At 57.6% G+C, this 269,781-nt stretch overlaps 16 protein-coding genes and 1 long non-coding RNA gene across 42 annotated transcripts in view; 9 read left to right on the top strand and 8 right to left on the bottom strand.

Moving 5' to 3' along the window:
- Nucleotides 1-887: 887 nt before the first annotated feature.
- On the bottom strand, nt 888-7,025 carry PTX4 (pentraxin 4). The gene is made up of 4 exons (XM_045541087.1): nt 6,177-7,025; nt 5,467-5,813; nt 3,940-4,621; nt 888-2,623 (listed from the first exon to the last, which is right to left on the bottom strand). The coding sequence occupies exons 2-4, from the start codon at nt 5,683-5,685 to the stop codon at nt 1,983-1,985; spliced, it is 1,542 nt and encodes a 513-aa protein (XP_045397043.1). The 5' UTR covers nt 5,686-5,813; nt 6,177-7,025; the 3' UTR covers nt 888-1,982.
- Nucleotides 7,026-8,051: 1,026 nt separating this feature from the next.
- TELO2 (telomere maintenance 2) lies at nt 8,052-23,606 on the top strand. Of its 3 annotated transcripts, none has more exons than XM_045541094.1 (21): nt 8,054-8,499; nt 8,675-9,023; nt 9,911-10,188; nt 11,358-11,426; nt 11,679-11,826; nt 12,689-12,791; nt 14,645-14,713; nt 14,897-15,038; nt 15,112-15,248; nt 15,817-15,896; nt 16,071-16,169; nt 16,491-16,579; nt 16,762-16,853; nt 17,035-17,151; nt 17,269-17,340; nt 18,588-18,779; nt 19,246-19,337; nt 19,890-19,989; nt 20,188-20,252; nt 20,449-20,564; nt 23,045-23,606. In XM_045541094.1, exons 2-21 carry the CDS (start codon nt 8,689-8,691, stop codon nt 23,146-23,148), a joined length of 2,499 nt encoding a protein of 832 aa, XP_045397050.1. In that variant the 5' UTR covers nt 8,054-8,499; nt 8,675-8,688; the 3' UTR covers nt 23,149-23,606. The 3 variants fall into 3 exon arrangements, with proteins under 3 accessions (XP_045397052.1, XP_045397050.1, XP_045397051.1); XM_045541095.1 differs by lacking the exon at nt 8,054-8,499 and adding an exon at nt 8,557-8,568; XM_045541096.1 differs by lacking the exon at nt 20,188-20,252 and having other exon boundaries at nt 8,052-8,499; nt 23,045-23,162.
- A 91-nt stretch (nt 23,607-23,697) lies between these two features.
- IFT140 (intraflagellar transport 140) lies at nt 23,698-106,920 on the bottom strand. 6 transcript variants are annotated; one of them, XM_045541088.1, is made up of 32 exons: nt 106,159-106,920; nt 102,069-102,246; nt 98,810-99,031; nt 93,048-93,169; nt 92,759-92,901; nt 90,597-90,772; nt 88,894-88,985; nt 87,866-87,972; nt 87,066-87,211; nt 85,413-85,616; nt 84,608-84,680; nt 82,842-82,933; nt 79,580-79,707; nt 76,985-77,102; nt 72,332-72,459; nt 70,080-70,239; nt 68,200-68,331; nt 66,682-66,717; nt 64,370-64,569; nt 37,827-38,004; nt 37,163-37,353; nt 36,491-36,586; nt 36,104-36,236; nt 35,889-36,032; nt 35,194-35,322; nt 34,858-35,040; nt 31,560-31,766; nt 31,115-31,327; nt 30,860-31,026; nt 29,170-29,311; nt 24,216-24,404; nt 23,698-23,970 (listed from the first exon to the last, which is right to left on the bottom strand). In XM_045541088.1, the coding sequence occupies exons 2-32, from the start codon at nt 102,213-102,215 to the stop codon at nt 23,938-23,940; spliced, it is 4,431 nt and encodes a 1,476-aa protein (XP_045397044.1). In that variant the 5' UTR covers nt 102,216-102,246; nt 106,159-106,920; the 3' UTR covers nt 23,698-23,937. The 6 variants fall into 6 exon arrangements, with proteins under 6 accessions (XP_045397044.1, XP_045397046.1, XP_045397045.1 ...); XM_045541090.1 differs by lacking the exon at nt 66,682-66,717; XM_045541089.1 differs by having other exon boundaries at nt 23,698-24,404.
- TMEM204 (transmembrane protein 204) lies at nt 39,255-62,467 on the top strand. Of its 2 annotated transcripts, XM_045541098.1 has the most exons (4): nt 39,255-39,363; nt 44,534-45,200; nt 51,400-51,555; nt 61,673-62,467. In XM_045541098.1, the coding sequence occupies exons 2-4, from the start codon at nt 44,921-44,923 to the stop codon at nt 61,915-61,917; spliced, it is 681 nt and encodes a 226-aa protein (XP_045397054.1). In that variant the 5' UTR covers nt 39,255-39,363; nt 44,534-44,920; the 3' UTR covers nt 61,918-62,467. The 2 variants fall into 2 exon arrangements, with proteins under 2 accessions (XP_045397054.1, XP_045397053.1); XM_045541097.1 differs by lacking the exon at nt 39,255-39,363 and having other exon boundaries at nt 44,328-45,200.
- A 555-nt stretch (nt 106,921-107,475) lies between the features above and the next one.
- CRAMP1 (cramped chromatin regulator homolog 1) lies at nt 107,476-160,006 on the top strand. 3 transcript variants are annotated; one of them, XM_045541101.1, is made up of 21 exons: nt 107,476-107,507; nt 109,564-109,910; nt 117,646-117,839; nt 122,776-122,929; nt 126,710-126,793; nt 131,477-131,525; nt 137,303-137,388; nt 137,865-137,988; nt 138,960-139,041; nt 139,573-140,715; nt 143,425-143,602; nt 146,214-146,395; nt 146,491-146,565; nt 148,555-148,633; nt 149,508-149,612; nt 149,854-150,032; nt 150,713-150,781; nt 151,100-151,328; nt 152,188-152,352; nt 153,586-153,731; nt 156,187-160,006. In XM_045541101.1, exons 2-21 carry the CDS (start codon nt 109,565-109,567, stop codon nt 156,349-156,351), a joined length of 3,834 nt encoding a protein of 1,277 aa, XP_045397057.1. In that variant the 5' UTR covers nt 107,476-107,507; nt 109,564; the 3' UTR covers nt 156,352-160,006. The 3 variants fall into 3 exon arrangements, with proteins under 3 accessions (XP_045397057.1, XP_045397056.1, XP_045397058.1); XM_045541100.1 differs by lacking the exon at nt 107,476-107,507 and adding an exon at nt 107,729-107,777; XM_045541102.1 differs by lacking the exons at nt 107,476-107,507; nt 109,564-109,910; nt 117,646-117,839; nt 122,776-122,929 and adding an exon at nt 126,412-126,612.
- Nucleotides 160,007-160,340: 334 nt separating this feature from the next.
- JPT2 (Jupiter microtubule associated homolog 2) lies at nt 160,341-175,852 on the top strand. Its single transcript, XM_045541103.1, has 5 exons — nt 160,341-160,451; nt 166,268-166,416; nt 168,113-168,255; nt 172,203-172,251; nt 173,180-175,852. The coding sequence occupies exons 1-5, from the start codon at nt 160,408-160,410 to the stop codon at nt 173,365-173,367; spliced, it is 573 nt and encodes a 190-aa protein (XP_045397059.1). The 5' UTR covers nt 160,341-160,407; the 3' UTR covers nt 173,368-175,852.
- Nucleotides 175,853-179,160: 3,308 nt separating this feature from the next.
- Nucleotides 179,161-222,798, top strand: MAPK8IP3 (mitogen-activated protein kinase 8 interacting protein 3). 8 transcript variants are annotated; one of them, XM_045541104.1, is made up of 33 exons: nt 179,161-179,625; nt 192,239-192,359; nt 194,178-194,248; nt 194,540-194,631; nt 198,489-198,512; nt 200,858-201,002; nt 204,556-204,799; nt 205,449-205,551; nt 205,783-205,901; nt 210,796-210,807; nt 211,543-211,560; nt 212,622-212,679; nt 212,984-213,136; nt 213,941-214,022; nt 215,050-215,180; nt 215,368-215,424; nt 215,518-215,688; nt 216,109-216,235; nt 216,462-216,557; nt 216,639-216,797; nt 217,385-217,550; nt 218,414-218,596; nt 218,675-218,864; nt 218,952-219,071; nt 219,152-219,232; nt 219,316-219,383; nt 219,561-219,709; nt 220,116-220,287; nt 220,364-220,477; nt 220,603-220,641; nt 220,772-220,951; nt 221,051-221,197; nt 221,276-222,798. In XM_045541104.1, the coding sequence occupies exons 1-33, from the start codon at nt 179,308-179,310 to the stop codon at nt 221,395-221,397; spliced, it is 4,032 nt and encodes a 1,343-aa protein (XP_045397060.1). In that variant the 5' UTR covers nt 179,161-179,307; the 3' UTR covers nt 221,398-222,798. The 8 variants fall into 8 exon arrangements, with proteins under 8 accessions (XP_045397060.1, XP_045397064.1, XP_045397061.1 ...); XM_045541108.1 differs by having other exon boundaries at nt 179,180-179,625; nt 213,941-213,995; XM_045541105.1 differs by lacking the exon at nt 211,543-211,560 and having other exon boundaries at nt 179,180-179,625.
- A 35-nt stretch (nt 222,799-222,833) lies between these two features.
- NME3 (NME/NM23 nucleoside diphosphate kinase 3) lies at nt 222,834-224,307 on the bottom strand. The gene is made up of 5 exons (XM_045541126.1): nt 223,952-224,307; nt 223,737-223,867; nt 223,544-223,645; nt 223,355-223,467; nt 222,834-223,225 (listed from the first exon to the last, which is right to left on the bottom strand). The coding sequence occupies exons 1-5, from the start codon at nt 224,202-224,204 to the stop codon at nt 223,108-223,110; spliced, it is 717 nt and encodes a 238-aa protein (XP_045397082.1). The 5' UTR covers nt 224,205-224,307; the 3' UTR covers nt 222,834-223,107.
- A 26-nt stretch (nt 224,308-224,333) lies between these two features.
- On the bottom strand, nt 224,334-225,641 carry MRPS34 (mitochondrial ribosomal protein S34). The gene is made up of 3 exons (XM_045541127.1): nt 225,278-225,641; nt 225,027-225,069; nt 224,334-224,942 (listed from the first exon to the last, which is right to left on the bottom strand). Exons 1-3 carry the CDS (start codon nt 225,596-225,598, stop codon nt 224,650-224,652), a joined length of 657 nt encoding a protein of 218 aa, XP_045397083.1. The 5' UTR covers nt 225,599-225,641; the 3' UTR covers nt 224,334-224,649.
- On the top strand, nt 225,528-234,656 carry EME2 (essential meiotic structure-specific endonuclease subunit 2). The gene is made up of 9 exons (XM_045541122.1): nt 225,528-225,934; nt 226,222-226,358; nt 226,746-226,838; nt 227,571-227,662; nt 227,830-227,923; nt 228,081-228,196; nt 228,384-228,564; nt 228,643-230,559; nt 232,328-234,656. The coding sequence occupies exons 1-8, from the start codon at nt 225,724-225,726 to the stop codon at nt 228,811-228,813; spliced, it is 1,095 nt and encodes a 364-aa protein (XP_045397078.1). The 5' UTR covers nt 225,528-225,723; the 3' UTR covers nt 228,814-230,559; nt 232,328-234,656.
- SPSB3 (splA/ryanodine receptor domain and SOCS box containing 3) lies at nt 229,369-235,447 on the bottom strand. Of its 6 annotated transcripts, XM_045541120.1 has the most exons (7): nt 235,347-235,447; nt 233,899-234,036; nt 231,110-231,287; nt 230,805-230,992; nt 230,626-230,728; nt 230,414-230,539; nt 229,369-230,116 (listed from the first exon to the last, which is right to left on the bottom strand). In XM_045541120.1, exons 2-7 carry the CDS (start codon nt 234,022-234,024, stop codon nt 229,773-229,775), a joined length of 1,065 nt encoding a protein of 354 aa, XP_045397076.1. In that variant the 5' UTR covers nt 234,025-234,036; nt 235,347-235,447; the 3' UTR covers nt 229,369-229,772. The 6 variants fall into 6 exon arrangements, with proteins under 6 accessions (XP_045397076.1, XP_045397073.1, XP_045397071.1 ...); XM_045541117.1 differs by having other exon boundaries at nt 230,626-230,992; XM_045541115.1 differs by having other exon boundaries at nt 230,414-230,992.
- A 228-nt stretch (nt 235,448-235,675) lies between these two features.
- On the top strand, nt 235,676-240,945 carry NUBP2 (NUBP iron-sulfur cluster assembly factor 2, cytosolic). Of its 2 annotated transcripts, XM_045541124.1 has the most exons (7): nt 235,679-235,901; nt 238,449-238,567; nt 238,647-238,845; nt 239,392-239,546; nt 239,668-239,778; nt 239,963-240,032; nt 240,444-240,945. In XM_045541124.1, the coding sequence occupies exons 1-7, from the start codon at nt 235,886-235,888 to the stop codon at nt 240,587-240,589; spliced, it is 816 nt and encodes a 271-aa protein (XP_045397080.1). In that variant the 5' UTR covers nt 235,679-235,885; the 3' UTR covers nt 240,590-240,945. The 2 variants fall into 2 exon arrangements, with proteins under 2 accessions (XP_045397081.1, XP_045397080.1); XM_045541125.1 differs by lacking the exon at nt 239,963-240,032 and having other exon boundaries at nt 235,676-235,901.
- Nucleotides 240,946-241,726: 781 nt separating this feature from the next.
- On the bottom strand, nt 241,727-246,921 carry IGFALS (insulin like growth factor binding protein acid labile subunit). 2 transcript variants are annotated; one of them, XM_045541114.1, is made up of 2 exons: nt 244,838-246,921; nt 241,727-243,672 (listed from the first exon to the last, which is right to left on the bottom strand). In XM_045541114.1, the coding sequence occupies exons 1-2, from the start codon at nt 244,851-244,853 to the stop codon at nt 241,925-241,927; spliced, it is 1,764 nt and encodes a 587-aa protein (XP_045397070.1). In that variant the 5' UTR covers nt 244,854-246,921; the 3' UTR covers nt 241,727-241,924. The 2 variants fall into 2 exon arrangements, with proteins under 2 accessions (XP_045397070.1, XP_045397069.1); XM_045541113.1 differs by having other exon boundaries at nt 241,727-243,675.
- Nucleotides 246,922-248,083: 1,162 nt separating this feature from the next.
- Nucleotides 248,084-255,703, top strand: LOC123631368 (proline-rich protein 36-like). The gene is made up of 4 exons (XM_045540935.1): nt 248,084-248,235; nt 251,665-252,418; nt 252,893-253,093; nt 254,523-255,703. Exons 1-4 carry the CDS (start codon nt 248,084-248,086, stop codon nt 254,736-254,738), a joined length of 1,323 nt encoding a protein of 440 aa, XP_045396891.1. The 3' UTR covers nt 254,739-255,703.
- Nucleotides 255,704-255,879: 176 nt separating this feature from the next.
- On the bottom strand, nt 255,880-268,894 carry HAGH (hydroxyacylglutathione hydrolase). The gene is made up of 9 exons (XM_045541123.1): nt 268,794-268,894; nt 266,291-266,466; nt 265,714-265,778; nt 263,764-263,881; nt 263,153-263,261; nt 261,787-261,890; nt 261,552-261,653; nt 256,593-256,672; nt 255,880-256,186 (listed from the first exon to the last, which is right to left on the bottom strand). The coding sequence occupies exons 1-9, from the start codon at nt 268,867-268,869 to the stop codon at nt 256,087-256,089; spliced, it is 930 nt and encodes a 309-aa protein (XP_045397079.1). The 5' UTR covers nt 268,870-268,894; the 3' UTR covers nt 255,880-256,086.
- On the bottom strand, nt 257,916-261,367 carry LOC123631465. The gene is made up of 3 exons (XR_006733165.1): nt 260,925-261,367; nt 259,542-259,870; nt 257,916-258,011 (listed from the first exon to the last, which is right to left on the bottom strand). It is a non-coding gene; the product is annotated as an uncharacterized LOC123631465 (long non-coding RNA).
- Nucleotides 268,895-269,023: 129 nt separating the features above from the next.
- FAHD1 (fumarylacetoacetate hydrolase domain containing 1) overlaps nt 269,024-269,781 on the top strand; it is a 9,836-nt gene continuing 9,078 nt past the window's right edge. Inside the window, exon 1 of one of the 2 annotated variants that reach the window (XM_045541132.1) lies at nt 269,024-269,781. This exon is cut by the window's right edge and continues 85 nt beyond it. In XM_045541132.1, coding sequence (XP_045397088.1) covers nt 269,243-269,781 — 539 coding nt within the window. In that variant the 5' untranslated portion in view covers nt 269,024-269,242. The other variant, XM_045541131.1, reaches the window with a different exon arrangement.

Below are 269,781 nucleotides of genomic sequence, written 5' to 3' on the forward strand. Positions count from 1 at the left end.
AGAGGAGACTGGGCAAGAAAGGGCGTTTGGGAAGGGAGGCTCTCCATAGAGTGAGACATGTCGTGGGGAAGCAGCAGCTAGTGACTCAGGGAGCCGTCACGTGGGGACCCCCGTGGGTTTCCAGTTCTAAAATACTGTCTCCGACATTGACTCACGCACAGGTGGTGCTGGGGGGGCCTGCAGTTGCCGGGGCCCACAGACGGCTCTGCAGAGACGCTGCTGAGAGACTCAGAGGACTAAGTCTGGCACCTTCCCCACCCGAGCAGCTGGGCAGGGCCGCGGGTGAGGGGTGGCCAGGCCCTTGTAGAGCTGAAACCACCTACGCGTGCGGCAGGGGGTCTCGGGCCCCTCGGGGGGCTGCTAGTGCGGGACATGGGGCTTCTCTACTCAGCTTCCTCACTTTTAAAATGGGGAGGGGGGAGGGTTGGAACATGAGGAATCCGAGAGCCAGGACCAGTCCCAACTCAGCAGTTCTGGCCTCTCCCCGCCCCCTTTTCTCCCATCGGCACCAGGTGACCTTCTGATTCTTGGGATCTTGCCTTTGGGTCGTCTTTGGGAATCCCCAACCTTACAGGATTAACTCACATCACACAGAAACTTAAATAAAGTAAAACATGTCTGTTCTGATTATGAATGCGTGCTCTTTTTTAACCTGCCACAATTTGGAATTCTAAAAAAAAAAGGTTGTTAAAAAGACAAATGATACCAAGTATTGGTGAGGATACTGAGAAATGGGAACCTTCATATGTTGCTGGTGGGCACGTGAGCTTGACGCAGCAGCTTTGGCAAACAGGTTGGCAGTTTCTTTGAAAGTCTAGACATGAATCTACCGTCCAGCCGGCAGCTCCATTCCTAGGAGTCCACCCACACAGAGACCGGTGTGAGAATGCTCTAGAAGCTTTATTCACAGTAACCCAAACTGGAAATAATCCAGATGTCCGTAGCAGATAAATGTCTAAACAAAACACGGTCTGTCCATACCGTGGAGTGTTACTCAGCCGTTAAAAGGCAAACATGCTGCTGGGCAGGAGTCGGCCACGAGAGCCGCGTACTGTGTGACTCCGTGTGTGGGCGTGTCCAGAGCGGGCACATCCAGACACAGCAGGTCCCTGGCTGCCAGGGGTGAGAGGAGGTGGGTGGGACAGGTGTGAGCGCCAGCAGCACAAGTTTTGGGGGTGGCGACAGAAATGTTCTAAAGCAAGATTATGCTGGTGGCTGCACAACTCAGTAAATTCGCTACAAATCTTTGAACCACACACTTAAGATGCATGAATTTTATGGCTCATAATTTGTACCTCAATGCAGTTGTTTTGGAAGCACTGCCAGTCCATCTCCAATGTTTCTTTTGAACCACTTGCCCCTGCGTGGACCCTCCGCCCCTGTGGCCTCCCCAGCCACCACAGGACAACAGGACAGGACTGGGCCAGTTGACTTTGGGGCCCCCAGAGCTCCCGGGGAGGTGAGGGGTAGGATGGGGCAGTGTGCTGTAGTTCACAGGGCCAGGAAACAAACTGTCAGCCTTTTTCACAAGAGCCGTTGGAACAATGATCACCTTGAGAAAGGCAGTGATGGTTCGAATGCCACCTATGCAGTTTCAAGGAAAACGGACGGTCCCGAGGAACTAGCCTTCAATCAACTAGACTTTAGGAGCTGCAAACATGCTCAGAGGAGAGGCCCATTGGAGCCCGGCACTCTGTCTGGCTGGGTCAGGCGGTGTTGAAATGCCATCATGCCACACAGGACGAGGCGGCAGATGCTCTGAAGGAGCGGCAGGAAGGATGCTGCCTTGTGGCCCAAAGGTGACTCCGGGCCTGTCTCCAGCTCGCTATTTCCTTGTCCACCTCCCTGCTCCCATGTTAGGGCGCAGGTGTGCACAGCCACGGCGGGCGGCGGGGGTCTTTGCGGAAACTGCTCGTCCTGGGGAGGGCAAGTGCGGGTGGGAGCACCATCCCCTCCCTGGCGCAGCCCCTGCTGGCGCGGCCTCACGGACAGAGCTCCAGGCAGGTGCAGTTGGCCCTCCGCACGAATCCGCCTAGCCGTGTGGCATTGGCCAGTGTCAGGATGGCGCCTGTCGGGAGCTCTCTCCCAGTGGCAAGGTTTGTGACTTCCCCGGGGACCAGCACCCGGTCCCAGATGGCCACGCCAGACATGCTCCCCACGAAGGCCTCAGAGCTGTCGAATCCGCCCCCCACACTGTCCTGCTCCTGGCCCAGCACAAGGGACCCTCCCGCGGGGATCTCATAGCCCTCCCTGAAGTGGGAGCCGGTGGCCACTAGCCTGCGGTCCACATGGAGCCAGTACCTGCCCTGGATGGAAGTCCAGATGACACAGACGTGGTGCCACTGGCCGTCCAGCAGCAGCTGCAGGGGCAGCTCCCTGAAGGCCGGGTCTCCGATCACAAAGTGGATGGAGCCCGGCACGAGGGAGTCTCGGCCGTGCAGCACCAGCTTGTTGTCATTGTCTTCCGTGGCGTAGGAGAGGAGGGTGCCCAGGTGGCCGGAGGCTGTTCGGACCCAGCTGCAGAAGGAGAGGGCTCGTAGGGCCGTGAGGAAGCCAGGGCTGAGGGAGACCACGTTCTCAGTGGAGGCGTTGGGGAACACGAGCGCGGGGCCTCTGCTGCACCCTAGGAACAGAGGGCGGGGGTCAGCGGCACCGCAAGGCCGTGTGGCATGTGCTGCCCCTCACCCCAGCGGGCGCACCTGGGCTCCCAGCAGCCACCCCGTGGTGAGCCTTGCCCCTGGCCGGCCCTGCGGAGGGCTCCTTGCAGCGTCCCTTGATTGAACCTGGAGATTGATCACCTCGTTTCACAGGTGGGAAGGCTGAGGCCCTCCCAGGGGGTGACTGAGTCCCCACGGGGACCTGAGCTGTCGGCCCACAAAGCTGAGCCAATGCTCCTCCCTGCCAGGCCTGTGCATGTTTCCTGGTGCTGCTGTAAAAAAACAGTCACAAGGCCAGGCGCGGTGGCTCACGCCTGTAATCCTAGCATTCTGGGAGGCCGAGGCAGGAGGATAGCTCGAGATCAGGAGTCCAAGACCAGCCTGAGCAAGAGTGAGACCCCGTCTCTACTAAAAAATAGAAAGAAATTATTTGGACAACTAAAAATATATAGAAAAAATTAGCCGGGCATGGTGGCGCATGCCTGTAGTCCCAGCTACTCGGGAGGCTGAGGCAGGAGGATCGCTTGAGCCCAGGAGCTGGAGGTTGCTGTGAGCTAGGCTGACACCACAGCACTGTAGCCCGGGCAACAGAGTGAGACTCTGTCTCAAAAAAAAAAAAAAATAGTCACAAATTTAGTGACTTACAACAGCACAGGTTTATTATTTTACATTTCTGGAGGTCAGAGGTCCAACTTGGGTCTCATGGGCCTCAAATCAAGGTGTCGGTTCCTGCCAGAGTCTCCAGGGGAGGAGCCGGCTCCCCCTGCAGCGTCTCCAGCTGCCCACACTCCTCAGTGCCCACCCTTCCCGGCCTCCCTCCAACCTCTGCTCCCGCCCTTGCGTCGCTTCTCTGCCTGTCGCTCCTGCCCACCTCTCGTGAGGACCCCCCCACCTCTTGTGAGGACCCCCGACCTCTCGTGAGGACCCCCCCACTCTCGTGAGGCCCCCCGACCTGTCGTGAGGACCCCCCACCTCTCGTGAGAACCCCCCACCTCTCGTGAGGATGCTATACACTGGGGTCCCCACCCAGGACGGGCTCCCCTCTCAAAGCCCCTAACAAATCATCTCTGTAGAGTCCCTTTTGTCACGGAAGGTACCTGGGACCTGCACACGTGCTGCCACCTGGACAACTGACAGGGTTGGGCCGGTCCCTTACTTCTGGGGCACGGTGTGTGGAGGGTGATGCTGGGGTCCTCCCCGCACAGCCCTTGGGAGAAGCCTTTTCGGGGGAGCTGGGGGCAGCCTGCACAGCCATGGGGGCAGGGCGGGCCGTGGTACTTACTCTCTCCTGGCCTCTGGGGGGTCTGCACAGGCCGAGGAGGGTCCCTCGGGGCTGCAGCAGCCCCATCAGGTGCCTGGTGGCTGCCTGAGGCTGGGGGCCCCCGTGTCCCCTGGGGATGTGCAGCAGAGTCCTGGGCGGCACTCCTGTGCTCCGGGGCAGCTCTGAGCGCCTGCCTGCCCCGCTGCAGCTTCAGGGAGCTCGGGCCGGGCCGCTCGGGCTGCACCGGGCTTGGGGCTGGGACAGGCCCTGGGGCTGCGGGGCCAAGGTTGGCCACGGGCAGCCGCCCCTCGAGAGCAGCCAGCCTGGCCCCCTGGCTGTGGACAAGGTGCGAGAGGCCAGCCAGCGTGTCCCGCAGGGCCTGCACGTCCCGGGCCAGTCCCGAGGCCGCATCCTTCTGCACCTTCCTCTCCGGGGCCCGCAGCTCGCTCTTCCTGCTCAGGGCGAGGTCCAAGGCCTGCAGCCTCGAGTCCGCCTTCCGGCTCCTGCGCTCAATCTTCCTCACCCAGGCCCTGAGCTGGGCCAGGTCCCCCTGCACGGCGGCCTGCGACTGGTTGACCGCCACGGCCACGGCCTGGCTCTCTTCTGCCAGGCTCCGGAACCGGACGTCAACGTTATAGGAAACGTTGTAGTTGCTGGCAATGCCCCGCAGGTGTGTTAAGGTCACCTCCTGGAATCTCCGAAACTGTGAAGAGGACACAGAGGGATTATGGGGCGTGGGCCAGGGCGGGGCGGGGGTGGGAAGGAGACTTTCCTGCTCACACTGTTGCAGCACCTCCCCCGGGCCCGGGTCAAGGTCGGGACCTCGCAGGCATCAACCGCCATTCTGTGAGACAGGCGGGAGTTCTATGGCCGGGCCCACTGAGGCCGAGCACAGAGGGGCTGGTGAGCCACCCCAGGGCCACAGCCGCACTGTGTGGGTGGGGACTCCAGGGCCACAGACTGGCCTTCTGTCCACCCCATGCCGCTCTGGATAAACACCAGCCGGTCACTTCACCGCTGTGACCAGGTCCTGCCTGTGCGTGGAGGGTGGCAGGGGAGGCCCCGTGAGTGCCCGATTTGGCTGAGACAGGAAGCACTTGGTGCAGGCCTGACACGCAGGGCACTCGGGGACTGTCTGTGGACCCCACGCAGGAGTCTCGGGGGTGCCCGTGTCCTCTGCTTTGAGGCAGCTGGTGACCTCACAGCTCCCGTGCCCAACGATGCTGCCTGGCCCCTCGGCCCCAGCACCCCCAGTCCCCCAGCCCCCCAGCTGTGCCCCTCTGGCCCTGCAGATCCCGTCCGGCCTTCTGGCCCCACTCAACCCTCACACGCCACCTGGCTTGTTCCCAGAGCACAGCCCAGCAAACTTCTTCCCTGGTTTCCAACTATGGTTAGAAATGGGTGACAATGCGGGAGCTGACACAAAGAACCGCAAACGCCACGTTTGTTTGCACCATGCTCTGCCATTTACTGCTGTTTTTGCAACATCTGTCCTTCGTCTGTTGCCAGTTTAAAATACCAACCGCCCCAAGGCCTGGGTATACTTGCCTGCTCTTCTAGTCTACGCAGCCTCTCAAAAAATGGTTTCCTTGGCCCTGTTGGGCCGGCTTCCTGCAGTGAAGCCCCATGTAGATAAACAGGCACAAAAATAAGGAAGAAAGACAGGGTCTTCCTCCCAGAGCAACCCATCCTGAGGGAGGACGAGGCTCCTGCTGTCTCCCGCCTGAACGCAGGGGAAGGTGGCGTCAGCCTCAGGCATCGTCTCATCCTACGCCTCTCCCAGCTCTCCCAGCTCTCCGGCTGAGCGATTTTCCTTCTTGGGCCCTGGCTGGATGTCAGGTGCTTCCTGCCACCTCGATGAAAAGCATCTGCCTTCAAGCCACAGGCTCTGAGAACTGGAGGTTCCCAAGGAGACAAGTTTAAAACACGCAAACATTACCTTTGGAGAATTGTTCCACAGGGTTCAAGCCCTCGTCTGGTTGGCTCAGAGGCAGAGAGGAGGTTATGGCTTTAACAGGAGCACATGGATTCATGGTCCCCAGAAGCTGGAGCAGGACAGGGGACCCGACTGGGGCTGGGAGGTCAACAGAGCCAGGCATGTGCTCTCTCCCTCCCCACCCCCACAAGGCAATGGAAATGTGATTGGGAGCCACCTTAATTTATTCATTTTTGGGCACAGTTTTGTAGCAGGTTGAATGATGCCTCCCAAAAAGATCTGTCTAAATCCTAACCTGGGTTCTGTGATAAAAGGGTCTTACCTGGAAAAAGGGCCTTTGCTGGTGCAATTGAAGATTTTGAGACGAGGTCATCCTGGATTATCCAGGTGGGCCCTAAAGCCAATGACAAGTGTCTTACAAGAGACGGAGGGGGAGACAGAAGGAGAAGGCCGTGTGGAGACAGAGGTAGAGTCTGGAGTGATGCTGCCACCCACGAGGAACACCTGGAGCCCCCAGAAACTGGAAGAGACAAAGTAGGACACTTCCCTCGAGCCCCAGAGGGAGTGTGACACTTGCTCTCAGACCTCGGGCCTCCAGAACTGTGATAGGGTAAATTTCTGTTGTTTTAAGCCACCCAGTCTGTGGCGTTAAGATAATCATGAGGTGTCCCCTACAAGGGCATCCACCAGTCCCGAGATGGCATGGGCCCAAGCCTCATCTTGTCACGTCAGAACACCACAGACACGGGAAGATGCTAAAAGCACCCAGAGAAAAGCCTGGTCATGTGGGCGGGATTCAGACTTTCCCCAGAGCTGCCTCTCAGCAGCAGTGCTGGGTGCCAAAGACTGGGGAACAAACCTTGCCGTTTCCGTTTACAGTTGTGCGTCTGGCTCCTGTGTGAGTCAATCCGGAGCGAGAACAAGGACACTTCCAGACACACAAAAGCTTGAGAAGTGATCTTCCCTGTACCAGATGTCGGGCTTCAGGGCAATAGCAGGTAAAGGAGGAATGGAGTTGCCGTGGGGGCTGGGGAGGGCTGTAGCCTAGCGGTGGACTGGGGACAGTTCCCGGGATAGGGGGACGCCTGCAGAGTCCCAGGAAGGTCTTGTCCTCCCGTCCTCACACCCTGCACCCAATCCATCAGTTCTGCCTCCAAAGAAACACGCCGAGTTTAGTGGCTTCTCAACAGTCTTACTCTTTCCTGAGCCCGTCCTTCCGTCTGCCCAGCTGGGCTCACTGTGCTGAGGCTGCCCCACTGTCTGTTCTCCTGACTGCGCCCAGCGTGGACCGCTAGGGAAGGTTAGATCCTGACACCATTCCTCAACCCCTCCGGGAGCTGCCTACCACACTGCAGAATCCGCAGTCCCAGCTGGGCCTTCCAGGGCTGTGGCCGCCTGTCTCCCCCCAGCTCCACCTCCCTGGCCACACTTGTGGCCTCAGGCATGTGCACTGCAGGTTTCCGCGGCCACTGGGTATACTCTTAGGTATTCACCACGTTTAGGGCTCTGCTCAAATGTCTCGTTTTCAGAGGCCTCACCTTACCTAAAATAACACCCCCACTGCACTCCGCCTCTCATTTTATTTTTTTTGAGACAGGGTCTTGCTCTGTCATCAGGGCTGGAGTGCAGTGGCGTGCATCATAGCTCACTGCAGCCTCCAACTCCTGGGCTCAAGCCATCCTCTGCCTCAATCTCCCCCCCCCCCCGGTAGCTGGGACTACAGGTGCACGCTACCGAGCCCCGCTAATTTTTCTATTTTTAGTAGAGACGGGGTCTCACTCTTGCTCAGGCTGGTCTCAAACTCTTGACCTCAAGCGATCCTCCCGCCTCGGCCTCCCAGAGCGCTGGGACGACAGGCGTGAGCCACCCCGCCTGGCCTGGTTTACAATTTTGTTCAATTTCAGCTCAGGTCCACAGCGCCAGGCACCTGGCGGGGGCGTGTCGCACGCAGCTCTCACTGCCTGGCCCCGCCTCCTTGACGCCGAGGGCGGGGCGACTGACGTCACTCCGCGGAGGCCGAGCCCGGCGGGCGCCGCGTGAACGGCCCGCACCACGTGGGGCGGGAAGGCCCCGCCCCCGCCCCGCCCCCTGCCTCGTCTGACCCCGCCCCCTGCCTCGTCTGACCCCGCCCCGCCCCGTCTGACCCCGGCCCGCCCTCCGGCGCAGGCGCAGCCGCCTCGGCGCGTGCTCGGCAGGTTAGCGGCGAGCGGTGGCGGGAACCGGCCCCGGAGGCTCCGGAAGGCCCGAGGCGGCTGCGCCCGCTCCCGGAGCTCGTGCTCGGGCCGCCCGCTGGGCCCCCACAGAACTGGGTCCGGGGCCGCGGCGGCCGTGGCGAACCGGCGGCGAGCGGGGCCTGAGAGCGCGCGGCCCCTCGGGAGCCGGGCCGGCTTGGTCCGGGTCGGGTCGGGTCTCGGGGCTCCGGAACCCGCGTTCCCCGCGAGCGGCCCGGGTCGCAGGTCACCGCTCCGGGCTGGCGCTGGCCGGTGACGCTAGACCGGGTTCCCACGTGGGCGCTGCTGACATCGGTTCCGAGGTTTTTGCCGGTGACGCTGGCCAGTGGCACCCCCGGTTGTGACAACTCTCACTTGTCCCCGGGGGCGCGCGCCCAGGAGCCGACGGTTGGTGGAAGGTGTCAGACGCTGCAGGCAAGGAGAAGGGCAGGGAGCAGCTGAGGACAGGGCCGGGTCCCCAGGGAGCTCCCTGTGCGGCCGGAGGTGGGGTCCTGAGGGCGTGTGAAGAAATGCTCCGTGACCCCTGGACTGAGTCGCGTTAATGGCAAAGCTTCTGGGCCTTCTCACGCGCGCTCTCCCGTGCATGCAGGCCTGTGCTGCGGGATGGACCCTGCCCGCTCCGAGGTCCGGCTCGCTGTCCAGGAGGCCGTGCACACCCTTTCGTCATCTGAGGATGGTGGTCACATCTTTTCCACCCTGGGGTCCCTGAAGCGGTATCTCGGTGACACGGAGAGCCCGGCCCTCCCCAGGGAGAAGGAGGAATTTGCCACAGTGCACTTCTCCGCGGTTCTCAGATGTCTGGCGGGCGTGCTGAGCCCGGGCTGGCTGGAGCTGTTGCCCGACGGCCGGCTGGAGGAGCTGTGGGCCAGCTTCTTCCTGGAGGGCCCCGCTGACCAAGCCTTCCTGGTGCTGATGGAGTCCATTGAGGGCACTGCAGGGTGAGTGGTGCTGGGCTGAGCACGGGTTGTTTGTGACCTCGGAAGCATAAGAAAGGCCCGTAGGACTGTGAGCCAACAGGTTCTCTAAATTCCATGGGTTCAGCATCCTAAAAGGTGCTGGGGTTGACAGTAAACAGCTGAATGCTCGAATGTAAAAGCGGTTTGTGACCCTCTCCTCTGCAGTGGGAAGGACCTTGCAGTCCCCCTGTCGCACGCTGTGTCCTCTGTCCTGCCGAGTCAGGGAAGGACAGGAGTGGGAGTGTTCACATCCCAGGGGCCCCAGTGAGCTGGGCAGGCGGTTGGCATGTGCCGTCTTCCTGGGGCCCTTTCTGCCACTCTGGTTCCCAGCCCTGCAGTGGGGCACCCGGGCCCTGCGGGAAACTCTCAGGGCTCCTCGGGACACTCCAGGTTTCAGGGAAGCACAGCGTAGCCGACAGGTGTCTGATGTGGACTCCTGGCTCCAGGTGGCTCCCAGATGCAAGATCAGGGCACTGCGGTCCTTGCCAGGATGCCGTGTTTCTGAGGAGCTGGGTTTTAGAGGTTGCAGGGAGAAACAGCAAGCGCTGAGCTACAGGCGTGGAGCAGGGGGCAGCGGAGCCTCCAGTGTGGCTCCAGCTGGGGAGCCGTGTGGCTGTGGCCAGCTCTCACACCCCACTGGTGATTGAGATGGTTTAGGAGTGGAATTAAAAGGCACTTTCTTGTTTAGTTTGTAACCAGAACCAAAGCTTATGAGAAAGGGTTTTTCTTTTAACTAACGAGCTCGAACATAAACGCTAATTCAGTTGGCGGGACTGCTTGTTTAATGGGCTGCTGGGAGTCCTTGTGGCTACAGGGTGCCGACGAGGGAGGGGCTTCGAGGGCTCCGCCCAACACTCCCGTGTGCTCATCCCCAGCTTCTGTCTGATGAGGATGGCACAGCTGCTGGCCGAGTTCCTGAGGGTGGGCAGGATGGCAGCTCTGATGGAGGCACAGTGTCGGCAGCAGACATTGCCCGGCTTCCCCCTGCTCCGTGAGACGCTGCTCAGCGGGGTGGTGGGCCTGCCCGATCGCCTGGGCAACCGTCTGCAGCGGGGGAGCCTGGCCGAGTTCCTGCCGCAGAACTACTTCCCTCTGCTTGGCAAGGAGGCTGTCCGCGTGCTGCAGGCCGTCGTGGACTCTCTCCGAGGTAAGGCCCTGCCTCAGTGTCCTTTTTCCAACACATCTTCTTGGGCTGTCATCCCCCCCTTCCCTCTCTGGTGTCTTACGGTCTCCAGGGTCTTTGCAGTCTCTGGGTGGTGCTGCGAGGTCAGGTGACGTCCCTTGTCTTAGATAGCAGTGACCACGTGCTGAAGTTTTATCCTTCCTGGCTTTTGATGTTGGGAGGTGGGGCTGACCCTTGATTCCTTCGGTTCTTGGGGACATTTGGTGAAGTCATCAGGACAGGGTTTGCCACCCCCTGCCCCTCACTGGGCGTCCGCAGGGAGGTCATTCGCTCTGAACGGCAGGGCGGCTCCTCCTCTGTGCCTTCCTCCAGCTCTGCACAGGCTGACAGACACCTCAGGGCCAGCTCGTGTGGCCCTGGCCTGGCTGTCCCCAAGCCTGCTCCACGGGCCACTCCCACTGTGGTCTCACCAAGTCCTCCCAGTGCTCAGGCCCAGCTCCCGGGAGGGCCCTCGAGTCCTGCATGGCCCCCACCTGCCCAAGCCATCTGGTCGCTTGCAGTGATCTCCCGAGCTCCCTCCCTCTTTCCGGACTGTAGCTCTGGCCCGGAGCTGCTGCTGTGCGCTGGCTGGTGCCTTAAGGAGCTTTGGGATCCGCCTAGAATATACGTGCAGCGTGTCTCCCTCACACCCGCAGTGGTCGCCTTGGGTTCATCTCGCCTGACTACGCACCCCTCCCTGGTCGCCCGTGCTGCGCCCCCACGCGTGGCTCCGTGGCTGTCCACCCATCAGCCTCAGCGGCCCTGCCCCTCCCCTTGCTCCCCATGTTCCCGCAAGGCTCACTTCACGGATGTGGGCGTGTGTCCCTTCCCTGCGGGTGGCGCTCTGTACTCCCAGGCCCACCCCACGTGGCTGACCGACCACAGCCAGGTCCCCTCAGTCCTCCTTTTCCTCCTTGGCGACGTTATCCTCATCCTGACTTTGTAGGATCAGCGTGACCATTAAGTGACCTAATACGTGTAGTGTGTTTTAAACCGTCACAGATGGCTCTTCCAGTTAAACTCAGTCCTGTTAACACGCAGACAGCGGTTGGAATTGGACTGAACTGCGCAGTGTGGCTGCCTGTCCGTCTGCACTTGCTCAGCTGTCGTGTTACGTTGTTGCCTGTAAAAGGGGGTCCTCCTTTCTGTCCCAGGTGGCTTGGACTGCTCCGTCTCCTTTGTGTCTCAAGTCCTGGGGAAAGTCTGTGTCCGCGGGAGACGGCGTGAGTAGAGGAGCACTTTCCGCCCTGTCCCCACCCCGACCATCCCATCGGCCATCGTGTGGACGGTCGAGAATCCCCCCGGCCCGGATCCCCCACGGGCCCCTCGCTGGGTCGGTGGCGGGAGCTGTCCTGGGCCCCTCGGGTCGGGGGCTGGGCTGTGCCAACTGGGGAGCCAGTGGGGCTCCCTGGACGCACCCTGGGTGCCCGGGGCAGGTGCCACTCCTGAGGCTCAGGCCTCCGTGTGCCCCTCAGAGGAGACTCTGGGCGTGCTGGTGCCTGGGCTGACCGCGCTCACCGAGGGCAGCTGCCTCTGGCAGCGGGTCTCCTGGCGCCTGGTGGAACAAGTGCCGGACCGGGCCATGGAGGCCGTGCTGACAGGGTTCGTGGAGGCCGCTCCAGGGTAAGCAGCCCGGCGCTCTTCCCGCTGCCAACGGTCCCTCTGGGGGGTGGGCCAGACTCTCCTGCGGCTGCCGTGCCTTTGTGCTACTTTTCCTGGGCGCCCGGATGCAGCCAGTACCCCGTGTTGGTGCCCCAGGGTGTGATGGCCCCCCCATGCCTGGTGGCCAGTCCCCCCGAACTTGCTGCTTCAGGATGGCTGTCGAACTGGTAGGGACCACATGTGTGATTTCTTTCTTGTTTATTTTATTTTATTTTGAGACAGGGTCTTTTTCTGTCACCCAGGCTAGAGTGCGAGTGCAGTGGCATCACCACAGCTCAAACTCCTGGGCTCAAGTGATCGTCCTGCCTCAGTCTCCCGAGTAGCTGGGACTACAAGCATGTGCCACCATGCCTGGGCTAGTTTTTTCTATTTCTAGTAGAGATGGGGTCTCGCTCTTGCTCAGGCTGTGAGTACAGTTCCGCTGGCACATGGCTGTGCTCTGGCTGCTTTTGGCTACACCGGCAGGAGTGAGCGATTGCTGCAGAAACTGTGTGGCCTATAAACCTAGAACGTTTATTCTCCCGCCCTTCACAGAAAAGGTTGAGTTCACCTTGGACTTGGTCAGAGCCGGGCCAGGATGCCGTCTGCGCTGACCCCTCACAGCTGGGGTCCAGCCTCTCGGGGTTGCTGCATTTAGGCTCTGGAGGAGGAAGGGTTAAGGCCCACCGAGATGTCCGAGGACTGGCCCCAAGGCTCACGGCCAGCAAGTGGCAGGGCCCAGTGTCCATCCTGGCTCTGCACATCTGGGTTCGTGCCTTCCCCTCCCCTCCGCCTGCCCCTGCCGTGGCTTGTGACTGTGGCCCCTCCGGACTCCACCTCGTAGGCCTGAAGTCCTGTCTCGGCTGCTGGGGAACCTGGTGGTGAAGAATAAGAAAGCCCAGTTTGTGATGACCCGGAAGCTTCTGTTCCTGCAGTACCGACTCACGGTGAGAACGCAGGCAAGGGTGTGGCGGGGCTGCCCCAGGTCACAGAGTGGCTACAAAAGTGCGCTCAGAGCAGTGCCTGTGGCCCGGGACGTGTCGCCATGATTCAGCAGCCTGCAGGAGTCAACGCAGCCGTGGGTCCGTCCTGCCCGTTGGTGGCCCCGCGGTGCTGGGTCTGGGCCAGTGCATCACACATCCCCTAACCCTCCCAACCCCCAGAAGCCGCCCTCACCAGCTGTGCTCTGTGCCCAGGTTGATAGGTCCGGACCCAGGCACGTGACTGCTGCTGTCCCTGTGTTCTGGTGCCAGGCTCCGACCCGGGGGCTGGCTGGCTGTCAGGGTGCGGTGGGCGTCTCAGGCTGTGGTGCAGGGCAGGACAGGTGGGCGCACTGCGGCCTGGGACTCACTTGTCTTCTCACTTGGCAGTACTTGCCGGTGCCCACCTCGTGCCGAGTTCTTTCTTAGTTGCTGAACATCCCACTGGGGGCAGAAGAGCCACAGGCCTCGTCGTGGGGTTGACACCACAGGGAGGGAGGAAGATGCCGCACGTGCACGCCATGGTGTGACGCAGGTGCTCGGGGCCCAGGCGGACGAGTGCCACGGGGCTTGTGAAGACTTGGTGATGAGACACCTGAGGCCACAGGGTGTGGCCCCCAGAGACAGGGCCTGGGCGGCAGCCTCCGAGCAGGATGGGCCATGCGGCCTGAGCTGGTGCTGGGGAGGACGGACAGGCCAGGGCAGCCAGATCCAGAGCCTTGTGGCACCTTCATGGTGTGACGGGGCAGCTGGAGGGTTGGAGCAGAGGTGACAACAGCCAGCTGTGTCACAGAGTCTCGGTCTGGCTGCCGTGTGGGAGGCCAAGGGGGCCAGGGCAGAGCTGACCCTCACTCACTCGCACCTGCCTGCAGCGTGGTGGGGCTGCTGCCTGCGGAGCCCTGTGCATCCCGGGGCACAGCACAGTGGGCATCGAGCTTTATGCAGCCCAGCCATGCTCGGGGTGGGTGGGGGTGACGAGAGATGCCCCAGCCAGCCCCTGAGGGGAGAACAGCCCGGGCTGTCCTGCCGAGGATTCGAGGCCCCTGAACCCCACTGAGCTCACAGCCTTCCAAGCCCCTGGAGCATGAGACAAACCAGGGGACCAGGCCACAAGGAAGACGTGCAGGTGCCAGAGTGGACTTTGGGGGTCTCAGTCCTGGGGGGTGGGGCTGTCGGGACGAGGACGCGGCAGCAAGGGGACAGCGGAGCAGCTTCCAGCACGTCCCTGAACGGAGCAACCCGAGGAGCAAGCGAGGAGCCACGGCAACAGAGAGGACGGAACTGAACATGCAGCAGAAAGCATGGGGCCGCGTCCTGCGGCGAGAGGAGGGATTCGTCCCCGTGGGCACCGCGTCAGTGACGAGAAAGGCAAAGTCAGATGGGAGCGGAGGACCCGCACGCGGGTCGAGGGCAGCCTGTCCTGGGCGGAAAACACGCTGTGGCGTGGAGGGCTAGCGTGAGTCGAGGCGGCGCAGGCCCAGGTGTCGCGGGGCTCCCACCCCCAGGGTCTGGGAGACCTCAGTGCTGTGCGTCACTCCACGCAGCCAGTCTGAAAACTGGTATGAAATGGAAAACTCTCAGGAGAACTTTGTGCCCAAGGTGACATGCAGAAGCAGAGTGTGCCCTGTGCGGCCGGAGCTCTAGTTTTGCACAGCTTTCCCCTGTCTCCACTTGCCAGGGCGGAGGGTGGCCCCTGCACGCACGTCCCCCGGCTGCCGGCCCACAGCCCTGCCGATCCCGGGCCCCAGCAGGACGGCTCGGCCTCCGGGAGCCCCGGGCTGGGAGGTGAGTGGACAGACAGGACGTGGCTTTCATTGCAGACTCCTGAGCTGCAGAGCCTGCTGGGGTACCTAGCCATGGACAGCCAACGGCGCCCGCTCCTCCTGCAGGTAAGTCCCCCCTGTCCTTGTGTCCCCTCGGGGTCCCTGGGAGAAGGGCTGTGCAGGATCCACCTGGTGGGCAGGGCAGAGAGGGGCCGGCTCTGCCCATGCTGGGGCCGCCCTCGGTGGCCTGGTGCTGGCGCAGAGAGCCAGGCGCTGAGCCCACGTGGTCCTGGGCCGTGCTGCCTGCAGGTGCTGAAGGAGCTGCTGGACACATGGGGCAGCAGCAGTGCCGTCCGGCACACGCCCCTGCCGCAGCAGCGCTACATCAGCAAGGCCGTGCTCATCTGCCTGGCGCAGCTGGGGGACGCGGAGCTGCGGGACAGCCGGGACGGTGAGCAGGCGGCTCGGGCGCTCCTGGCCCCAGGCACCCCGAGGTGCTCAGGTTGTGTGTCTGGTCCTTCCAGAACTGCTGGCCGGCATGATGGTGGGCGTGAAGTGCCGCCTCGACAGCAGCCTGCCCGCCGTGCGCCGCCTGGGCATGATTGTGGCCGAGGCCATCAGCGCCCGCGTCCACACGGAGGGGCCTCCCCTGAGGTTCCAGGTGAGCGGGGCTGTCCCCTTCATGAACCCTCTCCGTGGCTGGCCCGGGTCTCCCAGGAGGCTGTCAGTCCAGCCCCCACATCGCCTCAGCTTCCTGGGGTCCAGCCTCGTGGAGCCTCGGCGTTGGCCATGCCGAGGGCCGAGGCTTGGGGGTCGCAGGCATGGCCCTCAGCTCCTGGGGGCCAGGCGGGTCAGGGCCGAGCGCCTGTTCCCCTGGAGCGGATGCCCTGGACAAGTCTACAGACTCGTCCAGACAGGGATCCAGGCGAGGCTGTGGGTGGAGGGAGCAGTTGCCTGGGGTGTGTCCCCTCCCCTGTCCGCCAAGCCCGTGGGGGACACCTCCCCCACTCCTTCAGGAGAAGATGGGGCCCGTGTGGCCCTCAGCACACCTGTGCACACCTGTGCTGCCCTCAGCCCACGTGGACACTTGGAAAGTTACTTTTGGAAGGCGACCGGCTGTCCGCAGCTGCGCCCCGGGAGAGGCTGGGCTGCGAGGGCCAGCTGTGCCTCTGTCCCGTTGGGGAGGTGCCTGTAGTGACTGTCACTGAGCCGGTTGTCTGCGCCTGCAGTATGAAGAGGACGAGCTGAGCCTGGAGATGCGGGCCTTGGTTACCCCCCGGCCGGCAGGCGACGGCGTCCTGGAGGCGGGGTGAGGGTCTGCGTGCCCCTGGCCCCGCGTCCGTGTGCCCTGGGCATCCAACGTCCAGGGCCCAGGACAGGAGCCAAAGGGCGGGGACGGGGGAGAGCGATTCCGAGAGACAAGCAGGTTCTGAGACCGGGTGCTCGAGGGGGCCTGGAAGGGTTTGTTCTTACTATTTCCCAGAAGCCCATCCTTGGCTCCAGCCCCTGCAGAGACCCCTACAGAGACCCCCGCAGAGACCCCAGGGGCACCGCTGGAGGGCTCCGACTCGGAGCTGGACAGGTAGGGGCGGGGCTCCCTGACCCAGTAGCCCCGGCTGCCCGCTCCCCTGCGGGTGGGCACCTCGGCCTCCACTGCATGCTGGGCCGGGCAGCGCTGTGGCCCTGGTGGCCGGCCCACTGCCTTCTCTTCCTCTTCGGTCCGCATAAGTTCCGCAGCTCCTGCCCCTGCCGCTCCTCAGCCCCTCAGCCCCTCCCGAGGGCTGCGGGGACGTGGGTGTGAACGTGCACATTTTCGGGAGGAAGGAGGGGGCACTGAGCCAGCTCTGGGGGCTGCTTCTCATGGGCCGTGGGCGCTTCTGTGTCCACTTGGTTCCTTCCCCAGTGACGATGAGTTTGTCCCCTACGACATGTCAGGAGACAGAGAGCTCAAGAGTGGCAAGGCGCCTGCATATGTCCGGGACTGCGTGGAAGGTGGGTGTGGGCCCAGGTGGGCCTTGCTGTCTGCACCATGGGGCGGTCCCCGGCCCTGGACAGCCCTCGTCCTGACACTCGGGGCTGCCAGGAAGCCCTCGGCAGGACAGCAGGTGTGGCTGCCGGCGCCTGGCTCAGGGTCAGCGCTGAGAGGGACCGAGGTCTGTCTGGGTTCTGTGCAGCCCTGACCACGTCTGAGGACGCGGAGCGCTGGGAGGCAGCCCTGCGGGCCCTGGAGGGCCTGGTCTGCAGGAGTCCCGAGGCCACCCGGGAGGTGAGCAGGCCAGGGGCTGCGGGGAGGTTGGGAGGGCCGGCGGTGGCTGCTGCCCCTGCACTGTCTGCGTCTTGGGTCCCGGGGGGTGGTGTCTGGCTGGTGTGGGATTCAGTGGTTGCTGTTTTTGCTGGGGTGGCAGGTGGCCAGGGCTGCAGGCATCCGATTCCTACCCTGTGTGCAGGTGAGCGTGGAGCTGGCCAAGGTGCTGCTGCACTTGGAGGAGAAGACCTGTGTGGAGGGATTTGAGGGGCTGCGCCAGAGAGCCCTGGTGGCTGTCACTGTCACGGACCCAGCGAGGGTGAGCCCAGTGCCCTGGCCAGTGCAGGCGCATGGGGAGCGCTTGAGGCGCTGCCTGGTGCCCGAGGGCAGCCCCGAGTGGCCTGTGGGGTCCTAGTGGCTTCCTTTGTGGACTCAGGTAGCCGAGTATCTGACCTCGCAGTTCTACGCCCTGAACTACAGCCTCCGGCAGCGCATGGACATCCTGGACGTAAGTGTCCCTGGCCCCTGTCCAGGAGTCCCCTTGGTGCTGGACCCGAGGGGCTTGGACAGGCCTCTCCCTGCTGCGTGTGACAGCAGGTCTCACTCAGCAGTGGCAGAGTTGGGCTTGACAGCTGAGTTCTTTTGGTTTTTAAAGTAATAGTTTTACTGATATAATTCACACATCATAAAATAACACCATTTTGGGGTAAATTGTGGGATATGATTCAGCTGTAAAAAACGTGAAATTTTGATACATGCTACAACACAGATAACCCGTGAACACGTGCTCGAGCCAGTCTCAAAGGCCAGCGTATCATCGGGCTGCGTTTGCGTGGACTGTCCAGGGTGTCAGGGCCGTGGAGCCAGCAGGGCGGGGGATGCCGGGGCTGCGGGAGCGGGTGGGGGAGTGACCGGGAAGAGCTTCCGTGTGGGAAGATGGAAGCGTTCTGGAGGCCGGTGCTGCTGGTGGTTGCTCAACACGAATATACTCATTGACACCATGGAAATGTACATTCTTAAATGGTTAAAATGGTAAATGTGATATTTTGCCACAACAAAACAAAAATGACCCAGAGAGCATCAGAAAGAACTCACCATTTTTTTTTTTTTTTTTTTGTTGAGACAGAGTCTCACTCTGTTGCCTGGCTAGAGTGAGTGCCGTGGCATCAGCCTAGCTCACAGCAACCTCAAACTCCTGGGCTCAAGCGATCCTACTGCCTCAGCTTCCCGAGTCGCTGGGACTACAGGCATGTGCCACCATGCCCGGCTAATTTTTTCTATATATTTTAGTTGGCCAGATAATTTCTTTCTATTTTTAGTAGAGACGGGGTCTCGCTCAGGCTGGTCTCGAACTCTTGACCTTGAGCGATCCACCTGCCCGGCCTCCCAGAGGGCTAGGATTACAGGCATGAGCCACCGTGCCCGGCCAGAACTCGCCATTTTTAAGGGAACAGTTCGGCGGCATTTGGTGCACTCACCTGTCTGCTCTGGAACGTTTCCGCGGCCCCGCAGGGAAGCCCTGCCCAGCCCGTGTCCTGTCTTGGACTTGCCTACCCTGGACGTCTCGGGGAAATGGAGTCACGTGCACGTGGCTTGTGTCTGGCTTCCTTGGCGGACATGGTGTCTGGGGGCAGCCACCTGGGCCCTGTCTCGTAGCACTTGCATTCACTGAGGCTGCACGTGCTTGGTGGGCAACTTGGGAGTGTCATTTGTCCCCACGACGACGGGACTGCGCGGGTGTCTCCACCCCTCCAGGTCCTGACCCTGGCTGCCCAGGAGCTGTCTCGGCCTGGCCGCCTCGGGAGAGCTCCGCAGGACGGTCACCCTCGTCCTGGCCCCTGCTGCTCGCCGCCCCTGACCACCTCCCGGCCTGGCAGCGCCGCGGCTCCCGACTGGCGGGTGGCGGTGGAGGAGCGGATCAGAAGCAAGACCCGGCGGTTCTCCAAGGTCAGCCTCGCGGGCACTGTGTGTGCCCAGTTTCCTCCAGGGGGCGGGCGGCACCAGCACTGGTGGCCTCTTAGGGAGGGTCACGGCACAAACCGAGGAATGTGGCAGTGCACGGCGGAGTCAGACTGGTCCCGGATCCAGCTCAGAAGCGGACGACCCGTGGGTGCTCTGTCGCCGGGGCCTATCTCGGCCCAGAGTGGTCTTGCCCCACTCGGGATGTTGGGAGACTTCTGGTTGTGGCTGGTGGGGGGAGCCAGGGAGGCTGCTCAGTGTCACGCAGCTTGCAGGGCAGCCCCCGCCACGGGTGTTATCCAGCCCTGAACGTCCGTGTGTGAGGCTGGGATCCCTGGTTTGGGCCGAGGGAGCCGGAGTCCTGGGGGCTGCGCGGCTTTGCCTGTCCTGCGTGGGTGGGAGGGCTGCTCGCTGCTGGCCGTGCACCTCCATGACCGCCATGTGGTGTTGGCAGGGCGCTCCCCGGCTGGTCCCCACGGGTGGTCCCAATGCCTTCAACTCCGTGGCCGGCTCCTTCTTCTTTCCCCTCATTCAGCACTTCGACAGGTGAGTGGGTTTTCCACAGGCCTGTGGATTTGGGGAACAGGAGCCCTGACATACCCTGTGGACATGTTTCCCAGGGTGGGGTCCAGTGGGGTTTGGGGCATGAGCAGGGGTCATGACCTTCACCACGGTGTTTTGTAAGCTTAACTTAAATGATGCAGAATGTTCCGCCAAGTTCCCTCTGCCTTGAGCTCTGTGAGAGCTCACTGTGTGTTCCCAGATGTCTGGTGCACAGTGGGGCTGGTGGGGCTGGTGTGGCACGTGCTGGCAGACGCTGTCCTCGCCTGGCCTGGGCCCCCAGGTCCGGGTGTGCGGCCCGTGGGTGGCAGTGTGGCGGGGGTGGGGGCCTTGGCTGGGCCGTGCCAGGCCGTCCTGCAGTGACCGGGCATCTGCAAACACCTTCTCCCATGGCTCTCTTGGTGCCACGTGGGCTCAGGGTGCTGAATGCAGAAGAGGCTTTGTGGAGCTTCCCAGGGTCTCCCTTGCTGGCCCAGGAAGTGGGGAGCCCGCCCCGAGGTACCCGCGCTGCACCATTTGCTCAATTCTGTGTTGCAGGCCTCTGGTGACCTTCGACCTGTTGGGAGATGACCAGTTGGTTCTGGGGAGACTGACTCACACCTTAGGGGCCATGATGTACCTGGCCGTCAATACCTTGGTGAGCTGGGAGGGGAGCTGAAGGCACTGAGCATCGCGAGGCCTCCCCTGGCCCCGGGGACAGGTGTGTGGGGAGGGGGCGGCGCCTGCATGAGGCTCCGCAGGGCCGCGGAACGTCCCTCGCCCTTGCACGGCGCGGTTGCTGGGGGTGGGGATGGCGCGGAGGACCCCTGCCTACCGCTCCTGTGCCGGCCCCCAGGTGGCTGTGCCCATGGGCAAGGCCCTGCTGGACTTCGTGTGGGCCCTTCGTTTCCACGTTGATGCGTGAGTGGCCTGAGGGGCTGGGGCAGGGTGGGTCTCGGGGACGCATAGGTGTCATCGCTGAGGCCATACAGAGCCTCGAGCCAGCTGGCAGGCGGCTGGACCTGGCGCTTCCCAAACAGGAAATGTGCTGGGTGGGGGCCGGGCGGGGGCAGGCGGGGACCGGAGGAGCTCATTCTCCCGCCTCCTTGCTCGGCAGCTACGTGCGCCGGGGCCTGCTGTCTGCCGTGTCCTCCGTCCTGCTCAGCGTGCCTGCCCAGCGGCTGCTGGAGGACCTGCCGGGCGAGCTGCTGGAGGCCAGGTCCTGGCTGGCAGGTGCGTGTGCCCGGGGGCTGCGTCCGTGAGACAGGCGGGGGCGTCCGGCGCCAAACAGTGCCTGCATGTGGCCCGTCTGCACGGGCACATCCCTCCCGCTGCCCACAGGCTTGTGGTGGCCTCTGTGTGGGGGGCAGGGGAGGCGGTTCTTGTCACGGCCACTTTGGGAGCCCTGCAGCGGAACCCAAGGGCAGGTGCCCCCACTGTGTTCCTTCCTGAACCCCAACTTCCGACCGGCTCTGAGGACTGTGGAGGGGCACCCAGCGCCTGCCCCCAGGCTCACCCATGGAGCGTTTGGCCACTGTGCTCCTCCTGAATGTATTCCTTTTTATTTTTATTTTTATTTTGTTTATTTAGTTTTTGTTTTCAGAGGCAGAGTCTCACTGTCTCGCAGGCTGGAGTGCTGTGGTGTCACCATGGCTCACAGCAGCCTCAAACTCCTGGGGAGTTTCCCTTCCTGAGGCAGGGATCCTCCTGCCTCAGCCTCTCGAGTAGCTGGAACTGCAGGCTCCACCATGCCCGGCCATGTATGTTCATTGTAAACTCAGCTGCAGATGTTGTGACTCTTCACCCCGGGTCCTTGAGCTGGGGGTAAGGACAGGCCACTGTGACCCCCTCAGGACACCACGTGGAGAGAACGTCCAGCCTGGCTGCCCCAGTACTGTTCTTCGCTTCAGCCCTGACCCAGGGCCCAGCGGGGCCCCTACGCAGCCCTGAGCTGCCGCCCTCCCAGGCACCTTTGGTCGGCTTGGCTCCCTGGTGCCCTTTGTCGTCTTTGGCTTTTGAAGCCCAGGTTGGCGCGTGCCCCCTGCTGTGGTTTCACTGACCCTGACTCCGCAAGTGTCAGGATGGTCCTGGCCAATGCCGGCTCCTTTGCAGGGACTTGCGCTGCAGGCACCTGTGCTGGGGACACTGGTGGGATCCTTGGGGTGAGGTCATCCTCCCCGTGGGGATGGCCGGTGTCTGCTCTGCCCCAGCCGTGTCCCCGCCTGGGCGTGGGCCCCTGCTGGGGCGCAGCCCTGCTCATCTCGAGGGGCTGCTGAGCTTGTCGGGTTTGAGCGGGCATTTCCCGTGGAGCTGCCGGGGACGGGGGAGACCAGCAGAGCATGGCACGGACGGGCTCCCTGTCCCACGTCCCTGTGCTTAGGGTGGTGGCTGAGTGTGCACATATCTTATTGCCAGAGCCTGTGTCTCTGAGAAGCGGGACAGTGCTGGGGGGTCCTCCTTTTAAGAGGGAGGGCCTGTCAGGTGACGTCCCCTTAAAGCCACCCAGCTCCCTCCTCAGCTGGCACCAACCTGCCAGGAGTGTCCTGCTGCATCGAGGACGACAGTTCCCTCCATGGCTGTGTGGGGAGTCCCCAGCGTGGGGAGCCCCCAGCGTGGGGGGCAGGGCTGCCACACGCCTCGCGGCCATGGGGCCTCTTGCTTCCCCAGGAACTCAGCACTTGCGTCACAGCAGTTGGGGGAGGAGCTTGTGGGGACAGAAGCACCTGGTCCTCAGCAGTGACTTCAGCTCAGGGCATGCAGGGGTCTGGCCAGTGCAGCCTTGTCTGCTGTGTCAGGGCAGCACTGTGGCTGAGCACGAGACGCTCGTAGCACAGACCCCCCCGAGGGCTCCAGGTGCCCTCGCACATGTGAGGGTGCTGGGGTAACCCCCACTGGTGGAGCTTCCGGTGCCTTGCCAGGCTCTAGGAGGCCTTGGTGAGGGCCCTGACGTGGTGGGGACAACCGGAGATTCAGTGCCACCCTGAGTGGGGCAGTGCAGGACTCCAGACCCCCCGAGGCCCACCTCCCTGGCCCCTTCCATGGGTGGGGTCACCTCCTGACCCCCATCAGGTGGTGGGCGGCCGCTCATACACTCCTGGGTCCCCTGCCTCTGTGACTCAGCACCGTGGCACTGCTGCAGCTTGACTCTCTGGGCCAGAGTGGGCCCTGCGTGGCCCCAGGCTGGGCGGCCCCTCCCCCACCGGCAGCGAGGTCACTGCTCTCCACGTGCGGCCCAGCTGCAGGGCCTTGGGGGGATTCCCAGGCTCCTGAGCAGACCCCTGCCCCCACTCGAGTCAGGTGTGGCAGGGCGAGGGCTGTGCACCTGCTCACCTGACCTCCGCTTGCTCACCTGTGTGTGTCTCGTAGCAGTGCCAGGCCCAGGGAGGATCCTGCCTCTGTCTTTGGGCCGGTTTTCTCCCAGGTTGCTGCTGCGGTGGGTGGGATGCCCCGCGTGTCCCACAGTGGAGGGTGTCCCTGTCACCCGGCCCCCTGGCCCAGGCTCCCAGCCCCAGGGGGAAGGAGGTTGCCCACGCGCAGGGACGTGGTGGTGCACCCTTGCCGGCATCTGAGATGGGGCCTTAGTGAAGGTGCTGGTGCCAGATGCCCACGGCCTGGCAGGTGGCTCATTTAGGAAGACTTCAGAGGAAAGAAAAGAGCAGACAGCTGGCCCGTGACGCTGCCTCATGTTCCATTTCCATTCTTACCTTTGGCAGACGTGGCCGAGAAGGACCAGGATGAGGACTGCAGGGCGCTGGCGCTGAAGGCTCTGCTGCTTCTGGAGAGACTCAAGGACAAGCTCCTCCCGCCGTCGCCTTAGCCCCTGTGCCTTTCCCCAGCCCGCGGCCCCAAACAGGAGGCCCGAGGAGTGGAGCGGAGCAGAGGACCTGGGCAGACGTGGAGGCTTTGCAGCGCGGCCAGGTCTGGAGCGGCAGCCGGTGCCGAGCGTGCAGATGGGGAAGGCCCGCAGCCCCTGCCTGCACCCCCGCCGCTATTTTTAGCCCGGCAAGTCTGAGTGTTCGGCTAAAAATGCACAAGGGCTTGGGGCTGCCGTCACAGCACACAGCAACCTGAATGAATGCTGGGGCTGGGGGCGTTGGCAGGAGTTGACCCCTGCAGTGAGGGGAGAATCGGGGAGCAGCAGCGGAGGATGGTGGGAGCTGCTGCTTAGGGCCCCAACGCTCGCGCAGGAGCCAGCAGGAAGGGCACACCCCTGTGGCTTTCGCATGGCCTCCGGACGTTGTGTCCCCCGAACAGTAAAGAGCAGCAGGTGCCCGAGCATGGCCTTCACTGTGGTTCTGACTAGTCACTGGGCTCGGGCAGGGCCTGCAATGCCCAGGGGCCCGTGTGCGGAAGGAAGAGCCTGGGCCCGAGAAAACAAACTTTATTGCAGTCGCAGGAGGGCCAGGGTGGTCCTGGCCGCAGTGGGCCAGCTGGGAACTGCCAGGTGACCATCAGAGGGGCTTAGGGAGGGGTGTGGGGAACAGGGTAGCAGGTGTCCCCTGTCCTCTGGGTGCCGCGTCGCGAAGCTCTAGAAGTCTCCCAGGCTTCACAGTATGTAGTTGGGAGAAGATCGTGGGAAAGGCGAATCCAACTGCCTTTAAAGGAACTAGTCCAAAAATCCGCAGGAGCTGCTGAGCGCCTGGAGGCAGGAATGCCAGAGGAATGGTTTAAAAATACAAACACACACGCTCCCTCTGGGCCCTGGTGACTGGGCCTGTGTCCTGCTACAGCTCTGCTTCCATGTTCCAACACATGAGGGATTTTGGGGAACAAAAAAGCTGCCTTTGCTGCTATTGGCAACTGGAAAATTCCAGAAGATGCTTCTAGTGGGAGGACACTGGCTGGCTGGCCAGAGGCCCGGGCCCATTAGGGGTCATTTTCTACCTCTTCCACCACCTCCTCGTCCACGTCCCGGGGGTCCTCCATGCTGTTGTGGTGGATCCGCTGGGGCATGGCGCGTGCCGGAGGGAGGCCAAGGCCCTGGAGCACGGCGTCCGTGGTGCGCTGGCTCACGTAGTAGGACATGTTGGCAGAGGGAATTCTCTTGCGCATCTCCTCCAGGTGCTTATAGGCCTAGGGCAGAGGTGACAGCCAGGTACTCGTTTAGTCCACAGTGACACCCAAAGGAGCCATCCTATTTGTTCACTAGAAAGAAGTTCCTAAACCCCCTCAAGGTACCCGGCTCGCTACCCTCGGTCAGAGGAAAGCCTCCCGCCTCCGCCTCCAGGGGACACTCGGGTCCGGTGGTCCGAGGCTTCCCGGTGTTTAGGAGGGGATCATGGTGTCCACAGATGGCACATGTTTCAGGCTCTGAATGGTTAACACTATAAGCTGTCATCAGTATTTTAACTTTTTTTCGAGGTTGCAGTGAGCTATGATCACACCACTGCACTCCAGCCTGGGTGACAGACTGAGATCCTGTCTAAAGAAATGATTTTTGGGTGACTCACTGACACCATCGCGCAGTTGGCCCAGCCTCTGCCTGGGCTGGACGGGCAACGTGCAAGCCCTCCACGCGCTCTCAAAGGAGAGGCTGTGAGCAAACACCTGCATCCTCAAGCATTCACAAACGCCCTGCTGTGCCCCAGCTGCCCTGCTGGACACGTGGGACACAAGACAAAGAGGAACAGGCTGGGGACGGAGAGGTCTGGTGGCAGCATTCAAGGAAGGGCTACAAGGGGAGGGAGGAGTAAGGAGCTGGTCAGGACATGGGAAAAGACCTCGTGGCCAGAAGGCCTGTGTGAGCCTGAACATCAGGCCCAGCACCTGTGACCCCAGCTTGTGCAGGCTGGCTTTATCAAGGGCAAGGAAGCATCTCCAGAAGGAAGGCAGGGACCAAGGGCGGGCAAGGGGCAGGGTGCAGGACAGCAAAGACGACACGTCGTCGCATGTCCTGACCAGGGGACATATTTGTTGCCCAGAATCAGGAGTTTGCAAGGGTTTGGCTCTGATGACAGGGCAGTGAGAACCGAGTGGATGGTGAGTGGCCACGCTGAGGGCAAGGAGCCTGAGAGAGACATGGAAACAGCAGCAACAAGGTTTCCTTCTACCAAGAGGAAGCTGTGCATGCCTATCTCAGTTTATTTATAGTTTTGAGTGTTTTTTAAATTTGGAATTCCTAGGCTGGATGCAGTGGCTCACGCCTGTAATCCTAGCACTCTGCGAGGCCAAAGCAGGAGGATCACTTGAGCTCAGGAGTTCAAGACCAGCCTGAGCAAGAGTGAGACCCCGTCTCTACTAAAAAAATAGAAAGAAATTAGCTGGCCAACTAAAAATATATAGAAAAAATTAGCCAGGCATGGTGGTGCATGCCTATAGTCACAGCTACTCAGGAGGCTGAGGCGGAAGGATTGCTTGAGCCCGGAAGTTTGCGGTTGCTATGAGCTAGGCTGACACCATTGCACTCTAGCCCGGGCAACAGAGTGAGACTGTCTCAAAAAAAAAAAAAAATTCCTAAGTCCCACAGGCTTCAAACGAGCATAGAGACAATAAAGAAACTGGTGAAATATGATTTTTCAGGCTGGGCACGGTAGCTCACACCTGTAATCCTAGCACTCTGGGAGGCCGAGGTGGGTGGATCATTTGAGATCAGGAGTTCAAGACCAGCCTGAGCAAGAGTGAGACTCTGTCTCTACTAAAAATAGAAAGAAACTAGCTGGACAACTACAAATATATAGAAAAAATTAGCTGGACATGGTGGTGCATGCCTGTAGTCCCAGCTACTCAGGAGGCTGAGGCAGTAGGATCGCTTGAGCACAGGAGTTTGAGGTTGCTGTGAGCTAGGCTGACGCCATGGCACTCTAGCTTTGGCAACAGAGCAAGACTCGGTATCAAAAAAAAAAAAAAAAAAAAGATTTTTCTGTTAATGTTGAAGATACAGGCATCTAAGTGTCTCTATAGTCCAATTTTGTTTTATACACAAAATCGTAGTTCTCCAAAAAGCATGCAGTGGCGAGCACCTGTAATCCCAGCTACCATGAAGGCTGCAGCAGGAGGATCACTTAAGCCCAGGAGCTCAAGGCTGCAGTGAGCTACGATTGTGCCTGTGAACAGCCACCACACTCCAGGCTTGGCAACTCAGCAAGACCCATCTCAGAACAAAACAAAAACAAAATAAAAAAAAAGAAAACTTGTTGGAATTAGACTGATTTTTTTTGCAACAACACAAGGGGCCAGTGAGTGGAAATGGTAGGGGCACAAGGCAGTCTCACAGTGCTGACCTTCAGCCTTGGGGATACCACCTGTTGGATTAACTTTCCTGTGAATTCCGGAGACTGCAGCCTAGTGCGGCCGACACTGTCAGCACATGTCTAAAATCAGTTTGTCAATGCTCGGTTTGCTAGCACTCGAGACGAAGCAGAGAGGCTCCTTGGGCACTGTAACTCCCCAGAGCTATCTGCCCGGGGAACACAACCCCACAGGCAGAGCGTCAGGACGCAGCAAGGTCTGCGTGTATCTCTGCCCCTGGGAACGTGAAGGACAAATGCGGGTGGGTGGAATTTTTTGCTGGCTACCGTAGAATTATGATGGAAAAAGAATGAGGAGCCTTCCCCACCAACCCTCGCCCTCCTTTTGGAAAAAAATAAAAAAAGACTGAGGAGCGAGGCTGCTGATAATGGCAGCATAAGTCACATTAGGTCACTGCTCCCCGCAAATGATAAGTCCTGGGCAAACGCAAGGGAGAACAGCTGCAGGCAGCACACACGGGAAGAGGGGTAGCAGTGGGTGAGTCTCCTGCTTGTAACTTCTTGCCTCAGGGCAGGCCCCAGGAGTTTGAGGCTGCAGTGAGCTGTGATGACACCACTGTACTCTAGACCAGGTGAGTGAGTGAGAGACCCTACCTCAAAACAAAACAACAAACAAAAAGATAAAACACTCACAGGATAGATAAATTGAAATTTTAAAAGATAACAGGACAGAAAGTTCACAGGAACAATAAAAACTGATAGGACAAGCCAAACAAAAATGGTACAGTGAAATCAAGCCATATTAATAATTATGTTAAATGTAAGTGGATAAAACATTCCAATCAAAATGCAGAGATTATCAGAATTTTAGAAAGACCCACCTATATGCTGTCTACCAGCAATGTACTTTACGGCGACACAGATGAGCAAAGGTAAAAGGCAGGAAAAGGCTACGCCATACAACACTAAGCTTGAGACAACAGGCCAGCTATGCTGGTGTTACATTAGGGACACTTCAAAAGAATACTACCAGAGACAAAGGGGGACATTTCATAAAGATCAACTCAGCCACCCTGCTTACTGCCTTGGGAGTTTTTAAGCTGCAGTGCAGGGAGGGGGAACCAATCAGCTGGGAGTCTGTCTGTGCTTGAGGAGATGGGTCTGAGTCTAGGGAGGCCGAGGCAGCTGGAAGGCATGGACTAGAGTACTGGACAGGAGAGAGCAGACAGACAGAAACAGCACTCGAGACCTGCGGAGGGATCCGAGTCTTTAGCTGAGTAAAGAACAGTGCATGTGTGTGAAGAAAGTAACTGAGGCCAGGGAAAAACTGCTGGAAGTGATCAGGTAGAACAACCCCAGAGACTGATCATGCATGGCCAGGAACAGTTCATTCTCCCACCTGCCACAGGGGAAAGACCTCCCAATACATGAGGCATTGAGTAGAGCAGACCCCTTGGTAGTGGTGCAAAATTAACCCTAGACACAGCCTGTTCTGGATGCATCTAACAAAGCTAAAAAGCAAGCTGCAAAAGAATCAAATTGTTTCCAAGTAACTTAACCTCACCCCAGAACAAGGCTAAAAAATATTTAAAAGAAAATGCACTCCAAGGAAGACTGCAAAAAGAAAAAAAAAGAAAAAAGAATACACACACACACACACACACACACACACTCCACCATCCAACTACCTAAAACATTTTCAGTGTCTGGAATCAATAAAAAATTACCAAACATGCAAAGGAGCAGGGAAATATGAGCCATAATAAGAAGAATCAATCCATAGAAACAGATCCAGAACTGACACAACCGAGTTTGAAGACAAGAACATGAAAACTATTATAAATGTACTTCATGTGCTCAAGAAGGCAGAGAAAAGTACAAGCATGATAATGAGAGACATGGAAGATACAGAGAAGTAGCAAATCAGATTATTAGAGATGGAAATCATAATGTCTGAGATGAAAAATAGGGATGGGATTAAAATAAGAGTAGACATTGCAGAAGGAAAGTTGGTGAACTTGAAGCAATAGCAACTACCCAAAATGAAAAACAGAGAACAAAACCTAGGAAAAAAGAAAGTATCAGTTGAGTACAGTGACAACCCTGTATAACAAGTAATTAGATTTTCAGAAGGAGAAGAAAGATAGGGATAGAAGGGAACTTCCTCACAGACTGGGAGAAAATATTTGCAAATCATGTATCTGATAAAGGGAGTGTCAGCCTAGCTCACAGCAACCTCAAACTCCTGGGCTCAAGCGATCCTCCTGCTTCAGCCTCTCGAGTAGCTGGGACTATAGGCATGCGCCACCATGCCTGGCTAATTTTTCTATTTTTAGTAGAGACGGGGTCTTGCTCTTGCTCAGGCTGGTCTCGAACTCCTGACCTCGAGTGAACCTCCTGCCTTGGCCTCCCAGAGTGCTAGGATTACAGCCGTGAGCCACCGCACCCAGCCAAGAACACAATTTTTTTTAAACGACTAAGAGATAAACTATGGTTATTCAGACTTGGGTATGTGGCAGATATTTTCTCAAAAATGAACAAAGTGAGCCTGTTACTTCAAGAAAATTAATGACAACATCTGAGCTCTGAAACAGAGAGTCCCAGAAGCCGCATGTGGCAGGATGGTCCTGGTGAGCAGTGCCCGGCCTCACCATCTGGTACTCCTCCATCTGCAGGTAATGCTCCACCAGGAAGCCATAGACGTCCCCGATGCGGACGGTGCTGTCCAGGTCTGGTTCCTCCAGAAGCAGCTCACACTGCTTGACGGCCTCCTTGGGGTCTTCCGTGTATGTCCTGCAGAGAGCAAAGATGAGGCCTGTGCCCCGAACCCCTGGACACACGCTGCTTGTCAGAGGGCACACAGACTTCTGTCCTGCAGGACACGGTCCTGGGGAGTGGCAGGAGGAAGTTTTTTGTGAAGTTAATTCCCACAAATTAAGTTAATTCATTAATTTCTTCATTCATTCATTCAACAAACTCTTACTGATCACTTACAGTGCTGGGTCCTATGCCTGGACACCGAGATCAAAGACCTCTAACCATTAGTTCCTGCCCAGGGGACAGCCTAGAGGGGACAGAACCCTCTAGGTTAAGTGTGACCCAGAGGGACGCGGGAGTATGTGGATGGGGGTGTGTTGAGAGGGGCACACCACCTTGCGAAGGCAGTTGAAAGGAACCTTCAAAGCAGAGGAGTTGGCCTGAACGCAGGCCAGCACGTGTGACCCGCTGTGGGCGTGTGTGGCAGAGCAGGGTGGGGGGTGAGCCTGCCCACGAGCCAGCTGAGACACGACTCGGCCCAGGGCAGGTGACTGGAGCTGCAAAGTGCTCAGGCTCCCACTTCTGGAAAGTCTGGGGTCCACCCGGCTGTGCACTGCCTCGGCCACTCCAGGCAGGTGCCTGGCCTGCCCTCAGACCCCTGACCCCTGAAGGGCTGCCACCCTGCCCCTCACACATCCTCTGGCCTCCACCCACACGCCCTGGGCTCTCGCTGGTGACCACCTGCTGCCCATTCTCCTTCAGCCCTGCCTCCCGCTGCCCAGGCTCAGCAGGCATCTGCCACGTGCAGATATTCCAGAATTTACACATGCTAGTGGACAGTGTCCTCTAAGGAACCCCACTTTGCACAACACTGTTCAACAGTTTCTGGAACTCTCCTTCTGAAAGGCTGTTTGCAGACGAGAAAGACACTGTTGCTAGTTTGGCGGACGCTGAGCCCCAGGAGCCCACAGATGTCTGCTCAGGTGTGGTGACCCCCAGATAGATGAAAACTGGGAGGTATCATATAAAAATTTATATTCTTGGCCTTTCCTAAAAACTGAGACAATGCACTGCCCAGCACCTCCCCCCACAGGCCTGGAGCCTGGCGGCAGTGGCACCGAGGACAGGTGGGAGCCTGCGGGTCACCATGGCCCCAGCCACCCTGAGTCACATGATAGTCCCTCACTCAGGATGACCTGCCTGACCCCTGCATGCCCTGACCAGGGGCACACCTGCCCCTGGACACACCTTTTCACCCAAATTGCCTCCTCCTCCCCTCCCCCACCAGATTTCTCTCTCGATGTCTCTGGGTGTTTCCAGAACAATCTTCCCAAGCAAGATTGTGCCCAGGTTCCAAGGGAACTCTCCAAGAGGAGCTCAGATGTATCTTAAGCAACAGAGATGACCCTTGGGTTCCTACCCAGTTGCCCAAGGATTTCCTTTGGAGAGCGTTTGTCAGAAGTGAATGTTTGGTTTGGTTCCTTGCTGTCAGCTGTCACTCTCCCAGTGAAGGGGGACTGGGGGGATTCCCGAAGCCTGCGGGGCGGTGCGGGCCAGCTGCCTGCCCGTCTGCTGGGGACGCACCTGCGGGCCTGGATGAACCTCTTCACCAGTGCCATCTTGCTCTGCAGCTGAGCCAGCTTGGTCTCCTGGTCCAGTGGGCTGGAGGCCTTGGCCTTGGCCAGGCACTTGTAGGCCTCAGTCAGCGCCCCGTGGGCTTTGTTGTAGTTCTGGTATTCATCGATCTCCACCTGCACCAGGAGAACGTCAAGACCCAGTGAGGCCCAGGCCTCCCACAACCCCCGCCGGGCCTGCTGGAGTCCGAGGAGGGGTCTGTACCTGGGCACAGGCGTCATAAAAGCCCGCCAGCAGGTCCAGGGCACGCCCCTTTGTGTAGAAGCTGATGATGTTCTTCATGATCTCTGGCTCCTTCCGCCAGTCCAGGGACTGCAGGTAGTTGGCAGCCATGATGTAGATCTCCTTCTGCCTGGAGACGCCCGCGAAGAACATGATTTTCTCTGTGTCTCCAGACTTGAGCAGCGCTCTCATGGCCTGGGCAGAGAGAGCGGGGGCTCAGGTGCGCGGGCAGAGCACCTGGGGACTCGCTCACACCCAATGATGCTGCACGTTTGGCTCACAGAAAGAGTGGCTCGGGGCTTCTCGTGTTCCCCAGCCCAAAAATCTCTTGCCCTCCCTGCTAAGTGCACAGGCAAAGGGAGAAAGCACAGCGGCCTCGGTCTACATGACTGTGAAACGGCTGTGAGAACGGCCGGCGGACGCTCACCTTCAGCTTGTTCCCGGCCTGCGTGTACTTCTTGGTCGCCAGGTGGTAGCTGCCCTGGCGCATGCAGCAGTTGGCCACCTGCTCCAACAGCTCCCGCCGGGACTCCTCAGACAGGTCCTTGGAGTCCTTGGACACGGTCATCTTTTCGGCCATGTCCTCTGTGATGGTCATGTTCTGCTCCAGGCACAGCTGCAGGGCTTCGTGGTACTGCAAAGGCGCCAAGGAAGCCTCAAGGGGGCCGCTCCCCTGAGCAGCTGAGGGGCACCGAGGCCGAAGTGGCGCCCGTGCACCCCACACCCCCAAGGAAACCAGGCCCACGGCTCGGTGGTGGCTGCTGTCTGGATTTGTTCATGTTACTTTCTCTCACGCTATGAACCTTAACATTCTAGAATGTAATGAAGGGAACATGGAGCGCAAATGAATATTGTATTTGTTCTGGTAGAAAAAGGAAACTGGTAATTCATTTTCTCTTATAATTTTTTTAGAATTTTTAAAATTAAGGGTTTTAATTTTTCGGCCGGGCGCGGTGGCTCACGCCTGTAATCCTAGCTCTGGGAGGCCGAGGCGGGTGGATCGCTCGAGGTCAGGAGTTCGAGACCAGCCTGAGCAAGAGTGAGACCCCGTCTCTACCAAAAATAGAAAGAAATTATCTGGCCAACTAAAAATATATATACAAAAAAATTAGCCGGGCATGGTGGCTCATGCCCGTAGTCCCAGCTACTCGGGAGGCTGAGGCAGTAGGATCGCTTGAGCCCGGGAGTCTGAGGTTGCTGTGAGCTAGGCTGATGCCACGGCACTCACTCTAGCCCGGGCAACAAAGTGAGACTCTGTCTCAAAAAAAAAAAAAAAAAAAAAAAAAAAAGGGTTTTAATTTTTCTTTCTTTCTTTTTTAATTGTAAGAGGGAACACAACTCCAGTGTGCCGGGTCCCCTCCCCCTAGAGTTTTAATTTTTTTTTTAATTTTAAGAAAAAAATTTATATTCTTTTTTCTTTTCTAACATCAACTTGAACCAAAAAAAATTTATATTCTTCACTCAAAGACATGTCTTAGAAAAAAAAGGATTTTGTCTTAGAGGTCATTCCACCTCAGTACATGAGGTGCTGGCACGTGCTCTCTGCTTGCTGTGTGGGGTTCCGCTGTGCCAAGGTGAATTAACCACGACTCTGCTGATGACGAGGGTGACTGTCTTCTGCTGTTACAACAATTTCTGTGGCGTGTAACCTTGTGCATGCACATGTCACCTGAACGTGTGAATGTGTCGGTTGGGATCAATTCCTGAGGAAAAGAATTGCTCAGTCAAGGCAGGTGTAAACTTTACTAATGACAGACGTTCCTGCCCATGGTGCCTGAGTGATCTGTTCTGAGCCAATCTAGGATTTTCTAACCTTTTCGCCTTGACTAGTCCAGCTCCTGAGAAACGGCACCCCCGCGAGCTCTGATCTGTGATCTCTTTTTACGAATGAGGCTCAGCATCGTGTATTAAGGAACCACTCACATTTCCTTTTTAACAAACTGTTCACATTTTTTGCCCTTTCTGTTTGAGTTGTTGGTAAAATTTTTATTGGTTTATAAGAACTTGATAAATTTTAAGAAAATTAGCCTTTTGGGATAGAGGTAAAATATATTTTTGCCCATTTTACTATTTATCTTCACCTTGTTTATGGCACTTTCCCCAAGTGCTATAGCCAAATGTATGTTTGGTTGAATTGCCCAGTCTTCCCCACTATGGCTTTGGGCTGGTTTTACACCACACTTAGAAAAAGCCTTCCCTCCTTCAAGACGGTGCAGGACGCTGAAGGGTGGAACTGCGGTTGCTTCACTGTTACACTTGAATCTCTGACCTCTCTGGAATTTACTCTGACGTGGGGTTTCCCAAATGACCACCTGGGCGTTCCGATCCCTCTGATGGAGTGGCCCGTCCCTCCCCCACGCCGTGCACTTCCCTCATCCCACATTAAATGGACTCACGCCCCTGGCTCTGTTTCTGGATTTTCTAATATTCCCCCTGATCTGTAGACCTGCTCATGTACCAGCCCAGAATATTTGGGATTTTATGTATTATCTTTTACTATCTGGGTGTTTGATCACCTTTTAGTCGTCTTTCCCAGATTTTTCCTGGCTGTTCTGATTTACCTAGTTTTACTATGAAGTTACAGAATCAACGTCTCTAGCGAGAGAAAACCCTCTGGTGTCGTTCCTGGGCCCCAGTCAGCCTGCAGACTACCCTAGGACAGGCCTTTCTAACCAAGGACACGGCGTGTACGAGAATTCTGAAATTGCTCCGTAGCAAGACGCAAAGCTGCAGGCCTACTGCTGGCTGCAAGAACGACCTTTCAACTTCGACACAATTAACAATTTTCTATATCTCCATTAGGTTTCTATCAAGGGGAATTTTTCTACTTAAAAAAAGAAGAATGCACATACTCTTTTATTATTGGCTGCTATCAAAAAACCCCCGAACACAATGAGGGTGGTGAGGATGAGAAACAAGCCCTTGTGCAGTGCTGGTGGGAATGTAAAATGGCGCATGCAGCCACTGTGGAAAAATGGCCTGGCAGTTCCTCAAAGGATTAAATGCAGAACCACCATGTGATCCAGGAATCCCACTTCTGGGTGAATGCCAGGTCTAGGGAAGGCAGGTCGCAAAGAGACATCTGCACACCCACGTCCACGCAGCAGCGCTCACAGCAGCCCAGGGGGGGACACCACCTGTAAGACCACGTGGCCCGTCCACACAGTGGGACATCACTCAGCTTGGACACCTGCTACAGCGTGCGTGAACCTTGGGGACATTACGCTCAGGGAAATAAGCCAGTCACAAAAACCCATATCCTGTCTGATTCCACTTACTTGACTCCCTAGAGGAGTAAAGTTCCCAGAGGCAGAGGGCATCACAGGATGGTGGGTGCCAGGGGCTGCAGCATTAGTGTTTAACAGGGACAGAGTTTCAGCTTGGGAAGATGCAAGAGTTCTGGAGACTGGCTGAATAAAAGTGTGAATGTACTTAACACTACTGACTGTACACTTAAAAAATGGCCAAGACGGTAAATTTTGTTATGTGCATTTTACTCCCCCTGCCACACACAGGAGGGTTCAACTCCTTGTTATGATTCCATGACGTGTGTGAAGTGGGCAATACGTCTCAGGTTGTCCCCAGGGCCCTACACCTCCATGGCAGGGTATAGCCACAGCCTTTCTTGAGAAATTGTAACCAAGAGAGACACCGTATTTCCCACCGTATTCATGGAAAAGGTGCCCCTGGAGCGGCGGCGCCTGCGCGAGCCCGGGACCCCGTACCTTCCTGGCGGCCAGCAGCAGCTCCACCGCCTTCTCGTACTGCCTGTGCTCGATGAAGAAGTCCGAGCAGCGGGCCAGCAGGGCGGGGTCCGACTTCTCATCCAGGTCCTCCGCGATGAGCTGCAGGGCTGCAAACTGCTGGGTGGCGAAGGCCAGCTCCAGGGCCTTGGAGAAGTGGCCAGCCTGCGGACAGTGTGGGCTCTGAGCGGCTGCCCAGCCCTGGGGCCCCCAGAGCTGGGCCTCGCACAGGCAGTGTCCCTGGTCTCCGGCAGAAGCCTTGTTCCTGCTGTCCCCCGCCTCCCCCAGGTCCTGGGCACCGCCGGGGGTGGCCCTCACCTTGTGGTACAGCATGACCGCCCTGTCCATCTGCTCGCCCTTCTCCTCGTAGTACCGGGCGGCTTCAATCATGTCCTCTGGCGAGCTCAGCAGGGCCAAGTTCATGAGCTGGTCGTCCAGGCTGTTCTCCTGTGGGAGGGAGGGAGGGCGCTGCAGACAGCTCCTGCCTGGCACCCTGGGCCCACTCCGACTAGCGAGCATGGCGGGGGAGCATCCACCCCCTTTGGTTTGGTCTGTTGCTAAGTGACCTCTGCACCTGACGCCTTCCTGGGCCTGACTGTGCCTCCCACAGCGCTTTTCAGACACTTCCCGCTCTATTTTACAGAGCACTGCAAGAGATACTTGGCCTGGAAGGTTTTCCAGAAGTGAGACCCTGAGCTGGGATGTTTTTAACAGATGCAGAGGGTGTAACAGCTGGCTATGAAGGGTCTGCCTTTTAGCAAGGCCACGAGCCATGAGCTGGCCTCACGACTCACTCAGGAAGCCTGGATACTAGGGACACCGAGTGACAACTCAGTGCCCTGCAAACGTCAGGTGCAAGACGCAGGGACGGGAAAGGTAGGAGGAGTGCAGAGAGGGGAACCAGCAGGGGCAGGAGTGTTCATGTCACAGCTCTCTTGATGGCCCTTGCGAACAGCCAGGAGGCAGCATTTCCCACCTGCCGGGCTGAACTCCCGAGGCCTGTCCCTCCGTACCTTGCACAGGCGGATGGCGTTGTTGAAGGCCTGCGCCCGCGTGTAGAAGTGCACTGCCTGCCGCACGTCCTCCTGGCTCTCATACTGGCGGGCAAGGTGATACGACGCTGCCAAGTTCCCGGTCTCGTTGGCGATTTCAGCAGCCTAGAAAGACAGCAAAGAAGCCCAGTGGCCGTGTTTCCAGCAACAGGCCGACCCTGCAGGAGTGGCCTTACCTTCTGAATGTTGCCCTGGAAGCAGCAGATGCGGACCAGGGAGAAGTGGTCCTGTGCCAGCTCGTAGTAGCGAAGCGCAGTGTCCATTTCCGCCTGACTCTCCAAGTACTGGGCCCACCACCTCCACAGGGTCCTGTGGGGCCCACAAGCCATGGGCTCTCTGCCAGGGCCCCACCCCCGGCCCCGATGCCACCCTCAGAGCGTGCAACACGTGTCCTGCAGACAGGAGACGTAGGAGGCCAAGAGAGGCCCCGGGCCCTGAAGGGAAAGCCCCACGTGGTGCCCAGGACCAGCTCTGAGAAACCAAGAGGACGCTGCCCACTGTTAGGTGATGCTCGTAAGCAAGGGTACCCAAGCAGGCCTCCAGCTCCTAGTGGGGACACTCACTTGTCCTTCATCTTATCGATGTAGAGCTCCAGGGACTGCAGGTCCTCCGAGAGCATCCTGGGCACCTCGAAACAGTGGGTGTCAGACTTCTCATAGCTATGGAGGGAGGAGACAGGAAGACCTTGTTCCTTCCCATCTCAGCCCCATGAGGACAGGGCGGGCTAAGAGGCAGTGTCACAGAAACACGTGAGAGCAGTGGCCTGTGTGGCGTGCACTCCCAGCCTGCAGCTCCACGGGGCAGCACGCCCACTGTCGGGGGCAGCGGGAGTTTCCTGCACTGTGGGCGGCCCAGGGGTGGTCCCGCCTCAGAGCTGCCCACACGCAGTCCAGATCAGGGACACGGATCTCAGAAGAGCTCCTCCTCTGGGAAGGGCGACATGTGGCCAGGCCCCCAGTGGTGGCTCATCTGCCCTCACAGAGGCACCAAGCCCAGTCTGTGCTGCAGCAACTAACATGAGCAACGGGACGGACGCTTGTCTTTAACCCACCCTGAAGCCTGCTAGGCCGGGACGGAGGGAGGGAGGCCCTGAGGCTGTCCTAAAGTCACACCCCGAGACGCTCTTCCTCTAAGGACCTCTGCACCCACTTCACCTCGTGGCAGCCAGGGCCACCCCAGAAGGAGTCAGGAAGACGCTCCACGTCCCACGGCCCCTCCCTGGGCCCCACGCTCACTAACTAAGGGCCAGGCTACAGTCAGCGCTGGCCTCCAGGTGCTTGGCGTAGTTGTAGTAGGTGGTGCGCAACTGCACTCGGTCGTGGAGCTCGGCGACTTCCACGGCTTTCTGCCACTGGTTTGAGGCCTGGTAGAACTTGTTCAGAAGGTCGTAGCGCTTGCACTTCTTGTACAGCTGCTCGGCATCCTCCTGAACAGTAAACAAGGGCAGTGTCATGGCAGTCACCATCTCCACAAACCAACTCTTCAGAACAAGACTGTGCCGGGAGAGATGCCAGAGGTCGCCAGCTGACCTGTCCTGGTGCCTCCCATGGTGCGAAGCTCCCTGACACCCAGGGGCCATCAGGGTGCCCCTGCTGCCCAGGAGCTCATGGCAAAGACACGCAGCACACCACACACAGGGCTGACGCGTTCACGACAGATGCCACATGCCAACGTGGCACTTCTGTCCCACAACTGGGAAGCAAGACCGATGCACTGCCCAAAGGACGTGACCCCACCCTAACCCAGAGGCCTCCTTGCCCCTGCCCCACCAGCCTCCCTGCCGCCCCAACCCTCTGGGGCTGCTGCACCAAAGCCCAGCGGAGGAGGGCCTGCTCCAGCCCATCTGCCCCTCCGTGTCTGCCTGTCGGCCTGCCCGCCCCAGAGGCGGCTCCGACTCACCAGCATGCCCAGCTGTATGGCCAGCATGGCCACTCTGGCCTCCAGCTCCGGCTCACGCTCTGCCTCCCGCAGCGCTCGGGCCCCACGGGCATGGCCCATGTTCCCCAGGCACACCTTGGCCACGTCCAGCCGCTGTGTCTTCACGCACATGCGCGCCATGTTCTCCCAGACGGCCTCACTGTAGGCAGAGAAGGGGCTCTGTGGGCTTCCTGCCCAGCGCCTCGGGCCCCACAGGCCCTTCTCCCTGGGCAGCCTGTCAGCACACAAAGCACCAAGACCTGCGGGAGGCCTCAGAGCACCGCTCCACACACAGCAGGACTGCACACCGGCACCACGGGCCATCGCCCCGGAGGAATGGAAGTGACAGAGACTGTCCCGAGTTCCACCGTGGGGGCTTCTGGAGCACAGGGCCAAGGGCTGCATCTCACGGCCTCCCTGCTCCGGAGGGCCGAGGGGATGGGAGAGAGGGCCCACTAAGAGTCAGGATGACCTTTGAGCAGATCACCAAACTCCTACTTCTTGCCCCTGCTTCAATCACTCCAGCTGCTCGGCCAACACTGGCTTCTCTTTTGCACACAGAGTTGGCTCAAAGACAGGACCTCCTGCTCTCACCCAGTAAAGCAGCCGCTGACGGAGGGGACCCTCTCTCCACCTCCCCTAACAGTCAGAGGGCAGAGCCCGGGGAGGTGCGGTGTGGGGTCCCCTGGCTCAACCCGGGAGCTGGAGCAGGGCCCGCTCCCGAGAGGATGACCCAGCCAGTGCAGGCTCCCACAGGGTCCGAGTTCCGTGAGCTGAGGAATGGAGCCCATGACTGGGTGCCCCATCCCAGCACAAGCCAGAGAAGTTACTGGGCTTCTTTCTGAGGTGTCCTGGCGTGCGTTCCCCTCCTGACGCCCATCTGGGTTTTCAACCCCGGGTGCCTTCTCAGTGGGTCGCTAGGCTTGGTGGGAACACGGAAAGGACCCAGACTACTGAATCTTGTGTGCCCAGGGGAGGGAAAGGCTGCTTCTGGCCACCCCTGGGGACCCGACACTCTGTAAGAACCGAGTGTTCACGCGAGGGCTTTTCGGTCACAGCCAGTCCTCCAGGGGTGGGCAGTGTACGCTTTCTGCTACTCCATCCACAGCGGTCACTGAGAGCCGCCTTCCTCAGGGAGCCCTGGCAGACTCCGCCCAGCCTGTACCTTCAGACCTAGAGACGGGCTCAAGGCCTCCGATAAAGATGCCCCTTTTTACAAATGGCTCAGTGTGGTCACTAAACAGTGAAAAGGCCAAGGAGGAGAGTTTACACATCACGTTCTCTCCCCCTGCCGCCAGCAGAGCTGCAGCTGCGTGCGCACAGCAAGCCCGGGACGGCCCTGGGGACGTGTCCTCACCGAGGCCCTCCCTCACATTCCAGCTGCTCCCTCCAGATAAGTCGGCAGCCAGCGCAGGCAGTCACGGGAGTCGTGGGGAGCAGCCGCTCCACAGGCGGGATCTGCTCCCTGCCCACGGGCCACTGAGGCCCCAGCTGTCTGGGAGAGGCGCCCGCTGTCCTGGTGAGTGAGGGGACGCAGGGCTGTGAGTGCCCGGGGAGGGATGAGCTCCCGAGAAGAGGGCTGTCAGGGTGCAGCCCCGCCGTGGGCAACTCGAATCTCAGCTTCCCTCAGACGGAATCTGAGCGAAACATCTTCCAAGACGGAAGTGGCGGGGCCAGCTCACTGCGGTCCCGAGGCTGGGGTCTGTCCCCTGGACAGACGTCACTGTGGGTATCAATGGTTGAAACGCTGCGTGTCCGGTGCCTGTCCTGCAGCCAATGTATGCTTTTTGTATGTTTTTCGGATTTACTTGGGTCCTGCTGGAGCTTCAGTTAATTCGGTCGCTGCGTGCTACTGAGCGACAAGGGCAGGGCAGATTCACCCACGGCAAGCCACTGCCTGGGGAGGTTTATGTGGCAACTTGCACCTTAGCCGGCTCCTCTGCAAGGTGACGCGGGGTGTCCTGGGAGCCAAGGCCGTGTGTCCACACCCCGCCACAGCACCTGGACGGGAGCTGACCTTCCCTCCTCCCCCCGTCTGCGCTCAACACCCCCTGGTGCCCTCATCTGGGGGCTTCTCACAACCCCGAGGGGCTCGTGCCCGCTGGCACCCTCAAGGACGCTTGGGGAGCACCGTGGTGAAGGACCGCGTGGCGGCGGGGCCTCCCGCAGGGTCAGGTCCCGGGCAGCACCACCTGCTTCTTGCTCATGGAGCTCGGTCTGCTTTCCTCGTCCTTCTGGCTTCAGAGTCCAAATTGCTGACAGTAGCTGTGAGGCTGCAGAAGCCCGAGAACCCGCCCAGGCCCACACAGCCGCGGCTCCAGCTCCTTCCCCGAAGACGCTGTTTTAGACTAGGGCACCCAGGGGCTTCAGCCAAGAAATCACCTTCTTTGCGTGTAAACTTCTTTCTTTATAATAAGCAGAAAACCAAAGCTGTCTTGTTTTCCACGTTGAAGTGCTGGTTAAATGCACGGGAAGGACAAGTTGTTCATAAACGGCCCAGATGAAGCTGCCTCTGCAGGGGTCTCCTGTCCCCACCCGGGACCCTGTGGGACGCAGGGCAAACTCGGTGGACTAGGCTCTCCGAGACACCACTGGGTCTGCAAGCGCCAGCTAATGACAGCACATGGAGTGCAGGGGTCAAACCTGGAAATTTGAGAAATCTGATCAGAGAAATACCCTGTTCTCACCACACAGCTTCTAGTAAGTTCTACAGGACAGAAGAGATGTCATAGCTCCTCAGAGATTCCTCATTTCTCTAGCAGGCCTGGGTGGTCTTGGGTGCTCAGGGGCTTGGAGCTGCCCTCCCAGGCCTGCTGCACAAACTGCACGATGCGTGTTGACTGCTCCATAGGCAGCAAACTGCTAGTGAGATATCAGATCTTTTTTATCCTACCATTCCAAATGATTTCACGTGATTGAAACCATTTAAAAATGATCTGTGTTTATTCTCAACTGTCTCCTGAGGCCAGGTGCGTGGGGCTGGATGGGATGGAATGTGCTTCTGCACAGGGAGGGTGCGGCTCCCTTTTCTCTGCCTTGTCTGGAAAACCAGCGGTTTGCGTCCACACCCCATCCAAGTGGAAAACAGGCCAGGTGCAGTGGCTCACACCTATAATCCCAGCACTTTGGGAGGCCAAGGCAGGAGGGCTGCTTGAGGCCAGGAGTTTGAGACCAGCCTGGGCAATATAGCAAGACCCCATCTCTGAAAAAAAAAAATCAGCTGGGCATTGTGGTGTGTGCTTGTAGTCCCAGCTACTCGGGAGGCTCAGGCAGGAGGATCACTTTAGCCCAAGAGTTCAAGGTAGCAATGAGCTATGGTGACACCACTGGACTCCAGCATGAATGACAAAGTGAGATCCTGTCTCTTAAAAATAACAGAAAAGTGGAGAATGACCTAAATAAGCAGAGAAACCTGGCAGCTGACACACGGGCCCAGCCAGGCCCCCGTTTGCTCTGAAGTACCCTGTCTCTCCCACAGGGCAGGCTGTGTCCACCAGGGTCAGGCGGCTCTTGGCAGGAATGGCGGGAGAAAGAGGCCCGGAGACCTGACTCAGCTTTGCCATGGCTCACTGAGCACTCGTGACCAGGGATCCGTCCACCACATTCTACTGCCACCAGTCCTCTGTCCTGGGAACTGAGTCTCCAGCACGCAGGGCTCTGTAAAGCTCATGCTCCCACGCAGCACCAGCCAGGCAGGCAGATTCGGGGAAACGCCCCCTCAGGGCGGCCCCAACCGGCCCCCCCACTTCCCGCTGGGCTGCGGCTGCTGTGAGCAAAGCACAGGGAGGGCAGGGGCCCCTCACCCAGCTGAGCTTAGACTCGCTGCATGCAGAGTTAGCTGCAGCTTCTATGAGCACGAGCTGCACGCTCACCCAGCTCTGTCCTTCTGGCAGAGCCATACCAACCCCCGGCCAATTCCTGACATTCTCTCCACACACAACTTGCCAAGGATCTAGGGACAGCTTCGACTCTAGCGCAGGGTTCTGGGGGTTGTGGATCTGACATGAATTCCAAGAAGTAAACACCCTCTTAGTCTCCCCATCCAAATCCTGAGAATTTCCTGCTGTCCAGGCGGGGCTGTGGCAAGCCATGCACATCTGTGCCTCATCAACTCGGAGTGCCTGAAATAAGCAGCAGATGGGCAGCAGGACGCCGGCCCTAAACCAGGCCCGGTTTCTGCAGCCTTGTGCGCTGCAGAGGCTCTGCTGAGACCTCTCTGTCCAGAGGGCGACCAGAGGCATAGCAGCTTGATGTCCCAGCGAAGGACACACCTGCTGTCACCAAATCCTCCCGCCATCTCTGTTCCGTGTGAAGGCTCCCCGTTTGTGCGAGCATGAGAGCAGCAGATGCACCCCCGGAGCTGCAGCTGGACCCTGAGGCAGACCACAGACATCAGCAGCAGGGAGAAGAGCAGTCCCCTCGGCAGAAGCCCAGCCGTGAGCACCACAGACCCTTTAAGGACAGCATCTCCTCCCAGGAGGGACCCTGGTAACTTCTGCCCTCTTGAGCCCGGCCTTCCACACTGCGGAAGCTAGAAGTCGGGGTGCACGGCCCAGGGCACAGGGACCCGATGGCCTGACAGGAGCCTTGCCAGCAGTGCCGGGTGGGCAGGGCCGATGATGGCAGCTGTGACACAGGACTTCCCAGCTCCCGCCCCCCAAGGAGCACCTCAGGCCGTCCCTGTGGGTGGGTGCCCGGACGTGGCTGCCTTACTCAGCCCAGGGCAAGGACCAGACAGGGCTGCTTCTCCTCTGGGCTTTGAGACGCCACTAGCTCTTTAGTGGACATTAGTCACTTAACTACTCCCTAAAGATAAGTGATACAGTTAAGGAGGGAAATAAATTCTTTCCTACTGGAAACTTTTGGGAAAATTTCCTTTCCAAGACAGCCCACTGCACTGTGTGCGTAGGAGCGTGGACATCTGAGACGCGGCACCCCACGTGCTCAGGGAAGGACACGTGCAGGCAGGACTGTGGGCCTCTCCCTGGGGCCTCTGGGCCTCCTCAGAGCAGCGAGGGCAGACGTTCCACACCGTGCACTCCCCCTCACGTTCCTGGTGTGAGAACATGAGCACAGAGAGGCTGGAGTGAACAGACAAGAACGACGGAAACAGTAGCTTGATCTGGCACAAGCCAAGGAAGAAGGAAGAGCAGTAAGAAACTCAATGGACACATCTGCCACAAATGCCAATGGGAAAGATCCTAAAATAGGCAAAATCCCTCAGGGAATCCAGAAACATTTCTCAGGGTGAGGATTCAGCACAGGCTGGTCAGAGATAGAGCTCAGAGTTCCCGTCTTTCCAGCACATACACCTGGCGGGCAGGGCCCCTCGAGTCCCATGCAATGTACAAGGCCACACATCAACCGGCTGAAAGGACCAATCCCGGGAAATGGGGGGCTCTCGCGGCAGCCCCGGGCCGAGGCCCCCGGCACGGGCAGTGCATTAAGGCAGGAAGCACTCAGAGGCTTCCTGCTCCCTCAAGGAGCCCTGGCACTGACAGAGCCCTTCCTGCTGTGGTGCTTTGGGTGTGCGCGCTAGGGATGGTTCAGACGGGATGTGGGACACCTACATCCTTTCATCCACTCACAGTCGCCTGAAGCCCTGGTGGGCTCTCTGGAGAAGGGACACAGAGTCCCAGCCCCTCCCACTGTGTCCATCCACTGGTGCCGAAGGGTCTGAGCAAACAGTGAAGACTCCTCCGAGCTCCCAGCAGCTTACTCTGTGTGACAACACGACAGTGCACACAGTTACCTGCCTAGCCCCTCATCTAGCTGTGGCGGGTGACCGTTTCCATCAGAACAAAGCACAGGCCAGGCCAAAAACCACATTTGCTCCATCCCAGGCCCTGCTGGGTGCCCCACCCGGCACGTCCAGACTCCTACCCCTTCTCGCCACCTCAAGGATGACCCGCAGCCAGAAGGTGCTGCAAGTGTGGTCCCTGACTGTCCAGGTCGGGGCACACCTGCTCCCCCAGGCTGTGGGTCTCTGCCCTACCCAGAAATCCCTCTGCTATCTGTGCCCCACTCCAGGGCAGAACCCTGGGGATGGAGGCAGGCCTGGCATATCGTGGGCTCTCGGTGCTTGTCATGCTGGGGAACAGCTGGTCGGGTGGGTGGACAGTAGCCAAGGTGAGCAACTGGCCCTTAGGGTCCCACCTGCCCCCAGATGTCCACAGCACCCCCAGGCCCTGGATCCCAGCACAGGAGCCTGCCGTTGTGGCCTGCCAGGCAGTGGGTGAGACGGAGGGTCTGCCCCGTGCCTGGCATCCTGGCCTCCCCTCTGGGACAGGAAGGTGGGGAGGGGGCAGCAGAGAGCTGGCCTGGAGCAGGGCCTCAGAAGCCTCCCCAGGCCTTTCCCATCAGGAAACACATCCTGTTAGTGTCTGGCTGCGGTCGCAGGGCTGCTATTTGTGGCAGTTGGCTACGCCCTCCAGCTCACCAAAACAGCCTCAAAAACAACCATTTCCTCTCTGCCGAGAGACGGGGAGAGCTCGAGCTGAGCGCACACACGCTTCCTCGCGGCGGGCGCTCTGCTTTCCAGGACCTGCCGTCCGCTGTGGAGCACCTGGACAGGGCCCGGGCAGCAGAGGGGCAGCTGCTGAACCTGCCCTGCTCGGAGCGCGACCTGGGGCTGGACGCCCACGTGGCCGCGTGCCTCCTGAGTTACTTTCTGTTTTCTGCTGCTGCAGGGGGAGAGGCACACGCAGCCTCCTTTGGGCACTGCTGCCCAGAAACACGGCACGCTCACGACTCTGGATTCGCGCTGGTGCCCTCGTTTCCTCCCTGGGATGGGCCTCGCAGCGACGGGCTGCAGCACAGGCGTGGCCCTGCTCCAGGTGCAGGAAGGAGGATAAGGCAGGGCCGTGAGGCGGGCTCACCTGGACCTCTCCCATGGGCCTCTCCCGACACCGACCCCCCCGAGCGTCTCCTCTGCCCGGCTGGAGCCTCCCGCGCGACCACCGAGAATGAGCGGCGATGTGCTCTAGCCTCCCCTAGCAGCGTCTCGCTCTCCCTGGCGCACAGCAGCTGACTGGGCTTGGGGTTTCTCGGATAAGTAGCAACACCAGTGGTCAGCGATGACCGTCCAGAGACTCGTGGCCGTGGCTGTGCTGGTGGCCCTGGTCTCACTCATCCTCAACAACGCAGCAGCCTTCACCCCCAACTGGGTGTACCAGACGCTGGAGGACGGGCGGAAGCGCAGCGTGGGGCTGTGGAGGTCCTGCTGGCTGCCGGACAGGGGCCGGGGAGGGCCGGGCCCTGGGGCCAGGGCTGGCCCGGCAGACACACGGGACTGCGAGGCGCTGGGCTGGGGCTCCGAGCTGGCCGGCTTCCAGGAGTCCCGAGGCACCGTCAAATGTAAGTCTGCTGTTTTTCTGTTGCCTTCAGCGTGGCTGGGGCCCCTGGGCACAGGGATACACGAGATGCTCGTCTGGTTAAGGTCGGGGAGACAGGGACCCTGGTCTCCCAGGGAGCATGGGCTGACGCCCACCCTCTCCCTAGCGAGGGAGGGCCACACCACTCTCCCGCCCGGCAGGCCCTTCCTCTGGCTGCTTGGCACGGGGATTCCATCTCATGCAGAGGGGGCTTGCCCTCTGCCACTGTGCCTACAGGACAGGTACCTTAATCAAAACAAGGCAAGGTAGTTTTCCTTGGTTGAAAATGAACATTTTTCATGAGTAAAATAAGCAAGAAGTTTAAAAACGTGACGTTGAGTTCTGACCTCAGTCCCACGGCTGTCGGGTCTGTACCCTGAGAGCAGCATGGAGGGGGTTCCGGACCTCTGCTCGGAGGCCAGGGGAGACTCCTGGGGCTCAGAGCACGGTGCTACCGGTTTTCCCCAGTCACATCTGCCGAGTGCAAGGCCTCCCCACTCTGGAGAGCCGAGGCTCTGACTCCAGGACCCTCAGCCCTGCTGCAGAACTTCAGAGTTCAGCGTCGGACCTCTCCTCTGCTGAGACGACACTGGTCTTTGAGCCTAGGGCTTAAGCGACGCCTCTGCTAAATGCTTCCAGAGAGCGTTCCCGAGTCCTCGAGCCACTTGTGCCACATGTGACTGTCAACAACCCCACCCCGTCCCCGACCTGCTGTGGTCAAGCAACCCGGCGCGGGGTGGGAGGGCACCACCCCCATTTCACAGGCAAAGAAACGGAAGCTTTCAGAGGACACATGGCTCAGCCAACGTGCCATGGAGGATTTCAACCCCGCTCTGTCCAACTCAGAGTCGCCTGGCTGTAGCGCACAGCCTAGACAGGTCCCCTCCACTCGGGTCCTTAGTGAGCAAGGAGCCATAGCCCTTTTCTTAGAAATAAAAGCGTATGAATAATTTCAAAATTTCTGCGAGCTCTCAGAACTCAGGTGTCCCTCCGCCGCACTCCCCCGACACCCACCGTCCACCCGCTGAGCCCTGGCCCCTAGGCCCCTTAAGCCCTGCTGCCCCTGACAGCTCAGATGGCAACTTTCATGGTCCCCCCGCCCCCCCATAACGAATATAGCGTCTGCAGGCGGCCGGCCCTCGATGCACCCAAGCAGCAAGTGCTTGTTCAATCTAAACGTCCACAGGAAGATTCTCATGAATGAGGCTGATGAGACTGAACTGAGGAAGACGAACAGGCTAAACGGGCCATTTTGGTGGCTGACAAAACTCCTAACAAGCTTCATGTGACTAAACATGGTATGAACAAAGCGGCGCTAGGCCGGCCCTTCTTGAGGGGACATAGCAGACCCCAGCCCACAGGTGTGAGGTGTGGGGCTTGGGCCTCGGGCTGCGTGCTCCGTCCCCTAAGGTCCCAGGGTCGGGGACCTGCCAGCGTCTCTCCTGATAATGCTGGTTCTCCCTCCTGTCTCTCACTGGTGCCTTCTCCCCTCAGCAAAGCTCACCCCCACAGTGCCAACTGCTCCACAGCGGCCCACACGGCTTCCCCACCCACGGCTGCAGCCGTGGTGTGCCTGTGTCCCCACTTGACCAAGGGCTGCCACCGGCTACCGTCTGAAGTCAGGCCTAGCCTTGAGAACTCTCCTGCAAAACTCCAAGCGGGTCAGCTCAGACCCTCTTCTCCCTGCTCACCTAAGCCATCTTCAGGTAAAATCACCTGACATAAATGACGGGCCGTGTCCGTCTGTGCCTTGGGGCTACAGGTGCCAGATTCCTCCAGTCTGGGGCGGGGGCTCGATAGGACACAGGACACGGCACACGGCACACACCATGCTTCCTCAAGAGCACCAGGCCGTCCTCAGAGTCTCCAGACATCACTCGGGATGGCGTGGCCTCTCCTGCCAGCTCTGTGCCCTGAGGTCCCACCCCATGGAGCATACTCGGTTGAAACCACTCAGCGCCGTAGGTCACAAACACTGTGAGAGGCCTGCCTGAGGGATGAGGGCCGTCCCCGACATTCTGAGCTCTGGTTGGGGCACCCCAAGCTGCAAGACGTCCCAAGGGGGCTGGGTCCAGGGCCAAGGGGTCTAGTGCTAGGGTCATCCCTGAGAGGCCATGGAGGTCTTCCTGCCAGCTGGCTGTTCTGCAGCCTGCAGTGACCAGGACTTTTCTTACTGACCAGGGGCCTCTTTGTCGTTATGAGGAGCTCAGGGGGTGCTGGGGGGACCTGAGGTCTACCTCCCAACCTAGGTTGGGGTTGGTCTTACTTTCTGACCTCCACTGTCTCTCTGTCTCGTTTTACACATTTATTTCATCTTTCCATATTTCATGCATTCTGTCAGGCACTGCAAGTCCTGAGACGAAGTGGCACGGAATAGATGATCACATATCTGAATCTCAGGGCAAGCGGCCCGAGCCCAGTGCTCCCTCAGGGGGAGCCCCTGCCCTTCTCCTGGGTGGCTCCAAGTGAGCCTCTCTGCACACCCCGCCAACGTCAGACACACGATACGTGGGGCATGCGACACAGCACTTAGGCTTTACCCACTGCTGGGCCAGACACGCTGGAACCAGGTTCTCACTGGTACCTTTGAAAGTCAGGGTGCGACTGCCTAGGGCCACACACACAGCACAGGACAGGCGAAGAGCTCAGAGATGAACACCAGCTCTGGGAAGACTCCCTGTGGGTGGGGCAGGGCCTCCCTGCAGAGCCTCGCCATGCGTGGTGTGTGGCACAGGCTGCTCGGAGCTGCCAGGAAGGGCGACTGGGAGGGCAGGGCTGGGGCGGAAGGACAAGTCAGGAGTTGGTCTGAGCCCTTCCTGGCTCCTGGGAGCCTCAATCATGTGGCCTCGCTGCGGCCCCACTGCTCCAGCTCACTCAAGGCCAGCCTCCTCCCTGGCAGCTCCGCCCACCCCAGCCCTCCCTCCATTCATTCAGCCCTTTCCTGCTTCCGAGGCAGAGCTCGGAACCCAGCCGCCACGGCTCTAAGCATCTCTGCTGTCTTGCACTGTTAATATTCCACGTGATATTTTAATACTTCCCAAACTCTATGATCGTTTACAGTAGCAGAGCCTTCCAGATGGTTATATAAATGGTAAAAATGATTATGAAGTGAAGTGTTATGATGACAGAGCATTATACAGCACAAGCTCAGGACAGTCCCAGATGGTTTTCAGGAGCACACACTCAACCCTAACACAGGGACAGGACACTTTTGAAACGTGCAGGATTGAGTCTGGTCTGCACATCACATCACGTGTGGTCACGTGAGTCCCGGCTCCCGCCCACCTCCCCTGCATGGGTTGTGGTGCCCTCAGCCTTAGGGAGGTGAAGACGCCGAGGCTGGGGTGCCCCCTGCCTTGGGCTCAGCGAGGTGTGAGAGGCCAGTCGGTGGCAGTCACTGGCTGGCAGTGAGCTCCCTGCCCTGCTCTCTCTAGCGGAGGGCTCTGACTTCCCAGGAGCCCAGGGGTCTCTGTGCTCCGCGTCCTGGGTGCACCGGTGTGCTCTTTACACGTGCACACAAGGCCCACTGGCCTCAGAGCTGGGTGCCGCCCAGGCTGGACAAGGCACGTGGGAAACGCCTGGCATCCGGGACGGCTGAGGGTGAGCTCCCTCAAGCCCAGTGACAGAAGGGAGGCAGCTCGAAAAACAATGGGCAGGACGGGCTGGTCCTTGGTGGCGGGAAATGCCGAAATATCTTCGAAAGACTGTGACTCCACGAGCCTAAATATAGATGCCGAATGCCGAGGAGCATGAATCAGGAACCGCCCAGCCTGAAGACCGGTGGGGTCTGTGAGGGCCTCCTGGTGGAGACGGTGCACACGGCACAGGGCCCCACCAGCAGGTCACAGGGCCCCACCAGCAGGTCACAGGGCCCCACCAGCAGGTCCCCACTCCCATCGGGGGTGGCTTATCCCACGCTGAGTTAATGGTCTGAGAAAGACCTGTAGGAATGGGGCTGTTCACGGTGCCGTGAGCCACACCCCACGCTCCTGCTCACCCTGCAAGGGGAGGTGTTGCTTCTTCTCGGCCTTTCCACGATGCCACTAATGGCCCTCATCTGTGTGGAGGTGGCCCTTGGTCACAGCCAGCTCCCGAGAGCAGAGCCAGGCAGTGCATGAAGGCCTCTGACCAGCCAGAGGAAGCTCCTGAGGCCCTTGGACTCTCACCGAGAGGCAGCTTCGCCCCACTCTAAACGGGCCACCAGCCCGGGTCATCGGAGGGGTGGAGGGGGCATGGGGGTCTGCCTCTGGTCTGCAGGTGAGGGCGCCCGGGAAGGCGTGTCTTCAGGGACTTAACGGACTCTCAGCAGGAGTTAGAGAAGGGCTTCAACAATGTGGATGAGGGACAGATGCCAGGGGCCCAGGCAGAGCTGCCCGCTGTGTGTCTAGCATCATGGCAGAACACAGCACCAGGGTACTCCAGCAGGGAGGGTGGGAGACATCCCCTGCGATGACAGCCGTGAGGGGCAGATGGGGCAGGGAGCAGAGCCCGGCACGAGGTGGAAGGAGAGGCAGGCGCCAAGCCTGGCTGGTGCCTGCTCATGACCTATGCAACCGTCTGCAAAGCTGAACTGCATTTCAACATTTACGTTGGACCAAATGGAACTGCTGACATTGGCAACAGTAGCTCAAACTACACTTGTAGCCATTTACAAACTCACCAACGTGAAGCAGCCTGCATACTCCCGAGCCTCCAAGGCCAGGGCACCTGCCACCTGGGCGTGCAAACACCACTGATGAGCTGCTCCTGCCAACTCCAGCTCCCCACGAAGCTGCCCACGAGGGGGAGGCCAGGCACCCACGAGTCTGCGAACACTTGACCCTGTCACACGAACAGGCCACTTCCCCACACAGGAGATGCCAGGCCAGCCAGCCTCCACGCCTTCCTCGTCCCTATCTCTGCCCCCAAGTGGGACAATGCGGTGGTCACCCAGAGGCCAGGCGCCTTCAGGGCTCCTGGAAGACTCTGCTGCTTCTTGCTCAGTTCTTACATTTGTAATGAGGGCATTTTCAGTGACCCACTCCTGAAAATCAAGGATCTGTTTCTCAAACTCCTATGTCGATTTACCTGAAAAGTACCTTGAGATTTCAAGGCAAGCTGTTTAAAAAGGTGTTACTATTTGCAACGACTTAATTTTGTGAACCAGAACTCCCTAAATACGGTGCAATAAGACGGGATACGGACGCAGAGTGCGGACGATTAGACGAGGCTGCCACTCTCAGCCAGCACCTGGCTCCTGTGCTGCGCGTCCTGCAGCAGACGCCCACGTGCGCCGGCGACCACCACCAACGTGCACGTGTGGTAAAGTACTGTGTCACCACTGCTGGTCCATCTGCAAGAGGATAAACTTCTCTGCTCCAGAAGAGCAACCAGCCCCGTCGCTGCAGGCAACGCCCCACTCGGCGGTTCACACACCGAAGGCTCTGTCTGCCCCAAACTCGTGTCTGTGTCTCCCGTCTGCCTGGCTCCTGAGCCCAGGGTGTGGGTGGGCAGCAGGGAAGGCAGGGCTGAGCCACCAGTGGGGGACACGGGCACCAGCTCTGGCCACAGGCAGAGCGACGGATTGGGCAGGGGGCAAGGGTTGCCCAAGGGGGGCCCTGGCGCAGACCCAGGGCTGGCTCCTGCTCTGCCCTGGTGGGGCGGGAGGGGCCCGACTTATCCCTGTGGGGCCAGGGTCCCTCCCCCTAAGGAAGGAGGGGAAACAACACCGGCCTCCTGGGGATGGGAAAGCTGATGGCACTAGACAGCAGCTGGGCCACAGCGGGCCCTCTGGTCAGGCCGGAGCCCTTGTCAGTAGAAGAACAAAATAACACTAGTCAGGACCCAGCGTGCTGACCCATGAGTGTGGATTCTCCTTTCCCTTCTCAACCCACCACGGCAGCTCCTTCGAGCACCGTGTCAAACCGAGAGGAATGGCTGTTCCAAGAATACAAAATTCGCAGAGAAAGGCCTATCCCGGGGATGCGCCCCCTGCAGCCAAGCCTGGGGCCGTGAGGAGCCTCTAGTGGTCAGGGGTACACATGGGCTCTCTGGTGGGTGAGGGGGAGGACTGGACACGCCCACTGCCTTTTCAGACACCAAGAAAGTGTGTGGCCGTCACGGGGACCTGCCTGGCTGGGGCCTCGGACTTGCCACCCAGTAGCCTGCTGCGCTAACCACCTGCCTTCCCCCCTCGCCCGCAGTGCAGTTCGACATGATGCGCGCCTGCAACCTGGTTGCCACGGCGGCACTTGCCGCAGGCCAGCTGACCTTCGTGCTGGGGCTCGCAGGCCTGCCCCTGGGGTCGCCTGACGCCCAGTGCTGGGAGGAGGCCATGGCTGCTGCGTTCCAGCTGGCGAGTAAGTACCCCAGGCAGGCGGAGGGGCTGTGCCCTCAGGCCCGCCGTGAGGGGATTGGGGGGAGTCATGGGGGCACCCCAGGGCCTTCGGTGGTCTGAGGGGGAGTGCAGGTTGCGCCTCTGTATGTGGCCACACCACTGAGAGGTTCCTGTGGGGCATCCTCCCTCCCCACTGGCCGCTGTGGGCAAAAACAAGACAGAAACACACTCGGACCCACCTGGCTTTGCGTCTCTGTCATGCCCTTTCCCATCGTAAGCCCCGAGATGGCACGCCAGGGCCAGGGAGTTGCTCTTCCAAGTCTGTGGATCTGAGACCTGGTGGGCCCTTCTGCAGCCACGGTCACTCGGCCCCTCAGTGCTGGAGCAGCCAGGAAGAGCAGAGCCAGCCTGAGCCCCCACCTCTGCGACTCCCAGCCAGGAGGCCCCGAGCACACGCGGGGAGGCAGGACACTCTCTCCCAGCACCCAGCGCAGGCCCTTCTAAGGCGAGTTTGGGGCCAGCGCCCAGGAGGCGGTGAGGCGTGCACACACCCCTGCCTGGCTCGGACACAGATGCAGACGGCAGCAGCACGCGAGGCACCGGCTTCCCCGAGCTCCATGTGAGTGTGGGGGCCGCAGGGCCTGGGGCGAGGCCAGGAGGCGGCCGCGTGGTGCTGGGACGTCAGCGCCCGGAGCCTCCTCTGACACTCTGGAGCCCACCAGTCTGGGCTGAGATGGGACAGGTCGCAAGAACACCTTGCCGTCTTTAAAGGGTGAGAATGATGGAACTGTCATAAAGAATTCACAGAATATTCTGGGGAGTTTCCGGACAAGTGGTGCAGGCCAGGGCAGCCGTCCGGCAGGGGCGTCCTGCTCGTTTTCCCTCCGCCACTGCCGGTCAGGCTGGCGCAGAGCTGGCAGGGCCTGGATGCTGGGAAGTTCGGGTTTCCTGCTGCTCCCTGGGAACAAGTGAGCTCAGGGTCCGAGGAGACAGAGGCGCAGACAAAGCCACCACACATCAGCACACGGCCAGTGCGGCCAGTTCTCAGCCGGCCCACCTGCCTTCCCTCCTGCAGAGCCACAGCACCTCCCAGCGCTGGACACGCGGCCCGACGGGGAACGGGCAGGGATGCGAAGTGAATCGTGCTAGGATTAACGGTCCCGGGCCCTTATCTTTCTTGAGAAACGCAATTTCTAGAACGAGACTGACAGGCCGGGGCAGGTGTTTGTGTGGTGGAAGGAGCCCCAAGTGGGAGTCAGGACACCGGGCTGTCCTGGGCGCGACTGCCAGCACAGCAGTGTCGTCCCAGGCGAGTCACTTCCCCACAAAGTTCTGGTGGAAGAGCACAGGGCCTGGTGGCAGAACTGGGATTGCATCCTGGCTCTGTCCCCATCAGCGTGAACTCGGGCACATCTGGAGCCAATGTGAATCTCAGTCTACAGGACCGTGAAATGGGCACTCTCTGTCCCCCACTGATCACGAGAATCAATGAGATGGGGGAACGTTATCAAGGTTCAGTTCTGCCCCCATCCCTCCCCCCAACAGCGGTGAAAACATGACATTCCAGGTGACGGGTCTCATTCTGGACGCCACCCACATTGCCCTCTGCTGACCTCGGGGCCATAAAACGGAGACAGTTCTCAGTCATACTGAAACCACCAGTCTCCATCACGTGTGACTATCTGAAATTCCATCCCTTAAAAGAGGAAATGGAAGATTTTAAAAATGTGCTTAGAAATCCTGGGTTAAAATAAAGATATTTTAGTGGCAAAAAAGAAAAGTAATAGTTTTTGATTCTTAAACAACTCCTTCCAGCAGGATAATCAGCTGATCACGGTGCTTCTCCGTAGATCCCGAGGGCCCTATCTGGCATATCAGAACGCCTGCAGGCTTGGCGTGGCAGACATGACCGCTTACTTCCTGCAAACTCTTATTTCAGGACAAGATAGTGTTGTTTTCAAGTAACATATTTTCTAACAATCACAATGGGGGAAAAGCACCCCAATTAACTAAAATCGAGCTGTGCTGCAGCAATCCCAGGGATGCTGCTGAGGGTCTCCCAAGTGCCCTGTCCCTCGGCAGGGACGGGGGAGTGCTGGTGGTGGGGGCAGAGCTGTGCTCCCCTCTCCTGAGCATTTCCAGGCTGGCACAACCTCTGAAAAGGTCGGACCAGGCTCTGCTCAAAAACCATCAGACAGGTGGTAGCTGGGTGGTGGCCCTCGGCGGCGTTTGGGGCGGCTACTTTCTCCCCCTTTGTGTCCAACCATCCACCTTAACAGGTCTGTTTTGCCCAAAAAGGAAATGCATTTTGGCCCCGTTTAGACTGGTTTCATTGACAAACAGGACAGAGAGCAGCTATGTGCCTTTCTTCTATCGTGCTGCTAATTTTAGAGTCGAGTTTTTTCCTGTGCTTGGGAGAGACTGAAGGGCGCCAGGATGTCCTGTCACAGGACGAGGAAACGCCTGCTATTACCTGTTATGCAAGCGGACCTCGATCCCAGCACCCGGCTGAGGTGGGGTGGGCAAGGGGGTAGGATGCTCATAAAAAGAGGAAGGGAAAACACACGGGATCACAGGGTCGGGGGACACAGGAGGACACCGCCCACCCAGAAGGGGACTCTGTTATCCTAGAACGGGGAGGGGGCAGGGGGTCTGTGCTTTCACTTGTTCCTTCCACGACCACTCTGGGCACCAGTGCTGCGCTCAGCACCACGCCCAGGCTGTGGCAGGACCATCCTGCCCCTCAGGGCTATGACCCTCTTCCCTGCCCTGAGCCCCAGTGAGAGCAACTGAGGCATGGAGAGCCTGCCCTACGGGTGATGGAGCCCACGATCAGCCTCTCCTCAGCCGCATGGCTGCACAGAGCTCCTAGTCTGCCAGGAGACCCGCCACAGACCTCCTTCTACCTCGTTCATTCTCTTCTCTTCCATCCTCTGCGTCTTCTCGTTGCCTCTTCTCGTTTCTCTACGGTGCCCTTGCTCTTTCGTGTTTTGTGGTCTTACTGGTTTGGGCAGATAAGCACAGGCAGGGAAGGAAAGGAGCCTTGAATGGGGTCAGGACAGGTCACACGTGAAAGGTAGGAAAGTCATTCCAGCTTCTGATTGCTGCGGCCACTGCCTGGCCCTGGCACCAGACACTTGAGCAGCTCCTGGAGCAGGGTGGAAAGCTGAGGGGCCAGCTTTGCAGGCAGCTTAGCTCAGGAGGCTCCTTAGTTCTCTATGGCTCTTGAGAATGTTCCAAGCTCTCCAGTGTGTCTGGCTGCAGCACTGGCTCCACAGCAGGTTGCCTGTGTTTGCTCCTGGCTGTGCTTCTGGTCAGCCAGGAGTTCCTGGGCGAATCCCTCCACCCCCTGGTGCCATCTGTGCAGTGGGGAGAGTGACTGCCCAACCCACAGGTGTGCTGTCTTCAGTGACGCGCGCTGGGCTTGTTCTAACTTTTCCCCATGGCCCTGCTGGGTAACACCCATGCTGAGAAGCCCTCAGCCCAGAGTGTGGCCGGTATGCTCCTTGGTGCAGAACCTGGGCTCTCCACTCGGGCCTGGCTGAGCACCGAGGCACAGGGAGAGCCCCGCTAGGCACTCCTGCCACCCACCCCAGGTGGGCAAACTGTCCTTGTCGGTGGGGACTCTGCCAGGCTCCAGATGTTCCTGGAATAGTGCCCTCCGGCCTGCTCCTCTGGTTTTCACACGGGTACCCTAGGCCTTGCTTTCTGCCACCCAGGACTAACCAACCAAGCTTGGCCTGAAGACAAGATGGGACAATCTAGCGGCCGGCCAGCCACACAGAGCTCTGTAGTTCGGTCAAGGGCACCTTTAAAGGGCAACTCTTTGGCCACGACTGCAGCCGCCAGGGCAGCCGCGCTGTCTAGCAGAGCCCCGTGTGAGCACACCACAGCCATGCCCAGGGGTCAGTCTGCTGAGTCACAGCCGTCCCCTGGGTCAGCGCTCACCTGGCGCTCTCTTCCATCTGTGTGAGGACCTGTGGCACCCTCGCTACAAGAACACTGGCTTAGCAGGGTCCCCTCTGCTGGAGCCGGGGCCTGGCAGATGAGAGCGATCCTGGCGACAAAGGCCCTGCTTCCTGCCTGCTTCTGCCTTAAAACAACCCTTCTTCCGTCTACACTGCATTATCATGTGTTTAGCCAACTTTGAGTCCTTTTTGGAAAATGGTGGCATGCAACCAAAAAATCCCGATCACTACCTCAAGGACACGAGAAATAGGTGCCCTGGATGGCACCAACCTGTCTCCATGGTAACCAGCAACATTCTGAGAAAAAGCTGACTTGCAGCAGTGAACAGCTTTACGTTTCTTTGAAAGGCCATCGAAGTGGCATTCGGGCTTTCCTTGGGGGTGCTCCCCAGCAGTTTAGAGTCTTCATGGAAGCCAACCAGGAGGCCCAAGCCCTTGTGCTACCCAGAGATCGTTTCTCCCGAGCAGGGGAACCTGCACGTGTTCACTTCTGACCTCAGTCTCTACAGCTGGCACCTCTGAGTCCATGTCACCTGCGAACCGCAACGTTTGACTGCGCATGTGTTGCCACAGCTGACAGACGTGACCGTTCACCAAGGCCACTTCCAGTGCCAGGCTCCGGGACGTTCTTCATCTCCCGGCTCGGCCAGCTCCCTCCTCGTGCACAGGCCTCTCAAGTGCACGGCGCTGAGAGTGGGTTTGCTGGGGACCCCGGTCAGAAGCTCCTAGCAGCCTTGCCCAGCTTCGTGCCCACGGGCTTCCCTCTCCACTTCTCAAACGCTGAGGTTGGTTCGCACGAGGCAAACCTTACACACACTAGAGGCCCCGTGGTTCACCCCCCGGGATGCTGACTGACCAGGCCTCAGGCGGTCAGCGGAGCTGGGAAGCACTCAATGAACTGGCATCTCGCGAGCTGCAGGGATTTCCGCAGTTTCCTTAGATGCAGGGATCTTCTCTGAGAAATATTCGATTTTTTGTTTCTTACAAGTACTTTGCTTGGTCTGGGTGATTCGTTTTCTGTCTTCTGTCCCTGCTCCCCAAGCATCAGTCTCCACCCAGCCACCCCTGCCCATCTCTTCCTTCCCTTCCATCTTCTCTGACTGCGGAGATTACGCCGCAGCTTCATGCTCCCGTGGGAGCCCAGGATGGCGGGAATCCTATCCTCCTCCTCTCTCTTTTCCCCTCCCAGAATCTCTCCCTTGAGAGAGAATCGCTTGGATTGCCTCCTCTTCCTGCTCACAGTGGAAACTGCCAGCCACAGCAGGGCCTCGAGACGCCCACTAGTCTGTCTGCCCTGCAAGGCTCCTCACAGCGCACGGGGTCCACGGCCCAGGCACCGCCTGGTGGTTCTGCAGCTCTAGGAAGAGCGCCAGGGGTCAGCCCCAGGGTCCCTCCACTCAGCCACCTGTGTGTGTATGTTTGATAGTCCCTCTGAAAGGAAGGCCTAGTGACAGAAGCCGAAGCCCTGGGAAGCAGGCAGGAAGGAAAGGAGAGGGGAAAGGGCAGGTGGGGCTGGCTGAGCTGTAATTCACACTGCCCGCGGCTGGCTCACAGGAAGAGATTGTTTGCTTTGGCAACGTAACTTCACGAAGATGGAATCGATTCCATGTGCACAATTCAGTGTGTTTGCTAAAACTCTTCCCTCAGATTTGTTTCTAGAAAACTGGTTAACATCACTGAAAACTTTTGGGAGAAAAGTCTTTAGAGGAAAGGACAATGGGAGAAAGGGACCTTCACATTAAGATGGTGACAGAAACACTCGAAGCCAGCCCAGCCCTCCCTCCCCACCACCTGCCCCAAGCAGACAAGTCCGTGGGTGCGAAAGGCTGCTGTACTCCGAGCGACAGCCACAGCGCGGTGCGATTACCCAGCGGATTTAACAGCCTTCTTACCAAAGTCAGAGACGCACAGTGAGCGTGTGTGGCCACACATGCCTCTGTGTTCTCATGTTCTCATCTGCTTTTTACTGCTGACATGCAGAACACATGAAGATCCCCTCATACCATGTGTCTGCTTAGTACATACACTCTGTCAGTCGGTGCAGCATTTGGACGACTGTCAACCACAGGAGCCACACAGAGCTAACGGCTGTGCCCTGAGCTGCACCCCTGGCCAGCCCCCTCTTCACACCCGTGTGCTCAGGACCACACAGGTGCCTCGTGAGGTGCAGGGCCTGGGCCCGGTGTCCTGGGGGGTCCTCTGTATGGCACTGGCATCTGAGAGGGTTGTTCTAAATGCACAAACTCCGTCTCTGTCTACATGTATTCTAAGCTGAACCAAAGCAAAACAGAAGTCAACACTGGTCTTCACACAAAGTAAGTGATGTAAATACAAAATTTTAGTTGACCTTTTTTCACACAAAGTACAGGCCTAAATTTTCCTTTCTACTTACTCTGGCAATAGAAATGCCAAGGAAAGTGCAGCCTCTGAACTGCACCACCAGTTAGAGAAGTGACACACCCGGAACTCTGCTCAGAACTAGCCCAGTGCCACTCGTTGCTAGGTTTGCAATAGCTTCCAAGGCTACTAATGAGAGGTGGGGACCTGCCTTGTGAACAGGAAGCCCGTCAGCTTGGGACTGACACCTGACCCACGGTCTTCAACACTTCTCCAACCTGTACTTTTAGGATGCAGGTGGCTATGCCTAGGGTGTTTGTGCACACGTGAATTTATACTTTAATCAACTTATCTGCACTCAGTATTCTTTCACTTTATATATTATTAATAAAAAATAGTGTTCTCAGAAGCAAATACAGCTCTGAAACCTGAGTTTGTGTACATGGTAAACAATATAGCTAACCACAGGGAAGAAAGCAATCAATAGGTTAAAACAGCCTACCCTATTTTCAAAAGCATTTGATACTGATCTTAAGAAAACCATTAACCAGAATAGAGAATCCAGAAATAAACCCACATTTATACTGAACTCATCTTCGACAAGGGTGCCAAGAATATACAGTGGGAAAGTGACAGTCCCTTCAATAAATGGTGCTGGGAAAACTGGACATCTATATGTAGGAGAATGAAACTAGACCCTTATTTCTCACCATATACAAAAATCAAATCAAAATGGATTAAAGACTTAAATCTAAGACCTGAAACTATGAAACTACTGAAAGAAACCATTGGGGAAATGCTTCAGGACACTGCTCTGGGCAAGGACTTCCTGAGTGATGCCCCAAAGCACAGGCAGCCAGAACACAACTGAGCAAATGGGATCACATCAAGCTAAAAAGCTTCTGCACAGCAAAGGAAACAATCAACAAAGTGAAGAGACAACCCACAGAGTGGGAGAAAATATTTGCAAACTACCCATCTGACAAGGGATTAATAACTAGAACATACAGGGAGCTCCAACAATTCAATAGGAAAAAATCATATAATCCGATTAAAAATGGGCAAAGGATCTGAACAGACATTTCTCAAAGGAAGACATACAAATGGCCAACAGGTGTATGAAAAAATGTGCAACATCATTAGTCATCACAGAAATGCAAATCAAAACTACAGTGAGAACTCATCTCACCCCAGTTAAAATGGCTTTTATCAAAAAGACAGGCACTAACAACTGCTGGTGAGGATGTGGAGAAAGGGAACCCTCGTACACTGTGGGGGGATGTAAATTAGTGCAAACACTATGGAGAACAGTGTGGAGGTTCCTCAGAAAACTGAAAATAGCACTGCCATGTGACCTAGCAATCCCAAAGGAGGGGAGCTCAGCACATGGAAGAGACCCCTGCACTTCCAGATTTACTGCAGCACTAGTCACAACAGCCAAGATTTGGAATCAACTAAGAATCCATCGACAGAGAACTGGACAAATAAATTGTGATGTATAGACACAACAGAGTATTATAAAGCTACAAAAAATGAAATCCTGCCATTTGCAACAACATGGACACAACTGGAAAACATTATGTTAAGTGAAACGGGCCAGGAGGCCGGGCTGCCGGGCTGCCGTCCTGCCTATACGCTCTGTGAACTTATTCCACCATTTCATATTTCCACCGTTGTTTAGAGTCTGGAGCGCCTTCTCCACACGCCAGAACCCCCAGGTATGGCGAGGCCTGATGAATGCCACCCTCTGGGAGCACATGCCCATCCTCGCGCTCCCTGCTCCCCCAGGCACAGCAATGAATTCCATCTTCATCCCTCGGAGTGGAATGCCAGCTCCCCAACGACAAGTCAATGGTGCCCAAGCCGTCTGTGTACGCTTTCGCTGATGCCTCTCGTGGCCCTGGCACAGAGGAGAGGCTGAGCGGGTCTGTTGGGTACAGGCACACGTGACTAATGCAAGTGGGTCCTCGGGAATCAGCGTATCCTTCTATGAGCTTCTAAGGTGCCAGGGTAGCAGCACCAGCTCCAGTGCAGCATCTAGGCAAGCCTGGCTGGCCAGGTCCCATGCTTCTGATGGGTTTGGTCACTAAAAACCTTAGGCTGGCATCCCCCTGCCCCCTCTGCCGCAGACCCGCACTGTATTCTATTCCGCTTCATGTACTTGGATGTGCCTTGAACGACACTACACAAAATACAGGCTGTAATTCCTTTACACACTGACGCAAAAACCCACACCACACAACTGTAAGCAGAGGATACACCCTTCACTGGTACAGAAATGTCACACATTTCCTTTAGTTAGTACAAGTCACAAATAGAATGTTATTTTTGATAGAATGGAAGTGTCTGGGACCTTCCATTTATAAAAACTCCACAGAGTATTATAAAGAATTAACATAATGGGCCGGGCGTGGTGGCTCACGCCTGTAATCCTAGCCCTCTGGGAGGCCAAGGTGGGTGGATTGTTTGAGCTCAGGAGTTCGAGACCAGCCTGAGCAAGAGCGAGACCCCATCCCTACTAAAAATACAAAGAAATTATATGGACAACTAAAAATATATATAGAAAAAATTAGCCGGGCATGGTGGCGCATGCCTATAGTCCCAGCTACAAGGGAGGCTGAGGCAGAAGGATCACTCGAGCTCAGGAGTTTGAGGTTGCTGTGAGCTAGGCTGATGCCACGGCACTCTAGCCTGGGCAACAGAGTGAGACTCTGTCTTAAAAACAACAACAACAATAACAACAACAACAACAAACCGAATTAACATAATGATTAGTCCCTGTCATTGTTCAGGACAAAAGGGAGGCAGATGAATGTTTGGTTCACACTCTCTGAAGGGCACAGTGAGGATGAGATACAAGTGCTGGGTGCCCAGGAAAGTCAAGGCTGTTACCCGTCACTCACCCTGTCTGTCTGTCTCTGTGTCTTTGCCTGTCTCTGCGTCTCTCTCTGTGTCTGTCTCTCTGTCTCTGTCTGTCCTCTCTTGTGCTGCCCTTTGCTCTGTGGCCACACAGGGATGTGATGACGTGGCTTCCTGAGGAAGGCCGTGGAGGCCGCTGGGAATGGGAAGACCAGCGTGCACAGACGTACGGGTGACAACAGGCAGGCCAGGTAGAGGGACAGCAGGGGGCTCAGTGTGGCCAAAGCCTGGGAGAGACGTGGATGAGTCTGAGAGGGGCTGGAGAGTTGGATCTGGTCCAGTCTGGGTTACAGAGTCTCTGGCACTTTGGTTACACGAAACAGACTCGCCCAGGTCAGCCTGACGGACAGAGGTAGGGGTGCTGGTGGTGGGGGATGGCCGGGGCAGCCCACCCGGGCCTTTGCTTCTATCCCACCTGGCTGGGTCACAAGACCACCACACCAGAGCCAGACTACTCCCCCCTGGAGCCAGACACCTAGAAATGATTCCATATCTGAATTTTCTTTTTTTAGAGACAAGGTCTCACTCTGTCACCCAGGCTGGAGAGCAGGGGTGTCATCACAGCTCACTGCAGCCTCCAACTCCCAGGCTCAAGTGATCCTCCCACCTTGGCCTCCCAGCGCTGGGATATAGGTGTGGCCCACCGCGTCCCGCTTTCCATGTCGGAATTGAGCAGACGCACATCACCCTTCCACAGCCACCAGATTCCAGAGTCCTAAGAGCACACAGAAGGCTCAATGAATGGCAGCTTGACACTAAGTAACTGTACCATAAAACAGGCTTGTCACTCATGCTAGGAGGACAGAGCTTAGGGAAAGCAATGGAACTTACCTTGCGGTGTGGGCTTTCAATCAAGTTTCTGAAGTCCCTCCCTGGCTCAGAACAGGTCTTCTAACTATTTCTCTTTTGATGCAGGTTTTGTCCTGGTCATTGGGCTGGTGACTTTCTACAGAATCGGCCCGTATACCAATCTCTCCTGGTCTTGCTACCTGAACATTGGTGCCTGCCTTCTGGCCACCCTGGCAGCAGCCATGCTCATCTGGAACATTCTGCACAGGAGAGAGGACTGCATGGCACCCAGGGTGATCGTCATCAGCCGCTCCCTCACAGCGAGGTTCCGCCGAGGGCTGGACAACGACTACGTGGAGTCACCATGCTGAGGCCCCTCCTCGGGCTCTCTGTGAAGATGCACTGTCACGGGGAGTCTAGCAGCTGGGGGACTCTGCCAAGTCACTGTCTCTGCTTGTGCAGAGGCACATGCCAAGTGTGGGTTCCCCATGTACACACATGTACGATACACATGTACCTTTACTGTGTTATATATAAATATATATATATACATAAAATATGTCTATACATGATGTGCACCGTGACCTTCCCGGGTCGGCACACGTGGCTTCACACGCACGCACGTATTGAGGGTGGAAGCCAGAATCTGAGGCGCAGAGCAGGAGTGCATGGCCGCCCCGCTTCCCTCCGTGGTTGGGATTAATTTATTCTGCGTCTGCTGGCAGGGGCATCCCTGGTCACAGTTTACTTGGGTAAAGTAGAAGACCCAGGCAGATTTTCTTGAAATATCCATGATATTCCCTGAGTGAGTCAGAATTATAACCAGAGTGTACGGTTCCATGACAGAAGCATGTCAGTAGTGTACGTCTTGCTCCCGATTGTTTTTCTTTTTCTAAGTTAAAATAAATGCAAACTTCTTAACTCTGTCTAAAACTAGTGTTTTGTGCATCTACACTGCCACACGAGTGAAGAGAATTTGCTCAATTTTTCTGTCATTTTCTCAGGCTGACGTTCAGAGAAGGGTTGAAACGACCTTTTCAAAGACCCAGTGGAGCACCTGCCCTTGTTCACGTTTCTGTTCAACCGAGTCTCAGAGTCCTTGTTCCTGCACACTCTGGAAACTATGGCCACGTGATGGCAGATCAAAAGGTGACAGAATAAGAGGGAAGAAGTCTATATGCTTTAAACAAAAAAATTCAAAGAGATTGGTTCACATTTTTCTCCAAGAAAAATCTTCAACCTCTCTTCAGCCGAATGCCTGGTGGGCTACAAAACACCCTCATGACCCATAGATTCCCAGTAACAGCAGCAATTCCAAATCTCCTAAGTCTGCAAGGGGCGCATAAGCCACAACTCCACAGGTTGGCAGAAAACCCTGAAATCTACACCTCTGGGGTCGGAACCGAGAACTCGGAACCTGGGCTGCCTGACCACACGTGTAACCAGGGTCCTGTGCCCGGCCTGGGTGCTGCCTCTGACTGAGAGCTGCACTGCTGGACCCCACAGCCTCCTGGGGTAGGGATCACTGTGGGCAGCTGCCAGACGGGACAGTGACACTGGGGCTGGCGGGAATCGTGCAAAGCCAGGGCCTGGCCACCCGCTGCCCTTCCCTGAGTAACCGCCTAGCTTTGTTGCTTTTGACCTTCCAGCAAACGTAAGGTGATCAGTTTAGATTTTGAAGCTCATACGGCCCCAGCAATTTGTCCTCAACTGACAGTAACTGAAACTCGTTTATGGACCAACCACCTATGACACACCCGGCACACCGTGTGGACAGAACAGGATTCGCCCCTCAGGTCAGCACAGGAACGCAGACAGCTGGCGCTTAGCTTCCCCCACTTGACTTCTTTCCTACGAGGGATTTTTATGTCTAATCATATGCTAAAACTAATTTGTTTTTTTTTTAAAGAATAATGGGATATTTAAAACACTGCACAATTCTGCTCATATTTTGTACACGACTGTTAACTGTACATTAAAATTTTAACACCAGCCATGTGGTCAGTCATGGTCTGTAATCTATCTACATCAAGTGGAAAGCTCTCAAAGAGAGGCTGGGCCATGCCACTCAGTCTCCCCGGCACGTTCAAACCCGAGGGGATGGAGAGGTGTGGCCGCTGTCTCAGCAGGACAGGGGGCTGGGGGACAGGAGTCACCACTGCAAGATGAGGGAGGGTTCGCTGCAGGTGACTTCACTACACACCCTTCTTTTCCCACTTTTGTTTTATTCTTCAATAATTTTGTTGCCCTTTGGAAATTAAAATCTGTCAAATGTACTTGTGAGGAATTTCTGAATTCTCTCAAGAACAGAGAGGAAGGCTGTGTTTGCCGACAGCCCTTGACTGATAACTTCTTTCAGAGCACTTTTAACTGTTTCACCTTACTGTTTTTATCATTTGGTTATCAAAACGTTTTTTGTTTAGGAGCAATTATTCCCAGAGAGATGGGTATTACAAATATTTAGCAATTGAAGAAATTTTGACCAGAAAGCATCTAGAACATTTTAAAATAAACCAAAAGAAATGAATAACAGCCCAAGAGGATCCTAGCACCACAGAGGCCGAAAGCAGGCTCACCTGGCCCCACATCCAGCTGTGCGTCACCAGGTGCCCCTGCTGGGTGGCACAGTGCGCCAAGCATGCCCTGGCTTCTGCAAGCTTGGTGGCACTTCACTGAGTGGAAACACATGAAATACACCATGACACCGTCACAAAAGAGTTAATGGTTTTAAAAAGTCTTACTTAGAAGGAAGGCACAAAGAAAGGAATGCCTCTAAGAGGTGTGCTCACCACCTGTTGACAGCTCAACAAACGAAGCCCTCACCTTTTGATGAGTTTGATAGATTTGAAAGCTTCGTCCATGTCGCCGATGGTGACGAAGAAGCTGAAGTTGAGCATGGCGTCCCGAGTGGGCTTGTCGCAGTCCTCCAGCCCGACAAAGTCCCGCAGGGGTCTCCTGGCCACCATCTGGGGGACGCGCTGGCACCCAGAATCCGACCTGTCTTCCCCGTCTCCTTCTCCGGGCTGAAGAACAAAGGGCCCCATTTGTGTCGATGCACAGGCAAAGCCAGCGCCTACGCCCAGTCTCCTCCTCCAGACTCCTGAGTTATGGGGAACCCACCTGCAGACAGACAGAGACTCAGCAACAGGCCAAGGGGTCTCTGCTAGAGCCACTGAAACCCTTAGGGTCACTGGAAGCTACCATCGCTTGGGGTCTGGTTTCAGATAATGAATAGCATAAACTTAATTTTTAGCCTTTAACCCACTAACATCAAATTTTCAACAGTTAAAAATGGCTATAACAGTTCCCATCTCCCAGGTTTGTTTTTGTCAACCATAAAGACTTTTCTACTGGCTATAGGTCGAGTCAGACACAAGTACTTATCTGGAAGGTCTCTTAAAATTAAGTACTAGGTGCGTGATTTCAGGTAAAATTTTCTGAAACAGTAACCCAGATTGGTTGTGTATCCTCCACTGGTGTTTGTCAGAACAGTTGTCAGCCGGGTCTGGCGTCCCCCAAATAGGCACAAAGAGGCAGACACATTCCTGCGGGCCCTGACTGAGAACACAGACTCACAGAGTACGCGGGGCCAGCCTCCTGGCCTGGGTGTCTTTTTATACTCAGCACCTGCAAACAGGAGCTACTGAGGGGAGGCTGCCCCTCGCAGGCTCCCTCCGCGGTCCCCATCCTCTTTAGTCAGAGCTCCTTCCTCCCTGCGGTCAGGGCGAGAGCCCCACCTCATGCCTGCTGCTTTCTCTCGCAGGTCCCATTGCTCTGACATCCACGTGCCTTCCCATGTAAAGGGGACCATGACACCCTCCTTGGACCAGGCTTCCCTATATGTTACTGGTCTTGTATCTGCTTCTACTCAGTGCCTTTTTTTTTTTTTTTTAAAAAGACATGGAGTCTTGTTCTGTCGCCCAGGCTGGAGTGCAGTGGCAGGATCAAAGCTCACTGCAGCCTCAAACTCCTGGGCTCAAGCAATTCTCCTGTCTCAGCCTCCTGAGTAGCTAGGACTGCAGGTGCGTGTAACTGTGTCTGGTTTCCGTGTGACTTCTTGAAGGGTCACTTTGGCACCTGCCTCCCCAGCTCAGTTCCATCAGCTCCTCGTCTCTCTGCTCCTTTGCAAGAGGACCTGCAACCCCAGTGAGCAGGCCTCAGGGAGGAGACAGCACTTGACTGGGACCCTACAAAAACTGGTGGGATCTGTCAGACTCAGCTGCAGATGGGGAGGCCCCCCAGGCACAGCACAGAGCATAAACAAAGGCCCTAAGGCAGACTTTGGACCAGGGTGGCTTGAGTTTAGGGTCCATGGGTCACACCAGGCAGGATGCTGAGTGCTGAAGAGTTTGGGCTAATTCTGCATTAAGTGCATTAATTCTGCATTAACTGTCAGAAAATGTCCATGCACAAAACCAACAGAGAATTCCTGCCTGCTCCGGCCTTCCTGCAGCGGCGTTAGCCTTGGTGCGGATCTAACGAGAGGCCAGCTGGCCGTGTGAGCACTCGTGGTTCTCGTAACCCACCACACCCTGTTCCCCTGCCCGGGCTTTCGTGCTGGTCCTCACCAGAGCCCTGTGAGGGAGGGACAGATTACACCGTGTCACACAGACCGGAGCAATCTGCCACCATCACAGGGTGCAGAGGCTGGGCACCCTCTCACCTACCGCCCTCAAACATGAAGGCACAGGAAGCCCTGGAGACCAGGCTGCAGAGTCTGAACGTGGTAGGTCATCTGGGTGAGGCAGCCATACGGAGCGGAAGTGCTCCATGGCTGTTCTTCACCAGCACTTTACAGGCTGCGTTCATCAAACTCCCTACACTGCAAACATCGGGAACCCAAGCATTTTCTATACCACAAACACCCGCGGAAACAGCTGCCATGTCATGTGCCAAGCCAGGACCAGAAGTGACCGGCTCCTCTGCAGCTATGCTAAGTGCCAGGCACCCTGCTCAAATAAAGAGATGGCACCAAGCGTCTCAGGCTTCCCAACGAACCTCGTGAAAATGCATACGCTTGCTGAGCAGAGAGCAGCAGTGCACTGACAGTCGCAGCTTAAAATAAAGAAGGAAAAGGATCTTGGGAAACTACAAAGTTAAGGTAAAAAACAATCAAGCGGGGAGTCTGTACTTACAACTGCATCATACATGCTTCCTCTCTGGAACAACAACTAGAGTGGTGGGAACACAAAGGAAGATGAGAAATGAGAGAAAATAAAAGACTCATAAACGTGTGAAGAAACAGAAATCCACCGTGTGAAATTAATGGGGAAAAATTAAACAGAAAGAATTTAAAATATTTTTCACAACTCTTTGAGTTCTCAGTGAGAAATTAAAGCACATAAGGGATACAAAAGAAGAATGAAATTCATTAAAATGCCAGTGTGGTGACACTAACCTACTAAAAATAAGAGCATGAGGAGCCACGCGGTGACACGGAGCAGGCCCTCCACTTGGTACCTAGCTCCGGTACCTTCCAGTCTGCACAAAGACAAGCCTGTTTCGAGAAGGCAGAAGTCCACACACATTGGTCACCACGCCACCTCCAGTGGCTGTGCAGCTTGCTTTACCTGCGACACGGGGACACTGGAACCAGCCGTGCCCAAATTCATCCTGGTTCTAAACGCTGAAATCACCGCGCACGAAGTTCCGGCAGAGCCCCAGACCCAGAGACCTGCACACACCCGGCCACGAAACTGACACACACCAAGGGGCAGCACCTTCCACCCCATGTCCTTTATATCAAATCCTTTAAAACTAGCTAGTAGCCCTGGGAGAAGCGTGGGTGGAGCCAACAGAATTGCTTTTGACTGCTGGCAGTTTATGCGGTAAAGCTGGTGTTAGCTTCTGTGGCCACGTAGAAATGACTACACACAGACAGACCTACGTGTCTCTCCTCTTCTCTAAATGTCCCTCTGGAACATTCTCCCCTGTCCCAGTTTAAGTGCCCCACCTTTGGTTACAAAAGTAACACATGCTACTTGTAGGAAGAGTCTCACTCTGTCACCCAGGCTGGAGGGCAGTGGCATGATCACAGCTCACTGCAGCCTTGAACTCCTGGGGTCAAGTGATCCTCCAGTCTCAGCCTCCCAAGTAGCTGGGACTACAGGGGTACCACCACACCCAGCTAACTTTTCAATTTTTTTGTAGAGATGGGGTCTTGCTATGTTGCCAAAGCTGGTCTCAAACTCCTGGCCTAAAGCAATCCTCCTGCCTCAGCCTCTCGAAGTGCTGGGATTACAGGCATGAGCCACCTTGTCCAGCAGGAATATGTAAGTCTAAAATAGCAGACAGAAAACAGAAAAGCTAAAAGGTGTCAAGGCTTTAGTGGGAAAAGCCAAGGGGGAGGACACGAGTCCTGGCCCTGGGTCATGACAAGAGCTCCTTAACCAGATGACACTGCTCATTGTGTGACTTCTGTCTATCCCGAGAGCAAAACCACTACTCCTAACTTTTCCCAGCACAAGAGGCCCCAGTGTTTGGGATTTTGGGTGACACATTATAGCAGATGGCTGAGCTTCTTTACTGAGTGGAGAGCCCCGTCAGTCCTCGAGGGCTAACTCGAACTTCAGGGCCCTGGGGCGCTTACAAGAATACAGCCAGGCACGGGGGCAGAACAGAAAACACCTGTGCATGTTTCATGGGGTTCGTACCTTTTTTGTGAAGTAATAATGGGGCACTTGCATCCCCAGAAGAGTCTGGTAGGCAGGAGGCCGTGGGAAGCTGTCATGAAGCAAGAGGCCACGCTCTTCGGAAACGAAGAACGACAGAACCAAAACCTCTGCCTGGGAGAGAAAGAAAACATGCTCTGTTTTTAGTTTGGCGATATGATTTTCTACCTGGCTCCTACTTTCCATTCTCACTGCCAAAATATTTACACATCCACAGAAAGCAGGGAGCGGAGCAGGTGTGTACAGGAGAACACGCTCTTCTCCTCACGGCATGTGGCCGCCACGTGTGTCTCTACTAAGTGTTCTCAACCTTTCTTTGGCTCCACTTTGGAAACACCAGCTCAGCTTCTGGAACAACACACCTTGTCTAGGTTGCAACCCCTGGGCCCTTCGAGTGACTGCTTTTCTTACAGCAAAAACTAATCAGTCCACCCTGAGTCGGTGACTAAAACCCACAAGAGCTCTTTTGTTTTGAAAGTTCTCCCCTTCGGTTTGCTTACTCTGATTTAAAAATCAATAGTATCAACAACAAAAAGTGTCTCTACTCTGCTTCCAAGGAATAGGGAGCACACAACAGAGAAACTAAGTGCTCCGGTGGACCTGTCACACATGATTTGGAACCAGAGAGACAGGACTGCACTCTCGCCTGCGGCTGCTCTGACCAGGAACTGGTGAGAGCACGCTCCACAGCCGCGCCATCGGCGGGCACAGGGCAGGGACCAGTGAGAGGTGAAGGGAGGGTGCAGCCTGTCCCTCTGCCACGGTGCGAATCCCTGTGATTGTGAATTATCGTCACAAAAGGTAAGAGAGGTACTTGGTGCAACTTCCCTGACGGGGCCCACCCCTCACTGGCTACTCGTGTGCTCTCCATCGTCCACCCGGAATCACCACCACAGCTTCTACCGTACAGACACTGCCAGCTGCCTCTGGTATTTTGTTTCTCCCATTCCAATGACAGAGATGCCACCTCAATATATTCTACCGTTTGGCGTTTCAGAATCAAGGACTGGATTTGCTTCTGAAAATCTCAGTGTTGACACAGACTGCAGATAATCTGAGCAGGGCCAAGCTCTTCCATCCTGGTAAGGGAAATCCTTTGGCACAGAGTCAAGTTGTAGGCCAGCTGCCCTTTGCTAACTTACCTGAGGACCCTACATATAAACTCCTCTTGGAACGAGTGGCTCATAGAGAGAGACACTCCAGGGAACATCAGATGTCCCGTAAGACAGAGACTTGGAAAGCATCGGGCTCCCAGCCCCTGGTGGTGGGGAGACGGGGCTCAGGGTTAAGTTCTGAGAGCATCAGAGTGGAGGTGGGAGGCCCCACCGAGGCCCAGAGCTGGTGGGGACAGAGGGCAGGGACTGAGGCTCAGGTGAGTCAGACTGAGTGGGAATCGGCCTTGTTCGAGGGTTGGGGAACGTTGTGGAGTGAGGAGTGCACACGCTGCCTCAAATTCAATCACAGGATGCGCCACCACCAGCTGGGTAGCTCATGTTAACTGAGTGAAGAGATCTGCCCTAGAGAGAGTAACATTAACAGCTGAAATAACAGGGGAACCACACACAACACTGGGTCAGACCAGACAGACAGGGTAGAGCAGCCCATGGGCGTAAACTCTGGAGAGGACACATACACGCCCTAACTTCACTACAGAGTTCAAGATGGATTTAGCAATTACAAATTCACAGAAATTATTCTGAATTTACACTGACACTCCCCCTGGTGGGAATCGTGAGGCAGATGGTCTACTCCGCATCAGAGAACTGTCATGACCACTGTCTCATAAACCCCGTTAGGAAGCTCGTAAGCCTGGCAAACAGTCACCACGTGTGTCTCAACAAACATGACGTGGCAGGTGGTACCGTGGGGCTGGCGTGGGGCTGCCTGTCTGCCGACTGCGGCTGGGTGCCCTGCGCTTCCTGCACCGCAGCCTCACACACGAAAAGCCGGGGCTCACTCTGATCCCAGAAATGGCTCACGGGAATGCGATTCGCCAGTCTCTCATCGGCAGACAGGTGGCTCCTAGAAGAAAAGGGAAGATCCGTCCTCAGCACTGAGGAGAGCACCCCTGGTACCTGTCACCAACTTGCCCGCACTCATCCCGGGGGTCGGATGGCCTCCACTCCACCGTGCTCCACCAGGGCCAGCCTTTGCGCCCGGCACTGCGCACCCTGTGGGAATGTGCACTCACATTTTAACAAATTGGTTAAGAGTCTGAGTAAAGTCCAGTTTGAGGGGACAGAGAATCATGATGCTTTGATGCCGCAGGTCTGTGGAGGGTCCCAGACTCTTCCTATCCTTTTCTAGGACGAGTGGGCAGACCCTGCAGCAGAACAGCGCCCCCTGCCAGGCAGCACTGAGCTCTGGCTTGTGGGTGGGGGACCAGAGCCCAGGGCTTAGCAGTGACCGAGTGAGGCTAACCCTGAGCCCTCCCATCTCGTTTCATGGGCCCAGAACTCGAGGAAGTACTGTTGGGAGACAAAATGTAGGGTGGCAAGAAATGGAACAGACCTCAACAGAGGGCAGGTACCTGAAGTGAGAAGCCCGAAGGCTGTAATGAACCCAGGGCGGAGGGCAGATGCTGCTGGGCAGCAGGCCGTGGTGGCTGTGCAGGGGTACAGAGGCCTGTCTTACGAACACGAACATCCCTCACGGGTGCCGACTGCACCCCACGCTGGAGGGTCCCACCGCCACGTCCTGCCCCAGCACTGTGCGGAAAGCGGGGCGGGTGTGGCCGGCTCGGTGCTCTGGACAGGCGTTCACTGAGTCCCCACAAAGTGCCAGGAACACAGGCTGGCTCCTTTGCAGCAAGACTGGCCTGGCAAGGGACGCAGCGTGGACGGGAGGGAGGTGGGTAAGACTCAAATTGGGAAGTCGCTCCGGAGGCTCCTGCGACTCACTGAAAGGGAAGCTGTGAACAGCAGGTGGAGATGAGAGAAGAGCGTGAACTAAGAGACATTCCAAAGCCAGGAGAACCGGAACTGGGGCACAGGCAGCAGGGATTCAAGGAGAGGGCAGTGCCACGGTGTGGCACCTGGGTGGCCAACAACAGTGGCACCAGGGCGAGCCTGGAACTTAGAAGTGAGGCTGAGGCAGGCGGCGATGTCTAAGGAGGGGGTGGGGGGTGGTGGTGTGAGGGGGTGGTGGTTCAAAGTCCAAGGCGACGTTTTCTGAAGTGGGAGACGGGGCTGCGCTAGGTGAGGGGTGAAGACGTAAGTGTTCAGTGGGAAGTCAGCAGTGAGGGGGTGAGGTGGAGCCCACCAAGTGAAAGAAGCTTCCAGAAAAGGATCTACAGATCTACAGGAAGGTGTGTGGTAGAGAGGCAGAGAGAATTCGGGAAGGCGGGACAGAGGATGTGTGTTCAGAAGGAGGGGCCTTTAGTACCAGCAAAAGTAATCAAGCATTAAAAAAAAAAGACTGAAAAAAATTAAGTCACCAAATCTAACATTTTTAATTCCTCTGCCCTTCTGTGAGCCACTGATTCAAGCCTGGAGGTTTCTGCCTTATGCTCCTCTGTTCTGCCACACTTTGCCGTGCACATACCGCCGAGTGGCAGCCTCTCCGTGACCGGGAGCAGCTCACCTGGCGTCCTCCCGTGCAGGGTTCGCCCTGCTTTGCAGTCAGTTACGGAGCATGAGCCAAACACCGTGAGCACTTAGTGCTCCATGAATGGTTTTTAGTAGCACAGGGAACTACAAATACACATTACATTAACTCCCTGAAGAAATACGATTAATTCTTCTAGAACTACATTCTCTACAAAGACAAATGCCCTCCCTACCAACAGAGACGCTGATGGGTCTGGGGTCCATGCGTTACTCTCTATCCTGTGACTCACTGGCCATTCCCGTGGCACCTTGGCCACAGCCTTCCAGAAATTTCCACTCAACCAATCCCAGAAGTTTACACCTGGAGACGAGAGACTAGAGACTTGAACCCATCCCACCTGCCCACGTGTGTTTCTGTTTCACTTTGTATTTTTATGGCTAGTAATTGCTAAGGTCTTTTGAAGTTTGATGTATAAAACAGCAACAAACTGCCTAACAGTTGAGAAGTAACCAAATATTGTTCTCAACACTTTTTCCAACAAAATCCTCCCAAACCACAATCTTACTTAGTCTCTTGCCCGTTAAAGGACAGCGTCTCTCTCTGATCAATCTGTCCAGTGTTGAAGTCGAAGACAGTCACCGTGTCCATTTCAACGTCGTAGAAGCAGATTCTGGAATCGGGGCTGTTGTCAGCCTGGGGACGAGAAAGTCAGAAAGCTTGTGGTGCCGCGTGGACCAGGGGTCACACATCTGAGAAACACACCTGGGGTCAACCAAGTGCACAGGCCACTCAGCTTCCGAGGAGAAGCTTGCTTTCAGCATTCGTAATTTGAATGTCAATGACCATTTATCTCACTGAAACCATTTTTTTTTTTTTTTTTGAGAGAGTCTTGCTCTGTCACAAAGGCTAGAGCGCAGTGGCATCATCATAGCTCACTGCAACCTCCAACTCCTGGGCTCAAGCGATCCTCCAGCCTCAGGCTTCTGAGTAGCTGGGACTATGGGTGTGCGCTACTATACCCAGTTAATTTTTTCTATTACTGGTAGAGACGGGGTCTTGCTCTTGAACAGGCTGGTCTGGAACTCCTGAGCTCAAGTGATCCTCCCACCTCAGCCTCCCAGAGTGCTGGGATTACAGGCAGGAGACACCGCGCCCGGCCCTGAAACCGTTTTTTGAATTACTACTTTATAATTTCAGAGAATTGAAAACAAATTCTAAAAAACTGTGTCTAGCTGCTCTTAATAATGACTTGAAATGTTATTTTAGTTGAAGTAGATTAAACAAATGCAACTAGAAACGAAGAATCTAGATTCTGATAAACCAATTCTCACACAGTTGTGTGAAAATGAAATACCTTTCATGAAGACAGGACAGCCGGGCATTTCGGAGCTAGCCCATGAGGTGGTGAGTGTTGTCCACAGTAAAGAGGGCTGGGAATGGGGAGCCTCTCGGGCTGCGGCAGCACCCGCCCTGCTGGGGGAGGCCAGATTCTGCACCTGCTCCTCAGCCAGCTGAGGTTCCCGGCGTTGCTCCTGGGAGGCTTGAAAGGTTCTACTTGCATGTTCACAGCTGCACCATTCACAAGAGCCCAAAAGTGGAAACAATTCTAGTGTCCACGGGGGAAAAATGGATAAACAACATGTGGTCTATCTGCAGAAGGGACTATTACTCAGGCCAGGTAAGGTGGCTCATGCCTATAATCCCAGCACTCTCAGACGCTGAGGCAGGAGGATTGCTTGAGGTCACGAGGTTGAGACCAGCCTGGGCAACGTAGGAAGACCTCATCTCCACAAAAAATTTAAAAATTAGCTGGGCGTGGTGGTACGCACCTGTAGTCCCAGCTACTCAGAAGGCCAAGGGAGGAGGATTGCTTGAGCCCAAAAGTTGGAGGTTGCAGTGAGCTATGATGACACCACTGCGCACTAGCTCAGGCGACACAGCAAGACCTCATCTCAAAAAAGGACAAAAACAAAAAAGGAATATTACTCAGCCATGAAAAGGAATGAAGCACTGACGCATGCTACAACACAGGCGAACCTCGAAAACAGCATGCTCAGTGAAAGAAGCCAGTCACAAAGGATCACATATGAAATGACCAGAATCGGCAAATCCATAGAGGCAGAAAGCAGAATGGTGGCTGCCAGGGGCTGCGGGGAGGGGGAATGGGGAGGAATGTTTAATGCATATGGGGTTTTCTTCTGGGATGGTGAAAATGTTAGGAATTAGAGGTGGTGGTTGCAAAACACTATGAATGTACTAAATGCCACTGAACTGTTCATTCTGCAATGGTTAATTTTATCTTAGTTCAATTCCACCTCAATTTTTTTGAGATCCTATTTTAAGAAAAAGCTATGTTAGTACCCCCAAAGTGCACCTAGGGTCTTTACTAACTAAAGCAAAGTTTCAGACAGTGGGAGGAAGGATGTGACCCCATCAGCAACAATAGCCCAACAGAGGAACCTCCCCGAGGGCAAGTGTTCGGGTCTTTTGTGTGTCACTGGTCTACAACTGCACCCAAACACTGCCTTTCATACTGAAATCGCAAAATAAATGCCTGTTGAATTGGAAGAAATAAAAGTAGAGCCTGGTTTCCACCGCCCCTGCCCCAGTCTGATTAAGCCACCCTGGGGGTAGCTTAGGCTTAGGCCGTCTAAGAGCTGCCTAGGAGATTCTAACGCACAACCGAGGCTGAGAAACTGTTCTGCGCTCGTTTGAGCAATTCTAAGTTCTCCCCTGACCTCACACACAGCGGGTTGTCAACCTGCCTTGTTCTCGGCTCCCTTTCTTCTCCATTCAGCACCACTGTGGGTCTCCCTGTTCTTTCTCCCCTTGTCCTGGCTAACCTGCCACTAAGGTCAGGACCCCAGGAAAGAATCTCAGCTACAACATTTACTGGGGTGTCCTCGATAGTAAAGCCGGGGCAGTGCAGGTGCAAAGGCGACAGCGACACTTGCGGCGACTGTCCCATGGCTCCTGGTCCCTCACCTCCCTCTTCTCAGCCCGTGCACAGGGAAGGCACGTGTGGGCGGGCACACAAAGAACCTGAGGAAAGGGAGCCTCTACACTGACACCTGTTTCCTCGTGACTATCGGCAGGGAGGCCCCGAAATTCAGCCTTGTTCGGACAGAGCTCACCAAGCACCTGACACAATGCAGATGCCGGGTTTGGGTCCAGCACACCCGAAAAGCAGTGCTGGGGACCACATGCTAGGTAGACGGTGGAAAACTTTATTCTAGCAGATACTGGAATGGTAAATGGACTATAAGTATTTTTAAAAAGAAGGTAAGAAAATGAAAATTTGCCAAAATTGTAGATAAAAGGAGACGTTACAAGCTTAACCACAATAGAAGAAATCACAAATTAAAATCAAGAGGTCTGATTACACAAAAACACAACCTTTTCAACATCTTTACAAATGCTATAAACAAAATGAAAACCAAACGAGGACCTGGCAGAAACATCTGCGACACACAGGACGAGCAAAGAGCCTCTTCACCCCCCACCCCCCACCCCCTCAGGCTCAAGGCCACAGCCCGGCCCCCGCCCGTGCTGCCACAGGAGAGCTACAGCAGGGCTGGGGCCACTTGGCACCATGAACTCCTTTGTCATAGTCAAGCTTTTTCTTCTGCATTTTTTTCATTTCTCGATGCCACACAAAGGCGCAGGGGACAACCCTTGCTCAGGTCTCACCTGCCTGCCCCGTGCTGTTCCCGGAGTCCTCACCCCAGGGTGGCAAGGACCGCCAGCACCACCAGACTGGTGCACATGGTCCCTGGCCCCCGTGAGCTGCGTTTCTGTTTCTGTGAACCTGCAGCCTGGAGCTGCCAGCTGCTGAAGAAATGAAGGGAACCATCCTGCCCCTGCTGGGGGCTTCTCCTCAGAGGCCCCCACCTCCCTGACCGCACCTGCTCACTCGGCTTCCCAGGGCCCAGCCGGGTTTTCAGGGGAGCATCTGCCTTGGGGATACCCCCAGTCCCTTCAGCCCCCGCAGCCAGCCCTCCCCTCTGAGAGCCAGGCCACGAGTCCCTCCTAGCACCTCCAGCTGACATACCCACCTTCCCCTCAAAAGGCTCCTCACCTGGTTTTCTTTTCCACCCCCAACCCAACTGCTGGGGGGGCCTTCTGACACCCCCACAGCCAAGGCCAATGGATCACCAAGCCCCACTATGGCTGCTCCTACCGCATGGCCAGCAGGGTCTAGCTGGCCAACCCTCCAGAACAGCCATAATGGGTGCCAAGTGGGCTTTGGCACCCACTGCCCTCCTTAGCCCACATTCTAGAAACAATCCTCTAGAAGCATGGTACCGACATTACCCTCCTTCCCTCCACCCGAGTCAAAGTCAGCCCACGGACCACGCCAGCCTCAGACTTGTCCTTCGTCCCCGGAGGCAGAGCCGTGGTGAGGCCGTGCTCTGCCAACACAGGCCTCTGCCCTCGCTGCTCCTCTGCCCTGACACTCTCCCAGTCTCACTCTTGCCTCACATCTTGGCTAGACCGTCACCTGCTCGGGAAGCCACCCTCGACCTCCTCTGTGCTGTTCTACGCTCTCCTAGCTCAGCTCTCGCCACAGGGGCGGCATTCGCTCGGCGGCTGCCAGTGTGGCTGCCGTCTGCTCATCCACGGCAGGGGCCGAGTCCTTCTGCCGGCCCGAGCACCTCTGTACCTGCAGTGCCTACCACAGGGCCTAGGCTGCTGCAGGCAACCAGTAACTGTCCCTCGAATGAGTGAAAGAACAAAGGAGGGTGGTAAACAGACAGCAAGGCCACCACAGGGTCCCTATGCCCAGCTGCCACCTCCCTTCCAGACCTTTTGCAGGTGGCTGTCATCGATCGCCTGCACATCAACGTCTTCCAAGCAAGATGCTGGAAGGTGCAACTTCAGCAGTCCCTGTCACTCTTCTTGTGCCAGAGAGGACTGAGTTGGGTGATGAAGAACACAGAAAAGAGGTGAGCGAGCTGTTTCTCTGAAGAAGAAACAATTGCTTCTGATGGAATAAGAAATGAGGAAAGCTTGGAAAAGGTGGAAGGTGTACAGTGGGGGTGAGAGGACGGAACCACGCAGGAGAGACTCGCAGAGAGGAGAGGAAGGAAGTGGGGGGACCAGGGCGGCTGGACATGGAGACCCGCAAGGGAGGAGCGGGCCCAAGGCGAGGCAGAGGAGGCCCAGCAGGAAAGGCGGAGTGCGCAGCGGCGTGAAGGGCGGGAGGACGGAGCCCCACCTTACTGAGGAGGATGCTGATCTTGTTCCCAGTGGCGTTGCACCTGAGGGAAGCAATGGTCCCCACCCCGGGGAGCAGCTCGGCCAGGTTCTTGCAGTGGCAGTGCACTTTCGCCTCCCTGTAGGGAAAGAAGGGGGCCTCAGCGCCAGCGCTCCATCGCCCTCGGCCACCTCCCACGTGCGGTCCACATGCAGGTCTGGCTGCTACGTGTGCACCGTGGCACAGGCCAAACTGGGAGTTTTTAAACCTCACAAATGAGCAGATACGAATGTGTGTTTTTAGTGCCCTTCCTCTTCTTACTCAAAAAGTAGCTTATTAAAAACGCTATTCTGGGCTGGGTGCGGTGGCTCACGCCTGTAATCCTAGCACTCTGGGAGGCCGAGGTGGGTGGATCGCTTGAGGTCAGGAGTGCGAGACCAGCCTGAGCAAGAGTGAGACCCCGTCTCTCCTAAAAATAGAAAGAAATTATCTGGCCAACTAAAAAATATATATATATAGAAAAAGTTAGCCGGGCATGGTGGTGCATGCCTGTAGTCCCAGCTACTGGGGAGGCTGAGGCAGGAGGATCGCTTAAGCCCAGGAGTTTGAGGTTGCTGTGAGCTAGGCTGACGCCACAGCACTCACTCTAGCCCGGGCAACAGAGCGAGACTCTGTCTCAAAAAAAAAACAAAAAAACCAAAAAAATGCTGTTCTGCACTTTGCATTCTTCCCTTTACACTAAGTTTTGGCGATTTTTCATAGAAAAATGGGGATTGCTTTGTTATACTTTGTTGCAGTTGCATAGTTTTTCATCATACGGATAAACTAAACGTTACTTAACCAGTCCCCTGCCAGTGACGGTGCCTCTAGTTTGCTGCCACATAATCGATACCAGGTATGCAGCGGTAGCTCATTATGTTTTTCCTTCATTCACGTCTCCTCAGGTCTTCCCTGGAGTCTTTTCTCTGTCCCAGGGTCCCACATGACATTTGGCTGTCATGTCACCATAGGCTCCCCTTGGCTGTGGCAGTTTCTCTGACGTCCTTGCTGTTTGGTGACCTTGACAGTTGTGAGGAGTGCTGGCCAGGTGTCCTGCAGGTGCCCCTCCACGAGATTCGTCCGGTGTCTTTCTCACGATTAGACTGGGGTTACGGGTTTGGGGAGGGAGGGCACCGAGATGAAGTGTCATTTTCATCACGTTGTATCACGGGCACACGCCATCTACCTGAATCATCACTGCTGATGCCAACACGCCCTGGGGAGGTGGGGTCTGCCAGCCACCACTGTGCCGTTAACCCCCTTTGCAGCCTGCGCTCTCCGGAAAGAACCAAGTGCAGCCCACACCTGCGGCACGGAGTTAGGTCACGCTCCCGCCATGAGGTGGGTGTCCACGCGAACTACTGCGACTCTTCCGTGTGGACGTTTGTCTTTTCTCCCCCGCCTATGGCCGCGACCATCTGTGTCAGTGTGGACTCCCACATGTTCATGTTTTACTTTGGGTTATGATCCAATGCTGCTTTACTTCTTACGTTGCTCAAATTGTTCCCACCTTGGCTACTGGGAGCTTTGTCAGGTGGGTCTGTGTCTCTTTGACCCATTCCCATCACGGTGAGGGTTCTGTGGTTGGGTTTGATTTTAGCACCTCCTTACTTTCTGGCACCGCAGGACGCTGCAGACTCATTTGTGTGTTTCCTGCCCCAGCCCTGGAATCAGCCATTCTCCAAGGAGCCCCGGCTCCTCTCACTGGAGGACGGTGCTGGAGAGCAGGGTCTGGGCGCGGGGTGGCACTGCGCTAGGCCCTCTGAGCTGGCAGTGCCAGGGGATGTGTGCCCCAACTGGAGCACAGACACACACCGCAATTTTCTGTGTGTGGTCACCTACACCTATATTAAGCAAAACGTGAGTTTGTGCTGATTCTCCAATGCTAGTCCATCACCCCAGCGGTCATCTCTGCCTCTTCCCCTCCAACTGGGAGACACGGCTCCTACGCTCCGCCATCCGTGTACTTAGTTGTGCAATTCCAGCACATATGAATAACAGCATTACCAGTACTAATCCATACTCCTGCGGGAACAGCTCTATCAGCCAGAGAACAGTGCTCACTCGCAGCTCCCTCCGCCCTCAGTGCTAGAGTCCCCACTCGTTCCCGCAGGCGCCAAGGGCAGCACTTTCTCCCACACCCCTCAGTGAAGTTGTTTCACACATGTGTAACACAGACTGCTTTGCTGCCATCTGCATTCCACCCTGGGATCCCCTAATGTTCTCAATGATTTCTTAAAAATTTTCATACATTAAGGTTCACACTTCTTTGCGCTGTAAAGTTCTGTGGGTTTTGACCAATGCACAATATCCTGTATCCACCATGCAGCAGTTATGCCACAGCCCAAATCTCCTGTGCTTTAGCCATTCAACCCTCCTCCTCCCCTATGTTGCTCCACCACCATGCAAAGACTGAGAATTTAGGGAAACACATAAGGCATTTCAAAAAAAATGAAGGGACCAGTTAACATTAAAATGAGAACCTAATGAATTTTCTGGCTTTTATATCACTTTCTACCCAACACACTGTTTCCTAATTTTAAAAATGTAGTACTTTTATTTGGACAAAAACTGTACCTTCGGGAGAGATCAAAGCTTTTAAAGTGAGCTAAGTCTGTCCCTACAACCAGGAAATTTCCACAGATGTCCAAGAAGCAAGGGCTGCCCTCGGTCTCAGAAAACAGGAGGAGTTGTTTGACAGTCCCCTGAGGAAAACGAAAGAATGAGGCATTTAGGAAGGCAGCATTCACAGCATCTCACATTTGTTACTGAACATTATTCACACACAGCCTCGCACGCTCCATCGTTCATTCAGTGAACATTTACTGGTGGCTCAGCGTGTGCCCAGCACACTGCGAGACTCTAGCGCTACACAGGAAAGATGGGGCCCTGCCCCCAGGAGAGCCCCGGAGCTTCCAGTCTAGAGGGGAACTGACAGTAACTGGGCCAGCCAGCAAGCACACACATGACCCCGGCTGAGCAAGCTCATCAGTGATGAGCAGCGTGTTAAGAAAGCAGCACCTGTGGCGACAGGTGTGTTCCACCCACTCAGGTTGGTCTGGGAGGCCTTGTTTGTGGAGGTGGTTTGTTGAAGCCCCTATAATACTTTTAAGTTGTTATTGTCATGTGAGAGGCTACCCCTGGGTGGCAGGCTGGTGAGAGGAAGGGAACCTTACCAGGATGCCAGTTACATCCTGGGACCGTCCTCTGTGTGAAAGTCACTGTGCTGTACTCTCAGGCACAAGGTGCCCGTGCTTTCTGCGTGTTATGCTTCAATGAAAAGCTTAAGAAGAGAAAGTCTCGTCTGGGCGCAGTGGTTAAAATGAGACTGAGGCCAGCATTCCCGGGCCAGCACTCCAGGGAAAGGAGGTGGCACCTACTGAAGCAGGAAAAGGTCTCCGTGGTCCAGGATCCTGGAGGCTGAGGCGGCGGGAATGAGGGGCAGTGGCAGGAGTGGCTGGCACCGAGGGTGGCCAGTGGGCAGAGGCCACAGGGCACCACTGCTGCAGGCCACAGGGAAGAGTGCGATTCTAAGTGAAGCCGGAAGATCCTGCAGGGTTTTGAGCTGGGAAGTGATTTCATATCACTTATATTCTCAAAGTGCCCCTTTTGCCTTCACACGCTGTGGAAAGCGTGGCCAACAGTCCCACCTGAGCAGCCCTCATGCTTTGCAGTATGTCTTTCACACGGGGAGCTACAGTCCTCTGAGAGAAAGAAGCGGCTGGCTCCCGGCTCAGTGACAGCCCAGAGCCTGGTCCAGGCCCTCGGAGCCTCTCACCTGTGGCGTCTTCTTCAATGTCACCAACTACCCTAGCCAGTCCCAGTGCATGGGCACAGAAGGTATCTTCCAGGGAGAGAGCGACGCAAAGCCGGGAAAACACAAGTCAACATGTGGTCTGCACGCCTGGCTTCAACCCGCTGGCAACCTGCACCCCGCCCTGCTCCTTCCCGCCTCACCACTGCTCCCACCCGGCAGCTCCTCCCCAGCGCGTGGCCCCCACGGGAGGCAGTGGCAATGCCAGGAAACACACTCAGGGCTGGGCGCCGATGTTCTGGCCTTGCAGGACACAGGTCAGGGGCCAGAAGGCCCTACGTGTCTGGAGTCACTGTGTCGCCCACACGACTGGCAGCAGCTGCGCATGCACACAGGCCGGGCGTGCGAAGAGCTCCTGAGAGCCCTAACCTGCCCGTGCGCAGTGGGCGCCGCCCCACCTGCCACCAGCGACACATATTCCTTACGCAATTTCACAGAGCAACAAACAAAAAACGGACACAACTCACGGGGCTGTTGTCAGACACCCTCCCGAGCCCTGCCGACAGGACTCCTGGGTCAGCTGTTTCCCAGCAGGCCTCTGGCCTCTTCCTAGCGGTCTGGTTGCCCCTCCCCAGCGGGCCGCTGCCCCGCACACCTGGCACTGCAAGTCCTGTCTCTGCTGTTGCCGCTGTGCCTTGGTCTGTCCGTAAACACTCCGTCTCTCCACCTCCATGTCCACAACAGACGCCCCTGCGCGACTGTGGAGTCAGGCAGCACAGCGCAGCAGGACTGGAGAAGGCAGGTGGCAGTGAGGAGGGTGGCCTTTCATGGCTGGGATGCCCACGGGCTCCGGCCGCCTTCCCTCCAGCATCTCTGCCCACCCCCACCCAACAGGCAGGGAGAAAAATGCTGTGCCAGCTCCTTGGCGCCTAGCACTGCCGTGTCTACCGCCCAGCGGCAGACGACAAACACCCTGCTCCAGGGGAGCGGGCGAGCAGTGTGGGAGGTGCAGGGACACACACAGGGCAGCCCCAGGAAACCAGACACCAGGTCCCGGGGAAGAACTCAGAGCTGGATGAAAACCACACCAACAGCTAAAACCGGGTCGTGACAAATGTCTCGACCTGTCACAGAACGCTGCTGCACGCAGTGGCATGAACAGTGGCTCCCCAAAAGATATGTCCATTTGGAAGCTGTGAAAGTGACCTTATTTGGAAAAAGGGTCTTTGCAGATGTGATTAAAGATCTTCAGATGAGGCTATTCTGGTTTAGGGTGGGCCCTAAATCCAACGACAGTTGCTTTTATAAGACACAGAAGAGAAGACTGACTCGGGGAGAACGCCGTGTGAAGAACGGGCAGAGACTGCAGTGACGTGTGCACAGGCCAAGGCACCAAGACCGACAGCACCACTGGCTGGAAGAGGCGAGGAACAGACTCTCCCCTCACACCCTCCAGAAGGAACCAACACTGATGACACCTGGATTTCGGAATCTGGCTTTCAGAACTGTGACAGAAGAAATTTCTGCTGTTAAGCCACTCAGTTTGTGGTGATTTGTTATGGCAGCCATGGGAAGCTGATGTGCCACGCCAGCCCCCAGGTTCCAGCAGCGTGTGTGGGATGTGGACGGGGCAGGGGTCCTCACTCCACACGACCTGAAGGGAAGAGACTGGAGTGCGGGAGGCCTGTCATCTTGGAGGCGATCACTGCCATCAATCACGCTGGCCCTGCCCATGAGATGCATGCAGGAAAGGCTGCCAAAGACACGAAGTCCTAAACTGATGCCACTTGAGCCTTCACGACGCAGGTTAAACCCAGCGAGCGTCCTCCCATCTCACAGCCCTGTGTGTTCAAGGGCCTGCTCACTGCAAAAGGCCCCGGCCCGTCTCCCTGAGTCTGAAGTCTGTGGCAGCCACAGATGGAGCCGCTGCCCAGAACTCACGTTTACAATCCACCACCTGATGGGGAATCTGATTTCCCCAGGTCAAGTCAGGAAACAAGCTCTGGTTCAACTTAGAGACGGCATTTGAATTCTGCTCTAGTTTTCTTATCATCACAGCCCACTTGCTGTGGAGCAGCAATTTACCTGCCAGGTTCGAACTTGAACTCGGTTTGGCTCCACCGTATAAACGCTTTCTTCATGCATCGCTAGCACTGGAGACTCACACGGGAAGGTACCTAAGACGAAAGACGAACATCAGGACAGCAGCAGCTAATCTCTTCACACTTTCTTACAGTTTAAGAGGCATTCCCACATAGTCCCTAACTCGTTGTGGCCCTCACAACAGCTTCTCGAGGGAGGCATCATCTGCATCTCGCCAATGAGGAAAACGAGGCTGTGTGCACAGGGCCCGAGGCCAGAACCTGCAGTGATGGCGCGTGCAGGCTCTGGCCTGCTGGGGACTTAGCGTTGGGCCTCCTGCCCTGGACCTCTCACCTGAGGCGTCTCCTCCCTTCTCCCGCCTGGGAGCTGATGCTTTCCCAGCATCTGACAGTACAATCATTTAAGCAAGTGTCTGCTTCGTGTACGTGGAACTCTGGAGGCTACCAGCCCTAGCGTCTGGCTCCAAAGAGGTTCTTATCTACGATGACACACACAAACCGGAAACTATCTCAGCACCTGCTGTATTGGTCCCATTGGGGAAAATGAATTCACCTTTGCTCCTAGGGATTCTACACAGAAGAGGGGAGAAGATGTGAATTATCAGTACAGATTGGGACAAAGTGTGAAAACGTTATAAGAGAACTTTAGGCAACAAAGTGTTAGGAGATAAACCAAGTTAGTGTGAGGAAGGGAAGTGGCAAACATCACCAGGGAGGCAGGAGATGTTCAAACAAGGTGGGTGATCACCCGTGGAAAAGCATGGTGAAAAGTCCTATGAGGTAAGACAGCCCAAAGGTGAAAAAGGGTGAAGGTAAGAATTGTGGAGAAGAAGGCAAGCTGAGGGAGCACAGCCTGATGGCTGGGTCACTGTCACAGGCCAGAAAAATGTCCCCTGAAGACGTCAGGTCCTAATCCCTGGAACCTATCAATACTACCTGGAATGTCACAGATGTAAGGTCTTGAGATGGGGAGATTGTTCTCGGTTATCCAGGGGGCTCTAAATACAATCACAAGTGCCCCAATATGACCACAGAGCTGAAGACTGGAGTTTTGTGACCACGAGCCAAGGAGGGCTGGCGGCCACCAGCAGCCAGAAGTAGCAAGAAAGACATTCTCCCCTGGAGACTCAGAGGACGCCTGGCCCTACTGACCCCTGAATTTTGGAGTTCTAGGTTCCAGAAAATAAGTTTCTGCTGTTTTAAGCCACAGAATTTGTGGTGATTTGTCACAGCACCCCAAGAAACTCACAGGCATGTGCTGAAGAGAGGAGGCTAACAGCGGCCAAATTAAATGTGGAGAGTTGGAGAGATGAGTGGGACATGAGAGGCTGTTTGAGATTGAAGGAGCATCTCTGAAGAGCCACCCGGAAATATTCGGAGAGTGGCCGGCCCTGATCAAGACACCACGGGCTGGAAACATTTCAGATGATGGGCATGTAGCCACCTGCTTCCCTGGAAGGAAACTCACGACAGCACTGTGGTTGTTTACACTCATGCAGCCCTACTGTTGAGCCATTTAGGAATCTGGGAATGCAGGAGGGCTTGCTGGCCCCGGGGGCCCTGGCAGCTAGGACGGAGCTGTAGCAGCACTGGCTCTGGAAATGCAGGCATAGGCACGAGGACTGACGTAGGTGTCTCTGCAGCCCCTGGGCCACCCCCCAACGACATCACAGGCACCAGTGCCCCTCACTGGTGGGTGAGAAAATAAGGCACTGTGAGTCCCCTCCGTGGGGCTATGAAGACTCCCACCTGCATTCCGTAAGGTGGTCCCAGAAGGCTCAAAAATCACCACCTGTTTTCCGTTCCAGACAGCAACAGCATCCTAAACAGAACAACAGACATGCAAAAGCAAAGGTCAGGAAAAGTGGGACACAGACTGTAGACCCCACTGCACACCTCCTGACGCGTCCTTCTCCTGTGAATATTCCCCAGCACTGCCACCCCATCTCCCTGACATCAGGTCACTGGGTCCTTCTTGGACACAGGTTAAGGCTGTGTTTCATGTTATGTAAAATACCCCTGGGTTGGTCGGTTTGTTTTTTTTTTTGAGACAGAGTCTCACTTTGTTCCCGGGCTACAGTGAGTGCCGTGGCATCAGCCTAGCTCACAGCAACGTCAAACTCCTGGGCTTACGTGATCCTACTGCCTCAGCCTCCCGAGTAACTGGGACTACAGGCATGCGCCACCATGCCCGGCTCATTTTTTCTATATATACTTTTAGTTGTCCAGATAATTTATTTCTATTTTTAGTAGAGACAGGGTCTCGCTCAGGCTGGTCTCGAACTCCTGACCTCGAGCGATCCACCCGCCTCGGCCTCCCAGAGGGCTAGGATTACAGGCCTGAGCCACTGCGCCCGGCCACCCCTGAGTTTTCATTATTATTTTTTTATGATCATGACATATGCAGAGACGCAGAAAGTAAGATAATCCAGGAGGAGCTGCGCATGCTCAACCTGCCACCCAGGCCCTTGCTGTCCTGAACTGCCCAACTGGGCAGGTCCCTTGTCTGTGTGGACGATCTCCCTCCGACCCACACGTGACCCCCGGCAGTCACCTTGGTGGCGAACACTCCACTGACGCGCATGTCCATGCACAGGCTGTGCGCGCCCCCCGTGGACAGGAAGGACACGTTGAGCAAGCTTGGGGACACCTGCACAGCGGCCGCCAGCTGGTGGAAGTGCGCCGCCAAGGCCTGCTCGCTGAGGATCGACACGGTGCTGGTGCTGTTCACCGCCAGCAGGTTCTTTCTGGAGCCCCACTTCGTTTCCACGTCGGAAGAAAAGGAACCAAATGTGCGAACAAAGCAGAGGAAAGATGGTTAGGGGAGTGGTTACACGCATGACGAGTCATAAACCATTTTCTAAGCACCATTTTTTGTGTTTAAAAATGATTTTTGGAAAATTTTTATAAAGGTAAAATGAGTGACTTGTAGAAAAATTCTAGAACACTAATAATACCCAAGAGCTGGGATTCAGCAGTGGACACGTGTGTGGCCACTATAGTTGGTGTCTGTTCTGACTGGCAGTGTGTCTTCTAGAATTTGCTTCCGTGTATGACGTGGGGATGTTTACGTTTAATAAATAGATAGGCAATTTACACCACGTATTAAAACTATCCAGCTTTCCTCTGCTGACGCAGAATGTCAGTTTCATAATTTCACATGAAACTTTGAAATCTATCTAAAATGTACATTTTCCAACAAAAAATTAAGAGCTATGCAAAACAGGAGAAAATGAACCACATTACAGGGGGGACAAGGCATCAGAAACTGCGAAGAAAAGGTCCAAATGTTGGACTTAGCAAAGACTTCAAAGTAGCCACTACATACCCAAAGAACTAAAGGAGGCCGTGCTTAATGAAGCCAAGGAAGGTATTACGACAATGTCCCATCAAATAGAGAATGTAAACAAAAAGATAGGAATGATAAAAAAGAACCAAATGTCCAAGAGGAAGTAAGACGGACGTCCACACAAAGCCCCGTGCACAGCCAGCGTTATCCAAACGCCCACCGACTGACGAGCCAGACACAGCCCCTATGATGCATGATTCCTTTTTTAAGAAATGTCCAGACCAGGCAAATCCTCAGAGAACAGAAAGTAGATTGGTGGCTGCTTAGGGCTGGGGGCAGGGGAGAGGGGGGATTGACTGGTAAAGGGTACAGATTTCTTTCTGAGGTGATGAAAATGTTCTAAAATTTATTGTAGAGATGGTTGCAAAACTGTGAATATGCCAAAACCCATTTGGCAGATGAATTATATCTCAATGAAGCTGCTTCTAATACACAGACAGATGCATGTAGATGGGGACACACAGATACAGGGATGGGTTGATGGCACACAGACAAATATTAACTAGTACAGCTCCTCAGTCCCTTATTTGCAACTCAGAAATCCAAAAGGACTTTAACAGTTTTTTGTTATTGTTATTTTTATATAGTCTTAAGTTGAATAACTGATAAAAATAGGTTCAAAGCCAATTACTTCCTCCATTTTTTTTTTTTTGAGACAGGATCTTACTCTGTCACCCAGGTGGGAGTACAGTGACGTCAGCCTAGCTCACTGTAGCCTTGAACTCCTGACCTCAAGCGATCCTCCTGCCTCAGCCTCCCAAGGTGCTGGGATCACAGGCGTGCGCCACCACGCCCGGCCACTTCCTCCACTTCTGTGCGGTGGAAAGCGAGTGCTGTGGGTGCCCCACAGGGTCGCACCTTTATCTGCGTGATGTTCCCTTCGAGTTCGGTGGGGGTCTGAAGGGTCCACCTGTCCTTGCCCTCCCCACCTCGGCTGCTCGGAGGGCCTAGAGCTTTCCTCCACATGGCTACCCGCCCTTTGTCAGTCCCTGCCGCCAGCAGACCTAGAGGCGAGAACAAAAAAAGCGTGGTAACTGAGGTGAAGGAGGGCTAAGAACAGCAGCGGGCGCCCTTCCCTGACCACCACCTCTAACCCAGCCGCCTTCACCCCGCCAGGGCCTCTCTGGCCCTCCGCCTGGCTGCACCTTCCCTCAAGGAGCTGGCTCCTCCCTGGTGGGACAGCGCTAGTGTGGGGGGTGCTGCTTTTACGTTTTTTTTCCTGTTTCCTTGAGCCCAGTCTGCCTTGCTCAGGGCTGCCGCCCCAGTGCTCCGGCAGTGCTCAGCACGCAATGGGCACTAAAGGAATGTGGCTCTGGCTCATCTGTCCTTTCTGTCCTCTCTGTACATATATACATGCGTGTGCATACACGCACATACGTGCTCGCGTGTGCACATACACAGGCTCCCTGCACTGTACTTCCTGGGGGCTTTCAGGACGGATGCAGACCAATGCGCATGTGGTCAATCTGTCACGTTTTGACCAGACCCTCTGGCCTTCCCCTGGGGTAACAAAGCTTCGGAGACACATGCTCACCCTTGGCTGACTGTTCAAATGGCTAATGTCAGTCACCACCGAGCTGCCATTCCCTGAACAGCCCCCAGGTTCCACCATGGCTATCCAGCACTTACGCACCACGCTTGAACCCGGGAAGTCTCACCTTTGGCCTTACAGTAACAGACGCAGTTTATGTTCTCTCCTTTTTCAAAGCCAAACTTCTCATCGGGACTCAGTATGTAATTCTCTCCTCGTTCTAAATCCCAGAACCTACAACAGAAGGAAGAAAGTGCCATTGAGGGCCGCATCAGGGGCATTTCCCACTGCTCCGAGGGTTTCACTAAACCTGTGGAGCAGATGTTAAAAATCAGGAAAAAGACACAGCTCAACAGCCTCCTGATATGGAAGTGCACTGTTGAACCACTTAGGACTATCTCAGGCCCTGTTTATTTTTTATTTTTACTTATTTATGTATTTTTTCGGACAGGGTCTCACTCTGTCACCCTGGGTAGAGTGCAGTGCTGTCATTATAGCTTACTGCAACTTCCAACTCTTGGGCTCAAGCAATCCTCCTGCCTCAGCCTCCTGAGTAGCTGGGACTATAGGTGCGCATCATGATCCCAGCTCATGTTTCTGTGCTTTTATTAGAGATGGGGGTCTCGCTCTTGCTCAGGCTGGTCTCAAACTCCTGAGCTCAAGCGATCCTCCCACCTCGGCCTCCCACAGTGCTTGGGTTATAAGCATGAGTCACGGCGCCTGGCCTCACGCTCTGTTTATAATCACAGAGAGCAGCTGTTAACAACAGCTGGTTCATATATGGCATTAGGTCACCAGGGGAACACAGGAACTCCAACCACATGCAACAACACAAGAGAGACCCTAATAAATGAGTCTGTTTATACCAAGCTCAAAAAAGCCAGCAAACAGATTCCACGGGCAGACACCAGGGCAGTGCTACCTATTGGGGCAGAGCACCTGGAGAGAGAAGAGCAGGGTAGGCGGGAACTCCTGGGGTCGCTAATGTTTTGTTCCTCTGTCTGGGAGCTGATTACGTGGATCTGTCCAATGCGTGAAAATCCACCGTAACACGTGCATTTCCCTGCACCTGTCATACTCCAGCACAAGGCATACTGAGAGGAGCCTGTCCTGACAGGATTCTCAGCAAGGGGTCCTGGGGAGACAAACTCTCACCTGAGGACGGTTTCCCCGATGGCCATCACGAGAAGGCTGCCCTCGATCAAGGCGATGTCTGCCGGGCGACCTGTTTTCCCACTCAACTTTACCTGCATAAGGAAAAAACAACCAGAAAGAATCGTGTTGCTCTTGCGAAGACTGCCTTGTCCAGATTTCATGAGTCTGGAGTCTCTGGTCTTCTGTGACTTCACAGAGACTCAGCAAGTGCAGGGAACGCAGGAATGCCGGACACTGAGAGGCAAGCTCCGGTGTGCAGGACGCACGGGCCGAGGCAAACCACTCCTCTTGCACATTAACATTGGCTGTCGGGCCCCTGGTGTGAGGCGGGCGCCCATCAGTGGCCAGGTCTCCACAGCAATTGCCAAGTGGGGCTGGGTGCTCCCGTTCAGGTGTGACCTCACCTCTGGGCAGGTCTTGCCATCCCACTTTGCAGAGAACAGACCTGCCCAGAGCCCACCATCTAGGGAGCAGCTGAAGGGGCATCTGAAGCCAGGTGCCATGGATGGAACTGTGTCCCCCCAAAACTCAAATGTTGAAGCCCTAACCCCCAATGTGACTGTATTTGCCTTTAGGAGATAATTAAGGTTAAATGAGGCCATAAGGATGGGTGGGTAGGTGGGTGACCTGACAGGACTGTGGCCTGTGGGCTCATAACAACACCAGAAAAAAAAAAAAAGAGAGAAAAGAAGAAACACCAGAGAGCCTGGGCTCCCTCTCACCCTCCCCATCTCCCTGCTGCCGTGTGAGGACACAGGGAGAAGGCAGCTGTCTGCAATGCAGGCAGGGGGCCCTCACCAGCACCTTGACCTGGGACTTCCAGCCCGCAGAACTGCGAGTGAGAAATGTTTGCTGTCAAGCCACGTGGCCTGTGGCAGTTTGTTATGATGGCCCAGCGGACTAAGACGCAGGCCTGTGTGACTGAGTGCATCCTCAACTGCTGTTACAGGATGCAGAAACGGCCACATAAACACTGACTTACAGGGAAAAATTAATTCTGCTATATACAAGAGTATGTTCAAGGAAAGTTCAGTGTTCTTCAAGGAGCGTGGATTCCTTTGGTGTAAACCAAGAAACTAAAAGGAGGGCAGCCACAGGCAGGGTCCCATGCAGGACTGCGCAGCTCTGACGCCGTCACAGCAGGTCTCCTACCTGGGAGGGTGGTCCCAGAGCTGATGCCGTGAGGTGCTCAGTGTCTTTCAGTAGCCACACTAAAACACTGCTACCAGCAAGGGCAAGTGTAACACACACCCGTTAGGCAGAGCAACGTGCACATGAGGGCAGAGGGCGGATGGGAAAGGCTCTGGCACGAAAACCCTGCTAAGGGACGCCGAGTGACGGACACAGGCTCTGAGATGGCGAGCGAGCGTGACTCTGTCACTCCTCAGGTCTGCTGGGGGCACAGCCTAGGAGTGGCAAGCCCAGGCTCTCTCCTGACTCTGCCCTCTTCCCAGGGACAGAAAATCCCACCTCTAGCTTCTCTCACCTGTGGGCTGAACGTCCCATAATAAACAATGACACTAGGTATCAGCAGCTACGTTAGCTGCCCCAAAGACGGTAGGTTTTTTGGTCCCGCTAACCGAGGAAGAAATGGTAGTCAGGATGGGGCCTGAGAGAATCTGGCTCCAGCTCCTGAGCACGACCCGCAGCTGTGGGCGGGTCCCCTGGGCGCTGCCCCCGCCCCGCCCCACTCTCCCACCCACCTTCATCACTTCTTCAGCTTCACCCTCGGGGGTCACCACGTACAGGGACAGCAGGAGATTCTCCGTGACCACCACCAGCGCCTCTCTCTTTTCTATGTGTAACAGCGTTTGGATGGAGCTGCCCGTGGATGCCACCTGCGCAGTCCTGCCCTTCTCGTCCACGTAGTGCACCGTCCCTGGGGGCAGAGGCCGTCACCACACAGGCAGCACTGGCTCACCTGTGTTTCCACGAGCAGCCATTTCTATCCGCTTAATGACACTTCCAAAGTAAAACATCTTCACTATAAAAATTCTAAGCTGAGACATTTACCCATCATCTCAGGCCTATCTCTGAAACAAGCTCCGTTTCACTGGTTTAGATCTGCCCTGAGCTGTCCCCAATGATCCTTCCTCCTCCACTGTCTCAGAGGATTTTAATGTCCATACTGTTGACCCTCCTGATCCCATGGCCTTGGAAGTCTTTGTTCATGTCAGTCTGCCAACTTTAGGTGTGCCATGTCCTCCGCTGAGGCCCTGTCTGACGGCCCCCTCTGTGGCCCCCGCTCCCCGTCCTCCCTGCCCAGGGTGCTGCTGCTGCGCTGTGTGCCTCCTGCCAGGCTCACTCTGGACCCCCCTCTCAACTGCACCAGCTCCTCCCGGTCCAAGCTTCGGGAGTTCACTGTGCCCAGCCTGGGATCCCCGAGCCGCTCCAGTGCTGGCCCGCTGCTCCAGCTGCCTCCTCCTTCCTTCCTGGGCATCTGAGCGGGGTAGGTGAAGCCCCTGAGTCTCGGGGACCCTCTGGTTCATTTCTGCTGTTCTGCGGGAGCCCTGTCCAGGAGCCTTCTCACCCTCCTGTCTCCTGTCATCTTATTCCCAATGTATAATGAGTTTGTAGTCCCCTAAAAAGTTCAAGGTTATCCACGGGGTAATTGTGACAATAACTAATATCCAATAAGCACATATTGTATAGCAGGCTCGGTTCTCAGCACTTTTACAGGTAATAACTAGGTGGACATTCACATGCGGAACATCCACATACGGAAGCTGCACATGGACTAACTTGCCCCCGAAGCTCCTTAGCCAAGGGCAGGGATCCCATCCCCTAGCTGGGGCCCTCCAGCACTCTGCTCGCCCCAGCCTACCCACATCTTTCCCTGACATGCCTCATCCCCATACTCCCTTCTCAACTCTTCCTGATGGCCTTGCCCTCACATGCCCCTCCAGCAGCCCCCAAGTGCTGTGCCCACTCAGGTATCCCTCAGGGGCCCTCTGAATCCCCCCTTGTTTGGCTGTGTCTCTTTACCCTCTAAAATGAACGTTTTCTCTTATTTAAAGATTACAAAGACCTCACGGCCTGTCTGCTGTCATCTGTTCTCTTCTTGCCATCAAGCTGCCTGGTGAAACCAACAGCAAAAGCCTCCTCTCCTCAAACCCAATCGCCTCTGTGCAGCTCTCACCTCCTTGGTTTCTCCAGCAATGGACAGAATTGTGACTGCTTCATGTAACTGCACAAGACTCTTTTTTTTAAAAAATAGAGATGGTGTCTCACTATGTTGTCCAGGCTGGTCTCGAATTCCTGGTCTCAAGCAATGTTCTCATTTCAGCCTCCCAAAGTGCTGGGATTACGGGTGTGAGCCACTGCGCCCAGCCCAAGACTCTCTTTTAACTTCACATTGCATTTCTTCCAGCCCTAGCTGGGCAGCATGTCCTACTGCGCACACTGAGGAGGAGCTGTGTTAGAAGCAACCAAACAGTGCCCAGTGCTGACCGCCCAGTGGATGCTGCCTGGTGGCTACAGGCTAGAAGTGAAACCCTATTCTGCTCATGCCTCATTCCCAGATCCTAGCTCAGCACCTGGTATGCAGTAGGTGCTTGATAATGACACAGACTGCATGACAGCAGTGCCACAAAAGAATCTTTCCAACACCCTCTGTAGCTGTGCAGAGTATAATCGCTGACAAGAAGCTTCCTTATGAAAACCCTTCAAACACAAACACAGCCCAGTTTGTCTCTGTCAGTGCAGCGAAGCCAGGCCCCAAGCGCTGGGTCAGTACCTGCAGAGCGTGAGCTGGCGCAGCACTCCCGGGCTGGCACGCGTGCGGAAACTGCATCCACTAGAGTAAGAGCCTTATCAGACACCCTTAAAACACTGACTCCCCAGAATCACGACCTAAGTTCCTCACCATCCGTCAGGCTGACAAAGAACGACAGCCCCTCCTGAGAGCCCATCTTCAGGAAACTTCCAAAGCCGCTTTTCCTCCAGTTAAACATGTCCAGGGCTTTTTCGTCGCCACTCACAGCTGCCTTCGCCAATTGAACCAGGTCCCTGAAAATAAATGTGACAAAGAAATCGACTTTCTGCCACTCCTGGAGCAACTTGGGCCGGAGCCCCTCCTAGGTGAGGAGCAGACCCCCCACGCCCTGCCCCACCGTGAACAAACGCACAGGTCATCGTGTGAGCCCCATACTTACGTGCCCGGCGGGGGCAGGCGGAAGATGCAATGAGTGAGGTGTTTCCCGTACTCGTGTTTCAGCAGGGGTGTCCCCTGGACCCGACCCCTTTGGTCCAACCTCCATAAAAGCAAGACACCAAGCTGGAAAACCCAACACCACACGTGTAGGAAACATGTTCTTACAGAAAGACTGATGGAAGGTAAGTTAAACTATGCAACATATACTTATTTTCTTGCTTTACGTTCTAAGAAGTGTAATATATATACACATATATATATACACTTTTAAAAAAATTATAAAACTACACGTATACCATGAACATTTCAAATAATTCAAAAGTGTTTGAAGAAAGAACCAGAAACTCTTCGATTGACCCCCTCTCCATCCTCACTCCCTAGAGACAGCAACTGCTATATACAATCAATTTTTAAAATAAACATTTAGTTTTAGAATAGATTCAGATTTACAGGAAAGTTACAAAGACAGTACAGAGAGGTCCCATACGCTGCACCAAGTTCCCTATTATCAGATGCTAGGGTGGCATGTCCTTTCTTACAATTAATGAACACTGTTGTCACTGTTACCTAAAGTCCACACTCTATTTGCATTCCCTCGGTTCTTCCCTGATGGCCCTTTCCTGGCCCAGGACCCCATCCAGGACCCCACATGGCATTTAGTCGTCCCATCTCCTTAGGCTCCTCAGGATAGTTTCTCGGGCCTTCCTTGTTTCTGATGCCCTGGATGGTCTCGGGGGTGCTGGGCAGGTATACTGCAGGATGCCCGTCCTTTAGGGTCTGTTGGATGTTTTTCCCATAGTTAACCTGGGGTGACGGGTTTGGGGGAGGAAGACTACCCAGGTGAAGGCCTTTTCCTCACATCCCACCCAGGGTGCCCACCACCCACACAACTCATCCAGGCTGACGCTGCCCTGGACCACCTGGCGGAGGTGGAGGGCGTGTTCTCCCCCGACAGTGACTCCTCCCCCCTTCACCCTGTACTGTTGGGGAAGATGACACCGTGTGGCCCACACTTGAGCGGGGAGTTATGTTCTACCTCCTCGAGGGGAGTATCTGCGTAGAATGTCTGTCTCTTCTCCACCAATTCCTTACCTTCTCAACCAAATATTGATACCTGCGTGGACTCACAGACCTTTACTGTGTCCTCTGGATTACAGTCCCGTGTTGCCTTATTTCTATTGCTCACACTGTCCAGCTTTGGCCGGGGGACCCCTTTCGTTGGCCTCTGTGTCCTTCTGGCCTGCCTCACCTGGGGGTTTTGTTAGCACATCTCACCCTGTGGCTAAGATTCTCTAGGCTCGTTGCTCCATCCGAGCCCTAGAATCAGCCACTTCTCCAAGGAGCCTGGGAGCCGATCTGAGTGCTAGCTATACTGTGTGTTCAATTTTAAAGTCATCAAAGTCTCAAATCCACTGCAAAGACAAGTGCTGGAGAAGGTCAAGGGAGGGAGATGACGACTGCATCAGAACCAGCTGAGGAGGGCTGCCGTGACCGGGGTGTGCGCTAAGCTTTGCGAAGGCGGGATTTCACATTTCACCCTGGATCTGCGCGCTTGATGCCCGAGCCCTCCCCAGGCTGTTTCCTGGCTCAAGGCTGGGGGACTTTTTAGCACACAGTACACTCTTCTTCCCACCCTCCTTTCCATCATCACTGACTCCAAGATCCCCAAATGCCAGAGAACACCATTCTTATTGTATACAGGGATAGGATTTTCAAATAACGTCAGGTTTAAAGGCAACTTAAATAACGAACTTCTAAGAAATGTTCTGAAAGATCTAAAATAGTATGTAAAATATGAGCGTACATATAATATGAATAAACAAAAATAAGAAAAACGCTATTGGTATCTTTGTTTAATAATTGTTTTTTTAAAAAAAAACAATGCTTGCTTAGTGAGCAAAAACACACATACAAGGATAGAAATGAAAATATCCCCTGCCCCTCCTCCTGAGGGACGAGCACCACAGAGACTGCACACCTGCACGTCACTCACATACACGGCGTCTTCAGAGACGTTCACCTGCTACACCCTTCACATGCAATCAGCTGGGACTTTCTCTCTTTTTTCTTTTTTTTACATAATTGACTTTAGAGATCTGCATTAGCACATACAAGCTGCTAGCTGACCACTCAACCAGGTTTCTGAACACAATCAGACATACACAGCACGTTCAGATTTCTAGGCTGCTGCTTCGGGGAAGTTGCTGGATGCAAACATTTAAGAGCAACGATTTCTGCTTGGCCAGATGAGCAAGTACCTGTTGTTCTGAGAGAAGGACAGACAGAGCCCACTGCCATCGGGAGTCAGACTTCCACTGAATGGGGGAGGGGAAGCCAAAGGAGGCAATGAGCCAGATGTTCCCCACCCTGGGGTTTCTGCCAAGAGCCAGAAATGAGAACACAAAGTGTTAAGACTCAGAACTAACTCTGAGACATTCCCGTCTCCTCTGCCACGCCCTCCTATTCCTCGTTCCTAATTCTTTTTCTTACTTTTAAATTATTATGGGTACACAATAGCTATATATCTTTATCCTCGTTCCTAATTCTAAACACTGAACTGCGCAGGGCTCCCTGCTTGGGTCTTCTCTTAGTTTCTTGTACCTCTCAACACTCCTGAGGGTAATCCTTTGTGTTTAGGGCTGTCTCTTCCCTATCTGCAAATTCCTTCTAAGTTATTTCATACATTATAACTTTACACATTAAAATTCTAAATAAAAACTATGCCCAAGTGAGAAATTATCCCTATTCGTGAAGAGCAAGAGTTTAGAGTACCAAGGACTGATGGGAGGTTAGAGTGCTCTGGATGAGAGTCTTGGCGGCTTATCACACAGCAAAAGTACTGAAGTGGTGGGTGCGCTCACCATGCGTCACTAAGAAGCTGTGAGAGACGGGCTTGTCATTCATCAGGGCACAGGTTACTGGACTCCCACACTTGGCTCAGCCAGAGTTCCCTAGGGAAGTGAGTGGCCTGGCCTGTGTAACATTCTCTCCACTTCTCTGCTGATGGGACTTCTAAGGGACACTTGGTAGGATGCCCATGCAGTGTCTCTTTCTAGGGATCGGCTGATTTGGGCTGACTCCACGGGCAACTGCAGCAGAGCTACGGCACGAGGCGGAGAAGCCCCTGCACCCGGCCTGATGAGAAGCTCCAGCAATCTGCTCAGTCACTCGTTACTTCTCGTCCTGCTAGAGCTCCTTTACTAAGTTATTAGTTCCAGCACAATCTTAGATTTTCTTAGAAGGAGTAGGTATTTCTGTTTTTAAATATCCTGCCTCACAGGACTGGATCATCTCTTACCAGGGCTTCATTTTATGCCTGAGTAATCATTTTGTTAGTTGCTTCTTGGTACGGTCAAGATGAGAAGGATGCAATTCACTGACGCTGAATTATTTTATTCTAAGGGGGCACTTGCAGACTTTTGCAGGACGGAAGTGGGAAGATCACCAGGAAGTAGGAGTCTGGACTCAGGCCCATGTCATGAGGTGGTAACTGAATAGAAACGCAGAAGGAAAATCATCCAGAGAAAAAGGACGACATGGTAGAAAATGGGCAAATAATATGAACGTAAAGGAAATACAAATGGCTCCCGTAAATGACATCTATCCGCAATAGTAAGAGAAATGCACATGGCAATACTACTGAGATACTACTTTCCTAAGCAACGTTCGGAATCTTTGCTACAGCTCTCTGTGGGGAAACAAACGCTAGCGCACTGGTGTGTGGGCATGAGTGCTGCGGGGGTGGTGTGGGCAGCAGCTACCAGACACGAGCATGTGCCCCGGGACCCAGCTGCTCCCCTCTAGGCATTTCTCTAAACGTGCACACGTGCAGAATGGCAGAAGCACCACTGTCTGTTTAGCCAAGGATTAGGAACCACGGAAATGTTTATCAACAGGAGGAGGCTGGTTACGCAAGTTATAATACATCCATACAATGAGAAGCCAGTCAGAAGAAAACCAGGTAGCCTGCTATTCACCAGTGTGGAAAGATGTCCCAGGTACACTACAAAATGAAGAAGGCAAGAAGCAGAACAGTATGCACAGGATGCTATCACTTATGTGAGAAAACATGAGAGAATTCAGGGGACGATACCCTGTGTGTGATATTCCTGCCAGAAACGTTTAATTATAAATTATCACAAGGAGACAATCAAATGCATCCAAGTCAAGGGACAGTCCACAGAGCCACCAGTCTGCACCCTCAGAATACCAATGCCATGAAAGACAAAAGGAAGGATGGACCAGGGAACTATTCTTGATTAAAGAGGAACGGAGGCTCAAGGCAATGCTCTGTCCTTTACTGGATCCTGGATTAGGAAAAACCAGCCATCAAGGACATTACTGGGACAACTGGAGGGATTTAACGTGAACGGTGTATGGGTGACAGCACCATGTCACTGCCTAATTTCCCAAGTGTGAAAACTGTATGGTGGTTATATGGGAGAATGCCCTAGTTTTTAAGAGATCGACATCTCAGTAAAGTATCATGTGACATATGCTTAAATACTAGGGAAAAAAATATATATAGAGAGAAAGCAGATGAGTCACAGTGTTAACAACTGGTGAATCTACGTGAGGGGTGGACGAGTGTTCCTTGTACTATTCAACTCCTCTCAAAGTTTAAAAATTCCAAAATCACAAGTTAGGGAAAGAATGCACGTGTGTGTACCTGGGTGCGCCTGAGGAAGCTGGAGATGGTATTAGCCGTGTGCGCTAGAGGGCAGGGAGGGCTGAGTGGACAGGGGACGGCTGGAGAATCTTATGACTCTAGACGCCTTTTATACTTTTTGAACTGTGAAACGTGTGAATGTATTGTCTACAGTTAAAATAAATGAACACACCGTGAAATTCCTGCCATGCATTTTTTTTTTTTTTCCTGAGACAGTGTCTTGCTCTGTTGCCTGGACTAGAGTGTCGTGGCATCAGCCTAGCTCACGGCAACCTCAAACTCCTGGGCTCAAGTGATCCTTCTGCCTCAGCCTCCCGAGTAGCTGGGACTACATGCATGTGCCACCATGCCTGGCTAACTTTTTCTATATATATTTTAGTTGTCCAGATAATTTCTTTCTATTTTTAGTAGAGACGGGGGTCTCGCTCTTGCTCAGGCTGGTCTCGAACTCCTGACCTTGAGCAATCCTCCCGCCTTGGCCTCCCAGAGTGCTAGGATTATAGGCTTTGCTATACATTTGTAAGTCAAATTAGATCTAGACCAGGGTTTCTCCACCTCTGTCCTGCATCACTCCCTCCGTGGGGTCTGTCCTTTGCACTGCAGGATGTTGAGCAGATCTCTGGCCTCCACTACCCACTAGAAGGCAGAAGAATCCTTCCCCCAAGTTGTGACAACAAAATATGTCTCTAGACACTGCCACATGTCTAACCAGAGGCAGAATCCATCCTGGTTAAGAAGCCCTGAGCAAAACAAACAGGCCAAGGAACCCCTGAGCAGGGAAGGCACATGTTCATGGAAGCTGGTGATTCTGGGGTGCCGTGAAAGGGATGGTATCTGAGAGATTTTCCCATCTCTACAGGCATAATTTCCTAGCAAAGCTCATTTCTTTGCCATTGAGTGGGATCACAAAATGAAATTTACAAGCTCTGCTTCTAGTATAAAACAAAATCTGTAATTACATCTGACAAGATCAACTGAACTTGGCAACCACACATTTCAAATAATTTGGTCTCTAATATCCTTCCCAATGTGTGCTTAAGAGCCGGTCCAGGGCTGCAGAGATCTGACACCAAGGCCAGCGTGTGCTTACTCACCCTGTCTCCAGAGAGGAGGCAGTTCCCGTTGGTGCTCCACTTGAGGACAGTGATGTCGGTGGTGTGTGTCAGGGGCACCGTGTGCTGCTCCTTGTCCTGCTTGTTAAACACGATCACTTCTCCGGTCTCCCAGCCAACAGCCAGGATCAGCCGCGTCGGGTGCCAGCACAGGGAAGCAACCTGGAATGGCCTCTCGATGTGTGTATCGGGCACACGCTCACCCTACATCAGACAAGAGGGAAAATCTCACAGTTCCGAGAGTGGCGGCTACTTTAAGAATTTCTGGCTAATCCAGGGAATTTATATCAGCTACAAAACATAAAGAGCTGTTTACTGCAGAAATGTTATTGGTAGGCTCTTTTATTTTCACAAAACCATGTCAACCTTGCCCCTCGCTGAGCCATCAAAGCAGATCACTTGCACTTAGCTGGCAACGCCACCAGCCTGCCAAGGACTGCAGGCTCCTACTCACAGCTGCAGGACAGCTAGCAAGCATTTTGAGTGGTGCAGCTTCCAATAAAACCCCATTACAAAGACATGCAGTAGGCCAGGAGTTGAAGTCTGTGGCTCCAAGGTTCTTAATGTGTGGTCCAGAGACTGCGAGACCCTTTCAGAGTCATTTTCAGAGTGATACCAAAAAGTTATTTCTCATGAGTCTACCATGGAGTTCTTCCAAAGGCTATGTGACATGTGATGATGTTGTCAATGATAGCTCATGGAATATGTGCTTATATATTCTTGTATTTTCTAGAATTTTCTAAAGAAGTAACTTTACGATATCAGAGATTAACTCAGTTTGTTCTCGGTTCTTCTACTGAACTTACTAGCAATCTTCTGTGACCTCATCATTGTCCAATAAACTGTTATTTTTAAATCCTCAAGTTTTCCTCGTGCCAATTGGAAACACAGATGTACACTTTTGTTCACTTACTTTATAAAAGTATTAATGTATTTTAGATTTTCTAATTTAAAAAATTTTATCTAAAATTGCTATAATTTTGGAATTATATTTAATATTTCTTTAAAATATTTAATATTTACTAAAAATTTATTAAAAATATTTGGTATTTATTAAAAAAAGAAACATTTATAATACATGTTAGACAGTTTTCTGCCTCCTAGAAGGGAGACTCCACTCCCAAGAAACTAGACAAACTGGGCTTGGCACTAGGCACTCGCTGAGCCATATGGCAGCTGTGGCCCTTGCACACGGAGTGGGCAGTGATGTGCAGCACGCATGTGCTTGTGTGTGCGTGGGGGGACTTCCTGAGGAAGGGGCTGTCGAGCTTCTTTTGCCCGAAGGATCAATGCATCCATTGAGCAAAGGGACAAAGGAGAGTGTTCTGTGCAGCAGGCCCAGCATGTGCAGCGTGGAAGGCTGGGAAGAGTGTGCCAACGCCGAGGAAGGAGGAGAGCTGCATGGCGGGTGGCACAGGCAGGCCTGGGGGTGCTGGGGCTCCATCAGGGATTCCATGCTCACTCGAAGAGGAACGTGGGGACAGGAGGTGGGAGCAGGGAGTGATTCCAAAAGATGGATCCGGCTGCCACCAGGGGGGTGGAGGATGGAGGCCCATGAGGATGCAGCTGCTTAAGTGTGGAAGCCGTGCTGGTGTCTGGGAGAGAGAGGACAGGAGCTCAGAAGAGGGAAGGGCCAATGGATGCAGGAGAAGTGGCGGATTCACCAGAGGCTCTTGGAGCAAAATTGGGAGAACCTGGCAATGGATTATAAGGCAGGGGTAGAAGGTGTCAAAAGTCATTCCCAGGTCCCTGTGCTGGGTATCGGGCAAGGGGACATGACAAAGGTGGACCTTTGCAGGAGACTCGAGGCAGAGCAGCGGTGGGGGACAGTTTAAGTTCGGCTTTGGACTGTAGAGTTCGAGGTATCAGAAGCACCCAAGAGATGTCACGGAGGCAGCTAGACTCCTAACTCTGCCTTCCAGGGGACTTCTGGGCAGGGGACGTGTGTCTGTAAGTCATCTGCTGAGACAGTAACTGAAGTTCTGGGGATGCCAAGATCACGGGAGGAGCAAACAGGCAGGAAAGAGGCCTCGATAAGCTCTGAGCAATGCCAACAGGATTCACAATTTGGAAGAGGAGGAAGGGCTGGCAAAGCTCACCGAGGAGGCCGGGCAGAGGAAAGCCCCTTCCCCACGTTCTCTCGCATTCTGCCGTGTGTTTCCTGGAGGACTTCCCAGGAGTGTGGAGCTGTGTAAATGGAAATCCCAAAACACTTAGGGGGTGGAACATGGCAGTTACCGATGACTGTAGCTGCTTGGGTGAAGTTATGGTGGCAACAAGAGATTGCAGAGCATTGAGGAGAGAGCGGGAGAGGAAATTCCATTTTCTTGGTGAAGCATGAGGTGTGTGGGCACTTAGAGTAGGTTGGGCGGGGGGAGACTACAGAAGTTCGAGGAGCAGGGAGAAAGTTTCTGTTATGGGTTTAATTGTGTGTCCCAAAAAGATATGGTAAACTCCTATCCCCTGGAACGTGCGATGTGACCTCCTTTGGAAATAGGGTCTTTGCAAATGTAAGCAAGTTAAAAGGAGGTCATCAAGGTGGCCCTAATCAAGTATGACAGGCGTCCTTTTAAGAGGAGAAGAGACTTAGACACAGAGGAGAAGGCCATGTGACACCAGAGGCAGAGACCGGAGCAATGCGTCTGTAACTGGGGAACACCACGATGGCTGGCCACACCAGGAGCCGAGACAAGGGCACGGAACAGATTCTCCTCACAGCCTTCAGAGCATGCAACCCTGCTGACACCCTGATTTTAGACTTCTGGCCTCCAGAGCTGAGACAGTACATTTATGTTATTTTAAGCCACCCAGCCTGTGGTGATTCGTTGCAGCAGCTAAAGAATGGCCCATGTGGAGAGTCAAGGAGTGAGCGGGCAGGAGCACGGGTTGGGACCCACAGACAATGCTGTGGGGCCATTTCTGGGTGGTGGGTGTGAACTGACTGTGGAATCTGTCTTAAGTATTCCTAAACATGTCCCCACATCTGAATAGCAGGGCTAAAAGAATTGCCACATACTAGGGCTCTTACACAATTGGGGATTGACCCTAGTGAGAGCTGATGATGGTATTATTCGTTTTCTTAGTGAAAAAGCTACAGTACAGCTGGTTTGATCTCTCTCTCTGTCTCTCTGTCTCTCTCTCTCTCTCACACACACATACACACACACACACATACAAACACACACGAGAACAAGAGAAAAACAAGGGCCAAAAGCTGGACCCTTTGCTGCTGAGTACTCACTTGTTCCAGGTATATATCCACGCTGCCTCCTGAGGTTGTGTTGACAGAGGCAACTGCCAAGAATGGGTGGACAGGGTGCCAGCTGATGTGTGAGGGCAACCTGGCTGTGTCCGGGGCTTCTACCCGATGATCAAAATAGAGGGCCATGACCAAACTCAGACCTGGTCAGGGATGGAACCTGCAGGCAAAAAACAACCAAGTCCAGTCGGTTTTAAACAAAACAAACAAACTGTATACAGAATGACAAAAAGGATGCATCACAAACCTACGATCACTAGACATTCAGCAACTTAAAAATGCCCCTTTGGGCTGATACAAGCAACTTTATGTGGAAGAAATTGCTAAGACGGAAAAAATACAAAATCAAAAGCAAGGGATTGGACCTGGAATGCCCCAGGGTGTGACGGAAAAGAATAAAACTCATTGCCGGTCGAAAGAAAGAAAGAAAGAAGAAAGAAAGAAAAGAAAGAAAGAAAGAAAGAAAGAAAGAAAGAAGAAAGAAAAGCTCTGTAGCCCAGATGACACATGGAATCCTCGAAAATTTTTATTCCAATCATAACAAGGACAATTTATATATCTATAGCTGCCTTTTAAGCAAAAATTCTAAACACAATGAAAGCAAATTGCTCCGCAAGAGAGTACTGGTACAAAAAAAACCAGTACTCAATTTCTGACAAAGCATAAAACTCAAGACTGTCTCCTGCCTCTGACTCCCAGGTGGTAGAAGATAGGATTCCTTTTTTAGAGAATCAAAGAGAACAAAGCCACAGCAACTGCAGAGAAGTTGAACTTGATTAGTTACAGAAACTTACTTAAATCAATCTTTCTTCTCTTCCATTCTTCCTTTCAGACCTAGAAAAGACAGCTGTACTGTCTCTCTTCAGGAGAGGTAGGACGGTGAGTGAAGCGATAGTCTGACTACCGCCTATCATTCTATACCCCAGAGCCAGTTTGGGGGAGTTAACTGGCAGGAAAGAGAATATTTGTGAGCTGGTTTGCCATCATTTAAAATTATATTCAACTTCATACTCATTAGATAACTATCATCAGAAAAACAGATATAGTAAGTATCGGTAAGCATGTGGAGAAACGGGAACCCCTGTGCATTGCTAGTGGGAATGTAAAATGGTACAGCCACTGTGGAGAAGTCTGGCAGTTCCTCAAAAAATTAAACACAGAATTACCATTTGATTCAGCAATTCTACCTCTGGGTATGTACTCAAACAATTTAAAACAGGTTCTTGAACAGATATTTATACACCCATGTTCACAGCAGCATTATTCACAATAGCCAAAAAGTGGAAACAACCCAAAAGTCTACTGATGGATGAATGGATAAACAAACTGGTCTAATCATATAATGGGATATAATTCAGCCTGAAAAAGGAAGAAAATTCTGACACATGCTACAACATGGATGAACCCTGAAGACACGATGCTAAGTGAAATAAGCCAGACACAACAGGACAAATGCTATATAATTCACTTGGATGAGGTGCCTTGAGTAGTTAAAATCAGAGACAGAAAGCAGAAAGATGGCTGCCAGGGGCTGGGGGAGAATGAGGACAGAGTTTCAGTTTGGGATGATGAGAAAGTTGTCAAGATGGATGTGGTGACGGTTATACAAATATGTACATGTACTTAACGCCACTCAACTGTACACTTAACATGGTAAACTTTATATTACATATATTTTATCACAATAAAAAATTGTTTAAAAAATTAAAGACCTGCAAATTTCTATCAAGAAAGTAGGGCATAGGCTAGCTGCAATGGAAATCCCAGTGCTTTGGGAGGTTGAGGCAGGAGAATCAGAGATCCAATTTTGTAGAGACCCATCTCTACAAAAAATTAAAAAATTAGCCAGGCGTCGTGGCGTGTGCCTGTAGTCCTAGCTACTTGGGAGGTGGGAGGATTGCTTGAGACAGGAGTTCGAGACTGCAGTGAGCTAAGATTGCACCATTGCACTCTAGCCTGGGTGATACAGCGAGACCCTGTCTCTAAAAATAAACAGAGAGTAGAGCATGATGGACTATACTGCTTGCTTTTGGCAATACAGTCATGGTCTGAGAGAAAGCTAGGAAGGCTGTTTGGATCTGGAGAAGGAAATGCTCTTCCATGAGAAGCTGGAAGACACATGGGTATAAATGAACTGTTACATTTCAAACATTTACCTTTTTCCTATGCATGTATGCCCTGAATACGAAACAAAGTCAAAGTTTTTGAAGTTGTGCTGTCACCACCATAGACTTAAAGAGTGCCAACCCAAGGTCCCCAGTGGCATGGCCAGCTCCCGTCTGTGAGGGAGTGAAGAAGGGGAGACCCCACCTCCTATACACACACACACTCACATATACACTGAGGTGACATCTACACTGGTCAGGGCCTGCTATCTTTGAGTAAAGTCCTTACACAAACCTTCAAACAAAGCCATTAAAAAGGAAAACACATGAAATCAAAACCTGGGTAATTAAAACCTTTTAAAGTGAGTTTTAACATGATGCAGTCAGCCAAGAGTCTAATCCCTGGGCTATGGGACATTTGTATTTAACAAGTTTGTGAAAATATTTATCTTAAAAATCAGTGATACATTAGTTTTGCGGTAATTATGAAGAACTATAATAGCTCTTGGATAAAATTAACCTGAGTCCCTCTGTATTTATTTCAAACCTCACTTTGTAATAAGTATGAATGTTAATGTCCTTTATTTTCTTTCCTGCCTGGGGTTTTTCCAGAGGCTCTTTCCCCCATACTCCTCTTTCGGGTACTCAGAAAACTTCCCCTTCTCCAGGAAGCTCTCTGGACTTGACTTCTGCTACATTGTCCTGTGCTTCTGCCCAGTGTCCCCATACAGCCTTGTACTTCTCCACAGCTGCATTTAGACTCCACTGCAAATGTGCCTGAGGGCTCATCCCCTCCCCGTATTACCTGCCGCGCAGGGTGGGAGCCGCAGGAGCATTCCCAGGCCCTACAACGAGGCTTTACGCAGAACAGGCTCTCGGTATGTGCATCCTGGATGAAGATGTTTATCACCAAGGAGAGATGTTCTTGCTGTTTTTTGTTGTTATTGTTTTTAGAGACAGGATTTTTTCCTGTTGCCCAGGCTGGAGCGCAATGCTCCCATCACAGCTCTCCGCAGCCTCAAACTCCTGAGCTGAAGTGATTCTCTCACCTCAGCCTCCCAGGAAGCTGGGACTACAGGTGTGTGCCACCACACCTGACTAATTTTTAAAGTATTTGTAGAGATGGAGTCTCCCTATTCTTGTGGTTTTGTTAGTTTTAAGAAGTGGACTTAGGCCAGCCTAAGTCCATTTTATACTACGTATAATTTGTTCGTCATTCCTTTCACTTGCATTTTAACATGTTTCGACAATGAATAAGTATTATCTCTATAATCCAAAAGTTACCAAACACGAGGAGAGACGGCTAACCATACAAGTCATGCACTTAACGACAACCTATTAATAGCGTCAGTTCAGAACTGATGAGAAGTCTGCTAAGCTTATTCAACTGAGGGTTACACGGTATTATAATAAGGCTTCGCGTAGCGCTTCTCCGTATCACTGGAGAAGGGACCGAGGAAGGGACCCCAAAGGTGGACTTTCGGGGCAGGCACTAACTAGTGGCCGCCCTCCAGAGCCCCCAGGCCCCGAGCCCCCGCCCGCCCTCGGCTGCGACTAGTGCACCGGGTGCAGGTTTGGTGTTGAGCTGCGGGCGTTTAAGCAGCGCAGGACGTTTCCTTGAGCTGTTCTCCCTGTCCTGCTGTTAGCTGGGGGAGCACGGCGGTGCCCACTTCCCCACCCCGTCCCTTCCAAAGGGACTCGCACAGCAACTCGGCACCCACCGCGCTCGCGGCAGTGCCCGCAGGTGGCAACTGTGCTCCCACGGGCCAGACACTGTGCCAAGCACGCCCTGGCTTCGACGGGACCCGCGAGTGGCCACGGGGACTCGGCGGCGGCGGGCTCGCGGGAGGGGCCCAGCAGGCCCTACCCTCGGCCCCTGGTCCCCGGCCTGATTCCCGGCCGCTCCCGTGCCCGTGCCCGTGCCCGCTCCCAGGACCCGTGCCGCCCTGACCCAGGACGCCACTCACCTCCACCAGGCCGCTGCGCCGCCTTACGTTGCCGGGACAACGCCGAGCAAGAAATGCGGAAACAGTCGAAGGCGACCGATGCCGACGCTCAGGCTGCCGGAAAGAACCGAAGAAGATCGGGAGTGCTCGGGCGGCTCCGGCCCCAGCCCCGCCGCCGCGCGCTCCGAACTGAGTCCCTAGCTCCGGAGGGCAACCGAGAGGCAGGGATGCTCTCGGGGCGCGACGGCGACGTAGGGCTCGCACCGGGGACCTCCGTGTCCAGGGGCACTGGCCACACCTTCCGACCCGCCGAGCAACTCAGAGGCGGAGGGCGACCGACGCGGCAGGGCCGGAGCGCCCCCTTCGCCCACACCCTCCTCGCCGGGCTCCGCGCCGCCGGCCGCGGGAGGGAGAAGCGGCCGACTCGGCCTCGTTTCCGGCGTCACCCGGCCGTTTACGATAGGACCCCTGTAGCGAGAGGGCGGTCCAGCCGGGCCGGTCCCGTGGTGAGCGCGCGCTCCGAGCGCCCACGTCGCGCGCCGGGAGGGCAGCGAGCGCTGCGAGGCCGGCCGCGGAGGACGCTCGCGCAGGATCGGCCTCAGAACCCCGTTTCGGGGAGCACTGAATTGTAAAAACGCGCCCGTGTCTCCGTAATGGAAGCGACCAAAGCGCCCCGCACCGCGGGCTACGCTAACGCCAGAAGGGCGCGTCTGCCCCCCACACGCCCTCCGCTCTCTCCTCAGAAACCGGGTTCGCGCCCGACGCCAGACTCGCAGCTACGGCGGCGTTTTCTTCTCACGCATCCGTCAACACTACCGTAGCCAATCACAGCCAGGGCGCTGAGCTATTGGCTGTCGGTCCACCAATCCGAAGAGACGCAGGCCCGCACGGTCACGGGGCTGGCGACACAACAGTACTCGTGCCGCAGGCCCGCCCTGCCGCTCCCGCCCCTTGCTCTTGCGTGCGAGCGCGCGCACCCGTTTCTGACCAATGGGAGCGCCTATAGGGGGGCGTGCTCGCCCCCGCGCGCCTCGCCCCGCCTCCGCCCCTGCGCCCGCGCGCCCCGGTCCCGCCCCGGCGCGCCGGCTCCGCGGTCTCCACCGGCAGCCGTAGCCGGAACTGCTGCTGAGCGCGGTAGCAGCAGCGGCGTCGCAGCCCGGTGAGCCGCACGCCGGCCCACGTAGGGGACGAGCCGGGGCAAGCGCTTCTCGGGCACCGCTCCGGAGCCGGACGAGCAGACCAGCGAAGCGGCCTTGCTGCAGCCGGCGCTCGGGGACCGGGGCTGGCCGGCCCAGCCGGGTCTGCGGGCGCCCGGGGAGGCCCCGGGGGGGCCCGGGAAGCCAGGCTGCCGCGGGGCGTTGATGAAAAAGGTGACCGGAAGCTGGGAGCTCGGGCGATCGGCCGCCCTGCCGGGCTGCCACGGCGAGGCCCGGCCCAGGCCAAGGGGCGGCGGGCGGCGTCTGCGCCCTGGGGCGTTGCTGCGCGCGGGGGGGCCCGGCCGGCCGGCTCCGCGGAGCCCTCGGCGGTGGCGTGTGGCGCTGGCAGCGCCGGCGTGCAGCCGGAGATCTGCCCCGGAGGGAGGTTTCCGCTCGTCCCGTCCCGAAACGTGACGAAGGGTGTCAGCCGGGATGGGGCTGGAGGTGACTGCATCTCTCTGAAGGGTCAGGAAGTAACGTTGGAGGTTTTCGGCAAAAGGATTCCGTCTTCGTGTTTTCCTTTGCCGTTAGGGAAAAGTCTGAACGGTGTGGAAGTCCTCTGAATTGCGAAAAGCTTGTCTTTTTGTGCTCAGTTGGTGTCTTCAGTATCAAGCCCAGCAAACGAGCGAGTTTATTTTGTTGCGGCTGATGTTTGTTTTGCTTGGATCTCGGGGTGACTGTGGGTAGCTTTGGCACAAGTCTCTGGGGAGCGGGGTTCTCCTTTGTAGAGCCCAGAGAGAAGCCTTTAGGGATTTAGGTTTCTTCAGTAGAAATGAATGGGCTGAGAATGAAAAGTGAAAAGTCCTGTGCCATGAAGTCCTTTGAGTTTGGGGATTTGTCTTGCATAGTTTTGTTCTTTGGCAGGGTTTTTAAAAACTAGCCTGAACTCAGGTGATTTATAAGGTCGGTTCCAAGAGATGAAAACTGCTACAGATCATGTTGTAGCAAGAATACATCAGAGTAGTGGTATTTTTACGATTTTTACCCATTTCCCAATCTTTCTGAGAGGCCCTTGACCACGTTCCTGTATTTCAGTGTGTTGGTGCCTCGATCTTGTTTCCCTTTTAGATGGAAATGTACCCCTCCTCAACAGTTGTGTTGAGTGTAGTTGTCAATATCTGTTGAGGAATCTAATATTTATTTATCTTTGTTGTTTCATCACAGGTACACATTACTAACTATTTCTGGGCTTAAGATGGTGTGTACCTGATTCTCCTAGCTTATTTTTGACTGGCTGTGCTTTCTGGGCTGCAGACATTTTAAGTCATTGCATTGTGTCGTTGACGTTTTACACGGCAGTGGGTAGCAAAGTTAATGCAAGAATTTTATTAATTGTTACCAAAAAAGTTTTAACACCTTTTTCATCTACTGATTCTTGCAATTGGACCAGGACATAACCGGGTTGTCACTTTCCTGGGTGGCTCCAACCTGTTCCATGCAACAGGCTCCTTTGTTGCAAAAGCATTTTTAATTGGTAAATCCCCGCAGCAGCACACATCTCCCACCCTGAGAAGAAGATTCCCAGAGACCCGGAGCTGGTTATTCTTTATGTCTGTTTTAAAATAAGCAGGCGGACCAGCGGCACTGGGCCACCATGGAGTTCCCCGTGCGAGCGGGCGGGCCCGCGCCTCTCCCGTCCCGGGGTGGATCTGGGCTGCTCGGGCCTCCTCCGGGGCCAACTCCGGGGGCCGGCGCGCGGGGCAGGTGCGCGGGGCCCGGGAGCCCCGCGCGTTTCGGGGGGCGGGGAGGGGGGTGGGGACGAGGGGCGAGGGGCGAGGGCTGTGGCTGCGGCCCGGCCGGCCGAGGCGGCGAGGGAGCCAGGCCGGCGCGCAGGGCCAGGCCATGAGCCGCGGCCCCGCCGGGTAGGTGGCTGCGGGCAGGGGCGGGCGGCCGGGACCCGCGCCCCGACCCGCGCCGGCCCGGGACCCTCGCTCGTCCGCGCCCCCGGGGCTGGGGCCGGGGCGGGCCGGGGTCCGCCGAGCTGTCGCGCCCTCCCCGCGGCCGCCGGGGCGCCGGGCCGCGGGCCTCGGCCCGACCGCGTCCTGGGCAGGCCCCGCAGGGCCCGGGGCGGCGGCGGGGCCGGGCGCGGCGCGGGTGAGGCGGGCCGGGCGGCCGGGCCGGGCGGCCGGGCGCGGATTTGGAACAAACAACGGCGGCCATGTTGAGAGGGAGTCGGGCGCTAAACTTCCCGGCCGCCGCCTCACCCGCCGCCTCCCGCTCCCCCGCGCAGGATGACAGTGAAGTTGGGCGACGGCGGCAGCGGGGAGGAAGGGCTCAAGAAGCTGGGCAAGCGGTCGGCCGATGAGGAGTCCCTGGAGGGAGAAGGGGCCCGCGGCGCGGACGCGGCCGAGGAGAGCCGCGGCACAAAGAGGGACGAGAAGACCCCCCGGGCCGGCGTCGACGGCACCCCCGCGCCCCCCGGCGCGCCGCGGGCGCCGTCCCCGCCCCAGGGCAGCCCCCAGGACCAGCACCACTTCCTCAGGTCCAGCGTGCGGCCGCAGAGCAAGCGGCCCAGGAAGGACCCGCCGTGCGCGGTGGGCAGCGGCGGCGCCGGCGGCTCGGGGCCCCGCGGAAAAGGTAGGGCGGCCCGTCCCCGCGGGAGACCCCTGCCGAGACCCCTGCCGCCCTCGGGGCCGCGGCGCGAGGAACCCCTCCCTCCCCGCGGGCTCCACGCAGCCCTCGCACCCTGAGGCCTGCGGAGAGGCCCCCGCTTGCGGTGGCACCGACGGGGGGAGGTGTCCCCTCTGCTGGGTGTGAGCTGTGTGGAGACGCAGTAAGTATCTTTTCTTGGGGGACGCTGCCTGCTGCCCAGAGGCTCACCGATGGTTGTCTAAGGTTGGCAGCGGACGGTAGTTCAGAAATGGGAAGAGAAAGCATACCTGCTGTATCTCTTCCAGATCCCGGGTGGGTGGTGGAAACGCAACAAAGGAACAGACTGTGGAAACTCAGGGGGAGACTGATCAGAAGGGGAAAGGGACCCTGGGGTCTGACTTTGGCTCGCCGTCCTCTGCTTGCAGGGCCCTGGCTGGCGGGCGCGAAGGGCACAGACATGCACCCTTTGAGTTTACTTGAGCGCCACAGGGAGGGTAGTGAACAGTCCGGCCCACCATAAACGGGCACCCTCTGTGGTGTTTGTCCTGGCGTTCTGAGGTGATCGAGACCATTACCGCTTAGCCGGGGTCCCCACCGAAACCCAACCGAATGGCAGTGTGGTCCTCCTCCACCCCCACTTCACTGTCCTGTGCTTTTTCTGACTCGCATTTCAGCATTGTGCTTTTTCTTAATTACACAGGTGAATTGCTCTTAAATTCTTTCAGATCAACTTTGCAGCACTTTTTATAAGTAACAAATTATCACATCAATTTCCAGTGAGTTTCACATGAAAAATTTCCACGTAGTTCCTTCAGAAATGTGAATTTAAATTTAGTCAATGTCCTGGTAGTTTTAAAAAGTAAGTATTTCAGGAGTTAACAGAGAACCTGTTTTGTAAATCTGTGCCAAATGGGACAAATCTGTCCCATTAAGCTCACTTCTGCCTTATTCTCAAGCAGAGAGGGCTGGCCTGGAATCACAACCTTGCTAATTGAGAAAGAATTTTGGTGTAAATATACTTACCTATGGATGTAAATAGGGTGGTACTTAGTGGGTTTCAGAGTTTAGAACTTACCTCCTGTAAGTTTATTTTGGTATGAAAGTTCTTGGTTGATTAGTTTGCTTTACTGGCTTTGCTTGTTTTGAAAAAGTAGTTTTTCATTGCTAGGCACAGGTATATTTAAGCCCCTTGAGTCTTCGTCTGAACTCACGTAAGCTCCTCGGGTACCTTCAAGGGTTTGTCATTAGTGGTTTCAGAAGTCCCAGGCCTAGGGTCCTGTTCATGGCCCTGCTACCCTGGTCCTCTGATCTCACTCTGTTCACTTTCCCTCTTGAATTTGCTTTTCTGTCAGAGGTGTCCTCACCTATGAAGCAAGGAACAATAGTAACCACTTGACCCTCTCGAAGCGTGGCTGCTAACATGAAATGAGGTGTTGGTGCAAAAGCACTCCATAACTTGGACTTGGGTTACCTGTGTGTAAGGTGAAGTGTTGAAACATCCGTGTTCATTCAGGTAAATTTTGGGCAGCAAAGTGATGAGGGGAGGTTTGCTTTTGTCTGCGTAGTAGAGAGTGGTTTGCTAAGATAGAGAACGTTTCCTGCGTTAGCCTCATGCTCGGATCATTGGTGCTTCTGTTTCTAACTCTTGTCTCAGTGTGTGGCTTAAAGCAGCGCTTTACTTTACTTGACGTTTTATATTAGTAAAGTGTAAATTCGTTAGAATTTGTGTTCCTGGTGAGTTATCTATTTTACTACGTCAGCAAGCAAATGTTTTTTTAAGTAAATGATAAAGCTTTTAAGACGCAATGGTAGCCTTTTGGAGAGGACTAGGAAGTGGGTCTCCTTTGCTTCGCAGAACTTCTTGGCCAGCGTCTGCCCTTGAGCTTCGGTGAGGCCTCCCATTGGCTGCTGTCTGCTCACAGGCTGTGTGGGTCCTTTGGAGGTACTTTGCTATGCCCGGGATGTCCCTTCCTCCGTGCTGCAGGGAGACCTCTGCTCAGTCATCACCTCCATTACTCATCAGAAAAGAAGGTCCGGTTGTGACAGCACACCCCGACCCGGCACATTCTCTAGCTAACCCTTGACAATCCCGAGAGGAACTTCTCCCTTACAGGCTGTGGAAATCTCTACCTGGGGCGGTGAGCATGTCTCAGTGAGGAAATGAACAATACTTCATCTTTCACTTGAAAACGTTGTAATTTCGGTTACATATAAGGTATATTCAGCTCAGCCATTGGCAGTTCCTTTGGTTGATTACTCACCCCTCTTGCCAATTTCAGGCTCTCTTTCTTTTTTAGGTACAGGGTCTGGCTCTGTTGCCCAGGCTGGAGTACAGTGGCACAATAACAGCTCAACTGCAGCTTCGAACTCCTGCATTCAAACCATCCTCCTGCTTCAGCCTCCCGAGTAGCTGGAACTATAGGCGCCACCAACACACTTCGCTAATTTTGGGGGGGGTGTAGAGACAGGGTCTCACTATGTTGCCCAGGTTGCAATTTCAGTCGTAAGGGCCTGAGAACCTCACAGTGAATTTGGAGGAAGGCACTTGTGGAGAAAAGGAAATTCTCCTTGTTTGGCTTTTCTCCATACAGCTGTGTTTTCTTTCTCTATAAGAACAGACCCTTCTGTTGATTTCAAAGAAAAATATTTTTTTAGTATGATTCCAAATTAAAATCTCTTTGAATTGGTAAAGGAGATGGTAGCTAAGATTTAATGCCTAAGTAGCAGGCATCTTTCATCCCTGCAGCTTTGCTTTTAAATGGGTGCAGAAACTGAAGTTTATTGTTTAAATCCAGTGCTCAGCCTAAACAGAAAGTAAGCAACAGACCAGAAATCAGTGGATCAGCTTGATTCCAAAACAAATGTTCCTTGGGTTCTACCACACCGCCAAAGTGACCCTGGGAGGCATTTGAGACCACAACTGTAAGAACATGGGTCAGGAGACAGGGCCCCTGACGCTCTGCCCTGTTTGGCAGTTCACAGTCTGGCTGACCCTGGGCAAACTAGTCCATGTTTTGGATAATACCTCACCTCGAGAAATAACGCAATGAAACCCAGGCATAGGGTGGTTAATGGGCTCCCGGTGCTTCTGCTTCAAGGTTACAGGACGGCGGGAGGAACGTGCGTAGGCTGGCAGGGTGGGGGCCCACCTGTGGGGGGAGTAGGCTCCAGGAATCCTCCCGAGCTGGTGTGTGATGGGGTTATTTGGCTGGGAGGACTCTGGGGGTGGATACAAAGACCTGCTTCCTTTGGCCCCCCCCAACCCGTAAAAACTTTAGTTCCATTGAGGAGGGGGAAATGCATCATCTCCAAATTTGGGCATTGTAGTCTGAAGTCAGGGTTGCTTTTGCTTAGGGATCAGTAAACAACTATATGTAATTTACTCTTGTTTACATTTTGCATAATCTGTGGGCTGCTTGTAGCTTCTGGGTGTTTTTAAAAGATGTCTTGAGCCAGGCATGGTGACTTATGCCTGTAATCCCAGCTGCTTGAGAGGCTGAGGCCAGAGGACTGCTTGATGCCAGGTGTCTGAGCCAGGTGTTCAAGACTAGCCTGGGCAACATAGCGAGACCCTGTGTCTATAAAAAATAAAACAAAAATTAGCCAGGTGTGGTGGTGCATGTCTGTAATTCCAGCTACTCAGGAGGCTGAGGCAGAAGGATCACTTAAGCCCAGGAGTTAGAGGCTGTAGTGAGCTGTGATGACGCTGTTGTAGCTCCAGCCTGGGTGACAGAGTGAGACCCCATCTCATAATAATAAGGAAGCTATAAAATCTCTCATCTGATGCAGTCAACCCTAGCGAGACCGGTACCACATTGGAGAGCAGTTTGAATCAGCAGTGAGGGGACCTGGATTCTACTCTCAGAATGCAGTTGTGTGGTAGAGGGACAGTCACTCAACATGCCTGAACTTTAGGTTCCTCTTAGAATGAGTTGGGTAAACTAATATCTGAGAGCTACGCTTACCTTAACATTCAGGGATGAAGGACTCAACCGTGCAGAAGGCCCTTGGATCTGGTGTTCTCGAGAACGTCCCGGAAGTAGATTCACTGAAGTCAGCAGAGACTGTGTCTGGGCCTCTGCTCAGTCCTTTCCTCTGGGGAGGCCAGAGGAGGCTGTTGAGCGTCTTCCTCTGGTCAGAGATGGCGTGGAGCTGGCCGGAGGGATTGGCAGCGGGGCTGCTGGAGGATGCTAGTGCTGAAGTGGATGGGAGGCAAGGGTGGGATCATTTCTGGAGGCCCTGGTCGCAGGCCGGCTGGGGGCAGAGGGAGCACAGGGAGGGCCCTCACCTGTCACTGAGCATCTGCTGGGTGCGCGGCCTGTGCTTGTGGGCCAGGCTTGGGCGTGGCAGCCGCACGTCCTTGCTCTTGAGGAGCCCACTGTTGGGGCCTGTTCTCCTTGCGCGTCACTTTGGGGTTCTTGGATACTGACTTCTCATCATGCAAACGATTACTAACCCTCTGTGTGGCCTCAGAAACATAGACGCGGGTGAAACGTTGACTTTGACCCTCTACTTTCTGTTGTGCTTTTCACACTCCCTCCCACCCCCGAGAAAGCCCTGTGCCAACCCCGTCTTGTTAGAATCGTCTTCTCCTTCCCTCGCTCACCTTTCCACGCCTTCCGTTCTTCTTGGTAACTTCTCTGCTCCCCTGTGGGTCCTCACCTCTGTTTCCCTCTCTGGAGGGAGGTGGCCTCTCCGGGGTCACCGTCGTGTTCTGCCAGGTGTCTCTGCTCCCACCTGCCATTTCATTCTGCTTGAGCTGGAGCTGTCGGGGCCAGAATTAAGGCAGTGAAGCCACTTCGTCCTCTGAAGTTTTGGGGAAGACCGGATGCTACGTTCTTCTACTTGGAGTTGGTGATTCTCCTCTACTTTTAAAAAGCCTTTGAGGTCTAGAATGTTGGGCACCAAATATTAGAAATGGTTACTCGGGGGTGATGTGCTTTCCTCGGTGGTTCTTACTGTTTTGTTTCCCTCTACTGAGGAGGTATCATTTTTTTGTTGTTTTTTTTTTTTTTTTGAGACAGTCTTGCTTTGTTGCCCGGGCTAGAGTGAGTGCCGTGGTGTCAGCCTAGCTCACAGCAACCTCAGACTCCTGGGCTTAAGCAATCCTCCTGCCTCAGCCTCCCGAGTAACTGGGACTACAGGCATGCGCCACCATGCCCGGCTAATTTTTTCTAAATATGTTTTTAGTTGTCCAGATAATTTCTTTCTATTTTTAGTAGAGACGGGGGTCTCACTCTTGCTCAGGCTGGTCTCGAACTCCTGACCTTGAGCGATCCACCCGCCTCGGCCTCCCAGAGTGCTAAGATTACAGGCGTGAGCCACCGCGCCCGGCCGAGGTATTGTTTTTGAAAGGCTGAGCATCCCCAAACCTCTCCCCTGTCCGGCGGGAGTGTCACTCTGACTGCTGCACCTTCTCACGCCCAAGGTTGGCTTTGTCGTGCCCTTGACCTTCCCTCCCCTCCGGCTCAGAGACGCACTGCTCTGTTATCCTTTACTGTCATTGTGGCCTGGGTGACCCATGCTGTGATCTGGTAAAATCTCACAGAATTTATCAAGGCCTCTGGATTATGGAATTTTAGAAAACGTCTGCCTACTGCTTCCAGTAGGTACCTAACGCGGCAGGGCGGCAGTGTAAGCCTGCGCGGTGTGGTGGCGCTGCCTGGCAGGTGTGGTGTTGGGAGAAGAGAGCTGAGTGAGCGTTCCTTACGAAGCTGGAAATGACTCTGAAGTCCTTTGTTGTGGGTGGCACAGAGGGGGACAGGCAGCCCTTCCTCAAACAACTGGCCCGAGGAATCAGGTCTCCAGGTGGGCCAGGATGTCCTGTAAAGACGGCATCGGGAACCCGCCCTTAGCTTGCAGCGAAAGCGCCTCTGACTGCCTAGAAAGGGAGGAGAGCGGACTACTGGAAACCTGCCCTAAAGTGGCCACACCTGTGGGGAATGGTCGGGCAGCGCCAGGCTCGTTAGGTTTGCTTTGATGAGGAATGAACAATGTCAAATAACGTGCTGGGTCCTTCCTCACGGAGCCCACTCCGTGGTGCAGCGGGCCTGAGTGGCGTCTCTGCTGGGCGGGCTGGAGTGGGAGACACGTGGAGCCTGCCTTTACTCCGTGACAGTGCGCTTAGGACTGTCAGGACTGAACATGCAAACACTGCACTTTCTGGTAGCACTTTCTGCACCGGTAGAAATGTTCCGTGCTGCCACGAGCCACACGTGGCTGTTGACTACCAGAAGTGTGGCTGGTATGACTTCAGAACTAAGTTTTTAATTTTTTAATTCTAATTAATTAATATTTTAAGTGGCCTCACAGACTACCAGATTGGACAGGACAGCTCTGATAAGCCACCGTTTCTGTGCACCTGGTGGCTTTGCCTCATGAGCCAGCCACACTCATCGCCACACTGACCCGTCTCTCCAGATGGGGGTCGGACCCGTCCCCACAGCGGAGCACATCTGAGTGTGCGAGAACGTTCGGCCCCTGATAGCCGACGTGGATCAGCCCCGTCCAACTCGCGCATCTCCCGAGTCTGGGGCTCCCCGTGCTCACCGGGCAGCCCCCGCAGCAGTTGTTGGTGTTGTTCCGGAGAGTCTTCGCAAGTACATGTGGACTAGCAGCCTTCGGGGTTTTCATTTCTATTATCTGTGAGGATGTCCTGTGAAACTCCTGGCCTTGGTGGCAGACCCCACCGAGGGAGGGAGCAGAGCCCCAGCCAGCACCGGCTGCCTGGGGAGCCTCCCCCGGCCAGGAAGTGAGTCCTGGGTGGCAGGGCCCAAGATTATCTCATTAGGAAAGCATTTTTAACAATAATCTGTAGTCGTTTGGCTTTTGCTTTTTAAAGCATTTTTATTTTTATGATCTCATTTTCACCCTTGTTATAAGATTGTTGCAGAGTTGCAAGGTTTCTCAGCTTTTTGTGGTCCTGCAGTTCCTGGAAGAGAGAGCCCTGGTTATCACAGGGGTAGCTGTGACCACAGGGACATGCTGGGAGTTCCGTTTCCTCTGAGAGGGGCGGGAGGAGTGCGGGGCCTTAAACAGTTCACCTGTGCCCTTTGACCCCAAGCCTGCCTGCCTGCTCTTTGGCGCCGGAGTTCTGAGCCCGCAGCTCCACGGCTCAGGAGGACGCAGCCTGTGTCTTCTCGGGCTTTTCCCTCCCAGCGCCCTGGCCAGAGGCTCAGCGCGAGATCAGGAGCTGGTGCCGTGGTGGAATCCGCAGGGTTCTCCCGCCACTCTCAGAACTCCAGATTCTGTTGGTGGGAATTGATCAAGAATACGGACTAAAGATTCTTAAGCATTGGTGGTTCCGAAGTATTGATTATTTCTCACAGAGGGTAGTGTTTTACAGACGTTAAAATGTTTTCTTGAGTTTGACTCTCAACCCACTTATTTGTAAAGATGGTGAGAATATTTCAGCCAAAACCCTACTTGGAAAAGAAAGATGCAGTGAAATGTGATGTGAGACTTCAGTTCTTGACGGGGCAAGACCTCTGTCTCCATCGTGCACAGCACATCATGGTGCTGTGACACAGTTCCACGAGAGCTCTCTTCTCCTTTCTCTCACTGTGAAAGCGTTTTGCAGAGTCCTTTGGTCGGGTGAGGGTTCTGTCACTGTTGAGGGCCTGCTGGCACCCGGTGGGTCCCCGGGTGGAGGGGGCCTGGGGCTCTGGGCCCTCCCTCCAGCTTTCCGGGGCAGATCACTGTATGGTCCTTTCTCTCCAAGGAGCTGAAGGTGGTGGATCGTCATCTGGAAATGTGTCTGGGGTTGCCCCCGCCGCCCCTGCAGGGGGCTCGCGTTCCTCCTCCCGGAATTTAGGGTCCTCTGGCGGTGAGAAGGAAGAAGGCAAGAGGGCTCGGCGGCAGTGGGAGTCGTGGAGCACAGAGGACAAGAACAGCTTCTTCGAGGGGCTGTACGAGGTGAGTGAGCCGTGGAGGCGAGAGGCCTCTCACCTGCGCCTTCCCACTGTGCCTCCCTCGCACGTGGCCGTGAGGGTGGCAGGTTCCCATGGGAGCCCCGGCCTCGCCTCTGACCGTGGCCTTTTATCTCCTCCTTGTGCCTTGAGAATCCATTGCTGGCTAGTGGGGTTGGGGAGCGAGTGGAGTTGGGGGATTCGTGACTAAGTAGTGGTCCTCCCCTCCCTGGGCCTTCCTTGGACCCTGTGCAGGCTGACTTGGGAGGGAATCCCCTGAGTGGGGGCAGGGGCCGCTTGCCACATCTGTCAGAGTAGCTGGCTAGACCCCAGGCCGTGCCCTGGAACAGGCGGAGAGTCCTGCAGGGAGAGGCGGCACTGCCCAGTGAGCGGGCCGTGCTCTGCTGGCTCTGCGTCCTTGTGTGCTTTGTTTATTTAAATCCTTGTGATATCGTGAACTACTTTTTTATTAACATTAATTGCATTTTTCATGGTATTTCATAGTTCCTTTGCTGAGTATTTTTTTAATACTTATAAATATGCTGCTTCAGATGTAGACAAAGCTACGGTCTGTATGCTTACCATTTTTGTAAATAAAATTTTACTGGAAGCCAACCGTGCCCGTTGATTTACGTGTTGTCTGTGGCTGCCTTTGACCGCAGTGGCGGAAATGGGTAGTTTTGACAGGTACGGAGTGGCCCTCGGGTCGAATCTTTACCTCCTGGCTGGTCGCTGCTCTACCGAACCATCCTCGTGTTACTGATTTTTGAGGTCCTGTGATACGTAATGCTGTAGGGAACATCTTTGTGTACATTCCGTGTTTTAGGCTACTTCTTTGGCATATAGTTTCAGAAGCAGGTTACTCAATCCATGGCGTTATTCTTTTTTTTTTTTGATACAGTCTTGCTCTGTTGCCCGGGCTAGAGTGCCGTGGCGTCAGCCTCGCTTACAGCAACCTCAAACTCCTGGGCTCAAGCAATCCTCCTGCCTCAGCCTCCCGAGTAGCTGGGACTACAGGCATGCACCACCATGCCCGGCTAATTTTTTTCTATATGTTCTTAGTTGTCCCTATGATTTCTTTCTGTTTTTAGTAGAGACGGGGTTTTGCTCTTGCTCAGGCTGGTCTCGAACTCCTGAGCTCAAACAATCTGCCCGCCTTGGCCTCCCAGAGTGCTAGGATTACAGGTGTGAGCCACCACGCCCGGCCAGAACCTTATTCTTTTAATAGACAATTGGGGTGATGGAAAAGTCTTGCCAAGCCTAAGAAACAGTTGGCTCAAAAAAGGAGCAAGGCTTTGGAGTGTAAACCATGGTGTGTTTGTGGAGAGATCAGAGACGAGACACTTCGGAACGCAGGCAGCGAACTGGACTGCGGGCTGTTCCGTGGTTGGGCCGCTCCCTTCCTGGGGCTGGCAGTTGAGTTCTGCCCATCCCACTTGGACAGCACTGATGTGCCCGTGTGGCCTGGTTGTCCAGAGAGAGTGAAATGTGCACACGAGTCTTGTTGGAGTAGATATCAAGTCCTTCAAACAAACACAGATGTGCCTTTTTTTCCCTGTGAGTCTTGGAATAAAGCACAGGGGTCATTGTGTGGATGGCGTCCCCAGGTGCCTGCTGTAAGCTGTCTGTCAGGCGTGGGGACCGGTGGGTCCTGGGGTGTTTTCAGAACCAGCAACCACTGCTGATTCTTGCCTGAAACACTCAGTGCTGCGGTGAGGCCCTTCCTTCCTGGGGAGACACATGCCCTGCAGGGTCTGGCTACTGTGCTTGTCCCCTGAAAGTGGCAGAGGGAGAGCCCTCGTTCACGACCCCTACCTGTCTTCAAGCGAGTTGGCTCCTCTCCTTGTGGGGCTACCTTCTTGTTTTAGTTTTGCTGCCAGGTGGGTGTTTGTCGTGAGAGCTCCTGAAATCCTTGGTTAGTAATAGTAACTGGCTGTTCTGATCGTGTAATGCTTTCACTGTTGACACTGTGCATCTCAGAGTGTGTGTGTCTGTCACTTTGTGTGTCTGACCAAAACGCGTGGCACTCTGGTGGGTCTTGCTGTATCAGGTTGGGGCAAGGTGACCATTAAGATCTCGAGCTGTGGGATCCTGGTGGCTGAGCACAGGCCTCTGCTCTGAGGAGTGTTGCTTCTCTAAATGCTAATGAAGGTCGCTGCCTTTTTGATACCCATACGTGTCTGACTTCATTATGCTTCTAGTGACAGAACCCAGCTCAGTGCAGCTCAGAGTGGAGGGATTGAGCCACTTTCATAGCTGGGAGGAACAGGGAGGGGCTCCGCCATGGGGCCCCAGTCTGCCACCCCAAGGCACGGGCCGCCTTCTGGCCCCAGCCTAGTTAGGGCAGTGCTGGACACGAGGTCAGACTGGCCCCTCGAGTCCCCACCCATCCAGACGCCTCCCTGTGGCCAGGGCCCCGTGCCCACTGTTGGTGGGGGTGGGGCCGGCACCTGAGCCTCTCCGCCTCTGAGCGCCCTTCCTGTCAGCGGAGTTGGGTGCAAAGCCTGCTGCTGGCACTTCATTTCCCTTCTCACATTTGCCGTCTGTCCGTGTGTGTTTCTGCCACACAATTCCTGGTTTCCCACATTTCGTCCTCACAGCCAGGGTCCTGTGCTCATTGTCCACCACGTCCAGAGCGGCCGTAAGGCCTCCCCGAGTGTGTGGCCATGCGCCCTGTCCTCTGCACCTGCCTGCACCTTCCCCCGTCCTGCGCACGGAGCTCGGCTTGTCACTGTCTCCCGACCCCCTGTAGGTGCTGTGAGTTTCTGAGTCTTCGCCTCCAAACAGCTTTCTCTTACTTTCAACTCTGCCTCGTTTTTGTTGTTGCCACCACCGTTTATTTGTCTAGTTCACAGCTAAGGATAGGGCGCTTGGTTGTGCTAGCAGTGCCGGGAGGGAGGCCTTGCCCTTGTGGGCTTCCGGTCCTACCAGAGCGAGATGCAGGCACGGAAGGAGGTGGGTGATGAAACGCCAGGTGCCGCCAGGGGCTGTTAGACCTCGGGAGGCAGCACAGCCGAGAAATAGGGTCGGGAGTCGAGAAACCCGGGTTCTGGTCCGAGCCTGGGAGGTCACTTGGCCTCTGCTTGCCCGGCTGCAGAGGGACAGGGCTGGCCGCGTCTGTTCCACCTCGGTTCTCGTCTGAGGCTGAGGGTGTGGAGGGAGGAGGGTCCGGTCTGGGCTGTAAGGGAAGGTGTTTCAGACGTAGCTTTGCCGCCTGTGTTTTCTCTGCGTTCCTTTTTAAAACAATGAACAAGCTGCTTTTTTTTTTTTTTTCAGTTTATTTTTATTTTTTAACTTTTCCTTTTGAAACATTTCAGACTTAAAAAAAGTTGTAAAAAGGGGACAGAGAATTCCCACATCCCCTCCTCCCTGCTTCCCCAGCGTCAGCGTAACCGTAGGTGACAAGCTTGCGTGCGTCCTGCTCACTCCACCGCCTTCCAGGGCCCAACAGGCACCCCGGGTTCTGGGCCAGGGTTCCACGTGGCACTTGGTTGTGTGACCCCCAAGGCTCCTGCAGGCTGGGGCAGTTCCTCAGTGTCTCTCCCTCTCCCTCTCTCTCTTCCTTTCGTGACCCTGACGCTTTTGAAGTTGCCCAGCCTGTTTGTGGAGGGTCCTCAGTTTGGGCTTATCTGCAGTTCCCTCCTGGTCCAATTTACGTGATGCGTTTCTGTCGAGAATTCCACAGCGGTGATGTGTCCTTCCTGGTGCATCGCTGGGAAGTGCTCGATGTGACCTGTCTCGGTCCCGGTGACATTAGCCTCTATCTCTGCATTCAGTGGGTGTCTGCTGGGTCTCAGAGCGTGTGAATGTCCTGCTTGTCATTGCCTCCCCCCGATGTCAACGCCCGTCGCTGCCATGGTGTCTGTTCACCTGTTTCCTTTCTCCTTTCCGTACTCCCTGGTGGAGTCACGCGAGGAGAAGCCCTGCCTCCATGTTTACGTGGTCATTCAGTTATTTATTTACAGTTATGCACACATGGACTTAGGTTTGTTTTATTCTATGGGTCATGGGTCATGTCATTGTTGGTTTTATTGCCCAGATGACACCAGATTTGATCTCTGGAGCCGCTTCACATTGGCTCCTGTGTCCTCTGGACATGTTTTTGTCACCCTGCAGCATGTCTCCCTTTCTGGCACCTTGAGGTATTTTGGGCTCACCTGCCGCCCTCCCTGCCCCAGCCCTGAAGTCGGCCGTTTCCCCAGGAGCCGCTCGCTGTGGAAAGCGTGTTTGGCACCAGCAGCGGGCACTGGGGAGCTGTTGCTGCGGGTGCCCTGCCCAGGGCCCGTCCCGCTGGTATTCCGAGCTTGCCTTTGATGAGGTTGTCCGGCAGCCGGTTCTCTGTGGCGGGCCCTGGGGCAGCACTGGTGGTGGCCTGCCCTCTGGGAGTCTGCGCTGTGCTCCGCTTTTGCAGGGAGCCGTTCGGGGAGGGTCAGCCCGCAGGTGTGATCAGAGCCCATGCTGTGTGTTCTGTCAGTGCTCACGCTTGCCGTCCTCGCTGTGGTCCAGAATGCGTTCTGCGTGGCCAGAGCCACGGGTTTCTGAGCAGTTGGTCTGTTTTATTTTTAAGGTGCCAGGTGTGCACCACGCTGGGCACCCTCGTCCCTCCTGCCTCCTGGTGATTTCCTCCATGGCCGTCCCAGTTCATGGTCTCCGTAGAGCTCTCGAGATTGAACCCGGTGGCCGTGTGACGAGCTCGGTTTCTCCTGCTCGGGGCCTTGCCACATGCTGTGGTAGTTCTGTCCCCGAGTTTCTGCTGTTACTTTACCCTTTTTCCTGATTAAACCTAGGGTCCTAGGAAGTCAAAGCTGAAGTCCCGACACGAGAGCTGGGAAGGACAACCTGCTTGTCCATGCCAGGCTGTTTCCCTTCTCGGGAAGCATCCGCCTCCCACGGAGGGCTGCGTGCTTTTAACCGCGTGCTTTTGCCCCGGACTTGTTTTCCAGCACGGGAAAGACTTCGAAGCCATCCAGAACAACATCGCCCTGAAGTACAGGAAGAAAGGCAAGCCCGCGAGCATGGTGAAGAACAAGGAGCAGGTGCGCCACTTCTACTACCGCACCTGGCACAAGATCACCAAGTACATCGACTTCGACCACGGTGAGTGCGCCCGGGCCAGGGCCTCTCCTGCTGGAGTGCGGGTTCTGGCATGTTCCCACCCAGCCGCTCAGCCCGCGTTTCCTCGCCTTGTGCTTTGGTGGTTTGCCGGGTAACTCTTGGTCAGCTTGAATTTGGAGGAAGCTCCGGGGTTCTGACTGCTGCTTTCCTGGGTTGTGTGCTGTGTGCCCCTGGTGGCCTGTGGGTCCTGGGTCGGGCCTGGTTCCCGCCGTGAGCGAGGGCCCCGGGGTCCAGCCAGGGGACCAGGCTGCAAGTGCTGTGCCGGCCATACTCCGAGCGGGACACGTGGGGGTGGGAGTCGGGCAGGGCTGGCCCTGGCCTGCCCGGGTGGCTGGTTGGCTCTCCCAGGCTCTGCCCGCCTGTATTTGAATCCAGATCGCGCAGGCCCGCGTTAGTCACGTGACTGGCTCACCTCCAGGCACGCCTCTGGCCAGAGCACCCCGTGTTCATCACGGTCTCTGTACCTTGGAGATGTGGTTGCCTGCCACCTCCACGTGTCGGGAGAACCTCTCCCCTGCCGTGCTCAGTCCTGCTCTCCGTGCACTCACTTCGCTGGTGCCTCCACGCGCCTGGGCCCTCCTCTTTCCCACTCGCGCTGTGCCTGGGGTAGCATGGCCGTGCCGCTCCTCCTTGAGCCCTTGCCTCTGTGCCCTCACGCCCGCTGGAGCCTCTTGTCTCAGCCCCCCCCTGCTGTGTCTGCTGTCCACGCTGCCTGGTCCCAAAGGCTCTCTCGAAATGAGGTGGCCAGCCACAGGAGCAGCGGTGGGGAGGCTGTTCGGTAGCTGGTGTTGACACGGGAATGGGATTCCACAGGCCTCCATCGGAAAGTCTGTTGTGCCTCGGGGACGCCCGGGTCCCCAGTGTAGACTCCCGATTCATGTTCTTCTCCGAGGCTCAGGGCACATCTTCAGGGTCTGCCAAACCTAGGCTGCTTCCTGTGTTGACTTGGGAGGGCACCTAAGCAAATGTTTCCTTTCTATTTTTGTCACCTTTCCCTACCGTGCGGGCTCCTAATCCTGCACCTCCTCTGGTGCCTGGCAGTATCCCTCCCCTCCAGGCCTCCCCTCCCGTCGGGGATGAAGGGTGGAGGCTCCCACACAGCCGCTGGGCGGCTCAGACCGGCCGGAGCCCTTCCCCTCTCTGAGTGGCCCGTGCTTTCCTCCCTCCCTCCCTCCCTCCATGCCCTGGTGTCCCCTGCTGCTGCGTCCTGGTGGGGGCCTGCGTGATGCGCCTCGTTTCTGTGGAGTCACAGCTCCCCTGCGTTCTCTGCCAGGTCCCTGCCATCTCTCAGCCGGGGGCCGCCGGCCTCTGCCCACGCTTGCCTGGGCCCCTGGCACGGTCGAGCCTTCGCAGCTGGCGTCAGCCTGAGGCTGGAGGTCAGCGGGACACTGAGGTGTCTGGGTTCCTGTACCGTGCAGGTGGCAGCAGGTTTTATACACCTGTCGTGGTGCTTCCGACCGGGCTGAGAAGCAGCCGTCTGCAGTGTGTGGCGTTGCTGACGCGCGACGCAGAGTGGGAACCGCAGTGTGTGCAGGAACGCGCCCACTCCGCCCCACTACTGCGCGGGAGCCCGGCCTTCCTGTGCACCACCGTCTGGGGTCTGGTTGTCTCGTTAATCCTGTGCGGTTTCCACACAGATGGATGAGTCCTGCCGGCCACCGTGCCGTTGTCACCACAGAGGGTGACGTCTGTGTGCATCCACGTCTCTGCTGGTGTCTCTTGTCAGGCGTGGCTTGTTGCACAGACCCAGCGTCTGGATGAGGCAAGCTCTATTCCTCCCCGGGCCTGGGACGAAACCCCCGGGGGCCGTGCTGGGGAGGCAGCAGGGGGACGCCAGCTGGACCCCTGCTCTGTCCCTCTGCCCCCTTTCCCCTCGTCAACTTTCTGTGCTTTCTTGCTCTTGATGCTGTTTTCTTCTCTCTTCTGGGTTGTAGGTTTTTTCCTTTTTGCCATTTCAAATAGGAGGATTAAAAACAATTTTTTTTTTTTAATTTTGGAGACAGGGTCTCACTCTGTCACCCAGGCTAGAGTGCAGTGGCCTTGTCATAGCTCACAGCAGCCTCAGCTTCCCGGGCGCGAGGGATCCTCCTGCCGCAGCCTCCCGAGTGGCTGGGACTGCACAGTAGGTGCCACCACCACACCTGGCTGATTTTTTATTTTTTGTAGAGATGGGATCTTTCTATGTTGTCCAGTCTGGTCTCAAACTCCTGGTCTCAAGTGATCCTCCCACTTCAGCCTCCCCCCAAAACATTTTTTTAATTGAGACATAACCCACATACCATAAAATTCATCATGTAAAGTGTACAATTTAGTGGTTTTTAGTGTATTTACAAGATGTTTCAGCCATCAGTACTGTCTAGTTCTGGAATATTTTCATCATCCCAAAAGGAAACCCTGGGCCCTCAGCCCTGGAATCTTCCAGTTTACTGTGTGTCTTCGTGGATTTCCCTGTCACGCACATTCCTCATAAACAAAATCATGCAGTGTGTGCCCTTCATGTCTAGCTTCTTCCGCCGAGCACAGCGCTCGCAGGGCTCATCCGCATCATGGCGCCTCTCAGAACCGTGGTCCTTTTCACCGCTGAGTAATACTCCGCTGCGTGGACAGACCACATTGTGGTTACACAGTGAACGGCGAGCCTTAGCGTTTCCTGAGTTCTGGTTGCCTTTGAGGGTCTGGTGAGATCTTGGGTCTCGGGAAGGCGTCACGGACAGTTGGCCTCTGGTGTGGGCAGTGTCCTAGGCCCTCAGGGCCACCCAAGGTCCGGAAGCCTTGCTTTACATCCTCAAAAACTTATTCTCCACTTACTGATGTATTTTTCTTTTCTTTTCCTGTTACTATAAACACAGCCAGATGTCAGAGCCTTGAAAAGAGGGCTCTGGGGAGAGAACCAGAGGGTGCCGTTGGGCAGGAGCATGGAAGGGACAAGCAGCCTTCGTCCCTGCTCTGGGATGACCCAGAGGTGCCTCCACTCTGTTGTACCTGTGAGGTTCAGCTTCATGTAATTGAAAAAGTCAAAACGACAGTGGCCCGAGCAGCTTAGGCTTTATGCTCTTCACATCAGGTTTGCTTGGAGGCAGCGTCCCATCCCTCTGCTTGGCCATCCCTGCTGCGTTGCTGGGGGCAGGACGGCTCCAGGGAGGCGCTCCTGAGGGGAGTGTGGGCAGGAGAGCCCACTCCCGCCCGGGTCCCCCTCCCGCAGGAGCTCCCACGGCCGTCTGCTCGCACCAGAGGCCGAGTGTGGAGTGTGGAGCACGTCCAGCCGAACCTGTCCTGGCCTGTTTGCCCCTGGATAGGCCGGGCTGCTGCTGAGGGTGGAGAGTGAACGTCAGGCACAGCAAGGATCTGAGGCCTGGTTCCCTGTCCTGCCTGGCCCCAGCACTTGGGTCCATCCGTGTGTGCGGAGACGGGTGACAGAACAGGCCCAGTGCTGTTCACCTCCACTGCCCCCGCTGCCTCCTTGAGAACGCCGGTGCCCCGCGTTCTGTTTTCTCCTCGGGACACTCGCCCTGCTTGTTAGGGGTGATTTTCTAACTGCTTCCCCCTTGTTTGTGTTTAACTTTTATTTTGAAAATTGCAGAAGCAGCACCGTGTTCTGTGCATTCCACCTGGCGTTCCCAGGTTGACGGCTCGCAGGGTCAGGGCGCAACGATCAAAACCGCGAAGTGGGTGCGAGCCTCGGGTCGGCCCTGCGCACGTGAGCCAAGTCGCCCTGGGCGTCCGTCTCCCTCTCTAACGCGCTCCCCCTTTCTCGCCCCGCAGTGTTCTCCCGAGGGCTCAAGAAGTCGTCCCAGGAGCTGTACGGCCTCATCTGCTACGGCGAGTTGCGCAAGAAGATTGGGGGCTGTGAGTACACTCCCCCGTTGGGGCCCTGCTGTCCTTGTCACCATAGATCTTAGTGCCCAGGAATGCTTCTATTTTCCTTGTATCTTGAAAACATTCTGGTGACAGGAAAACTGAAGGATGTGACCACAGCCGTGCACCTGCACTTAGCCTCGCCAGTCGCTCACGTTCACCCCGTTGTGCTCTCTACTCTCTGTGTTCACGCACACGCGTCTACTATTTGACTGTAAGGCCCACATCACCTGCGAGTGCGGACGTTTTGCCACACAGCCACTGTCCTGCCACCACACCCAGGACGGCGAGCAGAGACGGGCACGGGAATCTGTGTGACCTTCTGCCGCATCCGGGTTTCCTAAACCCCCCAAACCTCGGTCTGGGCTCCTGTCCAGGGCCGCGTGACTGGGGATCTCCCCCAGTCTCTGCCCCGGAGCAGCCTGCACTGCCTGGTCTGTCACGACGCTGGCGTTTTGAAGAGTCCAAGCCTCTCCCCTCATGTTGGATTGGCCCTGGTTGTCCCCTTGAGGCCAGGTTCCCTTTAGACGTTTCTGACACCAGCATTGGTAGGGACGCTCTGGCCTTCCCGGGTACCTCTTGGCCCTGCCTGTCCTCCCTGTGTGGCCCCAGACAGCGCCTTACCCATCCATGGGGTGTTGTAGGGCGCACACCTCAGGCTGCTTCAGAGGTTAAGTGAAATGCCCGTGACCTACGGCGACAAGCCCTCGCCACCCCAGTCAGCTCGGGGCGGGTGGCAGACCGGGGAGGGCGTGTCAGCTAGTCACCCTCTACCTGCTGTGCTCTGGCCCTTGCTGTCCCTCTGTCTTGTCCTCACTCCTGGTGGGCAGCGCTGTGAGCCAGGCTGGCAATTGTGTCTGGGAGGCGCTGCCTTCCTGCCATGTCTGTCTCCTCCGCAGCAGGTGCTCTGTCTCCCTCCTCCAGCCCACCTCTCCCCAGCGCGGCCGCTGCGCTGCCCCGTCCTACCCGTGGGGGCCAGAGGCTAGCGGGCAGCGCCCTGCTCCTGGGCCCGTTTGGGCCTGCCGTGCCAGCTCCTCACCCACTCCTGCACCTCCTGCCCACCCACCGTGCTGGTCAGCCCTCCTCTGCCTCTGGAAGCGTTTGCATTCAACAACCCCTCGTGCTACAGCTCTCTCAGCTGTCCCCTTCCAGGAAGAACAAGGACAACTCAGTCTTTTTTTTCTTTCTTTCTTTTTTTTTTTTTTTTTGAGGCAGAGTCTCACTCTGTTGCCCAGGCTAGAGTGCCGTGGCGTCAGCCTAGCTCACAGCAACCTCAAACTCCTGGGCTCAAGCAATCCTACTGCCTCAGCCTCCTGAGTAGCTGGGACTACAGGCATGTGCCACCATGCCCAGCTAATTTTTTGTATGTATATTTTTAGTTGTCCAGCTAATTTCTTTCTATTTTTGTAGAGATGGAGTCTTGCTCTTGCTCAGGCTGGTCTTGAACTCCTCAGCTCGAGCGATTTTCGCGCCTCGGCCTCGCAGAGTGTTAGGATTACAGGCGTGAGCCACCGCGCCCGGCTGACAACCCAGTCTTGACCACGTGTCCCCACTCCCTGTTGCCTGGTCCTTCTGGACCGCCGCCCGGGTCCCGGTTCCCTCCACAGACACTTGACCGGTATCTGTCTTCTCCGGCCTGCCTGTCAGTCCCCGCCAGCTAGTGGCCCTATGGGGATGCCCTGGCCCCCAGCCCTGGGGCCTCTTCCCATGAGGCCTCTGCACCTCTCACTCTGCCGACTGCTGACACGCCTGCATCATGGGTCCTTGTCTTCGGCCTTTGTCTCTCCTTCTGGTTCTTGGTTCTCGTCGGGGTGGCCTTGCCCAGTCCTGCGGCTTCAGGTGCCACCTGTATGTGGAGGACTTCCATTGCCACCTCTGCTCCCACGGTGACTGCCCACCTGACCCAGGACACTGTGAGCCTCAGCACCGTCGCTGCCCCCATGTCCTGGCCACTCCTGCTCATCTCAGCCTCGGCCCCAGCACAGAGGCAGCTGCCTAACGCAGTGCCCCGGGGGCTGCCCCACCGCCCCAAGTCCTCCCTCCCCAGCCTCGTCTTCCCTGCTCACCTCATGGGGGTCCGGCCAGGGCTCTCAGCCCCGCCTCCCTCTGATCTCTGCTTCCTCTGCTCCATCCTTCTCTCTCCTTGCCCTAGATAGCATCTATTCATGGCGGTGCTTGGGGTTCTGCCCTGTTGTGGGCACGGTGCCGTGGCCCCTCTGGGCATCTTTGACTTCACCTGAGTCTGTGGACTCCTCGCCTTGTCCATTCCCTGCCCGGGACCTTGGGCTTCTTCACTTTCCCCGGAGCATCATGGGACTCCCCAACCAAGAGTCTCTGTGCGCGGGCGTCAGGCCCATCTTCCCGGCCACACCTCACTCCCCTCCTGGGTGCCCCTTGCCCAGCTGTGGGCTCCTGCCATGCCCAGTCCTGGGAAATGCTGGCCAGTCCCTGTGGCCCCGCTCACATCCCACTCAGAGGCACGCTCACACGCACACCTGTGGCAGCCCTCTCCCCCACTGGGGGTTTCTCCCTTCTGAGCCCCTGCCCACCACTTGCCTTCACGGAACACACGGTCACGTGCCGGGCTCCGTGGTGCCCTCGCTTTGCCTGTTGTGGAAGGTACACCCAGCCCTGTCGTGTCCCCGAGTGCCTGCGCGTTGGCGGCTTTGCCTATCGTGGAAGGTACACCCGGCCCTGTCGTGTCCCCGAGTGCCTGCGCGTTGGCAGCTTTGCCTGTTGTGGAAGGTACACCCGGCCCTGTCGTGTCCCCGAGTGCCTGCGCGTTGGCAGCTTTGCCTGTTGTGGAAGGTACACCTGGCCCTGTCGTGTCCCCGAGTGCCTGCGCGTTGGCAGCTTTGCCTGTTGTGGAAGGTACACCCGGCCCTGTCGTGTCCCCGAGTGCCTGCGCGTTGGCAGCTTTGCCTGTTGTGGAAGGTACACCCGGCCCTGTCGTGTCCCCGAGTGCCTGCGCGTTGGCAGCTTTGCCTATCGTGGAAGGTACACCCGGCCCTGTCGTGTCCCCGAGTGCCTGCGCGTTGGCAGCTTTGCCTGTTGTGGAAGGTACACCCGGCCCTGTCGTGTCCCCGAGTGCCTGCGCGTTGGCAGCTTTGCCTATCGTGGAAGGTACACCCGGCCCTGTCGTGTCCCCGAGTGCCTGCGCGTTGGCAGCTTTGCCTGTTGTGGAAGGTACACCCGGCCCTGTCGTGTCCCCGAGTGCCTGCGCGTTGGCAGCTTGCTCTGGGCCACTCAAAGATGTGCTGAGAGCCCGTGGTTGGATGTGCTTTTAGCGGCTTATCCTGCCTGAGGTCTCCAGACAGACGTGAGTCCCACATCGGCAAGCTGAGTCTCTGTTCACACGTGTGGCCTGTTGGCGTTGTCTTAGCTCCTGCATATGCCGGTGTCATCCCCAGTCAAAAGGGACTTGATGGAAGTAGATGGCATGGGTGGCAAGTGGCCGGGCGAGCTGGGGCACAGCCACCGTGCAGCGCCACGCCTGGCTGGCTCCGGGGCTAGCTGTGTGGGGCTCGTCTGGTGCAGAGGTCTGTGCAGAGGCGGTTCGTGCTCGCCGCCTCGCCTGGTGACTAGCGCCCGGAGGCTGCTGCTCAGGGCTCCGGCTGGGCTCAGCGGAGAGCAGTGCTGGGCCGGGCCGCGTCCCTGTTGAACACACGAGTCCGCGCCTTGGTCCTTTCCAGGGCTTTCGTGCTTTTGTGCAGCTCTGTGTCCAGCCGGCGCTTCCCTTCACGCTGGAAAAGTCTTTTCTTCTTGTCATGCAGCTGTGCCTGCTGTGCGTGCTCTTAGTTGTTTATCTGACAACTCTCCCTCTTTGTCTTCATTCTTGAGAGGTACTTGTGTTGGGCATAGAGTTCCGACTGCACAGGCTCTTCCTCACGCCCCTCGAGCTGTGCCCGCTGCCTCCCCTGTGCCGTTTCTGGCGGGGCCAGTGGTCCCTCGTCCTGTCTGTCTGAGATGCGTGCTTTGGCTGCCGTGACGAGTGTGTCTTTGGCTTTCAGCCTGCTCGTGTGTTTGTGGGGTTGTTTCCCGTAAAAAACATGCAGAAGAGTTCAGTGAATTTTATAGTGAGCACTCAAATGCCCACCACCCGGGTCTCCTAGGAACTTACTACCCTGCCTGCTTTCTTGCACACTTGAGCATAGTGTGTCCCAGAGGGACATCCCCTCTGGGAACACGGAGTATGTCAGGTCTGTCGTTGAGCCGACCTCGGGGCCGGCGCCCAGGGGTCAACACGAGGATGCAGTCAGGTACAGAGCCCATCGGAAAAGCACATGCAGGGCGCAGCGTGGCACCCAGGGAAGCAGGCTGTCCAGAGCAGGCGGTTAGGGATGGGAGTGCAGAGTGGCCCTGGGTCTGGCAGGGAGTTTGGGGAGGAGACATCGGCTGCCTGCAGCCGTGCAGGGCGCCTGCCTGGGGAAGCAGCTGGGCAGGACGTGCCGGCACCTTCCAGGTACCTTCTGGGTGAGCGGAGGTGCCAGGGGCAGTGGACTCGCTGGTGTGCCTTGGGCAAGCGCTGCAGCTATGCAGGGGTTTGTTCCCGGAAGACCCTTGATGTTTGGTGACAGGATTTGGAGTCTCTGCTGAAGACAATAAAATGGGAATCTTTAGTGATGTTGCTCCTAACTACCTCATGGTCTCATTTATTTATTTTTCTACTTGAAGGTATGGATGACAAGAATGCCACCAAGTTGAACGAACTCATTCAGGTTGGGTAAGTCACAGTTTTATTGTGAAACGTTACTGACTCCTTGTGGATGTTTACATTTGATCTCTGAAGTACAGGAGGTGAAATGTGTGTGGTTTTCTTCCCTTGCTCAGCGAGGACCCTTAGAGTTAACGTCACGTCATCTTGGTTATGTGTTTAGTCCCAACAAAGGTGCTGGGTCCGGAGGACAGTGCTGGGCCGTCACCACCGTGGGGAGGAAGGGCAGTGGCTGTGGTCTTGGGGTACGGCCCTTGGTCTCACCTTCTCGGGCTCTTTTTCCTCCACCGCCGTGCGTGTGTGTGTGTGCCGGTTGCCGTGTGTCTAGAAAGCCTTTCTGATGGCTTTTTTCCTGCCTCCCCCCGGGCTGCTCTGACGGTCTCCCCGCCTTCTCGGGCGCCAGCTCTGCCCCTCACACCGCAGCCCTCCCAGGGGTCACGTGCTCTCCCAAGCAGCCTTGAAAAGGTGAGTGGGACTTCCTAGAGCAGGTCTGGGCCAGTCCGAGGCACCAGGAAGAGGGCTCCAGCCGTGCGTGGCTGTTGCTGTGGCTTGTCACCTGCGCGGGCGCCCTCCCAGCCGCGGTGCCCACCTGCCTTCCCCCAGCACATCTGCTCCGCCTCTGTCAGGTTGCAGCAGCGTGTGCCCTGGGATCCTGGGGGCTCAGCTGGCCCCAGGCCCTGGTGCCTCACCTGTTATTGTCCCTCAGAGAGGTGCAGAGACACCAGAGGCAAGGTTTGGAACAGCGCAGTGACAACAAGGTGCTGTGGCAGCGTGGCGGAAAGCTTTCTGTCTGCAACCATGGAGAGAGAGGAGAAAGAAAGACTGCCGAGTCATGTGTTCATTGTTTCTAGAAATAGCCGAGTGCCTCTGCTTGCCTGGCACAAGAATGGGTCCTGGGACGCAGTGGTGACAGAGCTGTGGCATGTCAGCTGCTGTGGGTCCACTGAGCAGGCCTTTCCCGTGTGTGTCTGTATGTGTGCACACGTCTGCATGCGTGTGTAGACACATGAGATAACCTGGTAGGATGTTACGATGAAGTCGATGGGGTGCAGACACTGCAGGTGACGGGAGGAGCCTGCCTTCCCTGCGTGGGAAAGGCATTTCCAGAGTGATACGTTTATGGCATTTAGACCAGGGTCTCGTCTATTTCTGTTTTGTTTATTTTACAGACAGAGTCTTGCTCTGTTGCCCAGGCTGGAGTGCAGTGGCATCATCACAGCTCACTGCAGCCTCCAACTCCTGGGCTCCAGCCATCCTGCTGCCTCAGCCTCCCAAAGTGCTAGGACTACAGGTGTCCGCCACTATGCCTGGCTAATTTTTCTCTGTTTGGTGTAAATTCTATGAGTTTGGTTTTCTTAAAGTAGACTTATTTTTTAGAGCAATTTTAGGGTTACAGAAAAGTTGTGTAGAGACAGCAGAGTTCCCATCTGCCCGCCCTTCCCACATCCTCCCTGTTGTTAACGTCCTGCGTTATTTGGTCCCTTTGTTACATCCGCAAAGCCCCACTGGGCGTCATTGTCACCCAAAGGGCGCAGTTCACGTGAGGGCTCTGCCTAGGCGCCGTACGGTCTGCAGGTTTTAGCCGATGTGTGCTGTGGCGTGTCCTCTGTGACAGCGTCACACGGAGTAGTTCCGCTGCGCTGCCAGTCCTGTGCCTGTCCTGCCCCACCCCCCCGCTGGTCTTCTCACCGTCCACTTTTGCCTCCCAGAATGTCATCGTCCAGGTGGAACCATCCAGGGGCAGCCTGCGTAGACTGACCTGTTCCTTGCGCAGTTCTGTGTGTTTTCACAAGTACACGGGTGTGCAGCCACCAGCAGTCAGGAGACAGGGCATGTCCAGCACCTCTGAAAAATCCCTCCCTGTGCCTTTGCCGTGGTCCCCTCCCTGCAGCCACTGAGCTACTCCCCGTCCCCTGGAGTTTAGCCTTTTCCAGAAAGCCACCCAGATGGCACCAGCTACAGCTGTGGCCCTCTGAGGTTGGCTTCCACCCTCCAGCAGTGTTCACTCGGGGTTCTTGGAGCCTCGCTGACCTGCACCTTGCTCCTGCTTCCTGCTGAGCGCTGCTTCATGCCGGCATCCCGCGGACCACTGCCCGTCCTCTGTGGAGGGACACCGGCTTGCTGGCAGTTCCCCAGAGTTTGTGAATAGGCATCCAGGTTTCACCTGGGTGAGTCCCCTCGAGGAGGAGGTGGGGCGCGCATGTCCCACTTTGCGACAAATTGCCCACGTTTCCCCGTGTGAGAGGTCAGTGCAACCCGAGCTCCCAGCACCTGGTGTTTCCAGTTTGCTCTGACTGTTCTCGTGGGTGTGAAGTGGTGTCTCAGGGTGGTTCCCATCTGCATTTCCCTGGTGACCAGTGGTGCTGTGTGTCCTTCTTGGTCTTGTTTGCCATCTGTGTGTCTTGGTGCCTGTTCACATCTTGCCCACTTCCCAGTGACTGAGTGTAGAGAGGGTTTGTGTGTTCCAATGGCAGGTCCCCCGTCGGATGTGCGACGCGTACACACTTCTCCAGGCTCGGCCTGCCTTCCGCTCACTTAGCGTCTCACGGAGCAAAGTCATCACGCTGATGGAGTCTGACCGTCGTCACTCCCCTCCGTGGTTTGTGCTGTCACTGTGGTGTCTGAGACCTCTTTGCCTGAGCCACAGTCGGGGGTCTTCTGCGGTTTCTTCAGAGGTTTTACAGTTTCACGTCTGAATCCACGATGCGCTTTGAGTTACGTTTTGTGTATGATGTGAAGTTTGGGCCAAAGTTCATTTTCTTGCTTCTGGCTGTCGAGTTCTGCCGGCACCACTATTGGAATGGACTGTCCTCTCTCCGAGGAGCTGCTCCGGCTCGCGTGCCGAAGACCACCTGGGACTGTACTGTGGGGTCCGCTTCGGGACCTTTTGTTTATTCCATCAGTTTATGTGCCCTTCTTTTCACCAACAGACATTCTTTTTAAAAAACAAACAGAAAATCTGTAGAGGTGGAACAGAGATGGGGACAAATTAGGTGGTGCCCGTGAAAGACTCTTCCTTGATTCCAGACCAAAGGCGACTGGAGTATTTAACTAGCTGTTGTCCATATTCCTCACGCAGACCCTGTTCAATTAACTGTGAATCTCTCAGTTACAGAATTATAAAATTAAATTAAGGAGTAAATGAATTGGGAAAAGGTCTAAACTAAAATTGAATCTTATTACATTATTCCCAGACCCAGAGGCATAGAAATTTAGCTCGTGCTTATTAGATTTATCAAACATCTGTGCAGAGAAGAAAACATATGAGAAGGAAAGCCAGAGCCAGACACAGACGATTGCTCTGTTGTCTGTTTGCTAAACCCGTGGAGGAGTTCACATAGAGCCCCGTGTGTGTTGGTGTGTTCAGTGAGACACCAAACTGTGACTCTGCCACAGGCATCACCTCCTAAACCCAGCGCCCCAAGGAAGGCCTGGCCTGTCTTTCAGCCTCCAGGCTGCTGTGAGGTGGGAGGTGCGGACCGTGTCCTGGGACCGTGGCCCGGCCTGAGAGTCCTTGCCTGTGAGCTTGAGCGTCGCTGCTCCCTGGTCATAGAAATTGCATTAGTGAGGGGAGGATTGTGATCTGAGAACGGTTACTGAGTAATGAAAAAGGGGGCACTTGTTTTCATTGAATGGAAAAAAAAAGGAAGTCACAAAATAGCAGTTTAACGGAAGATGTGATTATTGTAAACACAGGTGCCACATGACACAGCTCCACCGGCTGTTGAAACCCTGCCTACTGCTGATTTGTTTGGGGCAGATGGAACAGAAAGCAAGGGGCAGAAAAGTCCGTTTGCTTCCAGAGCACTTCCCGGGAGAGATGGCTTAGGAATTGACTCCAAGCCTAATTGCCAGTCTTCCCAATGTCCCTCCTGGTCCCTTCTCTTGTAGCCCTGTGCCAGCGTCATTAATAAAGCTGCCAAGGCAGGTGCCTGTAATCCTGGCTACTCAGGAGGCTGGGGTGGGGGGATCCCTTGAGCCCAGGAGTTTTTGAGACCAACCTGGGCAACAGAGCAAGACCCTGTCTCAAAAAAAAAAAACAACTTGTGGTGGCACTTGTTATCTGTGTGTTACACCTGGGTCAAGGTGGTTGAAGACAGTGTCTCAGCAGAACATGTTCTGTGGAGACTCCCGTCCCCTCTGATTGACGCCTGCAGACAGAAAGGGAGTGGGGCACGGAAGCTTTCTTCCTGGGGCCTTGCCTCTGTGGCCAGGCTTTCCGCGTCTCAGCTCTGCTCTTCGGTGTCTTGTGTTAGCTTCCCCAGCACAGAAGGAGCTCCGTCAGTGCTCGGGTGGGCGGGGCGGTGGAGGGACAGGCGAGGAGATGGATGGACGGATGAGTGAATGGGTAGAGGGGTGGAGGGGTGCGTGGACAGAGGGAGGGATGCAGGGGTGCGTGGACTTGTAGCTGCCATGGCGTGAGGCATCATTGAGGTTTCTGTATGGAGTGACCATACCCAGCTGCTGCTCCTGTCCTCGCATCCCCCCCCCCCCCCCCCCGCCGGACCTCTCTGTTTGAATGACCTCATAAACGTTTGCTTAAAACCTCAAAGATTTTGGAGTGATGGTAAAATCCACTGTGTAGGATACTGAGACTTTAAAATGCTGAAATTAGAGTCACTTACCTTTTAGGAAAAAGGGGATGACAGCTGTGTTTCCTGAGAAGTACAGGTTGTGGTGATGCCCTTTCTCCTGTCCGCAGCTGTCTCTGTCCAAGGCACACAGTGGGGGCTTCTCCTGCAGCTGTCCGCATCTGTGGGGGCTGTCTGCGGGGGGCCGTGCCCCCTATACGGCATTCCTTTTGAAACCGTTGTGTCAGAATAGCATTTCTAAGAATTTTACGAGTAATACAATATTATATTCTTATGAAATTTTCAAACAATACACATATAAAATAAAAGACCGTGCCAACCACCCTGTGGTACTCCCCTTGCCAAAAATAGCCACTTGTAATAATTTTATGTGTATCCTAAATTTTTTTCTCGGGCGACTTTATTATTTGTCTTGCCCACACTTAATTTGACTGCTGTTTTTAAAACAGCCTACCTTTATCGAGTATTTCCAAGGTATTCCAACTATATTTTTTAGAAGGAACTATTTCTTTTGCTTTTGTACTCATTAGTTGCATAGTAATTCTTTAATTTAAATAACTCCAGCCCATCTGCAGCTGTGCTCTGGGCCTGTCTACAGGTCACTGGGGGGGAGCATGTGGTGACCCCTGACCTCCAGCTACCGGTGCCCTGGGTCCTGCCAGTGAGGTTTACAGATGGGTTGGGGGCAACGCGGATGTGGCCAGGTAGACACGGAGAGGTTATGCAGAGGTGGACCGAGAGGTCACAGAGAGGTGGATACAGCGGTCACAGGGAGGTCACATAGAGGTGGACTGAGAGCCTCTGCTTTGAGGGGCTGAAGAGGGACAAGCTCGCAGACCTGGAGCAGGTGGAGGGAGGGTGGCCTCTGAGGGCCTCCAGCGCAGCAGCCCCTCCAGGGGTCGTGCCGGCCAGTTGCTGAGCAGGAGGGCCCAGTGTGTTTCCTGTCCCCTTGGGGTGTGAGCTGTGGTCAGGAGAGCAGCAGGGTGTCCAGAGTCACCACATCATGTCTGTCACCATGTCCACCTGCTATCCTGGGAGCCCCACATGGCGCTAGGCAGGCGCTGGTGGGAGGGGCGGGTGGGGCGCGTGTGTGGCCAGGCCCCCTGCTCTGGCTTAGCACCTCTTGGACGCACAGCCCTTCCTTCCTTCTGTTCATTTGGGTGCCTCAGTGTTCTTTCAAAACTCTTGTCCCAGGGCCACCACCGTGCGTTACAAAGGCAGGAACCTGCGGATCAAAGCGCCCATGTGCCGGGCCCTGAAGAAGCTCTGCGATCCGGACGGTAGGTGAATGGGGGCGGGGCCGGCAAGTCCCGTAGCCCACGGGATCGGACACGGTGCCCATCTTGTCCCACTTCATGATGTCTCTGCCGTTGCTTTGTGTCTGACCCCGCTTAATCCCAGTCCTGGGAATGGGCTGCTCATGAATTTGAAACTCTCCTCGTCATAGCTGTGCGTCCACGCAGCACGTCCAGTTTAGCTCGGGAGCTAAACATTCAGACAGAGCACTCAGCCATTGTCAGGATCGAGGCTCTCGTGGCCTCTCTGGCCGGGTCCGTGGCTCTGCCTTTGCAAACGCACAAGCAGCCGAGCTGGAGTTTCTTCCTTGCGGGTCTTTGGCTGCCGTCCTTGCCCCCCTCCACAAGGCAGTCTGTCCGCAGCTCTCTTATCCCACTGGTTTCCTGGCGGAGCACTTTGCCTTCTACCTCAAGGTTGGTCTGCGCAAGACTTTCATGGTCCCCCGCCCTCTCTGTCGCAGGCTTGAGTGACGAAGAGGACCAGAAGCCAGTGCGCCTGCCCTTGAAGGTCCCTGTAGAGCTGCAGCCACGGAACAACCACGCCTGGGCCCGTGTGCAGAGCCTTGCCCAGAACCCACGCCTCAGGTAACGTGGTCTTCAGCGCTCTGGCAGCACGTGAGGATGGGTGTGGGGCTGACTCTGGGGCGCCTGGAAGCACCGGGCTGCAGGTCCACACCTGGGAGGGGTCTCAGGCCGTTGGGCGAGCTCAGAGCGCGTGGTGAGAAGGCGAGTGACTGCAGAGCCTTCCTCTTGTCCCCCTTAAGCCCTCACTGTTCTCCCCCACTGGCTCCCTGGAGGTCTGTGTCTGATTTGTGCACAGGGCACCCATGGGAACAGGCCTTTTCCATTTGTATGTTTTTCTAAATTGAAGTAAAATTCATATAACAAAAGGGGCCGTTAGCCATTTTGACGTTTACAGTTCAGTGACGTTTAGTGCATCCCTGGTGCTGTGCAGCCACCCCCTCTGTCTAGTTCCAGAACATTTTTATTACACCCAAGAGAGACCCCGAGCCGTCCGCAGTCACCCCTCAGTTCTCACCCTCCCCCAGCCCCCGGCAACCCCCAGTCTACTTCTGTCTCCGTGCGTTTGCCTGTTCTGGACACTTCGGAGGGTGCAGTCGTGCACAGAGCCTCCCGCGACCGGCTTCGTTCACTGCGCGGGGTGGTTTTGAGGTGCATCCGCGCTGTAGCACGTGTCGGCGCTTTATTTCTGTCTTTTACGTGTTTTTATTTTCTTGGATGGAGGAAGGCTGTCCAGACACCTGCCCTTCCTGAGCCCAAGAGGAGCTCACAGCATAAGGGGGCGGTCGTCCCCCATGTCCTCGTCGAGACCGGGTGCTGGTGCAGGGTGCATGTGTCCCCGCCACCCCACAGCTCTGTGTGAATCCACAGTGCTCTCAACTGAAAAGGCTAACTTTTAGGAAAAGAGACTGAGGGCCCAGCAAATGCCCCCTCCCTGGTGCCCCTTCCAAGGCCCTTTTTCTCTTTTTGGTGCTTCAAGCCGAAGGTGTCCCTGTTGTCCTAGCGTCCCTTCCCCGCACTTACTGTCTCTCCAGGATGATCGTGGAGCTGCACCGGAAGGTCTCCAGCCTCATCGAGTTCTTGAAGCAGAAGTGGGCGCTCCAGGAAGTGCGAATTGTATCTTTTTCCAACTGAAGTGAACCCTCCAGGCCCCGCACTGCATGCTACTGAGTCTTGCTTCCTAGTACCTGTCATTGTGGGGGCCCGTGGGTGTAGCGGCTGTGCTGTGATGTTGTGTGCCACTGTCACCTTTGTCTGCTGGGTTTGGGGTGTTGAGCCCCTGTCTGACCTCCTGCAGTGTTAGGACGTGGTCACAGCCAGCCCTCCCCAATGTCACTGGGCTGCTGTCTGGCCCGTGGGGGTGGCTCAAGTGTTCCTGCCTGTAGGTTGAGCACAATGACCACGGGACAGCCCAGGCTTCTCCATGTCCTTGGCTGGCGCCTGCGATGTGTATCGGGTATGAATTTCCTAAAGACGCCAAGTGTCTGGGTCAGCATTTTTGGTAGTGGCGTGAGGAAAGCCTGGGTCAGGAGTCAGGGGGCATGATCGAGCCCCAGGGGTGCGTGTGGCTGTGGTCTAGCCCCGTGCCTGGGGGCAGCACAACCGTGGTGGCAGCCAGTGGGTCGCCTTCCTTGACCGTGTGTCCAGCGGAAGACACTCGAGGAGCGGCAGCTGCAGGACTCGTGCGCTGCGCCCCCTGCGGAGAAGGCGACGCTGCACCTGTTCCCAGGCGAGAACTGCACACTGACGCCGCTGCCTGGCGTGGCCCGCGTGGTGCACTCCAAGGCCTTTTGCACAGTGCACTGGCAGGAGGGCGGCCGGTGCAAGCAGAGTGCCAAGGACGGCCACTCGCTGCCCCCAGCCCAGATCCTGGGCATCCAGAGCGGGCAGGGCACGGCTCGGGGCCATGTGAAGTGCCCGAGGGGCGGCGCTGAGAGCAAGGGTGGGGGGCGGCCCCCTCCCACCACTGACATGTCTCAGAGCTCTGGAGAGAGTTCCCCCGAAAGCGCCCCTGGGGAGGGGGCCACCCCGAGCCTGAGCATCCCCGACGCTCCTGACAGGCCTCCCCCTGGGCACCAGGACACTGGGCCCCATCTCGAGAAGACCCCTGCAGTGGCTCCTGCAGAGGGTGGGGACGGCCCTCCCCGAGAGCTGAGGGCCCAGGAGCCGGGGGCCTTGCCATGTGCCTGCAGCCAGCTCCCAGACCTGGAGGACGAGCTCTCCATCCTAGACCCCTTGCCCCGCTACCTAAAGTCCTGTCAGGACCTCATTGTCCCTGAGCAGTGCCGCTGCGCGGACACACGGCTGGGGGGCGTGCACCCTGCTGGCGGGGCTGTCTCCCCAGAGGCTCCTGCCCCTGGCGGCAGGGAGGCTGCTGACCTCGCCCCAGCTGGCCCCGGGCCCCTGCCAGACGTTTGCACTAAGGACTTGGCAGACGCACCTGCAGAGGAGCCCCAGGAGAAGGGGAGCCCCTCGGAGCCTCCACCGCCTCAGGGACCGCCTGCCGCCAGGCCTCCAAAGGAGGTCCCCGCCAGCCGGCTGGCCCAGCAGCTCCGCGAGGAGGGCTGGAACCTGCAGACCTCCGAAAGCCTTACGCTGGCCGAAGTCTACCTCATGATGGGCAAGCCGAGCAAGCTGCAGCTGGAGTACGACTGGCTGGCCGCGCTGGGCCCCGGCCAGGCCCCCGGCACGCAGGGCCAGGCGCCTGGCTCTCCGCCCGCCGCGCTCCACAAGCAGCGCCTCCTCCGCTGCCTCCTGAAGCTCATCTCCACCGAGGTTGGCCCGAAGCTGGTGAGTGGGTCGGGCTATCGGAAGCAGCAGCGGCAGCCGGGCCTCTCCAGAGTCAGGGCTGGTTGTGTTGGGTCTTACTGAGGGCTAGAGGCTGCGGCCCGGGTTACAGACACGCAGACGCTGACCCCGTCAGACATGATCTTCTGTGCAGGAAAAGGCAAAAACCAGGGTTACTTACCTTTTAAGCCAGTGGTCCCCATCCTTTTTGGCACCAAGGACCTGTTTCATAGAAGACGGTTTTTCCACGGACCGAGGTGGCAGGGATGGTTGTGGGATGATTCGAGCGCATTGCGTTTACTGTGCAGTCAGACCTGCCTGCTAATGACAATCTGCATTCGCAGCCACTCCCCAGCGCTGGCATCACCGCCTCAGCTCCCCCTCAGGTCATCAGGCGTTAGATTCTCATAAGGAGCCACAGCCTAGACCCTCCACGTGCAGTTTATAGCAGGGCTTGTGCTTCCCTGAGAATCTGGTGCTGCTGCTGATGTGACAGGACATAGGGCACTGGTGGTGATGGGAGCGATGGGGAGCGGCTGCGAATGCAGACGATTGCTGTATTTCTCATACGGGTATGGGCTGAATTCAGGCAATCAGCAAACTCTGCCTTAGCTCTACAGCAGCTAATTGGGCTGGATCGTGTTGACTCCCCTGGTAAGGGCTGAGGGGCCTGAGTCCTATCCCTGTGCTGTCTCAGAAAGACTGTCCCCATTGTGTTGTGCGGGCAGCGTGTGACGAGGTCAGGGCTGAGCAGGGGGGTGTCGGCAGGCCGAGGTGGAGGAGCGGAACTGGGGAAGGGCTGGACAGGGTGGTCCCTGTGGTGTGTGGGTCCCTCTGAGGGTAGCTAGTGAGGTCTGGGGTCCTCTGGAGGCTCCTTGTTTTGTGTGGTCCTGGAGCCCAGCAGGGGTCCCCTACCACAGGGAGGCCAGTTAGTGGAGCCCACAAATGGGGTGCAGAAGGCACCGCTGATGGGAGTAACCCCATCCCGCGCCCCCCAAGTCTGAATAGGATCACGTGGGTATAAGAGCAAGGTACTGGGCCTGAGAGAGCGGTGTGTTATTTTTGTTGGCGAGCCGCTGGGGGAGCCATGGGTCAGGGGTGGTGTGAGCGCCAGGCCCTCCAAGGACCAGGCTGGGGTTTTCGACCAGAACTGTTTGGGAAGTCTGTGTGCCTGTGTCCTCGTGAGCCCCACACCTGCTGTCCTGTGCCTGGTGTCGGTCACGACTCCCGCCCTGGTGCCCCTGGGTGGTGCTCGCAGGGAGAGGGGCTCGGTCACTGTGTGGTGAGAAGGTGAGAAGGAGCCGGAGACGGGGCTTGTGGGGGTGCTGGTGACAGGGCCTGGCGCTCAGGTGGCCTTCAGGCCAGGCTGGACAGGGAAGGTGGCCTCAGGAGGAGCAGTGGGGAGGGGACCCTTGGGCCAGCCCGGCTGTAGGACAATCGGGGTGAAGGAGTGGAGACCCACAGGCAGTGGATTCAAGGACTTTTCAGGTTTGGATCTTGGGCAGTCACAGGAGGGGACCGAGGAGAGATGGGTGTGTCTAGGTGTCCTGGGAAGGAGGCACAGCGGGCGTCCCAGCCTTGGCCTCAGCAGGACAGGACACAGGGCAGGTGGATATGTGAGGGTCCTAACTGGGCCCTCCAAGCGCAGCACCCCGACGGGGTCCCCAGCCAGTGGCTCCCATCGCCCGGGCACTTGCTAGGAAGGCAGATGCGGGGACAGGTCCAGCTGTCTGTACAGACCAGGCCCAGGGGGCTGGTCCGGCTCAGGTGTGGGAACCACTGCCCAGAGGCCCGGCTGAGGCTGGGGACCTGGCATCAGAGGTGGACCACCCCGCCTGTGTTCTCCCACTGCCCATCCTCACCCTGCAGCTGTGACGGGCAGGCGCCCCAGAAGGCCAAGCCCCTGAAATCAGGAGACGCTAGAGGCCGGCTGAGCTGCTCAGGTGGGGCTGGGAAAAGTGAAACAGGAAAGGGCTCAGGGCTGGCGGGGCCGCAGGGTCTACGCAATGGCAAAGGTGGGGGGCTGGGGGCTGGGAATGCTGAGTGGGCAGAGTCCGTGAGGCTGTGCGGAAAGCGCAGGCTGCGCCATTCCAGGTGAGGTCGTGCCCTCTGGGCCCTGGAGAGTGGGCGCCAGGAGGAGGGGCCTCGGCCAGGTCTTCCCAGGGTGCCGGGGCATCTCCGTGGTGAGCCAGGCGGGGGCCCAGGACGCAGCAGCAGCCTCTGCAGGGCCTAGAGCTGGGCCTGGGCCTGCGGAGCCGTTGGGCTGGGGGCTGTGGCTCCTCAGAGGCCTCTGCTGTGACCGAGTTTGGTTCTGGAAAGGAAGTCCGTGTCTCTTTCCTCTGACTCCGAGCAGAAGAGGCTGCCGCGGTCGTCTCAGGCTGGCTTTTTAATGCGGTTTTGTCACTTGCCGTCCGGCGCCTCCTCCCGCAGCCTCGCCCAGAGTGGCGTAGGCCAGGCCGTGTGCGGGCGGTGCAGACACGGAGGGTGCTCGAGGTGGGCCGGTTCTCACTGCTTCCCTGACCAGTGAGCTTTCGAACCGGCGAGCTGCCGAGGGACTCTGGGGGATGCCGCAGCCAGTGCTGCTGCCCTGACCTCTGCCATCGCACCAGCGCCCCCCGAGTCCTTCTGGACCTCAAGGGCGTCCTCACGCCTCCTGCACAGCGGTGTTTTGTGCGCTGAGTTTGGACGTTGTTTGGCCCATTTCTGCCCCAGGCTCCAGAAGCAAATGCCATGTCCACAGCCTCGGTGAGGCCCTCGCAGGAGGAGCAGTCAGCGACACCCCCAGGGAAGGTGGTGACCATCAGCTCCCGCAGCCCCCGGTGTCCCCGGAACCAGGCCACCCTCCGCAGCAGCAAGACCTTCCCGCCCAGCTCCGCTCCTTGCTCCTCAGGTGAGGCGCGGCGACTGCACTCCCCATCCCCCATGCCTGGACCGCCCTGAAGGCGCCATCTGTGGTCCTGGGTGGGCTTGGGGACTGAGCTACAGGTGTGCCTGAGACCCGGCCTTGCGGTCCAGTCTGCCACGGCCCCGCAGACGGGGCAGGTACGGAAATCACTGCCTCCTCGTGGGAGGGTGAGTGCAGGGGCCGATCAGCGGGGGTTTGGGGGGTAGCAGCCAGCAGGAACCAGAGGACAGGTGGCCTTTGCCAGTCTGGTCACTTTGGGGCCAGCATCATGAGGCCAGCAAACGCCTCTGTAACAGGCCCCTGAGAGGGCTGGTTTTTCTGAGCCTGCAGCAAGCATTTTCTTTATATCTAAAATATTAAAGAAGGCTTCAGTGAGGGGATGTGCCAGCAGTCCTAGAAAGTCCTAGAAAAAAGATGGAATGAGCTGCTGTCCGCAGTGTGCCGTGTCTCAGGTGTACGCAGGAAATGATCCCAATTCAAGGTTCGTAAGTTGTGTTACTGGAAACATGAAACCCCAAGATTGACATACCCTGTTTCCTGAAGCATCAGTTTTACTTGCTTTTAACCCATATTAAAACAGGCTGTCGTGGCTAGAATGGTGAGTTCTACGTGAAGTTTAAAGGTAGAATGAGCAACTTGAACACTTTGTGTGGCTGCACCTGTGTCCCTCTCCCAGGCACAGAGGAGGTGGTGCCACTGTGGGTGGGCACAGGCCGCTCTGGCTCCTCTGCTGCTCCCAAGACCAGTCTGGTGAGACGGGCGTGACTGTGCAGGCAGGGGCCGCTGGGGCTGAGGGCCGGGTGCTCCCTTCTGTCCCGTGCCCTGGAACGCCGCCTCCACACTTGGACACGGCGGCTGTTGTCCCAGCGGTGTTGCTGGCACGGGTGCCGTGACTGCAGCGTCGGCCCAGGTCTGTGCTCCGGCGCCCTGCCTCTGCTGCGTCGGCCTCCTGGAGTCGGGCAAAGCGCTGGCCTGGCCAGGCACTGAAACACACGCAGCGTCCTGGTGTGTTGACAGCTCCCCAAGCTTATTTTCCTCTCAGAGAATGTCTCTGGCTTCTGGGTTTTCTCAGATCAGTAATGCTGTGGGTGACCTGCCCAGAGATGCCGGGGACCCCACTTCCCTAGGTCCGTCCTCATGGCCTGGGAGGAAATGGAGGCTGCTGTTGCGTTAGCTCACGTCCTCCTGAAGTTCTTTTCTTGTTGTTGTTTCTCCTTCCACTTCCTCCGGTTCCTTCCTGGCTGTCTGGTGGGGACGGTGCCAGCAGGCTTGAGTCCCGATGGACACAGCCATGACACACACTCAACGCTGGTGGCCAGCGGGTGGGTTGTGTGGGCTTTTCCCACCTTCCATTCTGATTTTTAAATTTTTTGAGTCCGTGTACTCTTTCATTTCCTGTTTCTGAATTGAGGATGGTTATAGACCAAAGAACCTGTAATTCTAGAAATCTACGATGGCGTGCAGAAGACCTGGCACATGGGCCGTGTCAGTTTAATCCACAAATCTGCTGATAAAGAATAAAGAGGGGCTGGGCATGGTGGCTCACGCCTGTAATCCCAGCGCTCTGGGAGGCCGAGGCAGGAGGATCCCTTGAGGCCAGTAGTTCAAGACCAGCCTGAGCAAGATCAAGACCCCGTCTCTACTAAAAATAGAAATTTAGCCGGGCATGGTAACACATGCCTGTAGTCCCAGCTACTTGGGAGGCTGAGGCAGGAGGATTGCTTGAGCCCAGGAATTGGACGTTGCTGTGAGCTAGGCTGGCGCCACAGCACTCTAGCCCAGGCAACAGAGTGAGACTCTGTCTCAGAAAAGAAAGAGCAAAGAGAGGGCTGGTTCCCACCGTGGATTTGGGTGGTGATGAAAACAGCAGATTGAGTCCCACTGCAGTAGTTCTGACGTAAATATTTTCTGTTCTTTTATCTCCGGGTCTGTTTTCTACAAACCAGAGATTTAGAGAAGGGTTCAGCCAACTGCAGTCTGCAGCCGGAGTCCAGCCGCTGCTGCTGTTCCAGGCGCAGCCCACTGGCGCAGAGCCATGCTCGCTGCACGCTGTCTGCAGCTGTGTGTGCCGCAGACAGGGCTGCCCCGGGGACAGGTGCCCACAACGCCAAGGAGGGTGTCTGGCCCTTTACCAGGAAAGTTTGCTGGTTCCTGGTCTGCAGTAGGTGACCTTGAAGGCTCTTCTAGCTCTGGAAACTTTTTTAAGATTTCATTCATTCATTCATTGATTCATTTAAACAGTAGAGACAGGGGCCTTACTATGTTGCCCAGGCTAGTCTCGAACTCCTGGGATTACAGGTGCTCACCACTGCGCTTGGCCTCTGAAAAGTCCTCGAACTCTCTGCCCCTCCCTGGGCACTGAACAGAGTGGTGAAGTGCTTCCGTCCTGTCCAGGAGACCCGTGATCTGCTCAAATCAAAGAATTTCAGTGAGAACGATGGAATATCAGCGTTCTTACGGGACTGAGATACAGCAAATTCCTTTCAAGGCAACCGAACAGGTTGCCAAGAGAATTCCTTTCGGATTTTCTTCCTAGTAGGACTCCACTCCCTGGAGACGTTGCTAGGTGAGTTGATTCTCCCTTCTCCTTTTCCAGGTTTGCGAAACCCTCCAAGACCCCTCTTGGTGGCTGGTTCCTCTAGCACAGGAAGCAGTGACTCAGATGGTGGCCTTTTTGCTGTCCCAACAACTTTGCCACCCAACAGCCGACATGGGAAGCTCTTCTCTCCCAGTAAAGAAGCAGAGTTGACATTCCGTCAGCATCTGAACTCCATCAGCGTAAGTGCAGGCCGCGCTGCCCCGCGTGCCGGATGCTCCCACCCCCTGTTCATGGAAAACGCGCCTTCAGGAGTCGGGTCTTGTTTCCCTTACAGATGCAGTCGGATTTCTTTTTGCCAAAGCCCAGGAAATTGCGGAACCGGCACCTGCGGAAGCCACTGGTGGTCCAGGTCAGGGAACCTCGTTCGAGTCTGCATGTGCCCAGCCTCGCAGCTGGGCCCCCCTGGCCAGGCTGACAGGTCACACTGGGTTTCTTCTGTATCTCAGGTTTTCATGGTGTAAAATGGGGGAAATCCCTGCCCCTCTTTTCCTCCTCGTGAATAGGGTAAAGACAAAAGGCAGCAGTGAACTAAACGGTACCTGAATGTAAGGATGACTTTTGAACAACGTTGAAAACTGCTTGGGGATTCATGTCCCAATAGTGTCTCAGATTGGGATGTATTCAAGGATGATCAGAACATCTATTTGCAAATATTTAGTCAGTGGAAGCGGCTGGCCAGAGGCCCAACCTCTCACGAGCCCGTGATGATGAACCTGGGAGGACCCGTAGGTGCCACGTGCAGACCCAGGGGAAGCCCAGGGAAGTAGAGGCACGTGAGAAAGAGGACATTGTCATTTTGAGGTGTGAGATGAGGGAAGTGAGGCTGGACGTCTGAAATAACTATGGCCTTAGAAATTTATAAATGTGTGTTTTTTTGGATTAATGTTTTTTTGTAGACTCTTAGAAGTCTTTTTCTCTCTTGAGATTAGTATATTTAGAAATGAGTGATTGCCTGAAAGGTCTTAGGAAGAAAGATGCATTCTAAGTCTTAGGGATTCTGTATTCAGATTAATTTAGTGCATTTTTATCTCGAACATTTCATCTCTGCATTTGAAATGGAAAGTATTCCTGGCTGGGTGCACGCTCTGGCTGTTTAGTCCAGTGTCGAAAACTATGGCCCAGGGGTCAAGTCCAGCCTGACTGTTGTTTTCTATTTAAAATGGCTTTATAGATACACAGTTCACTCACCATGAGTCACCCATTTAAAGTATATAACTTAGTGGTTTTTAGTCGTTGTACAAGGTGGTACAACCATCGCCACTGTCTGATGCCTGAATATTATCACCCCAGAGGAAACACTGTAGCTGTGAACTCACACCTCCTTCGCCTCCCAGCCCCTGGCAGCCACCGGTCACTTCTGTCTCTGTGGATTGGCCTGTTCTGGGCATTTCCTATAAATGGGATCATGCAACATGCGGTCTTTTCACTTAATATTTTTGTATATAACGTGTTGCTGGCACACAACCACAGTTAGTAATTTCCATACTGCCTGTGGCTGTTTCCCAAGGGCAGGGTCAAGTATGGTCCCCAAACCTAAAATATGTCCTGCCTGGCCCTTTACAGAAAGAGTCTGCCGAGCCCCGTGTCAGCCGTCGGCACGAAGCTGGTGCGGGACGTGCGTGGCTCACGTGCAGGATCGCTGCCCGCTGCTGTCCCAGTAGTGCCTCCGCCCCGACCTCTGACACCGTGGGGGGCCGCTGAGGGTCAGAGGCCGAGTCCTCCATACGAGAGCACAGGGCAGCTGTGTGCCCGGAGGCTGAAGCCACTCGTGGCACTGTGGGGCTGACAGACGCCGTTTGTTACTGTTTTACTCGGATGACTGACAGTTGCAGTGATGAGTGGAATTTCTTAGGTGGTGGCTGTCACCATTCCCAGGGTGCCCTTAGTGCATTGCAGCCTAGTTATCCGCACACAGGACCCCCGTGGAGGAGCAGCCCGTGCCCTTGGGGGTCTCTGGGCTACGAGTCAGGAGCTTTCTTTCCTTCACCCCACACGTGAGGAAGCCCAGAGTGGGGGTGTCTCTCCTAGGAGTCCACGTCCCGTAGTTACATAGTTGCATTCCAGCCAAATGCAGAAGAACATTCTGGATTAAAGGGAGATGATTGTGACGTTTTCCCTGGGAGAGGCCGGCTTCCCCGGTTTGTGCTGGAGAGGACCTGGTGCTCTGAGGCGTGGCGTCCGCAGGACAGAGCGGTCTCGGGTGCCCAGGCCGTGTGTCATCGCCTCGCCTGGTTGTGCTCAGCTCCCTCTTCCTTGGAGCTTCCCTCTCTGTGTGACTGGGTCTCCGTAGGGAAGGAGTCTTTTTGTCACTCTGACTGTCGCAATTTTCCCTTCACAGAGAACGCTGCTGCCTCGACCTGAAAACCAGTCCCATAACGTCTGCTCCTTTTCCATCCTGTCTAACTCCTCCGTAACCGGTAAGGATCCAGTGCCCCGGGCGGCGTTTCCTCCTCCTCACCCGAGTGTGGCTGTGTGCTTGGGGAACAGCAGGCGTTGATGTCCATGGCTCTCGGGGTGACATTGCAAGCACCCTGGTGTGCCTTTGCTGGGCCAGGCATGGGCCCTGCAGCCAGAGGTGTGGAGGCGCCTCTGCCAGTGTTGTCCCAGCCGGCCCCATGTGCACCTCGCTCCGTTCGTGCAGCAGAGCGTCTGCTGCCCACTCTCCGTATGTAATGCCTCGTCAGGCGTGTTGCGGAACGGATATGTTGTTGGATGTATGAATCACACTTTCCTACGTCTAAATTCAGTGGGGCCCTGGCTCTTTGAAGTCAGCCTGGTCCAGGGAGAGTCCTTAGTCAAGCACACACTCTGTGATTTGAGTTTTTCACTAGTCTTGGTTTTCACACTGGCCGACTGCAAGACCCATACATGCCCGTTGCCTTTGCTTTTCCTCGTGCTCCTGTTTAACTGTGGGAAGCTGAGCAGAATCAAACCAAACTGCAGCGGCAGAGCCTCAGTCCCAGGTCGGGTGCTCTGACTGCCTCAGAGGAGCTTGTGGCTCAGCTCGCGGAGAATGGCGTAAAGGGCCATTCTCCCAGGATGACAGTGGTGATCGCAGCCCTTCAGCAGCTCCTAAGAGGCACAGTGGTGCCGCCGTGGTGGGTGCCAGAGCTCCTCTCTCTGGTGGGAGCCTGTGTGACCTCTGACTCTCCAAGTTAGCAAGTGCTTGCAATGTTCCGTGGCTTCCACCTTGACTCCACCCCCGTGACCCTGACAGTGGCTGTGAAGGCTCTAAAGGGAAGGCCTGGGCGGGCAGCGCTGACATGTCTGCTTTTGTCCTCGCCCTCGCAGGGAGAGGCTCGTTCCGGCCCATCCAGTCTTCTCTGACCAAAGCAGCTCTTTCCCGGCCGATCGTGCCCAAGGTCCTTCCACCCCAGGCCACGAGTCACCTGGCCAGTAAGTGTGTAACCTGCACGGTGACAGCCACATGTGAGGTTTCTGAGGGATGTTTTTGTCACAGGGTTTTTAATGTTTTCTTCTTTGAATCATGATGTCTCATTACCCTTCAGAGAGACCATCGGAGCCCTTGGCTCTTGGACTGAGATGAGGTGTGAGGGAGAAGCTGTTCCCAAGCCCCCTTGGGACACGTTGTGGGACGTCAGTAGAGCAGAGACTTGAAGGTCGTTTCTGTTGCCAGGTGCCATCGACTTGGCGGCTAAAAGTGCAGGCATCATCCCTGGGAGCCCCCTCCCTGTCCTGGACACCGAGGGCTTGTCCGGCCTCTCTCCACTGTCCTCAGAAGAGGTAGCAGCAGCCGTCTCTGGCCAGGACTCCACGGCAGCCCACCAGAGTGGAGACCCCATCCCCGCCATGGGGGTGAGTGTGTTTAGAAGGGCTTGAAACTCAGCGCTCACAGCTTCTGGGTGGGAGCCCGGACGTGGGCTCCAGTCCTACCTGTGGGAGGCCGGACCCCGTGGGCTGGAGGAGAGCGTCTGAACGGGGGCAGAGGCACGGCGTGAGTGAGCACCGCGTGGCCCTGGGGAGCTAGAGCCGGGACACGTGGGGGCGGCTCAGTCTGGGGATAACCGACCGGGCCGGCCAGCCCTCAGCACAGTGGCCTCTGCCTGGGCGCTACCGGGTGTTTCTTGTCTGCGGAAGGCAGGGCCTGCACAGCCTTCCCGTCACTCCTCACCGCTCCTCCAAGTGGTCTGGCTTCTCTGGTCTGCTGTGGCCTGCCTGAGGGCTGCCTGGAGGAGGGGGTGGGCCAACCCTGTCAGAACTCTAGGGAGCCCAGCCCTGCTTGCTTCAAGGTAAACTTCTTGGTAGGACTTGAGTTTGCTCTTGGAGTCAACAAAAAGTCACACCGCAGGGCCCACACTCTGAAAGTGGCTTCTTAGCATTTTCAGCCTAGACCCTTACCTGTTGACTGTCCCTCTGGCTGTCAGGAGACCCAGGGGGATGGGGCAGCTCCTGCCCTGGAGCTCTATCCTGGGCGATGGCTTGGGCAGTGCCTGGCACGCCGTGCGGTGCTCACTGGTGGGCCTGCTGTCTTGCAGGGCACGAGCGACCCATTCGTCAGCGTTCCCTCGAGGCCTGATCAAGAGCCAGTGACGGACAGTTTCCAGGTAGAGCGTGCCCTTGGGCCACTGAGTGAAACGGCCCCACGACCCCTCCAGTGCCCTGACCCCCACCCCTGGTCCTGCTGCCTGGAGGGAGTGAGTGAAGGTGGCTGTCTCCCGAGGTCCGGGCCTCCGAGGCTTGGCCCTTCACTCTGCCCTCTCGGGGATTTGGGGGAATTAACTTCCCCAGGCAGGTGGGGACCGCGGCACCCACCGCCTCTGATCTGCGCACCACTCGCCCGCCGAGCTGTGAAGCTGCGGTTGATTTTCCGTCAGAGGTTCTGATTGGCCGGTTGTGTCTGAACAGCACCTGTCTCCCCACAGGGCTCGTCTGTCCTCTCCTTACCTGAGCTGCCCAAGGCTTCTCTCCAGAATGGCCTCTCCACGCTGTCCTCAGCAGAGGCCCCCAGCACCCGGCTCTCCCCACCAGACGTCTCTGCGCTGCTGGACATCTCCCTGCCAGGCCCGCCCGAGGACGCGCTCTCGCAAGGAGAGCCCGCCACACACATCAGCGACTCCATCATCGAGATCGCCATCAGCTCCGGCCAGTACGGTGAGCAGCAGGTGGCCTCTCCCCCTCCCAGAATCAGGGGCCTGGCCTGCTGCCTGAGCGTTTGCCACACTTGCTGGGAATGTTCCGGTCCAGCTATCGTGTTTTGCGAATGGGATACTTGCCAGCTACAAGGTGCTGCCTGGCCCTGGCAGAGGCAGTGCAGAGGGACGGGGTGCAGTGGGGCCTGAGGCTGGCAGTGGTTCCGTAGGATTGCTCCTGGCCTTGGGGCAAGAGCAGGGTGGCCCGCAAGGCCTCCACAGCACGCGGCCAGAGGGGCATCTTCCCAGCTGATGTGCAGTATGAGGGGACAGCCTGGGGGTGTCACAGCGTTTAGGAAGTGGCTAGACTGGTACGGGGCGGGGGGGCACCTGGGCCTGGCCTGCTCTTGGGGCGATGCTCCTGGGAGCGGTGGCATGGTTGTTGGTGGCCGGTATGATTCAGGCTGTGGGTTCAGGCAGACGGGAGCTCACACCCTGTTAGCAGGTGGCCTTGGGCAGGTCACCAACTTCCGAGCCTCACTTTGCTAAGCAGTAAATTGGGAGTAGTGAGCGCGACTCAAGGCTGTTGTCAGTGCCTTGAGATGATTCACATGATCGTGGCGAAGGCCTGGCCTTGTCCACGCTCGTTGCTGCTGTTGTTGTTGCTCTGTGTCCTGTCTTCCTTGCCACACGAAGCCCTGCCGAAGGCTTTGTGATCCTTCCCTGAGAGCAGATTGTCCACCCTAGTGAGGGGGTCCTGGGTCTCCCAGCTTGGCAGCACTTGGCGGCATGGCCGCGCTCCCTTCTCAGTGGGGGATGGGGAAGCAGGGACCAGATTTCTCTCCCGTGCGGCATCTCTGACCCAGCATTTTGGGGGGCAGGTGAAGGGGTCCCTCTCTCTCCAGCAAAGCTGAACGGCAGTGACGGTTCCAAGAGTCTTCCCTCCCCGTCCAGCAGCCCCCAGCCTGACTGGATCGCCTCTCCCACCCACGACCCTCAGTGGTACCCCAGCGACTCCACCGACTCCTCGCTCAGCAGCTTATTTGGTGAGCGTGTGGGGAGGGCTCCAGTCCCCTTCCCAGACCAGCAGGGTGGAGTCTGGGAGAGGGGGCTTTCGTTGCTCTGTGGCTGAAGCCCTGCTAGGGCTGTCTGCTTGTTTCTCAAGTGTTAATTTTTTTCTGAGTTAATTTCTTTTAGGCATAACTTTTAGGACTAGCTGGGACTACAGGCATACACCCAGCTAATTCCTCTATTTTTTTGTAGAGACGGGGTCTAGCTCTTGCTCAGGCTGGTCTCGAACTCCTGGCCTTGAGTGATCCTCCCGCCTCGGCCTCCCAGAGTGCTGGGATTACAGGCGTGAGCCACCGCGCCCGGCCTGGTCACTGAGCTTTGACAAGCGTGTACACCCTGGTAACCCACAGCCTGATGGGGGCACGGAATGCCCCCATCACCTCACATGTGGGCTCTCTGGGCCCCTTCCGCCCTCCCCACTGGGGCTTTCTGCAGGACCCTGCCGAGGGCAGGAGGAAAGAAGTCCCCGTCTTTGCACTGTTGGCTCCTCTCTCTGGGGTCAGATATTCTGAAGTGGACGGTCCAGCTGCCTCGTGGCACCTTCCTAACTGCAGACGGGAGAGTACGTAGGACATGTTTGTCCTCGTCCCCCATCTGTCTGCTCGTGGGGTACCAGGTATTAGTGTGGCCAGAAGGGGCATGTCAGGGAAAGACACGCCCAGCTCCTCTTTTCCAGGCAGGAAGAGCTCCCCTTAGCATGTCGGGGACCCACCCCCTTGTGGTTTTAGGGAGCAGCCAGGGCACGTGGATGGTTGTCACAGGCAGCCCCCGTGTGTCGCGCACAGCGAGCTCAGTCAGCCTGAAGGTGGCACCACGCCTGATGGCCCAGAGCGATTGGGAGTCCTGGGTCTGGGTGTTGCCGGGGAGCCAGCCCCCTGCCGCGTCTCCTGCGGCCACAGGTGTCGGTGCAGACATGTGCAGAGTCAGACATGCGTCAGGAGCAGTCGGAAACCACCTGCATGCCTGTCAGGGAGGACCCTCACAGGGAACAAAATGCGGGGGCAGGGCAGCGGCTCCAGAGTGGGACACTTGGGGGCTCCTGGAAAGTGAGACACGCACCTGTGCCCGGGGACCGTTACTCGGGAAAGCCAGTTACCCCGTGTCCGTTCCGTCCGAGGCACCTCGTGCAAGCCCGCCTCAGGGCCCTCCCGCTGGGCTGGTCAGACGGAGCTGGATCTCAGGGTGTTTTCCTCTGATCCTCTCTGCAGCAAGCTTCATCTCCCCCGAGAAGAGCCGGAAGATGCTGCCGACTCCCATTGGGACCAACAGTGGCACCTCCTTGCTTGGCCCCAGCTTGTTGGATGGAAACTCCCGGGACTCATTTGTGTCCAGGTCCCTAGCCGACGTTGCGGAGGTAGGTGCACCAACCTCGCACCTGTACTTGACCCCTGACCCCTGCCCCAAAGGTGGCCAGATCCCTCCCCAGACCTGTGGGTCACTGAGAACTGCTTGCCAGAGTGGAATGCCAGGAGGTGGCACACACACGCCCAGGGCTCTGACTGCTCCTGAGGACGGAGGGTGCTGGCTGGGCTGGCATTCGTCCGCGTGGCACGGTGACAGACTCCCAGCCAGCCGCGCCCTGATGGCATCCAGACTGGGAGGCCCTGGTGTCGTGTGGGGAGCAGGGTCTCCGAGGGTGGCCGGAGCTGAGCTTCCATCTCAGGGTGTCCTTCAGCAGCTGTGTGGCCCTGGGCTTCTTGGGGTTCCTGATTTGTGAGGTGCCAGTGCTGTTGTGGAGTATGTGGTGACAGTAAGCAGTTCTGTCATCGCCAGTCCCATCCTGACGGCAGGGAACCTTCCAGTAGGGTCTCCTGCAGTGTGTTGTGGCCGGCCCCGTGGAGCTGGGTTGGTTCTGCAGGACTCTGCCGTCCTCGTGCGTCTCCCGCACTCGGGCTGACAGTGGTGGGCGGCACATTATGGCAGCTCCTGTGTGTGGGGGCAGAACTCCATGTGTGACAGTCTTCTCTGGACCACATGCAGTGTCCCTCCTTTGTGTGGCCAGGCTGTCTGCTCGTAGCCACCCAGGTGTCCGCCAGGTGGTTGAGTGGCGTCTGGGCGAGCAGGCTCGAGGGCGAAAGACTTGCTGGAGAAGTGAAGAAGAGGCAGGCGTTAGCTGGTGCCCGGTGCAGGGCGGCCGTGCTCGGAGAGGCTCAGGGAGACCCCTCCGTCTGGAATGCCACTTGGAAGGGTTCATGCTGTTGTAAGAGTCCCGGGTATAGAGACAGTAGGAGGTATTTCTTGAGGAATTTGTAGGACGATGGTTAAGGAAAACCATGGAGCAAAAAAACCTCAAAAAACATACATTGCAAATCTTGAGATGAAGAACTTCGGGAAAGGCTGTGGAGCACAGAGCCAAGTGTGGTCTGACTGGAAACTGCATCCAGATGCAGATGCAGTAGCGCAGTGGGTCTCCTCCCACCGTGTGTAGCATGTCCTCGGCCTGCTTGGCCATAGACTCTCCACGCGGAGCACACCTGGGAGCGCTGGTGCCTCCCTTCCTGTGTTTGCGTGCACGTTTGTACATGCCCAGCCCCTGTGAGGACAGGCACTGCACAGATGTCTGAGACACCATGCCGTGGCCCTGCTGCTCAAAGAATGGGCCACAGACCAGCTGCGGAAACACCTAGAAGTCAGAAATGCAGATTCTCAGGCCCACCCCAGGGCCCCCAAATCAGAATTTGCACCCAAGACCCCTGGGTGACATGTTGCACGTGGAAGTGAGCAGCACGGAGCAAAGACATGGTCCATGTGGTGAAACTCGGTGTCCTTACTGGGTGACTGAAACCCATCTTTCCCTGCAGAAAGGGCAGGTCAGTGTTTAGCACAAGGACATTACGAGAACCCCACACGTACGGCGCGGCTGTGTCTGTAAGGTAGTCCCCAGGCGCACGCACGGCGTGGAGCACCTGCGGACTGGCCCGCGGGTGGGTGAGGGACCTGGGGAGAGGTGGAGCTGGACCCGCCCCGGTTGAGGAGGGTGGAAGCTGCTGGTGGAACACGGGCGGGAGAGTCACAGTTGCTCTACATGCTAAAACCAAATTTAACCTGTTTGGCCTTTCCCATAATATTAATAAAAAGTTTAAAATTGGGTTCATACCATAGCCCTGCTCAGTTTTCCAAAGCCCTCTTAGTCATTCATGATGCCTGCCATTGGTTATCGACATTTATCGAGGGCCTACGACATGCAAACAAAGGCCCTGTCCGCAGTACGCTTCCGCTCAGGCGCAGGCGGCGGAGGGTGAGCAGTGAAGACGGCAGGTTCCACGTGGCCGTGCGCAGGATCGAATCCTGAGGCCTTGCTGCGCACGCCTCTCCGCCCTGCACTCCGCCTCGCTCGCTCTGTTATGGCCACAGCCTCTCTCGTGCTTTTGAACAGTCAAAGCCTGTTCCCGCCTCAGGGCCTTTGCACTTGTTTCTCCCGAAAGGAACATGCTCCCCAACTTATCCTCAGGATGTACCCCGCCTCCTGCTCAGGCTTCAGTCCTTGGAGGCCCCCGACTGCCCTCCCCAGCAAACGCTGTCCCCTCGCTGCCTCTGCTCCCTCAGGCTGCTCCTCAGTCTCCACGACTGTCGCGGGAGGGGCACCACCACGCTCGCGCAGCAGTCGGCTGTGCCGGGCTCCTTGCGCAGTGTGTGTGGACGACAGGCCCTTCTGAAGTTCTCCAGAGCACACTGGGCCGCCGTCCATGGCTCGACTCCAGCAGCGGGACTCGGTGGGAGATAGCTGTCCGCTCCACAGGAAGCCACCTCCCTTGGGAGGGCCCTCCAGCCGCCAGCTGATGTGGCCCCGTGTCTCCTCTGTGCTGCAGGTCGTGGATTCCCAGCTGGTGTGCATGATGAACGAGAACAGCATCGACTACATATCTCGGTTCAACGACCTGGCCCAGGAGCTGTCCATCGCAGAGCCCGGCCGCCGGGAGGTTCTGTTTGATGCTGGTGGGGGTGGCCCCCCCGTGGGCGACCTATCCCAGTGACTGCAGCTCGGGACGGGGTATCCTGGAGGCTAAAAGGAGGACTTTCGGGGTTGGGGGTCCTCCTTTGTGGTAGCTGAAACTCTCCTCCAGCTAGAGAGGACAGATCGAGCCCAGGACCCCCAGAAGATGGTCTGAAGAAAGGCACCTCTGCACCCTACAGTGTGCCCCGTGCAGGAACCACTGGCCATGAGCTGTGTGCCCACAAGCAGAGGGCAGTGATGTCCCGGGAGACCAGGGCCAGTTCTCGGGAAGGGCGGACAGCACAAATTGCCGTGGTTTGGTGCAGTTCCTGGCCAGTCCCGGGGCCCCGTGTTAGGGTCTGCATAGCAGTGCCATTTCAGCCCGTGCTCTGCCTCAGCTGTCGTGTTGGACGTTTCAGTGGGCTTGTTTTCTGAGAAGGGAGCGTGTGCCTTGGCCTAGTTGCTGCGTGCCGGGGAGTTGCTGACTCCCCTTTCTCTGCGGGGAGCCCCCAGGCCGCTGCTGCATTCCTTCTGCCAAACCTGTGCCACCTTCGAGTTGCTCTCTCGGGAGGGTGCTAGGCAGGACTGTCAGGTGTGGCCTGGGCTCCTGCCTGGTGGTGTCACACCCCGAGAGAGCAGACGCTCAGAGGATGTCTGAGTGTCAGGGGCGGCAGCCAGTGCCAGCCCAGAAACACTCACCTCTGGTGCTCCCGCCTGGCAGCTGCCCCGCCTTCACAGGAAGGGGATGAGAACCACGTCTTAAGCAGGTGGTGTGGACTTTATGTGGTCCTGCTAAGCCGGCTGAAAATGTTTTTCTTGTGTTTTAAGAATTAGGGAGACATGGAAGAGAAAGAAGAGTCCCTGTTAGTTGGTTCCCTGCCCATGCCCCTTGGCAGGTTTCTCCCTGGTGATCTGAGATGATGTTTCTCTGCTGCGATGGCCCCTAAGCACTGATGTGACTACAGATGAGACTTTCCTGATGAGTTCTTGAGCTTCCGTGTGTTACTGTCCGGCATTTGGGACAAACTTGCCGTCGCAAAGTTTTCTCTGCTTCAGAGCCTTGTCTGCTTTCCTTAGCGCTGGTGCAGGGAGGCCTGGTGTACCTGCTCAGTCCCGTGCACCTGCCTTTGCCCGAGGCTCCCCTTTCTCTCCTCCCCTTTCTCCCCTGTTTGGGGCATGCAGGGTTCAGATGTCCAGAGGGAGTCAGAGCTCCCCAAACCCGTCCCCTTTTGGTGGTCTCCCCCCGTGAGCCCCAGGTGACCAGTGTTACAACTGCAGCTGGCCCAACATCCAGTCTTTCCCAGAGGGAGCTAACCAGGGCTCCTTTGCCTTCTCAACCTCAGGAGTTCCAAGCACACAAGTCACCGTCCAGCCATATCCAGTGTGGCCAGGAGCCACCGCTGTGCTGTTGGGCAGCTGGTGCCTGCGCCGCCATCTCCCGTCCTACTTCACCCCAACCCAGTAGCGGGGGCTGATTGGCTTTTCCAACCTATCTGAACCTACACTTTCTCTGCCCCCCACCTTTCGTGAGGCAGGCAGCAGCACTCAGGGCTGGCCCCAGCCCTCTGCACCGCTTCTCTCCCTGTCCACAGTGCAGGGAACGGTGAAAAGGGGGAAGAAAGGCCTTTGGCGTAGACGAGCAGGCAGATGCCCCCAGCCCTGCTGTCCTGCCGGCTGCTGCAGCCACCAGACCACAGACGGTCATGCACTGCAGGACGGGAAGCTTCCAGGCAGGAGCTTCCTTTTGTCTTCTCACATGTTTTTCTTGGAGCTTTTGCCTCGAAGGTGGTTTACCTTCTTCAGACTTTCAGACTTTGACACAAGATCTTAAAAAAAACAGTCCCAGAGCTTGGAGGGATGAAAAGGAACATGGTGCCACTTTATTAAGGGTTATGAGCGGCACTGTTTGGACCAGAATGTCTTTAAACTAGCTTGTGTTTCATGCTTAATATGTCAGCCTCCTGAAATTAGCATCTCACTGAGCTGAAGACGATCAGTCACTCTCGCTTGCTGGGCATCCGCCATTGCCAGGTCTGCAGTAGGCTGGACGCCAGGCTGATGTGGGGCCACTCCGAGCCTTCCCACATTCCCACAGTCTGGGCCAGAGATGCCATGTCACAGCACAGCCTTGATGCTCAGCAGTGCGCAGGGCCGACGTGTGCCGTACCAGGGACAGAGGGGCCTGAGCTGCCTGTCGGGAACACCCTGAGGCAGTGTGGTGTGTCGCTTGGCACCTTTGCCTACTGACATCCAATGGGGAAACCTTGGAGATTGGGATCTGCTTTGTAGGCTCCTGATTTACTTAACAGCACCTCCCACTTGGTTCTAGCTGTTGTCATCCAGTGGGTAGGTAACTTAGGAAGGAGAGAGGACTGACTCATCTCTCCTGGAGTAAAACTGACAGGATTCCAGAGAATTCTGCTGCTTCTCTAGCAGCTAGACCAGTATATGCATTTATTTTCCATACAAAGGGGAAATGATGTCAGTTGTAGTGGAAAAATGATTCATTCTCTTCTGGCCTTATATTTATGTACAAACATAGGCAACTGTTAACGGCTGGAATTTTCAAAAGACTCAAGCAGAGAGGCCTTCCACTTCCTGCGTCTTCCTCTGCCTTTCCAGTGGAAACAGTCTCAGTAAGAAACTGGCTTCCTTTGTGCATTTGAGCATGTTGTGATTAAGATGAGATCAGTTTCTTAGAAAAATCTTTCCCTAATCTCTCTAATGTTGTCTGGGGTCTTTCTGCTGATTCATCTTTTCTAAAGATTGAGACCAAATATCTCTGGTGACAAGGAAGTTGGTGTTCTGGCTTTGATTCTTGATTGTGAATGTACAGTGAGAGCATTCCATCCTTTAGAAGGTGCAGAGGCAAGTTGACGCTTTTATGACATTTTTTTCATCCTTCTATATCTCATAGGTGTAGAGTACTTGCTCAGGGAGTGGGAATCTTTGGGGTCATTTCCTCAGTTGCTCTGCTTGCTCTCCCGCACATCTGCAGTTTCTTAGCACCAGAATCCCGTGCTGTGCTGTTCTGTACGGTGCCATTTCGGGTGGATGTTCTCTTCAGTTTAATAGCATCTTTAACTAGATCACACCAGTGAATCTAAACTTGCTCTCCAAAGAAAGTTGTGGAATACAAGACACTGGGAGCAAGGGAGGAAGAAGACAGTTGTGTGTTCTCTTTAAGCATGGAGATCTAGCAGATGCATTGGTGAGGAAATATGGCACTTTGTCTTAAGGAAAAAAAGGAAAGATTAATTTAAGAAAAAACAAAAAGGAAAGAAACAGCAAATCCCCAAGTCATGTCTTGGAAGCACTACAGCAACCTGTGCCCTTTGTTCTGTAACAGGATAACTGGCTCTAGGAATGGTCTGGACAGCAGAAATTATTGCTGTTTCCTTTAATAATCGTTAAGCCATATCATCTAAGGTTTTCGGCTTGTTTGAGATGTGAATTTGTTTTATAGATTATAAATATACATATACAGTGTATGTATAAAGCAGAATGCTTGTCTTTCCTGATTATTTTTTGTACCATATTGTAAATTATATTATTTATTCTTTACCAATTTGGGAATAAAAGGTGTTTTGGTTATTTAATATAATAAACAAGAGCTGTTAAACTTCTGTTTAAATTTCCAGTTCAACTTGTAAATGTTTTTATTGTGCATAAATACATACTAATACTTGATCTAACCATGGTCGTTCGGTGGTCATTTGTGCCTGTGCTGAGGGCCTTGTGCCCGCAGGGGCCGGGCAGGCAGGTGCGGCCCGAGGTCGGCGGTCCCACCGCGCCCCCCACGTCCCCATTTCCGCTCCGGGCCTAGTCCTCTAGCCTGCTGTCCAATGCCAGTGCCCGAAGCTCTGAGTGACGCCTGCTCCCACCAATCGGCGGCGGGCGCGGTGCCGGCCTTTCCAAGGCTTCTATTCATTGGGTGTGGGCGCGAAGGGCGGGGGTCCTCGCGGCGATAGGCTGCGGAAGCGAGATTGGCGTCGCGGCGCCCAATGGGCGTGGGAGGGCGGGCTCGGGTACCTGCGCTGGGTCCGGCGGGAACCGCGGCGCGGCGGGCAGAGGGCGGCGCCGGGCGGCGGGCGACATGTTCCAGGGCCCTGAGAGCGAGGGCGGCCGCGCGGGCTCCGGGTGAGGCTCGGGGCGGGCGCGGGGCCGGCGATGGGGTGGCCACGTGGCGGGCGGCGGAGCGGGGCGGGCAGGGCGACCTCACAGAGGCCCGCGGGCCGCGCCTCCGCCCTTCCCTCGGCGTGCGCCGCGCGGCCCGCCGGGGCGTCCCGGGACCCCGACCGCGAGGGGCGGCCCTCACTCCCTGCACTCCGTGCGGCGGGGGCAGGGCAAGGGGGGCGCGCGGGTCTAGGGGCAAAGCTGCGGGGGGTGGCGAGTTGCGCGGCCTGCGGCCATGCGTGCCTGTGAGTGCCTGCGCCCGTGTGCATGTGTCCATGTGTGCCTGTGTGCGTGCGTGTGCATGTGTCCGTGTGTGCGTGTGCATGTGTCCGTGTGTGCCTGTGTGTGCGTGTGCGGACGTGTGCCTGTGCCCGCGCCCATATGTGCCTGTGTAGGTGTGTGCTTTGCACCTGTGTGTACGTGTGCACATGCTCATGTGTGCATGTCTGCGTGTGCCTGTGCGTGCCTGTACGTATGTGTGTGTCGGGGCAAGTCCATTTCCAGTTGGAAAGTACTAGGATGTCCTGGGAAGAAGATGACAGCCAGCAGGGCTCAAGCAAAGGGTTATCTCCTTTAGTCCTCACCACAGCCTGGGGAGGTAGGTGCTGTTCTCCCTACTTTGCTGTAGGAGGAAACAGAGTGGAAATGTGGATCTCCTGACTCAGGTCTGACACCCAGGAACACACAATGCACTTTTTTTTTTTTTAAATACCTCTAAAGTGCTTTTGGGTATTGGAAGTCACATAAATTAGGGTCGATGGAGCTGACGAGGTCTTTCGTGCCATGCGAGCAGCCAGCTTGGGTTGTAAAGTTTTGGGTCTTCAGATGCATGAGATTTTCTGTATTATGAGCCATTTCTGCAGCACAGCCTCTCTTGAAGTAAGAGAATGTGTGTGTGTGACAACTGTCAAGACAAATGCTAAGCAGAGTAAATACCAAAGACTTGTTCCCACTTGCTAGAAAACCCTTTAAATTTGGGGGAGGCCGGGCGCGGTGGCTCACGCCTGTAATCCTAGCTCTGGGAGGCCGAGGCGGGTGGATCGCTCGAGGTCAGGAGTTCGAGACCAGCCTGAGCAAGAGTGAGACCCCGTCTCTACTAAAAATAGAAAGAAATTATCTGGCCAACTAAAAATATATATACAAAAAAATTAGCCGGGCATGGTGGCTCATGCCTGTAGTCCCAGCTACTCGGGAGGCTGAGGCAGTAGGATCGCTTAAGCCCAGGAGTTTGAGGTTGCTGTGAGCTAGGCTGATGCCATGGCACTCACTCTAGCCCGGGTAACAAAAGTGAGACTCTGTCTCAAAAAAATAAATAAATAAATAAATAAATAAATAAATAAATAAATAAATAAATAAATAAATTTGGGGGAATTAGGGCAGTATTCAGGAATACTAACCAAGTAGTTAACCATGAATCTATGGAGCAGTGACTGTTAATCACTCACCTCCACATCTGTGCTGATGTGGGACCAGGAGTGTATTCTGTACTCAGAATGCACCAGGTATCTGGTGCCTGACAACCAGAGCTCCCTCCCTATGCCCGCACCAGCAGGGCAAGGGGCTGCATGCCCAGTGGTGTCTCAGTTGCGTCTATTAAGTTTGTTTACGCTGCCTGGGCTCAAGCCATCCTCCCACCTCAGCCTCCCCAGTAGCTGAGACTGCAGGCCCACCGTTAGCTGGCAGCTCAGTGGCTGAGTTTGTAATCACTGTGAGGAACACTGATGTTTTGCTGACTTTTTGAGTTCCAGAAGTTAGCTGCAGAGGTTGTGCTCTAAAGTAATATTTCACACTCCTTTGGAGGATTCATTTTTAGACAGGATGTTACAAAAAGGACAAAAATCTTCCTTATAGGATGTCGAGGCAGGCAAACCAGTTTTTTGTTTTTTTGGTTTTTTTTCCAGAGACGGGGGTCTTGCTGTGTTGCCCAGGCTGGTCTCGAATTCCTGGCCTCAAGCAGTTCTCTCGCCTCAGCCACCCAAAGTGCTAGGATTATAGGTGTGAGCCACCATACCTTGGTAAACCCGTCTTAACTGGGTGATTAAATGTAATTGGAAGCTTCTGCTTGGATTGTCAGAAGCTGTGCATTTGCTGGCCATCTTGACGGGACTGAGCAGCTAGCTAGGCTGATGCCTCGTTAAGATTTACACTTTATTTTGCCGTGAAGGGGATCAAGTGGTGGCTGTAAGTTACCCAGGCAGGTTTCCCCTCTTCAGACCCTACATCTTCTGTTTTCTTTCTGAGGGATTATCTTGTGTTGAAGGGATTTTGAACCATGAAAGCATTCTGCTAAAATTTCTATTTGTGAAGAATTTAATCTGGGTCTATTTCTCACTGGCCAGTCCCCAAAATCATTCCTGAAACGCAGGGACACGCTGTGAGGGTCGAGAGCAGTTGGTCTGCTCTGCCTCTCGGTCCACGTGAGCTGTGTGTGGGGCTTTGCTTCCTGTCACAGGCCCCTGAGTTTTTCTTGTGTGTTTTTTATATCGTCACCGAAACATATGGAAGGGATACTACCAAAGGAAAACAGAAAGCACCTCCACGTTGTGAAATTGTCCCCAAATGTCTGAGCTCGCTAGCTTTCCCCTTCTCTCCCCATACCCGTTGTCACAGTGGTGGCTGCGCGTGGCCTGGAGAAGCCACACTGTGCCATTGTTGTAGGCTCTGTTCTTGCTGAAAGGTCTATTGAGCTCTCGGTCCCATTGCTCTGAGCCCCCTTTGCGGCAGCCTAGCAGTTGGCACGGTGGCTGCCGGCTGTGAGACCTGCCGTGCCGGCCGGTGTCTTTGTGATGGATGTGGCCACCATCCGTGCCCAGGTGACCGGGCCTTTATGCACCATAATCGCTGCCAATATATTCTGTGGTACCGCTTGTTTTTTCTTCGCTTGTTTTCAAATAGAAATCCAGAAAAGTACGCAGATCTCCATCCCTTTTTTCCAAAGATGTGACTGGGAACCCGAGCTTGTTAGACTTGCTGCAGTTAGCCGAGAAGGATACGGAGAACGCCAGAGCTAGGTGATTCATAGACGGGTACGGAAGTCGGCTGGCCTTAACAAAGCGCCTGACCTAAAATCTGGTCGGCCCTTTATTCTTTTTTTTTTTTTAATTTTTTATTCTTTTTATACTATTTTTGTTCTACTTCAAGAATTACAAGGAATTTTGTTAGATGTTTTTGATTTAAGCTTGGTTAAAATGTTTTTTCTTGGCTGGGCGCAGTGGCTCACGCCTATAATCCCAGCACTTTGGGAGACTGAGGTGGGGGGATCAATTGAGGCCAGGAGTTTGAGACCAGCCTGGGCAACATAGCTAGACTCCATCTCTACAAAAATTTTTTAAAAATTAGCCAGGAGGCCGGGCGCGGTGGCTCACGCCTGTAATCCTAGCACTCTGGGAGGCCAAGGCGGGTGGATCATTTGAGCTCAGGAGTTTGAGACCAGCCTGAGCAAGAGCGAGACCCTGTCTCTACTAAAAAAATAGAAAGAAATTATATGGACAACTAAAAATATATATAGAAAAAATTAGCCGGGCATGGTGGCACATGCCTTAGTCCCAGCTATTCGGGAGGCTGAGGCAGGAGGATCACTTGAGCCCAGGAGTTTGAGGTTGCTGTGAGCTAGGCTGACGCCACGGCACTCTAGCCTGGGCAACAGAATGAGACTCTGTCTCAAAAAAAAAAAATATTCTCACACTGAACTGATCTTTTCCCTTCATCAAATCCTTAAGGAAGTGCTCACTGCTGAACAGGCAGGTTTGGCACATCCCCCTCCCCCATCCTCCCAAGCAGACAGTGCTTGTGGGTTCTGCGGTGCGCGGCCAGCAGTGGGGCTGTGTTCAGGCCGAGACGGGTGTGTCGTCAGCCCTCTGTAAAGCAGACGAGCTCTTCGCTTTCTACGGTTCAGGAGACACAAGAGCTGCGTCCCTGTGAAATCGCTGGGAGCCGGCAGCTCTCTTTCTAGCTCGTTTGAGGAAACATTTAAACGTCCTGTTCTTTCTGCTGACCTTGAGCAGTCAGCGTTTGCGCAGTGTCCGTGGAGGCCCAACCTGCAGCCATAGCCTTTGTGTGGTGTCAGCCCTGTGACTTCACAGATGGTTACCCTTGGGGGGGGTTCCCAGACCTTCTGCAGGTACCAAAGTCCACAGACAGCCAGGCCCTTCATGTAAAATGTCGTGGTGTTTGCATATAACCTATACACAAAAACGTCTGTACGTGTTCAGTACAGACCCAAACGTTTTGTTTTGTTTTGTTTTTGTCTGAGGTTGGTTGGATCTACAGATGTGGTAGCCACAGGTACAGAGGCCCAGCTGTTTTCTTCAGTGTCTGGGGCCACAGACAGTCCCCCTGCGTGGGACGCGTGAAAGCGGGGGCCACTCGCTGGTGTGAACACTCAGTTTCAGCAGGCCTCTCTCTCTCAAGTGCATTTTAAAAATCTTTCCAGGTTTTCCGAAAAAACGTGTATGAATGCAGCATTTCACCGCTCTGCGCACGTAATACACCCTGGGGGTAGAGCTTTGCAGCAATTCCTTAGTTGTTCATTTTTTGCAGTAAAAAGTGACTCAGGGTCCTGATCTTCTACCTCTTAAACTCTACTTCAGGAGCGCGTGACTCCGCTTCCCACAGACCAGAACTTGTGACCGCGCAGTGGGGACCCTGCGTTCTTCGCAGGTGTTTAGTGAAAATCGGCATTCATAGAGCGCCAGTGTGTCTGGGGTGACATCCGTGTGTCGATCTGAACAGTGGCGCTAGTAGGTGTGTTTGACCTTCGTGGTACTCCGCTTCTGTCTGGTCACACCAGACTTCAGGACCACGTAGATTCCCAGGACGCACTTGGATTAATGTTGGTGGCACTTCCCCTACAGAAATGTGAGCCATAGATGGAATGTGAGATTTTCTAGTGGCCACATTTTAAAGACTAATAAGAATCGGCAGTTAATTTTAATACATTTCATCGACCTAATGTATGCAAAACATTTCACATACGATCAGGAAAAGGACATGATGAAGGAGACACTTTGCCTTTGCCTCGAGAGATGTGCGTCTCGGTCCACACCAGCCACATCCCAGTGCCCGGTGGCCTGGGCTCCCGTGGCCGTGGCAGAGAGGGCAGGCCCAGCCCTGCGACCAGGCTTGCTCGGGGGCGAGTGCTGGCTGCCCCTCCTGGAGACCCTTAAGAGAGGTGTTAGGGCACCGTCCAGGCTCTAGATCCAGACTGCCTGTGTTTCGATCTCGGTTCTGCTATTTCCTGTGTGGCTTTTGGCAAATTGCTTGATTTCTTGTTTATCTCAGATCCATCATCTGTGACAGCGATCCCTGCCTATGGGGTGGTTGTGGGATTAAGGGAATGTAATATGCTTGGAAGGTGCTTAGAACAGTGTCTAGCACAGAGCAAGCACTTAACAAACAGAAGCAGCAGGACTGAACACATTCATTGTGTTTATGGTATGAAACACTGCCGTACAGTGATTAAAATTCATATTAAACTCTACTGAATATGGCTTGATCTGCCTGTTTTAGGGAAAGTTTAACTTTACTTACGAGCGACCATAGGGCTAATTTCAAAATACACAAATTTCTAGAGATTTTTTGGCATAAACAAGATACATAAAGAAAACTTTTAAGGAAGTCCTAAGAGCACTAAAATAAGTTTCCATGTGGCCATGTGTGAACCAGTCAGGCCAGTATTGATCGTGGTATGTGACTTTTCTGTAGACACTAGGAAAATACTCCGCCCCATGACAAGCCCCCAGGTCAGCCCCCGGTGACTTGTGTTTGCTCTGTCCTCACAGGGCCATGAAGCCTCCGGGGGGAGAACCGAGCAACCTTTCTGGAAGCCCGGAAGAAGCTGTTCCTTCAAGCAGGCCTAACAGGATGGCGTCTAATATCTTTGGACCAACTGAAGAACCTCGGAACATACCCAAGAGGACAAACCCCCCAGGTGTGGGCCTGTGTTAGCCCTTCCGTCTCCACCTACTCCATGCTCTTTTGAAGCTGTTTTCTATTTCTTTATACGGATCCTTCCAGATATTTTCTGGGACAGCTTATTGCTTGTTGTCAGAGTTCTTCCAAAATGAAAGAAAGTTCTCCTCACGATTTTCACTTTCTCTCTTGAAGGTGGCTCGGATGCTGCGTCTGCCCAGACGCGGGGTGGGTGCGGGTCCTGAGGCCGCCACGCGGGTGGTGGGACGCTGGTTCCTGCCAGGGAGCCGCTTCCACGTGTCCTGTGGGCCCCTTGCGAGTCCTGCAGTTGCGTGCAAATTATCGTGCAGTTAAACATTGTTCTCAGGGAGGGGGACTGTTTTCAGTCACATCGTCAGTGGGACTGAAACTCTGAAAGAGAAGGACTGATCTAGGACACATATGTAGAGTCCTGAGTACTCACCCCACCTTCTAGTGGTTACGGTCGGAGAGACTCTGAGAAAGGTTTCTCCTGGCTGACGGACCGTGCCGTGAGTCCACAGTGACAGCACCTGAGTGGCCTCCCCTGTCCGTGTCCACTAGGGGAAGCGTGGTTTGTTCCATCCCTGTGGGATTTGAGCGGCCACACGCGGGAGTCAGTTTGTCAGACAGATGATCAGTCGGGCAGGACCAGAGCTGGAGCTACTTCCTGCCTCGCCCCGGTTCTGGGTAAATGTAGAGGAATGAGGCAAGAGACTCAGAAGCCAGATTTTCGTTTGGTGGTGGTTTGGCTGTAGTTACAGTGGAGGAGCAAGTGGTTTCCGTTCTCATTGCGTCCTCGTCCCGGTCTCAGGGCGGGGGTGGTCCGCCGTGCCCACCCTCTGCATCGGTGGTGGCAGAACAGCACGTGGCCTGCGAGGTAGAGTCGGATCCGAGGCAGGTCCAGGTGTGCGAGCCAGTTCCTTCGGGCCTAGCTCGGCAGAGTGCGTGCCGGGCTGTCCTGGGAGTGCACCGGGGCCGTGACGCGAGGGTGCCCACCTCCCTTCAGCACAACGCGCTGTGGCAAGTAGGTGCTGGGTGCTTGTTCAGAGACGAGCAGCTGGTACCTTGGCAGCCATCCTTTTGCTTAGTGCGCGCACTTATGTTTTACACCCAGGCCTTAGTTACCTACTGTAAGAAGTGACACCTCAGGTGCACACTTTCATTATGGCTTGTCAAGTCACTTAGAGTTGGCAGCAGAGATGTTACCTGTCTTTAACTGGCTGACACATCTAGTTGTCACCAGCAGTTACAGCCAGAATGGGGTCAGAAGAATGACAAGTAAATACCAGGTTCCAGGTTTCCCTGGAGTAGGGCGTGCTATTAGAGTCAGAGCTGTCTGTGTGACCTAGACATGTGGCTGTTTGCTTTTAACCTGCTAAAGAAGTGTTCGTGGGTTTAGTGAAGAAGATGCTTCAACGGGAAAGCCTGGTTAGGAAATTCTAGCGGGGGAAGTGCTGTTTTATGCCGCCTTCCCTCTAGCGCCAGTCCAGCTCAGCTCTGTTCTAGACTCTAGCAGGCCCCAGGTGAAGGGCAGGGTTTGACGGGGGCCATTAGGAGTTAGCGTCTGATTTTCCTGCCCTGTTGGCCTGGAACCCAAGGCCGGCACTAGGGTGCCACTGTGAGAGGTGACGAATGTGGTGGGTGGGATCAGACAGGTGTCCCAAGCGCTCAGTGTGCTGTGATTGTTTCTGCAGGTGGGAAGGGAAGTGGCATCTTCGACGAATCGACTCCGGTGCAGACTCGGCAGCACCTGAACCCCCCTGGTGGGAAGACCAGCGACATTTTTGGCTCCCCAATCACTGCCGCTTCCCGTGTGGCACACCCAAACAAACCCAAGGTAGGGACTACACTCAGGGAGCAGACATGGGAGAGAAACAAGTCAGCCAAGTCTCTCTAAAGAGGCTCTGAGCCAGGTGTGGCATGTTGGTCGGAAGGGACAGGTGGATGACGTTGCTTTTCCTGGGTGCAGTCATTAGTCACTGAGTTTGGAACCTCTCCTGAGTCACCCAGAAACAGCCAGCCCAGTGCTGACAGAAGCCCCAGGGGAGGCAGTTCTGCACTCAGGCTGTGGCTGCTGCCGGGGAGAGTTACACGACTGAACGTTTGCGCGGAGTCCGACCCTCACGAACTTTTCCCTATTCTTATTTCATTTTGGAAGAGAAAAATGATGGTTGTTTTTTTTTTTTTTTTTTTCCCGTTTGTTGGGTTTTTGGGGGGCTTTTTGTTTTTTGGGTTTTTTTTTGAGACAAGGTCTTGCTCTGTCGCCCAGGCTGGAGTGCAGTGGTGCGATCATAGCTCACCGCATCCTTGAACTCCTGGGCTCAAGTGATCCTCCTGCCTCGGCCTCCCAAGTGCTGGGATCACAGGCTGAGCCCCCGCACCCTGCCAGTGATGGCTTGTGGTGGGCGTTGCCCCACACGGGGGCAAAGCCCTCGTGCTCGTTATCTGTGCAGGTTCGTGGTGCCTGGCTAATGTGTAGCTGGCACCTCTGAACCAGTAAAGCCACCCTCAGAATGACACCAGCAGAGTCTCTGTGCTCACGACACTGACTCCGAACCACTGGGAAGTAGAATGGCTGAGCACGTGGCTTTGGATGTGGCTTTAGGGAGCACTGCTTAGATCCGTGGCCTCAGGGCCGAAGGGAGGGCTTGACCAAGGCCAGGCCTGTCTTCCCTGAGGACCAGAGCCTGCACCACTGCTGCCCAGATGTTTGTTAGCCGAGTGGTGGCAGAACATCTCTGGGCTTTGCTGCATCCGGACTCATAATAAGAGGCCAGGATCTTTATTAACACAATTATTAGCAATATTTTCAACTTATTTATTTGCCTTTCCACCTTTATTGTGGTCAGAAGGTACAGTCTCCTTCCCTAAAACAGAAAATTCTTAACCACTTCTGGAGTTGCTGATGCCTAGAAAATTGCTGAACTTTTGTTGGTTGACACGCCAGAAGGTGGCCCGTTGCAGAGTTGAAACGGAAACTTGAAAAGAACCAAGACAAGGAGAGAACAGGGGTCGATGCGGGAGCAGCACCCAGTCTGGGTTGTCCCACGACCCTGCCGTGCAGGAGCCTCTGCAGTGAGGTCTCTTTCCAGTCTAGTCTCCTGGAGACCAGGTCTGAGCCTCTACGGTGTTACTAGACCATTATGTTTGAGTTGTTTTAAGAGAGCATTTGTTTGAAAAGTATCTTGAGGGGCTCCGCTACAAGCTGAACCTTGGCTAGACCAGAAATGGGCTGAAAGTCAGCAATTCCTCACTAAGAGAGGGGCTCAGATCAGCCGAACACAAGGGTAAGAAGCCTCCTGCGGTGACTCCCACGTTCCAGCGAACGCGGATTGGGCAGAGACAACTGGCGTAGAACAAGCAGAGACAGAATAGAGCTTCCCTTGATTTTTAACAAACATAAAGGTTTTTCTGATCCAGGACCACTGGGCATCCCCAGAATCACTGGAGAAGTGGCCAGTTCCGGGTCAAGGTCAGGCAAGGTGAACCTGGAGCCTCTTGCAATACCAGAAAGCCAGAAGCCCCACAGGCTGCAGGGGTGTTCCAGGACTCCTACCAGTGCGTGAAGAGGGACCACGGGCTGTTGGGTCCTTAACAAGTACAGTAATTGCAGTGGTTTGGAATTCATGGGCTCATAATGGCACTAAAAATCATCTGATCTGTGACCTTTAGAGAATGCCACAGGACCCATTCGTGCAGCTGGGGGAGGACAAAATAGAGCTCTTAGCTAGCATTTCCTGCGTGAACCGCACGGCAGGATAGCAGCTGTTAAGGGAAGGTTCCCTTTCGTAAAAGTACTCCTGGCGGTAAATGAAGACACAATGACGGAATTAGAATATCGCCATTTTGCAAACTTGTAATAAAACTGTGGATCTAGACAATGGTCATCAGTGGCTGTTACATCCCAAAATGCTACAGGCCTGGTAATGAGTCCCTCAAGGACCACCTTTGACATCACCTGGTCAGAAAAATCAAACCTAGATCAAAAAATCAAACCTAGACCAAACCCCACGTTAGCACCACAGGGTGCACTCAGAGTAATGCAAAGTGCAGGAATTGCAGGACAGACCGTGGGGCCGTCCTGGAGATTAAGGAGAGACTTACTGTAGTCCCTTCCCTACCAAGGTCTCAAGAATTTTTTTCAAAACTGGAAAAACCCATCCTAAAATTCATATGGAATCTCAAGGGACCGCAAATAACCAAAACAATCTTGAGAAAGAAAACGTTGGAGGCTCATATTTCCCAATTTCAAATCTCACACAAAGCAAATTAAAACAACATGGTACTGGCATAAGGACAGACATACAGATTGGTAGACAGAATTGAGAACTGAGAAATAAACCCTCCCAATCATATCTCTTTGTTCAGGTGATTTTTCCGCAAGGGTGCCGGGGTCATCCAGTGGGAACAGCGGTCTCTTAGTGAATGGTGCAGGGAAGGTTGCGTGTGCACGTGCAGGAAAATGAATGTTGGACCCTTACCTAACACCAGGTATAAGGATGAACTCAAAATGGACCGAAAGCCTAAAGTTAAGAGCTAAAACTATAAAATTCTTAGGAGAAAATATAGAGACAAATCATCATGATCTTGTCTTTGGCAATGGAGTTTCAGATAAGACACCAAAAACACAGGCAACAAAATTAAAAATAGATAAATTGGACTTCATTCATATTAAAAACTGTGCCTCAAAGGACACTACTAAGTGAAACGCCGGGTGTGGTGGCTCATGCCTGCAATCCAAGCACTCTGGGAGGCCGAGGCAGGAGGATCCCTTGAGCCCAGGAGCTCGAGGCTGCAGTGAGCTGTGGTCACACCACCGTTCTCCAGCCTGGGCGACAGAGTGAGACCCCATCTCTTAAAAAAAAAAAAACAACCAGAAAAACCATGGTGAGATACCACTTCACACCTAGCAGAATGGCAGTGGTACAAAAACGGAAAATAACAAGTGCTGACAAGGATGTAGAGAAATTGGAGCCCTCCTAGGTTGCTGTCGGGGGCGTAAAATCGCACAGCTGCTGTGGAGAACAGTTGGGCATTAGCCCTAGAGTTACCCTATGATCTAGCAATGCCACCCTTAAGTATGCACCCAAAGGTTTTAAGAGGAGGATTGAAACAGATACTTGCACACCTATTTTCGTAGCAAAATATTCATAAGAGCCCAAGGTAGAAACAACCCAAGTGTCCGCCAGCGGATGGATGGGTGCCAGCGGGTGGGCTGGCCGTGCGCTGGAATATTACTCGGCCGTAAAGAGGAGTGAAGCACCGACTACGGCATGGACCGACCTTGGAAACACTGCCGATGTTTAAAATTGGGCCTTGACATCATTAATATTTGCAGTTTTGAGAATTCTTTTTAAAGGACATTTTTAAGAGCCACATCTTGAACCATCTAGGGATAAATGAGATATCTGGGATTTGCTTCACAATAACCCTGTAGAAAGATTAGGGGTCCCGAAGTTGGGAGAACAGTGTGGCCAAGACAAGAGTGGGCATGAGTTGGTGTCACTGTGCCTGTGCAGAGGGTCACATGGAGTTCACGGTATTTCTCTCTCTACTCCGTTTATGGTTAAAATTGTCCATAGTAAGAACATTTTTTAAAAGCTAAAAAGTTGGCCAGGTGTGTTGGCACACAGGCATGATCCCAGCTGGGGCGACAGAGCGAGATCCTGTCTCTAAAAAATCTCAAAAGTTACAGTCGTTCACATCCTGGTTTTCACTGTCCCTTTGAATGAGGGTGGAAAGGTTGCGATCCGACTGCTGACCTGCTGGTTTGCCTCGTTGCAGGATCACGTTTTCTTACGTGAAGGAGAAGAACCAACATTGGACCTTAAAGGTGAGCTTTGGTTTCCTGCCCCTTCTTCCTGAGTGGCCTCATTCTGGAGGCTGCTGCTACGTCCCCGAGAATGGGAGGCAGCGTTTGCCTGCTCCTCCCAGGGCAGCTGCCACGCTCGCTGCTGAGAGGATCTGGGGTTTGAAGCAGCTTGGGGGACGGGGGAGAAGATTTCCTTTCCTTGCTGCTTGTGAGCCCAGGCCTGAGACCAAGGTGGAGTCCTCCTGGCACCCAATCTGTGCAGTGACGGGCAGGGAGCCCGCACCCTCTGTGAACTCGTGGCCCATGGTGGAGCTGGCAGAAGTAATCGAGGAGAGGGCACACGGGACAGCTGGGAAGTGGAAAGGAGGGACGCAGGGCGGGTGGGGGCGGGACATGGCATCTCCGTGGTCGGTCGCCCAGGAGCCGCTCTGTGGTCGGGCTGGAGGTCAGGTCAGCTGCCACTGAGGTTCTCCAAGCTGACTCTGGCAGCGATTCCTGCCTGTGGGTCACCATCTCCCTAAACTGACGACCAAGACACGTGGGAGCTCGTTCTTCCTCCAGAAAGGCCAGAGCAGTGTGACAGGAAGCCTGGCCTCCGCCCTGCTGAGACGCCCTCTCTCCTGTCCACGCTCACTGGGGAGTTTGCTTTGTATACTTGAGGTGGAAGAAATGGGAGTGGAGTCTAACGAATATAAAGAAACAACTGACTAACTTAGGAAGAAGCCAAGGCGTGTTCGTAGTAGCTGGCCCCAGTGTTACGCTCACGGCAAGAGCTGCGCCTGCTAAGCGCCGCCAGCTGGCCGGGCGCAGGGTGGAAAGCCTGGCTTCTCTCCTTCCCGGTAACAGTATGAATTCCTTGCAAGTCGCTCTGTGACCCTTTATTCTCGCGCACGCCTGGCAGGGGGACAGGTTGCTTCTAACACGGTGGTGTCCTCGCTTGGTCCCACAGCTGTGATGAGCGTCCCACCCGGAGCAGAGGCGGGCGAGAGAGGCAGCGCCAGGGAAGCCAGCCACGCCGCGGAGCATGGGCCCACGGCCAAGGTGGACAGCCATGAGCCCAGGCTGGGGCCGCGGCCTCGCTCGCACAACAAAGTCCTGAACCCACCAGGAGGCAAATCCAGCATTTCCTTCTACTGAAACCATTACCGCCTGACCATAGCCAGACAGGAGAGTCGGAGTAGCAAATACTGTCGTTTCCTTTAGCCCAAGCGAGCTGGGGGGGAGAGGGTGAGTCGTGTGTGGGAGGCTGGCGGCTCGGGGTCCCCGCTGACGCCACGAGAGCCGCCCGGAGGACCCTGCCTTCCAGACTGTGGGAGACGTGTCCCCACAGGGATACAGTGCGATCCCCCTGGTTTTCACTCCTTCCTGGTTCCAGACGCGAGAGGGACCCTGCGGTGGCCCAGGGTGGGGAGGTGGTGCAGGGCCGCGGAAGGCTCGGTGAAGCCAGGCGTCCTGTGCCAGCCGATGGGACACCCGGGAAGGACGGGAAGGAAGCAACAGCCCGTCCTCTGGGGGGGGGGCAGTGCAAACCGCGTAGACACTGACAAGGCGCTGGGAGGGCATCCGGACGACCCCCTCGGATCCTGATGCCAGTTGCCCCCCACCACGCTCCCCACCCCAGACCCCTGCCGAGCCCAGCATCTCCTGTCCATTTTATCCCCACTGTATTTTTTTTTTTTTTGCAGACTTTTCTTAAAGTATTTTGATTGCTTCTCCTTAGCAGCTTTCAGAAGAACCAAAAAGTTGTCCTCAGTCTTCTGCTTTGTGGAAGGTTTTAGGCCCTAATCCTCCGAGTTGCCCATTTCCGCCGCCCAGAGCCCCAGCCCGGCTCACGCAGGGATCCGCCCTTCTCTCGCAAGGGCCGGCCGTGGCCCTTCTCCTGCCAGTTTTGCTTGTGAATTGTTCCTTTTCTTCTCCCATCAGCCTTAAGTCCAGGCCTTTGTTCTTCTCCCGGGACGTGGACAGTTCCCTCACAAGCCACGGTTCTCCCGTAAGTGCGCCCCACTGACCTTGGCAGGACTTGGAAACTGCTCACACGTGTCTGAGTAAGGGGCTTATGTAACTTCTCCCATGTCTTGCTTTATTCGAGCAATTGGTTGGTGGGAAGAATCGATGCTTGAGAACCTTGGATTCTTTAATACCCGAAAAGCTATTTTTAAACGCCAGCTTTACAGAAATGACTATTGATTCTGGTCTGTTCCTGACACCTTTCCAGAAAAAAGTCACTTGCTCAGGTACACCAAAGAGGAACAAAAACTGCTTAGACCACCCTCTGTAAAGCTTTGCAGAACCTCTGGACCATGGTCACAATCGTCTGGAAGAGATTGGAGACCTGAGGCCAGGAGGTGAGGTGGTTTAGCAGCAGTCACGGCTGTTCAGTCCCCTGACACTTGCCAGCGAGGACAGTGGGCTGGCAGGAGCGGTGCTGCTCCTCTGTCAGGCAGAAGTCCCTCCCGTTCACCCCGAAAGGGCTGCGGTTTGTGCCCTGCTTCCCTTGGGCGGGTGTCTGTCTGCAGAGAAGAACGTCTGGGTGGTGGTCGCTGTTGCTCTGAGTGCCTACAAAGCTAACGCCTGGTGCTAGAAACATCATCATGATTAAAATTTCTTAATAGAAAAGCAACAACTGTTAGTCAGGCTCATGCCGGCTACCTGCTTCAGTGCCTGCAGGAACTGCCTGTCGAGCCCACTTCCTGTGTGGCACGTGGGGGCATCTGCACGAGGCTTTGTCAACCAAAGACAGTCCCCCCCCCCCTTCGACTGCCCTGCAGACTCTGGAGCCAAGAAGCAGTCATTCCACGCGACTCTGTCGCACTTCAAATGGTTTGTGGTTCAGTCACTTACAAGAGAGTGATTAGGAATTCAGAGCGTTTTCTTTCCCGTTTAAAAGTCATAAATGGTAGTAAACTTTTTAAGCCCAAACACACTAATTTGTTTTACTTAAAAGGAAATAGTCTAATGGTAGAAATGAACGACCACTTACAACTCTTTGTAATGAGAGAACGGTTTGTGAGTCCGCGGTGGGCTGCCACGAAGAGACCCGACGTTACCCTGCTGGCCCCTGCCTGTCTCCCTCATGCCCTGCGGGGAGCTCTAACTCTAGTTCTGCCCACTGGCGGGCACTTCGGGTGGGGAAGGGAGAAGCCAGGGATGAGAACAAACATCTTGGGGAGCGAGGAAACCGTGAACCAGAGCAGGCCCCTGGGCAGCCATGACAGAAGTCACCTCACTCTTTTCCCATCTTTCCTGCCTTTGCTGAGGCTGCGGGGCTGGGCTGAGTCCTGGGCAGGCTGGTCACGGGAGAAGGCCGTCACTGCACACGTGAGCCCCACCATGGTTGCCATTTGCATGTGGAAGGTGTTCTATACCTTGGGGACTGACTGTACTTGGAAGATTAAAAAAAATAGCATCCTGGTTTCAACCTCTAAGCTGCATTGAGAAATTACTACTCTGTATTTTGATTAAGCCTTAAAACTTTTAAGTGCATTTGGTGCCAACGTTTTTCTAGCGCTGTATCTAAACAAACCTATACTCATATCTTAATGTAATTTTGATAGGAACATTTTTGTTATTTTTACAAGGCAGAATTGGGTATAACAGTTGAATTAAACTTAGCAATCACGTACTCAAAGTCTTTGCCTGTTTTGTGTGTGCGTGTTTGTTCCTCGGTTCATTCTGCAAACTAAATGCTGGAACTCTGCCCTTTTCCCTGCTTTTCATTGGTGAAGGGGTTTGCCTTCTTTGGGGGGGGGTGTGTTTTGTTTTTTCATTTAGCTAAAGGATGCCCAAATTAATCTTCTCAAAGCTTTGAGTAGAATGAGTAAGGAATATGTTTTCAGTTTCTATCCACTAAATGTAATGATTATTTTTTCTCATACACCATTTGTCCTAAAGGTGTTTTTAAGATGTTTAACCCACCTCTGACTTTTTGAAACTAGTGACAGTCCTTGTAGTGAGCGGGTAAGGTGACTGAGAGCTCGTCAGATCCAAGTCCTGTCTCTGCTCCCTGTGCACTGGCTATTTTTATATGTTCCTCAGACAAACTTCATATCCTTGTGTGCATCACATGATTCAGGGTGATGAAACTTCTCAGGTTACCTGCCTGCAGGGCCCCCCTCTGGGAGGCTCCACACCATTCTGCCTGCTGGATCGAGGCTTCAGATGAAGGAAACCAACATGGGTTACCTGAAACGCCATCTTTACTGTTCCACACGTGTGTTCTGAGTGCACAGCACGTTCCGGGGGCGGGGCTGGGCACCGACAGTGCTGCGCGAGCTGCAGGCAAGCTCTGAGATCTCGGACAGTCGCAACTCATCTGTCCCCAGAGGCCAGGCAGTGGCCAGGTCTGGAAGGACCACAGAGGCTCCACCTGTGTTAGCATGAAGGGGTGAAGAGCAAACCTCAAAGTCCCCCTTCAAGGCCCATGCCACGTGTAGAAATACACTGGCTTCTTTGACGTCGTGTGCCTTGCTGTTATCTCTGTGGAGTACCTCAGGGAGTCAGACCCTGCAAGCATGTGTACGCACCTCCTGTGTCAGCTGGTTCATTTCTTCTGAACTCATCATCTCTTCTTGGTCCTTCCCATCTTGGGGATCATTAATGAAGTGTTCCTATTTTATACGTGGCTACAGAGTGCTACGCAAAGATGCCATCCTGGCTGGTCCGATGGCAGTGGATTATCAGAACTTACTAACATTAGTGTCATTGAAGTTGGTATACGACCCTCCCCCCACTACTAAATTTGACGGGCTAAATTAATTAATTAAAGATGCCATCTAACATTCAACTCGAAAGGAGAGGGACATTACAGGGACCTAGGTGGCTTTTCAGCAGGTACTATAATGGGACAGATACTTAGAAATTAAAATAGAACTTTAGAAACTCGTGTGCCTATTTTACAATTCAGGGTCTTTTAATGAGAAAAAGTTATATCCCAAATAATCTTTCCAAATCTGAAAGGAAATCTGCTCTTCTATTAGAAGAAAGTTGTAATTCAGTTAGCTTCAACTTTGAGGAGCAGACCAGCTGTACTGTTCAGCAAACATCAAGAATTATTCAGCATGTCATCTCATTATTTATTTTTTGTCATACCCAGGAAATACCTGAGAATGTCTTCTTCTTTAAATTTCATTTTGTTTAACCAATTTCAACTAACAAACCTGCCCCAATCGTGTCCGTGATAAACATTACTAACGTTGATGGCCAAGTCAGTTGGCCTCTCCCTGTGGCACTGAGCGTTGCTTCTGCTGGAGTGTGCTACTTTGTGAGTTCAAAGAGGTCAAATATCTGTAAAAGACATAAAGCAGAAGCACTAAAATATCCCCCAGAATACAAGCTTGCTCCATAACTTGCTCACCAGGAAGAATTATGCATTGCATTTTGACAATACAAACTGTAGCAATTGTAAGTAACATTCATCGCATGTACTATTTGCCAGAGGTGGTGCTATGTCTCTTTCACGGGTTGGCTCACATTCCTAATAGGTTTTACTGTTTCAGGCTCAGTTTTGCAGGCTTGGAAATGGAGACTTGGGAAAATTAAGTCACTTAAGATCTAACCTCAGGCAATTTGAATCTGAGACTGAACCCTTAGACAGTTTGTCTCTTAGTGGGATGGGTGAACATTTATACATCAGATAATGCTGCAAGGGGAAAGTGTGAAAAATACAATAGTATTCAGGGTGTCAGCTATAGGAGAGCTCATTGTTTTGCTGCAGTCAGGTTAGGGTGAGAGGATCTGAGCTGACCTGCAGGCATTTCAGGTGAACAGCAGGGGTAAGAAACCATTCAATTAGCATTAAGCAGTCAAGGACGGGTTTGGGTTGTTTTTGTTAATTTATTTTTAGAGGTGGGGTCTTGCTATGTTGTCCAGGCTGGCATAAAGTGTCCATTCACAGGTGAGATCATAGTGCACTGAAACCTCAAACTCCTGGGCTCAAGGGATCCTCCTGCCTCAGCCTCCAGAGCAGCTGGGTGCACACCACACCTGGCTACTGATGGGTTTCTGATCAGAATTCACACTACCTGTGTGGCCCCCAAAGCGAAAGTTCAAAGTCTGCAGTTCATGGCATTCTCAGGTGCCGAGTGAAAGCAAATGCAAGTCTTCCAAGGCAACTCTTTCTTTTTAAGAGACCAGGTCTGGCTCTGTCGCCCAGGCTGGAGCGCAGTGGCGTAGTCAGCTCACTGCAGCCTCCAACTCCTGGCCTCAAGGGATCCTCCCGCCTTGGCCTCCCAGAGTGCTGGGGTTACCGGCGTGAGCCCAGCCGGAGCAACTCATCTGAAATTCAGGGCTGAGGGTATTTCCACGGATAAAGTCCCAGGGACGCTGAGAGACGGGCCTGAGCAACAGGCAACCAAGGAGACAGACTGCAGAGTCAGACCCGCAAAGGCTGCTGGTATTGCAATTATGAGATACCAAAAAAGAAAAGAAAAACCCTAAAGACAAGTGGTTGAAAGTATAACAAATAGGAGCCTATCAAAACTGGTAAAATATAACAAAGTCAGTCAAGTAGGACAAAAATATAATCACTGAAATTAAAAACGCACTGGATGGGTTCAACAGATTCCGCATAGCAGGGAAGAAACCGGAAGATGTGGGAAGTCACACACGGGGCAGCCGAGGGCGGGAGGCCAAGCCGCGGGCGCCGGGGCACCTGGCGCGGGGCAGTGCGCGAGGGGGCTCCGAAGGCGACCGGAGGCCGCTCTGGGGGAAGCGGGCGGGACCGGGGCGGCGAGGAGCCAGAGCAAGCCCGCGCTCCGAAGGCTCAGACTGGCCCGCCCGGAAGCGCCCCGCCAGGCGCAGCCGCGCTTCCGGCCCGGGACCGGCTTCCTCTGACGTCACGGCGCCCGCGCCCCCTGGCGGCGCGACGGGGCGCCGCAGGCCGTGCGGGTGCCGCCCCCCGGCGGGCGGGACTTCCGGCGGGTGATCGACGGGCGCAGCATCAGCAGCAGCATCAGCACCGGCGGCGGCGGCGGCGGCGGTGCGGGAGGCGACGGGCCGCGGCCTGCGGAACCAGAGGCGGCGGGCGGGCCGGGCGAGCCGGCCGGACAGCGGGCCGCGCTGGCGGCGGCGGTGGCCGCGATGATGGAGATCCAGATGGACGAGGGCGGCGGCGTGGTGGTGTACCAGGACGACTACTGCTCCGGCTCGGTGATGTCGGAGCGCGTGTCGGGCCTGGCGGGCTCCATCTACCGCGAGTTCGAGCGCCTCATCCACTGCTACGATGAGGAGGTGGTCAAGGAGCTCATGCCGCTCGTGGTGAACGTGCTGGAGAACCTGGACTCGGTGCTCAGCGAGAACCAGGAGCACGAGGTGGAGCTGGAGCTGCTGCGCGAGGACAACGAGCAGCTGCTCACCCAGTACGAGCGCGAGAAGGCGCTGCGCAGGCAGGCCGAGGAGGTGCGTGGGCCGCGCGGGGCCGGGACCCCGCCTCGGGACACCCCCGCTCCGCCCGGGGACCCCCGCCCCGCCCTAGGACACCGCCCCGCCCGGGGACCCCCTCCCAGTCTCGGGGTCCCCCCTCCCCGCCCGCCCCGGGATCCCCTTCCCCGCCCGGAGACCCCCTCCCCGCCCCGAATCCCTCCTCCCCGCCCGACCCCGGGACCCCTCCTCCTGGCCCCGGGACCCTGCCTGGGCTTCCCCCACTCCTGCCCGGCCGGGGACCCCCCCTCCCGACCCGAGAGCGCTCAGCCTTAGCCGGGCCTCCCTCTCCCCTCCCCTCCTCGCCCCGCTTCCACGCCAGTTCCCTTTGCTCTTGCGTGTTTTGGGCCAAACCGGTTTCCCAGACCCCAGTTACTACCTCTGCTCGCTGCTGCAATTGTAAACCCTCCCAGAAAGGGATCTCTGATTTCCCTATGGTGCTGCAGCAGGAAGAGGCCTTTTCCTTGTCCCTCATCCAGTATTTTGAAGGCGTGTGACATGGTGAATTTGGTGATAGATGTAAACACGGCCCAGCCGCAGCGAGGCTGCTTCTGTGCCGGGGAAAGGCCCAGGTTTGTGGAGCTGACGTCTTTCCCTCTGGTGGTGAGGCTGTTAGCTGATGGACGCGAGGCCGAGGACCTCCACGCTGGCTTCTCAGCAGATCAGAGTAGAATTTTGAACTATTCAGTTGTGTTCTAGGCTGTCCTCATAACCTGGAAGTCGCTTATTTGTGAACCACTTGGGAGAACGTGCATGTAGGGAGCACTCTGAGTCCATTCATCCGCCGCGGCGTCCAGCCCCAGAGCCTCGGGCTTGTGGGACCCGCAGGGTGGAGCAGGTTCAGGGAGCCTAGGTTCTCGTCCCTGCTTGGCCTCTGTGACCTTGGCCACGTCACTGGCTGGCTCTGGGTTTTGATTTTCCATCAGTCAAAGGAAGGAACGGCCCTAGGTGATCTCTGAGCCCAGAGATTCTGTTCTTCTAGGAGTTAGGTGATGCTCTCTGATTTGTGAATAGGGGGCGTCTTACTTAGTGAGTTTAAATTCCCTTTCAATTAATTTGGCTTAACATATTCCTGACTTTAGTAGTGAAATAAAAGATTGTTTCAGAATTTTGACTTTTTCTTAAACCAAAGTGGTTTATGCCCTAGTTTGGTTTAAAGCATGTTTATAAAAAATGACAGTATGTTGTACCATTCTTACTTACTGGGCTTTATTTTCTGTTTGGGTTTCGTGTCTGTCGAGAGATGGTCGTCTGTTGATTGGGATGCCCGAGCTCCCCCACCCTGAGGGGATGTGAGAGCTGAGTGACCCTAGGCATCTAACTGGGGCGGGACCTGACCCAGAGAAGTGGCAGGGCTGGGCCAAGGTCACATGCCCAGGAGCACCAGGCAAGGATGCAGACTGAACCCCGCGCCTGGCCTGGGCGCTTCCTTCTGTGCCGTGCTGCGGGGCGTCAGAGGGTGCTCCCCAGAAGTCTGGGTCTTGGGGCTCCCCTTGCCCCGCCGTGAGGCTGTGGCTGCATTCTTTGTGCTGGGTGCTGCTCTCACCGTCCTCGGTGCCCATTTGGTGCCTGACTGAGGTTTCAAGTGGGTTTTTTTTCTTACACTCTGACCTGTGTGGTCTATATAGTGGGTAAGAAGGAACTAAAAGGAGGAAATCAAGATGGACAGCCTTCAGGCTAAGAATCATAACCTTGTGTCTTAAACATCAGCTCTGCAGGGATCAGTCCTGCTCTGCCCCTGCAGCTCATGTGCAGCCACCAGCGTATCCCCCGCCCTCCTGCTCAGGCCCCCGCTGCACTGAGCTGGTGGGCGGCAAGGAGGTTGCCTTTAGGCCGAGACACACCACTGCCCCAGCTATTTAGAGAGGCTGCGCAGAGAGCCTCCTGAGCAGAGCCTCAGAGCCAGCAGATGCTTAGCGGACCCGGCATGGAGGCTGTGATTAAATGCTAATGGCACGCCCTTGGAAGACCTCAGGTCTTTACAACTAGGGAAAGGCACAACCCTGTAAACATTTGGCATGCTTGCTCCTTTATCCACTCAGGCAGACACTCGATTCCAGTTTTGTGGAAAAGACCACTGTGCACTGTGGGTCGGCTTCTATTTCTAGGCAGGGACTCGTGATCACATAGATGTGTGTCTGATAACACGAGAGCTGGACGTCACAGGCTGCCAGCGTGTCTTGGTGCAGAGGAGCTCCTGGGTGAGCTGTCAGCGGAAGCTCCAGCCCCAGCCGCTCTGCTGTAAAGGCTTAGTCAGAGACGGGTAACCTGAGCCTTCTGCAGCCCTCTGAGCAGACAGACCTGCAGGGGTTTTTAAAGCCTTGAGCAGAACACATAGCCCTGTTCCCTATTTCTTGCCCGTGACGATACAGCGAGAGGTTCCGAGTCTGTTGTCACACTGGGTGCCTGGTTTCATGCGAGTGGCGGCAGCTAGAGGTGGTCCAGGGAGGGGCCGGCTGCGGAGTCCGCAGGTGCCGCTTGAGTGCCAGCCGGCACACCCTGCGACCGGCCTCTTCCCTTCTCTGGGTCGTGGTGGCTGCCTCTGCAAAGCTAGCGAGTTGCAGGTGTGGTGGGTGGGTGTCATCTCCAGTGCAAGTGCTGTCACTGGTCACCTGGGGAATCGTGGCAGGTGGATTTGGCAGGGTCGGGGCAGAGCCCTTGGTGGATTCTCGGACAGCCTTGGAGGGTGCGGTTGGTTCTGCTGCAAAGTTTTAAAAATCCCTCAAGTGCTTTCCCACTGGAATGGGAGGAGGTGGGCAGTGGGGAAGGACACCCCTGCCTGCGAGGGGCCCCACGTGACCTCAGAGGGAGGCGCGTGCCGGCCGCGGCGCTCGCCGCACCAGCCAGGCAGCAGAGTGCCCTTTCCCTGCAGTGAAACCGCCTGGCTTCTAAGAGGAAAAATAATGTTTCAGAGACAGCGTGTGGGTATCAGTAGTCGTTATTGGCCTTAAAATATGAAATCTCGTCCCTAAAGAAACTGCTAGTAACGGCCCCCAGATCATCTCAAGCAACTTAAGGGCACGTTCTGTCAACAAGACAAACGTGTGGGTATTTGCTGAGGATTCGACACGTGATGTAAGGGAAGCATCCACGTGGAGGGAAGTTTTATCCAAAACTTATTTTTTCCTAGTTAAATAAAAGTAATCCATTTCATAGAAGGCCATTTGGGTGGGGTTAAGCTGAAAACACAAACACGGTAATCCTACTCTATAGAGATTGTCATTGCACCTTTTTTGTTAGTGAATCAGTACAATGAATCAGAAGTTTTAGTGCTTCCCGTATCACAGTCGTAGATTCACCGCCGCTTGGCCAGAGTATGATACCTTCTTTTGCCACGTTGTAATGCTGAGAGCAGTTTTTGACATCTTTTTTTAAATTGCTTTTTTTTTTAATTTTCAGAGGAAGCTGTTAGAATGTGCTGGCCGAACTGCCTTTCCTAGTTGCCTCTGAAAGTTGGTCTACTCTGGCTGTACCAGGGACTCCAGGGGTACAGCTGTCTCCCTAAAACGCGGAAACAAATGGGTGTAGGTGCCATGGGCAAACAGGCGCTTCCCAGCCGGATGGCCCAGGCCGGGAGCCGGGCCCTGCGCAGCCTCTTGCTGGCCATGGCGGCAGCTGTCACTGGGGCTCGAGCACTGATAGAAGTCAGTTCTAACAAAATTAGGACTTCTAAATTAAATTTGTTTCATTTTTATGGTTTTTTTTTTTTTTTTTGAGACAGAGTCTCGCTCTGTTGCGCGGCTAGAGTGAGTGCCGTGGCGTCAGCCTAGCTCACAGCAACCTCAGACTCCTGGGCTCAAGCGATCCTACTGCCTCAGCCTCCCGAGTAGCTGGGACTACAGGCATGCACCACCATGCCTGGCTAATTTTTTTTCTATATATATTTTTAGTTGGCCAGATAATTTCTTTCTATTTTTAGTAGAGACGGGGTCTCGCTCTCGCTCAGGCTGGTCTCGAACTCCTGATCTCGAGCGATCCACCCGCCTCGGCCTCCCAGAGTGCTAGGATCACAGGCGTGAGCCACTGCGCCTGGCCCATTTTTATGTTTTTTTAAAATTTTGTTTTGAAATAATACACAAGTTGCAAAAATACTGCTCCTCCGCCAGACTCCCGGACGCGAGCATTCCCCGCACTGCGTTTCTCTCGCTCTGCGCAGGCCTTGGGGTCCTGCGTCCCTGTGGCCTCCCTCATGCTGGGTGGTCCCCGTTCTCCGCACTCTGCGGCCTGGGCAGTCTGACAGCTCAGTCTGTCCCTTTGCCTCCGTCTGGTGCTCAGACACTGGGCAGGTGTCCTCATCCTCGGCGACGGGTCTGCGAGTCCTCCCCTGTGCACCATGGGCATCCGGGGAGGGCACGGGACTTGGGACGGGCCCTTCCTGAGGTTCCCATTTCCAGCTGGGGCGGGAAGATGGCCTGTCCGTGCGTGACGGTGACTGTGGAGGGCACACGGGAGCGCAGCCTTCCAGCTTGTCCTTGGCTCTGTGAAACCCGGTCCTGAGGCCCAACTCACTGTCTCTCTGTCCAGTCACCACGGCCTGGCGTCCTTCCATCCTTCCCTCCTTTGCCACCCTCCGCTTCGGTCACTGCCATCACCCAATCTCCCCGTCACCTCCCCACGCCTGCTCATCCTTGACTCAGCATAGCATTCCAGGGGCCAGGCTGGGTGCCAGGCAGGGGGATTAGCTCCTTGCTCTCAGTAAAATGAGGGGACCTGGAGTGACCAGGTGAGGCCCCGGTCTTGGGCCCCTCTCACCAACCTCCTCTCCCTCTGGCCTCTGCACTGTCCCCCACCCCGAGGCTCCCCTCCCTCCTGGGCATGCCCCTCCTTGGGGGTTTTAACTGGCCACTTCCTGTCCCGCCTGACTCCCTAGTGTCTGACGGTGCAGAGAAGTGAGATGTGTCCCCCCTGTGCCTCACGGTCCCCTCTGTGTCTCCCACGGGCATCCCCAGGTTAAGCTGCTTCCTGACTGAGGGAGGGGGTGGCCCCCTGTGGTGCGTCCAGCCCCAGGCCCGTTCTTTTCTCCCTGTCCGCACAGCTGGAGAGAGGCTGGTCACCTTCGTCTGTGCGTGGACGGGGAGGGGACCGTCCTCTGCCTGGGCGCACATCTCGCCGAGCTGGCTGCTCAGCTCCTGAAGGTCAAGGACTGTCTCTGGAGCCAGCGTTCTGTTTTGTGCCGTCCAGTTCAGTAGGCTCTGGCCACATGGGGCCATAGAGCTCTTCACGGGTGACCATGGAACTGAGTTTTTTGCTGTCTTTCATTTTAATTAATTAAGTTGAAATAGTCGCATGTGGGCAGGGCTGTCGTGCCGGCGCAGGGTCTAGCTGAGCTGCCTTAGCGCCAGGCAGTGATATTTCTAAGTTGCTCAGCTTCAGGCGAGAGAGGAGGATGCTTAAAAGGTGGGTTTGTTTCTGAACATGTTCCAGAAGGAGGGCAGATTTCTGGTCAGGAGACCAGCTGGGAGAAACCTGTGGGGCGGGGGAAATGACTGCCCTGTTCAGGAAACGACGGAGAAGTGGTGAAATTCTAGAAGAGCCCAGGGGGGCCTGGCAGGACGTCGCGGGTACCTTGCGTGGCCTGTGCTTGGGGCGCACGGTTGAATCTCCATCTTCTTTTCTTTATTTTTTGGGGGGTGGGGAGGGACAGCAGTTTTCTTGAGGTGTCATTGACGTGCCCTGGACTACACGTATTTCAGCTGCAGTGTGATAGGTTTTGACGGGCAGTGAGGTAAGGAGGGTACCGTCACCCCAGTCTCCCTGCAGACTCCCCCAGCCCCTGCCCGCTCCCCCTGCCCCAGGTGACCACCTGCTTCTGTCACTGTAGATTAATCTGCACTTTCTGGAATTCTAGATAAATGGAGTTGTATGGTGTAAACGCTTTTTTGTCTGACTTCTTTGACTCAGCATAACAATTGCAAAATTCGTCCAGGTGGTCGTGTGCCATTCCGTCATTGCCACACGGTGCCCCGCCACGGGGGTGTTTGTCCATCCACCTGTCAGTGGAACTGGGAGACTTGTGCATAACCCTGATGCTTTTGTCAGTTCCATAAACCAAGACACTCCGTTGTGGGGTCCCGGGACAGGCACTGCCCAGGGCGGGTCTATCTGCAGGCAGCCGCGAGTGTCAGCAGGCAGAGGACCCGGGAGGCCAGAATCAGTGTGTGACCCCGTGTGGGGACCAGCGTCCTGAGAAAGCACCCTGCTCACTGGGGGGTGGGAAAGTCGCAGCCTGAAGAAGTGAAGTATTTGCAGAGACACTTCAGCCCATGAAGGCATTAATCGGTTACATTTTTCTGAGCGCCTGTTAGGAGAAAGAGATTTGGGGAATTTCAAGTTCTTAATAAGTGTGATAGGGCCTTTCTCCTCAAGGCTGTCCCTCTGTGAACTAAAGTAAAATTCTAAGGCCTCAACCCCGGCTAAACGGACCTCCAGCCCCGGCAAAGGGGACCCCAGGACAACCTTAAAACCGAAGGGAAAAGAGGTCAGACACTCCTCAGGCAACAAGATATTAAATTATTAATAGGACCCAAGGCCCCCAGGTCAAAGTCTAAGTCACCTGCAGGCCATCAATGTGCTTAAGAGATTATGGACTATCGGTGGCTTGTCTCTGATCACGGACTTCTTTATCTTAACTTAAAACATTTCAGGCCTTTACATAAGCCTTATTTCTTTAGCCAATTATAAATCAAACAATATTTGAACCCACCATAACCTGTAATGCCGACTTGGAGATGTCCCCCCTTTTGGGGCCAAACCAATGTCGCCCTCCATGTGCTGATTTGCAGTCTTACGTGTAATTCCTGTCTCCGTGAACACGTGAAACCAAACCGGGCCCCGGCTGCCTCGGGTACGTGATCTCAGGACCTCTTGAGGCGTGTGCCGCAGGCGGGGGCCACCCGTATTGGGCTCAGAGTCAACCTCTCTAAATTATTTTATAGAGTTTGGGGTTTTGTCTGTTAACACCTGGTGGGGTTCTGAGAGAGGGTCAGGAAGTTGAGGTGCTTGTTATCGTCGATGGCCGATTCAAAGGGAGCCTTTCGCTGACGCGTTCTGGCGTCACTTCTCCCGCTCTCGCGCTACGCCCCTGTGGGCCGGCCCGACCTCCCCGCCAGCGAGCACCCAGCCAGCGCGGCCCGGTGGCTGCTTGGCGCTCGAGCCTCTCTCAAGACTGGAAGGCTCGTTTCTGGAGAGCAAGGCCTTCGTGCCCCGAGAGCCGGGGCGCCCGGCTGGCGTCTCTGCCAGGTGGAGCGGGGGCGGGGGAAGTCTAAGGCGCTGGTGGGAACTATCAAGGGTGCTTCAGAGAATAAAATCCTACTTGGCAATTCTTCCCAGGGAGATTTTTCACAGGATGAGACCTCTGATGGGGTTTAGCTTTATCTCCATTTTTCCTCCTTCCCCTTGCACCAGCCATGTGTGTTTGTCCATCTGCCTCACCGGCCTGGCGAGTCGGTGTGCATGCGACCTCTGGGATGTGCTTCAGGCGGCGCTGGACCAAGCAGCCCCTCCTGTGCACACGAGGAGCCCTTGCTTTTCTCATTCTGAGGCTTGTCGCCGGGTGTCTCACCCCACGTGTAATGCTCGAGTGCAGAACTGTCCTTCCCTCTGCCCGTGTGCTGCCCAGTGGGCTTCGGGGGCAGCCTGTGTAACTCCAGGCCTCGACCCACACGCCCGCTCTCCGGAGTTTGAGATCTGGGCAGTTACGCAGTTGTGGGGAACAGACAGACGGCTCCGACTGCCCTGCCGGGCCTCGGGAAGCTTCTGACCATGAGGGGAGGTCCCTGTGGACCCCCTGGATTAGCCACAGAGAAGGGTGTCCCCCTGGGCACAAAAGCGTGCACCCAGCACCTCCACTGTCGGCCTCTCTGCCTGCTTAAGATAAAAGACCAGAAAAGAGCATTTCTCTTTTGGAAACTCGCTCCACCCCTCACCCCCAGGGAAGGAAATAAACTGATCAATAACACAAAGGAAAGAGCCTTCGATCCCTGCGGGGGCGTTGTCACTAGCGCCCCGGCCAGAGTGGAACCGTCAACTGTGCAGCCTGAGCACACGGGAGAGGGAGGGTTTGGGTTTAATATGTGAGTTTTAAGTGTCTGCCAGTAAAGTATCCTCGTGTTATGAGGGTTAGCGAAGCCCCACGATGGCGTCGTGCAAGCGTGAGTGCCTAGAAATCACTCGAGCTCCAGGGACCCGGAATGCTGACGGCGGGGCCGTCCACTTGATTCTGTTTGACGTGAAAAGTCAGTTTCCTTCGCAACTTTGCTTTTTTTCCCAAATAAGATGGAAGGATGATCTTATTCTGTGGAACACTAAGGAAGGCTGGCTGGATTACTAGATTTTGGAAGAGACTGTGCTCTCAGGTTGTTTTAATATGTGTTTTGAAATTCACCAATGCACCAAAAAGCAAGTTCTCAAAATAAAAGTTGAGTTTAATTTAAAACAGAGCACTTTGTTAGTAGGAGGGAGGGGGAAGCCGTTCTCATTCTTTGGTTATTTATTTATTTAAATTTTTCCTTCCGCACCAGCGGTCTGACCTCGCACCCAGCTTAGAAGCACGCAAAGGGGTCCTGTGGCATGTGGGCATTCGGAAGTGAGAACAGGGCATTTCGAATCCAGACTGTGAGGGCTGGACCCTGGAGGTCTTTCCTTCATCGCATAATCTCCAGTCGCTGCTGTTCGGGGTGCTCAGATGTGTCCCAAGGTGGCCTCACACATCTGTGTGTTGCCATGCGCCGCGCCACAGTGTCAGGCCGGGTTATTCCGGTGGTGACATCACACACGCCCGCATCCGCAGTCCCCGCGGTCGGCGTGCACAGACAGTGCTGTTGGCGGCGGTTGCACCTGCAGCTGGGGCCGCGACGGTACCCAAGACGCTCCGGCGAGAAACGCTGTGCTGTGTTTCCAACAGATTGTTTTCATAACCTAGTGTCACGCAAGCCCACTCGGCACGAACGCTGACAGTTAAAATTCCATTCTTCTCACTTCCATTCATGTTTTGTCATAGTCAGATTCGACATTAAAGAAAGCTTTGCAGACTTAGTCTCTACCCTGCCCTCTTCCTCACCACGGAAAGTTCTTGATTCTCTTACACCTGAAGTGGATGATCTGTAAATACAAATACTAACTGCTTCTTTGGAAACATCCACTGAATTTTTGTGACTTGGACTGACCCAGTCACTAACACTCACTGCCCGTGCCCCAGCTGCCCTGCCCAGCGCTGGAAGGAGCTTGGATCTGTCCTCCTGTCCCCCTTGTGCACTTAACCACCACTGCGTTCCCTAGCTCGGGGTGTTCACTCCCCCCATGTCTCAGAGCATCTGATGTTAGAGGATTTCTGCACGGGACCGGGTTTGGGACCAACTTTATCGGGAATCTCTAGGCTTATGGGGTTATGTGGCCTAACAGGGCTTTTTGGCATTGTCACTGATGTTGGATTTTAACTGTCACTGATGTTGGATCTAACCTATCAGGATAGAGCAATGGAAAGTCTCTCTTGACCTGGGGAAGCTGGGAGTGGGTGTCCTTACGTGGTCTGTAGTCTGGAAGTCTTCCAGCTGACTCCTAGGCATCAAATGCTGGCGTTAGATGAAACATAGACAGGGTACAAGTTCTAGTGAGGCAGCACTGTCACCAAAGAGCTGTTTTCTCTGCATGACACCCCAGTGGCTCAGCTCAGAGGGAAGACAGTGAGCAGTTGTAAAGAAAGGAGAATGTTTCCAGCTTCTGGCTCTAGAAGCCTCATCAGACTCCTCTTCACTTGCTCAGACTGAGTGCTCGCTTCCCCCCAAGTCTGGCCCTAAACATCGTCTCACTGAAAACAAGGACTGAACATGTGACCCCTTCCTGAGGGACAGAGACCTGGTGCTTCCTGATAGGCGAGTTGCATATTCAAAAAATAAATATGTAAGTGACTCGAACTAATTCTCAAGTTGATCTAGAAGGACAAAGAAGTGGGAAATGTCCTGTCTCAGTGGCTCATGCCCGTAATCCCAGCACTCTGGGAGCTGGAGGTGGACAGGTTGCTTGAGCCCAGGAGTTCAAGAGCAGCCTGAACAAGAGCGAGACCCCATCTCTTCAAAAAGTGGAAAAATTAGCCAGACATGGTGGCCCATGCCTGCAGTCCCAGCTGCTCGGGAGGCTGAGGCAGGAGGATCACTCAAGCCCAGGAGTTGGAGGCTGCAGTGAGCTGTGATCCTGCCACTGCACTCTATCCAGGTGACAGAGTGAGACCCTGTCTCAAGAAAAATAAAGTGGGAATAACCAAGAAAATGTTGAAAAGGAAGATGTAACAGGGGTAACAGATTCAGATGCCAAAAGATACTATAAAACAACAATACCAGTTGTGGTGTTATTAAAATAAAAAAAAAAAAAACCTTTGGCATTGGCTCATCAGTAATTGAAATATATATTAGGGTTTAGCGTGTGACAAAGGGGCATCTCAGAGCAATGGGGAAAGGATAAATCACCAAGTACCGAGACAACATCCACACTCAAACGACACCCTGGGAGAAACACTTGCAGATAGAAGACAAAGTCTTAGAAAGTCCCTATAAATCAGTAAGAAAGGCATGAACAGAATGAGCTGTTGCCGAAGAAGTGGCACGTATTACCAGTGAATTTGTGGGAAATGTTCCACATGACTTGTAACCAAGGAACTGAAGATTTAGACGACTGTGCCGCGTTCCCCTGTGGGGTTGGCGGTGATACTGTTTGGCCGTGTGCGGAAAGGAGAGTCCTGGGACAGGGCGTGTCCACGTGGTTGGGGGGCGTGAGGGGGGACACTCTCTGCAGAGTCAGGCAGCGGGGGGGCCACAGCCTGGGAGAGCAGGGAGCCGGCAGACGGTGCCCAGGCGTGTGTGCTCACAGCCGCAGTGCTGGGCGTGCAGAGCAGCCTGAGAGCCCGGCCAGAGGCCGCGTGCCCTGCGTGTGTTCTGCGTGTGCCCTGCGTGTGCTCTGCGTGTGTTCTGTGCGTGCTGACAGGGACGTGCACCTGTTAGAAATGCGAGTGGATCCGTCACTGCTGCCTAGAGGCATCCGGTACAAGTGAGCGACTGAACCAGGTCACGGAACACGGGGTGCATAATGATTGCACGTCTGCCCCCCCCACACACACACAGATCTGGAAGAACAGCAGTTTTAACTGACTCTCTAGATGGTAGCGATGCAGTTTCTAAAAAATATTCCTCTCGCAGCACTCTCATCTGATTTCTCTTACTCCTCAAATCCCTTTTTGCCATTTTTCTTTTTTTAAGTAATGGGAATTAAAATTACCCTATTAAAAAATATCCTTATCAGTTAGTCAGTAGCATTGATTTGTTCTTCATATGCTGGTTGTATCCACGGCTAATTCAAAAACACTGATTTTTTTTTTTTTTTTTGTACAGCTGCACAAAAAATGTGCACTTTGCTGGCTGTTCGTTGTTTGCTTTTTGCATTTCCTTGGGTTGCACGTGCTGTCCTTGACGCAGACCTGCGCGGCTGCCCTGCCTGCCCCCCCCCCCCCCCCCGGGTTCTGCCCTCTCCACGGCTGCATGGATGAGTCATGCTTCGGGCAGGAGCCCCAGCGTTTTCAGCACAAAGACCTTTTTAGAAGCTGCTTGGGGAAGAAGTGTCTGGGGGCCTGTTATGGGGGGTGGGGACTGGGTGGAGTTATTATGGGAAACACAGCTGTGGCCGCCACTGATTAACTAGCAGAACCTGAAACCAGCCATCGGTTCTGTGTAACCATCTTCTGAGAAACTCCTTGTGTCCTAAGAACCCAGCTGATATCGATGCTTCCTGCAAATGAAGTTTCTTGATAATATTTCCCGGTTTTCCACTCAGTGAAATCGCGCCCCCTCAAGGCTGCTGTGGGCATTAACCTGGCGGCGTGTGCCGCACGCCGGGCCTCAGTGGCACCTCCGCTCCTCAGACCTCTCAGGAGCTTCTTTTATTTTGCAAAGTGCTTTCCTTTCACGTGGTTTGGTGATAATTCTGCTCGAACTCACCACGTAAGGTTAAGAGTGCAAACCTGGACCCGTCCCTCTGCTTTTCTCAGGGGCCAGGAGCAGCCTTGTGCGCCGCTGTTGCGGCAGTGATGGTGTCCTGAGCCGGGCCGTGAGCCAGGCGCAGGAAGCAGGCTTGACCGTGCTCAGAGGTCTGGTGGAGAGGACTGTGCTCCTCGGTTGCAAACGGGAGCTACGTGATCCGTGAGGCCCGGTGCAGGCATGGAAGTACAGGGCGCCCTGTGTTCAAAAGTTGTCACAAATGTCCAGTCCGTAACAGCAGAGCGTGAAAGCAAGCGTGTACCTTCTGAGTGTGGCCCCGGAGAGACCCAGAGTGAATCCTGCACATGCTCAGTGGTGGCTCTGGTCAGAGATTCCTTTTGGACAGGGCTTGCAGTGCCGTAGCTGGAGGGCAGGGTGCAGGGCAACTCATTCCTGCAGGGCTGGGGCTCGCCCTCGTCCGGGCATGGGGCGGGCACTGCCGAGTGGCAGGGAGCGGGGTCTGAGGTGGAGAGACACCTGTTCGGGTCCCGGAGACAGCCCGTGGCTCTTACCCCGAAGGGCGGCTGTGACCCACTCACGACGCCCGGCCCTTTTCTCCCCTCCACGTGTAGAAATTCATTGAGTTTGAAGATGCCTTGGAACAGGAGAAGAAGGAGCTGCAGATCCAGGTGGAGCATTACGAGTTCCAGACGCGGCAGCTGGAGCTGAAGGCCAAGAACTACGCGGACCAGAGTAAGTAGCACGGAGAGACGGGCCGCGGCCCCGCACGCTGTCCCGAGATGGTTGGGTGGGGAAGGACGTTGAGAGCCTTTGAAGATGAGAGATTAAGGAAAACCCGATGGTGACCTTATGTCATTGTCACCTAGATTCCCTCGGCCGCTTGTCTCCTCTCTCTGCGCTGCCATGCGTGTCTGCAGTCAGCCTCAACTCCTCGCAGAAAGGGAAATAAATAGATAAGGCCCCTTTGATCACGTGGCACTTGGGCTTCACGCTGTAATCTGCCCGCAGTCACCAATGCGTGGTCCTTCAGGTCCTTCTGTGGCCTGCAGAGCAAAGCTGCCCGCTGCCCTGGGCTCCCCTCGCCACGCGGAAGAGCGGCGGCTCCTCGGGCTGGCGGGTGGACCCGCTGGCGTGTCCCAGACGGGCTGTGCTGACCCGGGGTCTGCAGGAGAACCTGTCCCCTGCAAGGCCAGGTGGAGAAAGGGGCTTTCTGTTATTACTGTAGGAACAATTTTTTCTGTTTTCGAAAGTCTTTGCTCAAACTGGACTGTCGGTGTTAGGACTGCCTGTGTCACTAGATTTCCTGTAATCAGATGCTCAGATAACTGAGACCCATTTGCTGCTTCCCTGGTTACCGTGGACGGCGGGTGCCGTCCTGTCTCTGAACAGTTAGGATCAAGTTGGGACAAAAATGTTTTGAGATGTTGGGCCTGTCCCCTTCCCCAACCAAGACCTCAGGGCCACCGTGCTAAGGCTGGCTGCTGGCAAGGCTGAGGGTCGGCGGACGCACAGTCGGGCAGCCCCTGCCAGGGACGGAGCAGGGGCTGGGTCAGGACACACCTGGGATGGGTCGTCTGCTCTCTCTTCTGGCGGCCACATGTGTGTTGTGTGCCGTGTCTATAAGTCATATGTGTTGTGTGCCGTGTCTGTAAGTCATGTGTGTTGTGTGTTGGTCTCTGTCATACGTGTGTTGTTGTATGCCATGTCTGTAAGTCATGCATGTTGTGTGCTGGTGTCTGTAACCACTGAGGCTCCTCACGGGAAGATCAGACCGAGTCTGACACCCACGTTGCTCCTCAGCGTGGGGTCCCCACGCCGCAGCTTGTCACCTGGGAGCGCGGTAGATGCGGACGCTCAGGCAGGCAGCGACAGCGTCCGAGGACTCTGCTAGGCTGGCCACACGCCCGGCCACGGAGCAGGAGGGCATGTAGGCCAAGTGGGACGTTGAACCGTGTGCTTTGTTAAATCAGTTTGGAACAGACTCCGGGAAGCTGCGGAAGACTGGGGGGCTGTGCGCTGAGGGCAGGGCCCGCAGGGGACAGGCCTGTGTCTCGTGGGCAGAGCACGTACAGGGCCACCCATTGAGGGCAGACACGGCTGTCAGCCCAAAGGGACATGGTCGTGACTCGGTCTCCCCAGCCCTCGGCACGTGTAAGGGACCTTGTGGTCGGTTCTGCCATTGCTTCCAATGTTGTGTGGCCGTTTGACACGTCTCAGGGCTACTCACTTTGAAATCTGCCTCTTCCACACGCTTCTCACTCGCGTCTCAGCTGCACATGGGACGCTGCGAGCTTTGCCCACGTGTCAGAAGCCCCGGCTGACCTGAGCACAGCTCGCCCGTGTGAGTTTCCGCGTCCCATTCCTCTCGGTGGCGGAGGTGGGCACTCTCCAGTAGTGTGGCACACACGGTGCCACCCAGGCCCCCGGCCAGAGCCCGCGTCCCAGTGCCCCAGAGGGGTCACCAGGCATTCGGGTCTGTGCCATGTCCCCGCGGTGCGACCCGAGGCCACGACAGCTGTGTGGCTGACGGGCATCCGTTGTGTTTTCCAGTTTCCCGGCTGGAGGAGCGGGAGTCGGAGATGAAGAAGGAATACAACGCCCTGCACCAGCGGCACACGGAGGTGGGTGCTCGGCGGGCCAGCCTTGCGCCCAGAGGCCGGTGTGCAGACGGCACGGGGGTGGGCCGCAGCCCCGCTCCTGTGACTCGCCGCTGACCTCTGGTTGCTTTTTCTAGTGTTTTCTTTTTGGGGCATTTTGCTGCCAGGCGGGAAAGCTGTCGGCCTGTGCCGGTCGGGTCCCCCGACTTGGTCCTTGTTCTGTGAGCTGGTGGCCCGCAGCTATCAGAGCCCGGCGGGCGGGGGCGGGCGGGGCGCTGCGGGCGGCGCGTGCTCACCGAGCTTCGCTTCCCGCAGATGATCCAGACCTACGTGGAGCACATCGAGAGGTCCAAGATGCAGCAGGTCGGGGGCAGCGGCCAGACGGAGGGCAGCCTGCCCGGGAGGAGGTAGGAGGGCCCGTCCCCGCCGGCCCAGGGCAGCCCGGCGGAGCGCGAGCCGGGGCAGGAGTGTGTGCGAAGCGTGTGTGGCCCCAGCTCAGTCCCCCCCAGGGAGACTCTCGCCGTCCATCCTCGTCGCTCGTGGGCTCCACGTGTGTGAACTGGCCAGCGCGCTGACACGCGTTTGTAACCTCAGACCCAGAGCGGGGCTTTCCGCCATCAGAGCGGGGAGCAGTTTGAGTCGGGGAACGAGGCGATGCCCGGCCTGTCGTTCAGCCTCATCCCGGGTGCCTGGGGCGGAGAGTCATGCGGGAAGCCGGGACTCGGGTCTGTGAAGTGGGCTGGAAGCCCCACTGTGGCCCCTGTCTGCGGGTGGCCTCGGGCCCGTCACCCTCCTTCAGACCTCGTTTTCTCTTTTGTAAAATAAAGAAAATAGAGTGGACCAGAACGAGATGCTTTAGGATTTAAGGTTACAATTGCTGGGAAATACGCACCTGTATGTGTACATACTTCCCCTAAGGGCAACGCTTTAGTGTTCGCTGATACATTGTCTGAGGGGACTTCCTAGAACATACTGCGTCGAACAGCCAACTGTGTGTGCAGGGCAGGGCGAGGCCGGCGACTTCCAGGCCTTGCTCAGGCTGAGTTCAGGGCGCGGTGCTGGTGTTGCTCGGGAGGCGGGAGAAGCCCGCGAGGTCGGGTTCCGCCTCCACTCTCTGCCCTCCCAGTCGGGTGACGCTGGGCCACAGGCCCCGGGAGCAGGGCGTCCCAGGGCTCGTCCAGGTGTCAGCAGCCAAGGGCGCTGGGCAAAGGGAACCAGAGGAGGCTGTGTCCTGGGCTGAGGACTGATGTTCCCAGTCTCTGTCCCATCCCCAGCCCACAGACCTGGGCCGCACGGCTGAGTGGTGGCACCTGGTTCCTGCCACCAAGCTTCTCGAAGCCAGGACGGGCGGAGAGAGCCTCCGGTGACGTCACACACGGTCTCCCTCGGGCCTGCCTGACCTGGGGCTGTGTCTGCAGACCAGAGGATTCAGGACGCTCAGCTCGGGGCCACGTCGGTCCCTCTCTGGGGAACTGAGGGCCACACCACGGATTCTGTGCTTCGGTCTCTGAGAGCCGCACGCGCAGGGTGTGAGGAAGCCCGGCAGGGCTGGGGGCCCAGACTCGGTCTCTCTGCCCTTAGGGGCACGCGGCGGTCCCTGGAGCAGGGCGCAGGCTGCTTGCTAGCTGACCCGAAGCACGGTGACAACAGGGCAAGGCGCTTGGCAAACTGTCGAACCCTCCGCGGCCACCTGCCGCCGAGCATGGAGCCGGGTGCTCGGAAGTCAGCAAGGCGATTTCCAAGGGACGAATTGGGCTCTAACCCGGAGTCAGGGTCGTGCTGGTGTTTCTGTGGCCCTGAACGAGCCATCTGAGCTGGGGCAGGTGGCAGCATGGCCAGCGCCTGGGAGCTGCGGCCCCCACCAGCCCGCCCTTCGGGGACGGGCACCCTGTGCCGGGCAGGAGGATTCCCGGGAGGGCGAGTGCCTGGGAGGCCTGACGTCCGAATCCGGACTGTGGGCCGCGGGTGCCCGTCCCGGTCCCCGTGGTCAGGACCCCAGGCCCCACGGACACTTCGTAAATAGACGCCCTCGGAACCTCCGGGCCACCTGGGCTCAGCCAGCCCCTGAAGGTCACTGTGGGCCAGGCCAGGCCTGCAGACCCCGCGGACAGGAGGTGCCGTGGCTGTGGGGGCTCCCTCGTGAGGCGGGGTCCGCAGTGAGCACAGCCCCGTGCCTCGGTTTCTTCCGGACGCCGAGCGTCAGGCGGGCCTGTGGGAAGCCAGCCCCCCTCTCAGAGCAGCCCCACGCCCGCGGCTGGTGCCACCTGCCTCGCCAGGACTCGGCCACGCACAGCCGGTGGGTCCTTCTGCAGATGCCCCTGAAGGCTCTGTGGTCAGAGCCGCCAGGCGCTGTGCAGGGGAGGGGTCTGTGGGCTCTGCTGTCCCAGCTGCTGCCTGGCCTCTGGCACTCCCCTCCTCTGCGCACACGGGGCCTCGGGGCCACCAGCGAGAGGGACGTGGCTGCAGTGGCCACCCGGCGGGGGCTGCCCCGGGAGCCCTCCGTGCACGAGACGGGACCCCCGGCCTGTCCAGCAGAGGAAGGGGCTTTGTCCAGACCGACGCCGACGCCTTGGTTGCTGCAGCCGGACCCTGCCAGCGGGGCTGCGGGCCCGGGGGGAGCAGCTGGGTCACTTTGGTCGCCAGACCCCAGTGGCTCTGTCCACAGACGTCTGCGAGCCAGTCTCCACGGTGTGTCAGAAGGACAGCGGGGCTGGCGGCCACCGTCTTCCTGTCATGGTGGCTGCGCTGTGACTGGACAAGCACCGGCCTCACCGCCTGGCCTGGACCGGCCTCGTAGTCGCCGCCTCGGCTGTGCCGTCCCCGCTGGACGAGGTGGGCGGGCACCCGTGCCTGCTGCCACCTGCCCCAGACGGGCACAGCCACCGCCGCTGCCTCCGAAGGGCGGAGCTGGCCGCAGGGCGGGAGGCGCAGCCCTTTCCTCGTCCCGAGTCGGCTCCGCAGGGCGCGGCGGCGCCGGCTCCTTCGCGGTCTGTGTTGCTGCGTCTGCGTGGCGGGAAGGAGCCTCCCGGCCCCCGGGCCGAGCCAGCGCTTGTCCTGCGCAGCCTCTGGTCCTGGGATGGAGATGTAGGCCCATCCCGTTGGCTTAGCCCGGAGCCCGTCTCCGGGAGGGCCCTGAGGTGTGCTCTGCGCCCAGCGCCGGAGCTCCTGGGCCCAGGCCGCGTTTCCCTTCACCCTGGCGCGGTTTCCGCGTCTGTGTCTCTAGCAGACTGGGCAGCGCAGGGCCCTCGCTCTGCAGAGGCCACGTGGGCAGGAGCCGTGTGTGTCTGCGTGGCCGTGTGTTGTCACCTGCGTGCCGTGTGCACGTGTGTGCTGGGCGCCGAGGGGACATTTGCTCGCCACCCTGCACAGGGACATGTATCATTTGCTGACCTGTTCCACAAGCTCCTTCAAAGGCCTCTTGTTGAAGCCCAGAGCATTTGTGTCATATGTCTGTCCCTTGTAGACATCTGTGTGTAACTTCTGTCCATTTGTGTAGGGGCACAGGCCGGGCCCCAGGTATCTTGCCATTGTCACACACCTCAGCGTGAGTGTGCACGCGTGTCCCCAACCGTGCTCTTTCATGGCTGTCTTCTGCATGAGTGTGCACACGTGTCCCCGACCGTGTTCACTGATGGCTGTCTCCAGCGTGAGTGTGCATGCGTGTCCCCGACCGTGTTCTCTGATGGCTGTCTTCAGTGTGAGTGTGCACACGTGTCCCCGACCGTGTTCACTGATGGCTGTCTCCAGCGTGAGTGTGTACGTGTGTCCCCTGCCGTGTTCTCTGATGGCTGTCTCCAGCGTGAGTGTGCACGCGTGTCCCCGACCATGTTCTCTGATGGCTGTCTCCAGCGTGAGTGTGTACGTGTCCCCTGCCGTGTTCTCTGATGGCTGTCTCTAGCGTGAGTGTGCACACGTGTCCCCGACCGTGTTCTCTGATGGCTGTCTCCAGCGTGAGTGTGTACGTGTGTCCCCTGCCGTGTTCTCTGATGGCTGTCTCCAGCGTGAGTGTGTACGTGTGTCCCCTGCCGTGTTCTCTGATGGCTGTCTCCAGCGTGAGTGTGCACGCGTGTCCCCAACTGTGCTCTTTCATGGCTGTCTCCAGCGTGAGTGTGCACACGTGTCCCCGACCATGTTCTCTGATGGCTGTCTTCTGCGTGAGTGTGCACGCGTGTCCCCTGCCGTGTTCTCTAATGGCTGTCTTCTTGTCTCGCCCCTGTGCTGTCGCTGCCATGTGCTGGCCGTTGTGTCTGTCGCTGCCCCGCAGTCCGCGCCAGTCGTGGAGGAAAAGGTAAAGCCACACGGTGCCTGGGTGTCGGAGGGCAGCGCCGTGGGCGTGGGCTGCCCAGGGGGGAGGGGGCTGGCGGGTTGCTTGTTGAGGAGCGCACGGTGGTTCCTGAATCCACGGCGGGGTGTTCTGTGCCGCGGATGCTGTAGCTCAGAAGCGTGTGCCGGTGGCATTTACGAGCGTGACACCAAGGCGGTGGCAGCCTGGCAGCGGGTCGTGGCTCAGCACAGAGGGGGGAGCAGCACAGGCCCCCCCTGCTCTGTCCAGGCCCAGCTGGGTCCCGCTCACTCAGCACGGGCCTGTCCCCGTCACAGACGGGAAATCGTGGTGCGGCCAGGCGTGTGGGACAGGGCCGGGGCCTCCACCCCTCATCGGCCACAGCTGGACACATGCCCAGTGCACGGCCACTTACGAGCTCTGCACCCACAGCGGGTGGCGGGACTTGACCCACTCAGGCAACATGGTGATGACCCTCGTGGGTGGCATGACCCCCCAGGGCAAGGGTCTCTGAAGGGGGGCGCTCATGTCCCCCGAGAAAGCAGCGAGGATGAACAGAGAGGACAGGCTTCCCGAGCTCAGATGGCCCAGGCCGTGCCTGGGGGCTCCCGGGGCTCGGGACCGGCCCTCGCGGGACTCTGTGGGGAGGCGCGAAGGGAAGACACAGCTTCTGGCTACAAGGAGGTTTCCGGCGGAGGTAGCAGCCTGGCCGAGCGCGGTGGCGTGTCCAGTGCGGGGCTGTGGAAGTGGGGGTCCGTGCGTGCACCCCCTCACCCCCACTGTGCTCCCTGCTGTGCCGCCAAAGCATCTGGTGACAGCCAAGACTGCACCAGCCTGGGCCTAGGGACCCAGTATGTGCCCTCACCAGGGTCACGAGTGCGAATGCTGACAGGGCAGACCTGGGCCAGGAGAGGCGCTGCCACAGCTGGGGGCCCCCGAGCAGACGGGGCGGCCGAGGCCCCCACGGGGCTGCACTCACCGTGCCTGGCACTGGCAGCCTTGGTCAGAGGGCGGCTGGAGCGAGGGCTGAGCCGTGGGCCAGCTGAGCGTTGACCGACGGGCAGACGTGCAGCTTCCCGACCCCGACGTCCCGCCTCAGGATCCGAGTTTATGCAGCTCTTTAAGGTGGCAGCTGAGCCGTGTCTAAGGGTAGCCATCTCCTGCGCACGGGGGGTCACCCACAGGAAACCACGTGGGGTGGCCTCGCCCACGCAGCCCCACAGCCCCCACGGAGCACACTGCGCCTCCGGCTCTGTCCCTGCCAGGTCCCAGCGGACCAGGGACCCTCACCCTGCAGGTGACAGCATCGTCCTGAGCAGGACAGACCAGCCGGCCAGTCCCCAGAACTGCATGTGCCCCCAGAATCACACTGCTAAGGCCACCCGCACGGCCATGTGGTGGCCACGGCACCCCCTCCCCCCTCTTCGTCATCCTTATCCCTGACGACCCCTCCCGCAGGGCCTGGGGCTGGCGCTGCAGCTCGGCCATGGCAGGCGCCCACTTGCTCTCGGCTAAGCAGCTCCAAGCAGTGGGTTCCGGCGACATCTGCCCCCCCAGCCCAGGGAGGTCGGGGGTGGGGCTGGCCTGGCCTCTGTTGCCTGGGCCCACCCGATGTGAAGCCTCCAACAGAGGAGGACGTGGAGCGAGAACTCGGGGCTCTGTCTCCCGTGCTCGCAGCCTTCCCCACGGGCCGAGCTCTTCCACCCCGTCTCCAGACACTCCCCTTCCCCGCTGGGCTGCCAGCGGGTCTGGCCTCCGTGTCAGCCCCCGACAGCGGGAAGGGGGACAAGTGCCCTCGGCTCCAGCAGACGTGGGGACGCTCTTTATTCTGGACCCGTCTTGTTCAAACATTTTGCGATGAAAAGGCCTCGTGGAGAAAACAGGAAAGGACTGGGGGGAGGCAGGGGACGAGGGACAGAGCCCTGGGGAAGGGTCGAGTCCCCTGCTGGCCCAGGAGTCAGAGTGCGGATGACGGGACCTCCCGGGGCAGGGCTGGGTGCTGCGTGAGAAAGGCCAGCCACTCAGAGCCCCCGGTCAGCGTGGCCGGGACCTGTGGCTGCTGGCTGGCCTGCTGCGGTCTCTGCAACGCGCAGGCACCTGTTTAGGACTGAACGGAATGGAAATAGTGAGTCGAGCGTGGCGGGAGGGTGACAATAGCGAGTCGAGCGTGGCGGGAGGGTGACAATAGCGAGTCGAGCGTGGCGGGAGGGTGACAACAGCGAGTCGAGCGTGGCGGGAGGGTGACGCCGAGTGGGAGCGTAACTGAGGAGGCGCGAGCGTGTGGACGTCTGCGTCCGGGGAGGGCTCCACGCTTTCATGGCCTGTCTAACAGCCCCTCTCCCCTCTTGCAGCAGGAAGGAGCGCCCCACCTCCCTGAACGTCTTCCCCCTGGCGGACGGCATGGTACGTGCACAGATGGGGGGCAAGCTCGTGCCTGCGGGGGACCACTGGCACCTGAGCGACCTCGGCCAGCTGCAGTCCAGCTCCAACTACCAGGTTTTGTAGCCGTGCTGTGGAGTGAGGGTCTCCTCCCGTCGCTGGCCCGCGTCCCCCCAGGCAGAAGCCCCTTTGCAGATGCCCCTCCGCAGCTCTCCCTGGGCAGAAACAGAGACCAAACGGGGGGTCTGGAGGCTGCGGCTACGGGGCAGGCCCGGCTTTGGCACCTCCTGGCCAGGCAGACCTCTCTGCTACTCGGATACCCCACTCTGCAGCCAGGGCCGCTCTGTCAGGGCTGAGCTTAGTGACCGTCTGCCAAGCCACACCCCAAATCCCAGCCGCACCTCAGAGTGGCTCCCGGCCAAAATGCAGTCACAAATCCTGAGGACAAGTGTCTAGAGGCAGGTTTGCACTTCAGCTGGGAGACAGTAGCACCTCCGCCCTGCCTGTCCCTGGTGACATCTCGGTCTCAGTGTGTGAAGGCAGATGCCCCCCAGGGAGCACACCCAGAATGTGGGGTCCCCAGGACACTTGCCGCTGGTTTTGGCCTGTGAGCTGAGACTGGCCGAGGCGGGCGGTCCTGGGCGTGTTGCCAGGTAAGGATGGCTGCTGGCTGCGGTGCAGTCCCACGGAGCCCGGTGAGGATGGTCGCAGAGGCAAAGCTCCGGGGCCTCTGGGCTTGGTTGGGCTGGTGGGTGTGGGATCCGGGGCTTGGGGCTTCTCTGGAAGCTTCCTTCCTGCTGTAGCTCGTTGCCAACTGTCCTTGCTCTGAGTGTGCGGCCTGCCTGCAGCAGCTCCGTCAGAAAGGGCCCCGCGTCTGCGCTCACTCGGGGAGTCAGCTATCTCGGCCACCCTGGGACGCTCGCTCGCTCACCCCTAGTTCTGGGCGGTCCTGCCGTGGGCACCGGGAGGAGGCAGGAGGCCCGTGCGGCTGTCTGGGGCTGGCCCTGCTAGTCACTCGGCTCAGACGCGGGGCCGCGGCTGGGACCTGCCCCGTGAGCTCTGGAAGAAACACACGAGCCTCCGGGCCCTCCCCGCGCCCACGGCCACACGCTGTCCTTCCCGCCGTCTGTTCTTTCCCTCCTGCCCTGTCTGGGACAGTGTCTCTCTTCGTATACTGTACTGTTGCGTATTTCAGTTCACAGCTGTATTTTGTTTGATTTTTGTTTTTTTAAAATAATTACATTTAAGTTCTTTTTATTTTATGCTCTAGATTTTAAGGTTTTTCTAATTTCTTAATTTTTTTTGTTTTTTGTTTTGTTTTGTTTTTTGTTTCTATGTACTGTATTTTCAGTGTTTTAACCAAACAGTTGTGGCTACTCATGGTGAGGAATGACCGCTAAGAGTGTGGGTTCTTTGCATTTGGAGGTCACTGCTACCGTTGATGTTTGGGAGGTTGAGAGGTTTGCCTTTAGGTAAGTTGTGGCCAGGGGGAGTGTCCCATGGGTAAGTGGTGGCCCCGCAGGGTGACAGAGAGCTGGGGGGGTGTCGGTCAGACCACAGACCTGTCCTCGTCTTCACGAGGCTGTGAACAGGCGGGGACAGTCCGACAGCGTGTGTCTAGACCACACGCCTGGTCCATGCCTGGCCTGCACGCAGCTCCCTGTCTCCCTCTGCTGGGTGGCGGCAGAGGGTCTCTCCCGCTGGGACACCCGGTGCCTCTGACACGTGGGGCAGGCGAGGTTCTTCGAGAACTTCTTCACAAAGACGTTGAGTGTGAGTGGCAGTCACGTCTGTTTTGAGGGGTGTTAAGAAGAGGATAGCGTTTTTCTCTTCTCCAGTTAGCCTAAGCTGTAGAGCCGGAATCCAAGTCTAAGACGTTTACGCAAAGCCGCTTGCAGGGAAGGCAGATAAGCGCGGTGTGAGGGCTGTCACCCAGGGTAGGTGACATTCGGGGCTGGGGCGTGCTTGGTGGGCAAACCGGGCGCCACAGGGTGTTGAGCGGTGTCTCTGGCCTCCACCCCTAGCTGCCAGCAGCACCCCCTTCTCCAGCTGTGACAACCAGAAATGTCTGGACTTTGCCGAGCGTCCCCTGGGTACAGAAGCGCCCCCGGTTGAGAACTGCTGCAGTCGAGGCAGATGTGTCGTTCTGAGATTGCTTGCAGAGACACGTAGGAGCCTGGTAGATGGGGCTGGGAGTCTGTCCTTTGAACAAGTAGCCGTGTCCAGCCTGGTGGTGACCCGAAGGGTCAGCCAACCGCAGATCTCAGGGCTGGCTGTGGCTTCCGGGGGCCCCGCCTGCGTGTAAGCTGGTCCAGTGTTCACCCCGCTGGAGAGAGGGCTGGACGCCCCTCTCTTGTCAGCTGCTCCGGGACAGCATCCTGGGCATCAGGAAGTCCCCCCATGCGCCCTCTGGGGAGACCCCAGACCTCCCGCAGCGCCTGTGCGGGGTCCCCAGGGCTGGGCAGGTGCTGCCCAGGAGGGCCAGGGCACCTGCCCAGGGCCGTGCAGGGTCGCCAGGGTTGGGTAGCAGGAGTTATTGAGTGGGCGGCTGTGTTTCTTGAGATTGTCCAGCACTGTCATCAGGAAAGACCGTAGGGAAAGGATGTGTTTGATCATGTCTTACGTTATCCAAATGGGACTCGTCCCCCCGTGAGCTCTGCACAGTGGCCAGTGAGGTTTATCTGAGGCGTGATTATTGCTAGCAGAACTTTTCCCGATACCCTGCCATGACAATTCGCAACATCATCAGCACTGGCAATTTTTGATAGTCTCTATGAAGACAGAATAAAAAAAATTTTTTTTGAAGTGTTCCTGGCCAGGCGAGGTGGTGGCACCTGTAGTCCCAGCTACTCGGGAGGCTGAGGCAGGAGGATTGAGCCCAGGAGTTTGGGGCTGCTGTGAGCTAGGCTGATACCACTGCACTCCACCCAGGGCACAGAGCAAGACTGTGTCTCAAAAAAAAAAAAAAAATTGTTCCTGGTTATTATTATTCTGGTAAACAGGTGATTGCAGTTGTTAATAATCTGGGCTTCCCACCCGCCCCGGAATACTTGGTGCCAGTCCCTTCTGTGAAACTGGCATTTCAGGAATTTCCGTTTATCGCACTGGCCTTGGCACTCGGGGCTGAACGCTGGTCCAGGTGATCTGGGGGGGTGCATGGTCCCTCCCCGGCCCCCGACTTGCACCAGGCCTGAGCAGGGGTCCCTGGGCAGCGGCAACAGGGCGGGTGGGACCTGTGACACACAGTGACAACGCGATCAGACAGGGCGTCAGCCTGGCTGGCCTCTTTCCCGGGTCTCCGTGTAGAGCTCTCCGCCCTGCCCTGGGCTGCGGCTTGTTTGTGGTCCTCCGCGCAGCCTCGTGCCCCTCCCGCGAGGCCTCAGTGGACCGTGCTGTCGGGGGGCACAGGCCAGAAGCCCATTCCAAACCCGCCACATCAGGCGGCCCTGCTTCTGGGGAGCCGGAGGCGGCAGCTGGAGGCAGCGGCCGTGAGCGAGAACTGCTCAGGAGTGACGGGCGTGGCAAGAACCAGGGCGCCCAGAGCGGGCGGGTGCCGTCGGCTGCGGCACAGCGGCTGGCGGTGGAGTGCCCGGGCCTCGGGTGGCCTCGCGGGAGCTGCGGGCGCGGCGACCCCGTGACTTGTTCTCCCCGCCCCTGTGTTTGGCCCTAGTGTCCGCAAGATGAGATGTCCGAGTCGGGCCAGTCCTCAGCGGCCGCCACGCCCAGCACCACGGGCACCAAGTCCAACACGCCCACGTCCTCCGTGCCCTCAGCCGCGGTGACGCCCCTCAACGAGAGCGTGCAGCCCCTGGGCGGGTACGGGGGCGGCAGCAAGAACACGCGCGCCCGGGAGAAGCGCAACAGCCGCAACATGGAGGTGCAGGTCACCCAGGAGATGCGCAACGTCAGCATCGGTGCGCAGCCTGACGCTTGGCCCAGCCGGGGGACTGTCCTGGCCTGTACGGGCTGTAGCTTGGGCGGACGCGGCCGTGTGCTTGGGCCACCGTCACACAGACCACAGGCCGGGGGACGGAGGCGGCAGAAACGCAATTCCTTGCTGTCTGGGGCTGAGGTCCAAGGTCGGGTGTCGCAGGCTGGTGCCCTGAGGCCTCACTCCTCGGCTAGTGTCCTCACAGGTCGTCCTCCGGGTCTGTGTCCTCATCGCTCCCTGTGAGGACACTGTCAGACCGGATCAGGGCCACCCTGGTGACCTCATTCTACCTTAGCCACTTCCTTAAAGGCCGGTCTCCAAACACAGTCACACGGGGGTGTATCTATCGCTAGGGATTTGGGGGACACGGCCCAGCGTGGCACTGTAGACCCCCCTCACCCAGCAGCACACAGTCTAGTAAGAGAAAGAGAAAAGCGACATTCGGCCCCTTCAGATTCCAGCACGAAAAGGAGCCATTCCCGGATCTCGGGGGGGGGGGCAAGTGGCTGGGCACCCCCTGCAGGGAGACCCCTTCTCTAGGGACCCCTGCCTAGCGGGTGGTCTGGCCTGAGGGTCCTGCGAGCAGGCCGGGGATCGCCGGCCCCCTGACCCTGGCCCGTGTGCTCCCGCAGGCATGGGCAGCAGCGACGAGTGGTCTGATGTCCAGGACATCATCGACTCCACCCCAGAGCTGGACATGTGTCCAGAGACCCGCCTGGACCGCACAGGAAGCAGGTACTCGGCCCACGCCCGGGGCCCGGGGGCTCAGAGCTCGCCCGAGTCGGGGGCCTTGGCGAAGCCCCCACAGCCCCTCCTGTGGGAGCATCAGGGCTGCCTCCCCCGTCCCGTCCGCGCCCGCGCCCGCAGCAGTGTCGGCGTGGAGTGGCTGCGCCGGGAGGCGTCGGAGGGTCTGGATACGCAGCCGCGAAGGTGCTGACTCTGTCCCCGACCTGTGTGTCCCGGCAGCCCGACTCAGGGGATCGTGAACAAAGCTTTTGGCATCAACACCGACTCGCTCTACCACGAGCTGTCCACGGCAGGCTCTGAGGTCATCGGGGACGTGGATGAAGGGGCCGACCTCCTAGGTAAGCCAGGCCGTCCCCGCAGCGACCGCAGGGCAGGGCTTTCTGTGCTGGGTTCGTTGTAGCATCAGCCGTGGGCTGGGAGCTTGGCTGTCACGATGTCAGTGACCCGTGCTCTGCGCACAGTCATCCCTGGGTGTCCGCAGGGAAGTGGCTCCGGGATGCCACCCCACCCCCTCCCAGGGACACCAGAATCCCAGGACGCTCAGGGCCGCGACGTGGAATGTTGCAGTGTTTGCATGTGACCTCACACATCCTTCCGCTGCTTCCGTCATCTCTGAACCTCTTGTAACGCCTGACTGAACGTGAACACTGTGCGGACAGTCACGGTGCGGTTTGGGGGCAGAATGACAGGGACAGTCCACACAGGTCAGCAAAGACACAGCCATCGCAGGCCTGCCCGCGCCTCTGCCATCCGGGACTCGGTGTCTCCCCGGTGGCCAGGCCAGCCGCAGACACCGCAGGTCCTGGCACCGCTGAGGAAGGGCTCACAGGCCCTCGCAGCCTGGTGTGTCCTTGCTCTCGGGCTCCGGGTCCTGCCTCTCGTGTTGTCACCGGGCGATGACCCTGTCTGGGGCAGGGTGCTCAGCAGCCGGCTGCCTCAGAGCTCAGCCGGAAGCTCGTCTCAGCCAGGCCCGGACGAGGCGGAGCTGACAGCGGTCGTAGGTGACCTTGATGGAGACAGCTGTGTGTAGTTTCTAAATTGTGGTAAAATATAAATAACATGAAAGTTTACCCTCTCAAACCATTTTTAAGTATTCAGTTCAGTAGTGTTAGGCACATTCATACTCAATGGTGAGAGCCGGGAAGTTCTCCCTCTAAGAGCAGGAAGAAGGCAGGATGCCCACTTTGGCTGCATATATATATACATATATACATTTTTTTTTTTTTTTTTTTTTGAGAGACAGGGTCTCCCTCTGTCACCCAGGCTGGAGTGCAGTGGTGCGATCACAGCTCACTGCAACCTTGAACTCCCGGGCTCAAGCGATCCTCCCACCTCAGCCTCCCAAGTGCTGGGATTACAGGTGTGAGCCACTGTGACCAGCCAACGATATATATTTTTAATGAAATTGTTCTCACGTGTTGCAAAGACATGAAAAATACAGGCTTGGTGCCGTGTCTCACGCCTGTGACCTTCCCCCCTCCCTGTCAGGGAGCCCAGGCAGCCCTGCTGCAGAGGTCACTTCCGTACGGAGTCTCTGTCGGTGGTGCCGGGAGGCACGGCAGAGGATGGGACGCTGTCATTCAAAGCTTTGCCCGGAGGCCACTCTGAGCTGGCGAGGACAGAGGGGTCACTGCCTCGGGTGGACAGGGCAGGGACCCTGGGGGCTCTGTCTGATGAAGCCCGGGGGGGTGGCTCGTGGACCAGGGGGAGCTGGTGTGGTCTTTGCCCAAGAAATCACGAGGCACGTTTGCCCGCGTCTGTTCCCAGATGTTCCTCGCACCGTGCAAGGACTGGGCGCCACGGAGCCGCTGTGCAGCCCGTCCTCGGCCGCCCCGCTCGCGGGACGGTGGCCATCGCGGCTCCCCCAGGCTCAGGCTGGCTTGAGACCTCGCTCTGGGGCGGCTGCCACGCGGCCCTGGGGAGTCCAGGGGGGGCCGTCGCCATTGCCGTCTGCGGATGGGACGTGGAAAGGTGGAGCCTGCTCTCGGGACGGGGCAGGGAGACGAGCTGGGACCTGCGTCCCCAGCCTCTGGCGCATCCGGGCGAGGGCTGGTGACGGGAGCCTGGTGCCCATGCCATCGCTGCCGTCACCGGTGCCTGTCCTGGGCCGCAGCCCTGACTTCCCGGGCGCGGCTTCCGCGCAGGTGAGGGCCGGGGCCATGCAGGTCTCTGGCTGCAGCTTCGTGGCTGTTCTGCGCAGCGGGGACATCCTGCCATTCCAGAAACACGGGTGCTCCCGCGGTGCCGTGGGTGCTGCTGAGCGTGGTTACGGGGCGGAGCCGCTGTCCCCGGGGCCGAGCGCCTGGGCTGGTGGCTCCGCAACACACGGGGTGGGGGGGCAGGGTGTGTGTTGGATCCCACTGAACCTGCAACAGCCCAGCTTTAAGACACACCATTGTTTTAGAATGTCCAAGAAAGAAAATAAATTGCTGCAAATTGAACTACGACAGGCCAGTGATTAAGACCCACTGAAATTTCAGAAATGTCAACATGAGGAAAAAGTGCATCTCAGAATGGACATAACTGGGGAGTGAGGGAGTTACTACTTCTGACCACTTGGCAGGTGGCAGGTGCTGAGCGGCTGGCTCACCCGCACCGTCCGTGGGACTTCACAGAAAGCACACGCTGGGAGGCTGTTCCCATTTTATAAACGGGGAGACCGAAGCTCAGAGAAGTTGAGCTTATTTCCCCGCGTTGCTTAGTCGGAATCTGAAATCGCAACCCAGACGGATCGGCCTCACTCCACGTTCTGCACCCCGGTCAGGCTGGGGTCCCGCGGGACACGTTCCACCCCCGCAGCCAGACCTGGAAAATGTCTAGAAATAACGTGGTACAGAGAATTGGAGCACATCACCGGAGGGCATGGAAGAAGCCGTCAGTGCGCCGAGAACCGTGACGCATGCCGGGACCCAGAGCCTGAGCCCGTGAGCTCTCGGCCAGCGTCACAGCCCAGGCCTCTGTTCCCACATGGATTCATTCAGTGCCAGCAGCATGGCCACGGGCTTGTTGGGGGGTTTCTGGAACTTTATGAATGGGGATGCTTTATTATTATTATTATTATTATTTGAGACAGGGTCTCACTCCATTGTCCTGAGTAGAACACAGTAGCGTCAGCCTAGCTCACAGCGGCCTCAAACTCCTAGGCTCAAGCCATCCTCCTGCCTCAGCCTCCCGAGTAGCTGAGACTATAGGTGCCACCACGCCCGGCTAATTTTTCTACTTTTAGGAGAGACGGGGTCTCGCTCTTGCTCAGGCTGGTCTCGAACTCCTGACCTCGAGCAATGCTCCCACCTTGGCCTCCCAGAGTGCTGGGATTACAGGGGTGAGCCACCGTGTCCAGCCTACAATAAAAAATTTTAAAATGTAAATAGTCTAAAAACACTTTGCGCCCGGCCTATGAATGAACTCTGAAGTTTATCCGGAGGAATAAACGTGTGGGAATAGCCCAGGAAACTGGAGGCGGCACAAGCTCACGGCACAGCCGTCGCGGGTCTACAGCCGTGAGCTGTGGCAGTGGAGGAGCATGAGGACAACCAGGGACTGAGCCCACAGGAAGAGCTGAGGACAGGCCTGGAGCCCAAGGGGCATCCACATGACAGGTGTGACATTTCGAGCCGTGGGCAATGGGTGGATTATTCAGTAAATCCACTGGATTAGTTGAGAAGCTCCTGGAATAAAATGAAGTCTGATCCAACCTCACACCACAAACAAAACAAACTTCCCGGTGGATTAAAGATCTAAACATAAACACACAAGGATAATTGAACTGGAAAAGAATATTGGAAAATATTTTCACAGTCTCGGCCTCTCTGCATGACCAAAGCTGTAAGGAAAATACTGACGACTGTGACTGAGGATGGTGACGTCATTAAAATGAAAATAAACCAAGTATTTAGTATAGTAGGAAACGGCAGCGGATGAACTGGGAACTTCACAGAAGATGCCAACAGACCGGGAAGGGTGCTGGACTCCAGGAATGATAAACAAATGAAAATGAAGAGGAAAATGCAGAAAACTCTTTTTCCCTGAAGGATTGGCAAACATGGGGACAGCTGGGGCTGTCCTGCGCCGCAGGGCTGGGGGGCTTGGAGCAGGCGTTGGGGGTTGGAGGCTGGGAGGCCCACGGGTCCTCCCCTGGGGACAGTGCTGCAGCGTCCTGTGGTCACAACTAAATGCCCTGAGTGTCTACGGGGGCGGATGGCGTTGCGAGGGACGAGACAGTCCTGCGTGGAGGCCACAGAGCATTGAAGGTGGCTGTGAATCCCTGTCGCGAGAGTCCCGTGGCACACGGTCAGGTGGGACAAAGGAGGTCGCCCAAGAGGGTGGATGACACGGCCCGCTTTGCTGTGGCAGCGGTGGTTACCTGGAAAGCATCTGAGCAGGGAAGGTGGCTGTGAGCAGTGGCCACCAGCGGCACAGCTGCTCCCAGCGGGGACACCTCTTCCCTGGCTTCCTGCAGCTGTCACCACGTTGTCACTTAAGTCAAGTGACTTTAATACCCCTTTCCTCCGCATGTGAAATGAGCCACGGAGAACAGAACCGTGTCTTCAAGCCTGTTGGGGACAGAAGCGCTCCTCCACCACAGCCGCGTCCCCGCCAGCCTCCCGTGTCATGGGGAGGCCCCGCCCGGTGGGGACGGCACGTGCCGCCCACAGCCCCCGCCACCCTCTCTGCTTTTGACTCATCTGGGCACAGCTGGCTCCTTGCTCCCTTTCTCTCCTCTGGTCACCCTTCCCCCGCGGCCGTGCCCTTCCCCGGGAGCCGGGAGTCCAGCTCCGGGCCGGATGGCGCCTCCCCCGGCGCTCACTTGCTCGGCCCCCAGAGGCTTCCAGGAGGCCAGACGCCCTCGGCACCTGCTGTACCCGCACACCAAGCACCCTCCTCGGCACAGGCCTCGGCAGCCGGGTCTGCGGGGGGCCGGCCCTCCTGCCAGGTGGGAGTGGGGACTGAAGGGGCAGCTGTGGGGGTCGCGGTGCCGGCCCCGGGTGCTGAGGGACATGCTACTCGGCTTCCCTCTTGCACTGGGTCTCTGCCTGCCGTGGGCCAAGTCACCGCAGCCCTGCTGGAATCTGTCCTCCTTCTTTCTCGACCCCCGGCACTGGACTGGCCGGGTTGTTGATGCTTCTCCTCCAATGAGAATGTTTTTATTTTGTTGGTTCCGGTCACCAACTGACCTTTGTCACTTTCTTCCCTGCCCACCTCCGGTGCCTCGCTGGACGCTGGACACGCCAGGGGAGTTCTCAGGTGCGTAGCTCTATCTGCAGCCGGGTGGAACGGGTGGGGCCCGCAGGGACACGCCCCTGGCTGTCCAGGCTCCGTGGCCGCGTGGACTGTCCCGCTCCTGGTCACAGCCGCTCAAGTGCCTGCGCTTCGCTGTCCAGCCCACTCCCGCCCGGAGCTTACCTGGGTTTGGGCCACCAGCCGCTGACCGTGACCTCTCGGGAGCCTGGTGGTCTCCAGGGCCGTTTCTGGCGGTTCTGTGAAGCCATTAGAAACGCTCGGCAGGGACAGGAAGGGCCGGAGGGCAGATCCGTGGCCTGTCCCCATTGTCGGGGGTACCCAGAAGTCAGGGACCAGGAAGCCCCCGCCATGCGCGGCCCAGGATCCTTGCTTTGCAGTAGGGGGCTCCGAGGCCCCTGCCCGTCAGTGCTCAAGGCAGCCATGCCCGGCACAGCTGCCCCCACCCACAGCCCCCAGCCCCTCCGCGCCCGGCATCCGGGTACCTGTAACTGTGTTCCTCACGGGGGGTTGGCCTGGTTGTCTTCCCTGCGACCTCAAGGATAAACTTCCCAGAAGGAGCAGCTGGCTCCACCCCACCTGCCCGCCCTGCTCCCGCCTGCGCCCCCCCAGCCCAGCGAGAACGAGCTCTAGGCCCGCCCTGCTGTCTACACGGCTTAATGCGCTTCTTTTCTCTCTCCCTCCCTGTCTCCCGCCTGCCCGGGTCGCCCGTCTCCCGTGGGACTGGGACGGCTCCCGTAGTGCGCGATGATTTCTTTGGTAAGGCCAGGCCGTGCCAGTGCCTGTCGCTCCTCTCCACGCCGACATCTCCTCACGCTTCACGCGCCGGGGGCTTTGCTCTGCATGGTGGGGCAGCGGGGACCCCAGCTCCCGGGGGATGTCTCTCCACTGTGCCTCGGTGGGCCGTGGGAGGCGGCGCCCTCCCTCTGAGCTGGCTGGCTCCCCGTGGGCAGACTGTTGACGGCCGGCGCAGGGCAGCCCCGGCCTTTCTGAGCTGCCACACGCTCGGGGCAGACCCTGTCTGGGGTGAGCCCGGTGCCTGCTGCGACCTGTCGGGGGGGCCAGTGCAGACCACAGGCAGGACCCCAACAGCCGGGCACACGGGGCGCCCAGCGCTGTTTCATGGCCGCACAGACAGTGGGGAGTGGGTGGGAGGGCCAGGCCTTGGGCCTCGGGGCTGCCCTGCAGGCTCCAATTGGCTACTGCCCGGGGCTTTGTGACCTGCCTGCAGGAAGCTCAGTCTGGGAGGTCCACTCGGGCCTGGGGGCAAAGGGGCCAGGTCAGTCCCTCCCTGTGCTCCTCCGTCCACTCCGTGCTCTGCCTCCTGCCGGCCCCATCACCCTGGCCAGGCCCCCCAGCCTGCGCCTGCCTAGGTAGATGGCTGTGCCTGCCACGGCCATCCCATCTCCTCGGCCAGAGGTTTCACTGTTGTCCCTGTCCTGTCACCACGGCTCCAACGTCATTCACCCGTGGGGCAGCGCTAAGGCATCTGCCTCGAGACAGGCCTGGAAACCGCAGAGCCGGGGAAGGGGCGGCGCCAGTGGGCAGGGCTGGGTGGCACACAGGGCCCTTCCAGGGCACCTTGGGTGGGGGCTGTGAGGACCCGGGGTGCGAGCCCCACTGCCGCCCCGGCCCTGCTCCGTGGGGCCTTCCTGCCGGCTGCAGCGCGGCTCGGGGCTGACTGCACCTCCCTCTGCAGCGCCCGGCAGCCTCCGGGCACAGGCCACCCCCCGCCCCTGGACACTGTCACTGAGACAGGTATGGCAGCGTCAGGGCCCAGCCTTGAAGGGCACAGATCAAACCTCTGCCCCTTGTTTCAGGAATGGGCAAAGAAGTCGGGAATCTGCTGCTGGAAAACTCACAGCTTCTGGAAACCAAGTAAGAGGCCCCCTCCCGCAGCCCCTCCCCAGGCTGCCGGACTGGCCCAGGCCATGCAGGCTCACCCTCCTGGGGACACGGAGGGACTGGGAGCAGGACTCCTGGGTGACGCCGTGTCCTCAGGACCCCTTCGCTAGGGTGACCATGGAGCTTAGCGCCAGGTGGGGACGGGTCACCCACCTTCAGTGCCTCCGTGACCGGGATGTGCCTTTGCGGCAGGGGCGTGTGGCGGACCCCCCAGAAAGCCCTGTCATGCTCACACGCGAGGCTCACACGAAGCTCCCATCTTTCTGCTTTTTCCAAGAAACGCTTTGAACGTCGTGAAGAACGACCTCATTGCCAAGGTCGACCAGCTGTCGGGGGAGCAGGAGGTGCTGAAGGGGGAGCTGGAAGCCGCCAAGCAGGCCAAGGTCAAGCTGGAAAACCGCATCAAGGAGCTGGAGGAGGAGCTGAAAAGGTGAGGGCCCCACACCCGTGGGCTCCTGCGCCCTCCCCGGCACCGGCCCCGGCACTCCGTCCCGTCCCAGGTCCCAGGCGGCCCCGTCCGCGGCTGCCCCTTGGCTCCACTCACACTGGCCCAAGCGGACCCCGCACGTGGCTCCACTCACATCGGCCCACGCGGACCCCGCACGTGGCTCTACTCACATCGGCCCACGCGGACCCCGCACGTGGCTCCACTCACACCGGCCCACGCGGACCCCGCACGTGGCTCCACTCACACCGGCCCACGCGGACCCCGCACGTGGGCCGTGGGATCACGCAGGAGCAGGGGGCCTGGCGTGCGCGTCACTCCTGGGCGGTGTGCAGGGCCTGGCTGCCGCTCTCGCACCCCCTGTTCATTCGTGCAGGGAGGGACCCCGCAGTCCCCTCTGCTCCCAGCCCTTGACCAGCCAAGGCTGGGCCACACAGCTGTTGACAATTCTCTGGTGAGGAGGGGAGAGCTGAGGACCCAGGGCCGTGCTCCGCAGGGGCAGGGTCTGCTGGGCACTGCCATGCGCCTCACCCCCCGTCAGCCTCACGGGGCCGGAGCTGCCGGGATGGGCGTCTGCACCTCGGCACACGTGAGGCCGGTCGTGGGACACTGTCCCAGGGACTGGCAGGAGCCTTCAGGGCCCCGGACCAGAGAGCCGCCACTGGGGTCCCCGTGGGGAGAGCCCTGCGCCCTGCACAGGTGCAGACGCACTGCCGGGCCGGCCCAAGCCTGGGTCTTCCTGAGGCCCCTGGGGCCTCACCCGTCCCCATGTCCTCCCTCCTCCCGCAGAGCGAAGTCAGAGGCCATCGTGGCCCGCCGTGAGCCCCGAGAAGAGGTGGAGGATGTAAGCAGCTATCTCTGTACAGAATTGGTATATTCCACTATTAACATGCGGGCTCTGGGCGGGGGACGCGGGGCGGGGACTCGCTGGTTCCGGGCTCCCGGTTCTCCTCACCCTCCCATGTGACATCGAGTCCAAAGGCATCACTTGCCCCTGGAGTCAGGCCCCCGCCCCTTGGTGGGACCCCAGCCCTGACGCTGGGTCACCCTCAGTCCCAGGTCCTGGTGGCTGCATTTTGTATGTCACAGGCGGGGTCTCCCTGGCTGTGCCACATAGCCAGGCAGCAGAAGTAGCATCAGCCACCTGCTGTCCCTCCCAGGCCCCCGGCCCACCGCCGCAGAGCACGGGGTGTTTGAGGAACCCCTCTGCGGCCTGGCGTTGGTGGGGCCCTTCCCACCTCAGAACCCTCCACCTCCCCTCCCGGCCGGAGGCCTGTCCACCACAGCAGGGCCGCCGTCCCTCAGGAGAGCAGGGTCACACCAGCCTCGGCCTTACCCTCCTTGGCCCGGGCCCTGGGGGTCGTGGCGAGGATCAAGGGAAGTCACGTGTGTCGGCCCACCCCGTGCAGCCCCCACCTCCCCATAGTCCAGGAGAGAAAGCTGCAGGTGGACTGTGACCCCCACCCCCTGCCATGTTGGGTCAGAAGGGGAGGCTGGGCCTAGGCCTGGACCATCGTTCCAGAGCCCCTGAGAAGGCAGAGTGCCAGGTGGTTGGGCCGTGTGGGGAGGACCCCACCTGCCCACCCTGTGCTTCGTGGCTGGACCTTCCCCTGAACTTCCCATCCCGGTGCCCCCGTGCTGCACCCGAGGCGCCTGGGCTTGTCTAGGTGTCCGGGGAGCTGTGGGAAGTTCCCCAGGTTGCACCCCCAGGCGTATCTCGTGACAGTCTGGGAAGAAGCAGCCCTGACAGGGCCGTGTGGACTGGGCCCCCTGTGCCCCGCACCCCCATGTGGTTCCCCCAGGGTCTGTGGGAAATTCCCCCAGGTGGCAGGTCCCACGAGGAAGCTGCAGGGACCGCAGCCCTCGGTGGCTGAGCCTGGCGCCTCTGTCCTCCGCAGGACAAAATCCCCATGGCCCAGCGCCGCCGCTTCACGCGGGTGGAGATGGCCCGCGTGCTCATGGAGCGAAACCAGTACAAGGAGCGGCTGATGGAGCTGCAGGAGGCCGTGCGGTGGACCGAGATGATCAGGTGGGGCTGGGGCCTGGGAGCCGGTCCCCACGGGGTGTCACCAAGGCGCCCGCCCTCCATGTGTGACCCCTCACACCGCCTCTCTCCTGGGAAGACAGAGGGCGCTGGGGCCTCCCGGGGAGCCTGCGGGGTCCCAGGCAGGGAGTGGGAAGCCCCAGCGAGCTCCTCCCCGTGCCCCTCCCCGCAGGGCGTCCCGAGAGCACCCCTCCGTGCAGGAGAAGAAGAAGTCCACCATCTGGCAGTTGTGAGCTGCGGCGCCGGGCGGGTCTGGCTGGCGGCTGAGGGAGGCGGGGAGGCTCCGGGGCCACGGCCGCCCCTCACTCCCTGTGCCCCGCAGCTTCAGCCGCCTCTTCAGCTCCTCGTCCAGCCCCCCTCCAGCCAAGCGGGCCTACCCCTCCGTGAACATCCACTACAAGTCGCCCACCACGGCCGGCTTCAGCCAGCGCCGGAACCACGGCATGTGCCAGATCTCGGCGGGCAGCCGACCCCTCGAGTTCTTCCCCGATGAGTGAGTGTCCCGCAGCCTCAGTCCTGGACCGCAAGGGGCGGGGAGATGTGTCCCGGGGCCCCTCCCCTCCAGAGGGCCGGCCTCACCTCTCGGGACCCCCGGCCGAGGTGTCAGGGGTCGTGGCCTCTCCATGCAACTGTGCTGGCCCCGGGCAGCCACCTCAGGCCCACGTCCGAGAAGGAATCACTGAGCCCAGGCCTGGGCTTTCGAGCGCGGGGTGATGGTGACAGTAGAATGGGCTCCTGCTCAGGCAGGTGCTGGGTGTGGCCGCTAAGCCCCAGGCCACACCTGGTGCTGGGGACAGCCACCCTCCCCTCAGACGGACCACGGCCTCCTCTGGGGTTCCCTCCCTGCCCCGTGGGGCCGGCCTGCGGGGCTGAGCCCTGGACAGGGGAGTCACCTGCTGTCCCCTCCGCCCAGCGACTGCACGTCCTCTGCGCGGCGGGAGCAGAAGCGCGAGCAGTACCGGCAGGTGCGGGAGCACGTGCGCAACGACGACGGGCGGCTGCAGGCCTGCGGCTGGAGCCTGCCCGCCAAGTACAAGCAGGTGCGCGGGGCGCACGGGGAGGGGTCGGGGCCGCACGGGGAGGGGGCGGGGCCACACGCACCGGCCCCTCCGCCTGGCCTGTCCCTGCGATCCCTGGGCAGGGGAGGAGCCCCAAAGCTCCCAGGGCCCCCCTGCCCAGGGCCGGCGCAGGGGCCCGGTTCCGGAAGGGAGGGCAGGAAGGGTGGCGGGCCGGGCCGCGCCCTCAGCACCCTCCTGCTGGTTGCAGCTGAGTCCCAGTGGGGCCCAGGAGGACACGAGGATGAAGAACGTGCCTGTCCCCGTGTACTGCCGGCCTCTGGTGGAGAAGGACCCGACCATGAAGGTGGGAGGCAGGCTGGGGGGCGGGGGCCCTCCCAGCAGCCAGCAGGGGGGTGCGCCCCACACCACGGCCCTGTCCCTGCAGCTATGGTGCGCTGCTGGCGTCAGCCTGAACGGGTGGAAGCCTCCGGAAGACGACCCTGGGAACGGGGCCAAGCCCACACCAGGCCGTGACCCTCTGACCTGCGACCGAGAAGCGGACGGCGAGCCCAGGAGCAACCACGCGTCCCCTGAGAAGAAGAAGGTTGGGGTGCCCAGCCTCGGCCACCGGCGCAGCCTCTCCCACTCCGAGTCCCTGGACAGCTCAGCCAGGGTCTGGTCGGGAGGGACGAGACAGGACAGCTGGGGACAGTCCCTCAGGCTGGGTGGATGAGGTGGGAGCTCCTGGCTCCCATGGCCGCCATCAGTCCTGCCTTGGAGCGTTGGCGGGCTGTGCCCACCCTCAGCGGTGGGGCTACAAAGGGGCCTGGGCACAGTGGACGGCAGCCGGTGGCTCGGCCAGGAGCTTCTCTCTGAGGGGGGAGCACAGTCGCCGCCCGCAGGGGTGCAGCGGGGGCAGGGCTGGCACAGGGAATGCTTCCTGGCTGGAGTCCAGGGCTTGGTTTTAGGTCCTGGCTTGATTTGGGGGCCAGCGACTTAGCCTCTGGGGGCTGCAGTCTTCCTCTGCAGAAGCGAGACCATGGACGTGAACGATTTAGATGACGTGTCCTGGCCGTGAGGACAGCTGTGCCTCTAAGGCCATGGTCAAAACTAGGTCCTGAGAGACTCTGGGAGACCCCATGTGACCCCACGGTGCTGCCGGGGTGGCTTTGATCCCGTGCTCTGCAACAGGCAAAGGAGACGCCTGAGACGGATGCCACCTCCAGCCGGGTGTGGATCCTCACCAGCACCCTGAGCACCAGCAAGGTGGTCATCGTGGACGCCAACCAGCCAGGCACCGTGGTGGACCAGTTCACGGTGTGCAACGCCCACGTGCTGTGCATCGCCAGCATCCCCGGTGAGCCGCGGGGGCAGGAGCTCCCCTTTGTGGGGGGTGGCTGGACGTTAGGGGGAGGCCTGCCGGGCAGCGCCCACCGCCTACCGTCTGTGACACCCTGAGACACAGGAGCGTGGCAGTGAGTCGCTGGCCACCTCGTCTGCTCGGTCCTGCTGCCGACATGGGACGTGGTGCTTCCCTGCCAGGAGGCCATAGTCTTTTGTGACTGAGACTCGCTCTGTCACCCAGGCTGGAGTGCCATGGTGTCTGCCTCGCTCACGGCAACCTCCAACTCCTGAGCTCAAGTGATCCTCCTGCCTCAGCCTCCCAGAGTGCTGGGACTGCAGGCGTGACCACTGTGCCCGGCCCAGAAAACATTTCTTTGTCCCGAATGTGAAAGCTCCAGCTGGGCCCCAACCCCGCTGCCTGGCCCAGGGCCCGGAGAGCTGGGGTCAGGGGAGGGGCTCGTCGTCACCCGCTGGGGCAGCAGCCCTGTGATGCTCTGGGCCCAGCCCAGCACTGCACACAGGGAGGGGTGACAAAGGTCTCTGGCGTGAACCCCAGCCACCTGCTGAGACGCTTTGCCTCAGCATTCCCAGGGGTCTCTCCCAGGTCACAGTTTTTTTCTCCCAGAACCAGCGTCCCAGTACTCACTCCGCATGGCCAGGGCGCAGCCCATAGAACGGGTTTGCCAAAGCCCCAGGCCTCCGGGCCGGCGGCCGCGAGCAGGCTGTGGTGGTGCCGTGTGTTGAGGCGGGTCCCACTGGGAGAGGGGCAGAGACAGGCCCGTCCCCTCTCCTCCCACCTCACCAAGCTGTGAGCTCTGGGTGTGGCCCTCAGTGTGCCACTCCGGCGGGCTGACCGGCGTGGGACTCTCCCCCCAGCGGCCAGCGACAGCGACTACCCGCCAGGGGAGATGTTCCTGGACAGCGACATGAACCCAGAGGACTCAGGCACCGACGGTGTGCTGGCCGGCATCACCCTGGTGGGCTGTGCCACCCGCTGCAATGTGCCACGTAGCAACTGCTCCTCCCGAGGGGACACCCCAGTGCTGGACAAGGAGCAGGGTGAGTCCTGGGCAGGCTGTTCCCCGTCCCCTCGTTCCTGCGACTCTGCCTCGCCCACACTCACCTCTCCTTCCACAGGGGAGGTGGCTGCTGTTGCCAATGGGAAGGTCAACCCATCCCAGTCCACAGAGGAGGCCACGGAGGCCACGGAGGTGCCAGACCCTGGCCCCAGTGAGCCAGAGGCGGCGGCGGTGCGGCCCGGGCCCCTCACGGAGCACGTCTTCACTGACCCGGCCCCCGCCCCGCCCTCCGGCACCCAGCCTGGCAGGTGGGCTCTCAGGCCAGAGTGGAGAGGGGAGCGGGGGGAGCCTGGCAGGGTCACAGGGCCACCCTGGAGCCACCGTCCTTCCCACAGTGAGAACGGGCTGGAGCCCGACGGCAGTGCTGCGCAGCCAGGGCCGGAGCCCAGCGGAGACCCCGCAGGAGCGGGCAGCAGTGCCGCGCCCACCATGTGGCTGGGAGCCCAGAACGGCTGGTAGGCAGGGCCCCGGGGCAAGGGTGGCGGGAGGTCTCCGGACCAGCCCCGCCCACCGCCCGCCCTCCCTCCCTCCGCAGGCTCTACGTGCACTCGGCGGTGGCCAACTGGAAGAAGTGCCTGCACGCCATCAAGCTGAAGGACTCCGTGCTCAGCCTGGTGTAGGTCGGGTGACGGGTGGGTGCTGGGTGGCCCGGCCTGTGCCCTTCCTGTGTGGCTGAGCCTGGCTCCACCTCCCCCTCAGGCACGTCAAAGGCCGTGTGCTGGTGGCCCTGGCAGATGGGACGCTGGCCATCTTTCACCGTGGCGAAGGTAAGGCTTGGTGGCCCTGGGCAGGTGGGCGGTGGCCGGTGACCCTGCCTGAGACTGGCCAAGGGGCTCCCTGGGTCCCCGGGGCCTGTCCTCAGCCTGGCAGGGGCGTCTCCAGCCCCGGCCCAAGAGCGGGCCGGGCCGTGGCCAGGCTGGGCAGGTGTCGGGGTCGCCCTGCAGATGGCCAGTGGGACCTGAGCAACTACCACCTGATGGGCCTGGGCCACCCGCACCACTCCATCCGCTGCATGGCCGTGGTGTTCGACCGCGTCTGGTGCGGCTACAAGAACAAGGTGCACGTCATCCAGCCCAAGACCATGCAGATTGAGGCGAGTGCCACGGCGGCCTGGGCCGGGAGGGAGGGCTGACGGCGTCACCTCCACACTCGCCACCAAGCTGCATGAGGTCAAGGGAGAAAACAGGCGCAGACAAGTCACTCATTTGTTCAAGGTCACGGGCAGGGGAGGGGCAGCCAGCCTGTGGGGGGCCAGCCTTCTGCTGTTCACCCTTGAAACAGAAGCCCAGGGGACACCTGTGTGGGCCCTAGTCTTCCCTTCGGCCGCCCCAAGGCTCAGGCTCCTCACGGGGGCCTGGACCCCCTGCAGCCAAGCAGGCGCCGGGCTGGAGGTCGGTGTGGGGCTCATGGACATCGGGGCGACCTCAGGGCTGCAGCAGGGCCAGGGGTCCTGCCCTTCCTCTCCTTCCACACCGTTGACGGGCACCGCGACCCCACAGAAGTCGTTTGACGCCCACCCCCGGCGGGAGAGCCAGGTGCGGCAGCTGGCGTGGATCGGCGACGGGGTGTGGGTGTCTATCCGCTTGGACTCCACCCTGCGGCTCTACCACGCCCACACCCACCAGCACCTGCAGGATGTGGACATCGAGCCCTACGTCAGCAAGATGCTGGGTGAGGGGCTGTGCCAGGCGGGGGGTGGGGGCCGCGCCCCGGCTGCGCTGACTGTGTCCTCCCGTTCGCACCCCAGGCACCGGCAAGCTGGGCTTCTCCTTCGTGCGCATCACGGCTCTGCTCATCGCCGGCAGCCGCCTCTGGGTGGGCACTGGCAACGGGGTTGTCATCTCCATCCCCCTGACTGAGAGTGAGTGGCCCCAGGGACATCTGCAGAGATGGTGAGGGCTGGGGGGGGCTCCGCAAGCCACTCAGGAGGACGCGGGCTGCCCGGGCTCACCTCCTCTCCTCTCCCTCCCTGCGCTGCGCCACCAGCCGTGGTCCTGCACCGAGGCCAGCTCCTGGGGCTGCGAGGTGAGTCCCGAGTCCTGCCTGCCGTGGCCGCGGGTCCTGCAGGCACCTTCCTGCCCTCCCCTCGGCTTCCGGGCAGCCGGGGCGCCCCACCTGGAGCTCAGCCCCCCTCCTCCCGCCCTGCCTGTCTCAGCCAACAAGACGTCCCCCACGTCTGGGGAGGGAGCACGCCCGGGAGGCGTCATCCATGTGTACGGGGACGACGGCAGCGACAAGGCGGCCAGCAGCTTCATCCCCTACTGCTCCATGGCCCAGGCCCAGCTCTGCTTCCACGGGCACCGGGATGCCGTCAAGTTCTTTGTCTCGGTGCCAGGTGAGGGCCGGGCTGGTTCCCTGGCTCCCACCCCCACAGCCCTGGGGCAGCGGGACCCTGTTGGGGAGGCTGCCGTCCTGAGGTCCCTGCGCCCCACAGGGAACGTGCTGGCCACCCTCAACGGCAGCGTGCTCGACAGCCCGTCCGAGGGCCCGGGGCCCGCCGCCCCCGCGGAGGCCGAGGGCCAGAAGCTGAGGAACGTGCTGGTGCTGAGCGGCGGCGAAGGCTACATCGACTTCCGCATCGGTGAGTGGGCACCGGCCGGGAGGCGGGCCCCGGTGCTGGCCGACGGACCCGGCCCTCACAGCTGCCACCCACCCCCAGGGGACGGAGAAGACGATGAGACAGAGGAAGGCAGTGGGGACGTGAGCCAGGTGAAGCCCGTGCTGTCCAAGGCGGAGCGCAGCCACGTCATCGTGTGGCAGGTGTCCTACACGCCCGAGTGAGGCCACCTCCACCACCCCGCCCTGCCTGATGCCAACGTGTACATAGGACCCCCACCCACCTGCCCCTCTCTAACCTCTCAACCTGCAGCTTTCACCTGAGGTCCAGCCCCTCCAGCTGGCAGGGAGTGCAGCCACGCGGGGCAGCTGGGAGGAGGGGAGCAGGTGGCATTTTCCACCTGAGAGGGGAAGACCCTCTCGGGGACACCCTTTCTTCAGTGGCTCCTGGCTGGTGTCCAGCCCAAAGTCCTCAAGTCCCAGGGCACCTCAGGGCCAGAGTGAGGCGGGATCCAGTGTGGGCAGCTGCTGCAGGTGACGCCCGAGTCTTCCCGCCCTGAGCCCACCTGCCTTTGCATGCTGCTGGGGGTGGGGGTGGGGCTCAGCCTGTCCCCCGGCCCTTGTCTCCCTAAGGGAACTAGGCCGGTGATGAGCCTTTGCCCAGGGAGGTGGGGCTCAGGCTGCCCAGGTGCCTGGCCCCCAGCTGGCCTTTGGGGCTCCCCCTGTCCCCAGGCTTCCTTCCCTCAGCCCCCACCCTGGCATCCCCCTGCCCAGGGACCTGGCATGAAAGCACGGGGCCAGGCACTCTGGGGCAGCTGCTTGAACAGAGGCCAGACATCCTCATCCCACTGGAGCCCTCACCAACCTGTGTCTCCCCCAGGCTCTACCTGGGCAGAAGACTCACCTTGGAGGAGCAGGGCCCTGCAGTCCTGCCCCTCCCAGAAGCCCCTAGGGTGGAACCTCTCAGGCTGCCAGGGCAGGCCCAGCCTCAGGAAGAAGGGGAGGCCTCGGCCTCTCCTGGGGTCAGCCCTAGGGTGCAGGCTCAGCCTCAGGTAGATGGGGGACGGTGTGCGCCTGGGGCCTGCCTCCCGCACAGGGCTCCGAGGAGCCCAGCTCCCAGACACGCTAAGTGCCTAGGGTTGCCCGCTGTGGCCTACTCGGAGAGCAACTGATGAAAGAGGCTGCCCAGCAGAGGCCTGAAAGGGCTAAGGAGTCGTGTCCAGCCGGGCTCTAGGCATGGGGGGCAGCCACCCTGGACTGCCCTCCGGGGTGGGTGGGCCTCGCTGGTCTCCCCCCACCTTCCTAGGCACAGGCCCTTAGGGCAGCCCAGCCCTCTGCCCACCCCTCCCACCAGAGAAGCACAGACCTCGGGGAGCTGTCCTACGAGCCCAGCTGGCCACCCTGAACTGCAGCCTCACATGGCTGCAGGCTTCTCCCGCCACCCGCCACCTCCACTGTGATGTACGTCGGGTCCCTTGTCTGTCCCGCAGGATCGTGAAGTGACTCGGGGGCTAGCCGGGTGGGCATAGCTGGGGGAAGGGGCTGGGTGACGACTCTCCTCAGGCTTTGGCCCTGCAAGTGAACCCACATATCTGCTCTGTATGTAATAAACGTCTTAACGTCGTATCTCTGTTCCTGGCCTAAACCAATACAATGACAAGGACTTTTTTCTGTTTATTATAAAAAGAAATGCTAGACCAAGCTGAGTGCCAAGGGTATTGCCCAGGGGCATTTCCAGGCTGCTGTGCGTTGGTGGCATCTTAGGCAGGAAGGCCCAGGGCTTGTGGGGCCTGCACCTGCCCACCCTAAGGGAGGTCCTGCAGGGTTACCGTGGTCCCTGCTGCAGAGAGGATGTTCCAAGGTCCGAAGTCTGGGTGGAACCTGAAGGATGCAGGTATCAGAGCCGCTTCCAGATGTGCACATCTGCCCAGGTGGCTACTCGTGCAGCCAGTGCCCGACACTGTCCTCCCAGCACAGCAGCTCCTCCGCGCGGAACCAGAGCGCGATCTCGCGGCGGGCGCTCTCCACCGAGTCGCTGCCGTGGATCACGTTCCTGCGCGGAAGAGACGCGCCTGGGGGCGGGGGCGGGGGCGGGGGCGGGGAGGAGCTTCGGGCAGGGCCGTGCGGGCCCAGGTGGGGGAGGCGGGACCGGGCTAGGGCCGTCCCCCGGGGCGGGCCTTACTTGCCGACCTCGACGCAGAAATCCCCGCGGATGGTGCCGGGCAGGGCGTCAGCCGGGTCCGTGGCCCCGATGAGCGCCCGCGAAGCGCGCACCACGTCCAGTCCCTGCCACACCTGGACGGGCGGGACGGGGCGCGGCGTCAGCGCGGGGCCAGAGGTCTCCGGGGCCGCCCGCCCGCCGGGCACTCACCATGGCCACCACGGGCCCCGAGCCCATGTACTTGACCAGGCGGCCGTAGAAGGGGCGCTCGCGCAGCTCGGCGTAGTGTTCGCGCAGCAGCTCCTCGGAGGCCTGGGGAGGAAGGGACAGGAGGCCTGGGCCGGGGCCCCACCCGGCCCCCGCGCCCACCTGCACCAGCTTCAGCGTCACCCCCCGCGCCCACCTGCACCAGCTTCAGCGCCACCAGCTTGAAGCCCTTGCGCTCGAAGCGCCGCACGACCTCGCCCACCAGCCGCCGCTGCACGCCGTCGGGCTTCACGGCCAGGAAGGTGCGCTCGTGCACGCCGGCGCAGGCTGCGGGGACCGGCGGGACAGGGCGTGAGGCCGACCCGGCGCCGCCCGCGCCCGCGCCCGCGCCCGCCCAGCCGCGCCGCTCACCCGCGGGGAAGAGGTTGGCGAAGATGGTCAGCACCAGGCAGATCATGATGGCGGCGGCTGCCCGGCCCGGCGGGGCGGCCGGGGCGGGGCCTGCGCTTAAAGGGGCCTCGGCCGCTGCGGGGAGGCGGCGCCCTGCTGCGGTTCCTGAGGCTGCTTCACTTGTACCCCGGGATTCCAGGGGCCCTGGGGGGCCGGAGGGCAGCTGTGGAGGCCAAGTCACCTCCAGCGGTTCGGACACTACTGCTGCCCCCATCCTGCTCAGGTGTCCCCACCCACTAGGGCCTGCTTGGCACCCCTGGTCCAGCTGCAGCCTTTCCCTCCCCGGCTCTCCAGACAGCCCGCTCGGCCCCCCAACCCCAAACGCAAGGAAACCACAACCCAGGCCCTTGGTTTTCCTTTATTCTGTCGGCGCTTCTGCCCGCATCCTGGCAGAAGCAACAGCAATGGGAAAAGGGGAGCCCGTGCTCCCCGCTTTCTCCCAGCAGCCTCTCCTGCGTGGCCCCTCAGTTGCAGCTGGGTGCTGGGGGAAGACACAGGTGCAGGGTCCGCCCCACCCCGCTCCACTAAGAGGCAGCAAGTCACTGACGATGAACTCCAAGCTCAGCGGGGGCTGACTCCGGTGTAGCCCAAAGATTTTCATTCTTCAAAATGGTCCCCACGACCTTACACCCCTCAGGTGACCTGCTAGTTCTGGCACTTCAGACCGGGGTGCCCTTGGCCTTTCCCTTTGCCTCCTGTTTTGCAGGGTAGTCCCAGGGTTGGATGCGTATCCTCTCCACATTCAGCATGGGCTCCTCGGTGCTAGTGTCCCCACTCTTCTGTCGTTCTGCGAGAATCATCGCCCGGAGGAGCGGTGGGTAGGGCACAGAGCGCACGCCGTGCTCCGGCTCCGGGGTGAACGCGGTGAAGGCCGCCTCCTCGTGCTTGGGCACCAGCCGCCAGTCGTGGTACATGGTGTGTTCGATCTCCCGGGCCTCGCTCTCCGTCTTCCCTGGGGAGAGAAAGAGGCTCATTTCACACTCTGGCTGACAGTCTGTGGCCTGCGCCTGTGTGCGCGCCTGACTCCCGGCCTTACCTTTGAAGGTGAGGATTCCCCAGGCCTTTCCGTGGTCCAAGTTCTGCAAAAGAAGTGGAAAGCGGGTCAGCTAAGGCAGCCCCCGGCCCGCTGGAGACGAGGAGGCGGGAGCCCCGTCCCAGACTCGCATGGAGGCGGGCGCGGAGGCAGCGCTGCTCCCCGAGCTCGGTCGGAGTCGGCGGGGAGGCCGGCAGGGCCCGTAGGGGACGGGGCTGGGGGAGGCCGGCCCGGTGGCGGCGGCGCACACGCACCTGCGCAGTGTAGTCGGGCCGCACCCGCGTGAGGCGCCAGTAGCACGGCTCGTCGTGCTGCCACAGCCAGGACTTGCGCGTGACCAGGCGGCCCAGGCCGAAGAGCGGGAGGCGGCCGAGCAGCTGCAGGAGGCGGCTCTCGCGGCGCACGTCGGGCCAGGCCAGGGCGGGCAGCCGGCGGCCCGAGAGCGGCCGCGTCAGCGTCTCGTAGTCCAGCGCGTAGCGCTGCGAGTCGCGCGGCCGCTCCCGCTGCTCGCGCAGGGCGCGCACGCGCCGGGCCAGCTCCGCGATCAGCCGCGGCCGCACCTTCTTCCGCGCCATGGCCGGTCCGCGAGCCCAGCCGTCCTGCCGGAAGCCGCCTCCGAAGCCCGCCCGCCGCCGGAAGCGGCCGGAGTCACAGGCAAAGGCGTCCGGGCGCGGCCGGAGGGGAGGAGACCTGGCCGGCCATGGCGCCGGCGGGGTATGGGAGGACCGCGGGCTCGGGCCGGGGCCGGGGCCGCCCGCGGCGCCCCCCGACCTGGGAGATTTCGGACTCGGACACCGAGGGCCCCGCCAGCGCGGAGGCCGCCGAGAGGGCCCGAGACCCGGCGGCCGAGGCGCTGCGGCTGCTGCGGCCCGAGCAGGCCCTGAGGCGCCTCGCGGTGCGCGTGGACCCAGGTGCGGCGGAGGGGAGGGTCCCGCGGGGCTCAGGCTGGGCCGCCACGCCCGCGCATCTGCTTGGAAATTGCCTTCCCCGGGAGGGAAGTGCTCGGGCGGAGAGGGGCGTCCCTGCGGCCGCCCGCTGCCGGGACTTTGGGGCGGCTTCCCCGCGGGGCGCCGCTCTGCGCTCTTGGAGCCTGCGGGCAGTGCCTGGGTGTGCCAGGCTGCGGCCCCCACCCGAGTGGGGTCCTCCTGCGGGCGGAAGGAAGGAGTGGCTGAGCTGTGTCTCCCTCCGGTGGTCCCAGCCATCCTGGAAGATGCTGGTGCCGACGTCCTGATGGAGGCCCTGGAGGCCCTGGGCTGCGAACACCGCATCGAGCCCCAGCGCCCCGCCCGGAGCCTCCGGTGGAGCAGGGTGAGGCCGGAGCCCTGCCCCTGCAGCGTGAGTGTCCCGGTCACTGCAGCAGGAGCCCCTTTTCCTCGGTTTCCGAGTGCCAGCCTGGGTTGGGTGTGTCATGTCTTTGGTGTCCTGTCCTAGGGCTGTCCCAAAGGGCTGTTGCCGTGGTCACGCATGTCTTGCCTGCTGGGAGGGAGCAGGGCTGGGTTCTAGAGCCTAAGCTCAGCTGCTGCTGAAGAATGTTCCGTCCCCGGTGAGGCTGTGGTCAGTGTTCCTGCTGCCCCGTGTACCCGGGCTGGTCGTGGCCTTGGCAGGAGACAGAACACTGGGCAGCGCCTGGACTTGGCTGTGGCCATGCACCACAGAGCTGCCAGGCTGCCAGGCAGAGGCCCTAGGAGGGTGGGCAGTACTGTGTCCTGGTTGTCCCCACAGGTGCTTCCTGAGGTGGGGGCGGCAGAGGAGCAGGACCTGCTGTTGCTTCTGGAGCCTGAGGAGTTTCTGCGGGGCGTCTCCCAGCTGATCCAGGTGATTGGGCTGAAGCAATAGTCCCTTTCGCAGATCGTGAGAGGCTGGGTCCCCAGCGGGGGGGAGAGGAGCTGGAGCAGGGCATGTGGGGTGCTGGGCCTCCTCTTGGGCCAGAAACCGTGGTGAGGTTGAGGGGGATGGAGAGAGCCCCTGGGCCCTTTCCTGGGCACAGACAGGAGCTTCGGCTGCTCCTGGAAGGCAGAAGCAGGTGTGGGTCTCCGGGAGAGCAGGAAGCACGGGAGTCAGGCAGCAGGCTGGCGAGAAGGAGCCTGGGACTTGGTTGGAAGAGTTCAGGCAGGGCTGGGGACAGGTGTGGAGTCCTGTGACAGGATACGCCTTGGCTGCAACAGAAACAGTGCTTTGCTGACGTTTGTGCCAGAGCGCGATTAGGTTAAACCCTCTGCCAGGTCTCGATGTCCACATATCCACCTTTATCAAGCATCTGCTGTGCCAGGTAAACGCCAGGCTGGGGTGCAAAGGTGTACTGGGAGTGAGGGGCTCAGGCCAACTCTTCTAGAAGCCTGGGACACACCCAGGGGGCTCTCTTCAGCCGCCTTGACCTCGAGGGAGGCAGAAGCTGGTTTTGCAGATGAGGTGACAGGGCAGAGGAAGCGCCTGCCAGGCTCCTTCCTCCACCACTGGTTTTTTCTCGGGCTTGTTGCTCTTTTGCAAACCGGCCATGGCCCCTGCTGCTGCAGCCCCCCGCAAACGTGCCACATGCTCTCCCTGCAGGCCTCTGGCCCAGCCTGCCCGCTACCCTGGTTTCTTCCAGAGGTCCCCTCCCGTCGCCACCTGGCTGTCATCGGGCTGGATGCCTACCTATGGTACCACTTACCCTGATGCTTGGGCTTCAACAGGGGTTCAGAGAGGGTGGGGGTGCCTCTGGGGGCTGCTGGGGCCCAGCTGATCCCACTCCCCTGGAGGGGCAGAACTCGGGGAGGACTGGACCCATAGGGAGTGAGGAGCCAAAGGGAGGGTCACTTCTGCTCAGGTCTCGTCAGCCCATCAACCAGGGGACGCAGCAGCCAGAGAGTCCAGAGGTGGCCCATGCCAAGGTGACTGTCGGCTGGCCGGAGGTGGAGGAGGTGAGGGCCGGTCTGGGCTGGGTGAGTCTGTCGGCCTTGGCTGTGGCTGCCTTCTGCCGGGTTTGGCGTTCCCAGGGTGGCGTGTGGGGTTGGTCTCAGCTGAGTGTCCCCAGGGGATCCCTCCTCTGGCCCATACCCATGGCTGACCCCTCCCCAGGCCCTGGTGCACCTGCAGCTCTGGGCGAACGTGGACGTGCTGCTGGTGGCCTCCTGGCAAGAGCTGAGTCGGCACGTGTGCGCTGTCACCAGAGCCCTTGCCCAGCGCCCCTTCAAGTGTGTACCTCCCGCCGGGCTGCAGGCTGTGCTGGGGGGAGGACAGGATCACCTGGGAGGGGTGGCACCTCCCTGGCCTCTTGGAGGGCAGAGCAGGGTGGGAAGGCGCTGCTGTGCCAGCTGGGGGAGGGAGGGTAGTGGGGGGGTGAAGTCTCTACAAGGTCTCTGTGCCTTTTCCTGTCTTCAGGCAGTCCCAGGCCTTTTCCTTCTGCACAGCAGGGCGCTGGGCAGCGGGCACGCCGGTGACAAGAGACGGCGCGGGGCTACGGAGGGCCTGGTGGAGGCAGATCAGGCAGTTTAACCGGGTCAGCCCGGCCGTGGCCGACGCTGTTGTCACTGCCTTCCCCTCCCCCCGCCTCCTACAGCAGGTGGGCTCCCCCGCTCCCCCCCTGCCAGGCCAGGCCAGGCCCTCCAGGCCCCCTGCTCATCCCTGCACCCGCCCGTAGGCACTCAAGGCCTGCAGCACGGAGCAGGAGCGCATGGGCCTCCTGGCAGACCTCCCCGTGAAGGCCAGTGATGGTGCGCGGCCCCGCAGGGTGGGGCCAGACCTCTCCCGCCGCGTGTACCTCTTTCTGACCACCACCAACCCCGACCTCCTGCTGGACCTGGGCTCCTGACCGCAGCTTCAGGACCCAGCAGGGGCCTCCTCCTGCCTGCCAGCAGCACCGCACGTGGCCTCAGGGATTGACCAGACACCTTGGCCTAACGAGTGCTCTCGCTCTGGGGTGGGCTCCCAGCCTCTGGCTGGGTCCAGGTCTGACCTCAAGGGGCGGGCACAGTGGGGCAGGGAACGTTTTTGGATAACTGGGCTGAGCAGAAGTTCTTTGCCAGCTTGTAGATGGCATGTAGCCAAAAGGTCTGGGGGGGGCGGTGGGCTGACATGCCCTTGGCCGTGGGGAAGCTGAGCAGCAGGGCTGTGAGCCAAGCTAGGACAATGTCGAGGGCAGTATCCAGGTCCCCTCTGCCACCGGGAGGCTTGGGTGGTACCCTCAGGGAGAAGCAGTAAGGAAATCTCTAGGGAGAAAGGAAGCACACACACCCCCACCCCACCCCCGCAGCCTGCCTCTCCCCAGCGGTGTCAGGACGGAGCCAGGCTCGCCGGGAGAACCCGTGGACACCAGTGAGCCTTCGGCCTCCAGGTGGGCTCGTTTAACCTCACAGCTGTGTGGGAGTTACAGGCAGACTCTGTTTATTACAGTCACGTAAGTCTGTGCGACAGGAACAGCAGTCGATCACATGCAAAGCGAGTTATGAAAACCAAGGCCGCAGGAGCAGGAACAGCTGAGCTCCAGCAAGGCCCTCCTCGTTGGCAGCGGACGGCAGCCCCCTGGGGGACTCGAGCTCTGGCGGCTGCTTCCCCAGCCGGCACAGGCAGCCAAGTGGACTTGGACACCCAACGGCCTGTGGCCCTGGAGCCCCTATAGGAGGGACTGTCCTGGCCTCGGGTGGCAGGGAGATGGCTCCAGACACCTCACCCCACTCCTCCCTCTCCTGCTGCCCTGGAGTGTGGCCGGAAGGGAGGGACAGAGAAGACAGCTGTCCCGGCCCAAGAAGGCAGTTTTCATTGGAAACTAAGTCAGGTCCGTCGGCAGCGCTTCCTCTGGCAGGGCCGGGTCTCGGGGCCGCCGGGACTGGCCGCAGCCGCCTTGGGCGGGGCTGCCGGGGCCTTGCGGCGGCTGCAGTTCATGCTCAGCACCCAGCCCAGCTTGTTGTGCAGCATCTGCTTGAGACCAGGCGGCAGGGGCAGGCCCTCGAGTGTGTCCCCCGAGTCTGGCCGCAGCTGCCGCAGCCGGTAACAACACAGGTACTGCAGGGAGGTGACGCTGGCGCAGGAGCGGATCACCTTCATGCTGCTCTTGGCCGCCGTGGAGCACACCATCGGGTAGAACTTCTTGTTCTGCAGCTTGGTGGCTGCCACTCCTGGAAGGGAAGGGCCTGGCCTGAGCCCTGGGCCAGTGAGGGGGGCAGGGAAGGGGCATCGTGCTAAGGTGCCCGGGTGAGCAGCCGAGTGGGGAGATCAGGACCCATGCTCTGGCCCACGAGTCTCCAGCCTGGCCTTGCACTGGCCCCTGGCCCACCTGCTGGGGACCCCGGGACTCCTGGCTTCTGGGGGAAGCCCTGGTCAGCCTGGGACGGGCCTGGGCTGGGGTACCTGCCTCCTGCAGGGTCTCCAGGCAAGGTCCTGGCCGAGACAAGCCGTGCCCTGGCTGCCCTCACCTATGCACTTCCTGTTCTTGAAGAAGGTCAGCGTCCCGTGCCAGGTGTCCAGGTGCACGCCGATGATGGAGCCCTGGCCAAACCTCGAGGAGAAGCTGGTCTTGTCTCCCTTGTGATGAAGGAGCCCTGGGGGCAGCCGGGGTGGGGTGATCCCAGAAGCCTGGCCCCTGCCCCGCCCAGCCCCGCCCTGCCCCACCCTGAGCTGCACGCACCCGTGTAGGAGAGGCCCCAGCTGTCCTCGTCCCTGCCAAGCAGGCTGCAGAACGTGTGGTGGTACTTGTCCAGGTCCACGTCCGAAGTCCCGATGCCTACCATCTAGGAGCAAGGGGCTGGGCAGCAGGGCCTCCGGGGCCGGCCCTCCAGAAACACCCCCGGGCCGGCGGCCACTCACCATGTCGGTGCCATAGACGGGCGAGGTCATCTTGATCTCCCAGAAGTGCTGGCCCTCCCCCAGCTCCTTGGTGCCCCGGATGGCTGCGGTGCCGCAGCTGTACTCCATGTGGAAGCTGACCTTGCGGTTGTCACAGCTCAGCAGGGTGGCCGAGGACTTGTTCAGGTCATCCCAGACCCAGTCAAAGTCTGCAAAAGGGAGAGGCCCAGGCTGGGGCAGGCCCTGGAGCTCCCCGGGGCTCACCCCTGCCCACCCCAGGCCCGCCTGCTGGCGCAGTCCTGGCGGCGCAGCTCACTGGCACTCACACTCGTCCTCCTCCCCGCAGCGGCAGTCCTTGCCCCGGTGGGCCGTGTGCAGGCTGCTGCAGGAGGTGGCCTCGCTCTGGCCGGCACAGTCACAGAAGGACTCCCCAGTCACAGGCACCGCACTGGGGATGGACGGCGGCAGGGGCGAGCTCTCGGGGTCGGAATCCGAGTCACTGTGCTGGGAGGAAGGGACGGGCCGTCCTGCCTGCTGCCCACCCACTGCTGGCCCCGACCCCTAAAGGCTGAACTGCTCTGACCCACTGAGGCAGGAGCTACCTGTGTCCCACCTGCACTGCATAGCCTGCCTCACAGTGCCACCCATGGTGACCGGGACACACTCCTGCCCACACCTGGTGCAGGAACTGGCACAGCCTCCTTCCCACGGGCCCCTCGTGCCGCTGCTTGGCGGGAGTGGGCGCAAAGGCTCAAGCCCATTTTTGCACCAGCAGTGCCCTGGAGGCCCAGCCGCCGATGCAAACCCAGGGTGGCGCCCAAGCTCCCTGCCCGGCTTTCTCAAGGCAGATTCTGGGTCGTGGATAAGCCACAGGCCCTGCCCTGAGGGTGGCAGCACGGGTCTCCCAGACAGCAGCTGGGCTCCTCACAGCATATGGTCCCCTTGCCGTCCATGGCAGGGGGTGGCTCTTTCACGAGGCCCAATGGCTCATGCTTCTGCTTCGCGCTTCTGCTGTAGCAAAGCAGGAAGCTGGGACTCGGCCCCCACCTCCACGGGGCTCAGTCCTCGCGGCACGCTCCCCAAGTCCTGGGGCTGGTCTTGGCCCAGTGGCCAGACACCAAGGCTGAGCTGGCCAGGCTCTGGCAACAGACTGACCCACAGGCCCTCCTGGGAGGCCAGCCGGGCGTGGTCTGTGAACTTGGTCCTTCCTGCGCTGAAGCCAGGCCTGTCCAGACCTGCCCAGGGGCAGCAGTGTAGGTGGCCTCTGCTGGCCTGGAGGGACTGAGGCCAAGCCGCCCCCTTCAGCCAGGCCTTGGCTCTTTCCTCTAATCCCAGCGGACCCCCGCTGCCCTGAGGAAGCCCGCAGACCTGCTGCAGGGCACCCCTGCCCGGCCTCTGCCCTCCCCCTCGTCCTCTCTGCGGCCCTGTCACGCTGCCCCGGCATGGGGCTCTGTGCACCTGCCGTAGACCACCCACTTCAATTCCTTCTCATCGCGTTTCTCTGACATTCTCCTTTGTCCTGTTTCTGTACTTCTTCCCACTAGAACCACAGCTCCTCAAGGGAGGCCGGGTCCTGCCAGTCTCTCCTGTTACACGCAGCATCTGGCATGTGGCCACACGGTGGCAGTGAACGGATTGAGTCAACAGAAGTCAGCTGAGTGAGGGGCCTGTGTCAAAGCCGGGCACCTGCAGGGCGGGGCGGCACCGTCTGGCAGCACTTGCTGCCCCCGCAGGGGACCTGCCTCCCCAGGAGGAGAAGCCACAAGGAACAGGACACAGGAAGCTCAAGTGGCTTCCCGGTGAACGTGGGCCTGTCAGGACCAACCAGAACGGGACAGCCGTCCTCCAGAGGGGCCCCGGCCTGCAGACAGGGCAGGCCCACCGAGGCAGGAGCCCGGGCACCGAACTGAACACCAAAGGCCCAGGGGCAAGCTGGCCATCACCTCAGCTCCCCGGGACGGAGACAGACTTGACCCCAGTGGCAACTCTGTGGGCATAGGGAAGGGAGGTGTGTGTCATTCAGCCTTCTAAGGCACCCAGGATGACCTGCCCACGCACGTGCGCTGCAGGCCCATTTGGTGACAGAGCACAGGCAGCATGCATGCGTCAGACGCTGCACCCAGCCCGCAGACGCCACCTGCATCCCACAGCCATGAGCCTGTGAGGCAGGGGCAGCCCCGAGAGCAGCCTGCTCGGCCACGTAACCAGTGGGGGCCGGAGGCAGGGCAGGAATGCAGGCTGGCCCCTCCCTGGCTGGAGCAGGCTGGCAGATGGACCAGGGTTCCCAGTCCACCCCCAGTGCCTGGTGGTCCCACTGGGCTAAGGGACAAGCCCTCGTTCTGGGAGGAGAGGACCCTAGCCCGTCCCAGGACACCTGGCTAGGGCAGAACAACACTGCAGGATAGCTGTGACAACAGTGCAGAGACGGTCACCCAAGAAGCGGCCCCACCAGGAAACGGCCAAACTCCTGCGCTGGCCTAAGGAGGACCTCAGGACACCAACTGAGAAACCACCCCCCAGTGGGCCCTCACCCCCTTCCTGCCTCACGGCCCCCTGTCAGGCAGAACCGCCGAGCCGGCTGGCCCGTGAGCCCCGCGTGGTGGAGTCGGCACAGACTGGCAGGCATGTCGGACAGCCGTGCCTGCAGACGGACACCGAGCTTCGCCACGGACACCCTCGTGTCTCTGTGGCTCCCTGAATGGAAGAAGGCCCAGGAATTCTGATTTTCAAGAATCAGGGTTCTCTTTCTTACGTGTGTATACACGCATGTAGGGTACATGTTTGTACTGGCCAAAGAAACTCTCAGAAGTGTGCACACCAAATTAGCGACAGCTATCTCTGGAAACTGGTTGGGTAGACACAATGGAGAATTTCTGAAGAATGAACTGATCAAAACCAACTGCCAACCTCTCTGCACACTGCACTGTGCAGAGAAGAGCAAACAAAGAAGAACACGGTGTCTGTTCTGAGGTCCTGTCACCCCCGAGGCTGTGTGTCCTTTCCCAGGTTAAAGAATTTCACTGAGTGTAGCACACCCAGGAGACAGTCCCCAGTCCGGTAGCACCTGCCTAGAGCATCTCCACACTCCAGTCCAGCCTCACCCGCGGGGACCTACCTGCCCATCGGAGTCGTAGCCCCAGTTAGTGTTGCCTGCCAGAGCCACTGCTCGGGCGTCCGCGTCTCGGCGGGCCGCACTCAGGACGAAATGCCATGCCCTGCTGCTCCGGGGGCGTCTGGCCATGGTGGAGAGAATCTGGAAGAAAACAGGTTCTGAGCAAAAGAAGACAGGCAGCATGTCAGAATGTCCCCCAGCACCGGCCCCCAAGTCCTCTGCCTGCAGTACTTCTCAGGCACTTCTCCCGGCCCACCCACGGGCAGGGACTTCAGGAGCCTGCACCTCACTCAAGCATCTGAGCACCTCAATAAAACCTAGGTAGATGGTGTGAAATGCCATCCAGACATCCATGACTCTGGAGTGTGACTCCCAGCCCATCTCTCCTCAGCTCCTCATAAACCTGGCTGCCCGCCTGCATGTTCCACAGGCATCGCAAACCCTGACTGGCTCCTCCTTCATTGTCCAGTTTGGCAAATGGCTTCTCCAGCCTCCCAGTTCATGCCAGAAACACGGCAGCCATCCATCCATCCCTGACACACCCTTCCTCTTTCCCCAAGGCCTGACTGCCCGGCACACCCCACCACACGCAAGTGTCTTCCTCGCTGCCGTGGGGCCACCATCTCCTGGGCCACATGACTCACCTTCCACTTCACTCACTACTGCCAAGTTCTCTTTTGATACACAAACCTAAAACCCGTTCAGGGCTTGCCATTGTTCTTGGGAAAAAACGCAAAATTCCATAAAGGCTGGTTCTCTGCTTCCTCGAGTCACACCGCCTCGAAGTTGCCAGCTCGCTCCTGCCCTTTGCCCGAATGCCCCCCTGCACCTGCTCAAGGCGGGTACCCCTCCGCCTCCGGCCCTCACCTTCCAGGTCCAGCCCACCGTGACAGGCTGGTCTCGGGCTATCTAATGCCTGGCTCCGCCCGGCTGAAACCCTAGTGAGGCGGACACCGCTCCCACCTTAGGGCCGGCCAGGCCGCGGCCCCCGAGCACCAGGTGAGCGCGCGCAGGTACAGCTGTCCAGGGCTGGGAGCGCCATCGCGGGCGCACCGGCCCCTGCGGCCGGCCCGCGGTCACCGTCGGCTCTCAGCCCGGCTTAATCTCCGCTCGCCGCATCGCGCACACAGTAGGCGCCACGTGACGCTCGCCGAATGAATGGCCCGGCGCGCTGTCACCGCGCCAGCCGACGCCGAGGGTCCGCCGCACGGCGCTGCTCCCCGTCCCGCGGCCCCGGGCCGGGCGGGCCGCCCGAGGCGACAGCGGCCGCGGCGCGGGTTCGGCAGTCCCTGCGGCCGCCCCGAAGGAACAAAGGCCGGGCGGGCCTCACGGCGCCGGCGCCCGCCGCTCCGGCCCGGCCCGCAAGGTCAGCGCGCGGCCGCCCGAGCCCTCGGGAGTGGCGGGGCCACCCCAACCCGGAGGCGCGGACCGCGACCCCCGCCGCCGCTCACCTGCAGCCGCGCCGCCGCCGCCGCCGCCGCGCTCCGCCGGGCCGGCCGTGACCTACTTTCCGCTCCAGAGCAGGACGTAAACAATCCCCGCCCCGCGCGCCGCATTGGCCCGGCTGCCCGGAGCGGGTGCGCCCGGCTCGCGGCTTCGGGCGGGAGGCGGGTCTCCGGCCTGCCCAGCCGCGGCCAAGAAGTTGCAGGACCTGTCAATCCTGATCCCACGTTCCCATTGGTTACGTCTCAAGCCGACGGAGAGGAAGCCCGCGCGCCCATTGGAGGCGGGGCGCGGCCGGGAGGCGGTCCCCTAGCGAACGTGGCGAGGAAGTAGGTCGCCCTCCGTTTCGTCTGAGCCGGAGCCGGCGCGCCGGGCTGAGGAACTCCTCCAACGACCTGATTGGCTGTGGGAAGCGGGACTGGTCCTATCAGGATGATCCGGGGGCGGGCTCGCACTGCCCATTGGCTTGAAGGCTCTTCACTCGGCCTGGGTCTCACGGTCCGCAAGCGGAAACGGACGGAAGCCGCGAATTCCAGCCGGCGGCGGCATGGAGGCGACGGCGGGTGAGTGCGGGCCGGGACGGCGGGCCGGGCGGCCGGGCGGCGTTCTCGCGGCCTGGGGCCCCCGCCGCGCTTTGCCTTTCCCGGGGAGGCCGCGCCGCGCGGCTCCAGTGCGCCGGTCTCAGGCCGGCGGGGCTGGGCCCCGACAGGTCGCACTCCCGGGCCCCGGGGGCAGGAGCGGGGCCGGGCCCGCCGCGGCCACTTTCTTTACTCTTCGCTGTCTGCGGGGAGAGGTTGCGTTGGCGGCGCGCCCGCGCGCCCTAAGGTACAGGTGTGCGTCGCACCTGCGGCGGGAGTCCGGAGCGCGCTCACGGGCAGGTGGTATTTCTGCAGCTGTGTTCAGAGTACGCGCTAAGTTGTTTTGTCTGCTTTATACATGCAGCTATTTTCCTGTTTTATGCTATGGGGTTTTGATTTGGTAGCCTGGTGACGCTGCCTTGCTTAAAGTCTGGGCAAGTTTTAAAAAGAAGTCTTGTTTAAATATAGTATTCTTTAAAAAAGGAAATACCAGAATATGACATATTTTCAAGTCTTTTACAAATAACGTATCTAAGCCTTAAAAAAAAGTGAAATTCTTGTGTGGGACAGAATACATACAAGTTTGCATAGATTAGCCAAATTAGGCTTTTGTAAATAGTGGTTGCTACATTTATCTTCTTTTTGTTTTGTTTTTTTGGAGGCAGAGTCTCACGCTGTTGCCCCAAACTATAGTGCAGTGGCATCAGCCTAGCTCACTGCAACCTCAAAGTCCTGAGCTCAAGTGATCCTCCTGCCTCAGCCTCCCGGGTAGCTGGGACTATAGGCCTGAGCCACTGTGCCAGCTCAGGAGATTTCCTTAAACTATGGGGAAAATGCACATAGAAATTCAAAAGGCCTAAAGGGGTGTACAGTAAAAAAAACTGACCTCCCTGTGCCCACAGGCAGCCCCTGGTATCAGTTACTTTCCAGAAGGAGCGTTTTGTATGAAGACATGTGTTTGTCCGGCATGTTGAATGCTCTGGATTTGGTTGGACTTTAGCCACAAGGCTGAGCAGGACACGTTATCCACAGCAAGGACCCTCCTTCCCTCCGTGGGGTCCCGCTTTGTGTGCGGCTTTCTTTGCCCCCTCCAGCACAGCCTCTTGTCCGTTAGGCCTGTAGCGAATGTGCTTCGTTTATAATCTGCTTGTAAGCTTTTCCACTTCGCTTAGCAGTGGAGGGTTCTTCGGGTGGTTTTCTCAGAGCTGTGTGGGACGGCACTGCTCTGCCCAGTCATCGGCGTCCTGCGAGGTGCCCTGCACCAGCCCACCAGGCAGGTGGCATTCCCCGCTTCTGCCAAGGAAAGCCAGGCTCCCTGGGATTAAGAACTTGGCCACGTGGCACCCGCACCAGTGGCAGAGTGGAGTCAGCACCCAGGCCCCAACAGAGTCCCCCCAACAGCAACAGAAGTGAGCTTAAGCCGTCCACACGTGCTACTTTCTCCACCTGTTGGTGTTTAAGTGATTTAAGTAATGACCTGCTCATTGCCTCACGGGTAACCGCAAGGCCGTGGTCTCTGGGCTTTTTGCTCGTACACAGTGGAAGGGGTCCCCTTTTGTGTCACCTGAAGACGACTTAGGGCAGGTGCTGTAACACTTTTGTGACAAGGACCTGCCTGAAAGCTGGGCCAGGTTCCCTCTGAGTTCCTGGGGGCTTTGGGAGCCTCTGAACCTGCCCTTGAGGTGGATCAAGTGCAGGGACAGTATTTATGGGTCATTTGTTGACCCCTCATGGCCCCCCTTCCGAGGATCTCTCCAGAGGCGGGAAAGCTGCTGGTTGCAGACCAGGGCAGGGGCTGAGGATGGGGCCTGCGCAGGCGGCAGCCCCTGCGGTGCAGCCGGGTCAGGGACGGTGACGCTCACTGGGCAGCACCGCAGACCGCTGGAAGGAAGAGGAGCTGGGCCAGAGTGGCCGGTGGGGACCCAGAGTGGGGACCGGAGCCTGTGTGGGGAGTGGCCGAGGACACTGTTGCGTCCTGTGGCAGCTCTTGTTTGCTAAGGTTTCTCAAGACTCCTTGCAGTGGCCAGGAGCGCAGCTGTGAGCGAGCGCGGACTGTGGCCGCTCAGGGTCCTCAGAGCCTCAGCGTCCTCCTGGGAACCAGAGGCCCAGGGCCAGCGCCACCCACACCCTGGGAGAGGTCTGGGGGAGGGCTGGAGTCCCCTTCGGCCAGAGGCACTGTGGGTCCTGTCAGCAGGTCCTGTTCACCTCACCTGTTTCCCATTGGAACCGGGGCGGAGCCGGCAGGTTTAGGGTCGTATTGCCCGTGGGTGGGATCCCGTGCACGTGTTACACGCACGTGTGCACCCGCACTGCAAGGAGCAGGCTGGGGACTCTGCCCTCGCCAGTGCAGGGCTCGGGGTGAAGGAACCCACTGTGGGTTGGGCTGCTGGAACACCTTCCACGTGTGCCAGGGGGAAGGGACAGGGCCGCATTTGGGTCTGGTCGTGAACCTGGCTGGGGCTCACGGCGCCCAGTGGGCAGAGAGGCGAGGCACTCAGGGTCCCGGCCCACCTGTCTCACATCTCTGACCAGAGCCTGGAAACCTGGCTGGCGTCCGGCACATCATCCTCGTCCTCTCGGGAAAGGGAGGCGTCGGAAAAAGCACCATCTCCACAGAGCTGGCCCTGGCTCTGCGCCACGCAGGCAAGAAGGTGAGCGCCTGCCCCTCGGGGCTGCCCCTGCCTGGCGAGGGTGGCCGGAGACTTGGCACGTGCCCTCCATCCCCCGCAGGTGGGGATCCTGGACGTAGACCTGTGTGGCCCCAGCATCCCCCGCATGCTGCGGGCGCAGGGCCAGGCCGTGCACCAGTGCGACCGCGGCTGGGTGCCCGTCTTTGTGGACCGGGAGCAGAGCATCTCCCTCATGTCCGTCGGCTTCCTGCTGGAGCGGCCGGACGAGGCCGTGGTGTGGAGAGGCCCCAAGAAGAACGGTAAGGATGGCGGGGTGACCGTTGCCCACTCTTGGCTGACCCCCCAGTGCTCAGAGGCCTTGGAGGAAGCCGGGTGTGGTGGTGGCGCCTGTGGTCCCAGCTACTCGAGAGGCTGAGGCAGGAGGATCGCTGGAGCCAGGAGTTTGAGGCTGCTGTGAGCTGTGCTGACGCCACGGCACTCAGCCTGGGCGACAGAGTGAAACTCTGTCTCAAAAAAGATTTTTTTAAAAAAAACCTCGGAGGAAGCCCAGGGCTGCTGCCCCTCCTCCTACACGCTGCTCCCTGCTCAGCAGTCAGGCTGTGCCTGAGGACCTGCATGTGGCTCCGTGACACCCAGCCGGCGGGCTCTGTGGCTGCTCGGGGACAGACTTGCCGAGCCGGTGCCCGCCCCTGCTGCAGGTGGTCCCAGGGCCTTCCGAGAGTCTTCAGTGGGCGGGGGGGGGGCTGGTGAGAGGGCGGCTCGCTGGGATGGGACCCCACCTGCTTGACTCGTGGCTGCCGGGCTGCGTGGCACAGACCCTGCTCCACCCTGATGCCACCCCGCAGCGCTGATCAAGCAGTTTGTGTCTGACGTGGCCTGGGGGCAGCTGGACTACCTGGTCGTGGACACGCCCCCGGGGACCTCCGATGAACATATGGCTGCCGTGGAAGCCTTGCGTCCCTACAGGCCCCTGGGGGCCGTCGTGGTCACCACACCTCAGGTACTGTTGGCAGCGCCATCCGGTCCCCGGCATGTGGCCTCTCCCCGCAGCTGAGCCGGCTGGCGTCTGCACGTCCTGGCTGAGGTGCAGCCGACGGGCCGGGTCTTGTCTCGATCTCCAGGCGGTGTCTGTGGGGGATGTGAGGCGGGAGCTGACCTTCTGCAGGAAGACGGGCTTGCGGGTGATGGGGGTCGTGGAGAACATGAGCGGCTTCACCTGCCCACACTGCGCGGTGAGTTGGGGGGGCTGGCCGGGTTGGCTGGGCGGGCGGGCGGGGGCCCGAGGCCACCGGGAAGCCAGGGCAGGTCAGTGACCAGTGCAAGCTGAGGAGACGCACCTGCGGGCCGGCTCCATGGAGCCACGTGCATGCGGGAGGCGTCCTCGAGCCTGTCCTCACAGCCCCGTCCGTCTCCTAGGAGTGCACCAGCGTCTTCTCCAGGGGCGGCGGGCGGGAGCTGGCCGGGCTCGCCGGGGTCCCCTTCTTGGGTGAGTGACAAGAGCCTGGGAGTCCGGGGCCCCGACGGCTCTCTGGGTGGGTCTGACTCCCCCGCGCCCACCGGCTGCCGAGGGAGAGGCAGGAGCCGTTTCCTCTCGCCCTCCTCACGCGCTGGCAGGCGCCGGCCGTGCGCTGCGGCTCGGCTCTGGGCAGTCGGTGCCCAACGGGCACCTCGGGCTCTGAGCAGGCACCGCAGGGGAGCAGAGGACGGGTGGCCGCTGTCCCCAGCCTGTGGTGCTGGGAGCCTCGCTGACGAGGATGTGCAGTCCTGGTGCCGGCGTTCCTCTTATGCGTGACAGGGAGGCAGCAGGGCTCGGCCTGTGGGAGCAGCCATCAGCCACGGGGCCTGCGGGGCCGCCGGGTGCTGCCGCCTCTTCCTCGGCCCCGCTCTGTCCTCACAGGCTCTGTGCCCCTGGACCCTGCGCTCACGCGGAGCCTCGAGGAGGGCCGTGACTTCATCCAGGAGTTCCCCGGCAGCCCTGCATTTCCTGCACTCACCGCCATAGCCCAGAAGATTCTGGACGCGACGCCTGCTCAGGCCTCCTGACTTGAGGAGCCGCCTCCTCGCAGGCCCGGAGAGGACTCCCTGGGGCAGAAGGCCCAGGACGGTGCTCCCCCGCGGCAGCGGGGCTCTTGGACCCCACGCCACGCTGCTTCCCAGCGCTCGTGACTGTCCCATGCTGCATCCCCGCCCCCGAGGGGCAGGCTGTTCCTGGCAGCTGAGCGTCCCCCACGGCCCTCAGCTGTCCCCGGGCTCCCCACACCCGAGGGTCCGTGAGCGATCTGTACTCACGGGAGGAGCGGGGGGCGTCCTGTGAGATGGTGAAATGACCTCAGACGTGTCAGTAACTGGGAGGAAGCCACCATTAAACGTGCCGTGTCTGCTGCCACGGGCGCAAGTCAGACTTCTGTGGACTCTGTGTCTTAGCGGTCACACGGTGCTTCTGTAGGTCCTGCTGCGGACAGGCCCCTGGGACCCAGGTGAGGACACGTTTGCTTCCCGCACGGTGGGAGTTTGGGGGGAGACTTTGTATCAGAGAAAGCTGCGTGGGGGCTCAGCCAAGGGGGCTCTGCCCACTCTGCGGGGGATGCGGACACCCAGGGCCCAGAGGTGGCTTTGAGAGTGAGCTGAGAGTCCGGGGCGCTTCTCTGCCTTTTCCTAGTGAGACCAGGAAGGGAAGCTTGTGGGGGGCAGCACGGCCGTGTGGAAGAGCTCGGCCCTTCAGGAAGGGCTTGGGCGGGGAAAGCCGCTCAGCGGTGAGTCCCACGGCCAGGTGGGACGGTGGTGGGGACGCACCTGGGTCTGCAGGTGGCGCTTCCCTGAGGGAAGGTGTGGGAACTGCAGTGGGCACCAGCCACCCCTGCCGCCCCCCGGCTGACTCACTGCCCAGCTTTCCCGCTCCACTCTCAGCCGCGGCCGCAGGGCCCAGGCCACCACCTGCCCTGTGCTCCGGCTGCCGGGACAGGGGCACTGCCCAGTCCTCAGGACGACACCCCAAAGAGGAGAGACGAGATGCTGAGGGTCCGGGAGGACCTAAGGAAGTGCCATTGTTCCTCGGGTGGGGGTGGGCGTCCCGGGAGGAGTCTGGGGGCGACCTACAAGACTAGGAGGACACGCTGGGTGCAGGATTGAGGCCAGGCGGGGGCTGGGGCCCAGGGCAAATGCTCTAAGCCGTACGCTGTGTTCGGTGTGTTGTCCTCCTTTAATTGGTGACAGCAGGGGGACTGCCATGCCCACCCCCCTCACCCCATCAGGCTGGCACAGCCTGGGGACCGTTCTTCACAGCTCCTCATTCTGAGGACAGCAAGGACCTGTCCTGACCACAGGGCAGCGTCTGGCCGGGGCGAGCCAGGCAGGGGACCACAGCCAGGAGCCCCGGGGTCAGCAGTGAGCAAAGTGGGCCTCACTGACGTCCCGCAGGTCGAGGCCCTCGACGCCAGGGGGACCGGCACAGGTGATGTTGTTGTAGGTGTACACGGGGGGCTGGCAGTCATCTCCCTCGGGGGCCACCTGGATGAAGCGGGGCACGGCACTGGGGTTCTGCAGGGCGAAGTCCCGCAGCGCCTTGAGGGGGCAGCGGCAGTCCCAGGGGTTGCCCTCGAGCCACAGGCGCTCCAGGCCGGGAGGGTGTGGCACGAAGGACTGCAGCGAGTTGTTCCTGAGGCTGAGGTAGCGCAGCCGCCCCAGTGGCGAGAAGAGGCCCTCGGCCACCGCCTCCAGGCGGTTGTGCGAGACGTCCAGCCAGAAGGCCCGCTGCAGGGGGCCCAGGGCCTCCGCGGACAGCGCCGACAGCCGGTTGCGAGAGAGGAGCAGGAACTCCAGCTTGCAGAGGCCCTGGAAGAGCCGGCGGGGCAGCTGCGTGAGCTGGTTGGAGGTGAGGTCCAGCTCCAGGAGCTCGGCCAGGCCCCACAGGCTCTGCTCCTCGATGTCGGAGATGCCGTTGTCCCTGAGGAACAGCCTGCGCAGCCCCGAGAGGCCGGTGAAGGTGTGCTGGCGGATGCGGCCCAGGCAGCTGCCCTCCAGGTGCAGGCTGTGCAGCTTGCCCAGGCCCTGGAACACCTGCTCCGGAAGGTTCCGGAGACAGTTGCCAGAGAGGTTCATGACGGCCACGTTGAGGAGGCCGAGGAAGGCACCTGCCTTGATGTCCTGGATCTGGTTGCTGTTGAGCGTGAGCACCTCCAGCTGCCCCAGGCCCTCGAACGCGCGCTCGGGCAGCTGCCGGATGCGGTTGTGGCCGAGCTGCAGCTCCTCCAGGAAGTGCAGGTCCTTGAAGGTGCGGGGCCGCAGGCCGGCCAGGGCGTTGTGCGACAGGCGCAGGACGTGCAGGCCCAGCAGGCCCGGGAACGTGTCCTCCAGGAGGCCGGCCACGCGGTTGTGGGACAGGTCCAGCCAGCGCAGCGCCTTCATGCCCAGGAAGGCACCCGGGGCCACGGCGGCGATGAGGTTGCGGCCCAGGTAGAGCTTCTGCAGCCTGGGCAGCCGCGTGAAGACGTTGGCCTTGACGCTCCTCAGCGCGTTCCTGCTCAGGTCCAGCTCGCGCAGCTCGCCCAGGCCGCAGAAGAGCGCCGGCTGCAGGTAGGCCAGCCTGTTCCCGGCCAGCACCAGCTCGCGCAGGTTGCCCAGGCCCTGGAAGGCCGTGTCAGGCAGCACCGCCAGGCTGTTCCAGCCGAGGTTGAGGTCCCAGAGGTTGGCGAGCCCCGCGAAGAGCCCCTCCTCCACCCTGCCCAGGAGGTTGTTGCTGAGGCTGAGCGAGGCCAGGCCGGGCGTGTGCGCGAACGTGTGGGCCGCGAGGCTCCGCAGCTGGTTCCGCTCCAGGTGCAGGTGGTACAGGTTCCGCAGCCCCAGCAGCGCCTGCGGCTCCAGGCTGCCCAGCTGGCTGCCCTGCAGGTTGAGGAAGTCCAGGCTGGAGAGGTTCTGGAAGGCGGCCGGGGGGATGGAGGAGAGGTTGTTGCCGTCGAGCCACAGTGCCCTGGCGCCGGCGGGGATGCCGGCGGGCAGCTGCGTGAGGTTCCTCGAGCTGCAGAAGACGCCGAGCCCGTCCGCGTCGTCGCCGGAGCTGCAGGTGCAGGCGGCCGGGCACTGGTGGCCCAGCGCTGCCCCGCACGCCAGCAGCAGCGCCAGCGCCAGGCCTGCTGTGGGGGGAGAGGCTTGAGGGGGCGGCACCAAGGGGAATTCTGGCAGGGCACCCTGGGCTGCCTGGGGTGAGCGCGACGCCAGAGCGGGGGCGCCCGGTCGTGAACTGAGGCACGCGGTCACCCCCTTAACCGCGTTCTCTGCGCCCGTGCTGACTCTGCACTTTCCCCCACGGGACCGGCGGGGTGACGTCCCTGCCTCGTCGCAAAGACTCGGCTTGGCTTCAGCCAGGCCACATGGGCTGGGGCAGGCTGGGCCCCTGCTGGCTGCTGGGCCGTGTGGCCGTTGGCACCCCCAAGGCAGACGGGCGGGCCGGGCCGGGCCAGGCTGCTACGGTGTCCAGTGTCCGGAGAAAGGGGAAGGAACTGAGCCGTCAGCTGAGCTCTGGCCATTTGCGGAATATTCTAGAGCAGGTCTGGGGGGGCGGTATTCACTTGTTGCCCCTGGTGAGCCAGGCCCCCCTTGCCTGGCCAGCCCCACATGCGGGGGTACCCGCCTGCCTGCTCCCCACTGTGTGTGGCCTGACCCCGGCCTTGGGGCAGACCCCAGACCCTCCACTTACCAGGGGAGGTAGCGCTTACCAGGTTGCATCTTGGGATTAGGAGCCCCAGGCCCCACTGACCCGGCAGCAGTCTCACCAGCAGCAACATCCCAAAACCCTGCCTGCTGGACACTGTGCCACCCGCCACACAGCCCTGTCCCTGCCCCAGAGAGCTCAGGATGCCGGGGGTGGGGTGGGACAGGGCAGTGGGGGGCTGTGATGGGTTGGGGCAGCCCTGGAGTCCGGCTCAAGCTTGAGGCCAGGGACCCCCACAGATGAGGGGTGTGAGGCACCATCGCCTACCTGCCCAGGCTGGGCCCTGAGAGCGGACCAAGTGGCTGGAGGGCAGTGGGCCCACCCGGTGGCTCCAGGGGCCTAGGGCTCACCAGCCCCTGCCTACGCTGCCTGCCGCGCTCTCGGGGTGGGAGGTGGGAGAAGGGAACAGAGACCCTCTGCTGGGTGGCCCAGCCGCATCCCCCTCCCACCCAGCGGTCCCCAGAGTCCCCCAGAGCTGAGCCCTCTAGAGCTGCCCTGAGGGCTGGCCCTGGCCCTGGCCCCCCCAGGCTTGGGGTCTCAGCTGGCCGGCCCAGGTAAGTGGCAGGACGCCCTAGGTGCCTCACCTTTCCTCAGGGCCATTGCGTGTGCAGACCGGGCTGTGGGCTGCAGTGAGAGCGTCTGCCGTGCCGGCCCCGGGGCAGCCAGTGCCTGTCGGCCGCAGGCCCGGCCCAGCTGGCCCCAGCCCCGTTAACCCCCTCGTGCCGGGCAGCCAGCACTGGTGCAGACGGTGTGGGCGAGAGTCCACCCAAAGCCGCCTCTGACCCGAGGCACCGGTCCCCGTTTCCCTGCGGAGCTGGCTGGGGCGGGGCTGGGCAGCCAGGTGGGGGTGGGGCCCCCTGGGAGTGGGCTGGTGCTCGAGGCAGGTCTGGGGAACCCAGGGCTTTGCCCGTTCCCACTCATGGGCAGGGACCCCTCGGGTGGCTCTGAGGTCTTGGGGATCCATTCCCAGGCTGAGCCATGACTGTTGGCCTCCGTGGGCGCCACCCCCTTTCCCCATGTGCCCCCTGTGTGGTGCCCACCCGCTCTCCCCAGAGGGGGTCACCATTTGGGCTCCCGGGCTCAGGGGCTGTCCAGGGCCCAGGCCTGTCTCAGCCTCCTGTGACCTCAGGGTCAGCTGGTGTCTGGCCACTGCCCCACCCCCAAGCCTCTTCTAGGAACACTGGGCAGGAACACCGGGCGCCTGTGTTTGCTTTCCCAGCCCTGTCTTCCTGGGGAGAGGCAGGCAGGGAAGTGGGGGTGGCCTGGCCTGTGGTCGCCCTCAGCCGGGCCGGGGAAGAAGGCTGCTCTTGCCCGCAGAGGCCCGGCGCCTCCCCCGGCCCTCCTTGTCCTGCTTGAACCCCGTCTCCACTGGTCACTGCCTCCTTCCGGGCCTGAGCAGGTGGGGCCCGGCCATCGTCCTGCCTGCCTGTCCCCTGCACATCCCCGAGGACCCCTCTCTGGCTGTCGGTGGCCCTGCCCCCTCACTCTGGGGGGTGGGATCATGTGCTCGGAAGGAGCTGGAAGAGGCACTGTGGGCGCGGACCAGGTAGGCGGGGCAGTGACCCACACCCCCAGTCTCCAGGGTATCCGGTCCCGTGGGCGGGTCCCCCGTGCCGGTGCTAGGGACACGCTTCTCCTTCCCTTTATTGAGAATCGATCGTTCCCCAGGTCGTTTCTCGGCTTCTGTTCTGAGAAATTATAGATCCGCAGGGAGAAAGTCCACACCCAGAAAGATCCACAGGTAAGTTTACACAGCGGAAAGTGCAGACTCAGCAGGGGCCCCAGGGCCAGCCGGGCGGCCTCTTCCCGGGAAAGGTCCCCGAGTGGGGCCTCTGTGTCCGTGTGGCTGCTGCCTGGGGCTGAGGCTGGAGCCGGGCACACCCGCCGCCCCTGAGCCCCTCGCCATGTGGGGGGGAGGGGAGTTAACAGGACTCTGTGTAAGCCTCGGGGCGAGCTCCATGTGGTAGGGGAGCCTCAACAGGATCTTGGCAAGCAGGTTATACATTTTTAAACCTCTTGAAGTCTGGAAGGACACTGAGGAACGTGCATGCATACATCCAGCCACGGGTTCCACGGAGAACACTCTGTCCCCAACTGTCCCCGCTGCAGGCTGGCCGCTCCCCCGTCTCCCTCTGGTTTTACCAGCAGTGTCTCCCTGAGGAGTTAGTGCTGCCTCTTCCAGTCCTCACGGACATGGCGTCAGGCCGCTGTGCCAGCTGTGTGCGGTGCAGCCGCGTGGCAGCCGCTGTTCTCTGCGTTCGCTTTGCTGCTGCAGGAGGCGCAGGTCTGCCGCCAGCTTAGCTTCCAGCGACACCCTCGGGCCCTGTGGTAGCGTCCCCGCGGCACACCTCTGTGGGAGCAGAACTGAATGGAGTCGCTGGGACCCAGGGACGTGCGTCTTCCCAGGGGGTGAGGCCACCCCTTCCCAAGGAGTTAGGCGGACCTCGCTCTCTGTTCACACCCTGCTCTGGTGGCGGAAGGATGGCGGCTTTTGTTGCTTTGTGTTTTCTCAGCAGTGGAGACTGAGCATTTTTCAGAGGCTCCTTGGCCATTGGATTCTCCTGTTTCAACGAGTGCGTGTTTTAAGTCTCCTGCCAATTTTCTTTTTCTTTTAATATTTGGTATGGACGGGGTCTCACTGTGTTGCTCAGGCTGGTCTCGAACTCCTGAGCTCAAAGCGATCCTCCCGCCTCGGCCTCCCAATTGCTGGGATTACAGATGTGAGCCAGCCGGCCAGCCTAGATTTTCTTTGAGACGTGGTCTCGCTTTGTCACCCAGGCTGGAGTGCAGTGGCTCCCTGCAGCCTCCAACTCCTGGGCTCAAGCGATCCTCCCGCCTCAGCCTCGCGATCCCATGTAGCTGGGGCTGCAGGCACTGCCTCACCCGGCTCTCGTGCTGATTTGCTATCAGGTTGTCTGTTAGTCTGGTTTGCAAGATATTAAAAAACTGTAGCTGCCAGCCCCTTGTCAGGTACACGTCACTGGTGTTTTCTCTTGCACTCAAGTGGCCTTTTCATCCTCATTGTGACTCTGACGAGAGTTCCTAATTTTAATTCAGGCTTGGAAGAGGTCCCTTAAACGTGTATTGAACTTCATTCCTCAAATATAACCATAAAGACGGAAAAAATGCCAAAAATCTTTTATGTAGTCCAGCTTATGGCTTCAAGTCCTACTGGCACACGGACTTGGGTATAATCTCCTAAAATATCCTGTGAACCCTGCGTTGTTCTGTCCTGTGGTATCATCTGCTTTCTGTGATGTGAGCTCGAGTCTGATTCTTTGTACGGACCACGGTGGCCGTGACACGATGAGTGACATGGCTGTTCCCGCGACCAGGTCGGGCCGGGTGAGCTGGGCCTCTCTGGGCTCCCCTCCCTCCACCGTCTGCCCGGCTGCAGCGCCGTCCCCACTGTCCCCACCATGGAAGCCGTTCGACGTCCGGTAAAGCAGCCCCCACCCCCTTCAGGAGCATTTTGGGTATTCCTGGTTCTGTGCATTTTCATGTAAACTTTGGGAACAGCCTGTCGAGTTTCTAAAACAAAACCAGAAACCTGTTGAATTCTGATTTGTGCTGCAGTTTGTGGAGAGTTGATGCCTTCGCGATACTGAGTCTTCCAACCCGTGGACGTGCTCTGTTTCCTCCTTTTTCCACGTCGTCCCGTCCTCTCGGGTGGTTTTGAAGATTTCTGTGTTGTGATCGTGCGTGCGTTTGTTAGATTTTTTCCTAACGTGGTGGCTATTTTTGACACTATGAACACGTGTTATCTTTTTCCTCTTCAGTTTCATTTGCTGTTTGTCGAGGCTGAAAGTCTCTACGGTTCCTTTTCTACGATGGCTTTACTGACGCAGAACTTGCGCAGCGTACGGGTCGCCCACGGTGATAGCGGCTTTGAGGAAGCGTGTGGCGCCGTGCGGCCTCCGCCGTCGCCGCCCAAGACGTGCTCGTTTGTGTCGCCCCTTTGGCTGAGCGTCCGGTTTTCGAGGTTGGTCAGTCTGTGTCGGGGATCGGTGCTTCCTGCCTTGTCATGGCCGAACAGGACTGTTCTATGGAGAGACCACGTTTGCGTATTCACCAGCAGACTTTCCATTTGGGAACTATTGTGTATACCCTGCTATATTTATTTCTATAAACATCTTTAGACAGTGTTTCATTTTGCTTGGATAGATTTTTAGGAATAGAATTGCTGGTTCACCTAATACTGTATCTTTTTTGAAAACTGTTTTTGAAAATGATTCCATCATCTTAAAGGTGTGAGTTTTGGTTGTCCCACATCCATACCATACGGGTTTTTTTCAGGTATTCTAATTACAGTTTGTTTTTCACTAACGACTAATGATGTCGGACACCTTTTCACGTGTTTACTGGCCATTCTGCTATTTCCTTTGGTGAAATAGTCTTAAGTCTTCTGCCCATTTTTAATTGGCTTGTTTCTATTCTTAAATTGTAAGACTTTGTATATTATGGATACAAGACTTTACAGTATGGATTACTGGATAAAAGATTTGAAAACACTCTTCCCAATATGTGGCTGGCTTTTTTTTTTAATGTCTTAAAGTGCAAAAGTTTTTCATTTTAATGAAATCCAATGTATACAGTTTTCTCTTTTGTGGCTCATAACTTTGGTGTCCTGCATAAGAACTCTTTGCCTAACCCAAGATCACAAAGATTTTCTCCTCCTCACAGTTTGGTGGCCTCAGCTCTTACATTTAGGTCAGTGATCCATTTGGGGGGATTTCTGTGTGTGGTGCGAGGGGAGGGCCTAACCGTCCAACACCACCTGTTGAAGACTATCGTTTCCCAACTGCAGTGTCTTGGCATCTTTGTTGAAAAATCAATTGACCACACATACAAGGATTGATTCTGGACTCTCAGTTCTGCCCACTGGCCCGTGTGCCTGTCCTCGCACACGGTCACAGTTCACTGCTGTGGCTTTAGGGTGCATTTTGAAGTCAGGTAGCCTGAGCCCTCCAACTGTGTCTTTTTCAAAATTGTTTAGGCTCTTCTAGGTTCTTTGTATTTCCATATGCATTTAGGATCCACTTGTCAATTTCTCCAAAAAAAGCCTGCTGGGACTTTAATAGTTAACAATAGTTTTCTAATCAGTGAACATTTTAGATTTTCTGTGATTTCTGTTAGCAATATTTTTGTAGTTTTCAGTGTATAAATCTTCAATTTCCTTTGTTAAAGTAGTTCCTGAGTATTTTATTGCTTTGGATGCTGCTGTGAATGGAATCTTACTTTCACTTTTGGATTGTTATTAGCATACAGAAATATAATGAATTTCTTTATTAATCTTGTATCCCAGGACCTTGCTACACTTATTAGTTCCAGTTGTGTAGCTGTATTCCTTAGGATCTGCTGTGCACAGGGTCACGGCATCTGTGAATAAGGACGTTTCTGCTCTTCCCTTGCTGATGTGTGCGCTACCTGCTGTCTTACACTGCACGCCCAGCGCGCTGCCGTGTCGGGAGTGGACATCTCGCCTTGTCCCTGATTTGGAGGCCAACGTTGTCACGCACCGTTAGCTGTGGCGCTGTGTTTTCGTGGGGGCTGTGGGAGGCAGAACAATGCCACCCACCGCAGCTGCCCACGTCCGATCGCGGGGCCTGCGGAGCATGTTAGGTTATGTGGCAGACAGAGTTGAGGTTGCAGATCGGCTGACCCAGTGTAATTAGAGGGTCCTTAAAAGTGGACGCGGGAGTTAGATGATGTTGGCATGGCAACGTGAGGACCCAACCAGCTGCTGCTGGCCGTGAGCCGGTGGGTCCAGGCGGCCTCTGCAGGGAGCGCAGCGTGGCACACGCTCGGATCTTACCCCGGCAAGACACGCCGGCTTCCGACCTCCAAGAACGTAAGGTAAATTTGTGTGGTTTTAAATCACTACGGTTGTGATTTATTACAGCACCAATCAGAACCTAACATAGATGGCCTTTGTCAGGTGGAGAAAATTCCTTTCTATTAATAATTCAAGATTTTTTTCTCATGAAAAGGTGTTGGATTTTGTCAAATGCTTTTCTGCATCTACTGAGATGATCTTGTGAGTTTTCTCCTTTATTAATGTGGCCTATTACATTAATTGGTTTTTAGATGTTCAGCCCAGCTCACATTCCTGTGATAGATGTCACTTGGTCACAGCGTGGAATGTGCACCTGTGCTCACGGCAGACGGGCTGCAGGGGCTTCTGTGTGGCATCGTTCCCTGGCGTAGCCTCGCAGCGACTTGTGAATTGCCTCAGTCCCTGCTGCTATAAAGGAACAGCTGAGGCTGGGCAATTCATAGGGAACAGAGAGGTTTGTTTGGCTCAGGGCTCTGTGGGTTGTACGAGCAGCAAGGGGCCGGCATGGCGGCTCCTGGCGAGGGACACAGGCCGCTGCCACACGTGGCACATGGCAGAGCTGTGGCCAGAGAGTAAGCGGGGGCGGGGGTGCCAGTCTCCTCTTGCAGCCTCGCACGGACCCAGCAGAGCAGGAACTTGCTAGCTTGGGGACAGCTCCAAACCACTCATGAGGGACCCGCCCGTGACCCAGACGCCCCCCGCCATGGCAGGAGGGCTCCCTTTTCTGTTCTGGAAGTTGGCGAGGGCTTGGGGTTGTTGATAGTGGCACCAGGGAAGCCACGCAGGCCTGGGCTTCCTGCAGGGAGACTATTAATTCAGTTTTTTATAAGTCTGTTCAGATTCTGTCTCTGAGTCAACGTAAGAGATTTTTGTCTTTCTGGGAATTTGTTGGTGTAGGGCTTCCCTGTATTCCCGTACAAGTCCTGTTCATTTCTGTCGGACGGGGGGTTCTCCCTCTTTTCATTCCTGAATTTGGTAACAGTTACGTCTTCCCCCTCGTGGTGCTGGTTATTCTACCTACGGATTCATTTCGCCCATCTTTCCGAAGAGCTAACTTTGGTTTTTCTATTTTCAGTTTCACCGATTTCCTCCCTAATCTTTATTATTTTTCTTCTGCTTCCTTGCAGTTTCATTCATTTGCTCTGGTTGAGGTCACACCAGTGCACAGGCCGCCGCTGCAGCCCAAACTCCTGGCCCCAAGCGATCCTCCCACCTCGGCCTCCCACGGTGCTGGGGCTACAGGTATATGAGCACCTGGGGCCTGACTGGGCAATTTAAATGGTTAGTTGGGTGTTGTATGCACTTCCCCTCAGTTAAACTAATTAGCAAAAGACATTTACTAAAATCGTCAGCTATTTTTGAGGTGGACAGAAGTTTACTGACTGGGACTCTACGGGACGGCAGGGCAGGGCAGCGGGCAGCTGTGTACAAGAAAGGAATTAGCGAATTGAGTCCAGCACCTGAAATTATGAAGCGGATTTAGCCCAAGAATATATGACTTTGTCTCAAAGAAATCTGTATAATTCGCAGATAAAAGAAGACTAGTTGACAGGTCCAGAAAAAACCACAGTGAAGGTTCAGCTCCCACTCGGGTAACTTCTGCCAGGCCAGCAGGGACGGGAAGGCGCCCGGTGCCAGGAGGACGCCCCTCAGGGCCGGCCCGGCCTTCCTGGAGACAGGCCTGGCTGCCGCTTCCACGGGAACACTTGGCTCACCACCCCCCGGGACCCCGGCCCTCCGAGCTTCCTGCCTGGACACCTTGGCCTCCGCCCCCGGCACGGTGGGGATCGGCACTCGGCCCACGCTGCCGGACGCCTCCTGCCTGTTAACCTCCACTGCCCGGCCTTCTGCCCCTCTCACCCTGTCCCCATCTCCGTATCGGACACCGTCCTTGCAGCTGCCCAGGCCATTCAGCTCAGCCCCAATCTGGGACACATGCTCCTGCCTGCACGCACCAGGGGTCCCCCTGCCCTTCCTGGCCCTGAGCGCTCACCCCACAGGCCAATCGGAAACCCTGGGAAACGCCGGGAACAGCTGCCTGCTCAGCCACCACACCCTGGGTCTCCAGGATGCACCTCGGGCGCCTCGCTCTCCGCAGACCTGCCCCGGGCCCCGCGGTTGCTTTTCTCCACCTCGAGCCCCTCGGTTTTCACTCTGCGGGTCTCGCTGCCCCTGTGAGGACTCCCGTCTGCCCACTGCTGAAGCCCAGAGCTCCTGGGCACGTGCAGTGAAGTCGGGACCTAAAGCCACCACCCCCGCGAGACACAGGGAGACAGAAGTTCCAGCGACAGGACCACAAAGGACCCAGCAGGGGCGTCAGGACTGCAAGGTTAGCAGGGCTCGCGGGAGGAAAGTCAAGTGCACCTCGTTACATTTTCTGACGGTTGCTATAAAAGACAACACTAAAATAGCATCAAAAATCAACTTCCCTAGGGACCAGATGTCCCTAAAGAACCCACGTTTAGGGAGAAAATTACAGCACTTGGAGAGGCATCTGCTGACAACAGCCTGCGTCTGATCTGCGTCCCTGGGGAAGGTCCCCACCCTCTGAGTGCTCATCTGTTACTCACGAGCCCTCGGCTGGTCACAAGAGTGACCCCGTGACTGGGGCTTGGGGCCAGTGCTACCAGCCTGACCTCATGGTCCGTGGCTCCCTCAGTCTCCCTGCGTCATGAAAGCCCAGAGTGGCTTCCTGGGGAGCACACAACGTGCCGGGAAGGGGAGACCCCTAGGCTGATGGCCAGGAAGCTACAGCCTGGCCTCCCAGACCTCGCCCCACAGTCGTGTTGTGTGTCCTCTACAGCTGCGGTCCCCAAGCCCTGGGCCACCGACCAGTAGCAGCCCATGGCTGTCAGGAGCCAGGCCGCACGGCAGGAGGCGAGGGGCAGTGAGCGAGGGGAAGCTTCATCTGCAGGTACAGCCGCTCCCCTCGCTCCAGGCTCCGCCTCCCGGCAGAGCAGTTGCCGGAAAACAAGCCCAGGGCTCCCACGGATTCTGCATTATGGTGAGTTGTATAACTGTTTCATTATTATAATACAATGTGATAACAGAAATGAAATGCACAGTAAATGTAATGTGCTTGAATCATCCCAAAACCATCCCGCTCACCCAGTCCCCAGCCGTGGAGAAACTCTTCTGTGAACCCAGTCCCAGCGCAGCCCCTGGGCTCTGAGTCGGTCTAGCAAGTTGAGGGCGCTGAGGGGTCGTGGAACCCCTGAATCGGTAGCCAGTCGGTCAGAAGTGTGGGTGGCCTGGGACCCCTGACCTGTGGCTGGTGTCTGAGGCGAGGCCACCCTGGGCTCTGCCGTGATGCCGGGTGGAGGCGTCAGCACAGAAGGGCAGCGGCAAAGCTGCCGGACGGACAGAGAGCACTGGCCTAACTCGACTCCACGCTGCAGAAGCCACTGCAGCCCCGCCATAAATATTCTGATGTTTACACACAAGAGCCCAGTGCCCAGAACACCTGGGACTCCGCCGAAGGACAAGGACAAGGTCCCTCCCTGGCAACGGAAAACCACAGCCGCTAAGAGAACATGCAGCCACCTCAGGCCAGAGACCCGAGACAGGAACGTGGGCACACGGGACAGTCCGCACTGGAAGCTGGCTGTGCAGACCAGGGGCCTGGTATCCACCCCACGTGGGAGTGAAGGACCCAGGCATGAAAAACACCTTCCCGTGGATCACAAACTGAAGCGTGAAAAGCAAAACAAAAAACTCCACTGGATTTTCATCACGGGCGGATCAGGGCGGGGAAGAGTTGTTGAACGGGATGCAAGAGCATTTGCCATGGACGGAAAGGACGCATTTGACATTGAGTCAAGAATTTCTACTCAACACAATAGTGAGTAGCCAACAAGAAGCAAAAATGGTAAATATGCACAACCAAAGGACACAAGACAGAATAAAGAGCTCCCGGGGAAGAAGCGAACAGTCGGTTCACACAGGAAATGGAAATGGCCAGTGGCCAAGTCAGTGCTCACTAAAGGCTCCATGAAACGCCATTCGCCACCCCTGAGAGTCACAAAACTCACAGCTTGGTGCCAGGTGCGGGCAAAGTGTGCAGCATCGTGCCTGTCCCACCAGCAGAAACCGGCCAGTGATCCCAACAGGACACCACACTGTCTCCCAAAGTTGAAACGGACTTCTGAGTATGAGCGCCGGGGAGACCCTCGCCCACCGCTCAGGTGCAGAGACGGAGGACTGCCACGTGGGGGACGCTGGGGGGACGGGACCACAGCCGCCGCAGCTGGGCCCTGAGGAGCGGGCACAGCAGGATGCAGTGACACCTCCAGGATTCAGGGGACACAGGCTTCCCTGGGGGGAGGGACAGGCTGCGGGGCAGCCGCTGGATTGGGTTCATGTGCTGGTCGGCAGGCGCACTGTTAGTCTGTGTTCCACGCGATTTCTAAATACCGCGTTCCCACTGTTCGCAGACATCAAGACACTGCACCTGGGCAGCCGCTGCCCCCGGAAGCCTGCGTGCACACCTGGCGTTAGGTGCGGGGGCAGGACCCAGAGGAGACCCCGCAGTGCCTCTCGGGACGGTGCTCGTCTCTCTTGCTGCCCCCAGCCCCGTCCCGTGGTTCCGCTGGGGGCCGGGGGCCACCGGGAGCCTTGGCTCCACCTGTAACATCATCATCTTTATGTGAGAATGAGTTTGTGCAGTTTTCAAACATCCTGGATCTGACCCCACAGCAGTGTGGCCCAGTGACCAAGCCCCCACTGGCCCACAGCCCTGAGATGTCTGGCAGATGGCTCAGGGCACCTGTGCTCCGCCCTGGGAGCCTGCCAGAGAGGAGGTACCGGCGGTGACGCTCTGGAGCGGCCAGGCCCCCCCCCATCCAGCTGCTCTGGGACGGCCTCCCCCGTCCTCCCCACTCGCCAGCCACCGGGTCCACCTGGAGCCCAGGGTCTGGGCAGGACGCACAGCCGTCCTCCCCGTTGTTCCGGGATCCCAGAGAGAAATCCCGAGCCATGGCCCAGCCTCAGAGGGAGGGCAGCTCGCCCACTCTGGTGCAGGGGCAAGGGGATGGCTGCCCAGAGACCGCAGGACCCGACTCCTCTCCCTGCCCCAGGGGGCCTGTGGGCATCACAACACGTGCAGGGGCCACAAAGGTGCCAACTGCCGTGGGTCTAACAGTCACGTTAACAGCTGGCCAGGACCACAGCAGGGACACAGCCCCTACCTCAAGCAGAGTCCTGCACCAGGCCAGGTGCCAGGCCACCCCTGGAGACTTCCCAGAACAACCCACAAGAGCAGCTTTTGCAGGGACAGACAGGGATGGGGCATGGGAGTGAGCGCGGAGCTCCAGGGGGACACAGGGAAGGTGTGATGTGGCCACACGGCAGAGGCTCCAGCCAGCTGGGGCAGCCTCCTCAGCCTCTGCCCAGCCCCAAGCTGGGAGACCGGGATGCGAGACGGCAGTCAGAGGGCTCGGGACAGGCACCCCCCCCCCAAATACCTGGCTTCGTGCACAGAAATGCGACCTGCCACATCTGCAAGCTGCCAACTTCCCCAGCCAGCCCAGGCTGGACAGGATCCTGCCCCCAAAGGGCTGAACCCACGTGTCCCACGGCAGTAGGGAAGCCAGTCTGTGCAGATGCCGACCTGGATCCCGCAGAGGCCTGTGGGGTGGGGGTGGGGGTGGGGGTGGGGAGATGCAGCCCAGGCGACGCTGGGGCAGGCTCACGCGGCAGCCCACCTCGCAGGGAGGGGCAGCTCTCCTTGTGGCATTAGGTGACCCATGGGGACCCCACTGGGAGGCTCAGAGACAACGCAGAGTCTGCACATGGTGGGTATGGGAATAAATACTTTTTAAGCTTCTCTTATAAATTATGCATCAGAACATTTGATAACACAAGCAGAGCGCTGTGAAATCAATTTAAAATTAAACCAAGACTGCATCTCCAGCAGACTAGTAGGAAAGTCAATTACCTAAAACCTCGTAATCCCCAAACACCTTTGAAGGCAGCTGTGACCACAGGCCCCACGGCCCCTCAGTCCCGGGGCACCTTGAACTGGTCCTTCTCCCTGCGGATGGCCCGCATGGTGGTCACCGGGTCCGTCTCGCCCGCGTGCTGCTGCACGGTCTTCTCCCTGCGGAGGCGGGCGCCGGGCTGCAGGCCGCATGCAGGGCACGCAGGGCCCATGCCCCCCACCCCCGGGCGGTCTCACAGAGGAAGCGGCGGCAGGTGGGGTGCATCTGCCGTGGGAGACCCTCACTGGCTGAGCCGGGGACTCGGCGCAGCCCAGAGGCCAGAAAGACCCTGACCCCACGCTGCCAGGCAGCGCCCAGGGCCCCCGAGGCAGCAGCTCCACCTCTGATGGGGCTGGGCCTCCAGGGTCCAAACGGAGCCACACCCTTGCCAAGGGGCCAAGAGAAGTGTCGCCTCTGAGAAAAACCGTCCAAGTCCCCGGCTGGCCTCGGTGAGGCTCCCCAGGGTCTGGGCCGTGCCCTGCTGTGTGCACAGGACGGGCCACAGGGGCCGCACAGCCCCCTCACCTCACTCGCATGAAGGGGTTGTAGGTGAACTCCTCCGCCAGCGTGGACGGCACCGTGGGCTCCCCGATCCCGTCCTTCTCCTGCAAGAGAGACGCGTCACCTGAACCTGGAAACTTAGAGATGACATTTCAAAACACCTTCCAGTTCTCCTCAAACGGCCCGACGGGGAAGGCGAGGAGAGCGGGGTGCAGTCGGCCTCGCCCCCAGAGAAGGGAGGAGAAGCGCGTCCCTGTGGGACCACCCGGCCCGGCCCGGCCCTGCCCCTCCGTGCGTTGCTGCCTGGGAGGCAGGGGGGGAGGAGGAGCTTTCTCCTCATTAATGGGAAGTTTGTTTCACATCACAGAAGTAGTAATGGGCAAAAATGCAGAAATCACAGAAAATAAGAAAACCATAGCCCCAGCCCGAAAGCAAGCACGTGGGGGTGGAACAGCGAGGTGACCAGTGACAGGTGACCGTGCCAGGGCCCCTCTCTGGGGCGACTCCGCCTCCACAGGGGGGTGGGCAGAGCTCCCTCCCTCCCTCACAGGCTCCCAGGGCAGCGCCCTGCACAGACAGCCTGTCACATTCACCTTGTCACCTCCACTTGCCTGTCACCTCCACTGGGGGATAGTCTCGCTCCTGACACACCTGACCAGGGCAGACGAGAGCAGGGAACGCAAACCCACCGCGGGCCAACTCCGGCTCCTGCGGAAGCTCTTCCCCGAGGGAGGAGGGCAGGGTGGTAGCAGCCCCTGGTCCCCACTGGCCCCTGCGCTCCTGCCCAGGAGGCCTCAGGTGAGAGGTGGGCCAGGAGCTGCCCCCCAGGGCCCTCAGCCCCAGGGTCCCGTCCCACCCACCTGCTGCTTGTCCAGCAGCGGCTGGGAAGGAGCGATTCTTCCACCCAACCGATAGGGGTGTGGGGGTGTCGGCAGGGGCCTGGCTCAGGGCTAATCTGTTCTTTCCAGGGTTCTAAGAAATCTCCCTCCGCCTCACTGAGGGAAGGACAGTTAATGCTTCTAACGATAATTTTGAACAGGTCTTCACAGACACTGTGCGGAGTGTGAACCGTCACAGCCTGTGCACTGTCTGTTGGAACGGGGGCCACGTCAGCGCTTCCTCCGGGGGGGGGGCGGGGCACGAGCGCGCAGAGACCAGAGACCGCAGGCTCACGGCACAGCTCCCAGCAGCCAAAGCTGAAAACTCTAAATGGTAAAAATTCTAATAAAATGTTGAAAAGGCTAACGAAAAAGGTAACACAATTCAGTGTAACCCATGTGTCAAAGAAGAAATCACAAAGGATATTTTTTAAATATTTCAAATTGAAGATAATGGAAATGCAACACATGCAAACCCGCGGCCGCTGCCAGAGCAGTGGGTGGTCAGCGCTTCTGTTAGAAAACAAAGGTCTGGCGTCCCTGCCCGCAGGCTGCACGTTAGCACCTAAGGGAGCAAAGTGATAGAAATAAGACACGGGCACAGCAGAGATCAGGGCAATAGACAGTAGGGAAATTGAGGCAAAAGTCCTAAACCATCAGCAAGACAGGCAAGACTGAAGAGACAACACAAGTGCCGACGTCGGGAGCGAAACACGGACCATCACCACGGATCCACCAGCCGTGGGGGAGGGGATATTAATCTAAATTTAACAGATAAACTGTGAAACTTCCAAAAGGCAACATAGGAGAAAATTTTTTGACCTTAGGGTAAGCAAAGATTTCTCAGGAGACAAAAAAAAAGTGAACCATAAAAGATAATATATTCCTTTTGTCTCAGCCGCCGACATGCTGTCCAGACTGAGGAAGACCCGGAAGCTTTGGGGCCACGTGAGCCACGGCCACGTTTGCAGGCGCCGGAAGCACCCAGGAGGCTGGGGCAACGCTGGGGGCACCACCACAAGGTCAACTTTGACGCATCACCCAGGTTACCGTGGGGAAGTTGGCAGGAGGCATTGCCACTTCAAGAGGAACCAGAGCTTTTGCCCGACTGCCAGCCTTGCTAAACTGTGGACATTGGTCAGTGAGCAGACACGGGTAGATGCCGCTGAAAAGGAGACTGCAGCTGCTCCCACGTGGACGTGTGGATCAGGCAAAGTTCTGGGGAAGGAAAAGCTCCCAAAGCAGCCGGTCACCAGGAAGGCAAATTCTTCAGCACAAGAGCTGAGATTAAGGGTGTTGGGCGGTGGGGGGGCTTGTGTCCTGGTGGCTTGAAGCCACATCGAGGGAAGTTCATTAAATGCTGACAAATGCAAAAAAAAATAGTAATAATATATTGGACTTCATCAACATTAAAAACATGTGCTCCTCAAAAGACATTGTTGAAAAAATGAGAGGCAAGCCACAGGGCGGGAGAAACCACTCAACGCGTGTGTCTGACCAAGGACTGTGTCACACACTTGAAAAGGCTGACAGAATAAATAAACCATAAAATTAAGAAAGAGGCTGACAATACCAGCTGTTGACAGGGACGTGAAACAACTAGAGCTCTCACACTCTCCAGCGGGAATGTAAAATAACACAAGCACTCAGAAAAACAGTTTGGCAGTTTCTTTAGAAGTCAAACACACCTACTATGCAACCTAGCCACTCTACTCCTGGGTATTCACCCAGAAAATTAAAATATGTCAGTTGTATTTCTTAAGATTATCAACTAAAAATCACAATAAAATCCAAAAATGTGAAGTGTTTGGAGATACATTTAACAATACGTGCAAGACCCTTAACACTGGAAATCACAAAACAATTGCTGAGAACAACTAAAGCCCTCAGTGAGCGGAAAGCTGTGCCGGTTCCCAGGGAGACTCGCCACGGCCAAGACCTCCGTTCCCTCCGGATCCATTGTCAGGGCACAGGCCCCATCAAAAGCCAAGCTGGCTTCTATGGAGAAATTCACAAGACGATTCTAAGAATGAAAATGCAAAAGCCAGATTGGAAGAGCCAAAGCAATTTTGAAAAAGTTAGAGGATTTATCTACCTGATTGCAAAACGTATCGTAAAGCTACAGCAGTCGAGGCAGTGCGCTCCGACACAAGGGAGAGTCACACGGGCCGATGGAGTGGGCGTCCAGACATAGACGTTTTTGTCCAACAGAGGTGCCAGGGTGATACAATGGGGACAGGAGTCTTTTCAACAAACAGTGCTGAGCAAGCGGATGTCAAAACGCAAAGAAGCGAACCTCTGCCCTGACACCACACACAAACGTGGACGTGAAGTGGATCCCGTGAATCACATGTCAATGTAAAAGCAAGACTTCGGCCTTCTGGGAAAGACTTTGTAGGACAACGTCTTCGTGAGCAAAGGTTTCTTAGGACACAAAAAACAACAGTTTATAAACTGAACTTCACCAAAGTATAACTTTCAACTTTCCAAAAACACTGAAGAAAATGGAATGGCAGGTCACAAACTGGGAGAAGATATTTGAGATAGGTGACAAAGACTTATTTCCCATGACACGAGGAACACTCAGTAACAAGCCAAACAATCCAATATTTAACAGGGGCAGAAGATGTGAACATAAATCGCACCGACGGCGGCAGGCACACAAGATGGCCAAGCCCGCTGCTCACGGGGAAACGCAAACTTGAAAAGCACAATGAGATGCCAGTGCACACGTCCCACTAGAACGGCAAAAGTTAAGACCAACAATGCCAAGCGGCAGCGTGCGGAGCAACTGCGACGCCCAGGCGTTGACAGTGGGAACGGCAAATGGCACAACCACCTTGGAAAAGTCTGGTTGTTTCTTAAACATATGTTTAACCATACAGGGCAGCAATTCCACTCTTAGGTACGTCCCCAAGAGCAACAAACGTGTCCACAGCAAGACTGGTGCACAGACGTCCATAGCAACTTTATTCATGGTAGCAAAAGACTATTTTGACCCAGTGTCCGCCAGCAGACGAGTGGACAAAGCGCAGTGTGTCCCCACTACAGGTGTCACTCAGACAACCAGGAGGACTCGCAGAAACATCACGCTGAGCGGAAGAGCCAGACACAGCAGAGTCACATGACTCTGTTTATGTGAAACCCTAGAGAGGCATCTGTCCGAGAGGAAGCAGATGGGTGGCTGGCTGGGTGCGGAGCGGGCGGGGCCGGGGGAGCCTGGGGCAGCGGGAGCATCCTGTGTCCTGGCTGCAGGGGGCACACACTGTCACATTCGTCCCGTGCACACTGTTTGCTCAAAACAGATACATACGATAGGACGTAAATTACCCTAAAAGTTCAGTTACTGAGAAGCAGATGACTGAAAAGGAAGTCAGAAAATGGCACGCGTACTGTCTGAGTTTATATACTATTAGATAGGCACAGGTGAAACAGATCCTCAACAAAAAAGGTGATTGTTTTTAAAAAAACAACAAACCCGTAATGAGGTGGCGTGACTCCTGGACTCGGCAGGAAGGAGCACACACCTGGACCCGTCGCTCTGCGGTTTCTGCTGTTGCCGTTTTTCAGCGAGTGAATCCAGAGAAGCAGAGCTCTGGGGCCCAGGAGAGCCCCTCCTGCTCCTGCTGTCCCCAGCCCAGCTGTCCGGGGCCGCGCCTGGAGGCCCACGTGGGGCTGTTGCTGAGATCAACGTCTTTTAGACAAGGAGCCTCTCGGGCCACGTTCCACGAGTCTGCGGAACAGGCCGCAGCGGTCTCCCCAAACAGGGCAGGACACGGCCGAGCCACACGGCCCACCTGACCCACTCCCGGGAACGTGGGAAACGGGGCTGGAACCTGCAGCCTGGGCCGCGCCCGGGCACTTGCTAGCAACGCAGTCTGGGGCCCACTAGGGCCCACCGAGTCCGCAGGATCTCAGGAAGACACCCGGGGGCTCGTGCGAGTGACGCTGGACTGTGCTGGTCCAAAGCCCAACTGGCTCACTGTGACCCACTCTGGGCACAGCACGGTGGGCGCCAGCGCCCGGGACCCTCTGAGCAGGACCCTCGAGTCGCCCTCGGCGACTGGCCCACAGGACGCTGCACCCGCACAACCGCCCCACTCACCTTGGCCCAGGCCAGCTTCTCTTGAACGGCCGTGTTGTTGGGCTCCACGTGGCGCGCGAACTTGAGGTTGTTGATGGTGTACTCGTGGCCACAGTAGACTTTCTGAGGAAGGAGCCGACACGTGAGCCCTGAAGCCTGAGCCATCACCCGTGACAGCCCCTCCGCAAGAGCCCTGGGGCCTCCGGGCCGGGCCACGTCCGGTCAGTGGACGCCCCAGAGGCAGGGCGCTGCCTACCGTGTCCGGAGGGAGCCGGCCCAGGACCTCCAGCAGAGCTTTGTACATCTCATCCGCCGTCCCCTCGTAGAACTTCCCACAGCCGGCCACAAACAAGGTGTCCCCTGGAAGACAGAACGACAGCCACAAGGTGGGAAGCCACCGAGGGGGCCAGGGAGCCAGGAGACACTGACCGCGCCGGCTCTGCCCTGAGCTCGCTCCCCACAACGTCCCTCAAGTCCCAGTGGACATGGCAACCCCTCCCGGGACCCCGCACCTGCCCTTGTCCCCAGCAGCCATCCTGAGACCAAGATGTCACAGCTCACACCTTGCAGACCACCCTCGAGCCTTCCAGGCCCCTTCCTGCCTCCCCCTTGCGGTGGCCCCGGCACCCTGGACGCCGCCAGGCCTCTGCCCCTGCGCACCCGGCTGCTCGGTGCCGTCCCCGCCTTGCTAACCCCCACACGTCCACCCAGAGGACACCGCCCTGTCCCTGCCCCCAAGTGCAGCGGAGGCCGACCCACTTCGGTTCTCCAGGACCCCGAGGTCTGGGACCCTGTGTCACGGCGAGAGGCAGAGCTGCGCCGGGCGGGCCCCTTCCCAGGGACACCCACGGTCCTGACGCCTGTGAGCGGGCGCCGCCCTCTGTCCTCACAGCACGAGCTCCCTGCTCCCTCGGCGACGCTGCGGGGGCCTCCTCTCACAGCAAACACGGGAGGCCCCAGAGACGGGCGCCCGGGCCCACACCCGCTACCGCAGCGACCATGCTGACAGCTCCTTTCCCGCAGCAGGGCCCACCGGGACCCCACGCTGCTCGTGGCCTTTTTTTTTTTTTTTAGAGATGGGGTCTCCCTATGTTGGTCAGGCTGGTCTCAAACTCCTGGCCTCAAGTGATAATCCCTCCTCAGCCTCCCAGAGTGCTGGGATTCCAGGCGGGAGCCACCGCGCCCCTCATGCCTGGCCATGGCCAGTCTTCTTAATCGAACTTGCACTGCAGTTACAATATCACAATTATAATTTAAATTTCTGGAAGACTCAGAGCTTGAAGATCACATTGACTAAAACAGTTACGAGGTGGTGGTCTGTGCTGGAGGCCGTGGGGGCTGGGCCGTGTCCCCCGGAGGGCATGTCCCCCCAGGTACCTGGCCTCAGTGACCGGGCAGGAGAGCGCTGTGACCCCATGTGGGACCCCATCTCAGGGCAGCAAATGGGCCAGGCCCCGGCTCTCCCCCAAGGCCGTGGTCCTCCGCACACGGGATTCAGGGAGAGGACAGCAACCCTTTCGAGGCCACCTGGCAGCAAACGCCTGCGTCTGGGCAGGGGTTCCCAAAGGCCTCCCGACGCCTCCGCACAGGACTTCTGGCCCCCGACACACCTGTGCACTCACCTGTGAACACGGCAGGGGGCTCGGAGCCACCAGGCTTGCTCACAAAGTAGCAGATGTGCCCTGAAGTGTGGCACGGTGTCGCCAGGCACTTGACGGTGAGGGACCCCACCTGAAATAAAGCAGGTGACAGCCAGGTGCTGCCCAGGTGCCCTGGAAGCCTCCAGGGCCACTAGTGTCATCCCGGTGCACTGGGGCCCGGGAGATCCAGGATCCTGGCCCGGCAGATGCCCCAGGAAATGCCCTGAGCGGGGCAGGAGCCCCTCAAGCCCCAGGGATCTCTCCTGCCCCTCCAGACCATGCCTGCCACAAAGACAAAGGGGGTGGCTTCATTTCCCTGCAGAACTGGGCCGGGTCTAGAGCCAGCATCTTGCTGGCCGTTCTCCTCCTCAGGCGCCTAGCCTCAGCTGCTCTCCCTGCCCCGCCTGCCGGGTTCTTTACCTTCGGCCCCCGCGGCCCGTGGCGTCTGCACGTGAATCTTGTGCTCTCCAGACAACGCCCAGGACGCCCTGAGCCCCCTCCTGGCTCCCCAGGGTAAAGGAGGGGACAGCAGGAAGCGGGAGGGGGTCCCCCCACTCTCCCCCACACTGCGCTCCCCGTCCACCCCTCCATACCTGCAGCGTGGACAGGTGCGTGACCTTGTGGGTCAGGGCCCCGATGCGGTCGTCACCGCCGTACACTTTCAGTCCTGGCTCCAGCTTGACCAGTTTCTCGTTGCCACCAGCATGGTCCCTGAAAGTCAAATGGGAGACTTGGGCCACCTGCTGGGACGCGCAGGTGGCTGGCTTGCTTTTAGCCCTGACCGGACGGACGCTTATCTTGCCCAGTCGGTTTCTACTCTGGGAGACGCCCGTCTGCCAGCACAGGACACCGGCTGCTTGTCTGTCACTCGGCTCCACTGGCAACAGTGTTCTCAGACACCCGGTTCCCAAGCCAGGCACCTCCGTCCCCTGCTGTCTTTGGAACCACATCACAAACGCCTGCGTGACCGCAAGGTGGTTCCCAGCTATGGGGCCCGAGGGACCCTCCTGGAGATCTTTAAAAGGCACTGGCCTGACTCCACCCTGGGCCTGGGGCAGCAGGCCTGGGCGGGGTTTGTGAAATGCCCCAGGTGATGCCAATGTGAACCTGTTTGGGATCCACCCTCTGACAGATCAACAGGCTGTTAAGCTGGGGAATCACCTGGGCAGCTGAACGATGCCAGCCCACCCAAGGGCGCGTGTCTCTGGGGGACAGGTCAGCTGGCGCCACCCCCCAAGTGTCCTTCTGTGCAGCGGGTAGAGGTACCTCCTCCCCCAGGACTCCCACTGGCCTGGGTTTCAGAAGGGGCAGGGAAAGGTTCCTTTCCCAGCCTCGCCCGGGCGAGAACCCCACCCTGGTGAGCTGACAGGGCTGAGCGTCCCAGGCCTGCAGACCAGGCTTCACATCAGCGGGGCGGCCAGGGCCGGGGAGCACCTGCCTCCTGTGGGTGCAGCTTCAGTCCCCACCGCACACTAGAACCGCCCACTTCGGCACAGCTGGGACCTGAGACAGCTGGTGGGCGGCGGGCGGCACTGCCCGGGCCCTCTGCCCTCCGGGAGGGCGCCAGGAGCCCAAAGCAGCAAGGCCTCGAGACCAGCCCCGGCCCACAGGCAAACCCTCGGCTTCTGCACGCCAGACCCTGGCGCACGTCCTAGGGTGCGGTCTAGGATTTCACTTGCTGGCGTGAGCATGAGGGTGCTGGCGAACACCAAAAAGCATCAAAGTATCAGAAAGGGGCATCTAGGACGGGGGTGACAGACAGATGACAGAGACGCAGGGAGCACACCTGCGACATGCGGGTGGATTCCCTGCGCACGAGGCCGGAGGAGCTGCAGGCTCCGTCCCCAGCCCTCGGTGTCCCCAGCACCTGGGCCTCGGCACTCACCCCAGTGCCGCAGCTGCTCAGCCAGGGCCTGGCTAAAGGAGCCAAGGACGCTCCCGCCTGGGTTACACTGTTTGTTCACATCAACCGTGATGTTTCCACCAAACCCTCTGTGACCCCCAAGGAGAGGGAGGAGGAAGAAGGTGCTGGGACCTGGGGCCCACAGCAGTGACACCCGCGGGAACGTTCAAGGACAAGTGCTGCCTGCCCTCAAGCACTTACTTGGCAAAGAAAATTAAGAGCAAACAAACATTTTTTCCAGCTTTGCAGAGCCTCAAAGTTTCAAAAAGCCAAAGGGCCTTAGGCAGCCAACTCTAGCCCTAAAACCCAGACCCGGTGGTTTGCAAGCACTGAAAAGCCCAACCTCTCCAAATATGGCAACGCGTCTTCTTACAAACAGGACCGTCCAGCGGATGGCCGAGCACGGCACCGGCCCAGGATGCGCAGGACACGGGAGGCTCCGGCCCTGCCCTCGCCCCAAAGGCCCCACCCACAGGAGAAAAGCTGCCTCAGAGTCCCAGTGGGGGCTTGTCCCTCGGTGGAGATGAGCTGTGGGGGCAGAAAGGCCTCCATGGCTCTGAGCCCCCCATTCCACAGGCGAGAGACAGGCCCCGCTGCGGGCGCCCTCCGGGCTCAGGGAGTGGGCGGCGCCGGCACTTACCAGTGGTGGTGGGTGGTGAGCACCGTGGTCAGCTTCACACCGTGCTTCCTCACCGTGTCCACGACCTGCAGGACACAGGCCCCAACACATGTCACACCCACAGGCCTGGCAGGGGGGCAGACTTCAGGAGCCCAGGACCCTCAGACACCGTCCCCCTACTGGCTCCCCAGATGCCAGAACAGGATGAAGGTGGCCTTTTCTCTTGCTCAACTTGGCACTCACAGTCCCACCATGACCTCTCCAAGCCCCTCCTGCTCTGAGGCCACCACCCCAGGGGCAGCACCAAGGGGCAAAAAGCATCCAGAAAGAGCCACGTCCCCAGGTGGAGGTGTGTTTCCACACGTGGGGATCTTAACGGCAGAGTGCTCTTCTCTCCACGTGTGGCCTTTGGTCTCCGCCCCTCTCGCTGCTCCCTTTCACAGAGCGGCTGGACGCCAGTTTGTTTTTCAGAAACTAAGTGTGCTTATTTCCATTGAGCTTGGGCAAAGGTGCAAGGACGCTGCGGTTACGAAACCCATGGCCGTGAAGACACGTGCTGGTGACAAGGGCAGGGAGCGCCAGGCAGAGCCACGCAAACCTTCTGGGGCTGCACCGGATCCACGATGGCAGCCTCCTTGGTGTCCTCGTCAATGACCAGGTACATGTAGTTGTCGGTCAGGGCAGGCAGCAGCTCGACCTTCATTGTCCCCTGGTCCACAGTCAAACTCTTCCTCAGATCTGTGTGATGAAGGACGATTCCCAGCAGGGCTGGACCTGCAGACACAACGCAGCCTCAGCCCAGTGTCCAACCGGGCTGGCAGGCCTCCATGCTGGGGCCTGGCCTTGCAGCTTGTCTAAGCTCCTTCGATAGAGAATATCCTCATGTAACCACATCCATAAAGAAAATATAGAAAATGACTCATGCTCACGTTCATAGAGATCAACTGTTGCAGACTTACAATCTTTATTTTCTTTTTCAAGGATTCTAAAAGGACAGGACTGCCAGCTTGTGGTCGTGATGCAGACCACTGTCTGACACGACCACGGCCAGTTCTGGCATGTTCATGCCCCCTGACGCAGAGACGGACATAAAGACGAGGACACGGAGTGAAGGAGCCCAGGTCCACCTGTTTACCCACAGCACACTGCTGCCTCCTAACCAGCCCAGCCCGAGGTGCACGGAGTTATTTACACCCCTTCTCCGGCCTCCAGCCAGAGGAGAAAACTGTATTTTCCCTTGAATGGCAGAAATTCAAGCTGTGAATGTTGCACAGAATTCGCCAGTTCCTGAGAAATGGAGAGTTGGCCACGAGTGTCCTAGATTCACGTGTGGAGGATAGAGTCACTATCCAGGGAGCCAAAGGATGCCACCAGGGCAAGCCAGGAGGCAGGGAGGAGTTTCAGGGGACAGAAGCATACTCCACCCAGTAGACAGAGCCCAAAATATTTTCAGCAATGAAACTCCTATTAAACACAAAAATACATGGGGCCAACAATATTTTAAGTCTTAGCTTTAAAGGGAGAAAAAAAAACCCACAAAAGGTGGCAGAAGACAGTGCAATTCTGGGGTAGGTGCCAGGTTGGGCCTCTCCCAAAAAGGATCCAGAAATCGGGCAACCCCAACCAAGAGAAAGACAGACAGACAGTGTCCCTAGAGGCTAAATGTGGAATCCAACCTTATCTGCCACGACCAGGGAAACTGCCCAAATTGTAATTTTAGTGATTATACAAACATATCCAATTTCCAATCTTGACAACCACCCGCGCATTTTCCAGATCTTTCTCCTCATGCACAGCAAAATAAACAGTTTTGCCTGATCGGGTTTCTGTGATATTCTACCTGCCCTAAGCCCCAGCACTAGCCAGGCCCCAAGGAGCGCTGTAAAGCAGGGGCGGCAGGTTGAAACAGGACTCCGTGGGTGCAGGAGCATCCTCCTCACAAAGGAGCCCGTGGATAATGTCCTGGTGGAGCATCACAAACAAAAACACTGCCCAGGCGAAAGAAACATGGCTTACAACTGGTGCTCAGTCTGCTCTGGGCCCCATCAGAGCCTTATGAGGAAGCTGGCAACCTGGGGAAAATCCGTTTATTTTTAAGGAAATAATTCATCTGTGCCAGCACCACCAGAAACCTTATTCCTTTCTCATATCACCTAGCCCAACCCCGCTCAACTTTGTTACTGTATGTAGTATTTTGCATAAGCAGAGCTCACAGATCTGCAGCCTACAGCCTGAGCCCAGTCCAGAAACATGGTTTTTGGGCCCATAAAATATTTAAAAAATCAAGAACTTTCACAACTGCTTTCTTCTCTTGAACTGCGAGGGCTTCGGCAAGACACCAAATGCTGGGGCCGGGGCTCCCTTCCTCCGTGTGGGGCTGCCACACCCCGCCAGCTCCTCGCCGCCCACTGACGCTGTCTGCCCCAACACTTTGATGAGTGTCCCTAAACGGAAAAAACCTGTAGCTCTGGGGACCTCAAGAAACAGGCTCTCTCCTTAGCAATGACGACACTGTACGCCCTCCAGAGCCTTGACAGGTTTCAGCAAGGCCTGGAAGCGGCCAAGGACGCCTCGCTGCCCCCTGTCCTCACCTAGGGCGCCGCGGTTTTAGCTCACTGCTACCCAGCTCCCAGAGACCACGGCTTAACCCACTGCCCCTACTGCTACACCAGCTAGATACCAAGTCACAAAAGTGATGTCGAAGTCAAGGTCAGAGCATCCCAGCAAAGCAAGAGGCAGCGCAGAGGGAATCCGGTCTCTAAGGCCGGAGCAGGTCCGTGGAGGCCAGCGCTTCCAGGCCTCCGGCTGGCCCGGCCCGGCCCGGCGCGGCTGGGCTCTGCCGTCCCGCTGCAGAACGGCCCGCCGAGCCGCGGGCGCCGGCCCTCCTTACCGAGCACCGCTGCCGCCGCAAGCCCCGCGACAGTGACCCGCGGGCCGGTCGCTGACGCCACCCCCGCGCCCGCCGCGGACTCGGACTCCCGCGCAACAGAAAACAGCGCGGGGCGCCGCGGCCAACCGCCGTCCGCGCGCCGGCCCGCGCCTCCCCCTGCCGATCAGCCCGCTCGCGTCCAGCCGTTCCCTTCCCCGGCCCGGCTCCCTACCCAGGCGGCGGCCGGCGCAGGCGGCTCCCAGCGCGGCGAGGCTCCGGCAGCCCAGCAGCCCGCGGCCCAGCACCATGACCGGAGCGGGGCTGCCCCGACGGGCGCGCGGGCGTCGGCGCGCCGCAGCCAATCAGCGCCCGCCCCGCGCCGCGGCGCCCCGCCCCGCGCCTCCCCCAGCCAATCAGCGCGCTCGCGTCCAGCCGTTCCCTTCCCCGGCCCGGCTGCCGCGGCCTGAGGGGCGAGCCTGGGGGCGGCGGCCGGGAGCTACGCCGCGAGCCTCGGCCCCTCTCCTGCTGCGGACGGCGGCTCCCAGGAGGCCGAGCGCACGGCGGGACGGGCCGTCGCTGAGAGGACAGCGCTCCGATGTAGTTGGTCCCCTCGGGGTAGCCGTAGGTGTCAGGTGACCGACCCGGCGGCGGCCACGTGACTACAGGGCACCCGGCAGGATCATGGCGGCCCCCAGGCAGCTGTCCCGCTTCTGGGAGTGGGGGAAGAACATCGTGTGCGTGGGGAGGAACTACGCGGACCACGCCAAGGAGATGCGCAACCCGGTGCTGAGCGAGCCGGTGGTCTTCCTGAAGCCGTCCACCGCCTACGCCCCCGAGGGCTCGCCCATCCTCATGCCCGCCTACACCCGCAACCTGCACCACGAGCTGGAGCTGGGCGTCGTGATGGGCAGGCGCGGCCGCGCCGTCCCGGAGGCCGCGGCCATGGACTACGTGGCCGGCTACGCGCTGTGCCTGGACATGACCGCCAGAGACGTGCAGGATGAGTGCAAGAAGAAGGGGCTGCCGTGGACCCTGGCCAAGGGCTTTACGGCCTCGTGCCCGGTCAGCGCGTTCGTGCCCAAAGAGAGGATCCCCGACCCTCACAACCTGAAGCTCTGGCTCAAGGTCAACGGTGAACTCAGGCAAGAGGGTGAGACATCCTCCATGATTTTTTCCATCCCCTACATCATCAGCTATATTTCTAAGATAATGACCTTGGA

Source organism: Lemur catta, chromosome 2 (genome assembly GCF_020740605.2).
Source record: "Lemur catta isolate mLemCat1 chromosome 2, mLemCat1.pri, whole genome shotgun sequence".
In the NCBI taxonomy this organism is placed as follows: domain Eukaryota; kingdom Metazoa; phylum Chordata; class Mammalia; order Primates; family Lemuridae; genus Lemur; species Lemur catta.

Bases quoted from the DNA above. Each gene is read 5' to 3' on its own strand.
- PTX4 (XM_045541087.1), bottom strand. From the start codon at position 5,685: ATGAGACGATGCCTGAGGCTGACGCCACCTTCCCCTGCGTTCAGGCGG. The intron at 4,622-5,466 runs GCAAGTATACCC...TCCTCTTCACAG, and splicing joins TGCGTAGACTAGAAGAGCAG to TTTCGGAGATTCCAGGAGGT. The intron at 2,624-3,939 runs GTAAGTACCACG...CTCTGTTCCTAG, and splicing joins CCCCCAGAGGCCAGGAGAGA to GGTGCAGCAGAGGCCCCGCG.
- TELO2 (XM_045541094.1), top strand. From the start codon at position 8,689: ATGGACCCTGCCCGCTCCGAGGTCCGGCTCGCTGTCCAGGAGGCCGTG. The intron at 12,792-14,644 runs GTGAGAACGCAG...CTTTCATTGCAG, and splicing joins TCCTGCAGTACCGACTCACG to ACTCCTGAGCTGCAGAGCCT. The intron at 14,714-14,896 runs GTAAGTCCCCCC...TGCTGCCTGCAG, and splicing joins GGCGCCCGCTCCTCCTGCAG to GTGCTGAAGGAGCTGCTGGA.
- TMEM204 (XM_045541098.1), top strand. From the start codon at position 44,921: ATGACCGTCCAGAGACTCGTGGCCGTGGCTGTGCTGGTGGCCCTGGTC. The intron at 45,201-51,399 runs GTAAGTCTGCTG...CCTCGCCCGCAG, and splicing joins GTCCCGAGGCACCGTCAAAT to TGCAGTTCGACATGATGCGC. The intron at 51,556-61,672 runs GTAAGTACCCCA...CTTTTGATGCAG, and splicing joins TGCTGCGTTCCAGCTGGCGA to GTTTTGTCCTGGTCATTGGG.
- IFT140 (XM_045541088.1), bottom strand. From the start codon at position 102,215: ATGGCCCTCTATTTTGATCATCGGGTAGAAGCCCCGGACACAGCCAGG. The intron at 77,103-79,579 runs GTACAGTTTTTG...CTTTCCCTACAG, and splicing joins AGCTTTGATCTCTCCCGAAG to GGAGGCGAAAGTGCACTGCC. The intron at 72,460-76,984 runs GTGGGGCTCCGT...TCTCGTCCCCAG, and splicing joins TCAGCATCCTCCTCAGTAAG to GCTGACAACAGCCCCGATTC.
- CRAMP1 (XM_045541101.1), top strand. From the start codon at position 109,565: ATGACAGTGAAGTTGGGCGACGGCGGCAGCGGGGAGGAAGGGCTCAAG. The intron at 109,911-117,645 runs GTAGGGCGGCCC...TTTCTCTCCAAG, and splicing joins CTCGGGGCCCCGCGGAAAAG to GAGCTGAAGGTGGTGGATCG. The intron at 143,603-146,213 runs GTGAGGCGCGGC...CTCCTTTTCCAG, and splicing joins CTCCGCTCCTTGCTCCTCAG to GTTTGCGAAACCCTCCAAGA.
- JPT2 (XM_045541103.1), top strand. From the start codon at position 160,408: ATGTTCCAGGGCCCTGAGAGCGAGGGCGGCCGCGCGGGCTCCGG. The intron at 166,417-168,112 runs GTGTGGGCCTGT...TTGTTTCTGCAG, and splicing joins CAAGAGGACAAACCCCCCAG to GTGGGAAGGGAAGTGGCATC. The intron at 168,256-172,202 runs GTAGGGACTACA...GCCTCGTTGCAG, and splicing joins CACACCCAAACAAACCCAAG to GATCACGTTTTCTTACGTGA.
- MAPK8IP3 (XM_045541104.1), top strand. From the start codon at position 179,308: ATGATGGAGATCCAGATGGACGAGGGCGGCGGCGTGGTGGTGTACCAG. The intron at 204,800-205,448 runs GTGCGCAGCCTG...GTGCTCCCGCAG, and splicing joins GATGCGCAACGTCAGCATCG to GCATGGGCAGCAGCGACGAG. The intron at 221,198-221,275 runs GTGAGTGGGCAC...ACCCACCCCCAG, and splicing joins CTACATCGACTTCCGCATCG to GGGACGGAGAAGACGATGAG.
- NME3 (XM_045541126.1), bottom strand. From the start codon at position 224,204: ATGGGGGCAGCAGTAGTGTCCGAACCGCTGGAGGTGACTTGGCCTCCA. The intron at 223,868-223,951 runs GTGAGCGGCGCG...CGGTCCCCGCAG, and splicing joins CGCCAACCTCTTCCCCGCGG to CCTGCGCCGGCGTGCACGAG. The intron at 223,226-223,354 runs GTAAGGCCCGCC...TCTTCCGCGCAG, and splicing joins TTCTGCGTCGAGGTCGGCAA to GAACGTGATCCACGGCAGCG.
- MRPS34 (XM_045541127.1), bottom strand. From the start codon at position 225,598: ATGGCGCGGAAGAAGGTGCGGCCGCGGCTGATCGCGGAGCTGGCCCGG. The intron at 225,070-225,277 runs GTGCGTGTGCGC...CTTCTTTTGCAG, and splicing joins GGCCCGACTACACTGCGCAG to AACTTGGACCACGGAAAGGC. The intron at 224,943-225,026 runs GTAAGGCCGGGA...TTCTCTCCCCAG, and splicing joins GGGAATCCTCACCTTCAAAG to GGAAGACGGAGAGCGAGGCC.
- EME2 (XM_045541122.1), top strand. From the start codon at position 225,724: ATGGCGCCGGCGGGGTATGGGAGGACCGCGGGCTCGGGCCGGGGCCGG. The intron at 227,924-228,080 runs GTGAGGGCCGGT...ACCCCTCCCCAG, and splicing joins GCTGGCCGGAGGTGGAGGAG to GCCCTGGTGCACCTGCAGCT. The intron at 228,197-228,383 runs GTGTGTACCTCC...TCCTGTCTTCAG, and splicing joins CTTGCCCAGCGCCCCTTCAA to GCAGTCCCAGGCCTTTTCCT.
- SPSB3 (XM_045541116.1), bottom strand. From the start codon at position 234,078: ATGCTGCCTGTCTTCTTTTGCTCAGAACCTGTTTTCTTCCAGATTCTC. The intron at 231,288-233,898 runs GTAGGTCCCCGC...CCTTCCTCCCAG, and splicing joins GCTACGACTCCGATGGGCAG to CACAGTGACTCGGATTCCGA. The intron at 230,117-230,413 runs GTGAGGGCAGCC...CTTCCCTTCCAG, and splicing joins CAAGAACAGGAAGTGCATAG to GAGTGGCAGCCACCAAGCTG.
- NUBP2 (XM_045541124.1), top strand. The intron at 238,568-238,646 runs GTGAGCGCCTGC...CATCCCCCGCAG, and splicing joins TGCGCCACGCAGGCAAGAAG to GTGGGGATCCTGGACGTAGA. The intron at 239,547-239,667 runs GTACTGTTGGCA...CTCGATCTCCAG, and splicing joins TCGTGGTCACCACACCTCAG to GCGGTGTCTGTGGGGGATGT.
- LOC123631368 (XM_045540935.1), top strand. From the start codon at position 248,084: ATGGCTTTACTGACGCAGAACTTGCGCAGCGTACGGGTCGCCCACGGT. The intron at 248,236-251,664 runs GTTGGTCAGTCT...ACCACAGTGAAG, and splicing joins CTGAGCGTCCGGTTTTCGAG to GTTCAGCTCCCACTCGGGTA. The intron at 253,094-254,522 runs GTGAGTTGTATA...CACTGTTCGCAG, and splicing joins CCCACGGATTCTGCATTATG to ACATCAAGACACTGCACCTG.
- HAGH (XM_045541123.1), bottom strand. From the start codon at position 268,869: ATGGTGCTGGGCCGCGGGCTGCTGGGCTGCCGGAGCCTCGCCGCGCTG. The intron at 263,262-263,763 runs GTATGGAGGGGT...GCTTTATTTCAG, and splicing joins CGCACCTGTCCACGCTGCAG to GTGGGGTCCCTCACCGTCAA. The intron at 261,891-263,152 runs GTGAGTGCACAG...TCTGTCTTCCAG, and splicing joins GCCCCCTGCCGTGTTCACAG to GGGACACCTTGTTTGTGGCC.